We start from the raw sequence: 249,085 nt of genomic DNA, 5'->3' as shown, positions 1-249,085 counted from the left end.
TTTTTTTGAAGTTTTATGCCATACTATACTATGACGTTTTTTGATATTTTGATGCCATACTATATTTTGACGTTTTTTGGCATTTTTATGCCTTATTATATTATTTCGTCTCATGCCTTGTCATACTATGACATTTTTATGAGCTTTTATGTCTCAATATACCATGATGTTTTTTTTACGTTTTATGCCATACTATACTATGACGTTTTTATGAGCTTTTATGCCTCAATATACCATGATGTTTTTTTGACGTTTTATGCCATACTATACTATGACGTTTTTATGAGCTTTTATGCCTCAATATACCATGATGTTTTTTTGACGTTTTATGCCATACTATACTATGACGTTTTTATGAGCTTTTATGCCTCAATATACCATGATGTTTTTTTGACGTTTTATGCCATACTATACTATGACGTTTTTATGAGCTTTTATGCCTCAATATACCATGATGTTTTTTTGACGTTTTATGCCATACTATACTATGACGTTTTTATGAGCTTTTATGCCTCAATATACCATGATGTTTTTTTGACGTTTTATGCCATACTATACTATGACGTTTTTATGAGCTTTTATGCCTCAATATACCATGATGTTTTTTTGACGTTTTATGCCATACTATACTATGACGTTTTTATGAGCTTTTATGCCTCAATATACCATGATGTTTTTTTGACGTTTTATGCCATACTATACTATGACGTTTTTATGAGCTTTTATGCCTCAATATACCATGATGTTTTTTTGACGTTTTATGCCATACTATACTATGACGTTTTTATGAGCTTTTATGCCTCAATATACCATGATGTTTTTTTGACGTTTTATGCCATACTATACTATGACGTTTTTATGAGCTTTTATGCCTCAATATACCATGATGTTTTTTTGACGTTTTATGCCATACTATACTATGACGTTTTTATGAGCTTTTATGCCTCAATATACCATGATGTTTTTTTGACGTTTTATGCCATACTATACTATGACGTTTTTATGAGCTTTTATGCCTCAATATACCATGATGTTTTTTTGACGTTTTATGCCATACTATACTATGACGTTTTTATGAGCTTTTATGCCTCAATATACCATGATGTTTTTTTGACGTTTTATGCCATACTATACTATGACGTTTTTATGAGCTTTTATGCCTCAATATACCATGATGTTTTTTTGACGTTTTATGCCATACTATACTATGACGTTTTGGATATTTTTATGCAATATATATATATGAATATATAAGTTTATGACATATATGAAATACATATTATACTACAAATAAAAAATACACAGTATAATACATACATAATATTTCTTAATAATTTCTTACCACATTTAAACATATATGTTTAGCTTTAGGATGTATATATATTCATGTAACATATGTGTATAATACATATTAAACATACAGGTTTCTATTAACGACACATTCGTGTCAATATAGCCTATGATACTCTTCCAATTTCTCAATTTCCAACAGGTTTCAGGGGGCTATACTGTACATACATATATGATTTAATTCATATGTACATATATTTAATATTTGGAAATATCATTTGCGTATGGGCATTTCTGAATGTAAATTCAGATCATTTATGTTAATAAACTGTTTGGTTGAAGTCATTAAAAAAATAGTCTCTTGACAGGATGTGTCTAGACTGTGCACCGTGCAGCTGATTTATACGGTGTTGGTCAGGAGGGTTGCACTTGAAAAGGAGGTTTGTGAGATATACCTTGGTAACAATTACGTGTTAAAAACACCATCTGAGTAAAAATGGTACAAACAGTTCGACCTTATATTAGCTTGTCATGCAGTAAGCATGGGGAACCATCTAACAGCACTTAGATCCAAGCATCAGCCATGAAGAATTATCATGCACTTGTTTCTACTCATCGATTTGACTCCAAAAGACTTCAGCTTGGTTACTTCACCGTTTAAGTCTTTGTTCTGAAACCTTTCGTCAAACTCACACTTGTTTCTTCATTCTCCATCTGTAATGTTGCGTCTGTCTGATTTCTTTCCCGCTCTATCCCTGCCTCCACCAGCAACACAAATGTTTACCAAGGCAGCGCAGACGGAGGATGTACTAATATCAGTAATTGCTCCCATCTGCTCGCATGCAGTTGTCAATATCTCTGAGTCCACTGCTGAAATTAGACCCGTTCATGCTGCATTCCTATCATCAGTCCATCCATCCCACCAGTCAGGCTGTCGACACAGAAGCCAGTTATGATGCCACATGAGAAACCTCACTCTAAAACTCGAAATCACTGGCAACAGCCAGATGTTTTAATAACTGTTTTTGGCGAGGACACAGATCATCTAGGATTATTAAAATTATTTCTGGCATAATTTTATTCCAAAAACCAAAACAGTTTAACTCTGTTTTTTCAAACAGTAATTACACAGGAACAACTGACTGTTACACAATTACCAAGTCATTAGAAAAATCTTAATGTTAACAGTATAGAGATGAAACTTTAAGATTCCGCAACCTTTGAAAAATAAAAAAGAGCACTGAGAAAAAAACAAAAAAGAAGATCAATCTCTTTGTGTTCCAAAGCCAGACAGTGTTTGAGATACATCAGGAACATGAGACAGGCTGGCTCCATTAGCCAGGCCAAACCATTACTAAGCTTGAAGTGTTTTTATACTCCAAGATAACTGAGCTGTGTGTGCAGTCATCGGAAATGATGGACATGTAATGTTTCCATATGTCAGTGTGCAGTAATGTGCACCGGCACTTAGAATTTTTCTAAATTTGGTTCTTTTCTTCAACATTACTTTCCTTCCTGGACCTGTTGCTCAGACATGTCTTTCTTTGTGAGAGTAGTTTGACACAGAAGCTGATAGATTGATATTAATCTTTTGAATTGCTTTGTTGACAGTGAATCTAATAGTTTTTTGTTCTGAAAATAGGTCTTTTAAGCTGAAGTGGCCAGGGGATGAATATGGGTTCAAATACCTAAAGCAGCAGGTTTAGTCTTATTGATTATCCAATCCTATAACCCCACATGCCCTCGAACACAGGCCGTCTCAACTGCACCAAACAGGCCTCTTCTCTTCGTCTGCTCATCACTCTATCTCCACGTGGACAGACCTTCTAATCTTTTTTTTTTTCCATGGCCACATCACATCAGTGTGTGTGAATGCAATGGCAGGGTGGGGGGTTTTGGGGTGACAGGGCTGCGGTGATCATGGGAGTGTGGAAAACCACCCCTGGTGCGAAGCAATCATAGCCGGCTCTCTATCATCCTGCCCCCTTCGCTAAGTCCATCTAACCTCTCTCAACCCATCACCCGGCAGAGTTGCATGACCCCCCCCCCCTCCATCCTCCATCCTTCCATTATTCCCAGCTCACTAGTCAGAAAATTAGGGTGACACTTGGCAGCCCTCTCTCCCTCTCCCCCGCTCTCCCTCCACCTTCCCTCCTTCTATTTCTCACCCATTACTCCCAGTTCAGTGGTTGGTATATGGAGGGTGACACTAGGCCAATTCAATCTCACGTCCCCATCAGCCACTCAGTGCTGCAGCCCTCCCGTCTCTGGGCATACCCCTCCAACGGGTATTCACTCTGTTTTCTACACTTCACACCTCCCCTGCCCTCCTCAGCTCCACACAACTTTCTATTTCCTCATCCGTCACTCCTGTTTTCCATTTACTTGTCTTTTTTTTTTTTAGGTTACCTTTGACTTTTAAAGTCCTGTGTGTCTCAGGGAAGGTGTTTTCAAGATTGCTGTTGTTCTGGGGCAGTGATATGTTTTATCGTGCAGCTGTACCAGTTGAAAGTTGATGTTGCAGAAAGTCGTCTGTGTAAGCTGTGTGTTCTGTGAGATAACAAAGCTGATGAGCCATTTGAAAAAGTCTGAAAAACTCGAACATTGGAGTGTGTGTTTCCGCTGCCTTTGATGTGTGATGTTGAATAATGCAGATTGTAGAGTAAAATAAACCAGTTGTGTTTACTGCAGAACTACAGCTAAGCTTTGTAGACTGACATGCGCTTAGAGGCTGGGATTTCCCTCTTTGATTTCCTGAATGGCTTCAGGTCTTCTAGATTGGCTTAAAGTGCAAGAAGCTTACAGGTTCAACTAATCTTTACCAATGCAGCTGTTTCCTAATTATTTTGGCAGTGGATATTTGCTTTGCCTGCATTATAATGACCTGGGTTCCATCATGTCAGGAAACATCTCTCATTAAAGGAGAGAAGCTTTTGTAACCAGCCTCTTGACAATATAAATAAGATCCATGGATTTACCCCATGGAGCTTATTTTACTGCAACTCAGATTAGGAGCTAAGCAGCATTTGCATCACTTGGACTAGTAATGGGCTGAGTTAGAGCCAAACACAATGAGAGAGGTCCAGGCCCAGTGAGCCAGCCTTACTCATTAATTAGAAAATTCACTATCAGCCAGTTTCTAACTACCAACTTGGAAGACGGACTGGAAACATTGTCGAAGTTGGGAATAGGTATGTAAATTTACATCTGTACGAATCCTGGAATTAAACTTTTTAAACAACTTATGCTGGATAAATAGAAGTTGAGGAGTATCATGCACAAAGATTCCAACAGCACACCTTCATGCCTAACATAAAACCTGGCTCCATGTATTGAATATATCCTCCTCCTATCTGCTGCTTCTAACACAGCAACCCCAGTCTTCATGTGATCTGTGGGCCCGGCTTTTTAATTCTATTCCCAGCTGGCAGGGATGTTTGTTTTTGTCCTACCCAATATGAGAGGGCTTTGTCATTGGGTAGGGAAGCTGCTTTGTAAGCCAAAATCAAACACTATGATGACGATGGTTTCGACCGAATTGGATGTCATCACTGTGTGCTAAGCCTTTGTCCCTGTTCTTAGAAAAGCAGGCTAACAGATTGATTGTTGGATGCTAATTTACATATTGTTTAGAGATTTACTCTCTGAGCTACTCGTCTTCGCAATTTGACCATTCAGTGTAGCGCTCGGAGCACGACTTCCCCTGTGCAAAGATTTATCCCAAAACTTGCTTTCTTTATTATCCCCAATGGTACAGTGGAAAATCAGGCCATAGGCTTTGAATTAATTGGATAAACCCATAATTTGAATAATTTGGATACTTAAAGTCTAAAATGGTTTGGGCAATTATACATCTTTCTGAAATCACAGAGGATTTTCTCTTCGTGGGAGAGGTCTTGTCCTGCTACTATATACAGTGGAGTATTTGTTCTTCTGTATCCTGACATGCATTCAGTTGACGGCACAAAGAATAATTAGAAACCTCAGCGTACAATGGAATTGGCTCCTTGTTATGCATCTTTGTGCGTCTGTTCTTTGTTGCTCTGTCTGGCACCAGACAGTGGGGGACCTGTGATGGCCTCAACATCCCTGAACACCCAGTCTGGTTGACATAGCACCTGTCTCTAGGATGGAAAGGAAAATTAGAGCCATTTGGCGAGACTCGGTGTAGTCTGTATGTGCAAGCGCATTGCAAGGATTCAGAGCTATTATGCTGTTTTATTTGTCACTGGTTATCGCTTCAAGTTTCATATAACACAGTGTATAAATGGTGTGTAGGCAGCAAGAAGGCAGAAAATTTGGCCACACCATTTCATTTAAAGCCCTCGTAATGCCTGGAACACCCACACAGGTGTCTCCAGACTGTGCTTGACTGACAACTCTTCAGTTAGGGCAGAGTTTCTAATTGGATTTTGGTGACTTGATCAAACAGAGCTCCACTGACAGTTAGCCTGCATCTTACAATATTTATCATCATGTGTGCATCTTGCAGGAGGCCGCATGTTCTCCAGTGGAGTAAGGACTGTAATTGTTAGTATCAATTTAAATGTAGCTGTAGAAACTGATACAAAGAGCAAAAACAATCATGAAATGCTTGGTTTCATAATAAAGTTTATTCTATATTACAAATAGTATTTTGTTCTTGACTGCAAAATAGGAATGCATTATATTTACATACACAGGTATACAATTAATTATAACAAAGTTAGAGAAGCTCGCCTTATATCCCCCAGGTTTCGTTTTTCTCTCTCGATAAGATACTCTTTATCTTTCAAATATGGTCTAGTAAAAGTCTTTTCTAGCATGTTTCTGTAACACCTGCTATAACACTGAGCTAGGAGGACATTTTTAGTTCCTACAAAACGTTTGAAGGTGGAAACTTTATCTGTGCTCTTGGCAACACAAGGTAGCTACTAGCAGACAACCTTTTGTTGCAGGGTGGGGGGCGGGGGGCAGGGAGAAATGAAAGACAGGAAGTTTCACTGGGGGGCAGATTCACAATGACAGTCCAGGACTCTCACCTTGTGTTATTTAGGAACACACGGCTGTTAGGGGGTACTTTGGGTATCTAGACACAGTATACAATGGCTACATGAATGAAAGAGGTTCTTTGAAATTGTCTAAATGTGTGTCAGTGGTAAGTTTCTTACAATATTAATGCCAGTCTTGCATGAATTAATCATCCAGATGCTAAATCAGTCCTTATTCTCCAATAACAGATAATAGTAACAGTAATATATTTGATATGTTTACGACTCAACATGTCCAGCAAACACCTTGTGAATGTACCCCTCCAAGTTGAAACAACAGACATTCATCATACTGTATAGCTGCAGACGGTTATAATGGAAAATGGGTTGGATATCTCACATACATTTGACACAAGGGCTAAAAACAGTCACTTGCCAAACTCAGTCTTTAACATAAGTCTACTATCAAGTCTGACGTGCCTCTCCTGTTAGAAAGCTGTGTTAATCTGTTTGATAAATCACATGTGTTCATAGTTTCTTCCAGGTTTTTTTTTCTTTTTTCTTTTTTTTTAATCGAAAGGGATTGTAACGTTTGTGTTTTGTGACGAACATTTTGGCAACTGATCTAGTCTTTTGTTGCTTTTTGTGAAATGGACTTTTGTCAAACCCAAGTATCCATCTTTTGGACTCTCGTTTCTATTCTGGGCTCAACTGATGGAGAAAAACAAAGCAGTTATGATGAATTAATCCAATGCAGTAAAAAACAAGACGTAATAGCAGCAAAGAAAGAGCAAGACTCAACTTGCATCTTCTACCAGAACTAAAACCACAGAGGAGACACAGCTGTAACAGAAAATGGATGGACTGTAATGGAAGACAGAGTTAAAGGGACAAGAAAGATGGTCCTACTGTAGAATTTACAAATAGGGTTTGTGTTGTCTGGTGAAATCCATAATCTTAAAATGAGCAGTTGGCTTGTAAATGACTTTAAAGTCCCTTGTAGTAGTAGAAGTATATAAATATCTTTGAGCAAGGCAGTTCCATTTCATACCATCCAAACAGGTCAACATGCAAGGGTATATAATATTTAGCATCTAACACTTCACAAAAACCATGGCCATGAGGTTCTGCAATAGGGTTGAACTGGATAAAGGTTCCACCTTAAACGAAAGTTATAGTTTTTATTACATGAACAATCCACTTTTCCATCTCGATTCTTCCAAGCAAAAGAAAGATAAAAGAACACATCCACATCATCATTGCAAGGCTTAATTTTCTTATTTTTCATTTTTTTTTAAATAAGTTTCTTAAATTGTTTACGTTTTACATGCGCTTAAAAAGCCAATAAAGGACCCAAGGTGGACCTAGGGCGGTCTTCACACATTCACATCACCACATGGGGCACGTTGTCAAGGCAAAAGAAAGGGCAGAGGTCAAAAGGTACGGAGGGCGCCTCCATCATCTCTCTTTCAATCGCTCTCTCCCACAGTGGGGGTTCACATCCAACAAGTCTTACCTACTTTTAATGTCTATCATTTTTCTATTTATCCTGCCGTGATGCTCGTTTCTTGTTCTGTTCCTGCTCTGCTTTATCAGATTTTTTCTTTTTCTTTTTTTTTTTTCTTTTTTTTTTTGAGGCTTGGAGAAGGCTGCCCCCTGCCGCCACTGAGGACAACTACACTAATACAGACAAGAGCGCCTCAACAGTTACACACTCAAGAGTTGGGGTTTTGCCGTATGCAACTAGCTACCATCTCCAACGCTTGTGCAAAACAGATAAGAAAACTGGTAAGTCAGGAGCCGGACACAGGGGTGAACGGTGTGCCGAGAGCCGGAGAGACCCGGGACGATGGAAAGAGAAAGGAGGATCAGATCACCTCGCCCACAGAGCCTCTCACCTCGACACACTGAGGTCAGAAAAATCACACAGGTTTCTTTAAGTTCCAGTCACAATATTTTTTTTGTCCTAGACGTGGTTGTCTTTTACATAGTCCTTTTTCTGTCAGTTCCTCAGTGGCACTTTACAAATACATTTTTGACCGTTTTGAAAATTTCAAGCTCCTTTGGTTTTTGGCTGACCGACGAAATCCATCTTGGTTGATTTCTCCACACAAAAGTCTTTAAATAAGAACATCCTGGGAAAGAAGTGCTACTCTCTCAACAGAGCCCCTTTAGGTAGAAGTCAGCAGTCTCTGACTTCACTGTATTGAATCATTCTTCTTATTTTTCATGATCAAGCAGTTTCTTACCCAGTACATTTCAGTCAGCTCTTCCCTTTTCCTCCTCCAGAGTTAGAGTAAATATCTGGGCAGTTGGGAACTTGGGCAGCTGCTGATTGTGTGTATCTGTGCATGTGTGTGTGCTTTGATAGACCGTCGCAGTGGCGACACAAGATTGGAAGTGGCAAGAGCCAAAGACTGCTCCCGGTGTTTGGATTAGCAGTCAAAACACTGTCTTCCAGAGTTGGTTGTGTGCTTCTTACAGAGGATCCAACTTGGGTCAGGGCCTCCAGGGTTTTATCTAATAGGTTAATTTTGCAGTAGCCACATAAGCCAGATGGAAGCAGAAATCATGAGCATTTTCTTTGAAGTAAATGTACGCTGGGCAGGGAAAAATGTGCGAATGTTGCAAAGGGATACAGGTTGGAGATGCTCTGGTTTGTAAAGTTTTAGTGTCAGTCACGTTTCAATAAAGGAAAAGTTCAGAGAAGCACTAATCCTTCCCTATCCCCCATCAGTCTTACTCTTAAATACAACTCCAGCTACATTGAAAGAACACAAGAACATTCTAGGTTTGCCTGGACTCGCCCCAAATTTCACAGATATGTATGCTTTGCTTGTAGGTACAGTGTAAACTTGGCAAACCATCCTTGCATTAATTTTCTTCAGAGGTGTTCATTTGGCTTGCAGTCATCATTTTTGATGTTTCCTCTTGATTCCCTATATTGAATATAGAACTACAATAAACTGGACTCTAGAGATGGTTTTATTTTAACTATCCTATTTTGAAAAAAGTTCTCAACAAAATGGACACCCAACATTGTGGTTTTTAAAGAATTACCTATCAGTGTAAATTCTTGAAGGCAACATAAAAATGTTTTTTCCCCTCTTTTCTTCCAGCAGGGGGACTGAAGTATGCCAATATGGCCAGCTTTCAAGCAATCACCCCTTGAAGCGCTCCCTGTGGTGAAGCTGAGGGGTCCCCCGCATTGCACTGTGGGAGACGCCAACCTCAGCCCCGAACCACCCTTCAGATATATTCAGGTAAACTAGTCTATGCAGCAGAGTGGATGAGGAAAACAAAATATTTCTTGGGGAAGAGGAAGCAGAAAAAAGATCAAGGAAGAAGTCATCTTTGAAAGGCGTAGGAAGTCACATGATGAAAAAGATGGGGACAGGTCTTCGCTCAGGCACGGCTCGGTTTCTGATGGGGTCTCTTCCCAGTGCGCCCTGGGAAGTGCGGTCCTCAGCTCTCCAGACTCATGAAGGCCACCACCTGCTCCAGCTTGAAGGCCAGCCTCTGTTTCCTGGCTGCATCATCCTGCTCCAGTGAACACACAATCTGCCAGCAGGACAGAGAGGTAAACACAGACACACAAAGACGTTACTGGAAATATTCTGTACAACAAAACTGCAGTCAATACGATGCTCCAATGTGTTTTGTAGTTTCTACCTATTAAAATACTCCATGTAGACTTCAAAGGTGGCTATGAAAAGACTGGTCAGTTTGACAGTGTTTACAGTGGCGACACCAAGTCGCAGCAAAGACACTATCATAACGTCCACTGTCTTTTCAAACCACAGCTGCAAAATGATCCCCTTCTCTACTAGTTTCTCCACAGCAAAGCTGTTCACATATTTGAAGGGCTGAACCATTGCAGGAAATAAAGCATCAGTCAAGTTATTGGTGAGGTAACAATTGTTTGGAAAATGCATGACATTTCGATGCCTTCTTCTTTTCCAGTCTGGATGGATGGTGGAATTCATTTGAACTGCTGTGTATCCATGCTGACTACAGCTGCAGTGCTTCATAGACAATCTTGTGAGGAACACCTTTGAAGCTTCCAGCAGGTGGGTATTTCGTGAGTGTAATTTCCACTGGGTATAGGAGGAACATGTCTGCCTAACTTTTCAGAGAGTTGATTAAGATGTTGATACAATCCTCTGGCCTTCAGTAATAACTTTTGCCAGTAGCAGCTACAATTGTGATTTTTTTGCCCTGGCCTTTGCCTCTCAGGCAACAATACAGGTTAAGCCTGTGATTGGTGGAGGAAGGTGCAAGCTGCCTGAGGGGATGATTTGAGACACTACTCAGGACAAAAAAAAAACTGCAACCCCCTCTGCATATTTTTCAGGAGAAAAAAATCAATCATTTACTTTAATACTCTCCAGCATCATGTCCATCAATGAAACCAAATGCTAAATGCCACTGTAGAGTCAGGGAATTAATACAGCAACAAAAGCACAACCAATTTATTTTCTAGATTGATACTAATGAAGATTATATAAAACCAATTTTCAGTGAATTGTTCCCTTTAACCCTACTTACCAAAAATCTGTCACATCAGTGAGTCTAAAATGTACTAAATCTTAAGTCAGTGGTGGCACAGATGTGTTGTTTAGAAGTGTAGTGTCACAGTATTACATACCTCCTCAGTGTATTTGCCGACATAGGAGTAAATCTCACTGAGAGAGCTCATGGTGTTGAACTCATTCATGTGCATCCGTGACTGCTCTGCCAAGTAGGCATTCATGTCCTGGTCGCTGATCGCTGGCATCTTACTAATGTCTGAGTAGTACCTATTAAGAGAGGAGGAGGAATAAAACATTAAGCATTAAGCATGAACAATTGTTAGGAATATGTTTACTGCAGAGAACATTGTTAGAAACACTGGTAAATGATTAGGGAAACAGAATACACCCAGCACTGTGTTTTAATGTAGATAGAGCTGCTGTTTTCCTTGGAGCTCAGTACTCATTGTAGTGGTTTACAGCAGTTCTTTGAAGATATTTAACTAATGCATGTAGCACAGAGGCAACAAGTGTGTTGCATAGTAACATAACTGGAATGGAGTCATACTAAACACTGACAGGCTTTAGATTTCAACTTTGAACACCACAACAGAACACACACACTAGCAATGAGGTAAAGGCAATCAGTCACTGTCGGTAGCAGCTGTGTTGCCCCTATCAACTATGTTAATTAAAGCTGCTTATTTACATATTAAATTCCTGTAGCTGCAGCCGCTTGAGGACAAGCCCAGTGTTTGGCTGGATAATTCTGGGCGTGTGTGAGAGAGAGAGATGACATTTGCCAGGAAACAAGTCTTCAGAGCAAACTGAGCAAAGGAAAAGGCAGGTGGGTGTTGCTCATAGCTTTTGCACAGAGGTCACACACACATCAACACCTGTTTGGTGCTGGAGGGCATGTTGTAGGGAGCTCCTAGCAGGGGATTGTTAGTGTAGAGACCAGGTGTGCTTGTTTTAGGAAAAAAGTTTTTATAAACAAAATTAAAAAAAAAACCTTGGTTTGGAAAAAAACTTGTGAGGATATTTATAACATCATTTTGTATCCGTGTTCCATGTCTGCAATAATTTGTGAAAGCATCTTTATGGAAAGACTGCTTCTAGGATCATTTAAAATACTATTATTTTAAAATGTTTTTTATGGAATAATTAGTTACTTAATCTTTCAACCATTACACCCTATGGAAAATCTTAATCTTCACTGCATAGTTGCAATAAGAGCTGTATCATGAAAAAATGAAGGGGAACATAAAACGTTGAATGTACTGATCCATATGCAAACACCCTTGTAAACACATCATGTTATGACAGCTGTGATGGATTTGTTATTGTCTGGAGACCATCAACTCCCACATCAAATTCAAGGCAAGTGTCAGTATCTTGCTAGAATGCTTCACTTCACAGCCCCAAATTAATAACATCAAACATACTGCAGCAAGTAAAAAGCTCTCTGTAGGATGTCACTGCACTGCCTCCAACTCCCAAATTAAGAAACAAAAATGTAAAACTGCTGAATATGCACACTTGTGCTGTTGTTGACTTATGTCATTTATCAGCATTTTAAGAGGTTTTCTTTGTGCAGCATACAACGCTACTTCTGTCTAAACAGAGTAGCACTGAGACACAAATTTCCATTAGTTTGCTCCTGCTCTTTGGGTAAGGACATACTATCTTTATAAATAAAGGTGGCGGAAAAAAAATACAGCCTTCCCTTTAGTGCTCCTTCAGAAGCTCCACCCCCCAAATTCATGGATGTGCATTGCCAAGGCAACAACATAAAGGTGTGGAAGTGGATACTCTGTCTCAGAACTGGAGCAGAACAAACCTTATATTATAAATGTCATCCAAAATACAATGGAGAAAAAACTAGCAAGAATTGCTGCAACAAATGTGCAAAAAAAGACGTGATTTAGAGGACAGTGGGATGCTCCTGTTTTTTTTTTTTGATTTTAAGCATTTAAAACAAACATTTCCTGAAAACCCCTTACTATGCATGTTGGCCTTTAAAAACAGCATTTACACACAAATCTCTCTGCTTGAACTATGTGCATGAACTCTACATAAAAATATAGGCTAAAATTTCAGCTTATGCTGCCATCTACAGTAGGAGCTGCTATATTCTCTGTCCACATGGATCTTTTTTCTTTCCTTACACTATCCAGATCTTTGAATTGGCAGAGGACCTTCATAATTTCCTCACACTTGTGTTCATGAGAGACCACATACAGACAAACATAGGACTAATGAGTACGGTCCTGAGCCTGAAGCTCCTCATTTGGTTCTACCCATTCAAGCAGTGCACATATATTCTCATCCTGAGGCTTGCCCTGTGACGAAGCTACAGACACGAATACACTGAACCGCTTCACAGTACCCCATCTTTTATTCAGGGCTTCTTCGCCTTCCCTGCTGACAAATAAATTTAATAAAATTCTCATTTTAACAAATTACCGTTCTGCTGCCTGCTACTCTCAAAAATGCTTTCTCCCTCTCTCTTTTTTCTTTCCCCACACACACTTCTGCACCCTCCCAACACACCAGCTCCCTGTACTGTAGATCTCATGCCCTGGGCGCTCCCATCCATTCCCACTGTGTTGTAATTTGGATTGTGTTTCATGGCCCATAGATCACAGAGCTACAGTCATATTGTATGTGTTGGAATGAAACATGGCTAATGCAGGTTTTCTGATGTTTTCACTCACATAAGAGCCCACACCCACACACATTTCCTCTCTTCATCCATCCAGTGTTTGGTGTGTACACTTGTGTGCTTCTATCAATGGCTTACCTCTCCACCCAGCTCTTGTAGCTGGGGATGTCCTTGGCATAAAGCAGCTTGTTGGAGGGTGAGTCCTTCCCAAGGCGGTGTTCTGAGGTGGAGCAGGAGTCCATGAAGGTCTGGGCTACCACAGACAGACAGGCGTCTGTGATGCTGCTCTTATGGATGTCAAACACAAACTGGGGGTTCTTGATCACATTCACCCAGAAACGCAGAGGTAGGCTGGGAAAGGAGAACAAAGTTATGTGAAACTACTGATTATACAAGTTTTGTACTTTTACTTTTTCATTACTGTTAAATTATAGTATGTACGTGTGCTGCAGTCTGATATTTCATAATCCTAAAATAAGACATGCTAATGTTGTTGGATGTTTTAACTGAACTGTACTGCAACCTGTAAACAAAATGTCATCTGTTATTTAAAAAAAAAAAAAAACTCTAAGAGCTAATGAGACAGAATTACCTATGACATTTCCATGCACCATGCATATTAATGTATTCTGCTGTGTTGGGCCTCCTCATGAAAATGACTTTTGCATTGATTGTTCAGTTCCATCTCAGTGACAGAATGCTCAAATAGTCATTCAAACAGAGAAACAAAGAGTGTAAAGTAAAATAACAGTCTGTGTCCGGTTGAATTGCTCTGAGATTAAGTCTCTAAATGCCATTTTTATATTTGCTACAGCCAGCCAGGCAATAGACATGAACATATTATGCGCCAGAAGGGGGACGAGGATGCATTCACTTTGCAAAGCTAGTACACAGGCCCCGCTGTTGCCGATGTGCTCTATTTGATGTGTGTGCTCAATTCAATAAAGCCTTTATCTTTAAAACCAGGTGGTGGCTGGCTCTCATTTTTTCCAGCAGTGTCCAGGGGTCCTCACAGGGGGCCGCACAGTGACACAGTTCATATTGCCTTGTTTGTGCAAGTGGGTCCTATTTTGTGCCTGTCTAGAATAATAAAAATATACAAGTCTGTTTATTTGCTGGGCTTGTTTCTAGCAAAATGAATAGATATAGGGCCAGCTTTATCTGTGTGTTGCAGTGAAAGGGCTCAGGTGGTATTAAGAAAGAGCTGAGTGTTACTTGGATCTCTATATCTTTACTATTCTCTGGGCTATGTGGTTTTAGCTGACATGGCAAAAATATAACAGAAAAAAACTGCAGTCTAGCCTGCATACGAGTTTCTCTGTCTGGCACAATATCAAAGGATGAGGGGGGGGGGGAGACAATAAAAACTGAAATGCAATCATTTAAATACCACCGGTGCTCCCCTGCCATCCAACTAAGCATTTATCCTACCACAACCACCCACAAAGCCATTCAGATGTACATTCTTACAAAAGAGGATTTGGAGTGAGAGGAACGAGAAACTCTGCGTTATGACTTCAAAATTAATCTAAGCAAAGAATCTAGTGGGATTAGGTGCATGGATCAAAGGGATATTAACACCACTGCTGTGCTGCCTTGATTGTTGACAATCTGCCCCAGCTGCCCTGTGCTTTGAGGTTCAGGTTCCCTGCATAATTTTGTGTGTTCAAAATGGCCACCATAATAACATCTACATATTATCTATTGTGTTGAAAATAGGCAAAGCACTTTTTCTTTTCTGCAGTTAACTCATGCTGTGTAGTTTTAGGAATCTGAAAGATGACCATGATGGGTCCTTGTGGTTAGGGATTAGGTTAAATATCAGCTGCCAAGATCAAGGGCATCTCTTATCCGAGAGGAATTACACCAACGGAGTCAAAAAGAACCTTTGCATTAAAAGACTCTTCCTCTGTCAATTTGGGACTACATAGTGCAGTCAATTTAAACTGATAAAAGAAAAGAGTGTGATAGCAAAAATGTAGCTTGTAGCTTACTCACTAGTCTAATAGGAAACATTTGTTAATATAAGCAACAGTTTGTACAATGGCTGTATTTAGTTGATTAAATAGTGGCTCAGAGTAGACTGTCCATTTCAAAGGAGTGATGTATAATGCAGTACTACAGAGTGGTAGCTGGTTTAAAGTCAACTCGGCTAATCCTCGTCTCTCCCGCGAGGAAAGATTACCAAACAGTACTGACAAAACTGTGTAATTGTCAAACAGCAAAACAACCACACTAATGTAAGCTCTGTTTACTGGGCCTGGTTCTAAACACTTCGAAGGGTACTATACAGCAAATGAAAACAACAAAAGTTACACAAGCATACAACAACAGCAACTAAGTATCCCTGCGGTCCCTCAGTAGCATGACTAGCTGCCTCTTGCAGTTTGCACTGTTTGACACTTCTGGCACCCACACAGAGCCAGTCAACCTCTGAATCTGCAGTGTGGGGTTGTTGTCCCATTTCTGCAGAAGGGCCTGATGAAGTTGCTTGCCATTGGCAGGCAAAGGGTCACAGATGTTGTGATCCTGGGCATCTCATTCGTGGCACTACAGCACACACTGGGAACTGACCGAGCCTGACCTTTTTCATCCAGCGACCTAAGGTTTGAATAAACAGTGTTATAAAGGTGACCTGACCGGGCATTGTTCCAGCTGGACCTCGGAAGGCAAAACGACACAACCTTTCATGTGAAAGGCAAGTTGCAGTCCTTTACTACATAAGTCGTATATCTGGACAAAGAGCTTAGAACAAATGGAAAACTTTTTGTAGATTATACAACTCAGCCCAACTCCAAAAGACCTAGTGATTCCACTGACAATCTGTGTGGGGATGGAACTGCAATATGACAGCAGATAGGTGGTTATCTGCATGCAGAAAAGAGGAGTGAGTGTGTGTGTGTGTGTGTGTGTGTGTGTGCCAGTTTTGCACAATAATTAAAATTCTGTCTGTTGCATCGCAACATGACAAACATGCAGTGCAGACAGAGAGACACACACACACACACCAGATACAGAAAAGCGAGGATGAGAGGAGATGCTGACACACTGCTGCTAATCCAAAAGATACCATCTGGTGATGCTCTAGGAGCCAGTGACTCATGCATGCACACATTTATACTGTACACGCATACAAATACACATTACAACTCTGCCACACGAAGCAGAAACAACTTTAGCTGATTTAAACTTGGCACAATCAAAATGTACAAACACGATTTGCTTCAAAGATCTCGACTTTATACACAGGTAGGCTGATGAAATAAGGACATAGGCAGGCATTGTGTTAGTGCTGTTGCTATCCCTAGACTGCTGTGACAGATGACCTTGGATTTTAATGGGTCACAGATAAATTCCTGGGATACAATAAATCCTGGATGCCATCTTTAGGTCTCTCAGGTCAAACTGTGTAGATGTTCAGAATCAATGGAAATCTGAAATGTACCATACAGCTGTGATGGCAAGCAAGACTCATACCAAAACACCTTTTTCCTGTTGTAGAAAGGTCATACATTTCCCTGTCCCTTCTGATAGTATTTTATCAAAAGCAAATTGTTGGTATAACAATAATATAAGAAGCAAACTTTTAACAAGATAAGCCCTGAAGCACTAGAGACCCCGGGATAATCTAAAACAAGGGCTACATCAAAGGATGTATAGTGAAGCTCTGATGATGGGGAAACCCTGAAAGGGAGGTGGGGGTAGCTGTAGGGTGTGGGGGCTCTGGCTGGCATGATGGGTTGAAGTTAATGGTGTGTATGATGACGATGGGCCTGGTAGGTTTAATGGGACAAGGGGCCCAGAATGGGAGGGGCACTGGCCTTATTATTCTCTACCATCAGACAAAATGAAGGCTTTTAGGCGAAGGCGATTAAAGGTTATAGGTACGCACAATGGTGAGAGGTGAAAAGACACAGCCATATGCACGTCCCACACAGAGAGGATATCGGTGGTGGCATCAGCACAAACTGTTGTGTGCAGTCAAAGTGGCTTTTTGTGATGGTGTGTCATGATAAATTGCTATTCATTCACGGTCCTCTAGTGAGAGCCCATTCCATTAAAAGTCTAATGTAAGAGCCGCTTGCGCTCTCAGAAAAACACTTAACACACACACTGTAAATGGCCCAAGAACGCAGACACAGGCAAGGACCAAAATTAGGACCATAGCATAAGGTAAATAATATTTCTACCCCTTCTTTAGCCCCTTACCCATCCCTCCTCCCTATTTGTCCCTTGATACACATCAATTTTATCCTCCCATCTCCACGGTTCTCCTGGGCCTGGGGCTGAGTGATGCATGCTGGGATCTTGGCAGAGGCCAGGAGGCTAATGAGATATTAGTGTGCGTTTAACTCCCACTGAGTTCACTTCCCTTTCTTCACCTTTTCATTTCTCTCCTCACTGCATTCTAGTGCACTGTTGGTTATTTAACCCCTACCAACCTCTTCAGGTGGGCTCACGGAGGTCAGGATGGTCTAAATTAATCAGCGGATATTAATTTAGTGGCGTACTTCCTGCACCTGGGAGCGTACATTTGTCACTATGGCGATTTCCACAGTGACAGGCGTTTTTTGGCCCAGTTATCAATGATAATAGATGGAGAGTCTTGGCAGCCGATTGGATTAGCCCCTTGTGGTTGGCTTTAATGAAGATTACACGCCCCTGTGGTTAATGGATATTAGGAAGGGAAGAGGCGTGTGGTGAAGCTTGGCACTGACACTGGGCAATATGAGGGCAATGCCATGTGAAATGTGCCAAAATGTACTGATTGTGTCTGCAGTGTATTAAGTACCAGTGCAGAAAGAAAAGGCCATGAAGGGAACCGAAGGCACCACACTGTTACACAAATGATGGAATAAACAAAAGATCCAAGTAACTGCCTCAACAGTTTCTTAAGTGTTCATGAACAGAGCCCATGATGTCTTTGTGTGTATGCACCTTTCTGTGTTTGCAGATATGTGCAGACATATGCCTGAACCACTTAACTCACCAGTTGCTCTTCCATGTGTGTCGAACATGTGGGTCATGGATGTTGTGTTTGTCTGCCTGCTCATCCAGGAAGTCAAACATGTATTTGATGGCCAGTGGCAGGGCACTGCCTCGATGGGCTGTGCTGAAGATGGTCTCAAACAGGTCATCCACAAACTTCTGTAATGTACCCTAAAGAGCAAAGAGAGGACAGATGAGAAACACATTATTTAAAAGGCCTACAACAGGTGATAATCACTAGTTGATACAGCCCTCAAGTCTTCGTGGGTCTACAATTTGAGTGCGTTAAGCCACTATCTATATTAAATGGGACACGGAACCAGTGAATGAGACTGTCACTGTCTAATACATTTAGCAGCATACCATACCTAATGTTGACAGAAAGATTGGCATAAACTTGTGAAGTGCATGTCACTTTGTCCCCCAGCTGCGATATTTATGTGTCTGACTCCTATCTCACAGACCCGGCCCCTAAATCCGCTTGCAGCTTTGATGGGGGAAATTGTTATTTCACAGCTGACTTTTAATAATATCTGGGAACAGGAGGCGCATCTCCTAAGCCTCTTTGTGCTGCCGGATTAGCTCCCACACTGCACCATTGACCCTAATTTGATTTAATGTTGGCGACTTTAAGAAGGAGGAGGAGAAAAGAGAGGAGAGACAGAAAGTGAGAGAATCTAATCCTCTTGTAAAGAATGAAGCTGATGGGATGCACAGGAAAAGGCGAGAGCGAGGGATGGAAATGAAACGACAGAGGTTTCCTATCAGGGAAAGATTGCCATTAAGTGTGGCAGATGAGGTGTGTACGGGCACTGGCAAATAAAAATCCAATTTGGGTTGGAGCGGGTGACTGAATCACGGAGTCAAGAGAGGTAGGAGAGAGTGGGAGGAGAGAATCCTGTTAGTCCGACAATCACGGCTATAATTCTAATGTGGCCCACATTCCCGACAGCTTATCGTTTTTCTATGAAGATGGAATCACATATCTCTATATCAAGCCCATGTGCCTTCCAAGTGACAGTCTGCATTAGCTGGCAAGGGAAGACCTGACATTTTGTGTGTGTATGCATAAATGTGTGTGTAGATACTAAAACCTGTGTGTGCGCCTACAAGTGCTGAGGCGGTGACATTTTATGTCATCCTCTATCTCAAGGGGGACTTCTGCATCAACGCTGTCATCATCACAGGGTTGTCTTGTTCCCTGCTGGAGCTGAGACTACCAACACTGCCAACACCCTCCCCCCTCCCCCCCTCCTTCTCGACCATCTACCCTGTCATTAGACCACACTCTAAACACAATGTGTCATGTGGATGTTTTGATGCCGTCTGCCTCCGCATTGAAATGAGAGGAAAGCAAACAATCAGAACGTTGGTGATGGCACTGGAACAGAAATAGAGAGACGAAGAAGGATGTGGCGAGGTAGAGATGAACACACACATTCTTGAGTGCACAAGTGAGGAGGGAAAATGCGATCTTTCCTCGTGCCCCTTCACTCTCCACACACATGAACACGACCTGCACCCACACTCAGTCAGAGTGACACTGATGGAGCTAATATGAGAGGCGTCAGCGGCGTTGCCAGGGAGAGGTATTTATTGGCATGGTGAAAGCCAAACGCAGTCAATTACACTGCCTGTCTGCCCAGTCATTTCTCACCAAGAGAGATGGCCGGCCAAGATAAACTGGTTATTTCACAAAAACAATCCATCTGGAAAGATGATGTGCTGTCTACAGTCAGAAGCCACCTTCCTGCTCTCTGCAATGGGATAATGGCAGGGAAATAGAGCGACTCACAGAGGCCGAGAGGTGACCTGTGCATGTGTGTAGGTATGCGGAGGGCTATACAGTATGATCCATGGTGACGGCACTGCCTTTCTCCTCTCCTACCTCTTATTCTACAGGCTCCAGTTTGTTTGTTTGTTTATTAGTTTATTTCATACATTCCTCCTCCCGTCCTGTTTCATAGACACCGTCTCTCTTTCTGCTCAGTTATCTGCTTTGATTCACCTGACTTTACTCATCTACACACACATCTGCTGTGGCTCAGGTAGAGCGGGTCATCCACCCATCGGAAGATTGGTGGTTTGATCCCCAGATCCTCCAGTCCGTATGTCAAAATGTCCTTGCACGTAGTGAACCCCAAATTTTCCCTGCTGATGTATCATCTTTGTGTCAAAGTGTGTGTGTGTGTGTGTGTGTGTGTGTGTGTGTGTGTATTAGAAAAGTGCTCCATATAGAATAGGTGTTGTATGAATGTGTGTGTGAATGAGTGAATGTGACCTGTAGTGTAAAGCACTTTGAGTGCTTGTTAAGACTAGAAAAGCGCTACATAAATGCAGTCCATTTACATCTGCACAGTCATTAGTTCTCCCAAGTATAAACAGAGCGAAGTGTTCAGTTGTTTGTTTGCTACACTGTCCATTTAGCCGCTCTGCTGATAATGTATTTCTACTTAATGGAAGACTTTTTTAACATTTTAAAGAAAAAACAACTCACTCTTCTTACAAATAAAAAGCTGAAGTCATAAATGCACAAAAATGCACTTTCAATACATCCAGGGAGTTTTCTGCTACAATCTTACTTAGTCTGATATGACCATTTGCTTTGGTGGCTTTTCCAGTTATGTTACAGTTACACTGTTTTAGCCTGGACTTTGAATATGAAATCCGAATGCCATGTGGTCTGATAATCAGCACACAAGACATTAAACTTTCTATGCTTTGTTACTCTGTGTATGTGTGTGTGTGTGTGTGTGTGTAGAACTCACTGCATTTACAGTACATACATGGAGCTGAGGTGAACTACTAAAAAAAGGCGGACACTGCGTCAAAAAACAAACTGAAATGTTACTGAAGTTACTGCCTCAACATGCTCAGCTCGTAGCTTCTTTTTCTCTTTTTACCTTGTCTGTACTGTGTCTGATAGAATGGATGTCTTGATGAAAAAAGAAGGAAAAGGTGCTTTAGGAGTGGATTGGTAATTTGCATTCAGCTGTTGGATCAAAGTCACATTTCCCTCCAAACCAAATTAACAGTTTTTTCTTCCTGGGGCCATTGTTTCAAGGCATATTCAAAGAGACTTTATAACCATTTCTATTTTTGCCTGATCATTTTTTTCATTACAGAAACACCTTCACTATCTTCATGGGTCTTTTTATCTTTACCCTTTTTGATATGCTGCTGCATCAACGCAACAGTAATGAAAAGAGAAAACAAACAGAAATATCTATTTTCTCTTTCTCACCTACGGGGATAGAAGAATACATTTGAATAATCTCTTCCAACGAGATGACTCATCCAAAGTAAACATGAATATTTAAATAAAATGAGATTATTCTGAGTCATGGTAACACAGGGTGAAGGTTAGTGTAACCTTTTAGCCTTTCACCTTGTGAACTGCTTCAAGAAAAATACAGTTCACCTGGTAATGTAGTTAATTGATGCAAACTGATGGTACAAAGCTGAACTTTTCTTTGCTGTTAAATCATTTGCCCTGCAAAATATCACAGATCCCAATAAAGAATGAATCTAGCATGAAACAAGATGACCCTCTACCAATGAATAAACAAATCATCACATGTAAGATTTTCTCTCACAGATGGCTCACCTTGGTAGCCAGAAGTCGTGTCAGGTAGATCTCAGAAACCATCTTGCTGCCGCGGTCGCCCTCCTTCTGGTCTCCATGCTCATGGTTCTTCACCAGGTGCCAAACCTTGACCCCGCTCTCCAGGTCAGGAGTGATCATCGGAGTGCGGGAACGCAGGCTGTCAGGGCTTCCAGTGTACTTGATCATGTTCTCTGTGAAGAAAAACATGCATGAGGTCATGTAGTACTGATATAACCATACACAACAGTGTCACTCAGTGTGACTGTAGTTTTCGTCTCACATCACTCCCATCTGTATGCAACTTCTGACTATAGTATATCATATGAAATTATCTCAGTAACATTAATGTACAGTTCATGTAAAGATCTGTAAACTGTATGCTGGTGTTTGTTTTTCCTGCCTGAATCAGGAAGAGAAAACAATCAGAGGGGAAACTGAGAACAAACAAGACACATCTGAAACTTAATCAGAGCGAATTTTGAGGTGAACAAGAAGAAAAGAAAGCTAACAAAAGAAGCAACTATCAGACTTAGTACAAATAAACAAACAAAAAATAATGAAGAGACAAGTCTGTTGTTTCTCCAAAGAGAAAGGGAAAGCCATAACCTCCATGTCAGCAGCTGAATGCAGTTTTTTTGCTTGTGGCTTCCAGTTTACAGGTCTGGGAGATTGGATATGAAACTTTTAGAAAGTGTGCATGGTTAATTTTTCATGGCTTCTTCTCCAAGGGAAAAGACATGGCATCGCCGGCTGACACAAAATCGAACAGGTGTCAGATGAGATGAAATATGTATGGCCCACCCAATGGCCGGAGTGGCGATGACATTTCCAAACACATGGCTCAATGAATGTTTACATAGTGTGAAAAAAATTGATTAGGGGGTGCGGTTTGGAGAGAGGAGCAAAGAAAAAAAAGAGTGTTTTTCACCGTGACAGAAATCAATCTGTTCAGAGAGAAAAGCGGGAGGAGTGTATAGAGGAGAGAGTTCAGGGGAGAGTGAGACGGCTAGAGAGATCAGATACAGAGAGAGAGAGAGAGTGTGTGTGTGTGTGTGTGTGTGTGTGTGTGTGTGTGTGTGTGTGTGTGTGTGTGTGTGTGTGTGTGTGTGTGTGTTTGTATCGACTGTTCAAATTTGATTACAGTGAGATCAACTGAAAATGCTTGTCTCTCCTATAGGGCACTTTAGTGGTTTGTTGTCAGACCCCGTGTCAAGTATTCTCCACAGGGCTGTCAATTTGGTATTACTTTTATTTTTTCTCGTACACTGGACAAGTGTGACACTAATTGCGCCTTTCTTGGGGTTGTGTGGTTGCAAGAGGATGTGAGGTGGGACTTTTTTTAAAGGGAGAGTGAGCAGTACATTCATTTTGTGTTAATTATTTATTCCAAGAAGTTAGAGAGCCGAGGGTGAAACAGAGTCAGGGAGACACAGGAGAGGGATTTCTGGTTGGATTCTATTCTGATCCAGCTCCACACACAGGAGTTGTTTTTTTCTGTTGTTTTTTTTTCTTCTCCTTCTGGTTTTTGATGGAAACTTTACATCAAAGATCAAACACAACGGTTTTTCCTTTCATTCTCTGACTCAACATGTTACACAGTGTTTGTACTTTTTCCGTAACTTTTTCTCCTGCTCCTCGCTCCCGCTTCCTCCTCAGCAGCTCTAACAAATTCGACCTCGTCTCTTTCTTCACCATTTGACCATTGTACTCAGAGAGAGTTCAAAGTCACTCAAGCACCACACCAGTTGTGAAGTGGATGACACTTGCGTTTGAAGTCAATCGCTTAAAAAAATGTTGAGGGGAGATATTCCTGGCATCCTCCCTCCCCTTTCAGTTGCGCCACTCACCTCGTCCTATCTGGTCTCATTTGGAGCCAGAGAGGCGAGGCGAGACTGCATGGAGATGAGGCGATGCTAATAATGTGGCACCACATTTGATGTGTCTGAAGTGTTTGTGGGCAGCGAGTCTGGCCCTTTGATCAGCAACTAACTTGATGGTTTCGCAGGTTCAAGGAGACGTGGAGCAGACGGACAGGCAGAAAAAACACTGGCACATTGAAGGATGAGGGGACACACTTTGGAGTCTCAAGAGGCCAGAACAACAAAAGAAAGAGTCTATTTGGTCTCTTGTTATGTTTCAGAAATCCTTTCAGCCACTCTAAATTGTGTCTCGTCTTCCCCAGTCTGTCATTGTTGTCATGCAGGATCCTGTGGATGCTGGACATTTTGAGATGGGAGCATCAACTGCTGCAGGATCAGTTACTTTCTAACTATTTTTCCCCTTCTTTCTGTAATAAAGTTCTATTTTATAAGCACATATTTGTTAGTTTTTTCTTGTTAGGTCTGTGGTTTTGCTATCTTAAATGATTCTTCAAATGATTTTTAAGTGTATTTTTTAAATGTATTTTGGAAGTGATCATTTTGCTTCAGGTTTGCATGACCTGGCACCTGGATGACAGAAGCCACACCAGCGGTGAGGCAAATACAACTTAAATGAGAGGTTCAGTTTCATGTTGAAATGTTGTACTTCCTTCTTAATATTTATTTAATTAATTAATATGAAATAATAATAATAATAGTATTTGACTATGTTGTGAGTACTTTGAGAAATATACATTTTTATCAGTCCGCCTAGTCTTATGTTTGATGGGAAAGTGGCCCTCTGACTCAGATACAACAGAAACTTGAATATAGAAACAAGTAGACTTACCATATTTACTTGCAGAGGTTCGAGACACAGTGGAATTGTTTACTGAATTATAGGCTGTAACTTGCTTGGGAACCAAGGCCATTACTGCATTATCAGGTACCTGAAAAACAGAGGCACATATGTTATGCAAATGATGTGTTCAAATGTTCAATCAAAGAACCAGAAAAGCCTTTTGCACAGATTTTGTTTTTTCATTTGTGCATATTTCTAATACAACCAATCAAAAAACCCATATATCATTGTACTGGTGTCATGTTCCATATTTCCCTCCATCTATTCTATTTTGATGTTGGTAGGTAATACTTTAGAACATAGAATATCTTATTACCCTTATGTGCTCTATTCAGCCCACACATGCATATTATGACTGACAGGGGGAGGGAGCGTTTAGCAAAGCAGCATACAGGCCTTAGTGAGAGGGGACATCCCACAGTCTCTGTTCAATAATATCTTTCCTCTAGGGTTGTTTGTGTGTGTGTGTGTGTGTGTGTGTGTGTGTGTGTGTGTGTGTGTGTGTGTGTGTGTATGAAGGTGTGAAAAATCAAGCAGAGTGTGTGTCTGTGTTGGTCTATGTGTAAATAAATGTGTGTAAGTGAATGAATGAGTCAATTCTGCACCTCCTTCCCCAGTCAGCCAGACAGGATTCAATTAACACAACTGGGATGGAGTCTGTCCCAGCTGTGCCCCCCCCCGCATGCATGCGCACACTCACTCACACTCACACTCACACTCTCACTCTCACACACACACACACACACACAAAGCCTACCCCTATTCTGCATAATCTGGCTGCCCGTGCTGCAGGGGAAGGGAGGGTTAATTGAAGTGATCTCTATCATAGTGTGGATGGATGGGACAGGGAATAAGGACCAGGGGCCTTTTGTACGTTTATGTGTGGGTGTGAATGTGTGTGTGAGCCGGGGCCTTATTAAGATTGTATCATTATTTCACCCAGTCACTCAATCTGCTCCTTATGCATAATATGTTTATATCATTGTAAGCAGGAGGCCCAGAGGGAAGATCTTGTTATTCCTTTGTGGGGAGCCCCCTAACTCTCCAGCACCCTTAAGCATGTGCCCTGATCACTGCTCTTATATGTTGAATAGATATAAAACGAGCAACACACAATGGAACATAATGAAATGAGAAAAGGAGGAGTGGCATTTGGGGAAATAACATTTGGAAGAGAGGATAAAGGCAGAAAGTGGAGCACAGTTTCCTGAAAGAGAGGAGGAGGAGAGAAATGTCTCTCATTATGGGACAGAAAGATCTGATATGGCAAATGCCACATTTTTGCTTTTTAGCTTGTAGCTACTATGTGATGTTTTCCTGAACAAGAAATCTAACTTTCCCCTCAGTTTGTAATGCAAAGGCAGACTGAGTGGGTGAGATTGGCTAGTGGCAGATCAAACCAGATTAGTTTAATAAAGGAAAGCACATGTCTCTATTCAGTGTCTGGTCGGCCATATTATTCTACTACTTATTATTCTGTACTTATTTTAATAAGACAAACAGTACTGAGATAACATGTCTGGAGGACATTCCTGGACCAAATATAGCAGCACAAGATCGTCAAGGAAATTATGCATAGATTTAACTCTTTTAAACTGAAACCACAACATTCAGTGAAATAAAGACATAAAAAACAGAGTGGAAATGCCAAGTGTGAAACTGCAGATGCCCTTGAATGAGGACTGAATGTGTTTTTCGTGTCCCCTCCCTTCCTCACTCTTTGCTTGGCCTCCTGACAAATTTTGAGTGGATGGGAGTGATTTTTTTTTTTTGGTCTGTCAAAGATAAGGCGCCCTTATTACTGGGCCTGAAAAAATGAATTAACTTCTGTCTTCATTATCTTATCTCTGATTCGAATCAGTTCCCTAATCCATTCCACCAGCGCCTCGTACTCCAAGCCTGTTGACACTTGCTGCCGCTGACATTTAATTTAGGCACCATGCACTTGCGCTTGGTGGGGACAGCGGCTGCTTGCTTAGCTACTGGACACCATGTTGACAAAGCAGACATGTTTTATCAACCGGACTCATTCTGGTTGGCATGATGGACAGTCACTCCTCATGACGCACAAAACACCTTCCATAATGTGTTTGTCTGTCACTCTGCATGAAAGCATTTGTGTATTTAATGAGTGAGAAAAATTTTGTGCATTTGTTTCCATTTGATTACCTGTTAATAAATGTGTATATTCAGATCTTTCCTTGTACTATGAACTCTACAAGCAGTATGTGTGCGAGCATATAAACTCATGTGTCTCTATTGTACGTTTTGAACACTAATCCACTTAAGAAAGTAGATGACATTTGACGACACATTAGATTTTATCTCAAGCTCTCTCTGCACATAAGAGATAAATTCCAGGTGTTGCTGTGTTGTCGGTCACTTCCCTGTCTCACTCTGCTTCATTCCCACCCATCTTGTGGTTTTGGTGTGTGTATGGTGTTCCTGTCAGTCAAGGACTTGCACAACTACATGGCTAGAAAAGTCCTTTGACCAAATTGTCACTTACATAGTTTTGGAGTTTATGACAAAAATGTGGAGGTGTGCTGAGAGGGCATCAAAAACAGCTACATATATAGTAAACAGAGGGACAATGGGTGGTAAAGAAGAGAGAGAGAGGTAGGAAAGTAAAACACTAAAGAAAAGTCCAACACTTATTATCAGGCCTTTGTGTTTAGTGTGAAAATGCTTTCTTAATGTGCGAGAGACACATATCAGCATTGTGTTTGTGTATATTTGCTGTAGAAATAGAATGAAAACAACCGTACCTTTCTTTAAATAAAGAACATGTGAATCTCTTCAAATAAAAGATGTAATCTATCAATTACAAGCTCCAGACAGACGTCTTTGAAGATAGCTATCTCTTTTTTTTATTATTTCTTTCTTTGTGAGATCTAAAACTTTACAAACCCTTTGGATTTCTAAAACTTCTAACTTTGAAATGTTATTAAAATCTCCAACACATTTCTGTCAATGTTAATTCAAAGATTTTTTTTGAAACTTGCATACAATGGCTGCACAGCTCACAGATAAACACAAACCTAAAAGAAAACATACTTTAACGTTTTGTTACAGTTATGAATCAGTTTAATGCAGGTTGTCCACATTTAAAAAAATACAGTAACAGCCGTACCTGATAATGAGCCAACATGTTCAGTCTCTTCCAGTCACCTTCAATCTTAGTGGTGACATCCTCGTCCTGCAGGATCATGCGCTGTCCTCTACCCTGGCGCCACTCTGGAGAAAAAAAATTAAAAAAATCAAAATGGTCAGTATAGTACACTCCATATATCCATCCATACCTTTACTCTTATTTGTTTGATCCGTTTTCGCCCTTTTTCTGTGCATCTGTCAGATCTCAAAACCTTGCCATCTTTGGGGTCCTGACATGCTTTTGGGAAAGAATTGATAGATTTTGGTGGTTGTGCTGCAGTTGGGTTTTCACTTTTAGGAGACGGTTGTGTTTTTCAGTTTATTAGCCACAACAACAAGAGTTAAGATGGATAAACAGTTCTAAAATCCTAAGGGTATGTTTGCAGTGGCAATGAATACGTTTAAGTTATAATGTAAAATAAATAGTGTTGTGTTAGATTGTGTGTTGGCTTAGATAAAAACATGAACAATATTAACAACATAGAAAAAAAAAAGCAGAAGAAAGCGTCACTCTTTTCTAATCAGTGTGCCTTTTTAGAAAATGAGTTGCCACTATCTCCATCTTCATCTATTGAACTTTTTCTTTGCTTTCTTCAGAACAATCATTTCATATTGGAAAAGAGATGTAGAACCAAAAGAGCAATCACACACATGAGAGACAGTAACAAGAGGCGAGTTAAATTAATCACCCACTTTACTTTTTTTTTTTTTTTTTTTTTTTTTAGAATGAAGCTCCCCCCTCTTTGCTCCTTTCAATCTCTTTCACTGATGCGATCGATGGGTGCGATTACAGCTGTATGCTCAGGGCTTGTCCACTTCCTTTTCCATCAGCAGCACAGGCCCTTATGCTGTGCTCTCTGAAGACACCACAGGTCTCTGCTCTCCTCTTGTCAAAGCCCTTTCCACTGCTCTAAGACCCCTGTCAAGGTGCTCTTATTGTTATTGCTGGGAGCTTTGGTAAAAGCAGACCAGACTCAGCCCACCCCAACACTAAATGAAGAAACTAGTGAGCTGCAAATATGAAATAACATCTATACTCAAAGACTGCAGATCACCTAATTTCCATACTTTTCAACAAGCAACTTCCACTGCACATGACAGTGTCTTTCATTTAAACAAGAGGACGGCATTTACATGACCTTACAACCAAATTACATCTACACTACATATACACCAGGCTTCCAACATCAGCACAAAACAAACCAAAGGCTTTGATATAAACATCTCACAATACCCTAGCAACATTATCATAAGTGAAAGAGGAAAGCCATCTCAAAAACAAACAAGCACGATTCCTCCTTTCTTTTTGTAGACATCATGTGCTGTATGAATACGTTATTGTCTCGGTGCTCCTTGCTGTGTTTCCCACTTGTGTCGGCCACTGTCATCTCCTATCCTGATCACAAACAGGAAAACAAAGCAGCAATCACTGTGGTGTATGATGAGGCCTGTCTTTGGAGGATCGACCAGAATTGTGTTAGCATCTGAAAAATCTGCAGGAAATAAAGATCCTCCTGTTGTTTTTGTCTATACAGTACATCTTCCCATAAAGATGCAAATGAGCCCCCGTCTCCAGTTGAGGCTCAGTAAACAGATGAAGAAATGAAGAGAAAAAGGAATAAATAAAAGAATAAACTTGGTGTGAAACCAGAGCAAACTGAGATTACTCTGATTCCCAAATCCAGTGGTCTCTACTCAGTAGGAAGACAACAGCAACACAACAGTTTGTGTGTGTGTGTGTGTGTGTGTGTGTGTGTGTGTGTGTGTGTGTGTGTGTGTGTGTGTGTGTGTGTGTGTGTGTGTGTGTGTGTGTGTGTGTGTGTGTGTGTGTGTGGACTTGCTTTGTGGACTCAAACACAGCAAAGGAGATAAGGGCTTTGGGGAATGTATGGAAGCTCATGGTGAAGAGAAAGGCTGAAGGTGACTGTTGTATTCCACAGAGATGCATGACACACATTTGCTACTGGCGTCACGCACACACAGTGACACAAAGACACAAAGACACAGACACAGGGCCTGGTTTCTTTGTTCTCAGGCCCTATCTCCTCTGGTGCCCTGTGGAGGACTGTGAATTGCCGCAGAGGGGAATTAAAAACAATACCTGGGATAACAACACTCCTGGCCAATCCGTCTCAGGACAGGCCTGCCACAATCCCATTATCCCTATCAGCCATTGCTATCAGTCCGTGTATATGTGTTTGTATGTGTGAGGGTGTGTGTCAGAAATCATAAGAGCTGCTGGTATCACCTGTGTACGTAGAGCTCCTCTCTTCAAATTAAAAAGTGTGTCAAAATAACAAAACAATAAATCAACATAAATACCACAAGACCAAGAAATAATAATAAAAAAACTACATGTGTGAAAGGATATGTCAAACATGCTCTCAGTCTGCTCATGGACTCATGATTAAGAAAGAACATTCCTCTAATCTGTGCAGAAACATACTGTAAATATAGCACTGAAAAACAACATTTAATTTCATGCACATGTTTTCTTCTGAGCTTGCATTTACTCATTCTCTCTTTCATACTCACAATCACAAACATACAGAGCGAGTGGCCAGCTACTTCTGACAATTTTCACTTCCCTTTTGTAATAAAACAATAATAGAACAACACATCCTGCCCAAAGGGGGGCCATGAAACAATTTTATCCAGGAGTGTCGTCAAAAGGCTAAACCAATCTCTTCACTTAGCTATCACAGTCAGATTCCCTACGGTACGCACTCAGCCCATCTTAGATCTGGGGTTGGTTATAAATATGCTATTCCGAACACACAACAGGGGCTTGGAAAATCCATCTGGCAATATTAAACCATAAAAAGCACAGTGCACGGTGAAGAGACAGCCTGTAGGTATTGGCAGACAAACAATCATGGATAACACTGTTATGCGCACACACACACACACACACACACACACACACACACACAGACCCACCCAACCCCTTGATCACTAGATATCTTGCAGAGAAGGTATATCACTGCACATTAAAGTAATTTGCAAATATATTAGACTCATGTTGAAATACAATTATATAACCCAGGAAAAATAACTACATACTGTAGCTGCCAATAGATGTCATCAGTGGCAACAAGGTCCTGTATTCATATAGAGAGTCAAATCAAGTCCTTCCTACACATACTATCTTACTCAGAAAGAAAGAAAGAAAAAGAAAAAGAAAGAAAGAAAGAAAGATAGAAAGAAAGAGAGAAAGAGAGAAAGAAAGAAAAAGGATTTGGTAGGGAAGACATCACTGAGCGTCTCAATTGATTAGCTGATCAATCATCTGACTCAGACACCAGTCAACAAGAGAGTCGATCGATGGGAAGTTTGGGGAGGGGAGAGACCGGACTCAAACATCTGAGCCAACAGAGCCAGGAAGTCAACTCTCCCGAGGTTGAAAAGAAAGCTACCTCTCTATATCTAAGAGGACTTGTACTTTTTAAGAAGGGCTGGGTGGGGTGGGGAAGCCTTTGGAAAAATCAATGGGCGTCTGAGTTCAGTCTGCTTTTCTCCAGGCACATGGGTAGGAAACACTGAATGGATAGAAATGTTTCAACAAGCTGTACAATATATATACAAGAGTAAAACCTCTCATGAACTACAACCCTGAAAAGTGGAATTATAAATGTCCTATTATCAGCTGTAAAATATATGAAGAAGGGCAAAACTCATTTCATTTGTCTTACCCTGCATCGTAAACAAAATGTTCCAGTAAGCTGAATCCCAAAGATGACTGTTTGCCTCCTTTTTAAACATTATTATTTATATACAACAAGACAAAAACTCATACCCAGGTCCATGTCAGAGGCCTTTAGGCGGTGTGAGTGTGGGACGTTCTTGTAGATGGCATCCAGGATCTTCTCCTTCACCTGACTGATGGTGTCACAGTTCAGCACTTTAACCTGGATCTCTGGGCTCTTCTCATTCTCCGGATGGATGCAGTTCACCACCTGTAGCAGAAATATGCACAAGGCTGCCACTGTGAGGGGAAACTAGCTGCAAGGTGTGTGTTCACTTTTGTTATTTTTAAAGACGGCTTCTTTCTGGTCATCTATAGGTAAGATTTCTTGCAATATTTGCTGTAACTGTAACAGAAAAGAAAAGTTACATATTTGGACATTTTCCAGGTTGATGAGAGGATAACACGTTCTATATATAAAATGCGTGCTGGTTGAGGTTTGTGTGTTTTATATTAATAAGGTTGATTGCACTGTAGCTTGGTACTCAGTGGAACTGCAATGATTTTCTGCCAAAGGGTCTGAGAATTGCAGCAAAAGAAAAGATTGTTCACCAGGGAAACTTCTATCTGAATTGATTAGCAGTAAACAAGCTAATTATAATATTATTATCATATTCATCAGTTCTGTCAGTATCGCCTTCTGGTGTTGGTAGAAATACCTGAATTACAAGGTGGGCACAAATACACATATTATAAATGAGAGGATAAATGCTTAATCTTTTATGTATGCACTATCCCATATAAATATACATATATGTACATGCATATATATATATATATATATATATATATATATATATGCAATTCAAGCTTTCATTTTAATATTCTAAGTGTAGTAACATGTCCACATTGTGGGAAATGTGATAGTGAATGGAGTATTGGAGATTCTGTTGCAAAAGGCTAAACCTGAAGCAAATTTCTAGGATGTTTTTCCCCATCACAGTTCACCATGGACATTTGACAGAGTATGCAAATCAGCGCTCTCAGGATGTAGACTACAAATGGATGTGACACTTGAAAAGAAAGACGGAACGACTAAACAGCATCTGAGTTTCCCCTGCTGAAACTAACACATCACAGCGGAGAGAGGACAACAACAGACAGACTCTGGGAATAAATGAGAGGTTCCAGAAGGACAGACTTTTATCGCCTCTCTGCTTGTGCAGACATATACACATGCATAATCTCTTTCCTTCCTCCTCATCCCGGAGCCCTGCTCTTTTCTTTGACAGCTCCAGTCTCAACAGGAAGTGAGGTCGCCACTCCTGTGCCCCTTGCATGTCAAGCGTAACAGCGACAACTTTATGTCCCGTTGCACATCTCATGACCGACAACCCATAACCACCCTTTTTCTCTCCTCTTGTCCCTGAAAGCATATTAAGTGTCCCCCTTTTAGCCCTTTTAGCCCAAGGACCCCTGGGCAGGTGAACCCCTTACCAGCGTCTTGTAGTCAATCTGTTGTCTGATGAGCTTGTCCTCACTGAGTGAGTAGCGCGCCTCTCCTGTGATGGAGTCAATGGGGCCTTTCTCCATCTGCTGCTTGATGGCACAGAAGAGGGAGAAGAGAGGCTCGCCTGCACACTCCTGAAAAGAGATTTGAAGAGAGAGGAACAGACAAAAAGTTTGGAGGGAGTGAGAAAACTTTGAAGCCATTTCTGCAGTCAACTCACTGACAGCATAGTTTAATAATGTCTGAGAAAATATCTATCTAGAGTGTTGTAGTTGCTTTATCAAATGTTTTTTTCCACACTGCTTCGCCTCCAAAGTTGCTGAGCAAGACTTATTTAACACTATGTCCCAAACTCTATCGTTCCCCTAAATTAAAGAAAATTGTACCACCTATGGATACATAAACTTTGCTGAAATGAAGCAGAGTTTGGGAAAGGTTTGACGGATAAACTGTGAAAAATGCCATAAAAGCCACCCCCGCCTTCCTGCCCAAAAAACACTGCTGTTTATCAAACTGAAAAGATTGGCCTTCTGTCATTTTTTATTCTCCTACCAGCTGCAGTGAAGGGATGGGTCGAGGGATAGAGGAGAAAAACAGGATGACGGTGAAATTTTCTCGACTCAAGGCTAGAGAGGAGTGGTGGTTTTACTTTTGGCGAATATTGGTGTCCTATGAAGTAAAAAGTACTTCTCTGCAACTTCTATGGCACACTGGCATGTTAGCATAGATGCTGGTTATAATATAACGATTGATTCTCAAACAGATGATAAACCTTTAGGTACAATTAAGGAAGGATGACTTGTTTTTAATCAAGACTAGCAGTTGCAAAAATACTTTTTGAATGTTGTGGAAATAACATTTTTTGATTGGAAGCCCAGAACATGAATCGATTATATGCCCTGTAGTCTAGTTAGGTTCATTAATGTTTACCAAACATACAGGTCTGCTATGATGCAAAGTCTGCATTACTACAATTAAGAAAACCTTCAGGGCATAAAAAATGCATGTACAATGAATGGATTCCCGACATGCTCAACTGCTCTTGTATCCACTCAGTTTTAAAAAATGTAAGTAAAAAACATCACCATTAACTATCAGTGACGCCAGCAGTGAGATGACAGTTTCACCATGAGATCTATACTGAAATTATGCACGTGACTGAGGCTAAAACTAAAAACCTTTTTTCCCCAGAAGTTTAAAATCTTCAGGATAGTTAAAAAACATTTATGGAGTTACCTTCAGAAACTTGTAGAGGAGGAACGTAAACCAGTTGGTCAGCATTTTCTCTGCTACAGACTCAGTCCTGCAAACAGACAGACGCAAAGCATATAATGAACATATGATCCCCCACACTCTTATTACCATCACAAATATTCGACACCATCATCAAACATTCTGCTAAAATTGGTGACCGCTGCTAATGAATAGGCTTTCGTTACACAAACATAATTGCAAAGACATGAATCGAGAGAGCCTTTGCACATGCTATATGATGGCCTTTCAGACAATCTTTCAGCTGGCTTTTATGCTCAGGCACGCCAAGGGCAGCTTGCCTATGGTGGCGGGGATTTTAATATGAGGCAAAGCAATTAAAAGCCCTTATTTGATCCCCGTGGATTGATGTCGTTAGGGGCTGGAGCGGCTCTGTAATAACACTGGCCTCATTATCAAGCGCTCCCTAGCCTATTCACTGGACTAACACTCGATCCGTGCACAATAGAAAGTGAATGAATACATCTCCCTCTCTTTCTCCGCCTGGCATCCATGCTCCACTGGTGTGGCAAAATGGTGTGTGTCTGCGTTTGTGTGTGTGTCAGTCTGTGTGTATGTGTTGACCCGGGCCAACAGTGTGAATGATCCCGTGTGAATGACTAATATGCATACATAATAACAACAGCGGTGGTGGCGAGGGGAAAGGGAGGAGAGGCGAGGATCGGATATCCTTTGACAGCAACCTTCTTGGCCAGCAGCAGGGGTGTGTGGGTAATCTGTCAGAACACCTCAAACACACACACCCCCGCACACCCCTCCCTCTGCTTTCAATGAGCAACTACCATAGGCATCAATATTTCAGGATTAGTGTCCGTTGTGCCTGTGTCTGTGTGTGCGCGCACGCGTGCACATAGGTTTTGTCCCGAGTGTTTTCGGCTGCCACCTGCAGCCCTCCCACCCCTTACTATTCAGCCTCTTTAAGGGGCTGCACACTGAGGCGTGAGGGAGGGGGGGCTCGATGTCTGCTCTGCCAGTAGGCTGGCCTGGCACCCCCTGCCAACACTGGCACAACACCTGGGGGGGATTAACTTCCTGCCTCACACTGTGCCCGCACTTTTATTTTGCCGCCCCTCTCGCCCCTCCTCCGTCCACAGATCCAAGGGTCAACAAGGTCACTTTTCATCTTTTCTTTCAAGTGTCCTTGCTGTCTTCCTCCCTCCCTCTGGCTGCCCCATTCTGGATCTTGTAATCATACACACTTCCAAATTCTCTCCATTTCCACAAATGTAGCCTATCAAAGGGATAAAAGGAGCATGGAGAAAGGGGGTGGTATACGGGGAAGGAAGGAGGGATCAGTGAAAAAGGAAAATGAAAAAAGAACAAGAAGAAATGGTTGACTGAGTCTAGCCTTCCCTTTTTTCTTCTTCAACTTCCTTTTCCTTAGTCGCTTCCAATAGATAGTGTTTTTGTGTGTGTTTGTGTAACTGGACAAGTGTGAGGCTATTTTAAGGCTAGCATGCAAAAAGCACAAATTAATCCCACTGTGTATGTGTTCAGAAATTAATATCTCTGCTGACTAGTGTTTATTGTGTGTGTGTGTGTGTGTGTGTGTGTGTGTGTGTGTGTGTGTGTGTGTGTGTGTGTATGTGTACTCCTGGCAGTGGGTGCCAGCCCTGCAGTAATAAGAAGTCTTGGCACAGGCCAGTCTATCGGGAACAAGGATAAAAATAGCGATGTGATCGAGCTTTAAGATCTAACATGAGCGTGTGGTATTACAACTTCCAAACTATCTTCTTCCAAACCTCTCCTCAGCTGCTATTCAAAACACAAATCAACCTATGTTTGGGTTAATGCAATGAAATGTTCTGTGACGTGTTGGCATGGTCAGGCTTGCCTACTTGGCAGCCAGTCAGAGGGGCAGTGGGCATTGAGATGATCTAGAGCAGAGGGAACCTGGCAGTGCTTAGTTTCCCATGATTGCTGAGGTAGGGTTGAAGGGAATCTGTGTTTCATCACACATGTTTTTGTGCATCTGTATGAAATGGGCACATAAGACTTTCTGGAAAACTGATGTGATGTGAACATAAAATCTGAATCAAGAAAGCCATAACAAAATTCTATGTAATCCTGCTCTTCTCCCCATCTAATCAAATCAAACTGCCTTTCTTTCCTTTGCTGATATTTATTTGGTTTCAAATGATCCCTCGCTGCATCAGAATAATAAGGCAGCAACTCATTTTCTATTATTTGCAGTTAATTTGCAGATTAATCGTAAGAAGTGACAAATTCAAACCACAATTTCCCACAAAAGAACCAATCATAAATTGCTTATTTTGTCTAACGAACAATTTCACACATTTAAAAAGCTGGAACCAGAGAATGTTTAGCTGTTTTGTCTGACAGATGACTCAGACAGTTTATCAATCATCAAAATTCTTTCACCATGATTTCATCAATTGACAACATACTGTCTTTAATAAGAGGCCCTTTAATTGTGTCTTTGAGATCAATCATAAATATCAAGTTATTTTCTCAAACATAAAACCAGAGTGGTTAGAGGGAAAAAAAAGTCACTTAAGGTTCTTTTTGTTGCAAAAAGCAGCGATGGCAGTTGTTTTAATCAAACATCCAGTTGGGCCTGAGAATCTCACCTGGTTTCAGTCACATGTTAATGTTAATGTTAATGTTCCATTTCCCTGTCTGGCTCCTGATGACAGAGTGTCACAGTGAGGGCTAGCTGCTGACACCGACAGTTATTCCATCTATTGCTCTCACACAAACAAACACAAATCTTTTAACAGTGATTATCCTCATAGTTAAAGGAGGAGACGTTTAGCTCTGTGTGATGATTGTGTGTCCGTGCTGGAGCCAAAGCAAGGTTGTGATCAACACGAGAACATATTGTGCTTTCATCTCTTGACCGATATCAAAACTGTTATTTTGACGCATCAACTATAGCCAAACAAAATTTAAGGCACTGGAAAGGCTGTTTTAACTCTGCATGATGGGCAGGCGGCATGGTGGTGAGGGGAGGCAAGAGAGAGATGGAGGAATGGAGGGATGAGAGGAGTTAAAGGAGGAGAATGCAGCGAGGAATGTGACAGATGGTTGCGGAAGGCTCTCGTTAGTTAGCTTGCCTGGTGGTAGTGCTTCAGCACAGGTTGAGATGGGACAGATGGAAGGATGTGTGTTTGTGTGTGGAGAGAGAGGAAACAGACACACACATGTCCACACACATACACAGATTTCTTGGAAGAGGAGGCAGTGGGTAGCCAGAGGCACCCTGCTCATGCACTTTAAGCATTGATTTGGCAATCAAGAAAACAGAGGATGGGGAAGAGGAGGGTAGGAAGAGCCTGGAATATAGATTGAGAGAGAGAGTAGAAGAGAGAAAGCGATAAAGATAGCGGCAGCGTGACACAAGTGGCAGAAGCAACAGAACTGAGAGCAAACAGAGGATGAGAGCAGTGGAGGGGAAACACATAAAATGAGCAAACATTGTGAAAGAAAGAAAGAGAGAAGAGAAAGACAGAATTAAAGAGAGAGAAGGAGAGAGGGAGGGGTGCTATCTTTCCTAGACCAGATTAGGCTTCATCTTCACAGCCTTGTTTCTGTGTATCTGGGCTATTTTCAGCTGCTATCCAAGGACACGCCAGTCAGCCCACACTATGGGGTGGCGTAGCTCGCTCCCACTGCCTCATCACATCTGAAATGCATGCTGGGATGCTGAAAGACTAATAAGCACATCCGAGGAGGAAGAATGAGATGAAGACAGTCTGATATGTGCCCATCACAACCGTGTGTATGACAAATGGGCAATCAAACTGGGCATGCATTGGTTGTAAACATGTGCTCCGCCTCGAGTGCTGGCTGACTGAGATGGCGTTTTCCCCAGGTTTTCCCTCTCTCTCTCCCTTGATGACAAGCAAGAGGCAGAAGAAGAGAAGGAATGTGGAAAAAAAAATGTGATAGAAGACGATGTGTTGTATTTGGACTGTGTTTAAAAGAACAGTTGTTGGTCAGTCCCCTGCAGCAGTTCAACTGTTTCCTTGAAAATCTCATCCTAAATTCACAATCAAATCAAAGTGTGACATGAGATAAGCCAACGATATCTGTGTGTAGCACTTACAAGGCTCTGGTGACATGTATGATCAGTGATCAAAGAGCTGATCTCACTACCAGCCTCCGTGCCCCAGTAGTCAGCTTTCCTCACTGGGTGACACAGCTTTGAGCGTCTCCACTGTCCTTGACTACCTCTCCCTGTCTCTGCTGAATGCGCCATCTCTTATGTTGTATCTACTGCCAGGATCAGCGGTTACTCCATTGTTTAGTGGCTGCACCATGCTCAGTGAGCTCTGGCTGCAATTAATCATGCCTCCTGCCTGGACAGCATTAATCTCTCTCTGCATCACCAAGTAGAGTCTAAACAGGTTTTCATGAGGTGAATATGTGCACTGTCTTCTGGACGGTATGATGAACAGCCTTCATTTCAGTCCTCTCTGCATATGCTTGTCGTGTTAATGTGTGTCTCTTCACTGGCAGAGATGTTTTTGGGTTTTTTTTGTTTTTAGCCAGAGGGAGAATCAGAATTTTAATCGAAATGAGACGGACAAATTAATTTGAAACATGCCTCTCAAATCATCGGGGGTTTTCAAGACTTGACTGACAACCCTCAAACAAAACAACATACAATGCAATGTGCTTACATGTATAGACATGCATGCTCCCAACAGCTGCAAGGAAGCCGGTTTATTCAAGTAACCATAATCATCACATTTACCAAACACCGTGGGCAGGAAGCATAATCACATACAGTGCTGTGTTCAAGTGCATGCCATTAAAGCTTTGACTACAAATCCAAGGGAGGATTGTGATTGTGCCAGAGTGTGAGCTTTTCACAGTTTCACTCTCTCCCTTTTTTTTATAAATGAGTGTTTTTTTCCTCTTGAGCTATTTGAAATTGGATTCCCTGCTAATTAATCATAATTATTTTGCTAATGATGTGCATGGCAATGCACTCTGGTGTCTCTGAGACAGAGCCAGCAATTCAAGGTCACGCGAGTTAATCCAAACATGTCACAGATAGGGAACACTGAGTAGCATATCCAGTCCTTGATAGTAAAGGGTTTACATAAGCAGTACAAACCTTTATATCTATCCCACGCCAAGCACAATACATGCCTTATTTTAGAGAAGTTGAATGTGTGGAAGCTGGTCGGTGTTTCAATATTTAGTGTAGGGGCTCTGACTTTATATTAGAGAGATAAACAAAAAAGGAAGATGGCTTAGACAGCACCTTTTTGGCCCAGAATATGCAGCAAAGCAACTACATCAAAAACTGTCACTACCAGCTACTTGTAAGACAGTAACAGCAGTAAAGTTAACCTTTTTTGTGTCTGCTTCCTACCTGCGGAGCAGCAGTTTGGGGTGGTTCTTGCTCTCAAGGTTGCGGTCTATGAGGTCAGACAGGAGGTGCTTTAGGACATCAGTGGCATACTCCAACTTGCTCTGCAGCACTGTCATTATAAGTGAGGCCACGTTGCCCCGGTCCCTCATGGAGAAACCACGCTGGGCCTCCAGAGTGCGAATAAAACACAGCAGGAAGACCTTGTTGTTAATGAGCTGGCCGAAGAGCTTCAGTCCTTTTTCTACTTGCTCTTGGCGGTAGCCAGGCACCTATGAGGAAACAGAAGAAATGTTCACTTGACTGGAACACATTAAAAATAACAAAAAAGGGAAAAAGTACAGATTCTATGCCACGCAAAATCTTTAGCATTAATGACATAGGTCTATATGCCATTCATGGCAATGACATGTAAACCTAATTAGTCATAGGTTCATTTGAATGTAATATTAGCTATCTGCCTACCTAGTTGATCAAATGGTTTATTTATGACAGTAATTACAGTAACATCAGGATACCTGTAAAAACAGGTTTAAATTACTATATAATCACAATAAATATTATTTTCAGATCAAGTTTATAAAGTGGTAAGAAACGGAAAGATAGAAAGAAAAAGGAAGAATCTGTGCAGACGAGGAGTTTAACAACATCCAGCCTTTGTTACGTTTAGTGTGAAGGTTGAGAGTAAAGACAGGAAAACACTAAGCCTCTGGAGGGAATGTTTATTACTTTGATGGTGCTGTGTTCCACACTAATGCAAGTTGAAAGGGAGTGCAGTGATGTGAATTCCCCTCGTCTGAGCCCAGATTGTCCCTGCACCATTTATACTAGTCACTTGCCGCACATGCTTGTCTTATTTTTTTTTCATATATAGCACCTATGGAGATTATGTTTCGTGTTTTTTTTTTTAATCTGTCAAGAGCACTCGTGCTAAGACAGCGTCTCTTTGCGCCCAATGCAGCTGTCAACCAGCATATGTTCTGTCTTTTTACCTTTCCTGGAGGAGCCCCTTGTAATCTGCCGGGAGCTATTGTTAAGTTGCAAGTCTAATTTCATACCACTTGACAAGATGTGTACAGCATTTGTGTTTGCACATGTGTTTTAGCACTTGCCTTTTTTGTGCATGTGCAGTATGTGAGTGTGTGAATACAGGCGCACATGGAAATCTGGGAAAACTCTGAACCGTGTGTGTACATGTTCATGTTTTTAGCCTTCTTTTGTATAAACCCCAATGTACAGTGAACATTTTATGTGTTGAAGACTCGACAAATATATTGTGCAGTGCAATAACACAGTATGTTTTAACTTGTCTCTTAGGATTATAGAGAGACAGTGCATAAAAACAGAAAAATGACCTGACCTACACACAATCTCCATGGGAACCCTTTAATATTTGAGTTGACAGGTGGAGCAGTAAAATGACAAGGACTGCTGAAACTGAATTGTTTCCGTAAAGATCAAGAGGGAAGTGGGAAATATAATAGCAGGAAAAAAAATCATACAAAAGCAGAAAGCAAAATGGGATTCTGTGTAAAGTGAAATCGTTGGGAAAATAGAGGGAAGGAAGTGATTTTGACTGCTAAGAATAAACCTCAACGGTTACAAGGAACAAATAAAATGTCAAAAGGCAGACTCTAGTGAGCTGACACATGCCAGACTATATTTTAATATCTTTCTGTATGTAATTCTCACTTTAACTGAGTGCCTAGGAAGTTGAATATTTCATTACTGAGTAAACTTCCCATGGATTCACTAAACCTAGACAGACTTTCCATCACCTGTGCTATTTCTAACCGTCTCCAGCTACACAGTCAAAAACTTGACTTTAAATTCTCCGACACATCAATAACAATTAAGCAGTTATCACCCGCCTAAGACAAGCCTGCTGCTTTCTTCATTAGGCTCCTATTCCACATTATACTCCTCATACAGTTAGACATTTATACCAATTAAAACATAATTAATATTGCTTATTACTGGGAAATTTTCATCAGGGATAGAGTGGCCAAGCCTGAGGGCAGTGAAATGGGGGTCCATCATTCTCTTAATGGACAAGACGACCTGCTCAATTACGGCTGTCTATCAATGTCACCACGAGGGATAAATGACTGATAAATGATTTTTTTCTTTTGCTTTTCTCCCTCTGATTGAATTTTAATTTGTTTTTGAGGTGGAGAGAGAAAACGGTGCAGCATCTCATATCCTTAGTTATTAATGAGAGCGTGCTCCTGATTTGAGGGCTGCCTTGTTTGTTTTTGAAAAAGTGTGGTGGTCGGTCGTCAAAAGGATTTTGTTTACCAGACAGCAACACAAACAACATCGGCGTCAATTTCACCTACTGTGACCCACCACAATGTTAATTTGCTTGCTCATTTTGCATTTCATTCAAATAAGGCTAATTGCATTGCGATTGTAATTTGATAGAGACTGAAGAACAGGTACACACACACTAGTGCTATTTACACTGTTCAAAAACACAATGTAGTAGGGAACATAACTCTTATATCTGTCCCCACACAACTGATGGACTTCCTATTTGGGGGAAATGCTGTAAATATCTGTCCTCAAGCATGTTGGTGCAGAACCTGAATTTAAATCCTTACGTAAAAAGATCTCCAATTTGAATATCTGTGAGATGCTCTACCGTACCTCCAGGTCTCTCAGTACAGGATGTTCCTCGATGCCTGGGAAGAGGACCCTCATGGTGTAGGTCCTGTAATCCAAGAAGGGGATTCCTGCACCATCCAGATCACTGGTCAGCTCATGGATGTCTGTCTGGAGCTCTGCAAAAGCTGATGGATGAAACACATACACATTTTTTTTTTTTTTACATATATCAAAACAGTTAGCTTATGATAGTATTTTTATGTACCTATAATCTCAAATAGATAATAAGTTAACCTGCCTCAGTCAGATACTCATTTAATCAGTTTCTTATATATATAAATATAAAAAGATGGCCATAGTGGCAGCACTGGATGCTAGCAAAACTTAATAACATAAAACTGTCTGCCACATCAATTTATTCATCATTACTCTGCAAATGCCACTTTTATTTTTGTCATACTTGATTAGCTTCACACAAACATAATCAACTGTTAGAATTATTAACAGAGTTATAAATAGAAAAGACAAAGATAGTGACATTTGACATTTTGATCTGAACGAAGCAGAGTAAATAAATAATTCAAAAGGTTTACAACATTTCCAAGGTATGAAACTGGAGCTATCCTACTGTACATCAGCACCAGCCTCTTACCCTCTTTGCACTCCAGAGCCACACGTGACTCCAGGTTGTCCATCTGCATTTGCAGCCTCTTCAAGGTCAGGTCACTCTCACGAGACTTGCGCTTGTAGGCAATGAGCACCACCACGATGAAGAGGATGAGCAGGGCTCCGGCTGCAGCAATGCCAATGATTGCAGTGCTGCTGAGCGGGCTGTCAGATGTGATGTGGACCACACCTGGGGAAAACTCGATACCACCCACACGTGCCTTGTGATAATGAAAGATAAAGAGGCAGATTATAACTACTGCATGCATGTACTACACATAAATGCACCATTTACTTCCTTGAAATGTTTTCATAGAGAAGGGCCATATGTTAGTATCTCATGTGGATACTTAAAAGATGAGACAAGTAGTTGAGTGTACCAGAGCTACAGTCAGAGAGCAGCTTCATTCAAATATAACTTCAGCAATAACACTTGGAAAATGTTCAATAATTTGACTCTAAGAGAGGGAGAAGTAAGCAGCGATCAAACACAGAAGGAAGTACGGCATTCTTCAAGGAAAAACATATTTCGTCTGGGAATCACTTTCAGGTCTTTAAAACAATTCTTTGTCTTCAAAATAAAGATCAAAGCTCAGGCAGACAGACATATCGATTTGCCATTTCAGAGTGTAAACACTTCTGTTTATTTGTGCATCTACTAATTGTTTTACAGTAATGTGTCCATCTCTTTCTATGACGCTGCATACAGGTGGTAACATCAGGAAGGGCTTTATTCAAAGTGGGCCCTCTTAAAACCACAAATGGAATCTTTATTGAGTTTGCTGGGGCCCTAATTCCTCTTATTGAAGGCTTATTTGTTTGTCTTTTGTCTGCTTGTGGGCAGTAACAGGAACCACACAGCTGATTGGATTAGAGCTGTAGTCTGTCTGGAAATGGACGAGGAGATAGATAGAAAACAACAGAAGGAATGTTCGTCTGTCTGTCAAACTGCCAGTCAATTTGTAGGTCTGCCTGCCTTCTCAACCATAGCCAGCCTATCTGTCGGGTTTGTGTGTGTGTGTGTGTGTGTGTGTGTGTGTCTCGTCTTTGTGGATCACGTGCTGTATCACTCACCAGGACCTTGTGTCGACCAGTCAGGTTGGGGGACTCACAGAGCAGCTGGGTCTCTGACACTGTTAACATGCAGGGTTTCTCTCCAATCAGAACTGTGTAGTTCAGCTTTCCGTTCCCACTGTTGGTTGGTGGAAGGAAGTTCCGCCCCTGCAGGAGAGAAGTCATGCATGATTAGTGATTGTAGTGTCAAAGGGAGGGGTTAGAGGTCAAAGAAGACATCTATACTGATACTGATCAATTACATGAATGACCTGCAATTATTGAACAAAGTGATAGATATGACACGGGTATGAATATGATCACTACAGGCAGAGCACACTATATAAATCATATACTCTCATCATGATACAATTCCACAAACATCCATAAATAATAACACTAGATCGTAAGTAAATATGGATGGATGATATCGATCCTCCTACCTTTAGAATGATAGGTGACCCAGGTTTAAGCTCCAGAACCCCAGACACACTGAGTGCTTCAAATTCAGGATTGGGGTAGTAGATAAAATTGGTGGTGTTGAGTGCCATCAGAGCCTGCACGTCGTCCAGTTTGAAGCCAAACTCGTTGGGTCGTTCAGGCACCTCTTGGTGTCTGGCCAGGCTGATGGGCAGCTCTGGGGCTTGACACAGCATGGATGTAGGACTGAGTACCTGGCACAACTGAGAGAAGAAACACTCATGAATGAGCATATCCTCTGCAAATAAAGTGGAATGTTTAGTGGAAGAAAAAAAATAAACAATACATTTATAGAGAAATATGATTCACATCATTTTTCATGGATGGATCTCAATATACTTCATTCCTAAACTTATGACAAAGTTCCCTATTACCTCATTTGCCTCCTTGTAACTCAACCTCTATCACACTGGATCTTGAAAATGCACCAACTTTACCACATGCCAAGTCATCGCATCAACAGTCATTAATGTGAATCTTTTGAGTCACCGATTTACATTTCACTAAGCCCATCGGATCGCAGACTCAATTCAAACTAGGAGCTCCTCTATTTCAGAAAGTGCAAAGAGAACCTGTTGGAGTGTTTTCCTCAAAGAAAGCCCTAAAATGAGGTGCAGTTAGAGAGCCGGTGCAGTCTCACCACAATCAGGCTTTGATGAGTGAAGATTCAGGAGTGATAACTGGGTCTTACCCTTCCTTCATTTCTAGAAAGACACCCCCACCCTCTCATCACTTCTTTATCCCCTGCCCCAGTATTCCTCCCTGTGATCTTCTCTTCTGTCAGTGACACACTCATTCACTCACTCATTTTTCTCCATACCACTTTCCCACTCAATTACACTGTCTCATACATTTTTTGTGTCTTGTCTCACTCTTGTTTTTTATTCTTTGTCATAGCCATGGTCTCTCATTTGACATGTGAAGTGATTTACATTCTTTAAATTTGTTCTTTTTTCACATCTCAAAGTCAGCTTTGTAAACAAGGACAGATTGTCCAATTGGTCATTGTCATGTCACACGCCCTTCAATATCTCTCTAACGTCTCCATTTCTCTCTATCTGTCAGGGCGTTGACAAATCAACCACTTGCACGGGTTTTATTCAAGACATTTCTGTCTCATTCACAGCCATTTCACATTTCCACAGTAACCCCTGCCATGCAGCCACTCAAACTATTGCCTGTCAGTCTAATTGGCTCCCGGAACATCGAACTTGACAAATCCAGCAAGGCCTTCAGGACATCACTGACATGTATCCTGTACTGCTGCTGCAGGAAGGTACGTGATTGTAAACAATATAAAAAAAAAAGAAAAAAGAAAAATCCCTCCCCCTGTCCCTCCTGCAACAATGTTGTTTGAAATCGCTTGGATTTTTTATTTTTCTGTTTCATCTCAGTTTCCCTCTCACTCAGTGTAAAAACGGAGCTACGTAAGAAAGGGGTGGGGCAGATTATCTAATGGCACATATTATTTATGTTGGTTAAAAGTACATGCTGAAAGTGAAGCCCATTAAAGGGACATGTGAGCACAGATGTTAAACGTAGTGCAAGCTCATGCTCAAATAGACCGTGAAGATAGCATTACTACCTTTTGTTACTCCCTCTTCTTTCAATCAGATCACAGAGATCCTTGTATGGCTTTATCTACCCTCCCTTGGGTAAAAGGGTGAATAGACGATAAAAGAATTGGATAAGGGCCAATCTCTGTGGTTTGTAGTTCAGTGTCAAAAAGTCCCTATTGTTAAAAAGGTGTGGAGAGGAATTGCATCATTCTCTTGTAATTCAACTGCAACCTGTTGATTTTGACTATGCCCTTTCTGTGTTTTTCCTTCACCCATTTACCTAGAAGTGGCATTGAGGAATTTAGACATGCTCTAGAAAAAAAAAAATTACTGACATTTACAATGGCTGACTTCCCTCGCTATCAAGGGATATTAGGTATTCAGAAACACTGGTGGTGGTGCAGATAGTTCATCCTGTTCATTTAATTCAGTCAGTCAGTTTACATTATTTTGACTGCTGCACCAAAACAAAACACGTATTAAACAAATTTCCAAATATTGAAATCTCATACATATACAATACAATACAATACACATTTACAATGGCTGACTTCCCTCGCTATCAAGGGATATTAGGTATTCAGAAACACTGGTGGTGGTGCAGATAGTTCATCCTGTTCATTTAATTCAGTCAGTCAGTTTACATTATTTTGACTGCTGCACCAAAACAAAACACGTATTAAACAAATTTCCAAATATTGAAATCTCATACATATACAATACAATACAATACAATACAATACACAACAACATAAAACATAAGTACATACAAACAAAAAAACAAAACAAAACTACAAAGCAAATAATTTTACCAAAAATAAAGCACAAGGCAGTCAGTTTTACTATCACATTGTTTGTGTTGTTATTACTTACATTGAGTGTCTCATGGCCATTGTATTTGGCTCTGATGAGTGGTGTCTGAATGATGTCCAGGTTAGTTCCTGTCACTGTCACTGGGGTGTGTCCACTGTGAGAGAGAAAAATGATTGACAACAAGGTTAAAGGAATACTTCAGACTATTAAGGTGATATGAATTACTCACTGGGAGTGATATTGATGTATGGACATTAGATCAGACTGCTGAGGCAACATTTTGATGTTTTTTGTGAATTGGCCTTATTTGCTGGTCATTTTTGTCATTCTTTCTGACAAGCGCCTGCTCTGGTGGTTTTATCTCCATCCACAGGATCCATAGAATCCCTCACTATCTGACACCAGCTGAGTAACATGCAACCTGTTGTCAAAAAAGTTAGTTAACCCTAAATGGTCCCTTCTAACATACCTGTAGATGCTCCACTCAGGCTCTATCTTGGTGATGGTGGGATCCTCCACATATTCAAACCGCAGGTCTCTCTGGAGATGAGCTCTGTCTATGCTCACAGACACAGACACATTTCCATAGCCGTGCAGGGAAGCATGGGTTCGGCAGGTGAGCCACTGGCCACCCCTCCTGAAGTGATGATAGGATGAAACATTAGTGTGCAACTGATATGTCAGTGTTACTATATATGAACCCTATTGAACAATATATTACATTGTGTAGTCACTCAGGAATCCTCTCCCTAGTTGTTATCACTGTTGATGCAGACTACTAAATGGTTCAAAAACCAATAATAATCTAATATTTAAGGTGGCTGAATGGTTGGTTAAGTGAACATGGATAGAGAGTTTATTGACTGAACTTTGAATTGTGCATTGATCAGTGTTAAATGATGGATTACAGTAATACTATGTATTTTCCCAATGATTTATACATTAAGAAAATGTCACTTCTAATTCAGTAAAAAATTAAATTTTTTCAAGCAAAAAATTAACGTCATGATAGATCCCAGGATATTTAATCAATGTTTCAGTTTATGTGGGGAAAAAAAATTATCTAGGGAAGATGAGCAGTCAGAGAAGTTTACTCCCTGTAGTTTGACTAACACTGCCTTTGACTGAGCTGTTAATGGACTGTTGGAGTGTGAGTGGCATGGGTAGTTCTGACTTGTTCCCCACTAACCTGAGATAAGTGCATGGCTGGTCCTTAAACATGATTGACACATTGCTCCCAGCATCAAGGTGGCTGCCGGTGATGTTGACAATGGTTCCTCCAGAGACTGGCCCTCTGCTGGGCTTGAGGTTGATAATCCTTGGGATCTGGAGAAAGGGCAGGGTCAAACGTCAAAGTGAATCAAAGTAGCAAAATAAATGATGCATAACAGTGAAATACTTAAATGCACAAGGTAATAACAGGTAATAAATAAGACAGGTGGAAAATGTGAAGGACTCCGCACAGTTTTGTATGCAAACAGTTGTGTTTACATTGTTTTAATTCACTACATACAGTATATACATGCAATATACAATGAATGGTATTATTCTTAGCCCAGTCATACATCCTTGTTAAACATAAACACCCTTTCTACCATAGTAATGAGAAAATGATTTCTAAAATCAGAGGTTGAGACACACATGATTGAACCTACTCCTATATCATTAGACTATCGGTTTGTTTTCAGAAAATGTGGGCTCCAGAAAAAAGAAATCTACTGAATGAGCATTCTCAGCTAAAAAGGCCTCTGGGTGTTGATGTAAACGTGAACTGACTAATCCCACTTACATACACTATACTGTGGTGGAAATCTTTCAAATTCAATTGATACAGCAGCAGCTAATGTAGTCCACTGGAAGCTGAAGCTAAAGTAAATCTGCCTCCAGTTCATTTCAGCCTTCTCATAATCTCATCTCCAGCCTACTGTGTAGTGTGACATCTAGACCTAACATCATATAATCCTCTACAAGGACCCCATTGAGAAATAAACCTTGGCCAGCACCCATTAATGGATGGCAGTAAAAATGATAACACTGCATAAAACGAGTACATAATGGCAACAACTGCAAATTTATTCCCGACTATGCGAGTGTGTGTGTGAGTAATGCTGCTTAATTGTGTGTGGAGTGAGAACTGGACCAACCATGAACAAGTGTGTTATGATTTTGTTTTTATGTGTTCACTGCAGAATTTTTTTTTTATAACCATCAGTGTTTCTTCCTCGTTCTGGGCTCATTAGTGACTGCCAGTCATGTCTCACTGCTGACACATGCATGAGATAAATGCTGAGAGGGAGACCAGCCCTTGGTGAGAACCACACCATGTTAGATCACAGCCACGTACATAGTACAAGGAAACCGACATGTACATACAGAATTAACAATTAACAATACAGAATTAGCAGGTGAGAAAATGCATTGAGTGACATATGCAGTGTGGTTGCTTTCCTGCAAAGAGGCAAAGCACTTTGCAATAATTCCATCATCTAAAGAGTTTTAACCATCAGAAACCTTTTTAAATTTAAAAATTCTATGTTTATACAAAAAGAAAGAAAGAAAATAGAAACTCACCACAAAGTAGTAGTACTTGGAGGAATTTGCTGTGAATTCTGCTATACATTCTCCAACTCCCACACAGACCTGCACATGCCCAGTATACTGGCTCTTCTCTGCTTTACCCATCTCACACACAATCCTGGAAACACAGATTCGCATTATTGTAGGACACTTAAGAAAAAACACATGGATGGAAATATACAGACAAACCCAAATGTATATGCCATACACAAAAATGCATATGCAGCAATCCCTGGAAAACCCTGCTGCAGTTCGCCTTGCCAGCCAGTGCAGAGAAGATTACTTAAGAAGAATGGATCTCAACCTATGTTAAAACGTCAATAAAATAATGTATTATTTGGCAGTGGCTTTACCTCCCGAGCTCTGCCAACTTGTGGGAGAAAAGGAAAAAGTCTCTATCCTTTTACATATGACCTCAAATACAGCTACCTCTTCTGCTGGGTCAGCGTTTGCTTAGTAAGTGCTGGCACACAACTTACTTTCTTAGCAGAAGCAGCACTGGGTCTGTTGATAAGCCAACTTTAAACTAGTTTAAAATAATTTGATAAACGCCACCTGTAAGGAACCAAAGCCCTGGATTAAACTCAAATGTCAACTAAATGTAACCTCCCAAACTTTCTACAATGATTATGGGGCCGTGTGTGTTTGTTTGCGTGTATGTGCCGCTATGAAATATGAAAGCCTGTGTTGCTCTCAGCAGTACACATACAAGTCTATTGTACTGTATGTGCACTGCTGTGACTGAACGTTAAATCGAACGCCATTTTCTGCTTGTCTAGGGATTGGTCCAATTCAGCATTAGTTTACTGCTTATGTTGTAGCCTCTTACTCACTCTTTTTCTCTATTGCTGCCTCACGCTCACAGACACACATGCACATAAACATCCTGAGGTGAGCACTCTGACTCATGATCAGTTGGTCTGGCTGACTAGTTATATCTCTGTCATGTGGCCAGCACAGGTAACACTGTGTTGCGTCTGTGTGTAACTCAAGTGTCGTGTGACGTGTTCAGCTGTGGGTCAAAGTGCTTTCAATGGGATTATGGCAAATCCAGAAACATTATGGTGAATTCATCATTTATTTTTGCTGCTGTTTTAAATGTAGTTTGACTGCTCCCTGCGGATCTAGTTCAGCTGGAAAATACTATATTCGTTCATATTGGTTGACAGAATAGTAAATTATTATGCAGCAAAGAGCATTACAACTTGTAATTATCACTATATATGCTATTTATAGCTACTATAAACTGGCTGCTGCTGCTTACTGCTCTGCAGGGATGTAAGTTGAGAATGACATGGTGCGAATGTGCTATTTACTACTTAGTGCTGCCGGTGTTTTAGAATCAGTCATCAATATAAAAAGTGACTTACTGTTCAGCAGGGATGTAGCCCTCACGTATAGGAGTGCAATCCACTCCGGCCACCTTCACGTTATCCTGAATCTCTCTGAACTCCAGTCCCAGGTTCTCACCACGGATGGTCACAAGCGTGCCGCCCTCCCTGGGACCCCGCAGAGGGGTGATCTGTTGAAATTCAAATGTAGACTGATGATTTGGGAGATGTGCTTTGGTTTGTTTTCCTAAACAAAAAGCATTAGTACATTGCACAACACATTTTACATACAACATAAAGTGTGAATGGGCATAAGAAGGTGGGAGGTGGGTAAAACCTAAATCAGTATCATATTTCGATGTGTAAATTGTAGATGAGTAAATGTAATAAAAGTAAAGGTGTGATATTTATGACACCTCCCGATTTGTTTCGCCCTTCTTGCATTTTGTGTCGTCATCTTTATTTAATGAAATTAGCATGTCAAACAATTCAGAGTGTAAGATATATCCACAGCAGTGCCAGTACATTCATGTTATGCAGTGGTGTTATCATGAGTGAGTTTATTCAAGTAGTGGCTTCAAGTAGGAATGACTGTTTACTGGTGTCTGATTATAAACTCCTACTCAAACATATTTTAGCCAAAATGATGACTTCCCAAATGGTGTGAGATGAAGAGTGTTAGCGGCCAGTCAGACTGCAATGTTTGTACTGTTAGTGTTTTGGTTCTTGTCTAACCACTGTATTGACAAAGGCTCTCCTCAATAGCAATTATCAGGTGTAGAAGGACAAAAGGGTGAAGAACGATAGCTATTTTTTATAATTCATTTTTTCCAAATGCTTTCAGGATGAGTGTTAGGTGTTTCTGTTACACGTTATGTAACTCTCAGAAAAAGGTGGGGGATGGGAGAGACGGCTGCAGAATAGAGACCATAAACGACAAAATAATAGCTACAGTGACAGCTTAGGGGTCGAGACTCAGGGTCAGGGGACTGTCATTTCTCAATCCTGCATTCAATGAAATCCACGACAATATATTACATAAGATTAACTTAAAACCTGGCATTAGGTGACATCTTTGCAGTAATCAGTGTCCTTTGATTTATCAGTAACATCTCTCACTGTTGATGAGGAGGTTCCAACATCCATCAACACTTTACTCACACAATTACTTTTTGGCCACTGAGTGTGTGCATACACATCATCAGGCCGGCCCAGATGGATGGATGTTTGAGACAGACACAGAATCGTCTGTCCCTATCTGTCTCTGCCAAATAGAAGTCCTCCATGCTGCAGGCAGGGGCCCAGCTTTAATGATGCTGTGTCACCATTCCCCTGAAAAATAGTTATCCAAAGGATTTTCACTAAGGCTGAGACTCTCATTGTTTTACTGCTCAGTTTATACTTGGCTGCGTGACCCCCTGTGGTGTTCACAGGTAGAGTGCCGAGCGAGTGTCTCTGTGGCCTTATCTCATGGCTTGAAGCTCTTGTATTCTGTAAAGTGATAATCGTTATGTTACACAAAATATTTTAATTTGACTATTTGATTATTTTTCAAAGAAGTGAATTGAAACAAACTGAAGTAGTTGATCTTGAAAGGAACTAGCCAATCGAACGACGGAGGCAAGCTCAAGCTAGGTCATGCACAACACAAGTCCTGTGGCTGTCATGTGGGAGATATCGTTATCGTATGGTTCAATGTCTGATTAATAAGGCTCCCTGCTGATGTCTTAATGAAAAAAAAGAGCCTCCTGGGGATGGGGCTACAATACATGCAATTAAAAAGATTGCGCACAATGCATCGTGGCTCACCACTTATTAGCAAATATTGAGGATGGAGGGGGAGAAAGACTTAGAGAAATCGTGAAGTAGAAGAATGGGGCGAAAGAATGAAAGAGAGAGAGCGAGAGACGCAATGAGGCGTTGATTAGATTTGTGACTTTGACAAGATAATTGACGGTTGGGTAGAGGCAAACACTTAATCACTTCTCCCTCTCTCGCCCTTTCTTTTTCCATCTTTCTATGTGAGTCTCTCCCCCTCATATTGTTGACGGGAGATGTCATTATAATGAAGCGTATTAGAATGCATTAGGGCCCTGGTCGTCTTGGAAAAGTCCTCACTCCTCACCCGCTGACAGTTTTTATGGGGGACGTGAGAAGGCTGCAATATGTCCCTGCTGCAGCCTCAGGCATGTAAGGAGAAATACAGGGCCCATCTCCAGGAATAAATCCACTGTTCAGGCTGAAGACAAACACTGGAGTAGAGGAATAATAGAGTGCAACTGACTGATCCAGAGTCTTTTATAAGTAGAACGCGGGACAAAATATCATCATCTTTTCATCACCTTCCTCAAGAGTAGATTTGATTTTGCCTAGATAAGAATAATCGAAATCGTTTAGGTTATCAATGAGAATAGAAAGTCAGGTAAGTCCACTGTTTTGAAGATGTCTATTTCCTTGAACTCCAAAGATTCCACACTTTGGTCCTCTCCTGTCTGACTCCCCTCCTTTCCTTACTTAAAAAGATCAGGGTCATGTTGTAAGGTCACAAGAATCTATCAGATTTATGGTGCTGCTTTCGCTGAATCTCCACCAAGGTCAACCACTTATCTGTATGCTGGTGTACCTACGATGCCACAGGGAGAAGAAACCAGAGAAGGGATTACTCTTTCATTCCTGTATCCCTCTTCCCTCTCTCTGTCCAAACCCATCACTCCGCAGGACACCGAAGGGGATTCCCTTCTCTTTTTTATTCACGCTTTGCTTCATCCCTTCAGCTTTAGTCAGTCACCATCTGCTCCTAACACTCCTCCTTGGGAAAAGGTTGCAGAGGGGACCCTTACATCCATCACTGGGAAAAGGGGAGGGGGTAAGTTGGGGGTCTTCTTCCACCCCTTTAGCCTGTTGTGACTATTCTGGCTCAATCTACCCATATGTCACCACACCTCTCTTTCAAGTGAACCCAATCCATCCTACTCTCTCTTTATCTGGCCATCTTTCCATCCATCTTTCCTTTGTATTTGTCTTATCCTTCATCTCACCTTATCCCTTCTGCTATTGCCCCTTTTATATCTTGCACAAGTCAAGGCTATTTGCCTCACACTGTGTTCATGGTTTTCAGGAGCATGCTGGGTTAAACGGGGTTTACATGCACATCTGTGCAGAGTTGATTGATAACTAGCAAAAGCGAGGATGATCTGTCTCTATTTAGGCTTTACACGGACTATCTGAATGTTAGGATACTGAAAGTAAGGGAGGAGTTCATTTCCATCAAAGATAGCCAATGTCCAACTTACTTTTTTGAGAAAAGACCTGCCTATTTTCATGATTGTGATTCTAGTATATCATTATCACTGAAACTTTTTGAAGAGTGAGATGTGTATCCTCACTGTAAAAAGGTGTAAAATAAATGTATTGTTCTTGCTGTCAGACTGAATAGCTGGTGGTGACCATTATGTTGAAATGATCAGCTGCCGAGTGGGCTATGAGTATGTTACCATCTGTACAATCTGTAATTAAGGTAATTATGTATGTATATGTATAAGAACTTACATTAATGTTGGCATTGCTTGGCCCATGTTGGTGCTTACGTGTTAAGTATGGACTGTATTGGTGGACGCACGCCGACACTGATGCATGCGTCTCCTGGTATGTGTGTCTCACCTGTGTGATCCGTGGGTGGGTGCACTTGCTGTTGATGCCGTTGTGCTCCAGCCACTGGTTCTCAGGATGGGGGCAGTGTTGCTTGAGGGTGCAGCGGTTCTCTCCTTTACACCAGACACACCCAAACAGCGGGTCTGCCTTCAGACACAAACCACAGCTTCCTCGCTGGGCGTCACATTTGTACAGATGGACTGTGCAGGAGGGAGGAAAGAAAGGGGCGGATGATAGAAGAAGGTAATGGAAGAGGGAGAAAGAGTAGAAAACCAGAGTGAGCAACCTTTGTACAAATGATTACAGCACTGCAAAGGCATGTGAAATTATTTTGGGAAAAAGCCTCTAAAATGATGGACAAACACACACAACAAACTACAATTTGGGTTGTTTACTCATATCGCTCAATGTCTGTCAGCTGTTGTTTGAATATGCAAACAACAAACTCGACATTCTGAGAGAGACATTTGCTGATATCTTTGTCTCATTATCTCTCCATCTATCATCACCTCTATATACTCCCTCTCTCTCTGAGGTTCCTACACTGCTGCCTCTCGCCTCTGCGAAACCACCACACGTTTAACATATCATCTCCATGGCAACGGACCGACCATTTTCTTTTTAATTGTGATAAGAAGCATGTGTGATCTGTCCATCAAGTGATGCCCTGGGAGCTGCTTCCTCCACAGGCAAACAAAGGAAGGAGGAGGACAGGGATGACTCTAGTTTAAGCATCCTCCCCTCTTTCTCCAACTTTTGTTGCTTCTTTGGTTCTACACTTGTGCTCGGGGATATGTTTTGTACACTGTATCTGACTCAGGCACACAACGGCAAACACACACAAACACTCTACAAACTTTGCCTTACAGCACAGTGTCATGTTGGCATATCATCCACATTTTAACAATTTGCTTCTTACGCCTGACTCTACTGCCTTTGGTTAAAATGAGTTGTTTTCCTGTCAGAGAACTACAACCCCCAGCATGCTGCTGTTTCTCTATCCCAGCATGGTACACTCACAGTGGTGGATCGCCAGTGGCCAAACTGAATCAAGCTCAGCAGCTGAATGCTGAGTGCTTAAAATTTTAGCACTAAGCTGTCATTCCACATATACAGTGAGTAGATGGAGAGTTAGATAGAAAAGAAAGGGAAAGGCAGAGAAATAAATCTTAGAGCTATAGCTGTTATTTATTACCATTACTTAGCTCAGCTGTACATGTATATGCTTTGCCAATGTTTCTCATGTAACGTACGCTAGTGAAGCACGTTGAATTGCTGAGATGAGAGAAATGAAATGAAGGGAGGAGAGAGGCAGTGGTGAAAGAGATTGATAGATTGCCAAACTCCCAGAGCGGTGTTGACAGAGCAAATAAGAGAAACAGCTGAAAAGAAATAAGAGGAGCAAGAAAATGGAATTCAGAGACGGACAGAGACAGACAGGCAGATGGAAACAAAGAGAGACAGGGAGGCGAAAGAGAGACCTACAGAAGTAAAGCGTAACAGAGGATGTGTTAAAGTTAACCACTCTACACACCAACATCAGAGGATGGATGCTGCACCTCAGCACACCGCCCGCCTGTTGCCATGGAGACCGGCTCCAAGGGCAACAATGGGGAGGCAGCAGCTTTACGTGCGTGTGTGTGTGTGTGTGTGTGTGTGTGTATGTAAGTGAGAGTTTATCAGAAACTATGTCGACTATATATGTGTGTGTGGTTTTTATGATATTGTAAGAACTATGGAAAAAGTTGATATTGATTCAAGTGTATACGTGTATGTATATATATATATATATATGTGTATATATATATATACATATACACACACACACACATATATGTGTGTGTGTGTGCGCGCGTGTGTGCTTTCTCACCTTTGTTGTGGGCGGGGTTGTCAATACTGAAATCTCCGTTCCAGATGACGGTCAGCTCCACAGGAAGGCTGCTCATCTCCATCCCATCGTAGAAATACTATCACCATGGCAACCACAGAGGGAAGGAGAGATGGGAGAGAGAGTATGAGAGAGAGAGAGAGTAAAAGAGAAGCTGTTAAGCTACTTTTAACTGTCCATTATCTCCAAGTCCAAAAGCCTACACTATCACAATACACCTTTGAATGCGAAACGCATCACCAACAGGTGGCTGTACACACAATGAATACACACATGAACTCACACACATGCATGCTGAATTCACAGCCACACACTATACACACCAGGGAGCTTTCAAAGAGAAGATTATTTTTCTTTTGGTTCTGTAACACCAGCAGTATGGCGGGTTGATGCTAGAATCATAATTTTCCGCTAAATTACAGTTTCCCTCCTTCACTGCTCAATCAAAGTACAATATTTGGATTGTACTCTGATTATGCTCACAGATCCCACAGACATCCCTACACACAGACACTGACACACACACTCAGAGTGATGAAGACAGACAGGAAGATGAGATGTTATTGTATCAACAGACGATTAGCATCAAGACTAGCATAAAGCCTTTTTCATGCTATTCTTTCATTGCTGTCAATGTATTATTCAGTCAGTGAATGGAACCCGATCACAGGGATGGTTGTGTAGGTGAGACAAGTCAGGCTCTTGTCTCATCTACCCACTGTCTAGCCAGAGCAAAAATCCCTGAGCTGGAATGAGTGTGTGTATGTGTGTGTGTGTGTGTATGTGTGTGACAGAGATCGAAAAAGTGTTATGGTCTCATTTATTGGAAACCTTTATAGAAATGGGGCGTCTTTATAGAGATTGTGTTGGTGTGTGGGTGGGTGGTGGTAAATGATGATGTGTAACAGAACCTGACACATTAAAACGCACACGTACGCACACAAACTCCTTACCGAGGTGTTTTGACACTGCACTGAAGAGCTGTTGAAGCGCAGGGCAGGAACTCTGTGCTCGTTTCCCTGGATGGTCAGCAGACACTCGTAGCCCCTCTGACCAGACTGGGGCTGGGGGAGGTTCTTTGCCCGTAGTGTGATGGGCTTCACCACGTTGACTGGAACCAGGATCCTCTCTGCAGGCAGTAACTGGGGACACCCCTGGAAGAGAGACAAAGTGACAAGGAAGGAGAGTGACTAACTTCAGGTCTTCGCAGTGGGTCTAATGCACAATTGCAACTAGATTAATGTTACTCAAGGAGCTCCTGCAATTCCACTGTTGAGCTTTGAATTAACTAAGCCTTTTAGAACTCGCCTCAGATGCAAAAAGACCATTTAGACCGAACAGTCAGGTTCAAATTATTTAAGCCTTATGTTGTAAAACATTGTGACATAATTTCAACTATGCACATACTGATCCTATCTGTGATGCCAATTTTGGCACCTCAGATAAGTTAATTCATATCAGATTGCTGATCTATTCCACACAGTCCCGTCACAGAGGAGCTGATCTGGTGCTGAAATTTTGGATTACTTACAAAAAAAACCTCACACTATGAAATTGACTAGTTTGAGCACTGCTTTATTTTACTGTCAGCAATAACATAGTAAAGAACAGTCTTTTAAAATATTAGTTTCTTTAAAAATAGTTGGTAGTTAATTAATTAATTAATTAAAAATGATTAGGTTTTGACAGTTTTTGACATTAATTGAAATGCAACATCAACCTTTTCAATCTGTTACATCTGTTTGGAGACAACTAGGATGGCGCTAATTGCACCAGGAATGTTCCTAAAACCTGGCAGTGTTCTGTAAACTCACAGAGCCATCAACACTTTCTTCATTTATCTCATCAGATAGCAGACTCCAACAACAAACAATACTTCCCCAACATTCATTTAATCTAATGACAAAGACACTTCAGCATGAACTGTTTTTAGTGTTATAGGGTGAGATCAGCGAAGCCTCTTAGTTACACAGTCCTGGGAACTGCTCACAGACACTGTGAATGAAGAGCCAGCTCAATCTGTACTCCACTGTCATTACCCACAGGAGGGGAACATTAATGATACAATGAATCAGACTGTTATACAGAGATATGAGCTCGCAGTTTTTATTTGTATGTTTGGTTGTTGCATTCATGTTTTTGTTCAAGAAAAAGAGATGCCACTGACATATCAAAATAAGTTTGATTTCTGCCTGTGCAGTAATTGGGCAAGAATGAATGACAGAGAGAGATAGTGAGAGAGAGAAAAAGAGAGGCGAGGGAGTCACTTAGCAATTGGAGGTCTAAAATTAACAGCCAATCAATTCAGGTGTGAGTAGATGGCTAAATATAGAGCACCTATGACTTATCTGAAAGATGAAGAGGAGTAGTGGAAAGAAGAGGAGGCCAGGTAAGGAGAGGGAAAGAGTTGGACAGAGAAGAAAAAAAAAAGAAAAGACAAACAGAGGAGGACAGAGAGGACAAGTGTAAAAAAAAAGAAGTGGCATGAAGAGGAACGTGACTGACAAGCAGAAGTGAAAGGTGAGGAGAGAGGTAAAAGAGGGTAAAGATAGTAAATAGAGAACAGCACTTTCCTAAGTACTTTGCAAACTTTCATGTTTTCGCTGAAGAGCGGTGGATAGAGAGACAGCAAAATAGGCAAAATGAGAGAGAGGAACAACAAAAGAACAGAGCGACTGAAAGAGGCAAAAAATACCATTAAGCGTATGCGACAGGAGGAGCCTTAGCATGTCAAAGAGGCAGAGGGAAAGAGGGTGAAAAGAAGGAGAGCAGATAAGGTGAACCCCCGCATGGATGGAGCTGGGGGGGAGTGAAGCATAGCGCACGTTGAACTGGGTGATAACACTTGTTTGAAGTTCATTAAAAGCCACTTGATTGGGTTAGGCTGAGTGACTGACTGGATGGCTGCGTGGTGAGAGAGGGGGGAACGCTCTGTGACACTATTCACAAAGTCATTATAGATAAATGACACACAGGGTGAGTGAGTTCAGTGGTGGTGGAGAGGAAGGAAGAGGTGGTGCATTTGTGTTTGCTCTTCCAAATCTCATTTTCCTAAGAACGAAGGGTCGTATTTGGAGAACGAAAATGAGTGGGAGAGCAAAGAGAGATGCAATCCATTTTTAATCACATCTCTTCCAGTTAATACACTTGAACAATAGGGACAATAAATTTGATCTGGTTTGTGGAAATGAAGGCATAGGAGGCACTGGCGTATGACTTTACATGGTGACTTGAGCTGAATCTCAAAGACACAGATCTGCACTGATAGTGGCATATGGTGATGAGGTGATGGGACTACACACACACGCACACACGCACACACACACAGAGGGCATCCAACTAAATGCATTGAAGTGTCTGAAATCTAAACTCACACCAAAATGAGTATTTCTGGTACATGTAAACAGATCCAAGGTTAACACACTGACATATCATATGTATGCTCTCTCACTCACACACACACGCACACACACACACACACACACACACACTCACACACACACACACACACACACACACTCACACACACACACACACACACACACACTCACACACACACACACACACACACACACACACACTATAGCCTTGGAATCCCATTACAGTATAAGATAAACGCCACAAGTCAAAGCCAGACAGCATCTCTTGTATCATCTCGCCTTTATGACAACATGTTAAGGAGATGGAAAACTTCAAAATGCAAATTCAAGCAGCAGCTATCTACACACACACACACATCCTCACTATTTCAACATTTCATTAACACCTTCCACAATTCTCTTTACAACACTGACATCAGTCATTTATTTTTTTTTACAGCTATGCTCCAAATACACATGAATGTGGTCTCAGGTTAATAATCTTACATGGTCACACATAAACACACTCTTTCACACAAGTACACCCAGGCTTGTACACACAAGTTTATTTAAACCCATAAACCAGTCATCTGCCCTGTAATTCTGACGCAGGCTTCCCCCAGCACTGCAGATTGTACACACACACACACACACACACACACACACACACACACACACACACACACACACACACACACACACACACACACACACACACACACACACACACGCACACACACGCACACACACGCACACACACGCACACACACGCACACACACACGATCAACCTTGCTAGCAGTATAGCCTGTCATTCCCCTTGTCTATTTAAAATCAATAACATCTTAATTAATCTTAATTCTAACTAATTTTTATTTTGTGACAGAGGAAATAGTAAAACAATTAAAAATTCATGATGTGGAAAGGAATCTACAAACAAGAATGTAAGCTGTTGATAGCCTGTGTTTTTCCTCCCACTTAGCTCTGTTTTTTCTGTTTCTATGTATACATGTACACTCAGACACACTCGTATAACACACCATGATCGTTGCCAGCAGTCCCTGAGGCCAAGTGGGCTCTCAGTGGTTTGGACAAACATGTGTATATCCTAGTTGGCTACTGATGCTTGTGGCGTTGGCAGTTATACTCGCTGTCGCCAGTTAAGATTTACGTCGACGTTAAGTTGATCTGATGTCAGTGCGTTTATTGCTGCTCCCCACCCTTTCTACCCCCCGATGACTGAGGTGCGATAAATAACAGAGGAGCAAATGCAAATCACCTCACAGATACATGTACACAAGCCGCATAGTACATAAACACACACATAACCCCATAAATATGCACATGCTCTCGCTGTGTGCCATCGTACAGACACAAAAATTTAAATTTGCAACTCTTGAAGCTCTCCACTCCACCAAGCTGTTGACTGTCAGCTGCTTGACTCCAAGCAACAGAAGGAGGAAGAGAAGGAGAGCAGGGTGGAGAAGTGAAATGTGGTAAGATGGTCATATTAAAACTTTGCAATGTTTTAGAAGGCTACTTATTAGTGGTGTTGACAGAGTAATTTCACCAACATTACAAAAAAAAAAAAGAATAATAATAACATTTTGTCACTTAAGTCTAGTAGTATTGCCATGCAGTGAGTTATTTGCTTGGATTTTTTTAAAAAGACATTTGTCTGATATTTCTACTGCAACCATAAAACTAGAAAGGTGAATTTCATTTGTGGTGTTTACATCATTTGCAAATCACATAAAAAATGCAACATGTCTTTTCACAAACAGAGTCCTGATTACACGAAATAATTGGCAGACAAAATTCTAAACATTTTTCCTTGACACTTCTAAGTGTCAATAGTTAAGTGGATTATTTACAGTAATGTGCCCTGTTCCTAGAGACAAATGCTGCCATTGATTTGGTGGATATCTCAAAGGCTGGATAAATTTAACCAACACTATCTACACGAGTAGATACCAGTAGAATTAGGGAAGTTTCTTTTGTATTTGGGTGAAACAAGACTTTAATATCTTTCTCCTGGCTGAAAGAAGAGATAACTGATCTGAGTAGTAGTCGAGAGAGACTAAAAAACATCTTAAACGTGAGGGGAGGTGGCTGTATGTGAAGATGTGAACGTCAGTGACAGTCCTACAGTCATGTAATCAGGGACTTGCAGTAAAGCACTAGAAAGAGAAAAGTACCTGTCAACAGCATGACTCATCATAACAACATAATAAGCACTGACTTTTGAAAATCAAGTTGGTACCTCTTTTTTCTCTACATAATTATCCTTCATTCTTCCTCTTTCCATCACTGAATCATTGTTTTGTCTGACCTCATCTCTGATTCTCCTTCATGCTCGTGCTTTATTCCTCCTTCATTTATCGCTCTCTAAACCAAGCCTCTGTTATTCGTCCTATCTAGCTCACTGACCCTTGTCATTTCTCTTATCAACTAACACTGATTCTCTCTCCCCCTCTCTTTCTCGACTTCTTTTCTTCTCAGGGACCTACTTAGATCTGATAATTAGAGGCTGGTGGGAGGTGTGAAGGGTGGAGATAGCGAGAGTGACAGAAAGTAGGAAGCGGTGTGGGAACTGTGAATGTAAAAGCCCTTGGCATAGTTTGAAGCAAGGGAGTGTGAGAGCGAAAGAAAGAGAGAGAGAGGCCCATAATTATAGCAGGGTAGGGTGTGAAGATGAAGAGGATCTTAAGTTTTCATACACGTACACACACACACCTTGTGGTTACCAAGAGCTCTCCTTAACTGGCCTCTGTTTTATCATTTCCTACAGAGCCTTGGGCAAAGACACTCTCCTGCTCTCTGTTCACCTTCCCTCCTTTCCTGCTGCTTCTCACCTTGTTCTTATCCTGCCGTTTCGTTGCTTTTTTCTCCTGCAATTTTTGGTCTCACTCAGCCTCTTTGTCCTTCCTCTTAAAGGAACATGATAATTTATTACAACTTTGGTTTTGGCCATCATCTCCATTGGTTATGATAACATCCTACTTTCTAAACTGACTGCCGAGATGTGAGAGGACGGTGACATTGCCAAAGCAATGAAGACTGATGGGGCAACAAACACAAGGCACCCCCCAGATCGTAAACAAACAGTTTATATAGATTACCGAAGGTAAAACCAAAAGTTAGTGCACATGCAATGTCAGTAATAACCCCCCATAACACAAGCGCAGTAGGTAGTTACTTTCGGTTCTATGGCAGGAACTCACATGGCGCTTATAATATTATTACCAATAGTAATGATGGCAAAAGAAAAAAAAAAGACCCAGGTTAAGTGAAATCCAAGCAAGGTCCCTATGTTAGAGCAGTTTAAGCGGCATAGTGAAGCTCTTCAATCTTTCCCTTTCAGTACCTTCATTTTGTCATTTCTCTTCCACTTTGTTTCATTTCCTTTCATACTCAATTTTGACATATCCCTTTTCTCTTCACTCTGCTAATACTCAACTGACTCCTCAGCAGTCAGTGCCTGTGTATGACATTGATTTGAATTGAACTGAAGCACCTTTCTCCACCATCTCGGTCTAATATTGGCAACTAACAGCTATTACTGCTGGCATTTAGCTTCTTTAATAAAATTAAATTGATCACTTGATCAATAAAGTTCCTGGTAAATAAACTCCCAGGCGTCGATCACCACAACACAGACAAGAAGTAACTAATGCACGAGTACATATGTGCTAGGGGAAAAATGATATGAATTCGGTAACATTAATATTTTTGTGTGTTTTGTATCTTCCTCGGAGCTGAATATGTTAGGGAAAGGCTTGGCAGCAGATCAGGATGTGAGAATGCTGCGTTATAGAAAGCAGAATAGGAAAGGGAAATATTCTCCTGTGATTCTCATCAGACAAAGAGAACAGGAAGTGTCCTGAGTTTCATAAGTTGCTTTAGGTGTGACAGTTGTGTGCATTTTAGGGATGGGGGATGTGGTCTGAGAAAGTGCTAAATATGCAGGAAAACACACACTGTTTATTGTGTAAACAAGCACAGCCTATTCAACTCTTAATCAATAGAACAGCAGTGGTCAGGAATCACTTTTGGCTATTTATTCGGTGTAACCAAATGGAACTGCATGCATGTTCTTTGTCAGTGAGGCTCATCAGAACAGCTAAGTCCTTGAGATGTGTGGAGGGCAAGATGGGACGTGGCCTTGGTTAATGTGCCAACAGGCAAACGTCTGATCCGAGAGCCCATATCATTGCTGGCATGAATAGAAAGGCACCCACTGTACGCCCAGGCCTGGCTTTAACTCTGTCCTGCCATGCATACTAACAACAAGCTCAACCAGTAGGGAGATTTGCCTGGCGTCAATCATTAGCATAGCGTTGAGGGATTATTCAGATCACTGCCTGAAATCCCTTAATTGTAATAGTACACAAAAAATCATCTCCAGCAGAAAGAGGCCATCCCATTTCATCGAGAAAAGTTGACTTGTTTCCCTTCATCAAATTTGAGAATGATTCTATTGGATGGTCGTGTGTGTGTCTAAATTATTAATTCAAAACGTCAACCAAAAATCTGGCAGCAAATACATGACCTTGGATTTGAGGGGTTAATTAAAAGCAAATTAAAAGTCATTAAGCCTGCAAAACACCTGCTTTTTCTGAAACAACATGTCAAAAAAGGGACGTCATTAATGTGCTAATACCAAATCCCCCTCACTTTATTTATGGTTTTCTTTTAGTCATCAACACAATAGGAGAAGATTCACACATTATTATCCTCAGTCAATATTGACCACCAGCGCCTGAGTTAATTGGAAAAGTAAACCTGCAAAGACTGAGGCTTGGGCCTGACTAAGCAGAAGGTTCAAAAGGATAATGGAAACAGCAGAAAAAGAAAATAATATCGTCTGCGCAGGTTGAATGGCTCGGGGGAAACATGGGTGGAATAACACAATTGAGAGCAGACTGCTCATCAAAGGAGGCAATCTGGCTAAGCTTGTCCCTGCCCGTCGTGCAGCGCCTGCCAACCCAGACATGAGCAGTAGTGATCTTCATCATAGCTCACCTCAGGCTAGGATTAACAGGCCACTAACTCCCTGTAAAACCCTCCCCGGAAAAAGTAGCGTGAATTGGCAGGGCTCAGGCAGGCAAAAACTGTAAACACACACATACGCACAAACATAGAAATACAAAGAAGCATGCAGACACACAGACATACTGCTACTACCCACAGGCCGACACCAGACGTTACACACGAACACAGGCACATACCCAAACCTTTTTTTTTTTACCTCCATGCACTACTCTGAAGGCCGCCACTGTGGCAATGACTCTAAATCAGAGTGAGACCCCTCTCACAGGACAGGAAGTAGGCGGGTTGGGGGCATTCACTGAATGTACCCCATCCAGTGAGTAGCATGTCCTCTGCAGCAGAGCAGCCTAATTACAGTGGGCTCTGCTTCGACGGGAATAGAACTGGCTGCCAATATTATTGATAATTCACACAGACTAAGCTGTCGCTGGGAATAGGGATGGGCAAGAGGAAATGGCTCTGTTTTATTAGCTTCCACTGCCCTTTGATGTGCAGTCAAGAGCGAGACATGCCAGGAGACTCATGCCAGATGGAAGCACTACAGCTGAAAGGTGTCTCAATCCTTTTAACATAACTCTTTTTGCATGTGAAACCTAGAATGATAGCTATTAGTCTCATGTAGCCAAACATTTCCCCTCAATTTATTTCACTGTGTTTTATTACTTAGCTGGCCCACTACGAAAAGCCTGTCTGGAGCTGGTCAGCATTAAAATTATGGGGATTCTTGGGCATTCTCTTAATGGGCCACATGTTGACTGTCCTTGAACCTAGAGGTGCTGTGAGACAGTTTGGGCCTCCTGCACACATTTCAAATCTCTATTGAGGGCTTCACTCTCTCTCAGCAGCACTTATCAAGGTGCGGTTTGAAGACTGAATAACTGCTGTTCATGTAAGAAAGATGTAATCCTAATAAAACACTTGTATCACCAGCCCTGGTTTGGGACTCACCTCAGGCTTCTTGACTCGTCCCTCCTGGAAGGAGCATGTGCGAGGGTCGTGGGTGCAGTCATGTCTGTATTTGCACCAGTGGCACTGGTAGGGGCTACTCACACATGACAGACACCTGAATGGAGAGCAGAGGAGAGGGAAGGCAGCGTTGTGAATTAGTATTGAGCTGAAGCAAATACACTGGAGAAGAAAAGCTCAATATGCCTACTTACTTATGTATACAATAAATATTTCCAACACTGTCAGAGTAAGTTTTTTTGTCAATATGAAGGGCTAAGAATTCTGATAAGTTGTCTGCTAGAGTACTCCAACTCGAAATGTCAACGGAGAGTGACATAAACTGACTACAAATGATGCATGCTTTGGCCATCCAGTGCAATTCTTACTTCTCTGTAAAATCTGAAAAATGTCAACTACACATCTGAAAACAACTTTGAAATCTTTAAGCGGTCAGACTTACGATTTGTGCACACTACAGTTGTAGAAAACAAAACTGGTATTTGCGAATGCCAGGCCTGTCTCCTTGGACTTGAGATAGAGCTGCACAATCTGGTGGTCACCTAGAGAAAATACATCAGTGTCTAAATTAATAGTTTGATACATAGAGGTAGACGGAACATTTTTTATTCAGGTAGAAAGAAAAAGCAAGGTAAGGAGAAAAAAAAAAAAACTAATAGCAGCAATGATTGCTTTTGTTTCAGAACTCATTTATTGAACCCACTATTGATGGTTTCATTCAACTTTTGAAACAAACAGGAAAAATATAACAGTATAATAATGATAATGGTAGAACGTCATAGCTACTTTTCCAGCACAATTTTATTCACTTGTTCACGTATCCTTTTTCAGTGTCTAGTTGCATTAGACTTTCCCATGAAGACAATATGACTGCACTGCTTTGAGCCACAGGTGCTCAGCCTGTTGCTGTGGTAAAGGCAGTATCTTAAGAGAGAGAGAGAGAGATAGAGAGAGTAGAAGGGTTTTGTTGGGTTAAGTCTCCCTATCCCTTCCACCTTAGAAGAGACAATAAAAGTTGGTGCACACACATTTCCCTTGGGATGGAAAATATTCCCCTGGAAAAGTCTTTGAGAGTGTCTTTGACAAGGTAAAGGGGGAGGAAGATGAAACAAAAACCGTGTGTGTGTGTGTCTGTGTCTGTGTGCAAGTGTGTGTATGTAAGCTTGCGCCTCATCTGTATTTGGTGTGTCCTTTTGTCTGGCCCTAATGAAGGAGTTCATGTTTAATTCAACAGCACATCCACACATCTAACTGCTCTCGCTACTCTACCTCTGTACTGCTCTCTCTCATCCCCACTCTATCTCTACACACAGGTCTCTTCGCTTCCTTCCACACTGCGACTCTTTCTTCTCCCCCGTGTCTCTCTCCATCTCTCTAACAAAGAAGGAATCATTCATCAATCACAGTAAAGCACCGCTGACAACGGATCTGTCCTAATTAGGCCACCTAAATGTTACCTTGAAGCCTGCTAACAAAATCCATCCCTCCCTCTCTCTCTCTTCACTCCATCTACCTATCTCCCTTCTTTTCGCTCTTTCAACCATGCTTAGACTAATGGGTGCTGGTGAAAATGGAAGATGAAAGGTTCAAATATAGGCAAACATGTGGAATGTTTTCCTCTTCCTGACATAGGAAAAGGATATAAGCGTGTGTGTTTGGGTGTGGGAGAAAGACAAAGCAAAAGGTTCTTCATTGTGTGTGTGTCTCAGAGCACATATTTACGCATCTATGTTTGCATAACAACAGCATCACCAGCGTTACATGTGACTGACATGGCAAATATTGAACAAATGCTTTTAATTCCCTAAAGCACCCTCGGGCTCCCTGTCAGCTGTACATCTGCGTGCTGTCTATCTGTGGATCATTTTATTGCAGTGTGTTTTATTTTGTTTGTGTGTGTGTGTGTGAGTGATGCTCCTGTTAATGTGGGTGCACTGAATGAATAAGGGAAAATGTGAATGTGTGCATGTGTACAGCTGAGCACTAAAAAGGTCTCACCAGCCCTGTAATGAATGCTGGTCTTCTCACTCCCTGTCTCTGTATTTTAGTCTACACTTACCTCATGTTTGGCTTTTGAATCCAATACCAATAAACAATATATAGATCTTTTTTTTTTAAATGACAAAAAGCAAGTGTGAATACCATTTTCTTACATTGTCTAAAAACCATCAGGGAGCATTCCTTTGTATGTAAATTTTGAGCATTATTGATGGATCACCATCTTTCTCTTTTCTGTCTATTTCTCTTTTCATTCATTATTCATTTTCTTTTTGTGGAACTATGGAAGGATGGCATCTTCATTATCGCAACATGAGGACACACTGAGGGTTGGTAATGAAGGATTACCTGCCTGGGGACAGGCCTTCCCAGATGGGAGCTTGGTTCAATTAGACCGGGCTTAGCCGACCACGGAGAGGTGAGGTGAAGAGCAGTGGAATAAGGAAGAGAAAAAATATTTTCCCCTCTTTGCTTGTGAAATGAATAACATCAGAAACGTTTCAGCTGTTACCCTTTTGAAAGTAATAGAAACAGTGACATTGTCTGCAGGGACTGTGTAATCTCCACGCTCTGAATTAGCTGTAGTAAGAACACTTAGCTGTGCAGCTTGATTTTCTTCTTTTTGCACTGGGGTTAACCGGGGTCCCATCGCTCCCTCTGGAACATATCCACTTTGAGGGAAGGTGGTAAATAAATCCCACAGCAGACTAATAACTAATGTTCACTCAATTACTAAACATATCCTAAGGCAGTGCTCCAAGGCCTGTTGAGTTACTGATGGCAATGAGAAAAACAAAAAAATTCATAGAACACTTGTAGCCCTAGGTCTATCATGGTTCTGACTGAAGGGAAAACATCCAGATGAACGTGTGCTTCCCTGGCATGTATTCAACAGGTGCTCTAATGTTAATCACTTGTTGATTCTGGCAATGGCTTTTTAATATATTTTTCTCAATATTACAAATAACCTTTTGACAGGTTATCAGCAGGCATCCTCCAGATCATCACAGGCACTGATGTCTTTTTCTGTACATGTTCACAACGCAACATCAAATTGAACAATGTGACATCCACCACTAGCTGGCATGGAAAAGTAAAGTTCCTGAACACATTTTTTGCTTTTTGGGCAAAAAGGCTGCAATAGGGTTAACCCTTACCTTTGTCAACAATAATGCGTGGCATCTCCTTCTCAGCAGGTGAGAAGCACTTGATTCGGTTTCCCTCCACCAAGCCGTTCATCTCAGCCAGATCCTCGAAGGTGCAGTTGACACCCGCAGAAAGTTCTGGGACATTATGGGCTTCCAACACCAACTGTAGGAAGAGAAAGACAGAAAAGTGTGTTAACAGCTGCCAGCATTCTGTGCAATGTTATATTCACTGTTAATATTCACTTTGCAGTAACTGCATGGACTCATATAAGAAAAATAATAAAAGAATAATGAAATGAACTCATGACAGTTATGTAGCTGTGACACTATGATGAAGCACCAGCTACAGATAACAAAAACAGGGATGATTCAGACACTCATTGTTTTTGAGTGACTTCATATTCACAAAGTCAGTTTTTTTTTTTTTTTAACAAACAACAATTCATCAGTTTAAAATACTATTGATGAAGCATGGCATAATTGCATCCATGGTCAGAGATAAACAACTTAGATCTTCGTCCCAATTATCAGACTCTCACATCTGTGAGCGCTTCAGATCAGTTTAAGAGCCAATATGTTCTTCAAATATGACTGTAACATAATATTACTCATGAGAGGCACAGCTGCAAGTTCTGTGCAGAAGAAAGATCCATCTGCAGGGAGGTCAGTGGCCAGAGGAGCCACCAGGGGACTCTTGAACGAAGCATCAGATGCGCCAAACAACATCAAAACACTCTGATGCAGAAAGAGACAGAATGACTTAAAACTGAAATCAGTGTCATCTTAATAGCCTGTATCTGACAGTCACAAGCACTACTACCTTTCTGACCATCTCCCATAATGCCTCATGGCATCAATGAGCTGTATGCATTTCACATTCCATCTTAACATCCTGACTCTCTGGCTAAATGACAAAAAAGAGTGTTTTTATGGCAGACAGTGAGAGAAATGATAAGTGCAGAAAGTCAAGGTAAGTGGAAGGATGAGGAGTAAGTAGAGATGGAACAAGCCTATTGAATTTAGATGGCTGAAGCAAGTGCAAGATGAAAAGAGACTATGGAAAGAGGAAGAGAGAACTAGCAGGAAGACTGAGGTGAACAAATGAGGCAGTAAAGAATGGAGGAGAGAAGGGCAGGCATACAAGCTGCTGGACAGGGAGGGAAAAGAGGACTCTCTGGGAAATATAGAATGCAAATTTTCACACTTCATTTGAAAACGCTGTGTAAGCTCTCTGCACCTCAGCAAAAACTGGCTTCAGGTGGAGCAGGAGAGGGAAAAAAAACACTGTCCTTGAATAAGAAAAAGAAGAAGAAGAAGAAAAAAAGAGGGTCGGTAAGGCAGGTGGAGTGGGGTCAAGACCAAAATATACATATTGATGGAAAAGCGTGTCTGCACTGGGCCTTGGTCTGGGCATTGATTTGAGGTGCAGTCCATAGTACACTTGTGATGTGATGCTGAAAGCTGCCTCAGCGGCAGAGAAGGGCTGACCTGAGCTGTTTTTATATTGCTGTTTAATGAAAAGACGGCAGTGCGCGTGTGAACAGATACACAGCTTCCCACATAAGATGGACACTGCATGACCAGGCTTCTATCTCTTACACATCCACTCTCTCTTTCGTTGCTCACTCTACCTCTCACCTTCTTCTCCCACTTTAATTTATTTTTCTTTTTAAGGAGGGAATACAGCCAGACCTTGAGTTTCCTCAATTACATTTAGAGTAGTCACGGCCAAGCCTAGCCACAGCAGGGCTGAATAAATATGAAAATAACCCACTCATGTTAACAGAAACATTCGCCACGCATACACACACATACACACACACACACACACACACACACACAAATGCCCTCCTGTGGTTTATAACACACCATGTCTAATGCTGGGGATATATGATGATGGGCTGTTCATGTTGCCATGGTAAAAAAAATGTCTTGGCTGCGGAGAGAATTTATTCAAAAGCAGTTACATGCCATAAAAAAGACAGGAGAGAAGAAATATTCGACTTGAACTTTACATCCTCTTACATTATTTATCAAAAAGTAAGTCACAAACTTTGCCCACAAATGTCTTTGCTCATACTGTTCTTACTTAACTTTGACATCACTTATTGTAATGTATAAAACAAGACTGTGTATGTGCTGATTAATGGCAATATTTCAGCTATTTAACCAGAAATAATAACTGCCATTGTAATTCAGTAATGTTTCTATTTGCGTTTAGAGTTGTTGTAGCTTCTGAAATGAATAGACATTTTAATGAACAAGAGCATATGTATGCATACAGAGACAATTCCCCATGAAACTTATAAAATAACAGTGGAAATGTTTCATTACCTAAGAGAGAATTAAAATCAAAGAAAACAATGATTTTTTTTCTTATGATGGGTCTGATTTCAGCAGCGAATTGTATCAGTTTCTCTCAAGAATGCCTTGGTGTATCTTTCCAAACAAATATTTAATAACGCAAAGGTCAAGGAGGAGCCCCTGTCTGTCTGGCAGAAGTCCCTGCCCTGCAATCAGTTGGATGATGGCATAGCCTTTGGTTAAAGCCTTCTTGCTGGGAAAAGGTTAAACACTCTCTAAAGGCTCAGGCTTGAGCAACATCACGCACACATAGACACACACACACCCCATGAATATCATTAGGAGAGATGCAGAGGTGTACCTTAGAAAATCAACACCTTGTGTGACCCTCAGAGAAACATGGAAGGAAAATAGTCATTTAGGCTTGACCTTAGAAAATCACATAGGATATTTATGCACTTGGCTTCTGAGATTCAAAACCATTTCCAAAGCGCCATTAAATAGGAAATGGGAATTGAAATGTGACATCACTTAAGGTGGTTAAGGTCAGTGGGATTTTCATAACATTCAGTGTTATAACCTTTAAAATAGCTTATCTTTCAACAGTAAGCTTTGGAATCCATGAAACATCATGATGTGTTCAGACACTGCCAATACTGTGCAGTAAAATCACACACATCCATAGGGATACACACATGTAGGCACACGCATACACAGCCACTTAAAAACATTAGATGCAGCCTCCTCCCGTCCCAGTGACAAATTATCAACAAATCAGAATGGACCTTTGGTGCAGGTTAAATCTGGTGCAGTGCAAGGGGATAAAGTGAGGAAAGAGCTACAGGTCTCTATTTGATTCATTTCACTCAAGTGCGGCACAAGGCTAATCAGCTAAAAAAGCATAGTCATCAAAGTCTGCATACAGTAATATAAATAAAATAAAGCATCATAATACAAATGACACTGCATCTGTATTCACATTCTCACCTAACAGGTAAGAGTGCAAACAACTATTCAACAAGAGCATTGTATTGCTCCAGGTCCTGCAGAGAGATATTTTTTGTTGCAATGGATCACAGGTCCTTACACACTAATCAATACCCTTAAACAATCACAAACAATTCAGACCCTTTAAATCTGGCAGCTGTTTTAGAATGAAATGTCCAGGGGAAAAAAGTGGTGCATTTAGCTGCCAACAATCCCAATAAACACAGCTGAGCTAAACTGTGTGCTGTTAATGATTGTTGACATTTGTTGGGAAAGTATTTCACTGGATGGGACAGGAAGTTGTAAGGTCAGGATTTCAAGGATGCATGTTGGCAGGCAGTAAAATAATGTAAAGCAGGATTACACAGTTAACACTGGCTACTAATCAGTATCTAGAGCATAATTACATCGCATTACAAATTATGCTTGAGTGTGTAATACTGTCAATCTGCCAGGCAAGATTTTCTCACTACACACTCGCAACACATTCAGCAATCCGCACTGTTTACGGCAAAATGACAAAACTAAAATAAATGCTTGCTTGGAGTGTTTTTTCGTTATTGACAGAGAAATATATTCAGTCACTTCTCATTCAAATTTGACCACATATTTTCTATAAATTGAACAAGGAAGAAGCATAGTAATAAAACAATAAGGTAATGGCAACTAGTATCTAATTTAAACCATCTGAAAAAGAAAAGCTGCGGCAATAATGCAGGTCAGATGAAGGTGAATCAGGTAGAAGTTATATGGTAAATACTGTGCATCTACTCAAACTCAACTCAATAGTGTGTTTCTCTCCACTCACCGTGACACTAAACTGGGACACTGAGATGTTGTTTGGGTGGACACTGAGACGCACACACTGCTTGATGTCCGATGCAAAGCGCCGCGGCTCTGATGAGCGCTCACATTTCTCCTTTCTGGCGCACCTGGAAAAAACACAAGAGAGGGGGTTTTATTCGCGGATTACAAATTCATGTACACGCCCGCGTGCACATACATTCACGTGGTAACCTGACCAGGGTTTACCCCTTTCCACCTGCTGGCACCCGGGAAAAAGAGAATGTCCTGTTGCTCCCTGACAGACGGAGTTAGACACATTTATCATATTTCCTCTCCGGCAACACACCAGCGGCAGTGTCCAGTGAATTGAAACCTGGTCTCCAGGGGGTGGGAGCAGCTGCATTTAAAACAATGGTTGCTCTATATGTGGAAGTGGAACCGGTCCGTTGGGACAGAGGTAGACCTCTTCTTTGTAAAGCTGTCTTAAAGACTGGCATTCATGGGCAATGCCAAATGCAGGTGGAGATGTGGATGTTGGCGGAGCGCAGGAATGAATTCTTTCGCTCTTTATACCAAACCACGTCTAATCCAGTCCCGTGCAGTGGTTTGTGGGGTTGGAGCCTTTGTGTTGTAAGAGGAAGTTACTGGCTCCTGTTCCAAACACTATCCCTTGATATACAGCAGGGTTATCCCCATAGTCTGAATATCTCAATGGGCTTATAAGAGAACAGGGTATGTAAGCTGCAATTCATTCCCGCCAAAGTCTTGCAGTGGAAAGTTTATAGGTCGTATATTACAGCAAAAGTAGCTGCCATAACACTGACGAAACTCTGTGTTGTTGATAAATACATGTCCTGTGAAAAATTTAGTGAGAAATGCAGCAGCGTAAACTGCGATATAACCTCAACCTTCTATTCTTCTCGAAACACCCACACCCTCTTCTTCTCATCTAATCCCCTCATAAACTTTTTCAAGTTTAATCCCCTATTGATTTAGACAAAAACTTGCAGTGCAATTAAAAGCCTGGCAAATCCAGAGAGTGCCCTCAAACTCCTTTAGAGAAATAAAAGAATGAAAAGAAAGGAAGAGGTCGTAATGAACAAATGAAAGAAAGACTTTCGAGGCGTTTGACGTCTGAGATACAGTAATACCTTATGCAGCAAGGAGCTTTTTATCCTGAATTGGAAAGACTGAGGGAGGGTGGGTTTTGACCTGACATGAGTATTGTAAAGTTAAGCGGCCTAACATGCTGCAAAGAAGACAGACATAAAGAAAAAAGAAAAGAAATAATCTGTTTTAGAGAGGGAGAGAACAGGAGGAGAGGTAAAGAGTGTGAGAGAGAGAGTGGAAAGGAAAGCAAAAGAGAAGCAAGATTTAAAGGAAGCGAACCATTGTTGGCTTTCTGTGAAGCTTTCCCTGCTAAGCCGGTTTGAGTAGGGCTTTAATCGCTTTGGGTTCCTTTGTGCTTCTCTATCACTCCTGTCTGTTCCTCCTTTTCTAGCCCTGATTTAATAAGACCGCAACATAGAAGTACCCTCAGGCAAACAACCCACAGAAAACCCACAATTGCACACTTTCACCTACAAATATACATATAATAAACATACACACTCGGTTTGCTTCCCTGCATGCCCACAGGTCTGTTGTTGATATCTAGGGAAAAAAAACACTGTAAAAAGATGCTCAGCAGGACATTTTGTTTAAGCGCTTCGCTTTTGTGTGTGAGTGTTTCTATAATAATGTTTCTCCACGTGTTTGTTCCTTGACAGTGTCACTGTACATTGTGTTTTGGAAGAAACACCTCAAATTTCATGCCAAAAAGATGAGCACTGTGGCATTATTAGCATTTCCTGGCACAGTTTGTGTAAGTGAATCATCATTATGAGTGACTGAATCATTACAAGCAAATAACAAATGGGTGGTTATCGCACCATGTCAATTTATAAATCTCTATCTCACTCTCACTCTAACTCTCTCACACACACACACACACACACACACACACACACACACACACACACACACACACACACACACACACACACACACACACACACACACACACACACAAAAAATATACATCTAAACACTGTTCTATTCAATATCTTTAGACAGCTACATTACATTTTATTGATTCCTGAGGGATGTTGAGAGCAATATAATGGGACATATTAATAGAGAAAATACAAGAGACAAAATAACAGACACTGATAACAAATAATGAATATTTAATGCATAACAAATGAGTGAGGCATGCAGTTGCCCCTAGATTAGCTTTACTCAAATGCCGTCATATACAGTAAGACCATAGGGAGATGTATTTCAAGCAGAAGCCCTCAGTCGTGAATACCATCATTTCTCAATATTGTCATCTTCGTTGACAATGTGTTAATAACTGGTAATTTTCCAGGTTCTGGTTTTCTTACACAAGCAGCACCTTCAACTTAGCCACCACTGCTCATGTTTGACATAAGGTGACATGAACCAGCCCTCTGACTATTTTTAACAGCAATAACACTGCTGAAAGAAAATGTCAAATTTAAACATAGGGAATCTATTATTTTATCCACACATTTCCATGTGCGAATGCAGTAAACAAAAATACATCATAAATGTGACTTTGATGTTTCACTTTTCTACGATTATCATATTTCTATTTATGAGGGTTCATAAATGTTGTTATGCCCCTATATGGCCCAGGTTTATGACATCATCTCTGTGAGACGCTAGATGCTGTAAATAACAAATGAGAGGAGTGAGGACTGGAAAGATGATGATGCAGGGAAACAGTGCAACAGAGAGAATCAGAGTGAACACGGCATGCTGCAAAGACTTGTTAGTGTCCATCTCACAGCAAATAACATTTTTAGCTTGGGTTTTTATGTATGCGAGTTACAATATACAATGTTTATGAGCAATAATTACTTCTGCGAAGATTTGCAGCCCACAGGTTTTATCGTCTGCAGACTTTTATAATGTATCTTAATACAGTTACAAGCCAACAAGACATAATGAGGCAGCGTGAGTTGATGAGAGCAAAAACTGAACCTGGCATAACTGGATCGGGCCTGTTAATACATTATTATTAGAGAGTGTATATCAGTCTGCTCTAAAAAAGAGGACAGGGGCCAATTTGTTTCGCTTGTTATGCAAATGTGAAGTAAATATGGACATCTTGAAAAACAAACACCCCAAAGCAAAAGGACATGAGTCTCAGGGAAGCGCAGTGTGGCAGTACTTTCCTCCATGTCCAGTCCATGTTTGACCTTCTCCCAGATTCTACAAGCAAAACAAATGAATTTATATTTGAAAACTAAAATGGGATCTTCTTCTTCATCTTCATTTACCTGTTAATCCTTGAGATTATCATATTAAAAATACCACATTCAATGTTGCTAGTGCTTTGTACCAATAGCCAACTGGATGTATTTACTTTCTTATATTTGCTCATGTATATGACTGTATATATATATGTTGTATGACTTCCTGTAGACTTTCTTTTCAACCTACCCCCTTTAGTGAATCAAATCTGATTATCAACAGCGATTGCCTTTTATCCCATCATTATATTTGCAATGCCAACTATACTGCATTTTTTTTTACTTTCCTGCACAAACTTCACCAACTCTGAAATGTCATATTGGACATTAATAGAGGTGGCAGTGCGAGCCAGTGAACTGTATTGCAAGTATCTGGACAGCCTCTGTTTGTCTATGGAGATGTCATATAGCCCTGCAGGGACTGTAAGTTTCATCTCGTTCTCAGGGTCACAGACTTGCTGCGCAGGATGAAATAGCCAACAGGTCGACTGATTAGCTTTCAAAACCCAGACATGGACGACCATGCAGGGAGGCTTTTTTTCTTCTTTTCATCTCTCTGCCTCTCTAAGGGATGGGCAACAGCACCACGTCTCAATTCAATGAGACTACTGCAATGGCGCAGTGAAGAGTGCCATCACAGAGGGCTGTACCAACAATACACAGAGTATGCCAGAGAAAAAAATGACCCCAGGTTAACTTTTTCTGCAGCTCAATGTCATCCGCCAACTGTTTACCTCAAAAGCAAACATCAAGGCAGGAGAAACTTTTGTGTGGTGTTTTGGCTTTTGGTAAGTGTTCATACTAAACTGTCTGGTTTTTGGTACCCACACACTGGAGAAAAATGTCCATACCAATGCACACAACTTCCTTACTTTCATTGTGGGGAAAGCAGCTCTAATGTGATTACTTTTCAGTCTTTCCTGTTATACCCTAATGTTCATTCTGCTGCATATACTGGCAGAAAACCCAAGTGAGTTGCTCATGGGTGACATCAACTAACAGATGTGACTTTTTCTTTAAGAACTAGTCTTGCATCCTGACTGAATGTCTCACCAATGTGTAGGACATGCACACTTATTGATTTGGATTAAGTTAAGTGTGCACACCCACCACTAAAGGGGAATTTATGTAGCTGCTCTGGCTGATTTGGGGCTTTACTGAAAGGATATTGAAGATAATGCCGTACATGGTTTAGCTGATGTAAGAGGTGGGCTTTATCAGAGCAAAGCACTGGATAATTGTTTTCAATTACTATCCAGACAGACCTTGAAAGAAAAAAAGATTGCATCGTTTGTAACAATATGAAGCATTCCCACCCTTTGTAAATATAGAAGAATAGACCATTTAGAGAACCCCAGAAATCAAAGCAATTTAGATTTCAAATAACAGTCATAAGAAGCCTGACTGGGGCTATCTTTTTTGTGGAGAATTTGACATCCAACATGTCTTCATTTGGTTAGTAAATACTGTTGTTGTGCAGAGCTGTTTGACTGACTGGCAATGACACATTATGAGAGAGTGAGCTGAAAGGGTTAGATTGGCCCTGAAAGGAAACTAATCTGCACTCTTGTTTCTCCCAGCCTTTGATAAGGTGATACAATTAGAGTGAGACTGAGGAGAGGGCAGAGATGGATTTTTTGCCTCTGCAATTGTTGCTGATGAGGCTGTCAGCCATTCAAAGCTGGATGGTCTCGTAAATAATATATTTCATCACAATATTTTTCATTTAGCCCTTTTGACAATTCAATTGGCTATAATGTTTAAAATACAAGATTATTCTCTGTTATTCTCTGTAGTATATGTACACAAAAATATCCATATTTAGCACAATGATGGCTTGATGAAATCAAATAGTTCTAATTCACTGCAGGCCCGCTAACATATACTGTATGTCTGTCTTAAAAAGGGACTTTTAACATAAAAAAGGAGCAACACCATTCTTTTATTGATTCATAATTTGGGTTTGAAATGTGCACCAGTAAAATGAGACATATGCTGTAAATGACTGAAAACTAGATAAAGAAGATGGACAAAGAGAAAAATAATTCTAAGAACCGAACTGTGACTCATGCAGGAGACTAGGAAAAAACCATTCAATGAAATGTAGTGTGATGTCAACAAAAAATAAACACAATGGCCAAAATCAGTATCAAACACAGTGTTCTTTGGTATTTTGAAGGTATTGGAACAAAATATATCGTACATTCAGAAAAGTGTTCATACCCCTTCAATTTTCTCACATTTTGTTATGGTGCAACCTTACGCTAAATTCAAAAAAGTCACTTTATTTCAATTATGGCGGCCACTGTGCTCTTGGGAACCTTCAGTGCAGCAGATTTTTTTTGTAGCCTTCCCAGATCTGTGTACTGATAGAATCCTGTCTCTGAGCTCTTCAAGCAGTTCCTTCCACCTCACCTCATGTCTTGGTTTTTTGCTCTGATATGCATCATCAGCTGTGAGACTACTACAGAATGCATTTGGAAAAATTTCTTAAAATTCAGTTTTTACTTTGTCATTATGAAGTATTGAGTTTAGATTAATGAGGGAAAAATGATATATATATTTTGGCATAAGGCTGCATCATAACTAGTGGTTGAAACTAGTCGAGTATGAGTGGGGCACAGGTTGCAGGGCTCGGGGGAGCATAGAGAGAATATACTAAAGAGAGGGTGCAGGTGTATCTGGCCATGTGAGACTTCAGGTGTAATGCATATCTAATGTGAGGCATGGAGAAGGTCAAGCAGGCTGGGAAATGAAAGCTATTAAATTCTCACAAAGCCGAGGTCCAGGCATCCTCAGCTCAATCAAATGCTCATGTCGCTGGAGGAAAACAAGCGCACATGTGAACGTACATGCATGCACGCACACAAACATACGCACACACACACAGGTATAAACAAGCATTAGACACATTAATGGTCTACAAGTATATACAGTCTGTATATATATACACTAAAGATATATATCTACATATCTACATGTTTGCATATTCAACAAGCAATAAAACCTCCTGCAGTGAAACCTGAGTTTTTAAAGTATTTATTGTCTTCTACACAACTGTTTCTGGCTCTACACTGCTGTTTGTGGTAAATCAATAAGCAACAAATAGGCACTCTGTAGTCCAACTGAAACCCAATTACCATACTACCCATGCATCATCAGACACTATATGGAATCCTATACATACTAATAGCCCCAGGCTGTATAAGTTACTGTAGAGCAGGAGCTATGTCAGATTCAGTCAAATGACACAAATCTACATTCAGCCAAATGGCCACATCTCTCACTCATACACGTAACCACACACGCATACACACAAACACACAACCAAACACACAACAGTCAGTGTGCATCCCTGTACTATCATTAAGAGTGGTGGTCCACAGAGCAGAAATCCGCATGGAGGAACCGGTGGGAGAGTCATTACCTGGCCCACTGGCCATGACCCTGTTACTCCCGTTTGTGGACAAACACACACACACACACACACACACACACACACACACACACACACACACACACACACACACAGACACACAGACACACAGACACACACACACACACACACACACACACACACACACACACACACACACACACACACACACACACACACACACACACACACACAGTTTCTCTCTTATAAGCCCATACGCAAAGACATAGAAATTGCAAAGTGGCTGCCCCCAGGTCTAGAAATCTCTGAGCCGTCCCCTTTACGTACTTCCAATGCAAGAACACCAGCTGAGCGGAAAATTACACAGTAACACTGCTGCTGAGAGTTTGCACAGGTATAAAACCATATGAGATAAAACAATCTCTTAAAACAAATAAAAATACATAAAACAATTGAGGCGGGAGGGAACCTGATTTTGTCTATAAATGTTCCATAAACGTTAAAATGGGGGCTATTAGCATTTATTATTTCCAACAACCTCCATAAATTCTATATTTCTCTCTCATGCACACAAACACGCTGGAAGAGATGGCGATCGGCAGCATCAATCTGGCCTTCTGGGCAAACAAGCAGCAGCTGTTTTTCTCTGCCGTGATTTTTGGTCCCTCACACTCCACCACTCAATTTTAGAAGCTGTCAAAAGCCATGCCACCAACTTCCTTCATCTCTCTCTCTCTCTCTCTCTCACGCACACACAGACGCAGACAGACACACACACACACACAGACACACACACACACGCGTACACGCGCACACGCGCACACACACACACAAACAAACAAACACCCCCCTGGCAGAGCTATCTAATAGTGTGGTGGTGTGGCAGCCTTATTAGGCTGTTTATCTAGCATATGTGATGCCACTGCTGCCCCTGAAGATGCCATTAGGCCAGGTTCTCTATATTAAACAGCTTTATCTGTCTGGCTCAGAGGTATGTTGGCATGTGTGATTCTGAGGGGCAGGGAGGTTAAAGAGGGTGACGACAGATGTCTTTTACAAAATTAGCTTTCCTGAATTCTTTCCCTGAATTATTGAGTCATTTTGTTTTATGAAATATTTCTGAAGACACAAATTAGACAATGAAGGAGCACTGAGTTGACACAAAAGAGGACTGAAGGGGTACTGTTATTACAGATATTATTTCTACACTTTTGCTGCTTATTTGCTGCTTATTTGTATATATATTTTCTATTTTTATTATATTATTTTTAAATGCCCAATTCAAAGATTGTTCATTGTATTTAAAGATGTAAATATCGGACTGACATACATGATACTTTAGACGGGATAAGACAGCCACAGGATCTAAAAACTAATATTGGAACGATTCCAAACAGCTCATATATCAATGTCCCACTTATTACTCTATCAAAACACAATCTAACCTCACATTCATAAAATAAAAGCCCAGACACTGACAAGGGAAAACAACAGTTTATCACTGGACTGTACGGTGCAGTCTAACACTACAGTGTTTCCCAAGGTATTTGTGAATTGAAGTTCCCTGTTTGATGATGTTTTCATAACTGTCTCTGAGGATCACAATGAAGGGCACTGGAGGGCTGTTTCAATGGGGATTCAATAGTGCATTTGGCTTTTATCTTCCATATATTGTGTCATGATCCTACATGTGTGCGGCTACAGACGGCAACATTTGATACTATGGATCCAGGCAGTCGATATCCAGCTTGTAGCGTTAAGGTGTGTTTATTTACAGCCATAACTCTGAATGAGAAGATGCAGCTGTTGAAGTGTGTGAATGCTATGTCTATGATGTCTCATACAGATTCGTCTTTTAGTTTTTGCCTTACATCATTTGCTCTATGTTTCTAAGATGAAAATATAAAAATAATAGAACAGATTTCTACTCAAAACCTGCAGTACCACTAGGATTGTGAGGACACTTAAAATAAAATAGATATTTCAGAATGAACATATCTCAGACAGGGTGCTTGTGAAAACATCTTACTAAATGCATATTCAAACACTTACATATAAACATACATATATACATATAAAACGCATGTATGGAACACCCCACCCTGTGCATGCAGCAGTCGGAGTGATGCTTGAGTCCTGAGTAATGATGACATTACTGTCTCTGTATGTGAGTAATCTCAGTGACAACACTCTCTGACATTAATACTGAAAAATCAGTGGGGATTACTGTTGGATTATATAACATGGTTGTTATATTCTTACTACGTTGTCGTTGCCATAGCAACAGCTATGTCATATGGCATTAGGTGACCTGCGTAGGTACCCTCTCCCAGAGGGGCTCTCTATCATTGTCAAGATGAACTGTATGCCTGTGTGTGTAAACGTTTTTACCTTCATATCCTCAACTAGAGTATCTCCTTCTCGAGCTTAATTTATGCTCTTCGCTGGAAGATTTCTCATCCCCACTCTCGTTCTCTCTCGTCACACTCGTCCCTTTCATCACCATATAGCTTCACTTCGCTTCACCTTTGACTGTCACCGCGTCTCTCATTCATCCTCTCTGTCTCATGTCAGTCCCTGTGCCTGTTTCTTGCTCTGGTGGACAAAAGCAAGACACCTTCTCCTCTGTGAGAGTGTGTTTGTGTGTGCATCTCCATTTCCCAGTGTTACCCTGTGTGTGGTGGGGTGACAATAGGTGACAGTGAGCAATGGTCCTGACTTAAAAGTTAGCGTGCAGCTCTTGTCTGTGCGGTTGTGTGTGTGTTGGGGCTAGGTAGATTGTTTTGTGTGGGTGTGTGCGTGTGTGTGTGTCTTTTCACACTATGATAGTGATAGTTGAGAGGGAACTGGGAGGTGCAGCACTCCGTTCCATCCTGATGCCCCTGTCACTTCTTGGCCTTGTTCCCTTCCCTCAACTTCCCTTAGCATCCAGCAAGAGGTGGAGGGTGGGGGTAAGGGGGGGTGAAACCAGTCACCCATACTCAGGGGATGGTCATCCTCCCCTGGGCACAAACATCAGAGCAAGTGCCATGGATGCAAGGATCTCAAGATCAAAGAAGCAACTTTGAATATATTTAACTTTGAGAGTTGACCAAGTCATTTCAGCACTGTTTAAAGCCAAATCCAGCTCTTCTGTGTGTGAATATTAGGCTAACATTAGGCTAAGCAGTGCATTGTCATGGTTGCAACTAATTTAAAGTGGCTTAACTTGTGATACAATGCCTTTAAAATCATATATATCTCTAATAATTTAGAAAGCCAAGGCTTTTGCACTGCAAAAACTCATTAAGTGGAACTGGAATTTTTGATTAAGGTCTGCTGTAAGTCAGGCTGTTCTAATTTGTAAAAAGCATCTCAGAGCAGATCCAAAGCTCAGAACACAGTTTGTGTATTCAGAGTGGATACACATGTGAAGAGAGATCTCTTAATTTGGAAATCTATTAGTGACTGGGTATGCTGATGTAGTCCAGCTATTTACAAAAAATAAATAGAAAAAAATAAAATAAATAAAATAAAATCATACTGTAGTTTGTTAAGATACTGGCATTGTGTTTTTATTGGTATGATAACTTTATAGTTGTTCTTTATTCTAGCTGAAGTTATGAAAATGAAAATATTTTCTTAGTCCTCTAACATTTCCATCCAGTCACACTCCATTGCATCAGCAGTAGCTAAAACATGGTAGTTGCCAAGTTAACATTTACATAGCACACAAACAAGCACTCTTGTTATAGTGCATTTAAAACAGGCAACAAATAAACACACATTAATTACATTAACTACGTCATAAATGTCAGTCTAATCACTTATTAGCTTGGCCTTTGTTATCAGGTGATGTTTTTACTTAATGTAGCCGGACTATTGTTAGATCTCACTCTTACTAACAGTGGAAAAACTCTTTTGGTGTAAACAATGCCTTTCCCTGCCAACAATATGTCTCGAAGCACTTACGGCTATCTCCTGGGGCAGGCTAGTGGCCGCCGCAAGCAAACACAATGCATCCTAGGTAGCATGCTAATTGTGGTGCTGCAGTTTAATTAGAATTAGTGTGCCATACCACAGTAATGAGCACACTCAGGTAACGGATGACTGTGAACACAGCGACAGGTAGCGGTGGTGCAGAATTAATATGAGAGAGAGAAAGAAAACCCATTCAGTGGATCTGCCAATTAGCTTTTCCCTCCGAAAGGTTATTCATTTGACAGAACCAACGATGTCCTTGGAATACAAAGGATTTAGAAGACAGGAGGCTTTGCAGCATGACTCGCAAGTTTTATCAGCCATTTTGTGTGTTTATTTATGACTTCTTGAACTATGTTGTATCAACCTAATAAGCTTGTACATGTGTTTGACAACGGTTTATTAAGGTGTGATCGTGTGACTGCAACACACAACTTCATGAAAGCATTTAGATCTATCTTATCTGTTCGTTTTGATAAAGTAGAGTCTATTCTGATCAATGTATGTGTTCATATTCAAACCCATAAAATTTGTAAGTACACAGTGGTTGTTTGGGTCCACTGATTCATGAGGACTCCCCTGTATATCATGGTTTACCTCTAGAGGTTTACTATTGATTGTATAGACAGACCTACTCTAATGAACTAGGAGATGGCATTTGCCTGTGGTCAGTGGCACAGATGATTTTACTGTCCCCAGTCCACATCAAGGACGAGGGATCGATGTTTGTGAGTGTTTGGAGGAAGAGAGGAAAGGAGTTAGAAGAAGTGGGAAGGTGACGCAGTTTATGGGCATAACGCGCCTCTGAACACAAAATATTCCTGGATTCGACACACACAGCTCACGTGTGCACATGCATGCACGAGCAAAAAATGCAAAAATAGCGGGAAACCCATGGCTAAATAAATAAACACAGACTCTGAGTGGATTGATGGAAGCACAGACGTGCAAACACGCTCACATAAACTCAAGAAAACAGTGTATGATAGTGTGAACAGTGTATGATGTGCAGTGTGATCTGAATGATAGTGAAGAAAGGAAGAAAGGAGGAGGAGAAAAAGAAAATGAAAAAGGAAGAAAAGGGGGGAAAGGGAAAATGATTTCAGCACTCTGGGAATATTACTACTATCGCAGCCAAGAGCAGAGATTGAGATATGTCAAACCAATTATTAATGTGAAGATATTGCAACATTAGCACCACTTGTTCCAAATTGACATCGATATCACAGAGTAATGTGAGATATTCTCAACATCCATGCCAAATATGATGACATTCATTTTGACAATACTACTTCTCCAAATATGGTTTCCAATCTGCCCAGCTGTCACACGTGACAGGCACTGTGACAGCCTAGTTTACCACTTACAAAATTGACAGCTGACAGACCGGCATTAGGAGAGGTAACATATCCATAACGTAGCTCTAACATTTCTGACATACTGGCTCATTGCAGAGGTGCCTCTGCCTTGGAGGGACTGAAGTGTGGATGGAAACCACAGAGAAAAATGCCATGTCAGACTGTAAACAAACAAAAACAGTAAGACATAAAACTCAAGGGTTTTGCTGAACAGAACAAGCAATTAACATATTAGTCAAGTGTGCGGCATTGGCATTATGAAGTGTGATTTATAAATACTGCTTTTACCAGGTCATATATCACTAATTAGGCTTGTATATTGAAATATGCAGAAAAAACGAGGAAGTTAAATGTTTCCATAAACAACAAAACAAAATGTTGTTTAAATGGACATAGATGGGATGTAGTATAAATAATTTATGTATTCATGGTTGCTATGTCTGCTCTCTTACATACTCCCTTAGAGGTAATCTTCTGTAAGAGTCCTTCTTGAGGCTCTGATTGACAGAGAATGACATCCAATGTCAGTGCTAAAAGAGTGGAAAGAACGGGAATGATGAAAAGGAGGGGCTGATATGAGTGGAGACTTTCCTTTCGCCTAGACAGGCATTAGCATAAGTCATGCATCTCAGCAGAAGAGAGCAAGAGTCTTGAGTTTGATAGGCCAAGACAGTTTGGTTGACAGGTGAGGCTTCAGGTTTACTCGAACAGTGGCAGGGCTCACTGCAGGGGAGAGGAGAATCTGATGCAAAGTTTGCTAGTGGGTTCAAAAAATATACATAAGGAGTGTATATGATATACATTTGATTTGGTAAATAGGAGCATTTGACTATACACAGCCCCCAAATACATTCAAAGTCAAACTTGTGAGTGATTATTGAAGAGGTTTGCGTTTATAAATGGTCAGTGTTTGTCAAGGACAATGACTGCATGCACGAGCACACGCACACACACACACACACTCGCACGCAGGCACGCACGCACGCACGCACACACACACACACACACACACACAAAAAAGGTGCACCATCCACCCCTGTTGATTTCCTCCCCTGTACTATTGATTGCCTTTCTCCTCTTCCCCTGGTGTTCTCTCTAACAGCTCTTCTCACCGATCTATAGAGTAAATAAAGGCAATGCTGATAGAGAAGGAGGGAGGGAGGGAGGGAGGGAGGGAGGGAGGGAGAGAGAGAGAGAGAGAGAGAGAGAGAGAGAGAGAGAGAGAGAGAGCTTGCTTGCAATTCTGTTTGCTCTCAGACCAGTGAGGTGATTTCAAGGTTGATTGGGAACAACAAACTATCTGGAAGAACACTTTGGAACTGAGGAACTGCATGCTATCCTTGCCCTCAACACCCCTCCTTCCAGCACAAAAAGTGTGGGTGGGAGAGAGTTTATGAATTTTAAGATTTCCTTGAGTTTGGGCCTTTTTGCTACATGTTATTAAAGATGCATGGTTTAAGCCTTTGGTGGGTAATCAGGGGACTACGCAGGGTGCCTGTTTTCATCCTTTGTAGAAACATCTTTAACCTTGGCCAGGCCATGAAAAACATTTCAAAAGATAGCATTGCACTGAACATGAACACAAAAAAACTATCTTACCTTATAATATATAATTTTATGAATATGTATCTGTTGTCACTTTTCTCTACAGCACTGCAGACTGACCCTGTGGGCTTCCAGCATCATTCACTAATAGAGGCTCATTCATTGGTTTTACTTTTGTGTTTTTATTATTTTGTCAAACACATTCAAATCAATGAGGGTCAACTAAATAACAGGCACACCTCTTTGTATAATGCAATACAGTTCAACAGCACCACAAACTGCAGCCTCCAAAATGACTCAATTTAACAAAGTTTCACCAAACACCTCACACTGAAACCTTCATGAAGGCAGGATTCATTGCAGGACTGTTGCATGAGATTGCATTTGTTTTAGCTAGGTGTACCTAATAAACTGACGACTGAGTGTATCAGTAATTATTCTTTTCGGGTGCCGATATTTCTGTTTTATTTAAGTCATTTCTTAGAGTGATATAAATAAAAAATCTTATCCTGCCAAGATACTGGAGTGGAGGTGAAAGCAGATTGAAGGACAAATGATAAATATTTCTATCGTCTGAATATCAAATAGCTCAGCTCACACTGGATTTGTTGTATTTGTTATGGCTGAGACACCTCACGAGAAGGGCTTTGGGTCAGGTATGTGTGTGTTCCTGTTTTCGTGTATGTGTGTGTCAGACTTTTTCACCAAGGACAGACTTAATGCACTGTTAATTCACAGTCACACCATCTTCCTAACAAGACAGCACTTTGTTAATCTTTCAGCATGTTAAAATTATATATAGCAATTTCTCTGCAAATATGATAAAAGAAGAGACTGATTACAAAAAGCACATCTAAAAATGCATCTGAAAAGTTTTCAGAAAATTGTGAAATAGTACACTGAATGTAAGATTGGCCGTTTGTCTGCACAAAAATTTTTCTATTGGGATGTTATCAACACCTACTGGAATGTTAATGGTCTTGCACCACTTCTGATCTCACAGTCCACACCCAGCATACCATTCATTGAGTAGACTAATGTCTTCTAGCATTAGCTACATTTTCCACACTCAGCGTGTCCCACTGAATTTTATCTGTCCACCAATATCCAATCAAGTTTGTAAACGAGAAGATGAAAGTAGGACTAGAAAGTAAAAGATTACTTTACATTGGAATCTTTTGAGCCAAAGTGCTCTTATGTATTTAACTCCTGATGCTGGGTTAAAGAAAAACATTGTAATCAGCAGAAGACTTCAGACTGTGGCAAGTGTTGTCAGTTAATTTTTTTTATCAACTTTATCAAGAAAATATCAAATATGTTTTCATATAGGCTGGACACCATTAGGCAAGTATGCTTGCAGTAAGTGACCATTGAGTCTATTCTAGTTCCTAAGGTAAAAAAGGCAAAAATGTAAACTTTACAAGGACAGGGCCAACAGAGTAAATACATCAGGTGGTTAATAGGACAGAATGACAGATAGCAAACAGGGGTGATTATAGAAGCCTTGGCTGCCTTGTGGTGGAGTTGGCGCTTAGGGGGGGTTCAGTTACACCAAGACCCTGTTAAGAATTCACTGGCTGGGGGTTAGAGAGCGGTGAGGAGGGGGGACTTTGGGAAACGTAAACCTGTGGTCGATCAGTCACATTGGGTCGTGCAACTTGTGTGCTAGAAGGGTGAAGGAGGATGTGTGTCCAACTGACAGGACATGTGAGCATGTGCGCACACACACACACACACACACACACACACACACACACACACACACACCTGTAATCTCCCTTTCTGCCCTTGTGATGGTCCAACACCGAGACACCCGAAATCAACTAAAGTGGCGTTTTGGTTATTTTCTCCCTCTCTCTTTGGGCTTGATTCTCATTTTGGTGACTTGACACTGATTCTCCAGCAAGAGGGGTTTGCATGTGTGTTTGCCTGCCCTTGTGTGTACTTGTGTAAAGAGACGGGTGAGCTGAGGTGAGCCGATTCTATCAGGCTAAGTGTGACAGGCCAATCTGTGGCCACCCATTTGCTCTGACTGGGAGGATGTCCAGGGTGTTAATGGGTTTCTCCACACTCACACACACGCACGCACGCACGCGCACACACACACACACACACACATGCACACACACACACACACACACATGCACACACACACACACACACACACAGAAACACAGAAACACAAACACGGGGAGAGAGAAACACACATGCACTCACAAGCGTACCATATTCACACACAGTCACACTTACTTAAGATTTCATTGAAATTGCAAGCACATTCCAAGTGGCAACTATCTGCACGATGGCTACTCAGTGGTGACACATAATTTGTTTTTTACATTGATCCTTCTACTTCACCTCTGGACAAATTCTTTTTAAATTCACTGATCTGCTGGAATAAACCATATGGTTGGTTCATGTTCGGTATAGAGTACTACAGAGTGCTTAGAGCAAAAGTTCAGTACAAGAGATTGGGATGAACATAAAACTTCTAGACTGATGAATTATGTATATATGCGTGGGTGTGTGTGTGTGTGTGTGTGTGTCTATGTGTGACTTTGCCTACAACCTCTAGTTTGTGACCCATAACCCATCAGTGTGTCCTCTTTCGGTTAATGCACTTTCTACCCTGGAGACCTGAAACACATTCATCCTCTATTTCTCCTTCCTTCACTCTGTTTCACAAAAACTTACTGTTTTTTCACTATGACCCTTTGTAGATCTGTTAATTTATCACATTTCACCTTTCTTTTAACAGATCTTCTCGCTAAATTTGTTTCCATGACCAGCCTCAGAATTCACTAATCTCTCTTGTCTACTAATATGCTTCCCTAACTCTCTCGCTTTGTCATGTTCAATTTTACACATCTGTATGTCCCACCATCTCCGTCCCTGTCCACCTTCCTTTCCTTCCTCTCTGGGTTTGGGTTTGAGTTTTTATGCTCCTCTCACACTCAAGACTGCTTCTCTGCCCTCGCCATGTCCTCTCAGTGCCAGCAGGGATGAAGGTGCTAAATGTACTCAGTCTCACTCACTCGCTCTCTCTCTCTCTCACTCTCACTCACACACACACACACACACACACACACACACACACACACACAAACACTCTGTACCCAAGGGCTAGCAACAACACAAGAAACCAATTTTCAATTTACAGTGGAGTGGGAAATCTCCCTGCCCCCAGCTAGCACTATCTCCCACTCCAATCTTGAGGGACAAGGGTTTGACAGCGGCTGGGATGTGTGAGAATTTGTGTGTGTGTGTGTGTGTGTGTGTGTGTGTGTGTTTGTGTGTGTGTGTGTCAAAGAGGGAAAAAAAATGACAGAAAGACAGACAAGCTAGGTAAAGCATGCAACATGTTAGGTAAAACAAAAAGAAAATTTGAGAAAGGGGACAGGTAAGGAAGGTAGAGAGTGAGTCAATTGTGCTTAACGAGATAATCTCTGAGATCTCATTCAGCAGTTTCCTACTATAACAGATGCTATCACTCTCCCCGTGTCAACGCCTGAAGATTGGAGTGGTGCCCATTAGAGCCCAGGCCGTGCCCGCCAGTGTCTGTGCTCTCACCAGGCTCTGGTTTCAGGGCTGGTAAACAATGCCAGTGGTTAGGTTTGGTAATGGATCTAAGGGGGACGCTGGAACAAGGCCGAGCCCCAGGAAAGCAATCTGAGACTTGGCCTGGGTTGATTAGAGGAGCCCCTGAATGCTCAAGGGCTGCAAGGGATGGAGTGCTGGGCATGGGCCCAGGCGTCATGGTGGTAGGGGAGCACAACAACCCAATCACAGCAACCCCCCAAACTGTCTGCTAAGTATGTTGGAGACTCAGTGAGTGAACTGGAAGAAAGAAATATATTGTTCGTATGTCTCAAGAATAAGAAAGAAGAGAAATAAGATTGTTTATGTATGTTTGTGAGTGAGTGTATATGTGAATTTAGGACAGTAGCACTTACATGTTATGCAGGACACACCAGCCACAGTGGGGATCTCCTGATCCAAGACATTCACTGCAGGTTGAGTATTGGCCACAGGCCTCCACTGGCACCCTTGACAGCTGCAGAGAGATATGCAACAACGATTAAAAACTGTGGAAGACATTCAGTCTTTGTGAATGGAGTGAGGATGAGCAAACATTTAATGGAAAACATTACCACAAGACAGAAAAATTGAAATGCCAGAGAAATGTCATGTTGAAAGAAATCTAGTGTTTATGTCTGTCATGGGAGGAACTTGAATGTGATGGAGAATATATCTGCATGCTTGCTTCTGATGTGTGTGTGTGTGTGTTTGAGAGAGAGAGAGAGAAAAAAAAGATGAATCAATGATAATAGATAAATTGATTAGGGGGCTCAAAATACTGTTTTCAAATACTTGCAAGCTTACAAACCCTCCTCAGGTTAGACAAGCATAATGAATTTCTATCCCATGTAAAACCATAATGCCTAACAGGTGATTCAAGAATTCAAAAACAAAAGCGTACAGGGAGCAGGAATTGTTGGATAATGGTTAATGTTTTGTGTTTCCTTACAAGTGCTGTATCTAATCTACTAGAAATGCAGTCAAGTACTTCAGACAATAGCATATATATATATATATATATATAGCAAAAGCCTGAACTTGTTGCAAACAGATACTACAAGGTAAAAGTATGTGTATGTATGTGTAAGTGGAAAGGTGAACAGTGATAGTTGCACCATTTATTCAAAACACAACATATCGTGTTGCTGCATTATTGTGTGCGACCTGAATGACCAAACATTTTTAACATCAATTTTTAGGATAGCAGTAAATTGTCTCTATTAAAAGTCACTGAGGACGTGATGGGAGATTCCTAATGTTCCTACATTTTGTAAGAATAGAAAAAAAAAGGCCTTCTGCTACACATGATTTAACCAGACAACAAAGTAAATCAACAAAATGTTATCTCTCGGTTTGACCACTATTACAGCCAAATACACATTAACTGCAAAAACAAAGGGACCAACCATACTAATGTGCAAAATGGGAATGCAAAGTATTTTGTATCAGCACAGATTTTCATAAAATTGTTACTGCTTGACAGTTTCCATCTTTCTCCACTGACTCCATAAGGGAAACGTGGCCACTTGGGATAGCAGTCTATCTTTTATGATATATAGGCCTGCCAATTCAAACTGGCATTGAGTGGCACTGATTGGCATGGGCCGTGAGTGACCAAGCGCAGGGGGCAAAGCTGAGGTAGATGTCAGCTATCCCCTCCTCATGTCACCATGGTAACAGCATGGTGCAAAAATAGGTGTTGCTGGCACTTTTGATTAATGTGCCGTCATTGGTGGATGACCGCTGTCACTCAGGCTGCTCACCGATGACAGCTGGGAAAGAGAGACGACATCATCAGTGTGGGACTGATATTGGGTGTGTGTGTGTGTGTGTGTTCGTATGTGTGCCTACAATAACTGGACTTTACTCCTGAAATATGAGTTTTTAGACGGAGCTCAGCTGGTTTTTGTAATCCAATTTAAACAGAGGAAACACCAAAAAGTTGTCTCTGTGTAAGAGTAACAATACATGTTTACTGATCATAACACTACTTACAAAACATTCTGATGAATGCTAGTCAAGTACAAGAATTAACAAGCTGATGATCACACATCAGTTCATAACTTTTTCAGTGACAAATCCATCCCCAGTTATTTCTTATGGAATCGAACAAAAGTAAACCCTGCAGGGAAATTCTGAAAAATTGTGTTAAATTTTTCCATCATCTTGTGGAATTCATGCGATGAGGAGAGAGCAAAGGGAGGCCCTGCCCAGTATCAGTATGGTGCTCCTGATAAAGTGTTTGCTAACTGTACATACAGAACCTTAAGTCAGAGGTCAGAGCATGGGATCAGCACCAGTAAAGCTTGGGGGAGATGGATGGATAATGGGAACTGAGGTAAGTTCACCTGACAGTGCACCACCTCCAGCAGATTCTGAGGATCAAATTCTTTTGCATACTAGTCTCTTTTTGTACCTCCGGACATAAGTGACGCAATTATACATCTCTTTGCAGCACATTTTACGGACTAAATTCCATATTTAAGGGTATGAAAAGGACCATAATTAAACCATCCAATGTAGGGCATGACTGATGTAACGAGAGATCAGAAATGCCTATGCGCAGTGGTATCTCTAAAGCACAGCCTGGCACTGACGGCACTTCTCTCTGTTGGACACAGACTATCACACAGTACATCTCTGCCTGACAGCCTCTCTCTCTCTCTCTCTCTCTCTCTCTCTCAAATAAAAACACACCAAGTCAATGCTACAATTTTGCACACGCTCACTGTGGAAGTCATATTTCGACTTGTGTGAACACAGATGCACAAGAACCACAAAGATGTACATATTGTCATTGAAGTCAGACTCTGACACAGTGGAGATACTCTGAAAACACACCACTACATCATTCTCTTTCTTGCTCTCTACATTTATGTGTCTTCCATGCATCTTCTCCTACAACTATAAATAGCATACTCCAGTAGTCATGTGCGCATGCACACACACACTGACACAGATTCACACACAGCTGAATGGATTCAGCTGAAGTGTATCTCCTTGCCAAAGTCAGGAGGAATCATGCATGCTATTACAGATTAGAAACAATAGAAGTGCATCTTTGTGTGTTAAGCATATGTGTGTGTGCTTTGGTAAAAAAAAATCTGCAGGTATGTTTTGCCCTCCCGACTGTGTACAGGCGTATTTGCATTAGGTAGATAAAGGGAATGAGTTTGAGATGGAATCACAGAGATAGTGGTGCAAGTGTGTGAGCACATGATCAAACTCAATGATCCTCATTGCATCTCACATGATAGATTCCCTCCCTTCCTGTCACTCTCCACTGAGCCTGTTCCTCCTCCTCAGATCCACCACTGCCTCAGCCCACTGCCGGCTAAATAACCTATTAGTCACTGAAGAGAAAAGCCATTGTATTAGCCTATGGAGGGATTTCAGCTGCCAAAGTCTTATCATGAGAGTCTATGAAACCACAATCTCCCTGTGTGCACGTGTGTGTGCGTTTATGTAATCTACGTAACCATGTCACCACATCGAGTGGTTTGTCACCTTGTGATCTGCCATAAAAGCTAAGCACCCAAACAGAACTGTAGCAAACAATGCCACCATATCTGAACGCTTTATAATTTAACACTTCATCGGTGGAAGATATGCCAGTACACACACACCACCCACATGTACACACATACTGTATACAAAAACACACTCGGATTTAGACTTTGTAGAATGGAAGGGACCTCCTGATGCCTATCGAGGCCTCAGATGCCTGCATCTGGGGAAATGGTTTTCTCAACAGATAAAAACGCACACGCACAAAGACAAACACACACCACATTCAGAGCCTTGCAGAAGCGATGGGTGCCAATGTGAGTCCTCTGTTCCAGAACTTGCATCCTGATATCATTCATTCTCCCTCTGTCTCTGTCTGTCTGTCTTTCTCTGTCACTCAGATGCTCTGAGGTGTATAAGATCATACATTCATCATCTCCAGAGCCTCTGTTCGCTATCAGGAGCTCCCTCTCTCTCTCTCTCTCTCTCACACACACACACACACACACACACACACACACACACACACGCAGAAACACACATTCACACACTCAAGCAGACAACACTTTTGTCCCCTCTTTTATCAAAAAATTGAGGGATTTGGTGGCTAAACGACCCAATGCACCCCTTGTCTCTCTCATCTCGATATCACATTCATTTCATGCTATCTTCTTCGTGGGCTTTGCCAGAGAGGCAACCATTACGCCTCAGTGTCTCTTCACTATGGCTGCGCTATCATATCAGCAGGGATAAATACAAAGGATGGGGTGCATGGCATTTCTAATTCCCTCCTGTTTCAGGTGAGCAAATGACAGGCATTACACCCTGCACTCTCCCTCTTTTCACAATAGGGAGAGATGGAAGCTGCTGAATATAATCATGCTTTTAAAAAAGGCAGAGATCACAGGGGTACTTGATGCCTTAATGTGTGGGGAGAGAGATGAAGACGTACTTGATCATTTACTGTGATGGCACAATGGCATTCAATTATATATACAGTGTATATACAGTAAGTGTCTGTGTGTGTGTGTGTCTATTGTATGTGTAGGGGATGAGTGTCAAAGGGAGAGAGGGAGGAAGAGTCTTCTCTCTAAGTGCTTCATTATTTCCTCTTTAAGATCTTCATCGCTACACTGAGACAGAGTTTATGAAGCTTGACTTTGTTTTTCTTTCCTCTCTCCCTCTTTTCTCTGTCTCCCCTCCTCCTTACATAATGCCAGGGGCCTTTGAGTCAACCTGCAGTGGGAAAGTGATCATTTATTAAATCTGCACAGACTTTTATTATCAACTAATTCTTCTGCCTCATCTCTATTCCTCTCTTTATCCTACTCTTTTCCTGCCCCCTCCACTTGTAATTAAACAGGGATTCCACCTGCAGCCAAACTTCACCACTCCAAATGAACAGAGAGAGGGAAATTAAAGTGATAGTCCAATCCTGCTTTACAGCCTGTAGGGCACACTGAACTTCTCTTATCTTTTCTCTTCTTCCCCCCGGCTAGCTTTGTCTTTTTCTCCTTCTCTGCTGCACTGCTGGCAGTGTATCATTACTATTGGTGGGGAAGCAGACTTTCATGTGAAATGATTCGCTTAAGTGTATGTAATGTAATGTAATGTAATGTAATCTAGTGTTATTTGGTCATTTTAATAACACATTGTAGGTTGGCAATGGTGTGCACGTGTTAAGATACAGTATAATGCTGCTTACAGTTGTTATCTCCAATTAAATACCCTCAAGTTTCACTGATGACTCCAAGCAAGTCAGCTACAATCATTAAGTCTGATACAGTGAAATAATTATTCACATACATGACAATGGAGACAAATCAGTTTCGACTTGCTGCCGTCATGACAGCATGTAATGGAAGCAGATCTGAAAACTTCAACCAATAACCAACCATACCATGGTGCAGAAAACCAAAAGGGAACTCCTTGTAATTATCTGCATTTATGAAAATGTTTTTCATCTAAGTCACAATAACAAACAAAAATCTATTTTAACTAATAATGCAGAAATGATTGTATTGTTCTTGTCCGTACTTGACTTGCATAAAGCTGAAATGGTTATAAAGCGATTTCAAAGAGTTTCATCAGGCCACAGTCGGACAAACTGTCTATAAATGGAGACAATTTAGTTCTGTGGCTACTCTCCCTAGAAGTGGGTGTCCGGCTAAGATGACTCCAAATGCACAGAATGATCAGTGAGGTAAAAATGAAGTCCAGAGTAACGGCTAAAGGTTTGAAGGAATCATTGGAGCTGGTTAACATCCCTGTTCATGAGTCTATCTCACACAAATCATGGTGCAAGGCTGCACGGAGCATGATGTCCATGGCAGTACTCATTGTGCTGTTTGGTATCACTGTGTACACCACACTGCACACACACAAAAAAAAAGAATCGAGTTTTCTGAGGAGGTGAAGAAAATATTTGTGGCCGCCGCGGTCAAGGCAAAAGCTAAAAGACCATCTCCAAGCAGCTTGATGTTCCTGTGACCACAGTTGCTAATAAGATGTTTAAAGTCTATGGGACCGTAGCCAACCTCCTTGCAGTCGCATCAGGGAAATTGACCCCACATTGAACGGAAAGATGGTTTTAATCAGCTCATTGTTAACAGAAGAAAAAAATGAAGTTTTTAAAGAAAAGAATACCATTCCCACATAGAAGAGACTCAGTTATGTTATGGGGTTGCTTGGCTGAGTCTGGTACAGTATCTCTTGAATCTGTGGAGCGCACAATGAAATAAGAATATCAAGGCATTCTGAAGCGAAACACACTGCCCAGTGTCAGAGACCTCTGATTCAGTAACAGGTCATGGTGCTTCCAACAGGATAATGACCCCAAGACATACATCTAAAAGCATCTGAGAATGGATGAGAAGAGAACAATGGAGCGTTCTGAGGTGGTTGCTGTGAGTCCTCATCTTAATCCAACTGAACAACTACAGAAAGAGCTGAAACCAATGTCTGTGTTTAGTTATTATGAATGGTAAAACAATCTGTTTCTTCTTAACTTCACCTCATAAATTCTGGTCTGTCTCTTCTCCTCTTCTCTATCTAACACCGGATATTCATTCAATCTGTCATTTATTCTTTCCTTTGCTGGTCTCTCTCTCTCTCTCCCTCTTGTTCTCATGTGTCCCACCTCTCTCCTATCCAGCTGGATGGAGGAGAGATTGACGTGGGAGTCAGATGAAGCGAGGGACACATCAACAACCCACTGCCTCGTCACAGCCGACGCACCACTCAATCCGTCAACCACCAACCAACGGTATTATATCATAAACTCAGTTAGCAGAGGTGGCCGGTGGCTGCAAGTGCAATATTGTTTTCATTTGACGTTCGCAGAGGTCAAATGAGAAAGCCATCCATTGCGCTGTCAGGATTGTCAGCGCATGACAAACGAGTTGGATACAATCAATCATTTTCACTTATCTTTCTATTCCAAAGAGGGTAAGGCCCCCCATACACAAAGAAAAAAACAGTTAAACAAGCATGAGGCAGTTTACTAATCGTTTGCAAATTAGAATTTCCTGCATGAGGCATACTCTGATATGTTTTTACCATCTGTCATCTTTGGTATTTCTATGCTTACCAAATAAGCAGCCAAAAGCAGAAGCATGCTAAGCTCAGCAACAATAAATCCACACAGCACAACGTGCGTTAACCTCATGCTAATGTTGTCTTATCACACTGGCAGTCCTCAGTGCTAGAGCCATGCTTAGGACATGATGGACATTAATGTAAAGTGCATTTAGGGTGTGGGGTGAGGATTGACCCCCGGGTGCAGAAACAAAATTTGAATTTAGTTTGCAATTCCATTTCTCCCATTGGGAGGTGCAACGCACGCGCACGCACGCACGCACGCACGCACGCACGCACGCACGCACGCACACACACACACACACACACACACACACACTGAATCATTTGGTCCTGGGGCATAGCCTGGTGCACAGTTTGGACTGTTTCCACTAACCAAAACAGTGACAGAAGAGGCTGATGATGACTCACATTAATGACAAATCTTTATAAAGTATTATAGTATAATTGGTTTGCAGATTCACAACTATCTGCAGAAGGGAAAGAGACAGGAATACAAGATTGAGAAATATAACGACAAAACAGAGAGAGAGAACAAGGGAGAGAAAGAGAAAGAGAACACAGAGGTAAAACTTCAAAAGGGACTTTGAGTGAGCCAAGAGTTCACTCCAACCTTGTCTGCCCCACTTCGTTGACATTTTTCAGAAGTGTGTCAGGCAACAATGGCTGCAACATATCAGATCTGTTCACTTGCCTTGTTAGACCACAGCAGCCTGCAGCTAAACCGGGACGCAACATAATATGCACATCTAAACACCTTTATAACTCACAGCCACGCACCAGAAGGGTGAGGAAGCCACACTGTAAGGGATGCACTGAAAAGTTTCCCGCTGATAGAAATTAAAGGATGCTGGTATTAAACATCTTTGATGAGATGCGAAGACGCGATACTTCCACAAATTGGCTTGTCGGATTTCCCTAGGGGGGGTTCAAAACAGAAAAAAAGCACTTGACTTTGAACGATCTCACCCCACTATAGTACACATATTCAATAATTCACACTTACAGATCTGCATTTGCTACGCTGAATATTAATAATTCAGCACCACGAGTGTGGCAGTTGCAGCACTTTCCAGCAACAGTTTATATGCGGAATGTAAAAGTCACAGTGTAATATACATATATATATATATTTATGTATGTTAGTGTGTAAAAATACTTTGGCAAGAAAACCACGCAGGACTATACCTGATGAAACTAACCACTGACTAACTGAACAGCTGCTGGCAGGGAAAGTTCATATGTTTCCTGGGTTGCTGGAGGGTAATGATATGACTGTGGAACACTGCAGGATGGATTGAATGACTAAGACACAACAAAAACAGCTTGAACTGCTTTCAAATGCCCTGGAACCCATGTCAAGTCTCAGCACAGCCAGCTGCTGAGTAATGTACTATCAAAATCGTCTTCACACGGCACAAACAGAAGTTGTTTTTATCCCATTTCACTGATAGAATTTTAAATGAACAGTTGAGCAAAATATGTGGTATTAGGGATTCCAGCATGTACATTTAGTTATGCAGAGTCACGGTGCTGTGTATTTCAAAGCCACAAAAAAAGGCCACAAAAGCCATTAAGGGGAGGCTTGTAGGATTTATTGCAACCGGATGCCTCAATGTCAACTAAAATATCTCTAATTGATTTAGCAACTGCTTTTCTTTCCTCTTGATGCATAAAATGATATGTAACAAGTGAAATAAGTCTATCTAAGTTGGTTACACAACAGTAATCCGGTTGATTGTGACTTATTTCAAGTTCTAGTTAAGTTATTTGTGACTCAACCACACATGAATTCACACATAATTGAACGAAACTTCATCTGTACAGGGTCCAGTGCAAGTCAACATACATTTGACGTATAGGCAAGATACAATGAGGCAAGGTGCTTGGCTTTGTGTCTAAAGTGTCAAATGCAGTGTGTGTGTATGTGTGTGTGTGAATGCATGTGTATGTTAGCCAAGATGTGACAGAAACAGGGTATTGAGATCTCTCACAGCTTGTGGATAAAAACTATTGCACATTCTGGTACTGCTGGCTTTGATTGTACGGTATGGTTTGTCAGATGGGGGGGGGGGGGCAAAGACGATGTGAGAGTGATGGGAGGAGTCTTTGAAAATGCTGAGAGCTTTGTGGAAGCAGTTCTTCTCATATGTGTCCTGGAGGTGTGGAAGGGAAAGTCAGTGTCTTCGAGATCTTTTTTTCTATTCATGTTTCCTGCTTCGGAATGACAAGCTTTATTTAATCTTATTTATACACATGGACAAGAAAGAACCTGTACGCTAAAACAGTACCATAAGTTATTCATGTGCTCCAACTCATGCAATAACCTTTGCGCTAACTTCCCACTCCATTGTTGACCTCAATAACTGTTCATCACCTGTTTTTTCTCTACAACAGGTTCATAGCACTTATTAAAACTGAAGCCTCTGTTAGTGTGTGACTTGTACTCTTAATTTACATACTGAACAAATGCTGAAATGCCCCCCCAACCTCCACCTCCACTGACACCATCTCATTCACTCCAGATGTCCTCATTGTAGTTGACAGATGAACCAGTGTTAACAGGATAGTAGCATACTACTGAGCTACAGTAGCAGCTCATGTTAGTGGAATTGACCTGTCCCTGTCACTCAGAGCGCAACCCTAACATCCATAATCACAGCCCATTCTATAATCTGACTGTCCTCTTTATACCAGAACATCTATTAAACCCACTAATAAGATGACGCGCACGTGTGGGTGTGTGTGTGTGTGTGTGTGTGTGTGTGTGAGACAATGTGTGTACAAGTGAGAGAGAGAGAGAGAGAAAGAGAGAGAAGGATCCAATTAGAGGACAACCAATCACTGGATTAATGAGAGGGTAGGGATGACAGATTACTCTAAAAAAAATGAAGGAATGGAGAACTGGGGGATGGCATGGGGTAAAAATAACAATGGGTAGTAAGAGAGGGTTAGAAATGAAATAAAGATAGAGAGAAAGGAGATGAGGAGAGAGGAGTAAGAGACACAAAAGGCTGAATCCTCATTTGCTTTACAAATCCCCTTAGAAATGAATACGGGTTGCGGGAGCAAAAATCTATAATCCTGAAAGAAAAACAAACCAAACAAAGACGACACAGTCACAGGATAGAGGAGAGAAAGCAAAAAAGAGGTTGCAAGGATAGAAGGAAAATGAAATAAAGGCTGAGAAAATGTATTAGAGGAAAATACAATACATATGCTAGACAATCTCTAGCATATTTGTTACAGAATACAATTCTGCATGTGTGTGTGTGTGTTTGGCTAGCTTCCTTCCCTAATGAGTGTATAATGTGACAGAGACAAGCAGGGTGCAGTGTGACTCAGCATGATGCCCCTTCCCTGAAGCTGGGTACATACTACACTGTCAAGGTGTTCCATTAGTTGTGCCACATTGTAAATAATTTATAATTGATTATAGTCGATATTCGTAGCACTAACACAACACTGGAAGAATGTGTCGAACATTATCACACTGTGTTGTCATTATAGACCCTAAGTTACCGTATTTACATTCTTTTGCTTTGTGACGGAGAGTGAGGGTACCAAAGTTTGCACTGAAAATTACTTTGCCATCTAGATCACAGAATACATATTTGTCCACTGATACGAAAAAACTGACTGAGCCAGGCAATCATTATATAGCTCAAGTAATTATGTTTACTTACTTTAATTGATTTTGTGATAAAGAGGGATGATTGCAGTGAGGACAAGGTTTGCATTTGTTTAGCGTTAATGAAAAAGAGAAGATTACGGAGCCATTTCTCAAGTTCGTTCAAGATGTCTTCACCATTTTCTCCAGCGATCAGAAATATGACTAACCAACACTTATTTTGCAGGAATTATATGAAGTATGAACACTTACAAAACCATCTGTCCATATACAAACAAAAACACAGAAACAAAATGCAAAATGCAATCTGCATCTTACTTATAATGACTACATAATTACTCAGTTTTTTCCTTTTGCCTTGTGTCTATCCCTTGAGTCTATCGTCTCTCATCTAAAGTCTAACCCTCAATGTCCTATACTGGACCCTAACACTGAACTAAAGAAGGCCTTCAGTCCAGCCAGGCAGGAGGTCCTTCTATTGGTCAGCCCCTGGCCTAGCATCACCAGCCTGCAGGGGAGACTCTGTTCTCAGCCTCCTGTTGTGGACCCCCTGCTCTTCTCTCTCTCTCTCTCTCTCTCTCTCTCTCTCTCTCTCTATCCTGTGTTTGCTCTCTCTGTATTTTCTCCTCGTTCCATCTATCACACTCTCTCTCTCTCTGAATGTCTGGGTCCCAGGCCCCAGAAACAGCAGGTGGCCTTCTGCTATCGACCGGCTCGGGCTGCTTTAATAGCATTTGCCACCGCTGGGAATTGGGAATGTGCGTGTGTGTGTGTGCAAGCTGTTATTCTAAACCGCCGCAGTGATCCAGCAAGCAGTACTGCACCGGGTTTCAAAACTCCTGCATGAAGAGTGACCACAGTGTGACCTTTCAACTTGGCTGCCTGTATGAGGTTAACAAAAAGCAAACGCAAGATATTCAAGATAACTTCGCATTTCTAGAATATTCTCTGACCCTCTTTGATATTCAATAAAATCTGTTTTGACTGATTTAAATGAACCAGACACTAGCAGTTATGAAGTAGTGTTTATCAGCTGTTTGAATCTGCACGAAGAACTGGCACAAAGACACATGATGGTATCACAGTTATTTAGAAAAATAACAACATCAGTCAAATTAACTGATTAACTGTGGAAACAATTATTTATCAGTTATCTGTCTTTCAATACCTAGCAGGAATGTTTTGATTACTAAAAGCACATCATTATTAAACAACATTATGATGGGTTATAATGGATTGCTGTTTTATTCATTCACTACATTTATCTCATTCTGTAAACCATTTAGCACTAAATGAATGAGTTTGTGTGTGTGTGCGTGTGCGTTCGTGTGTGTGTGTGCGTGTGTGTGTGTGTGTGCCTGTCTCTTTGGGCACTAAAATTTAGAACATGTTTCTGTGGGTTCTGTGTGTCTATGTGTTGTGTTCATTAAATGCTTTCTATATTTGTGTGAATGATAATTCCCAGATGTTCCTCCTAAACAGTTAGTGGAGGTCAGCCCTCTAACTAGGCTAATAGACTAATTACTACAAACGCCTCACACACATAGTGGGGAAAAATGGAAATTAAGTGTTCATAATAATTAATTTGTTATTCTGTAATATCTTTTGTAAACCCAATTAGACGCATTGCAATACAAATGAGAAAAAAAAGCCAAATTCTCGCATTGCTGAATAACAGATTTGCACAAAAGAGTGGTAAGTGGATGCCATGACAAAATGGCATCCTAAATATCTTTATTCTCCTCACTTGTGTCTCTCCCTCCCTTTTCCTCGCTCTCTCTCTCTGTGCAGATGGACTGACTGAGACCTCAGGAGAGGCAATGAGAGCTGTATTTGAAAGGGCACCTTCAACTCACTGTCTGTCTGATATTTAAAATGTTATCAGGATAATCTGGGCACTTAAAATGGGCACACATTTGCGCACACAAACAAACTGCACTACACATTAGTAAATACTGACACTTTGATGGTGCCAGAGAGGTCTATAATCCTCTGGAAGCTGCAGACAATATACAGGGGTAACTAGGCTATCGCTGCCAACAAAACAGCAGCGGCCTTCTGTGATTATGGGTGGCAGGAGATAAAGAGGAGGGAGAGAGAAAATGATATGCATATTATCTCTTCTTCAGAGCTTTTGCAATATTATTTCTAACATTGGCATTAATAATGGACAATGAACAGAGCTAAAGTGGACTGAAAAGAAAAAAGGATGCACCATGGGGTCTGATCTGGCCTCAGTGACTTACACAGTGCTGTGCCGTAAAGAGAATGATTGTGTTTAATGGGAAAAGTTTGTGTGTTTACAGTTTCTGTGTTGAAGATTTACCTTTCATAACTTGTTGGTCAGTCATGATAAGAACAGTCACTTTACCTCTGAAAAAAGTGGCCTGTACTTTGTAACCTAATGTTTAGCTCAACATACAGACGTCATCATTCCACCACATAAATTCCTACTGTACATGTTTAGAACATAATGTAAATACAGACATGTGACTGTGTGTCTTTTTGTGTGTAATATAAAGAGGAAGTGAATACCTAACATGGTGAGTCATAGGAGTGTGTGTGCATTTATGTGAGCACAGCATGTGTGTTACGTACTTTCCATGGAGCTATTTTAGCGAGGTTTTGCCTCTGATAGAGGTGTTCACAGTCTCTCTCTGTCTGTGTCCATTACACAGAGTGCTGCTATTTCGCGCCACATTCCATGTCATCAAAGGTACTAAGAGAGATTGTGTGTGTCTGTGTGTGTGTGTGTATCTGTCTGTGCTCAGACATACACACATACACGCATGCACGCACGCACGCGCGCACACACACACACACATACAAGTGGACTAAGACCACTCTGCTCTCTCCCTATAATTCAACACATTTATTCACTCCAGCTCTACCCTCAGTGTGTTTCTATAAAAAGACATGGTCATAGCATCCAACAGTCCATCCAATCCTTTTCTCTCCTCCTGCCAGGCTGTAATGAAATCCTCTATGCTACACCAAAGGTTATTCTACCCTCTGACATAAGAAAATGATAAACGCCTGTGGTAATGATATTGAGTCAGCAGGGAGGACTTCTGATGTGTGTGTGTGTGTGTGTGTGTGTGTCTGACTGACCTGGGTCTCTGACATGACATAGAGGTAGTGGTGGTCAGAAGAGAAGGCCATGTCTCTGAGGATGGGTCCACTCTCCACCGCCTGCACCGTCTCATACTGCAGGGCACGAGAGGAGCCGTCTACCCGGATCTGGAAAAGCAGAGAAGCACATTATGAATTACTTAAATATATTCAATATTCAAGTTAATATTTTAACTTTATTGATTTAGCATCTGATATGGTGGGGGTGAAGTGCCTTGGTCAGGATCAGTGACATTTTCACATTTGGTTTGGATTTTTTAATTCAACAACTGCCAAGCACACTGTGTTACCAGTGCTATCGCAGAAGTAGTGACGAGCACAGAGAAGCCAGTAATACCTACTTTTTAACAATTTTCTTTCACAGTATCTCGGATGTAAATATTTTTCTTCATCATTCATTAGTTACTGTATAATCAAATAAACAATGTAGATGAAAGGGCTGAAAATATAACCTGTAAATAAAGAACGCATGAGATAAAAAAACAGAAGAAACAGTGACAGAGAGTAATATTGTCTTTCACAGGGAATGACTTGGCAATGGAACAAGGGTGGTGTCTAGAACAACAAGGTCTGTAATTAGGAAGCAAGGTGTCATTAAAAAGGTACTTTTGGACATTATTATTGGCAAAATTGCCCATCTACCACATTCTGCCTGAGGATTTTCCCATACGTCATGACTTTCAGTGCTGTATGGGAGAAGCTCATCTTTCTCTATCACTGTTTCAGCCATTCAAAAGTGATTATGGTAATTAGGCATCTGGGCAAGAGGTGTGGTCTGTGGGGCCCCTAGGTGTGTTTACTCAGCAGAAAGTGGATTGAACTAGCCCCACACACACATGGTGGTGTGAAAGAAATGTTCTGGGTTGTGCCTGAACATCTGCTTACTTAGTTCCTCTCTCTCTCTCTCTCTCTCTCTCTCTCTCTCTCTCTCTCTCTCTCTCTCTCTCTCTCTCTCTCTCTCTCTCTCTCGCACGCACGCACGCACGCACGCACGCACGCACGCACGCACGCACGCACAGGGTGTGTTCCAAATGATCCTTTCTAAATCAGGTCGTCTGGCTGTAACTTCCCAGTAAAACACAGGTCTGACACCTACCTACCCAAGCAACTTTCAGCACCTGGTAGAATACACACTCCCACATCCACATATGCACACAGGCCTGTGTGGGCTTGCAGACAGGTGTGAAGCAAGTCTTGTTAAAGTTGTGATGACTCTTGGTGGTTTTTTGTGCTCTTCAGCACGTAAGGGTTCACAAGTAAAAGGCACAAACTGGAGATAATTGGACAGGAAGCAGATGGCTGTGCCGACAGGTGAGTCACTTCATGATTAATTATAATACGCTGATGACACCATACTCTGTGTGTTCCCTCTGTCAGCATATCATTAAAAATACCTTTCTGCTGGCCCCGCCTAAAGCTAAAGTCTCGTTAAGGTCAAGAAGCCTCAACTGTTCTAAGTAGATAAACTGAACCCTTTGGTAAAATGGTGCTGCCCCCACTGAAAACAGAACTTGTTATCTTTGTTAGGGACTGGGTGAAAATTATTGGAGGGGATTTATATGTTATTTCAGCCATACCTTCTAAGATTTATTGTTACAAAAATAGATATCTTTTGTATGTGCTGTGAGTTATAAAGTTGCACTCTTTGTCTTTCAACATTTTATTTGGGATGAATGTCAGTTTTTACGAAACAGGACAGAAACACTATGCATGGTCTTTATAGTAAGTGACTGACTTGATTCTGCATTGTGGTGGAAATCTGTGTAACAAAGGACAATGACAATGATCTGTCTTTCTGTTAGTTTAACAAAACATTTGCAAATGGGCTCAAGAATACAGAGACCACAGGTCTTTAGTCCAACTTTATACACAACATGAGCATGTAAAGAAGGGACTGTCCCACAAAAGGTTCATTGATCAGCAACCTACAGCTACCTCATCTTAACTATAAAACCTACTGCTGCATCGTCTTGCCTGAGGTGTCAACTAGTTCCGGTTTGAGAGGCGAAGATGCGGAGGAAGTAAGTCAGACATGGCCACCTTTTGCTACCTAAGTGTTTTGACACATTTCTATGACAGCATCATAACAGAAACCAAAGAATCAACTGCTCCTCTACACTCCAACTTTTCTTTGTCTTTGGCTCAGACAATCAACTACTGTATAGTAAAGAAAGAAACGCAAGTACACTGAGTGCAGTTTAAGTCCTGCCCTCCTCCTGCTGTTATACTTATATCCAGTTTCACAACATGACATTTCTTTAAGCAGGCACCATCTTTCACCCTGATTTCACCCTGCTCTCCCTCCTCCTTTGTTTCTCACTCATTCTTCCTCTCTCGCTCTGCCTCCTGCTTGGCTTGTGTAGTGATCTTGATCTCAAAGGACCTTGAGCTCTGTGTATCAAAGCCTTATACACTTTCACTGGGAACTATTGTATGCACTAGGGTCAGCTGCAAAGAAAAGAACAGAAGGCAAATAGGAGATAGAGTAAGAAGAGAGGGAGGTAGGAAGAAAGAATCCTCCACACGAGCCAGGGCCAGATTCAGCAGGTGGGGTTATCTAATCTGCCCAATTGGGTCAGTTAATTTGAGGCGCTGCGCGTATGTGCACAGTACACAGCATGTCAGTGTATGTGCATGTATGTGAAGATGTGTGTGTATCGGCTTACACTCGCCGAATATGAGAAAAGTGTGGAGCCAATTGCTGAGCAGAGTTAAAGGGCAGACAGTCTATGGCAGTGGCTGAATATAGAGTTTTATTGTGTTGGGACAGATCCACAGTCGCCGGGGAGCTGAGGGGCTTCAAGGGGAAGCTCCTGTATATTATCCCTCAATCTGACCACCAACAAAACAAATGAGCCACCAGGGAACACACAGCATGTCCGCAAGCATGCAACACTGGCTGGTTTAGTCACACTGGGACTGGAGGGGAACACGCAAGGGAGAAAGACCAATTTAAATGAAAGGCCAGTGGACTTGTTTGTACAATAATTGGCACATATAAAGTATTTAATAGTAAATTTACCCTATTATTTTTGTTTTATCAACACAGCAGGTTCACCCTGGGCTTATATATTTTAAACAGTTACAGCAGACTCCATCTCCCCTGGTATTAAACTCTGCACTTTAAAAAGAATAATCCTCCAAAATGTCGACTTACAGTTTGTGAGGTTCTTTACAGTCAAATGAAAATAAACATCTAGTGCATGATTTTTTTTACTACAAAGACACACACCACCCACAAACAAAAAGCCTACTCAGCATTGATGGAACACAAGCAATACCTTAATTCCCTTGTTGAAAGGCTAAAGCTAATGATTCTGATTTGTTATGAAATGACTAATCCTAGTTTCATTGTCGGCAACAGTAATTATTAATATATCTTTAAGTAATTTTTTCATCAGCCGAAAATCATTAAGGCAGCTACAGTGGTGCTAGCCAATATTATCTGATTCCTTTTCAACAGTAATAAAGTGGATTAGCTGCTCTATGCTAAATGGATTACAATGCTAATCTCTGCTATCACATTAGCACTACACAATAGACATTCAGTGCCAGACAGACTTCATTCTGCCTCAGAGTAGTGGGAAGGTGAGAGATGCATTGGACCCACACATAAATGCACACATACTAATATGTGTGTTCCCACGAGCACTTCCATGCATGGTAAACACTGGCATTTCACTCTCTTTCTTTCACACACTTACACACACACTTACACACACACTTACACACACACACTTACACACACACACACACACACACACACACACACACACACACACACACACACACACACACACACACAAGCAGAGGCAGTCTGGCTGGAGCGACTCATATGGTAATGAGGGACACTCTGGGGAGAGTGAGGAGAGTTACTGGCACTTTTGACTCATAGAGCACACTTCCTCAGCACTGCAAAATGTGTGTTGTAAATATTGCTTCAGCAGCTCTGTGTGTGTCGGGATCCGTATGTGTGTGCATCTGTGGAAGAGATCCACGCTATATCGCTAATCATATAGAGAAAATCCCAGTCCTCTATGAAGCGACCACCCTGGTCAAAAACTGTATCCCCCTAGTGGCTGTGACAGATACCTACACCAGTACTATCAATGAATACACAGGTAAAGACAGTGGCTTCTGCAGTTAAAAAAAAAAAAAGAAAAAGTCTAGACACCTGAGTTGCATAGGTATCTTTACTCTCACAAAAACACAAACATTCAGACATTCAGAATAAATAAAATATTTATGGAGTGTTTTTAAACTTACTCAGACCTTCCAAGAGCAGTGACTGACTATCCTTTGTTTTCTGGAGATCTACCATTAAAGTATAGCAGAATGGGTTATACTGACATACTGAAATACTGACTGTAGATGCATTTATAAAACATTTGCAGTGTTACAGTGTGGAGAAAAAGAAATCACACCTCATAGGCAGATGGTATTTTCTGCCTTGAATCTGTCAATGAAAAATAATGTGCCCAAAGTGACTACCTCTCTCTCTCCATGGGGCTAACAGCTAGCAGAAGGTGTGATACAGACAGGGAAACCATTCCGGTGTGAAAACCACAGGAGAACCCTCTTTCTGTTTCCTCGTACTGGCACTATACACCACAAAAGCAAACGGAAGGTACAGCACTGCACTTCCTCTGACTCTGCATGGAATCCAGTTTGTGGCAGGTAAAAATGTAATCCTGGATTATCTCTCTCAATGAAAATATGGTGTTTTACACTGTGCTGAAACTGTTTGTGTTATATTGTACAATAAAATCAATAGGATGTACGCTGACAAAGATGCAGAAATGTATCAAGCTACATACCAATCTCAAATTACTATAATGTCAAAACATGGATTGTTATTTTGTCAGTGGTTGAGTCCAAAAGACATCTAGGTCAATAATGTTGCTGCCCCTCAAGGAACTTTCTTCCAGTGAAAATTACCCATTGAAATTCAGTACTCCTGGTTGAACATCTGAGCACTTCTATTGATTTTGGATAATCTCATTGAACTGTTGTGCCATTATGCAGAAACTACTTTACATCAAGTGGTGAGATGGATTGTCCACATTTTAGGGGGAGTCCAGTCAATCCTCAGGAGGCATAAAAAACTGCTGCATTAGTGTTAGTGCAGGTGATAGTTGTGGCTAAGTGCAGGATATACACAGACAGAACTACCCCCTCTGGACAACAACACATTGGGGAAATTACACATTGAATGTGTACTTCCTAAAACATACAACAGCTGAAATAGGGGGACTATGTGCATGGTGGAAGTGATCGGAGAATTGTGTCCTTGCCTCATATGGCATAGATTTTGGGGTGGCAAAAGGAAGGCTAGTCACACAGAGTTGCAGTCTGGTAAGCATGGCAAACACACACTAACACACCATGGCTGGAACACACACCATGACCAACATGCTGCTGGTGGAAGCCAGAATAAGCTGCTGACTAAAGTATCGCTATGCTCAGACATGAGCCATGCAACCACAGTGAGGTGAGTGGGCTGGAGCAGAATGTCATCCAAAGTCACACAGCATGCTGGGAAACTTAAATCACCACAATATTTGTGTGAGGAATACCACCAATCCTCAGAAACGTGCCCTTGGGCAAATCAAAGTCGGTGCCAGCATTTCTATTGCCAACAGGGGTCATGAACCTTTATCTGCTGGATATCTACATATGTCTTGTACAGTAAATATTAATCCACTTGGTTCCAAAATGTAGTTAAAATACTTTTAAAGGTAACAGCTAGTCTTGTAGTATATTGGTAGCGTTGATTCTAATTGACCAACTTTGATGCTAAGATCAGTAATTGTGGTAAGTAATGCTAAACTGAAAACAAAAAAAATATGTTGTATTAATTATCTAATCTAATCATCTAATACAACACATATTATTTTTGACCTACCATACCTACCATAGCAGAGCATGAAATTAGCTTCATAAAGAAATGAACGATGACAGATACTTTGTGTGCATTCACTTTTATTCAAATTTTCTAAATGGGTAGATTTTTGAGTTTAACTACTGTGAATCTTCTTCTGTTGCTTTTCCCTACTGGACTCATAGGATCACATTCCTTAATCTCAAGAAATGAAATTGTGAGAAATTAAAATGTTATAACCATTTTAAATGCTGGCCAAAACTACAAAAAAAGGAACACTCATAATAAAAATCACTAAAAATGTCACTTTGCCACAAATATGAAGCTCATTCAGAACATTTAAAGACTGCCTAATACTATCATTATGAGGTTGAAATAATATTCAAACTTTCATCTATTTACAATGTTTATTGGAGTTGACTTGTAACATATTTCAGTGACATTTTTAAAAACATACCAGAGTTGAAATATGCACATGGGGGTCTCTGCTGGGGTCTCCTCTTTAAACCCTTGGGTTCTTAGCCAGTTCAAGATATCAATCAGAAACATTTTGGATCTGCATCAGCACAGCAACATGCCAAATACCACTGTAACCCAACCTGCCACACTTGGGTTAGGATTCGACCCTCTTTTTCAAACCAAAGTGTGTGTTAGGTATTCAACCAGGCAAGGCAGGACAGGCAATAAGAGCTCAGAAAGAGGGACAGCCAGACAGACAGAGACAACCGAGGGAACATAAACTGTGAAAGAGACAGGAAGAAAAGAAACAACGTATCGTCACTACATAATGGCAATGTGTCTCTCCACGCATTCTATTCATACCGACAGCAATACAATGGTGGCTGTCTGATTGCCCAAATCTGTCCAGCTCACTGAAACATATGGCAGACAGAGAGAAAAGAGGGGGTGAGGGGGGTAGAAAGAATAACAGAAGAAAAGGAGGCTAGGAGGCGGACTGGATCCATCTCTGAGTGTCAATCAATGCCGGAACAAACCCTCCACTTCCACATTCAGTGCCTCAATATATAGCTCCAGGCAAGATGGACTGGTGCAAAACTAGTGGGGGAGTGTGGATGATTTGACATTAATCTGAGGGTATTAATGAGGATGTGGCACACTAACTGTGGAATGCTTGGCTGCATGTGTTGCACTGCTGGAGCAAAGAATCACATATGATCTGCTATTCATCACCAACAGGAGTTATTGCAGACAATAAAAGCCTGACACATGTTTTTATTCTATCTGCGAAAAAGACTGGACAAAATGGAAAGCACTGCAGATGTGGTGTGTAGACAAGTACAGCAGGTGACACAAGAATGACTAATGCCATGGTAATTCTACATCCAGTGTCTTTTGGCATAGTATTTTATGTTTTATGACAAGCTATAATGGAGACATCTTGCAGTTATCCAGAAGGTACAACAAAGGCTCATGGTTTACTGCTTTCCTTTATGGAAGTAAAATATTCATTCACTTCACTGAAGACACTTTTAAAGCGCCCCCCCTCCCCCCTCCCTTCCTTCCTTCTTTCCTTCCGGCTTGAGTCCTTTCTCTATAGGAGGATGAGTGGGCAAAAAACCCCACAGAGTGGAACTGAACTCATTCTGTGCTTTAATTCACTATTCTCTGTTTTATGTTTGCGATTATGCATATCTGCTACACAGCAGGATTTTAATTAATGCCTTTCCCCCTAATGCCTGCGCTGTGAAAGAAGGTGCTTTGTGGGTTCAAATCAGGGAAATGTCATTGTTAGCAGGGAAGTAAGTACAGAGACTTGCATTGGCAGAGTCAAAACTATGCAGAATATGACCTCTACAGTGGCCCTCCTGTTGATTTTGTTTTTATTGAGGTTAAATCCTTGCAGATGTTTGATTTTGGACAGGTTGTTTAGGAACAGAAGGCTACAAGAAACTTCTGGAAAACCTCCACAACTTGGTGCTCGGAAATAAAAGTCGTATAACCGTGCATTAGTGAATGGCCTGAGCATGGCTGTGTCACAGCAGTGGCAATACCCGGTAACTAAAAAGAAAGATGAACGATGAAGAAGATGAAGGAAATACAGAAAAAACAAAATTGAAAATTGAAATTTAGTGAGTGAGCCAGGAGTATCTACACTTATTTTTGTGCCACTCCAGTCTCCACCACCTCACCCCTGGGATCTGACACTATAGCAGACAGAGCTGCAGGGGAACCCCTGGCTCGGTGACTGACCGTTGTGGCATTAAAGGTGTGGTACCTGTTAGCCTCCAGGTCCGTGTGGCCTACTAATCTAACCTTATCCCCCTGCTGAGAGACAGACAGAAAAAGCAAGGATAGAGGCAAAAAGAAGGACAAGAATGTTATTGTGAGGGATGATGGTGTTGGACGTGAAAGGGGACAAGTGTCTGGAGGCTTCCTAACTCATTTCTTGCCCTGCTCTCCTCTCCTCCCTCAATCTCCCCCATGGCTTCAAAGGGTGAGTGACAGGTCTCCCCTGCTATCATTGCTTTCACTGCTGAGCTGCCTTAGAGCACTGTGACCAGGCAGGGGGCTCACAGCTCAGCTTTTGTTACTCATTTCCCTCCTCTGCTATTCCTCCTGCTCTTTTCCCTCTCTCTCCCTCCCTCTATCTCCCTCTCTCTCGTTCTGTCTCAATCTGTAAGTCATGAGGTTGTCCAAAATACCTGCAGGCTTATGGCCGGTTCAGTCTTGACAACGTTTGTGACCTCTTGACTTCTCACAACTCAGTTTCTCTCATTTGCTTTTTTTTCCTTCTGTGCTTTTCAAAATTGCACTCCCTCTTCCTTGGTATGTCTGTTGCAGACTCTATTCTTCTGCCGCTGAAATGTATTTTGTATGTTGTCTCCCATTCGTCTGCCCTCTTTTCAAAGCGCTTACATACAGTGGGGTCCAAAAAGTCTGAGACCACTTCCCCTCTCAGACTTTTGGACCCCACTGTATGTTTAGATTGAAAACCCCTCACTCTGTCCACTGTCAGATGTGACCAGAAGAAGGAGGCCTTGCAGACTTGATAGATGTTTTTTTTTTTCATTTCTCCCTGCAAAGCCTGTTGGCACATGGTTATTGATGATCCCCATTTTTTCCAGAAAGTATGAAAAGGCCTGGCACATGATGATGTAATCTATGTGAAAGTGGACAGGGAAAGGCACACACACATATATGTAATGTACCCAGTAGTGAGAAAAAAATTCTTCTTTTCTGGGCAATTGTCCCTTTCCTATTACTTATTCATCACTGCTCCATCTCTTATTCTTTTTCCTCTCAGTTGCTCCTTTGTGTTCTCGTTGTCTTACTTCATTTCTTTGTCCATCGATTTTTTTTCATTCTTGCCATTTTTTCCTTGCAATATGCATCATTCCATCACTTTTACTGTGCAGAAAAGATGTCCCCCTCTCTCTACAACCCCTCTATTCTTTTCCTTTCCCCATCCAATTCCTCTTTCACTGTCTCATTAAAGCCGCAGCAGGGTGTTAGAGGCGACAGGTAGAGATCTCCTGACAGACCTCATCTAGTGCAGACAAATACCTGGCCTGGCTGAGAAAAACCCACCTACACATTTCTCTTTCAAACCAATTATTTCCTCTACTGTTTTTCCTTTCTTACCCTGTTATTCTGCAGTGATAAGAGCTGCTTTCCACGCCACTTTTGCTGCAGCTACTGGCTGGGCCTCAAGGACCGCACAGAGGCAACGGTATAATTCTAGCGCACATCACCACCTGTGTCTCTATTAGTGGTGCAACCTAGTGGCTGTGCGACAGAGTGGTGTGCACCCCATTATATTTTGTGACCAGAGGCCACCGTGTGAGAGCTAAAAGGCTTTGGGAGCCATTAATGAAGTCAACATGTTCCCCGGAGTAGTGAGGGCATCAAATCAGCCTATTGTGTCGAATCAAGACTCGGTCCTTTCAGGCGACAAAGCAGTCCACAAACTGAGAGCTATGGATGCGGTTCATTTGGAGGAGTGAGCCTGGCAAACTGTTGCAGCGGGTTGAGTTGTAAAAATACAGCCCGCTGAGTATAATCACATTGAGATTATACTCAGTGGGTTGCATTTTGTGTACGTGTGCGTACACGTGACAGGGAGTGTGTTGTCCAGACCTTTCAGCGCTGCAGCATGCAGGAAGCTGGACATATGGCAGAGCAAGAGGCAGCTAGCTTTGATGTTAGAGAAACAGAGGGAAGAAGAAAAAGAGGAGGAGTTTGAGAAGGAAAAAATGGACAGGAATCTTCATCATTCTCTTTCTTCCAGTAAATTTAATACCTTTCACTTAAGAATCTATTTATTGTGCCTCTTTGCTATAGTATATCAGTAGTACATATTTAGGGTTTTTCTAGTTTCTGTCACGGTAAATATCAATATATTTGTGTTTTCCTGCATTAGTGACCACCAATGTGAGCTTGCCGTTTATCTACCTGTATATTTCTTACAACACTGCTCCCTCATTTCACTGCCCCCTTTCCTCCCACGACTGGCATGCAGCCTCGGATAGAAGAACTTTCTAGCCAAAATCTCTGCCAAAAGCACAGGGAGCATATGTGCATGGCAGCTCATTTGGTAAGTTGCTTTAGTTCAGACTGAGGACTGAAAAGCAAAAGACAAAAAGAAAAAAAAAAAGAAATCACACATGTATATATGTAACAACTGAAGGACAAGATGGTCCTTTCTTCTACTGAGTCACATGAGTGAACCCGGTGGCACTTTTATCGGCAAACCACATTCTACTTCCTTAAATGTCAATCACCAATTTGTCCAACCTTTGAAGATAATGAGTAGAGGATCTGTTTGTCTTATGAGCAAAGGAGACAGAGAATCACTGGCCTATGATAACCTAAGGTCATGATTAATAGGACAAAAACATCAACATTGGGGAAACCTTAGATCTGCTTTACACGGAACAGGTATAGAGAGGTAAGAGAGCAGCTCTCTTCAGGAACCTCAAATGAATATGAGCTCTTTAGGTAATTATCCGGTGACAGACTTTGATCAACATTCACAGGGTCACTTCGCAAACACCCCCACTGTGACCTTTATCCATCCCCTGTGTGAGGCTGTATTTCACAACACAAGAACAGGGTTGCATTCTTTCATCTTAACAGCGTTAACTCAATAGGCTTTTCTTGATTGGACCATGCTCTGTTTCTATAAATGTCAATCAGCAGCCTATCCAACCAGGGTGGTGGAGAAGGGCCAGGTCCCCAAAGAGATGTCTAGCTCTGATAATGACCTACTGACAGGCTCAGATCAACTTTAGTCAAGGTGAAGGCATGACTTTGAGAACTCTTTAGTCCCTTTTCACCAGACTGTGCTTTGTTTTAGCGGATATCTGTTTCTTTCTTTTCCTGCTTATCAGTCCACCCTCTTCTCACTGGTCAATACTAATTTTCAGCTTGTTTACCAGGGCAAACAGAGCAGTTCATTGACTTCAAAAGTGTGATTGGTTTCCTGGGAGATAAGAACAAATACATAAATACACAAAAGGGACACATCGATACACAGTGTCACGCTCACACTCATACATACACAAAGAAAATGCAAAGAAGAAGTCAACAGTCTTGAACTTCTAGCTGTTTGGCCACAAATGTGAGACAGAAAGTGCAGTAAAGAGTAACATGTGAGGGAAGAAGGCAGAGTGTGTGTGTGTGTGTGTATCCAGGTGTGTGAATAATAGATGGGGAGCTGAGAGCCAGACACTGTCTGAGAGTAGACATCACCCTGGATCATGTTACCACACACTGCCATCAGAATAACTCTGGAGAGTCAAGCATTGTCTTGCACACACACCTAGAGTTCAAGCATTAACACACATGCACATGGCTATACATCTATATGTGCAGAGTCCTGTGCACACACAATCACATATACACTGTGACCTTTCTGCACCCTTGTTCTCCGGTTCTCAACACAACACTATCTCTTGTACTGAGTCTTTTTTCAGGTGTAATCACAGTGCTGTGTAATTTGATCCTTCAATGGGAATTTTACATCTTCTTTAAAAGGTAAAGTTGATGAAGTCCACATTTTCCAAGCGATTTTCCTGAAAGAAGTGCTGTTCTACTGGTGTGGTAAGAACAGACTAGACTTGGGGTGGTAGATACACAAAACAAACACACATATTAACAGGAGCTATATGCAAGTATTTTAGCTTATTCCAACATGAGAGGGTGAAGAAGTAGCACTGCCCAGAGGGCGTATTCTAACCTCTTGTCTTGTAAACACAACAATGGCTGAATCTCTTGGCAAGCGACCATTATCACCAGAACCATGCTAAACACACAACATTTCCTCTAGCCTGGTAAGTAACATCGGTTATGTAGCAATAGGAAAAACTTACATATAGCACCTTATATAGCATATAGCAATCCATGGGTCACTGACTGAAGCTGAAGATCACACATACTCATGAATTAATGAATTACCAAAGGCTTTACCTTTCGGACTTGTGCAGATTTGTGTGTGTATACGTGTGTGTGCATCACTGTGTGTATGGGAAGCATTCATTGCCGACCCTTCAGTTTTATGTTGTGGTGATTTATGAGGTTCCTACCAAAGTTTCTAATTAAATAGGGAAGCACCTCACAACCAATTCCTCAGAGATAAGCTGGTGTGAATTTCTGTGTTCCCTCCTTATTGTCTGTGCAAGTTTGTTTGTGTGTATGTGTGCATATAATATGTGTGCATGTGTCTGTGTGTATATTCCCTTGTTTGCAGCCCTAAGGGCCCTTCCTTTTTCTTTCTCATCTCTCCTCTCTGCCTTTATTCCTTATTAAACAGACTGACACACTCCCTCTATTATACCTGTTTCCCCACTGAAGTGAAAAATTGTAGCAGGGGACAGAGAGAGGGAGACAAAGAGAGAGGCACAGAGTGCAAAAAAGGAAAAACAAGGGGAGTGAGGAGGACAAGGGAGAGCGAGGAATAACACTGCACTAAACCCTGGAGGCATGTGTTGATTCACCAACTGCTATAATAATGGAAATCATTGGAGGAAAGAAGGTGAGACTGAGAAAGAGCAAAAAGAGTAAAGGCCAGTGTCCACTGAAAATGGCTTGGATGCATTACACGAAGCTTATGTATGACAGAACAAATACAAAACTGGTTTAATGGATTGAATCTCCACCGGCTGCAGGAGTCATGTGTGAATGGACTATTATACTGCTATTTCTGCTATTTTTTTTTCTTCATGCATTTAACCCAGTATATTTTTGGTGAACCTGCATAAAACCTGAAGCATAAAAACAACCTTCCTCTGTAAAAGTGCTTTATATTATGCATCCACAACAAAAACATACGAAAGTAAGTTATTGTCCTTTGTTTTTCTTTTCTTTTTTTTTTTTTTTAATTGCCCGTTATTTGTTGTCACTTCAAACATCCACCAGAGGCAAACACATTAATCACAACTCAAGTTCATTTGTGACCCTGTATGGGGCACAATACCTCAACCTGAATTATGTCTGGCACATTGGAATTGTATCATTAGGTTACAGCTCTACTTTAACTTTAATAAGGCAACAAGGCTTTTCTGGCTCGTCAGAAAAAAAATCCCTATGATGCATTAATCTGACTGATACTGTTTTTTTCTTGGAGGTTTGGCTCTGAGTTTTGTAAAGTAAGCTAAATAATGTATTCCATCCATTTTGCTTTCATGTCCAAGAGTCAAGGAAACGATTCCTGACCTGGTCATAAACTCAGTGATTATCATTATTAGCATTATTATCATAACACAACATGCCCCTCTCTTATACCAATGAAGACATCACAAGTATAAGCCGTCCTTTCACTGACTCCATGGGAGGTGTTTCTAAAATTAGCACTTCTTTATCAAGGGAGCACATTAGAGTTTCACGCCCATGCATTATGCTGCAACACAAAAGCAATGTCTTATGCATGATAATGGAGGCTTCACAGTGGGGGTCAGATAACTTCACCCCATAAATAAATGAGTGTGTTGTTTCAGGATGGTTGGTTATCTAATAACAAAGATAAGGAAACAAAAGGAGCATGCAGTCAAGTTCAAATGAAAACAATACCTTTACAACTATGTCTCTACAAATATATGTGCGAGTCCCTGTGTAATTACACATGGAAACAAACACATTAGCTACTCAGATGTAAAATATAATGAACATTCACACATGGTGGATAGACGGCAATCTGTCAAAGCACAAACACGTGACTTGAATATTGTTCTCTGTTTTTCTCTCCTGACAGCTGATTTAAAGTATGTAGAGAACTTGACTTGGCTGATGCAGCAGTCTAAGGGCATCTAATAACAAGTTATTCTCTGTCTAACTTGTAACTCCCACTCTGCTTCATCTCCTCTGCACTCTATGTCTCTTTACAATCTCCTCTCTTCCCCTCCATCCTCCATCTCAGTCTTATTATTGCATTCATTTCTTCCCTGTCTACCTATTCTGCCCTTTTTATGATATGACATATCAAAGTATGACGAGCAAACAGGCAAACCAAGTGGCCCTGTCGGAGCAGAGCAAGCCTGAATGACAGAGAGAAAAAGAGACAAAGAGGAGAGATTGAGAGGAACTGAGACAGATCACCTGCAGAACGTTAGAAAGATATGGGTGTAAGCTGCATTAAAACTTGAAGACAGATAAAAGTTAATTCTTTCTCAGGGAGACAGAAAGAGAGAGAGAGGAGTCTAAGAGGATATCTGGTGAATGGGGCCTGTCAGCTCACGTTGTGAAGAAATCCTCTTATACCTCAAAATTTCAATTAGGTGGGGAAGCGTTTCGGTGTGGTGCGCTTCTCTCATTCTGCACAGGAAGTACAAGGTGCATGAGGTGGGATTTGTCACAGCAGCGACAGGCCTGCTCCACCTACATTATGATTCAAAGAAAACACCACACACAAAAACACACAAAGAGCGCTCCCCCTTCCAACTGCCAGAGCCATTTCGAGTGACAACAGTGGTACACTTGATGCTACTTCAGTGTTCAGTGAGCAGTGTTGCAATTGAGTTTGTTCCACTGAAGAGGATCTGAAATTTAAACTCCACAGGTTTGTGTTGGGCTGCTGTCATCTGTATGACAGCTACAATTACACTATGTGTCAACCTTTCCAAATGACACGACTTACAGTAATTACAATGCCAAATGTAGCAGCACATTTTCATGCTCTGTTTTCATTTAATTTTCACCTTAGTGTCTCGCTTTCATTTTACCTTGTCTGTCACCCTCTTCCTTAAAGTCATGCATAGCCCCCTCTAAAAAGAACCACAATATCCAATATCCAACTTAAACTGAATTAAGGTTGTAAATGTCTACTAAGTAAAAAGTACTTTAACTAATACAGTAGAAGTCCAGACTGAAGGGTATTGTTTAATTAGGAGGAAAAACTTCATAATAACTTCAGTTTATTGGCTCTTGAGTCAAAATTTTGTTGGCTATTATCATTTGGTGAATACAGTGTTATGACGTGTAAAGTAACTGCTAAGATCTAGAAACATGGAGACGCTGCTTCAACAAAGTCATAGGAGGTAAACTTGAAAATAAGTCACCTGAAACGATGGCAACAACACCTTCTTGGAGAGGGAAAGTACAACTACAGCAAGTATTGAGTCAAAGTGTCCTAAAGAGAAATGAACTTGGTGTGTATAAGTTTACAATAATCAATCTGAGTGAAACCTATGAAAGTTGGAGCAAAGTTATCCTTCAGGGTAAAGCCAAATACCTACTTGCTTACAGCAACATGATACGTACAGTCCCCTTTCTAACTTTTCCCTTCCCTATTTCTCCCATTTCCAAGCAAGTTTAGGTTTTTCCTCCTCTCATTTTCCTCTCACTATCCCATCACTCTCATATGAGCATTTTACCCATTTTTTGTATCTAACCCCCTAACGGTCTTTACAAACTATCCATCTCTGGTTACCTTTGCCTCCCTTGTCTCCACAAACCCTCTCTCACTCACTCTTTTACCCTTTCTTTCTCTACCCTATCTAGCCCTTCTGCTCCTTTCTTTCCCAAAACTCAATCCTGTCGTTCTCTTCCTCTCACCTTTTTCCCCCCTCGCTCTATTCCCTGCTTCCCAGCTGGCTTTCATCTTCCCCAGGTTAGATTACTGTAAAGCACTGCCTGTCTGCCAGCATTCCTGAAAGCTTTTCATCTCTGCTACGATTCATCTGGGGAGACAGAGAGCGAGGGAGAGCAAGGGAGAGAGGGTGAAAGAAAGAGATAGAAAAAGAGAGGAATGCAGACGATGCTAGCAGAGAGAGAGAGGGAGAGACAGAGAGAGAGAGGGAGAGACAGAGGGACAGAGAGAGAAAGAGAGAGAAAGACCGACAGAAAAAAAAAGGCTTTGTTGCTGCGGTTATGGATTTCAGAGCCTTCAGTGGTTAACCTGCACTGCACACTGCACCATGGACTGATGGGAAATTTCCCCGCTGGTCTCTTGGCTGTCTGTGAAACGCCCACTCAGAGCTGAGAGCACACCTCGCTGGGGACAGACAAATGGGCGCACACAAACACGCACACACACTGGCTGGAGCAACACACAAGCACTAAACACACAAACAACATACACAAAATCATAAGTTTACACACAAACCAGTTTAATCTGAACACACATTAGACGTGTGAGAAAACACCACAACAAAATGCATCACGCTAGAGTTAAAATAAAACCAGGAGAGTTGCTCAAAAGATGAAAGAAAGGAAAGAAAGAAGAAAGTAAAGAGTCTTTGAGATACAGTATTTGTTGATTCTTGCACAAAACGCACACTTTTCCACTGAGCATCAAGTAGATCAACATATCTACAATCTACCAAATGAATTCTTGATATGTTTTGTATTAGATTTGACTGTTCAAACAGCTAAAACCTGAACTGCTCGAGCAGCATGAAAATACACCTGGAGATGTGTATTTGGTGTAAATGAGTCAGAGAGGCACCACTCATCTGCACACAGCACAGCACTGAAATCAGCCTTGAGAGAAAAGGATGCATGAGATGTAAATGCACTACAAAATGTGTGTGTGTGTGTGTGTGTGTGTGTGTGTGTGTGTGTGTATGTGTGTGTGTGTGTGCTCTGCCCACATACATGCATTGACAGCTCACAAACAGCAGTACAGGTTTAATTACAGAAGCCCCTCCAGCTGTTTATCGCTCTAATTCAGTGTATCACTGGAATTAGGGAAGCAGTTGATGTTTTATTTTAATTTGTTGATTAGTTTTGTGCGATCAATTAAACATTAACTCTTTGAAATGTCGGAAAAATACAGAGAAATGCCCATCACAATGCTTTTCTCTCTTCTCAAGAAACCAGAGAATTTCTGGGCATTTTTTACATGATAAATGATCAAGAACACCTGTGGTCAGTTATTGTTGTTGTTGTTGTTGTTGTTAATCTACCAATCTATTAATTCAGTAATAATTTTGGAACAAACTGATTGTTATTAAAAAGAAGAAAAATCCTATATTCATCCAAAAATACATGCTTTTCTTCCTGGGTAATTTTTTAAATTGGCATCCAATTAGCAACAGTTCTGCATACAGAAACGCCTTGTTGATGAGAGAGGTCAGAGGACAATGGCCAGACCGGTTGGAACTGACAGAAAGGCTACAGGTGATCAGATAACCACTCTTTACAGCTGTGGTGAGCGGTGAACGGTTTCTCAGAATGCACAACATGTCCAGGCTTGAGGTGGATGGGTTAGAACAGCAGAGGACCATGTTGGGTTAAACTGCTGTGGAAGTCCTGTCAGCCAAAAACAGGGAATCTGAGGCTGCAGTGGGCACAGGCTCACCAAAACTGGACAGTTGAAGACTGGGAAAACGTAGCCTGGTCTGATGAATCTGGATTTCTTCTGAGGCAGCAGATGGTCGAGTAAGAATTTGGCATCAAGAACATGACTCCATGGACACAACCTGCCTTGTGTCAACAGTCTAGGCTGCTGGTGGTGTAATAGTTTTCTTGGCGCACGTTGGGCCTCTTAATAGCAATTAATCATCATTTGAATGCCACAGCCTGTCTGAGTATTGTTGCTGATTATGTGCATCCTACAATTTACCATCTTCTGAAGGCCACTTGCAGCATGACAATGCACCATTTCACAAAGCAAAAATCATCTCAAACTGGTTCCTTGAACATGAGTTCAGCCTCCTCAGACACCAGATCTGAATCCAATAAAACACCTTTAGGATGCAGTAGGATGGGAGATTCAGTCATGTCAACATGGACCACAGTCTCAAACTAATGTTTCCAACATCTTGAGGAATCCATACCTGGAAGAGCCGAGGTCGTTTTGAGAGCAAAGGGAAGCCCATCCCAGTATTACTATGGCGTTCCTAACAAAGTGCTCGATGAGTGTCAGAGAGCATTTCTACCATCACTTCACTCACATTGCCACATCAGCACCAGGTCTGTCGTCAGTGATGCGACTGTGTGATGATATGGTGCTCTGAAGTATTAGGGGGCATCCCTGCGTGTGATATTTATGGACCTGCCTGTCTTTCGGCCCTACTCACAACTCCCACACCCTTTAATCTTACTGCTGTCATCTACTGTCACTGCCTTATGACTATGGCCTTGGCTAACTGCCAGCTGACAAATAGGCACTGTGTGTGTCTGTGTGTGTGCACATGAGAGTCTGAATGTGAGACTTTTGAGAGAGAACACAACCGTATAGTACAGTAGGATACAGTATGTCAGTCTAATGTAGGGCAGAAGTGACAAAATAAATGTGTTTTTATGCCCACACAAACAAAAAATAAATTCAAAATCACAGTTTTCTCTCCCAAAACGATCCCAGTATATAAGGGGCGACACACTAATTTGGCAAGAAAATAGGGAGCGAAAGGAAAAAGACTTGAGAGAAAAAAAAGGGAGGGGTGGGGAGGAGAACAAAACTGTCCTCCAAGCAGTGCTTTTACATTCACACACTGAATCTGAAAATAACGACTCTTTAGTCTTTGGCAGAAACTAACACCCCTGCACAGAAAAAATGGAAATTACAGATAATGAATACATTTACATGTATGTCATGATAATTCCTATAATCAAAGCCAACAGTACGTGGTGCTTATTGCCCTGAATTATCTACAGTTTTCTCAATGGGCCCTCAGGGGCTGTTTGGTTGCTGTCCACATCTTCAGAAATGACTTGAGGCGGATGAGCAGGGTTAATGAATGAATGGATGGATGAATGAATGAATGAAGTGATCAACAGTCTAGCAAATGGCCTCTCACAGCGATTGAAAAGGAAGGCAAAATCCTGCACACACACACGCACGCACACGCACGCACACACACACACACACACTCGACATACACACACCGACAAAGACAAGAGCCGAGCTTTACCCTGTAACGATAAGCATTTATCACTAAAGCCTTTCACAAAACAGCTAATTCGTCAGGCTCTGTGGGAAGCTCATTGTTCCTGAAGAGGTGATGTGAAATTGCTGTGATCAGCCAAGTAAGTAATTATAAAATGAAACATCCACTATAATGTGCAAAGTTGGAAAGTAGATCTCTGCAAATTCTCAATAATACAGCAAGAATATAAGGTTGAGATTAATTAGCACTGAACATTGAACACACAGTTCGCGGTTTCTTTTGCTTGTGCATCATGTATGAACTTTGCAGATATAAGTAAATATGGGTAAATGTCAAGTATTAATATGAAGAATTGCCTCAAGCAGAAGGTGCAAGCTGCTGGGACACAAGGCTCAATCAACCTAAACCCAGCATAATCCTTTATGATAATACACCTGTAAATGATCATTTCTGCCAATAGTATTTTTATTAGCATGGTTTAAATTGACTTTTCATTTCATTAATTGATGGGAATACTTGAGTAACTGCATACATCTAAGACTAACACATGCATAAAGTATCACTCCTGCTGTCCGACGCCAAACACATTAACATAGTCCAAACATGCCGTCAGGCTCTCCCTCTCAGAGAAGCAGCCACAGGCCTGAATGTTCCTCCCTCTCTACAAACCTCCAGAGCGGGTTAATTGTACAGACTGGAAGGGAGTGCTGCCTCAGTGCTGAGCATCATTATCTGTTGGGAAGTCTTGAGGTGGACCTGCTGAGTAAGCACATTGACCAACCTCATCCATTTTCCCTGTACATCCTTCCCATTATTCTGGGTGTGTAGAGTTACTGGAACTAATACTGCCTAAACGGTAAACCCAGTACATGTAACACTAATTCTGTATTCAATCAATTGCTGCATTATTAAGTTGCTGGCACTGTAGTGTTTAAAGCGCAATCAATAAATGCAATTAATACCACAAAATATACAGCAGCATTTTTTCGCTGGCTGTCACTGTGTGGTAAATGTAAAAGGGATTATTGTTGTCACTACTCAGCTGGCCTGTGTAATATCAGTCTTTGGGGAAATTAACAACATTTCCCTGTTTTCCTCATGCTTTGCAAGCCCTGCAACTTCCATACTGAGTGAGTGAATGATTGATGCAGTGTGGACTGCACACGCTTTGGAGCCAAGTTTTACTTTTGGGAAAAATAAATAAAAACAAAATATCCAAAAAGATTCACTGGCATGCTGAAAAGATCCAGAAATATAATATTTGTAATAGTCATGATTGTTTTAACCTCTTTTGTGAATATCATGCCAGTTAACATTATGTGCTTTTGTGTGATTGATTTTACATTCAGTAATATGAAACTGACCCAATAAGCAGCTACTGTATGATAAGCTACAAAATTTGCTGCCAAAATTATTTGACCTATTAGGGTCACATTGCTGAGTTTTATGCTATTATGTCAAAGATCTAATTACTGTGGAAATCTTTCAGCATCCAATGTTGTTGAACTGTCTGTACCTTAATAGAAAATTGCTCTAACACCATGAGACACAATTTAATGTTTACAAATCTAGGATCACACTCTGTCACGGCTGTGTATCGCTTGAGCGCCAATCCACTCAAAATCAATAATACTTCCAAGTCAGCTTTTTTTGCTGCCCCAACCCCATTTCCCTCACTCCTAACACCTAAACTGTCCCATTTGAGCCATATCATTTCCATCTCCCAGAGGCTATGTATTTTACCAAGCCCAGTCACAGCCCCTTAGCTTCTCATGATCTATAAGCATCTGCCTCTCTCTCGGGGTCTCAGGCCAGGAGATGAGGGCTCTAGTAGGGGACTGGTAGAAGGATTAGCTTTCCTATCCTCCTCCAGCTCTTTACCATTTTAATGAGGCAGGGCCAGAGGGTCTTTCTTCTGCCCCAGCCAACTGTGTCATAGTCTGGGCCTGGGGACAGAATGCGGCTGCAGGGGTTCAGGGACGGTTCTAATACAGCACAGCCATTGTACGGGGAAATGGAGTGAGATATGGCACTGATGAGAGGGGAATGAGGAGAGGTGTGTGTGTATGAGAGAGAAACAGACAGAGACGGAAGTATGTGGGTGTCGTACATGAGTGTGTACGCACAAACCTCTATGTGTGTCTTCTCCCAGAATAAAAGAGTAATTTAGGGCTTTCTATGGGCCTACCTCCAAAGCTCCCCTGGTATGCACCCCGATAACACAGAGAGGGCACATGTGGATTAACTCTCTATTGAAGGAACTGTAATTACCTGCTGATATGAATATTATTATTACTACCAGGCAAAAACCTCACAATTTCCCTTTCAAAAATCCACAAAACCAGCCAAGTGAATGGCAAGGGTTAACTAAGCAGGAAAAGGGAATTGGGTGGTAATGCTTCACTTAGTGTTTGCAACATCACCTTCACAGAAGACAAGAAACATCAGGCCAAGTCAGTGAAAGGGCAACTGTGTGTGGATGTATTGTGTTGAGATTAAACAAATACACAAATGTGTCCGAGCACAGTTTTTTCTCTTTAAATTAACATTGATATCTATACATCTATACATTGTGTATTGGATACATTCAACCGTACAATCAAGGCCAGATGATTCACAGCATTGTAATCCACTGGACGTACGGGTTGTACTGTATTCAGTGTTAGTAAATTGGCTCTGACATACACGTCCAAAGCCACCTGGGGTTAATGAAGGCAGATGTCTCCTGATGCTTTAAGGGAGGACAAAGCTACTGTCACTGAAGTAAGAGAATGGATAAAAAAAAAATAAAAAAAACATACGCCTGCCATTGGGCTTGACAGCAATGGACAGCGGGAAAGGCAAAGGGGCTGAGGGCTCTAGGGGTGTGTGTAAAGATCAAAGGTGTGTGAGTGTCTGTGTCTCTAGCGTGCACATGGATGTGCATGTGCTTGTCCGTGCTTTCATGGGAGCAAGCATCCAATGACACCTCAAAAGAATCTAGACTGAGACAATTTTTCAGAATCTACAAAACCCCTCTGCAAAACAAAACTGGAGCCGCAGCAGGGGGTCTGAGTGCGTCCTCTCTATTGGACAAAAGGCTTGTCAATCATCACAGGGGGTCAGGAGGGTGGTCAAAACTCAAGTAAGGGTACAATGGCTCTTTGGGATTTCTCACACACAGCCACGCACACACTCACACAGACAGACGCGCACACACACTCGGCAAGAATGCATGGCTAATCAACCTTGGGGAAAACACACAAATAACCTTGAACTGATGTTCTGTGTGTCAGTGATAAAGGGTTTCATAAAAAGAAGGAACTAGACCAGCCGAAGAATGCTACTGATGTGAATGCGTGCAGCCATGGCTATTGAATTGCTTATAATGGAGAAGTCCATGAAGAGGAGTCATTGATACAGGCTGAAGTCCACTTCACGGTGGTTTTGGCATTAAGAGGGTGAGACTGAGAACCATTTCACAGCCAAAGACACTTGGCCTTGGGGCAGAAATGCCTATGGCGTAGGACTAGGCTCAATGCTATGACCCAAGGGTGTCAAGGGGCATAGAACACAATCATTACTGTCACTAAACTTGACAATGACTCTGGCTTTGTCCGTCTGTCTCAATCTTTCTCACGCACACAATGAATGACCTCAGACAGAAGTAGCAATCACCCATGCCAGTCATCCAAGCCCTCTGTAGTCACATCCTGAACCAATGACACAGCCCAGACACCCACCCCTTTTTTTCTGCAAATCTCTCCTCTTTTTTCATGCGCTCTTCTCATTTCCCTTTACCTTCCAAATAACCCCCTCTCCTAATACTCCTCTTTTACCTCTCCCCCCTTCCACTCCTTATTTCACACTCCAGTTTTGTCTGCTATCTTCTACCAGATCTTAACCTCTTTTCAGCTCACCTTTATTCTCCTTTTCTCTCCACAACAAGGCTGTTTCCTCTGTGTTCAAGCCCTATAGTCCCAGGGCAGGCTAAATCACAGCCAGCCACAGGCACTAAATAAGAACAAACGCCTCTGCTTTACCTGGGCAGTCTCCCTGAGGGGACACTGAGAGACGGGAAGACAGCTAGCATTCTCTCAATTTCTCTCTGTAAACCCCCTCCCCAGCTCCCCTCACTCTCTGCACCGTGTGTAATTGAAAAACACAAGACCCAAAGGCCTTTACTTTCTTCACTAAAGAAATAGGGCGAATGCCTCATAGGGAGAAGAAGAAAAAGGGAGGGTGCAGGGAGACACAGAAAGAGTGCAATGTGGAGGAGTGGGAGAAGTGACTTAACTGGACAAAAAGGCAGTCACTGAGGCTGGCATGTGTAGTACCTGGCCACTGGAATCTGTATGCACACAGTGAGGGACTGTTTTTAAGAGGAGAGAGAGGGCAACAGGCGAGAAAATAAATCGAGCAGGAGGGAAAACATCATATGAATATATAATTAAAGATCTAAAGATCATGAAGTTGCACAACATACTGAGAATTTCTAATTTTCCGGAAACTGTGTTGTACTTTGTGAATGTACAGAGTCAAGTGGAAACAGGAGAACAGGGAGAAAGTAACAGCGAGAACTGGAGTTCAAGGTAAGTTCTGACTTCAGTTAGAGTCTGAGTGCTACAAAATGCAAATCGCTTGCAAACCACAGCTATACTAGGAATACAGCATCAAGTGACAAAGGCAAAGGTTGATGATGTTACTCCATGAGAGTTGTCTATCCAACATGAGTGTGTGTGTATGCGTGTGTGTGTGTGTGTATGTGTGTGTAAAGAATAAAAGAGAAGTTGTGCAGGGGGCTGCTTGAACGATCCTCCATCCTGTTAAGTTGTTGGATTTCGAACAGCAGATGTGTATTAATCCCCATACTGATAGGACACAAGCTCAGGGGCTCTCTCATCACTCTATTTACACACACACACACCCACACACAAAATAATCAAAGGAACATTCACCTGTCTCTTCAACAGTATCCACAGAGGGACATACACAATATGCTGAACATGCACAACTCCCTTGTGCAACTTTTAGTCACAGATCGACATCAGTGGAATCACAAATGCCCGACATGTTTGTCTTAAGAAATCACCCTAAGACTCGGATGTGCATGAGCATACATATGAAGCCAGTGTGTGACTAATTATTAATTTCTTCTTTGTGTATTAGTGTGTGTCACTGCTCCTGCCTGACTACTTTGCATTCTCATCTCTGCCTCTCACGTCGTGCACACAGATGAAAGCGGGACTTGTGTGTAATTAATTGAATATGTTTGTAATTAGGGGGTGAGAGAGGGAGAGATGCATGCAAGCCTCCCTTTGTTTTGTCTGTTGCGCCTAACAACAGCACAGGAAAATAAAAACTGATTACACAGAACACTAATTACCATGGAATTATCCCCCTCACTTCACAGGGTTAATTCTTATTCCACATGTGTATATGTGTTTGTGTGTGCACTCACTGTGCATGAATACACATACAATTTGTTTACCTTCCTTCCACATGGACATGGACACACACTTTGATACTACAATCAGTGTGTTATTGACCATTAGCCTGATCACAGAGAAGCATAAACTCGGGATGGAAAGGTAATGAAATATTTACCTAACAAGAAAGCAGCCTGCTTATTTGTTGGTGAAACTGTGTGACATTTGCTGTCAGGGACAAAATAGATGTAACTGATGATTTGCTATTAGACAGTACACACACTAATGAGCTCCGAGTTCCATGGACTCCAACAATAATGCTTCTTATTTAACCTCGACTTTGTATTTTCTTGTTTATAACTCAAAGATTTATTAGAAAATATCAGATCTTCAAAATTTCAACATTTCCAACAGTTGACAAGGCGCAGCCGAGAGACACTGGAAGGAACAAGGAAAAGGAAACGCAGCCAGGGAGAGAAGAAGAGAGAGAAGGACAGTGATTCCAAACCCTGGTCAGTCTTAACTGACCAGTCTCAACCTTCCACTCCACCCCCACCCCCATTACACAACACACACACACACACACACACACACACACACACACACACACACACACACACACACACACACACACACACACACACACACACACACACACACAAGCCTTTGGGTGGGAAATTAAAAAAATCTCTTAACAATACTGCAGTGAATGACCCAGGGACTGTGAAATCAGGATCTATTCACAAATAAGGCCAGACAGCTATTAAAAATGGTTCAATAAAGTGCACTAATCGTACTTATGTTGGTCTCAAAAGTCAAGCTCTGCTGCTGAATAAGCACAGCAGTGCTTTCACGCCGGCCTGCTTTCCTGTTATCTTTGCCTTTTGCTAAGCAGAAAGAGTTGGTAATGAGTTGGTTGGTTGTTTGGATTGTTCTGTTTATTCATTTTGTGTGTGTGTGTGTGTGTGTGTGTGTCTGTCTGTCTATTTGAAAGTACATATACTCAAAAACTGGTGGGCGCACACATAATTTCCAACTGTGCCTAAAATGCCATCTGATTAACAGCCCCATTTTTGCTTGGTGGCGTTAATAAGCTTATCCTCCGGCAGCTTTTAGACAAACAAACACAGATGCACAATCAACACCTAGAGACCAACTATAAAAGCATTTGAGGCTTTTAGAGTGAGCCTCTATTGGCATGGGGCAGTAAAGAGGTCTGTACGCGCACACAACCATGCACCACAACAAGTAACAAACTATAATTAGCAAGAAGCAAAACACAAACAATAACAGAGTAAACAGATCTTCTGGTGTTAAAGTGGTGAAGTTGTTTATCCTTATTGTTGGTGGTACATAGTTCGTATTTATCAAAACAGTAATATGAACGCAAATATATTAGTTATCACCCTTATCTGGAAGGAGGGCAAAAACAGGTAAGGGTGTGACAATTTGAGACCTATAAGTGTACTGAATGTAGAGAGTTTACATTATAGCAAGGACGCTTGAAAAATATCTAGCAGATGTTATTCACCTTGAGCAGAATGGTTTTATCAAGCACAGACGAAGGCAGGATAATATTAGAAGAACGTTAGATATAATATAAAATGTCACAGAGAACAAGATAGAATCGGCCCTGATTAGCCTAGATACCCAAAAGGCATCTGATGCAGTTAGTTGGACATTTTTATATAAAGCTCTGTACAAATTTCGATTTCATGAGGACTTGAAATGATTCAAACAAACCAACAGCTACAATTAAACAGGGACCTTACTGCCTCTTTTACTCTACAGCAGGGATGCAGACAAGGCTGTGCCGTCTCTGTTCTCTTATTCGCCATAAAGCTGGCATGATTTGGAGATGATATTTTGATATATTTCCAACAAACCACCAAATCTCGACCCAAACTGATGTGCTGCCTAGAGGGATTTGGCTCAATGTCTGGCTGTAAAATTAATGTATCAAAGACACAAGTTTTTGCTTTCAGTTACAAACCCACATGGGATATTATACAAGAATATCAGTTAAAATGGGATGCTGATTCATTAAAATATTTGGGTGTGTATTATATTTACAAAAAGTCCTGATAAGCTTGTCCAACAAGGACCTCTTAACAACAAACCAAAGGCAGATATAGGATGACAGTATCTTCTCCCATCCCCAAATTGAAGTTCAAGAGATCTTTCATAATGAATATTCTAGCATTACTGTATCTTATTCAAATGCTGCCCCTAGAAGTGACAACCCAACAGTTCATAGAATGGGACAAACTCATATCCAGATATATATAGAATGGTAAAAACCCAAGAAATAAATATAAAACCTTACATCTCAAAAAAGAGCACGAGGGAATGGGGTTCCCATGCTTGTTAGAGTGCTATTATGCAGCCCAGCTGAGGCCTCTCATATGTTGGTGCAAACCTGGCTGTTTTGGTGATGGAAGGAGCTAGAGTTAGCACCGGCTGATAGAATTCCACTTCAAGCAATTGTATCTGGTGAAACACTAATCAAACATCTCTTGGACAGAGCAAATCCATTCATTAACACGTCCCTGAAGGTTTGGAAGGAAATTCAAAAACTGTGCAATATACAAAGAAGGGCAAAACCATTATAGTGGTTTGCCTTTGACTGTGATTTCTCCCCCAACTTGAGTGACAAAACATTTAGTGTATGGGCAGGGAAAGGGGTTTCAGCTTACTGTACTTACTGATACATAAGGGGGCACTAAAGAGTTGTCAGACTGTGAGGGAAGAATCTCATTTTGAACAGTAAGATTTCTACAGATTCCTCCAAATGTGACATTATTTGAGAACACTCATAGGAGACATTAATTTGGAAAACTTAAGAGGATGGAATAATGACATTTTTTATATCCGCCTACAACTCTGAATACAACACCAACATTATTTCCAGGATATACAACTTCCTTTGAAATATAAAATCATATGAGGCACAGTATGTTCAGGAGAAATTGGATAGGGAAAGTAACAGGGTTCTCTCTGGGGAGGAGTGGCATATGATTTGCCAAACACAGTGGTAAACTACAAGTTCCCTTATTTGGAGGGAGTTTTGTTGAAAGAATTTGGTTAGATTCTTCATTAACCCTCAGCAGAAGCGACACAGAATTATCAACTCGGACTCTTGGAGGCAATGCCAGGCCAAAAATGCAAATCATTATCTTTTGGTCTTGCCCTATTCCTACCACTTATTGGAAGAATATCCACCTGACTTTACAGGAGGTATTCATAATAGATACTATACATAATAGATCTGACGTTCTGTATCTATATAACATCCCACAAGAAACTGGCTACTGGCTGCATGTAAAAAAAAGCCATAACTCACAAAGGGTTAAAGTCTCAAGCTCCCTTGACTGAGGACTGGATAGACATAGTTCACCAAATATATACAATAGAGAAAATGACATATTCACTCGCAGTACACCAAGACATATGGGCATAACTTGAATCTTACCATTCCTTCCAGTTGTGTCACACATCGCTCTGTTTTTTGGAACCAGAAGTGGATGCCTGTGAAATATGGCCAATGAGGAGGAAGCCTGATGAAGTTTTCATCTGGAAATTTTGTTAAGTAAATAAATTTACTGGGGTGATAGAGTTAGATGACTTTGACACTGGCAGTTGAAAGCACCACCACTATGGAAACAGATTCATGATCGATAATGTGTATTTTCTTCCTCAATACACAAAGGTTTGAAGGTCAGTATTCTCCTACTAATTCCTTTGCTGTACACATGCCAAACTAAACAGTGAAGCCTCAACAACCAAGCTAATAAAATACAGGAAAAAATGCAAAAGAAAAAACAAGCCAGACAGACAGATGACAGCAAGTGCATCCAAAGTATGTGCTTTCTGAAAGACAATATATCTCTTGGATCTATTTTTTTCCACTGAGGTGGACCTGAGGGGAGGGGGGGGGCACAGTCTTCCCTGTAGATTACAGAAATGGAAGAGTGGATCCCTTTGGACCTTTCTGTCTTTCTCCCTGTCTTTCTCTCACTCCCTCCCTCTCTCTCTCTCTCTCTCTCTCTTTCTGTTTTCTTACATCCCTCTGTTGCATGGTTCGGCTCGTCCTGTGTTACCATGGCAACAGGGACTGGTGCGGCAAGGCTAGGACTAAGGAGGGAGAATGGAGAATGAGAGAGGGAAGGAAGAGTCCACCTGCAGTCCCCTACCAGCAGCAGAAACCCTGAGGGGAATCTAGAGGGAAAGACGAAGAGACAAGAGTTCATCCCCAACTTCCTTTTTCACACAAACGAATTTGTCCTTCAGCATCAACACTGACTTGTCCTTCTGTCTCTTCCTCTCTTATCTCCACCCTCTGCTCCTTTATCATGCCTTCTCTTTTTCCACAACTCTCTTTCCCTCAGTCTTTGTCCTTACAACCTTTTTCTTCCTCTTTTCTTCCTCATCTCCTCTTCTTTTTAGTGTCTGTCCCTCCCTCCTCTCCCCCTCAACCCCCTGGAATGAATTAGTAATGACAGTGATTTGGTCCACAGTGGTGAAGTAGAATTGTAATTATAAAAATGTCGCTCCTGGTTATGCCAAGAGAATGAGAGGGGAGGCCATTACTGTCTGTGACATCTGCACTTTGTTGGAAAGATAGTAGAAAGAATTCTGCTTTATTTTATTTACAGGGTCATATCAGTCTTATATGTAATAAGAGAGCTTAAAAAAGAATGACAAGAGGTTTTATTCTGTGTTGTCACAGTGAATTTCTTTTTATGGACGTATGACCGTCACATTATGTCTGAGAGAAACATTTATTCTTGAAATGTCACCTTATGACATTATGTGGGAGACATACAAATTGATGGTTAGACTTCTCATGCCTCAATTTATTCTCACCCAACACTTTAGCTATATATTTGGATCTTCATAACATTTTTATGTTTCTGGATTGTTTTCCAGCACAATTCAGATATAGCATGTGACATTTAGAATAATATGTACAGTACATTGGCTTTCCCAGAAGAGGTGTTCATGAATGACAAAAAGCTGTTTTAGAAAAATGAATAGAATGAACTAGATGTTCTGGCCTGCCCTAAAATGTATGAAGAGATTCTACAAGCCAAAAGGCTAATTATTTTATTTTATTTTATTTTATACAATAGTGGATTTATGTTTATCTAGACAATTCGATTGTACTGGCACAATCTTGTGTGAAGTTAGGACTCACAAAGAGCAATGTCAGGCGCAGTGCATAAGAACACTGCCCTTCAACCAGAAACACAAGGATCATGCTCCTTCATTGGCAAGCATCCACTGTGCCGGGTTTCCTTTGAGAATGACCCTGAATATCTATCAGCTCTGGAGCTGCTGTTGTGCTGCCGACTATCTGGTTTGACAAAGGAAGAAGCCAATCCCTTATTAATTAATGATATAATGCATAATCATCACCAGTATATCAAAAAGTTAAGTTTCTTATACTCTCAAAAATACTTGCAATATACCAAAGCATGATTTCATGCTTTGATAGTGATATATAGCCGTATCATGATTCCCTCTATATTGTTATGATATGAGAAGTTTATGTGGCTTTAGAGGCAGTGCAGAGTAATAAAGTTTATCTATATCTTTGTCTTTCAGAGTCACAAGTAAAGGCAGAGCTGTCACACTGATGTAACAATCTGACCTGAGCAGGGCCAGTGTCGAGACTCCCATCAGACTGATAAAGATGTTCATAAAAGGATTTATATTGGCTGTCACAGAGTGTATAGATTCTTATCAGGCACATATAGATGCAACATCCATGCACAACAACGCATACAGATGGAGGGAGACACAGCACACACACACACACGCACACGCACACGCACACACACACACACACACACACACACGCACGCACACGCACACACACACGCACACGTGAACGCACTCATGCAAGCAAACCAACTGTGATCTGAGTGATCTCACCAGCTGATTCTGGTTCAGATTTGAGGTATTGGATGACGAGAGGAAATCACATAGAACCCAGATATAATCAGATTCAGGGACATCCGCTGCCTTGCACCGAAACACAACTGGATCACGTTTTGACACATAACACAGGCAGCCTGCCTATCCCATCATTACTGCAGCTCACATTCCCTTTGAAAGACAACATAACCTAATTACCAGCATCCTGTTTTAGACAAGGACAATACATGGGTGTGTGACAGTGTGTGTGTTTTTGTGTGTAAATACATGTATATCGACACATTTTGTGCGTGTTGAATATCTTGATGTTTCAGATACGTATTATTACACTGGGGTGTATCCCACTGAAGGTCACACATCTACATCCTGCCAAACAAAATATCCTGGTTCTTTATCCATTCAGCCTTAAAGACATTAAGACTGATACTGTCTGATGTCACATTTAATAAGAATCATCGATCATGGATTTGTAGTTGTAGAGGAATATAAATGTAAGATTCTGATTTGATAAACCCTCAGTCATTGTCACTTGTTGCTGTTTGCAGCGCAGAATTGAGTGGTGATCTAACATAGTGTCAAGACTAGCACTACCATGTCTACTATCAGTGTGCTGATGAAGGCCACAGTCACCATTCCTGTTGGCTGCTGACAGTGTAGCATTATAAATCATGTTGTTGGTCATGTTAAAAATCGGATTTTAGACCAGGCATAGACTTTTGATACTACTAAATGTTTAAGACACAGGCTTTCGATAGTATCAAACATTTCTTTGTTGAGTGAAAGGTTGAATGAGGACATCTCGGGCTGATATCTAAGTGACTCAAGACAAGAGCATGTGGGAGGGAACTACATGTCTGTCTTTGAAAATTTACATGAGAAATTCTAAGGAAAAATAATAAAGGAGGAAAGGGGAAAGGCGATGAAATCCTAAACCCCCATCACTGTCCTTGTCACAGTTATATAATAAAATGCAATAATAAGCAAGTTGATTAGAATAAATGCAGTACACTGGAGAAGCTTTTTATGACTGATATTGCCTCTGTATACACATAATGAAGAGAGGATGGATGGAAAGATGGAGGGATGGAGAGGCGTTATGGTGCAAGACCCATTCATTAACAGAATCCATTAGTGCATAAATGAACAGTGGAAATAAAACAAACAGGAATGAATAATTACAATGTACTGACTTGATACAGCACATGTCTGTGTCTGTCCAGTGTTAATGTTAAGATTAATATGCGTGTGTACCCTCTGCCATGTGTGTGCGTTTCGGAGGCTAACAAAAGTCATAAACACTAGTGCTGACTGTTATCTGGCCCTTCTCAAGGTTACCATGAGCTGCTTAATTAACACACACTGCCAGGGGGAGGCTCCACCGATACAACAGCAACACACCAAATTCTCTATCAGTGTCTCTGCAACATTGCTGCAGGCAGGTAGTATTTGCTGTTCACACAAGCAAAATGAACCAGCAATAAATCAAACTGAACAAAAATCCAGGCGCCCTTGCACTTCATGTGGAGGTACGTCGATGAGAGAATTCATGAGCGTGTTGTTTAACACAAATACACAGAGAGAATGTTAGTGAGTAATCCTCCCAACATGCCAAGGAAATGTTTAAAACCACTTAACACTCTGTGAAAGGGAAGTTGTTATTGCCACAAACACATATCTACACTATATTTATGCAACTTTTTGTTGTTTGAAAATAAAAAATAATTGTAAGCTTTCTGATCTGTAACAGCCAAAATGGTTGCTTTTGAAAATGCATTGTGTGTGTGTGTTTGTGTGTGTGTGTGTGTGTGTGTGTGTAGACAGAGTGTGTTCAAACTGAAACATGTCCTTGAGCAAAACAGTGTGGAAAGAACAGAAGACAAGACCGTAACTTTACAGCAATACACAGACACACAGCTGTTCTCCCTCTCTCTCACACACATACACTACACACACATTCATGCACAATAATCTCAATATGCTCCACTACTACTACTACAGACACACTGAACAAGACAGGGAACGAATACCGTACTGATCACAGACACTGTCCTGCTGTGTTCCTATCACATACACAAACCAACCAAACGTATTCTTTGTGATCTGCCTCACCAACACACCTCTGGGTGAACATTGAAATACACAAGGTACCAACAACAAACACAAAAATACCCATATTAAAGCAAATTCACGTCTACATGTACATTTACATAGACATCCACATCTATATTGCTCCCTCCTCAATTAATTTCCCCTATCTCCTTTTTAAGTTTGCCTCTGACCCAATGCTGCCTCTCTTTTCTTTCTCTCACCCTCCCCATCAAACCCTCTTCTCCCTGATGGCCACTCTCTGATCTGTTCCCTGACACGCAAGAGGAAGAAGAGAAAAGCAGTAGAACATAAAGAGAGAAAGGAAAAAGTAAACAGAATGACAATGCCAGAGAGGGTGGGAGCTCCTCCACCATTAAAGAGTTCAGAGAAACAATTGAGAAGGAAAAAAGGAAGGAAGAAAGAAGTAAAGAGAAGGGACAGCACAGGCTACAACTAATGTATCACCTATGATACAGCTGACCTACAACAAAAACCGCCTGCACTTAAAACAAATGATCCAAATAATGAATCCACTGGAAAGCTTTGTCAAGAACATTTGTCCATGAAACAGACAAGTCATTAAAGCACACCGTGTTGGATTAGGGGAGCGAGACCGGCAGCAGGAAAGATAAACACAAATGATAAGCTTGATGAAAAGTTAAAGTAAGCAACAAAGGTAAGAAAAGAAATCGAATTAATTGAGGCTTGAACAGATTGAAAGACAAATCAATGAAAGAAATTAACAAAAGAGGAACTGAAGCAGATATGCAGATTGAATGGAGCAAATCACGAGTGCAACACAACATACAATCCTCTGAACCAGTTCATAAATAGAAAAAAGGATGGAACAAAGGAAGGAGAGCGCAAGTAGAAAAAAGAGAAGAGAATAGAGAAGAGCATGGTTCCTTTAGTGCTGAGTCCCCATGTGTCTGACAGTCCAATGGATGATTTATGGCGAGCATTGTCTAGCGGTGTAATTGGCCGCCATGTTGGTCTCTAGTGTGGGAATGAGTGCAAGAGAGAAGCGGAGATATTTCAGGAACTGTGTGGACTATGTCCAAATAGCAGCAATCTATTGAGAGAGGTGGAAGGTAAAGAGGTGGAGAGGCTGAAAGGAAACAAGACTAGGTAAAGATGCTGGTATATGTGGCTGGACCGTGCCGTAGGCTATTTGCATTCTGCCTAGTGTCAGCTGGTTTCAGTACTTTATCTGTTCGCCTCTCTCCTGCTCTCTGTGCTCACATATACAGTATTTTAATACAGCTGAATTCCCACTAAAGCTGTTCTCATTGACATGTTTTTCTGTTTCTGTTGTCAGACAACAGAACAAGTTTGAAATAGTGACTGAAACTGGGTCCATTAAGACTACATGCTAACCAACACTCACTTCAAAGCCATGTCCAAGCTGCTGGTCTGCACTCCTAAAATCCTGATTTATAACCATGATGTCATCTGACTAAATCACCAAAGTTAAAGACAAAGACTTTGCTCTGATTTTGGTTATATTTGATTGTAAAATAATGACAAAGTTGCAAAGTTAATTGTCCTTTTCCCAAAGCGAGGGCTGGGAGCAAGTACTAGAGAAATATTTTAAACATGTTTATCCTAGTGATTAGTTTCAGACCTGAAGTCTTTTGCTCATTGTTTATTCAAACTAGGGAAGAGAGCAAACGTCAGCTGATGATCTAGTACCACGTAAACAGGTGAGTAACACCTCATCAACATGCCATCAGTGTCCAGCGACATAGTTGCACCCATGCCTCAATTTAAATGTTTATTGATATATGTGCTCAGCAGTGAGATCACTGAAGCCACGTCAAGATGAGGTCATGCCTAGTGATCAGTGATTTAAGATGAAGTGCACAGGGTGCCCCCCATTGGCCACAGTTAGGGCTACTGTGCTCGACTCCTGGCCCAGCAGGCTTTTGTTGCATGTGATGTCGTCCCCCCAGAGTCCTGACCGTGTGCTACACACATTAAAAATGTTTCTTTGAATTAACTCACAATATTGAACAAAAAAAAAAATTTCATCTAGACTTAGGTTTCATTCATGTAAGTAAGCAGCCATAGAGCCAAAGAAAAACTACAATGTGCGTCAAGCAGGCCCAGCAAGCAGGAAGGCACCAGAAAACGTAAAAATTGGTTTTTGACTATGTGCTGGGTCAACAGCTTTAATTAGAACCAAAGGGGTCACAATACTTAAACACATTATCCAGTGTTGAGTACATCTACTGATGACAGACTAATACAATTTAATGCAGCATCAATGTAACTAAAGATTTTGATTCTACTTCCATTATATGCAATATATTTACATATATTTTAGGAAAATCAATAATCTTCTCAAATTAGGTCTCCCATTTGATCTAATTTCGTAATAAGATTCTTCTTATACAGATAAATGATTGAGCATATTCAGTCATCTACTTGTCCAAGTGGGCAGCCATGTTTGAAGTCAGTGCGCGTTGTTACATTGCTCTGATGTGTAAATAACTGTGGAAAAGTTGAGTGCTATTTGGTTTGGTGTTTAACTGATATGGTCTTTGAGAAATACATCAAAGGGTCCACTGTGTCTTTTATCTTCCCATCCTGGAACTGGCTTAATGTGTTCACACACATGTACACACACACACACACACACACCACACAGAAGAAGAGAGGGAGAGGAAGAGAAAGACAACTGCACTGTCATCCGGAGACTCAAGCCAGACACACTCCTCTTTCCTGTTCTACCTCTGATGCACCTCCATCACTCCCTCTTTACTTGTTCCCTCCCTCCTCTTTTGTCTCCACTTTTCCCACCAGTGTTGGCACTCAGTAGAGAGAAGTTATTCTCGCCATTTTTTCTGTGTGAGTGGACCAGGCAAATAACTTCTCTCTTTAATGAGCATGTCGCGTTCCCCTGCTCTGCTCATTCCCCAAACACACCCTTTTCCAACAATGGCAGCTTTCTGGGAAGGGGGTGGTTAGTGTGTCTGTGTATGTGTGTGCGTATGTGCGCAAGTAAGAGAAAGGAAAAGGAAGAGGGAGATATTGTTGCTGTGTGACTAGAGCGGGCCAATAACTCCTCTCTTTAATGAGTGAGTGTCATATTCCCTTGTTTTCTCTCAATTCTCCTAACACAGCCTCTCAAACAGTGATAGCTTTCTAAGGGGTTGGAGGGATGGAGAGAAGAAGGATTACAAGGAGGAAAGTGAGGCCAGATGGTGATAAAAATCAAGCGAGAGACGAAGGAAGAAGAAAAATAAGACAAGAAAAGCAGAGAGAGAATGAAAGAAAAAAAAAAGACAGAAGACAGACAGGCGGAACTAAACCAAACATCTTCAAATAAGCTGTAAACTAAAGCAGTGAAAGGTTTGGCACAAACAGTCTCAGACACAGACAACACTCCATGCAGAAACGCCAGCATCCATGCACGCGCACACACACACACACACACACACATAGCCTCAGGCTACACCGTCAATCCGCAAAACCCTTCTCACCAAACTGTAATCCCCTCAACCTTCCTTTCTCTAGCCTACAGTGATTTCCAAACCATCCGGTGATGTTGCATCACCGCTTTTTGATGACATCACAGGCTTTCCTTGAGGTATAGATCAGTGAGCATTGTACGCCAGACAGCGCATATACCACCAAGGCTCCTTACAGCCTAAAGCTGGTGAGAAAAAGCTGATTTGCATAATGGCTTTGCTATTAGCAGGTAAAACAAATCAGCCTGTCACCATTTAGTAACCCTTGCTATTTCATAAGCAATAGAAATACAATATGTAAACTCCCACCAGGAGAATAAAAGCATAATTTTCCCACAGGGTCAAAATATCAACCAATTATAGTTAATACATTTTTTATGTGGCAAAAGATATCACTTTAGTGTGAAAGTAGAATACAGACAAAAAAGGATATAGAAATAAAGGTGGCTAAAGCCTATTGTATGAATAGGGAGCAGCTGAGTGGGAAACATACACACTCACATGCAACACTCACAATGAGTCACACACACTAACACCCAATAGACAAAAGAGCTTAGATCCAAACTTCTGTCTAAGCAGCAATGAAACCTGCTAAAAACTTTCTGCCGGAAGCAGGTGTGGATGAATATTCATGAATGGTTGCCTTTCCAACCACTATTGTGTGAGTGAGTGAAACAGACACACTCTGTGCTTTTGTGTGTCTTGCGTCTGTGTGTGGTAAGCGTGATTCTGTATATGCGTGTCCTCGTGTAGGTGGAAAAATGGCCATTGCTCAGAGAGGCAACTAAAGAAAGACAGGGGTGTAAACAAAAAGCAGACCACCTGCCGTTCTGAATATTCATAAGGCACAGTGTGACTCAGCAAATCAGCAGGAAAGCACAGGTGGGGGGTTTGTTCCACTAATTCCTGCTCAATCAAGTTTGATATAAGTTTGCAACAATATTGCACAACATGTTCAGTAGTTATTTTTTATATATAGCTGAGTGCTTCAAAGCAGGCACTGTTTTTGCTTTTTTTAAGCTGTGGCAGCCGTTATGCATTTTTATCATCATCACTTTAATGAGGTTAACCAGAGAAGTTCAATAGGCTAGAAAAGTGACATGATTCATAACATTAGACCTTTTTGGGAATATGAAAAATCAAGTGTATTTGATGAAAAGGAACCACGAGCAGATGCAGGAATAGAGCAGAATGAAGGGTCTTGTTTTTGTAGTTAATTCTACTGGTTGTGATGATGCTTTACTCACAAAAGCTATTTCTGTGATTTGAGTACACAATGACATTGTGACAGGGCAAGACAAACAGGTGTTCAGACAATCAGATGCGCTGTACACAAGCCAACATTTTATTCGGATTATCTAAACCACTTTACTTGCTGGCAAAACCGAAAGTGAGAGCACCCAAAATATGCTCGTCCCTCACAGCAGAGGAAAACTGTGTGGAGAGAATTGTGGTTGAAAACCTGTATGATACGTCTCTTGACCCTATACAGATCCATTTAAATCAAATTATGCAACAGTATTTTACTAATAAATAAGATAGGAAAAAAGGAAAACAGAATTGACATCAGCTATACAAAGAGGGATGGAACCTAGTAAAAAATATTAGCAAGCAAGTATCAGATATTACACTATGCTCTGTCTGTCGCTCCCCCCCCCAACCCCCCCCTCTCTCTCACACTCACACACACACACATCTGCTTCAAAGCCTTTTTCTACTGAATGGGTAGCTTTATCAAAACCTGGCCTCTGAAAATGTGAGGGACATGTTGCCAAAGGGCATACACACATACACAGACATGCATGCTATCACACTAAAATGCTGTCACGCCACAGTAAAAAGAGGAAAAGCACATTTTCACCGATCATAGTACATTACCATGGAAACACTGTTTAACAGCTGGTTTGCATGCTAGAACTACGCTGGTATTCACCCTACATAATTTAAGCCCCATTTAGATGAGCTTTGTCCACTTAGTGATGTAGTGGGACCAATGGCAGCCATACATATTTTAAAAGCAGTAGGGGGAAATGGACTGAGATGCTCCAGTGGAGATGCTACATGAAAATGGTAGACAAGTAAATTGGGAGGGTAGTGGAAAGGTCCAAATTCCCTAGCAGCACATGATGCAAAAAGGTCAAGATGGTCATAAAAGTATAACACTATGAGAAAGTAAACAATAGAGTGGAAGAGGAAAATAAGACCAAACACACAAGAGACAAAAAGAGGTGAAGACAGTGTGAACTGTGAGGAGAAACAGAGAAAAGAAAATCATAATATTTCATCCACAGAGAGAAAACGATAAATTATTTATGTACTCCTGTTTTCCCCCCCAATCAGTTAGGACTGTACTCTTGTTCCAGTGAGTGGGGAGAGAGCAAGAAGAGAGATAGACGGAGGGATGAAAGAGCGAAAAAGAGAGAAAATCAGAGAAATGAAAGGGAAAGTGACTGCTGAGTACTCGACGTGATTGGCATTTTAATGTGATACAGAGGTAGCTATGAGACCGGCAGCTCACTATGGTTTCAATAATAATAATGATAGTAATAATAAAGGCTTCGCAGTTAGGACCCGCATGGACGGGGCACAGCACTGTGGTGGAATCCAATGAAGCTATTTATTTCCGTCTTTACTTCAATTCATTACCTTCGTCTCTTCAGCTCAAACAGTTACCAGAGTTTAGAGTCCAGCGTTGCACGAGAAAGTAAATAAGCTATTACAGGAACTGAAGAGATATTTTTCACCTCTTATCTCATTGTGTTTATCTGTCCCGGTGAATAAACAATGTCTGCGAGATGCCTTTGAGCTCATTCACTTGTAGTAAGTAATAAGAAGACAATGCCTAGGCTATGTTATGTGTTTTTGCGGTGGGTATATGGGGCACAATGGTAAGGAACTGACATAATGGCTTGTGGAGTACTAGAGGCAATCACTAGCCAAAACGCTGAAATTAAAACAAAGTCACATTTAGGTTGACATAATTACACTACCTAAACTTTAATAACTTTAGTTACTTGATTTATTCTTTGCAGTAAATAGTGACTCATGTTACAGGTGCCAGTGACCTATAAATCAATAAACCTATGACAGCTGACTCTGCAGGCACAGCTACCTCAAGGTCTGCGTGTGCGAATGTGTGTGTATGTGTGTGAGTGTATGACCTCGGCGCGTCATATCTTGTCAGTCAGTATAGTATGTCAGTAGAGAGAGAGATAAACAATGAGTCAGCAAACACCCTCAATGAATTCCAATCAGGCCAGATGGGCTGCTGCTGTGTCATGAGAAACATCCAGACCTGCGTTCACCATGTGACAGCCACACGCTTACTGCAGATAACAGGGAAAGACTCAGCAGTGTTATGTTGTACAGAAACACAGGTCATAAATTTGCCTTAAATTATCCAATTTTTAAATGACAATAATGCAAATACACAGGGTCTGATGTGGCTATCTATTGTGCTACTGGATATCATCATATATTATATATTTTACACATTAGATACATTTGATCAGATGGAATACTTGATTTCATAGCATGTGCTCAACTCTTCAAACTGATTTCTGCTGAAATCAGTATTTCAAAACTATATAGTGCTGCATTCATGTTGTTATTTATAAGATATTTCTTATACATTATTTATAATATCAGTTACATATAATATTAAGTCACCTAGCTGCCATTTGAGATGACATTGTCCCCTGTTTTCTCTGAGATAACTCTGAGCAATCAAGGATGTCTCTAAGTTCTGAGATGTTCCTGTTCCTATTGTTATGTCTACCTCTAATCACGTCTTCCCCTTCTGCTGGCTGCCCAGATACGCCATTGCTTCTCCTCCAGGTGAGGAGTGATCACACCAGCCCATGATACCATGCTGAGACATGTGGCACTTCTGCCGCTACACATCTCATCTGCCTAAATTAGCATGCATTACGCTATCACATGTGCAGTTAAATTGTGCGAGAGGGTGACAGTGTATACTATGTGGGAGACAAATAGACAAAGATGCAAGGAGAGAGAGTGGCTCTATGTGGCAGGTGTCGCCAGGTTGAACTGGAAGGGATTTTGATGATGGCGCAGCAGGGGTAAGAGCAGTTACAGGATGTTGGGCAGGCAGAAAAAGCAGAAACAAAGTAAGGGTGGAGGATTGTAGAACAATATACGATTGTGACTAAAGAAGAGGGGAATACATAAAGAGGGTATATCCAGGCCATGTTAACACAGACTGTCCTGCTCACCCACTTTTTCTCTCTTGACACCATCACAGCCCTCTGACATCACCTGACAGATTAAGTGCTTTTCATCTTGTGGCAGGATTTTTCACCAAGAGACAGCAATTGAAAATCGAGCTAAAAAGTCCTGTTAAGAGCTTAACAGCCTCCTTTTGTGATGGGGGAGGAAAGTGCTGGCTAAAAGGTCAATAGGCTTCCACTTAAGATTTTGATGATAAGAGTAAGAACGACAGCACATGGTGGCATGGTAATTCCAATGGCAATGCATATTACTGCATTTTCCTAAAAAACTACACTGCTGAAGTTAAAATCACATTAGCATGTGCTAGTGCTCGCTGTCAGAATGGGAAGATACAATTTGCAGTGTGTCCGGTATGGAGGATAAGAACAACTGTGAAACTAGTTTCAACACTAGGTACTTCACCACAAGGCATTTCAATACTTTACTTCAAATAAAGACATTCACACAAAGGAAATCTGCCAATAATATTCAACAGCACACCACTAGCAGTAACATGATTCACATACCAACAGTTTTTCAGTTTGGACATGTCTGTTGTCAGCTGAATGTCAAAATGAATTCTGTGGAAACTGTAAAACTGGGGAAACTTTGATATAGTATGATTTAGTCTGCAATTCTCACATTCCTGCTGCCTGCCATGTAGGGCAACGCAACAAGCGCCAAATGTTTCAAAAATCACAGCAAAGAGTATGGAAGCTGGGTTTTTTTCCACTTCTGTGATTGACAACTTTTCTTACACCATCTGAACTGACATGCAGCAAAACTGACACACCTGGTAAAGTAAGAAGGTTATAAATAACACTGGGAATTCTTTGCACCTACTGTTTGACCCAGATATGATCAATATTAGAAAAGCTTTCTATGAAGCCAGATTTAGATGCTTTCCATCTATCGAAGCAATTATATTTGAATAGAAAAAATTGAGGCTGTTTAGAGGGCAAAACTGTCTTTATCTGGGACGAAAGGCAACATTGTGGAAGACACTGAAAATAAAGCGTTGTGTTTACAACATAAGAAATGTATGTACTCGATGTATGCGTAGTTAACCAGAACAGCTGTGATACTAAGACAGCTGTTGTTGTTCCACCTACAGCACTGTGTATTTGAGAGAAAACAGGCTGATGATGATCATTATGTGACACCAATATGCACTGCACTATGGGGAACTACAGTTTGTCTAAATACTGGATAAATGGAGCAAATAACCAGAAAGTTCAGGGAGATAGGGGGAACAAAGAGAGCATTATTACATTATTATTCTTTCCCACTGACTGTAAAGAAAAGGTTACCATGGACAACAGCACAGCCACCAACATCTTTGGGGAAGCGAGGCACGATAGGATCATAATCACCCCGAGCACTATGTGAAATGATTGTGAGGATCCCTTGAAATGTGAGTGTTTGTCTGTGTCTTCATCTAGGTCAGTGTGAGATCAAGAGAGTGGCTACTTACATAATTGAGTTTGCGTTCTTTCTTGTTTATGTTTAGACTGCACAAGAGGATTATGAAAATTTAACCATTGCTTGACATAATTGTGACACAACTATCTGGGAAACATCAAACCCCAATCAGTGTGTGACACCACCATGGAGAACTAGCAGAACTTGAGCAGTGGTAAACCTTTTAACTTTGCTGGCTTGTTTAAGACTGTGTGGTGTGTGTGTGTTTGTATGTGTGTGTGTGTGTGTGTGTGTGTGTGTGTGTGTGTGTGTAAGAATGGAAAGAAGGGAGTGGAGATGAGCACAGATGTGCAACAAACTTGATATGGTTCTGTCTGCCCACACAAACGCCAGGAAACAACCAGCAAATTGCTCTCTAATGCAGAAAAAATGATTGATGTAGATTTTATGAAAGTAATCCCTCTCTAAACATAACACATTGAACATTTGCATGAGCACAAACACAAACCCATTGTCATCATAGGGCCATCTGTGGATCTAATGTTTGCTACTAACTGCTGACAATGCACAGCAATATCTGTCTCAAGCCATACTATTATGATGGTGTGTGTGTGGCTAAGGGAAGTACAGGGTGACGTAGCATCATCGTTGGGAACCAGATCAGTACAATCAAACATAATTCCTGACCAAATACACACTTGTTTTTCAACATAATGAAAACTGAGAAGACTGTTAAGAAACTTTCACCCACACCCAGGCCAGGGCTTTTATTTAGCTCATGGAAAAGAAGTAAGTAAAAGAAAAGGCTGGTCCTTAGCTGTCTATGCCAACTGTTTGCTTAAAGCCTCTGGCCAGGAGTAATAGCCCAAACAGGATGGGCATGCAGGACACACACACACACACACACACACAGACCAGTGCAAGATCATATGACGTCACGTTCATTTTTCTCTCCAATGCTCAGTCTGAACTCAGAAGCTTGGCTGACAAAAAGGAGTACCAATTTGAACTCCAAGACAGGCTGGAAAAGTCTGGGCACAGGCAGGAAGCATGTGACACCGTTGTGATCCAGTTGTTCAGCTAACATAACAGAGAGATAGTACAACAGAAAAAATACAGAAATCATATTGGCTATGAAAAGTTCTTGTCGTTGATGCGTGTAACTGAGATTGTATGCAGCAAGGCAAAGCTGAACATCAGCTAAAGAAACAACTAATTTAATCATAACCATCATGACAAGGCTGAGGATTCATTTTAAACATGACAATCATTAAATACTAAGCTTCTAAAATGACCATCATTTGTTTTAAATCTGCGGTATCAATCATTCCGTAAAAGTATATGACACGGCGCTACTGGACTCAAACAGACAGTCCTGATTCACTGTCCTCATATAAAACGTAGCTGCTTGAAATTTATACAGCTGCATAGTGGCATGTAACTGCCTGCCCATATGCAGTGCTACAGTGTGGGTGTCTTGAATGTGTTTACATACCTTTGATTGGGAGAGGGACATTTCCAAGGTGGAGCATCACAGGAACATGGAAGAAAGAGAAAAAAGGAAAAAAACATATTAATGAAGTATTGACTGGGCATGAAAATAAAGACACACAATAATCCATTTTCAGCAAAAATGATCAAGAGTGGCACAACAGAACAACTGAAAAATGAAATGCTCAATTTACACCACACAATAACCACATATGTCAAACTAATTCAACAACATTCCGCAGGGGGTTGTTTGTGTGAAGCGAAAAACACCCACAGGCTGAAATGATCAAATTTGTCAGGCAGTTTCCGCTCATACCCGGAATCTAATTTTCTTCTTCTCGCACTAACTCTCAGCCCCTGTTAGCAGTGACAGCACCTACACCCTGTGCCATGTTGTGCAAGTGAGGCAGGCTGGCACGGGGCTGACTGGCGCTCTGCAGTGCTGTGAAAGTGCAGCGGCACAGTAGCAGCCTCAGGTTAGAAAGATGTGATTCATTAATCAACACTCCCCGCAGGGAATAATGCTGCCTGCTGGCACAGCCTTTCTTTCCATTCTCCTCCACTCCCTTCTGACTATCCACTGGACAAACAGCACAATAGTATGCTGTATACATAAGGGTATGCATTTATAAACACACCGGTATGCATCCCACTTGTAATTAAACACACTTACTCACACACTCGCACATCAACATAAATATTCATACTTATTTTGCCTGAGCTTTGTCTCCTGAGGCTTATCTGTGAAAGAATGGGCTTGGTTAGGGGACTGACGAGGCTAGGAGAATAATTAGTTGAAAGCAGGGTGGGAATTTTTATCTGAAAGCTCCAGATTTCTCTTGCAGTCCTGGCCTCTTTGGTCAACCATTTACATTCACTTCCCATTTTCATTTATGTAGCAACAGCGGTTTTATTAATCACTGTCAGCCATAATAGGGTCTGAAGTGGCCAGTAATTGCTGTTTGTAATGTTATGTGAGACATTGTACAGGTCCCCTGTGTTGCTCTGTAAAAGGTGAGAGGACCTTTAGGGGGTGTATGCTTTTTACTGTGATGGTTTTTTCCTTGATAAGACTATAAGACCTGCAGAGAGAGGTTTCCTTTACTAAATCTTCATTCAGATAACAGCAGATGAAAACTGTTTTCGTTATTTACACCTTCCACTCTGGTTAACTGGCTCCTTAGAGAAAACTGTGAATTGAGTGCCACGCGAGCTAAGCCACTCTGTGGATGCGGCGCTTCCCATCATCAATACACCGAGGATGAGTGTCTGGCTCGAAAAAACTTGCACATGCCATTGAATGCCCTAAGGTTCCCAGGCTCTTGTTAAGTGCTGGTTTAACATCTTGAGTAGCCATGCAGTCTGCCCCATGGAGCCCTCAGATAGACATTTTAAGAGGACAGCCTTGCTGGGATTAGAGATAAAAGGTCATAACTGTGCAGCCAAAACACAGTTTGATGCAGCGTGTGTCTCACGTTGGCCTATAGCGAGCAGCCTTAATGGATAAGCAATAGTAAGGGACAGAGCTGAAAAATGGCAATAGTTCCCTCTGCAGGTTGGAAATGAGTCACTGAGGACACACAACTTCTGAGATTTTGAGTTTTTTGAGATTCAAGGAGAAAAGCAGAACATAAGAGCAGCTCGCTGACAACGCTCACAGTTTCTGAAGGAGGTAGAAGACTCTAGCACACAGGACGTGACTGCAAGTACATTTGGCATGGTGTTTAAAGGACAGAAAAGCTGAACAGAGGTGAAATGTAAACAGTGGTCAGTCCCACTCTAAACAGTCTTTTGTCTCTGGTTGACAGGAAGTAGTAACTCTTCCCTGCTAAGAGCTGGGTCTGTGTGCTGAATGTAATTTGTGAGGATGCTGGCTCACGTTTAGGTCCCATCAGGCTGAAGACAGATGGGTCTTGTTTCTTAGGTACCACTGACTTTGATGTTTGGGTGAGTGTCCCATCTAATGCCAGTATTTGTAGTACCACAGTATTTATGTGGATTGTGTAAATAGCTACGCAGAATTACCTTTTCTTTAGTCTAAATGAATGAACTGAACAATAACATCCAATTTAAATCTACATTCACATTTCTCTACCACGATCTAAAAGGCACAAACAATATACATTAACCAACTATTAGCCATCTGGTTTGCCTGACTGCACCGCCTCTTGAGGTGTAGAAGCGCTATTCACAAAAGCAGGGGTATTATCGACTGTCCAGCTGGCCATGAACAAATAAAAAGGGGCAGGCTAATTCTGCTGAAACAACACATCAATTGTCTGTATTGTCAGCCACCAAAGAATGTGACTAGATACCAACTGATTAGTGAGACCCACCACTTACTTCAGGTTACACCTGCTTTAAAGGGAAATATTGAAGCCCCGAAGCATGAGGTCGTCATGACGGGGCACAGTGGAAGGCGACTGGACACACAGCAACTCCATTCCCCTCTCTGCATGTCCTCTATCGATCACAACAACGCCACAGTGGGTCAAGACCCTTTTCATAGTGGGGAAATGTCTGTTCTGCTGGGAGCCACTTATTTCATTATCATATTTCACATTTACATTTACACAACATACTATGTGGCCACCCTGAGAATACTCCCAGTTTTATGAATTAGCATTTAAACTCTGCAAACGAGATAGGAGGCGGACAGGAGAGAGATGAAGGGAGAAGGGGAGTGAAGAAACATAATAATGCATGAAGAAAATTATGGAAATTTTGATTAAGGTTCAACAGATGGGCGTCATTTAGATGAGCCACAGCTGACATTTCTGAGCCAGGGGAAATGGGTACTGAGACTGCTTCTCCTAGAATAAGGCTACACAAAGTAAACACTTAGAGGAGAGGAAGACTGTAGTATGTGTGCGTTTGGGCAAGTCAGAATACGTGCACGTCTCTGTGTGCATGTGTGCCTGTACTTCAAATACTTCAGGGAGCAGCAGAGGGGGCTTAAGCGCTTCCTGTTTTTGTCTGCACGCTACATTCACACACTTGACTGTGGCTCAAACTAATTACCTGTAAAATTCACAACATTATTTCATGGAAACTAATGACTGCTCTTAATATGCCTGTAATTATCCATCAATAGGATATAATTGACAGTAACAGCAGCAGGCCTGGAGAAGAGGGGAGGGGGAATTAGTGGCCATAACATCAAGAGTTTTACAAATGGCAGACATAGAACGTATTGATAGCATTAAACTCTGGGCGGTGTGGTTTTATCTTCACTTTTTGTCTCTGTTTTTTTTCCTTGCTCAGTTTTATTTTTTTTTTTACAAATTCTTTAACATTATTGGTCTAATTTGCAGTGATTTTGAAGTGTCCCAGTTTTCAGGAATGGTGCTTTAAAAGACTATCTTGCATCATCCTCTCACATCTGTTATAACTACACAGGAGTCCCCCACTACATCATTTTATCCTCCTATTTTATGTAGTATGTAACTGTCTTTAATGGTGCAAAGTCTTATCCTGTTATTCCTTTACCATTACATATCATTCTCACCGCTCTGCTTTATACCTTTTCTTTCTCTTCATCTCCCTGCCATTGTTGATCTCTTCTTTAGCCCTTCTCATCTCTCTCTGTCTTTCTGTCTCTCCGGAAAGACAGCTCCTACAGCTTCTCTTTGCAATGCAGCGAGCACGCTTTTCACTCCTTGCTTTCTCTTCCCTCCTTTACAGTCTGTTAGCTGCACACTCTCGCCGCCTCATCCCATTATTTATTGATCGGGAACGGGGGGCCAGAGGAGGGGCTGTGTATGGGGTCTTATAGGTGGCTGAGCAGTATTTCCATAAAGGATATTTAAGGCCATTGCCTCCCAGTTCATCATCTACCATCCCTGGAAGACATACTGTGGGGTCATAGGGCATGATGAAAGGACAACCCAGTCCTCATGAAATATGGACAGCTTATGAGAGTGGCAATAAGGGGACAGGAGGGTGGTGGGGGTTATAAGGGCTTTACCGAGGATTTTAAGGCTGGGATTTTGGTGACAATGCTGTAAATCTAACAATATGAAATACATTAGGATCTTACATGCATTCACATCTAAGTAGTGGAATGCAGTTTCTCCTCACTCACTGACTCATTCCCTCACTCACTAGCAGTCAGACCGGTTTAAGGGCCACTCACCCCCCCTTTCTCTTTGGAATAAAGGACAAATGGTGCACCTGGGTAGCCGGGGCCGAGGAACGCTAAAATTGAAGCGACACTGTGTGTCATTAAATTCCTCCACACCACCCTGGACTGTGCTGATTCAAAGGCACAGCCAGTAATAGGAATGGGGGTTGTGTGTTCTTAGAACCCTGTAAAAGGTCAGAGATGGTACTGCAGTCTCTTGTCAGCATTTGTGGTGAGCAGCGTGGCAGAAGAGAGAAAAGGTTAGTAGTATCTTTTCATTTGAGTTTCCGTGGGAAATAACTGGGGAAATGAGGCTCTGTTTCACGGCTGTCTTCACAGCACTGCGCACAGGGAAAGGGGAGAGAGAAAGACAGGCAGTGGAAAGAAGAAGAGAACGTGCAGAGGGATGCTGAGAGATGCAGGGGAGACTGTTGACGTCTGATGGAACGGGCCCAAGGTGTGAGTGCTGTTTGGTGAGGGGCATGTGTGAGTCTGTGTGTCTTGCCAAGGACAAAGCACAACCTCAGCGACTGACACTAGCCACTGGAACATGACAGAGATGCCAGGAAGCAGACAGACATGCTGAACGGGGAACTACAGAGACTCTGGATCATGACCAGAGGGCGACTAAGTTTGACTAATTCACAGAAACACTAAGCAGAGGAAGCAGTCAGCCATAAGGACACAACTGTCTAGCAGTGAGTAGAGAGAGAGGACAGGGACTAAACACACATGGGCTAAAGAGATGAGCTGAGATGGGTTAAAACAGAACTGCATGCAGGGAAAACAAAACAGACCTATTAGCTGGACACTGAACTTGAAGATAAACCCGGAGAAAGACTGTGGTGAATGAGACAAGGAGAGATAGATGCAGCCAAGGCAGCAACATGCTCACTCACCCTCCCCACTGCTTTCTGTAAGGTCTTCCTCTCGAGTTACGATATAAATGATCTATTGGCCATCATTTAGCAAGGCTGCATGTTAATCATTCATCACAGTAACCATCCAGTATGTAGGAGGCTGTTAGCTGGCTAGCCAACCTATGTGAGACAGAGAGCAGAGGGCTCCCTATGGGACTCACTGGAATGGAGAACGGCAATGGATCATCCCATGAACATTAATCATACTAGCCTAGTTCCAAACGCAAAGTACAAATATGAAGGGAGTTAAGGTGCGGTGTGTTCAGAAGAACTGTATATATGTGTGTTAGAGTATAAAGGGAAGAAGAGGGCATGCACAGACAGAACCATGTGTTCTTCTAAATACCATTCAAGTGTCAAATTAGAAAATTCCTCCCACAGAACAGTGACCTCAAATCAAAGATGATGCTCAGGTTCACCACAAGCAGCGACACACACACACAACACATTTAACATGTTACAAACACAGACAGCTTTCTACAAATTGTACACAGTAACATAACAATACATACTTTATTTATTTATTTAAGCTGTGGTCAAACCAATGCACGCGACTACTAGCAACCTCAACAGGTGAGTGCATAAGGATAACAAGGGAAGCAGGGTATTATTGGATTATTCAGTCTGGAACAAAATGATCATTCAATGAACAGTGAGGAAGTGGATGTAAAGCTGTAAGAGCACTAAAAGGACATTTTGACCCTTTTTTACCAATATAACCACACAAAGAAACTTTTAAGAGCCATCTTTTGAGTCTGCATTGAGTGAGCTGATGCTGAAAAGATACTTTTTTGGTGGGGGGAGCATCGCGTTCCAGTTTATAATTGCAGTACTTTCAGTTAAAATGTTGCAGAGAAGCATCCCAATCACGCAACTGTGTGTGTGCCGTAAAGCATTGATTCTGACAGAGAGCAGGCGGAGAACACGACAAGCTAACTAAGTTAACTGCAAGCAGGGGACCTGAAGTCACCTGAAGACGAGGGATGGAGAGGGGGCGGGAGGGGGGATACAGGGGAATACAAAAAATAAAAAAATAAAGAAAATGGCAGAAGAGAGATGAAGAAAAAGAATGGAAAAGTTTAAAGCCAAGAGTCATGGGAGAAAAATACAGAGAGGAGAAACTCTAAGAGGGAGACGAGGATAAAGACAAGAGCAGGCCATCTGGTGTGTGCATGAGCGGCTGAGTGTGTGTATGTAAATGCTGGAGTGAATGGGCTCTTAGTTTGGTAGCTGTATGTATATGAGCATTTATGGTCTCCCACTCAACTGGGAGAGAGAGGATGCTATTACCACACACACACACGTGTATATCTATATATATATATATATATATATCACAGGTCAACCATTTGTTTGAGGTGGCTTCCCAAGGGAAAATCAGCAGTGTATATTTGTTTGAACTCTGTTTTTGTGTGTGTGTGTGTGTGTGTATGTGTGTGTGTGTGTGTGTGTGTGTGAGTTTCAGACATTTATCTTCACAATGTCTAGGTAATAAACAGTAACAGCTGCAGTCAGTCCTAATTAAATACCTGTGCATCTGCTCCTGGATCTGTCTTGCTTCCTGAGTGTCTGCTGTGTTTGGTGAGTGGGCGGCTGTGTATTTCTCTGTGTGCGCATGCGTCAGTGTTATATGCAAACTTTTACTTCTTTATAAACAGTCTTAACAAATATTCCTTTACAATTTCATCCTTTGAACTGATATATCAATGTGTAATTAGTCTAAGCTCTGCTTGATTGCATACTTTTAATGCGGCATCATAAAAGATATGGCCCCCAATGGGTATGACCTTGACTTTCAACCAAAGTGGAAACATTACTGTCATCATTACCATCTATAACAGTGTGAAAGCAAAAAGTAAGGGAGGATATAAAGACGGAGAAGAAGAAGAGAAGAAGGCAGAAGGTCAGAACATTAATCACTTTTGGAACTAGATAAGAGAAAAAGCTTGATGAAAGAAAAGCGGATGCTTCTGTTGCAATGATGAAGAAGAGGATGATGAAAGACTGCACAGACAGAGATCTTTGTGTGTCATCAATAGCGGCCAATGTCCAGTTTCTAACCATGTCAGTCTGTCTGTCTACATTCATCCCATCACTTTCCCTCAGGCAACCTCTGGCTCTAAATTGAGGTCAGATGTTACCAGTGAGTGTGTGTTTGTGTTAATGCTCAAATGTGCATGAGGATATTCATCAAAAATGTAAGCTTGGGTCACTACATCCTATGCAAATATCCTCAAAGACCACATGAAACCACACAAACATCCCCAACTTATCATGCCGGGGGGGGTGGGCATGAACCTTGCCCCTGTTAAATATTTACTGGCACTGCTGTCAAGTGTCTCACACACTCAACTGCTGTTCATAATAACACAGTCTGTCTGTCCTCTATCATCTCACACAGTTATGCAGTAAGACAAACACATATTGCCATTCTCTGTCCACCTTTTATGTCTCCTTTCCTAATGTTTCTTATATTTTCAACACAAGGCACCTTGATCCTTGTCACCAAGTCCTGTTTAATGGAAGCCTGTCCAAACGCAGACCTAATGAAGATGTCTGAAATATAACAGCTGATATTCACAGAGTCACAGGACCAGTGCAACTACTCAATTACTCAGCCGACACACTCCATTGTTTGGATAATGGTGGAGACAAGTCATGCATGCATAAAGGCAAAAGTCCTGTGTGTGTGCGTGTGTGTGTAAGTCAGCCATCGCCCCAGGGGTGACACTTGGGGCAATCATTCTCTCCGCTGCATTGTGCTTAACCCCTGACCTTTCAGAGTGATACAGTGTCAGAGTGCTGAATATGTCTAGACCACTTACTGATCGCTGGGGTCAGAAGAAAAGAGTCGACCTCAGGACATCATTGACTGAGATTTATGAATGAAAGAGGAGAGTGCAGGGATGTTTTGGGTATTGGGAGAGGAGACTCTTGAAGCTGTTGTTGCACTTCTGGTCTGGGAGGTAGGAGTACCAGTGAGAGTTTGTGTCCATGTGTGATTGTTCATTAAAACAGTAATTTGTAGAGATGTTGTGTTTATCCCTTAATTAAGTCATTAATTCAGAGTCAGAAAACATTAAATGAAACTTTATATATCATCTTTAAGCCAAATCTATTCAACATCATTTAAAGAACAACTCATCTTGCTCAGTTTGAAAAGAGAAAATTTAATCAGCAAATGATGAGAAATTGATCAAATACAAATTCGAAAAAAAAGTTCCTCTGTGTTGGCTTTAACTGCTGGCTGTAAATGAGGTGGACTGAGTCCAAAAATATCTATCAAACTCTGGCAAACACAAGAAGTGAAACAGAAAATAATCAAACTTCTATAGTTGGATGAGAAGATGGGCTGCAACCCACCTGCTGTGTATTTGGTTCATTTTTATGATTGAGTATGCGCTGTAGGGAAGAAATCTACATAATGTAATAAAAACTAACAAAAGGGCTCTGAAAACGTGAAACCGAATCTCTGATAATGCCCCCCCTGTGTTCAGGTCATCTGTATTGTGTCAACACAAGCTTAAGTGTGTGTGTGCCGTGCAGGGGGAGGACTGGGAGTTTTCTGAATCAATAGTGTCACGTGCTTAGACATATGCTAGGCTAGTTATTGGCTGGTATCATTAATCAAAAAGCACTTGACTGAATTTCTGCAAACACAAAATTGGGGCGCTGACCCACATCTCACCATACCCCACTGGGTGTGTGTGTGTGCGCGCGTGGTTTTGACTGTGTATTGTGTATGCCTTTGTGTGTACTCAGGAAACATAGGTCATCCTTTGGTATTTCACATTATTCCTGTAACAGAAGATAAAGGGGCACTGATGAATCAAAGAGAGGACTCTAAGAAGGTCCCACTATTTCAAAAACACAACAGCTGTGCTCAAGGGACAAGCACTTTGCCCTATGAAGCGCCTCTCCCTCAAGTATTGAGGTCTTGAGCGTCTGTATGGGGGGGGGGCGGGGGGAAGTGGGGGGGGTGGTATGAATATGGCGGGTGCTAGTTAGGCAGTTTGCCTTAGGGATGCTCTCGACGGCTCTTATTCCATCTTCCACTCCATTGTGGGATGTTGTGTATCCTAGACCAGTCAATACCCCCACCCCCCTCCCTTGAGGTGAGCCCATCTAAAACATGCATGAGTTTATGAGCTGGAAATGTGCCACTGGAGGCCTTTAGGGCTTTTCAAGGTGGTGGAATATCTAAAAGCTAAGTGAGACCATCTTTCCAGGATTAGGTTTGAGGGCTTTCAAGCTCCCCTCTAATACTCTTTTACTGTTGCCCCTCACATCCTTCCCTTCCCCTGGCTCTTTTGTTTCCTCTCTTCCTCGCAGACAGACATATTGCCTCTATACATATAAATCAGCCCTAGCCTCAACCGCAGGTACACCCACAGATCCAGCCTGTTTAGTGTAATGACAGAAAGTCCCATTCCCATTGTACAAAGCTTAGATTTTAGTCACCCCATTAGGAATTGTACAACCCCACCATGTACTGCCAAATAAAATCTATTCAGGCAAAGAGCCTGGGTCTTATTCCTCTTTATCGCATTTTTAAAGGCTTTATGAGGCTTATTAGAGTTAAATTTACAATATACGATAATCTGGGAAGGCTATTTGAGAAGAGGATGAGGAAAATAAGGGGGTGGGGTAGGTGGAAGGAGATTGGGGTCGATGAATGTTTGATGAGCCCAAATGGCCTGTTGTGTGACCCAGCTGTTGAGGGCCAGGTGGGCTTTTAGTTGAGGGGAATATGCAGCTGAACAGTAGACAAGCTACAGGACACACAAAAGGAAGATAAACATTGGGGAAAAGTTTGCCAACAGGATACCAAAGTATAGTTTTTTATAAAGTTAGGGGAAATTTATTCTGTTCCTCATCTAAATTCACTTTAAGGAGTGCTTTGTTTACTTCCTATGATGTACTCATTCCACTTCCACTCACAGAAAAAGTTGAGGATCAATGTCTTGTCATGCCTAATGTGCACTGTCTGCAATCCCTCATATTCAAAAGTGGGTCTCGGTATCAGAGCATAGCTGACACAAATCACCGCTCAACGGCAAATGTGGAATAAAGAATCGGAAGAGAGAAGGATAGATGGATGGATGGAGGGAGGGAGGGAGGACAGCCACAGCTGATGGAGGAGAGGACCCCCTGCTTACCAACGCATTAATCATTCACATACAAAAAAGCAGGAACGAAGGCAGACAGGATGACGCTGAAGCCACAACAACACTCTACGCGCAGCTGCCGATCAGAAGCATGATCAGCACCACAGAAGGGCAGAAAAAGGCTTTTTCTTCTGTAAGATATGGGTAGAAGTTGCACTTTTCTTTTCAACTACCTCTCACTTCATCTCCTCAAAACCAACCCTCCTACTTCTTTTCCACCGTGGCTTCAAATCTTATTTCCACCCATGTCTCTTTCACACATTTTCCCCTACCCTCACACCCATTCTGTTTGTTGCTACTTTATCTTCTCCTGCTCGGCATTCCTCTACCCACCTCTCCCTCCTTCCTTCCATCATAGACAATGATGCTTAGTGAATATTACACTCATCCATCCGTCTTTTAAGTGCCGCCATTATGGTTACCAGATGCACTTATGGCTTTTCAGGCCCATTGATTGGCACAATCAATACGTCATCTTAGGAAAGTTTGGAGACACTACATTAGAGCTCCCAGACGCTCTTAGAGCTTTAAGCAGTAATTTGTATGGAGATGGTGCTAGTTCATTATCTTAATGGTCAACAGCAGGTGGGTTGGGGTGGGATCCAAACGCCTTATGGCTCCTTCCGGTATGCTGAGATTTTTTTTCTATAGGTTTACTGCGGTCAGCATGTTAAATATTATTTTCTCTTTTCAGGTCTTTAATGCCATAAATGCCCTCGCAATCATCATGGTCATAACTGTCACCAACTGTATTATAATATTCATAATGGGACACCACAACATATAAAGTGGCCGAGATGTTTGCTTCCATAATTGCATTAACAAGTGCAGTAAAACAGTGAGAGATGCTTCTTGTGCGCAGCTTTGTGAGGTTCACTCAGGCTTTATAGGTTGATACTCATGGGTAATTTTGTTTTCCAGGCGGGAGATAACAACACAACAGACATAACAAAAATATTAAAGAAATAAAAAAAATCACAACATTAAATAATGTACAAATTTGAGCTTAGAATATAACTACATGGATGACCTATACTGTCAGAACTACACTGGCCTTACACTGAAGCTGTGGCAAATAAAGAAATTATTTCAGTTAAAACTAAGCTGTCAGTTTACTGGGCCCACTAAATACTTTGTCTGAGGCAGTTGTTTTTCTAATAGAGACAGTGTTGTCTGACAATTCTGACACTAACATTTTCATTTTCCTTAGATGTTTCTTGATGTTTATTAGCACAGGAAGTGTAGCATACTAAACTCGACTCTCAAAAACGAGTTGTCAACCTCGCTCCACTTAAAAGGTGAATGAGTTTAAGTTTGCATCTCAAGCCCTCAATGTCTGTTGAGTCACAGCTGTCAAAACAGTAGAATTTATCCCTGTATCTTGGTTTGAAAGAATTGTTTACATAAGCTTCTCAGTCATCATCAGCATCATCATCACTACAGTCTTCACCATGGTTACTATGAACATTCTTCACAATGAAACCATACACAATCATTTTTCAATTCACAAATTTGAAATAAGATCATGTATGCTCATAATGCCAGTCTCTGCTGTCCAGCACTTGCACTGTGCTACAGCACAAATAAGCTGCGATTGTTTTGCTATCTTCCGACTGGCCGCCAAGATAATCTGGCATGTCAGGCCCATAATCAGGCTGAAGCAGGTGACATGTGACTGAATGGCTGAACAATGGGACGGAGCTTGGGTCTCAGATAAGAGAATTAATATTGATTGCACATACATGTCAGACAGATTGTGTCCATTAGGAGTTACCTAGCTCTGCTCAGTCACGCTGATAGCATGCCACGGCTGAGAGCTGAATGAAGAAGGACGAAAGACCAAAAGTTCATTTATTCAGTCTGTCAATCATCACGTCCTTGTTCATTCAAATGAAACACTGTTTACAGTGATTTTTATGAAATGTTTTCTTTGTGAAAAAAGTGATTTAGGAGGCCATGTTTTTAAAGATGGTGTGTTACTGTGATGTCTGTTATGGTAATGTCATGGTTTCCACCGCACGGTCACACTACAGATCCAAAGTTCACCCATTTATTTGCCATTAAAGTCATTCAGTCCTTATTTATTGCTATGAATTTATATTCTGTGGTCTGCAAATGAGCTGCTGATGTGGTAAAATAAAAGTCAAATAGGTATTCAGCCATTTGCTGACTCATTTGCTTCACAGAAAACAAGGTTATATAAAATGTTCCATCCATTTTCCCAGAAGCCAGGTTTACACAGTTCAAATAAAGCTGCCGATGTCCCCACACAGTCAGTCACCTATTCACAGATAAGGCATAAATAAAAGCACTCACACACTTAGTCTGGATAGTGTAAGTAACACCCAAATATAGATCTGTGTGCATGAGTGTGTACGCTGATGTGTGTGTGGGTGAGAGTGAGACAGACAGACAGAGAGAGCGCTAAGAGCTATAACTGTGGGAGTGTTTTACAAGCTCAAAGCCCTGTGCCTGCTCCTCTAATTCAGCACACACATTGCACTTTCAGCAGATCAATGATCCCCCTGTGCCTCACACACACAGACACACACAATCTCTTCTCACACCCACACATATGCGCATATACCCTCCACAGTGCGCAAACTCATGCACACACACCAACACACACATACATTCAATCCTCCTCATCCTCCCTTCACTTTTGCTCTGTTTCTTGTATATATGTGCGCTCATACACCCCCCTCTCTCTTTTTCTTTCCATCCCTCCATCTCTCTGAAGCCCTGAGCAATTACTCAACAAGACTCTAGAGAAGACTAGAAGAGAGCAGGGTGGGAGTGACTGAGGAGTAAGAGAGAATGACAGAGGGATGAAAAGAGAAGAGATAGATGTAGAGCAAGGAGGAATGAAAATTGCCTGTCACTGACTGCAAGAGTCTTTAAACAGGAGCAACTCAAAACATCTGCTCTTCAATGACCAGGGTCAAGGTGTCAAACAAGAGTGTGTGGGTCTCATCTGTGCAAAAGAGCGTGTGCATGCATGAATCTGTGTGTGTGTGTGTGTGTGTGTGTGTGTGTGTGTGTGTGTGTGTGTGGGGCAGTGTGGGGTTAAGGGGAGTGTGTGTCTTTTAGGGGAGTGGGTCACAGCAGTATGACACAACATCATTTATTCATTGGGGAGGTTAATGTGTGCGTTACAGCTGGGCTGCACATGCTCTGAGCACAACAACACACGCGCACACAAGGCACTTCTGGAGGACAGACCAAGTTCTATCGACCAGCTGCTTTCTTACTGCAACACACACACACACACACACACACACACACACACACACACACACACACACACACACACACACACACACACACACAATAAAAAAGTGGTGAAATATAGTAATATAGAATAATAGCCACAATATACTGGAGAGAAGTTGTAACAGTGTGTGTGTGTGTGTATGTGTGTGTGTGCGTGTGTGTGTGTGTGTGTGTGTGTCTCTTTACAGTGTCCCCAGTCCTCACTAAGCTTTCAGGTTGATCCATTTAAAACACAATGGAGGATTACATTCTCATCTGGCCACTGGCTTCAGCCTGCACAGAAAAAACACTAAGGCTCTAATACTACCTTGGCACACAGTGTGTCTGTGTCTAAGGGAGTGTGTGTTTTCATATTTTATGCAAACAACACAAGTTACAGCTGACAACTGTGTGTCTGTCAGTATGTATGTGTGTTTCTCTGTGTGTGCAGGAGGCTCAGGCCTGTCATCGCAAGGACAGGTTGGAGGGATAAGACCCCTCTCCAGTGTGGAGTGGTTGTGAATTGGTTTTGGCTCCGGGCTAAATCTCCTCACAGACACCTCTTCGTTTTCTCCACAAGACCAGAAAAGAGACCGCTTTCACTCAAGCCTCACACAACGCATCCAATTCACTGTGATTTCAGCCAGTCCTTGGCCAAAATGCAGGTGTGACTATGTGCGCACACACAAACTTACACAATGTCTCTCTCTCTCTCATTTCTCTTCCCACTATCTCACTGCAACAACCACTGAATTATTTTCAAAACAATAATGAACCCCCTGCACAATAACCCCCTCCCCCATCTATTCAAGGCTGCAACTCATTCTTCCACAACCAAACAACAGCTTAACTATAAACACCTGCTCACACACACACACACACACACACACACACACACACACAAACAGTTACCATTCCTACATACCCGAGCCCCCCACAAAGAAGACGACAGTTGCAGTCTGTCTATCCTGCAGTATTCAGGCCCCTGATTAAACCAGTGCTTATTGGTAATTAAACACTGGGCTTTGTGGCAGTATCCAGAATGCTGTAAAGCACTCCCCCTCCCCACCACATACACACCCTCCCCACCTCCTCTGGCACAGTGCCGTCCCCTCCTCTCCTCTTTTTCTGCCTTTCAGGGGGCCGCAGGTGGCACAATTGGCAGTAATGTGTTCTAATTGTTGGCAGCGCTGCCCGGGTAAAGATACGTAGTGGGGAGCGGGAGCTTGGCTGGTGTACAGCAGGAGACAGGAGGGGAGGGAGAGAGGAAGGGAGGAAGAGAATGTGAGGCGGAGAGGGTAAGGTAAAAATGGAAGGAGGGTGGGGAGGAAAGAATTAAAGATATATGGAAAAGGATGCAAGGAAGGAGCGAGCAGAAGAAGTAACATTACAAGCACACAATCTGAGGGGAACAGGTAAGGAGGTGGTATGAATAATGCCAAAAAATGAAGAGCAGAACAGGGAATTGTAAAGGGGAATGGGAGAAACATAAACCAACAGAGGATGCTGTTCCTGATGTGTCCAAATGTTTCCTTCGCTGTTGTTGTTTTTCAGGCAGCTTGGAAAGAGGCTCCCCAGGGTTGAGGCTTAGCTGTAACTGCAGCAGAGACAGACACAGCGTGAGCTGCTGGCTTCATGTTGTAACAGAGAGGTTAGACACAGACCTAAGTTGCTGAGCTCCAGACCACATAAACCTGTGGGGTTTGCCAATTCACTCTGCCAATTCACTCTACACACATGTTGCGAGAGAGTGGAGAGGTGTACGTTGAGCTTAATGTGAGGCCAGTGAGTTTATACTGATATATAAATAATTCATGGTAATTCTTTATATGAACACCATAGTATTTCAGCCTATAGGCACACCACATTAACATATTTCCACACACGTAATTCTTCGAAGAAAATTATGTGTAAAGTCAGCATGAGTGTGACAGTCACCACCTAGTAACCCAGCTCAGCAGTAAGTCCGCATTTTCAGTGTTATTTCAAAGAGGCACCAACAAAACTGATGTCCAAACATGTCGATGCCATGACACTGCCATAAAATGAAATGAGTCATGGTTCATTGAGATTCTTTCCAAGTGGCCTCCATTGTGTACGTGTGTGTGTGTGTGTGTGTGTGTGTGTGTGTGTGTGTGTGTGTGTAAGCGTGTGAGAGTGACTCAGCAGCTCTCCCATGGTGCGACGGCACCTGTTCTTCATTTCTCATTGACAGGTGTTGCCATCCCCCCCTGAATGTTGTTAACGTGGACTAAATCAGATGGAAAGGTAAAATGACAGCCACTGAACACACATAGATACGCCATGAGACAGTGAGAGCCAGAAAGCCAGAAATAGTCTGTTTAGACAATTGTGCAAAGATCTAGAGATGTCACTATGGTGGCAGATATACTGTACAATGTTGTGACTTCTACTTTCAGTATTAAAACCTGTCACTGAGATTGGTCTGTATAATTATTATTTGGTGTTGTCAAAGCTACATTAAACAGTATGCTCTTGAGAATAAAAGGGAACATGAAATAAAGGTCATGAACTAGATTAAAACACATTGTGAATACACGGTATGGCTCTTAGCCCCTTCTTGCACCCTGTTGTTCCGTGGTTCCCCCCCAGCGAAAAACACACATCTAGTGATCAAACTTTAAATTGTGTGCACATGCTGTATGTGCGGCTGTGTGTGTTGGTCTTATCTCTAAAGGCAGACAGGCAAGGGAGAAGGGCTGCTTCACATGAAGCCATGTTGACAGTCACACACCCAATCATGGTTATCTCTCTGGCTATACACAAGCACACACACATTAACAGGCACTAACACACAACCAATGTTACCTGCAATACTATATACATGCATCCATATAGACTTACGTGCACACACAAATGTGCCACAGCTCTCTCTCTCTCTCTCTCTCTCTCTCTGCAGTGGCTGCACAAGCTGTTGGGTCATCTCCATGCAAATGGAAACTTAAAATCCAGTGGAATGAAAACTGCAGTGAGCTTTTGAGAAAACACACTACACTGCAAGGCGCTGCTGCTGCATTACCATGGCAACGGTGAAGAGAGCATGAAGTGTTGGAGTCAGAGTCTCAAGGTTACTCAATCTATTCATGTTTTAATAATACCACTCCCTTATGAAAGGAATATTACATCCCTTGTAAGAATGATGAAAATACATATCAGATCTTTCCAGCCAGTGTACTTGTTCAATGAACATGGAGAACCTGCCATCAAGGTTAAGACAAGGAAATGAACTGCACATATCTTGGTTTCATTAAGCAAGACTCAAGTTGACGAGGCCTGATTTCAGAGTATTACATGAGCATACTATTTCTGGCTTGGCCTATTTAAATGGGACAAGATTGGTCAAAACCACCGGTGTGTTTTCTCCTTGGAATACACAGAGCTGGGGAGAGAATGAGAGAAAGAGAGCAAAGTGGACAAGAGCATTTTACATCACCAAAAACAGATGAAATGAGTTTGAGGAGGATGCGATCAAGGATAGCAGTGTTTACATGAGAGCAGGGAAGTGAGGAAACACAATTCATCAAAGCAGTAACAACTTTCCGCGGTCAGACTGTGCCGAATCTTTTTTCCAGGTGTTTGTGTCAGAGGTGAAGCAGCAGGTGAGCCACTGGCACTGTACTGATGTCTGTCACGGTGGGGTCAACAAAGCATGCTGGGATTACAGTTTTCCACCTGATCCATCTCTGGACACATATGTGGCCTACTGAAGCTGGTGACAGTGGAGCTGACAAATAGCATTCTGCATAGAGTTAATGAGGGAAAGGCAGGTGTATGCTGCCCCTCTGGAGATGCTCTGTGTGCAACTGCGCTTGCCTCAGATAAAATTGATTGTGTATATATGTAGTATATGCAGGCTGATACAATGCCCTAAATCACAAATTATGTGACATAAATACATCAGAGTTGCATTTATGCACATAAAACATACTTTACACAGAAATACAAAGTTATTTCCTGCAAAGCAGAAAAAACTTGTGATGCAAAACTGTCACAGCTCACCGTCTCCTTTCTTCCAATCTGTCATCACCACCACAGTGCCAATCTCTGTTTTACAGAGACATACACATGTGGATCTCCTCTGCATGAGACACATGAATTTCACATGCTCGTCCTATTTATACTCCACTTGCTACCACTTCATATGTACACTACAAGTCAAAAGTTTCAGAACAGCTCAATTTATCCAGTTTTATTGACTGTACAAAGGCAGTGTTGGAACAAATGGTGTTACTGCTGATGCATTATTAGGACAATACTATACTGCAGAAAGGAGTACTGTATATTGCTTTTATAATGGTGAAAAAAGGCAAGCAAGAAAAGACAGATTGGTTGGTCAGGGGTTCATCCTACAGCAAGATAATGACCCAAAACATTAAAAGAAAAGAAGTGGATGGTGGCTTCACATGATGAGTTTCCAGACATAAACCTCAAGCTGAAAGCAAAGCAACCTGGAGGGAAACTTTTATGAGAACTTAAGCAACAGTGTTGGGATGAACTTTCTATTGATATTCAATTATGTTCAACAAGAAGATTCTATAAATCCTTGTTTACAAAATATCCAGTTGTTTATTTTTCAATGATTTAATTTTAAAAACACAAATTTCAAATTATGTAAATTCAAATAAGATAGAAAATTGAGGTATTCTCAAACTTCTGACCGGTAGTGTATGTGTTATATATATGTATATATATACATATATATATATATATATAAAAAAAAAAGAATATAGAAAATACATTATGCACATGTTTAAGCGGGCAGCATAATATTATAATAATTAAAAAAAAAAAAGCTAAAAAAAGAAATGTGACAAGCAGCACTATATTCCCTTCACTTTGAATAATTAATTGGCAATGAGCTTTTATGCTAGAGAAACATGAAAACAGAGCTCAAGAATAATGTAAAACAGGTTATAATACAAAGATTTATTTATTGTTGTTAAGACAGAAAGGCAAGGGCTAGGGTGAAATTAGTTTTCTTTCTTCCTCCACTCAATGAAATGTTGTCACTCTTATCTTTTCCCTCTTTTCCTCACTACATATGCTATTGTTTTCATCAACCTGTCTATCTCCCTCTGTCTCTTCCATCTGGATTGCAGATAAGACCACACTATCATGCGTTATATGTGTATGTCTGTGCTAGTCTCCAGTCTGCACTAGAATGTGCTCTACAGCAGCCATTACCTCTGCAATGCTACAGCATTCACTGACCCTTGACAGAACCGCTGCAGTGCTAGCAAAACCCTCTCTGCAATAAATTCATGACATTAAAGAGATTGTGTTAACCCAAGAGGAATAAAACAAGAGTAAACAGTCTCTGCTGTAATACATTTAGACCTTCTGGACAAATAATTGTGGCAAATTCAATTACGTCTTCAGAGCTGGAGGGACTGTGAGTATTTTATTTATTTTGACAAATACTGAATTGAACTTACAGTTAGATCCCTACAAAAGGACTGGAAAAATCTGCACAATTATTTTGAACAAATCCATGGAGTGATGACCTCTCCACTGTACCAAAAATGTGAACCCAACTCCTGCAATCAGTATCATGACTGCTGGCCATGGTGCTGCTGATGCCAATCGGGGGGCTTCCCCGGTCACTGTCCATGGTGCTGATCTGACTCAGAGGGAATATTTACAGCACCTTTGCCATCCAGTGATATGGTTATTGAATAATTTGTCATGTGTTAGAATATATGTTGTTTGTTCAACAACAATGCATATTTTTCACAATATATATTGTATGGTTATTTCTGGAGGTTGCTGAGTCTCAACATAACCTTTGGTTATAGTCTTCATAAGAAATTGCAATATGCTAAATAATCAGCCCCTTACTGGGAATACAAACTGATAGACAGGCCACTGCACTTGAGAGCGTTATCCTGGTTTTAAGTCTTGCACTGTAACAGGGTTAGGGCCACCACATTGGAATTTAGACCATGTGAACAGTGCTAAACTTTAATGCTGCTAATGTCATTTTATGGTTTCTTTCTTTTATAGGCCTGTTAGCATGACTGTGGCTCTAAGAGTAGCAACACTGTTCACTTGGTTGTTTCTTTGATCAATCAGTCAAACCATTAGCTGCTACCAGGTCCAGCCGAAATATACAGCACATCCTCTAGTTGGGTAGGAGGACATTAGTTTAGACTCTGTCTTGTTTCCTTTCTTGTGGTAAAAAACCTTGCTTCTTCACAAAAGAACTGATTTAGTACACCATATGTTCCGACACATTCTCTTTTGAAGCCATATAAACATAAAAAATTTAATTTTAAACCCCTGAAAACACAAACAAAAATGTTTTTAGCAGTAAAATGTTTAAAGATATTTTTAGCCTAATTAAGCAAACGTCGGCAGCTCATCAGAGCATGAACCACTAAGACAGGCAATTTCACCGCTCTCTCCTCTCTTCTATAAACTATTAATTGATCTCCAGAGAGCCTTGCTGTTTAAACTGTTCAGAAATATAGAGAAGACTGTACCACAACCTTTAACAAAGAATGGGAAGCACCCCCATGGGTAAAGAACTGTGAATGTGGACAGTGTCTGTGAAACCTCAAGTTTGTCTCAGCACTGCTTAATGAAGTCGTTATCACATTTGTGGATCTAACTCCTAAGCTGTCAAAGGATGTCGAATTTATGTGATCTCTTCAGATTTAAGATGGGAGCACTATAATTGAGAGAAAAACATATTTTAAAAAAGATCAAAACTTATTCTGTGTTCATCTGATGTCCAGAAAGGCTTTGACAAGTTGAAACCCTTCTCACATAATTTACTAAATTAAAAATATAGTTACAACAACAAACCAACCACCATTACGACTTTGACTAATTTGACTGATGATTCGCATAATTTAAAATTCAGATGTCTCTCTAGTTATGTATTATAAATAAGTGCTGGTCCCTGTGTGTCCATGAATGTGTGTGTTACATTATTGATGATGTTACAGTATGCCATCTTGTAGTCATGATCTATAAGCTGGAGAGGAGCAGTATTTTATCAGTAAGAGTGAACACAAACCTCATTAATGCTGATTGATGAGAGATTTGTTTCTGGCATGTGTGAAATAAGTCTAGAGGTTTAGAGTTCCAGCTGGCTTTATGTGGGCTCAAGCACCTAACACTATATGTACTGGTGGAGGTGCATGTGTGTCTAACCCCTCACTGGCGACATCAGGAACAGAGGTGGGAGATAAAACAATTCCATCTACTAAGAGATGCTCATGATGTGTGACGATGGTGGGGCCTAGAGGTCCACAAATCAGCCACCGTTACTCGCCTGTCACACGTAACAGAAAAGTGACACACCAGACATCACAAACACAAGCTCACACACATTCCTAACACACAAATATAAAGACTCTTCTATTCTCCTTTTTACCTCAGCTCATGTGCTTTGCTTGCCAAAAGATATGAACGAGTGAAATTTTGTCTCTCTCTCTCTCTTTCTGAGGCTCCATTTCCGGCACGGCGGCAAAAACAGACAAATCAGTTCTAATAATGGGGGAGAGGGGTGAGAGATGCCATGATGTAACAAATTGTAAACAACCACAGTGGAACAAATCGCTGTTTGTAACAACACAACGGAAAGTAAACAGAGTTGGAGACCACAGGAGAGGGTGCAACTTTCCATCAGACAGAGTCAGAGAGGGAGAGAGCATTTGTGTCTTATACCCACTGTAAAACCGAGCAAGAAAGAGACAGTAAGTGATACTCTGGGTGATAGCTGGCAGAAATGTTGACTGAGTTCAAAATACTTGAGGGATGGGTCATGAGAGGGTATTTTCATCTGTACCGGGGTTGAAGGAAAAAAGTGAGGACTCAACAAAGAGACACAGCTGAGCCAGAGAGGCGAAAGGGCAGACACAAACTCCTAAGTCCCATGATGAATCACTCCCACATACAAGCTACACCTCTTTTCCTCTACTGCGCAAGAATGGATGTTACCAACACACAGAGGGCACAACAGTGTAAACATGCTGCTCAGTTATCATCATGGAAGAGTGGGTGTTGTCTTTGCTAAAAGGGTGTTGCTCCTAAACAGTACATGATCAGGCAAGTCTATGATTCATCATAATCTACCATGGGAGACACACGAACACACCACAGCGATAAACAACGGAAGAAGAGTCCCCATAGATCACAAAAGGGAATCTCGCCTGTGTTTGTGTGTGTGTGTGTATGTGTGTGTGCACATGTAAGCTTGCGCCCATGTGTTACTGTACCTCATCGTCATGGACATCCATCACAACAAGCAGCTGAATAATTCAACACTACAAAATAAAGGAACATCCTTGTGCATGCTGAAGAATAAATGGCCTCATAAATGATGAACGAGGGGATGACAAACCAAAAGGGCTACTATAGTGTAAGCAACTCTCATTCATTCTCTCATGTGAAAATGTGTTCATGTGTCTGCATGTATGCATGTGGATCCATCACACTGCGCCATATATGGAGAAAAACTGTAAACAGCATGGTACACACAAATGTTCACATGAGTGGATATTATACAAGTTACAGCATAGAGCAGCTGGGAGTTGGGCCAAACTATTTTGTTTAAGCACAACAATAACAGTGATGATACTTAAATGTAGAGAAGCATTGCTTATTTAGAAAATACTCACATATACAGAGAGTTATGACAGAATCAGAGAGAAGGACAACAGAGGAAGAACAAGGAGGGAAAGCAATCAAGAGGAGACTGGAAATGAAAAGACAAAGGCAATAAGGCAAAAGCAAACACTGGGGCTTATTGAAAGTGCCAAAGTACACACACACACACACACATATACACAAACACACACACACGGATGGAGATGTAGCATATGTCTCCAGTAGTGCCAGCTGGAGACATCTGGTGCCAAAACTCCACAGGTCAAACCAAGTGACATGCTCCCTGAGGCGTGGATGAGAGTGTGTGTGCATGTGTGTCTGTATGTAGTATATAGTATTCACACAGAACACACACATGCACACACGCACACACACACGCACACACGCACACACACACGCCGTCATCCAAGCAAAACGGATGTGAATTCAAAGTGCAACGTGAACAAAGAATGAGCAAGAAAAAGAGTGTTCAGTTGTTTGTGTTGTGCATGATGGAACACAGATGTCCACTAGAGGGGTGAGAAGAGAGGCAAGAGAGATGGGGATGATGGAGGAAGTGAGATGGATGACCAAAGTCTGAATTTCCTGACCAGCCGCCAGGCAGCTTCAAAAAGAAATACACAATCAGACAAAAATGGGGCCTGAGAAACGTCTCTGGCACAATCAAAACACCAACATTTTGCATTTTTACGGTCAATCCTGAACACTGCTCTTATGACCAGACAACAATAGTCCACTAAAATATGACTCACAGTCAGAGGTCATCATTAAGTAGCAAGTGATATGAATACATATATTCATGAAAACAATCTTTGTTGGCACTGCTCACTTGTAATATTCAGTATACTATTAACTGGTGTTATGTAAGTCTGTAAACCACAGGAAACTACTTTATAGGCTCACTGGAAAAAAAAGTTTATCCACGAGAAATATGCTGTTACAAATATCCAGATATCATCTGCCACAATGTCTGACCAGTCTGATGAATTTAACTCAATTCACACACACAAACACATGATTACAACAATCTTATTATTGATCTCTGCTTGGTAGAAATGTATCTTGTTGAGATTTTCCCCCTTTTTACTGTAGTAGCAGACCTGGCTAGAGTAGAAAGCAGGGAACTAATCTATGGACCATAATCAAAGGTCAGATGTCAGGTGAGTATCGTACTGCAGCTACTTCTTCAACTTGAACAATTTCCACGAAGCAGCAGAAGAGTTGCTGCCTTTCACTCTGAATCCGACTGCCCCGCTGAATACACATCCAAACACACAGAAATCTGCAGACAGATCATAAGCTTACCATGGGTCACCCAGGGACAAAATGCTCAAGTACTTGCACAATATATGGAGGAATTGTGCCAAACACTCTAACACAAACACATCCTGTCCTGCCAGTAAAAATTGCACAATTTCCACAGAGATCTGGATTTTATAATTCATTCCAAGTGGCACTGACTTTTATACTTCACTTTTACAACAACAAACTAAGAAACCACAGCTGTTTTCATGATGCTAAACCACTCCACCCATATCCCATCCTGGCCTCCTCTGAACATTACATTTTCAGTTTCAAGAAGCTCATTATGTCAAATAACAGTTACAAAAAGAAAAGTACCAATAGGCTCTAAAGATGTATATCACTCTTCACTGCAGTCTTTTTTTTGCAGATGAGTACTGAAGTAGAACAGTGCTGTTCAAGCCATAGACAGTTTACTGTAGAATTAGCTTTGGCTCAGAGCTTCCACTGCAAACAGACAAACACAGAAACAGAGATATGATTGTTATACTGGTTGTCCAGCATTGCTCATTAGGCTGAAGAGAGATACATTGGCAGGGCCCAATCAAGCTGTGTGTGTGTGTGTGTGTGTGTGTGTGTGTGTGTGTGTGTGTGTATGTGTGTGTGTGTGTGTGTGTGTGTGTGCGCTCGATACAGTTGTATTTGTGTGTTCCACAGAAGTCTGTGTGCTCATTAGACTGCCTGTAGAGAGAACAAGAGCTACTGGCCAAAAACTCACACTCTCACACACACGCGCATGTACGTACACATACACATAGGAAAGAGAGAGAAATAAGCTGACTACAGTTCAGACTGCAATTAGACCAAAACACTAGAAAAGTGATATAAACTACACTCAACAACGTGATCAATAATACAAATTAGAGGGATGATAGGCGGCTACTGAAGACAGTGTATTGCAGTGTCCCATTTGAAACAGTGTTAAACAGAAACTAAGAAAAACAGAATAAAAATAAATATTAATGTAAACATACACAGAGATGTGCAAAAAGACAAAATCTGACATGCAAGATGACCTAAACCTTCTGTCACCTTTTTTCAGACATTTACATCATGGCCTTCATACAAGTCATTTAGTTAAACACACACACACACACACACACACACACACACACACACACACACACACACACACACACACACACACACACACACACACACACACAGTCATATTCAGTTTATCATTCAACACCACTGACCCTGCCCTTTGGCTCACTGTTCATACAAACACACAGCCATACAAACAGAGGAGAGGAAAGGGCAACGTCCATCTCTTGTCCACACCATCGTGAACAAAGCATTCAGTAGCCATGCCGGATTTCTAATTACTGCTCAAAACAGAATGTTTGCTTCAAAAAGAGAAGGCAAATAAACAGAAAATGACAGGGAGTGTGAGACGAGAGTCAGAGACGATCTTTTACATACCACCTCCCGCCAGTCAAGCCATTTTCCAACCGCAGACAAAGTCATGCATTTTTGATACCAGTCCTGATTTGGACCTCTTCACTGACACTAGGATTTGGGTTTATGGGTATTTTATTAAATAGCACACACAAGTAAAGGGCCTGACAAAGTGTTCGGGACAGGGCTGTCACACACTAAATTGCAGTGTTGGAACATGTGAATCAAGGAGAAAGGTTGTGTAAGATTTGAGTCACCGAACTGCAGGTCACCCTGAGGTGAAGCCAGCTGCAATGCAGTGTTGTTATGCTCCAAGTGTGGGGTTTAATCTTGCACAGACTTCCAATTGAGGATATTACAATGTCATCGACTTTCAAGGATTAAATGATGCATGCATGAGAAACACTGAATAAATATCATTTTAATTAGAATGTGCAAGTTCATTATTTTTTCCTGAGTTCAATAATCTTAAATAGAAAATAAATGTATTCTAGAAGAAGTGGAATACCATATTGCAATGAATTCTCAATTATGTGGTTTAAATCCTCCTCAAGCAAAGTTATTTTTCAAGCTACTATATTTACCTTCCACGCTTAGGATAACAAAGCAACAATTTTAGCCGAGGATGATGTTGAAATGTAATTCCTACCTCCATATAAAATGAGGAATGACCATAGAAATGAAAAAGTTATTCCATTAATTGGAATGATTTTGAGATATTTGTAAATATTAATTTTAAAAACTAATGTCAATAGGCTAAAGCCTAACTATCTCTTAACTTCTGCTCCAACTTAGTTATAACTCACAGTGAGACTATTTAGCTGTATTAGTATCCAGTCAGCTATAAAGTGGATAATGCTCACACTTTATTAGTTTAGTATTGTGCTTAAAATATATGATGATTAGATTAAAATAATCTTTAATTATGTGCCCAACGGGATAAGTACAGTGGGGGACATGTTAATGATATGGTGAACAGACGGCACCATTGTCATTTCTGTCACTGAAAGAAAGAGAGACAGAGGGAAGGAGGAAGGAGAAAGAAAGGAGGAGAGGGGAGAAAGAATGTGTGTGTGCATGTTCACCCACACACACAAATGGGTTAGAGCCAGTAAGCACATTTGCTGAACCCATCATTAAGTTCTCTCCCCTTGTGGTTGATGTCAGGGTCCAGACAGGGAGACAAAGCATGGGACTTTCCTCCACATGGTACCCAGGGGAGAGGGCAGAGGCCTAGGGGAGAGAGCTGGGGTGGGACAGCACATCCTGGGTGACAGACAGGCAGCAGGGAGAGAGGGGAGGGAGGGAGGGAAGCCAAGAGGAGGAAGTAAGAAGGGAGGGGGTGATGTATGAACCAATGGGGACTGAGAAGAAACTACAGTATCTTTCTTCTTATTAAGAACCAGAAAAGGGGGAAGGGGTGCGCACTTGGCAAGCTGGTGTTAGGGGGGTAATTAGTGAGACACACACACGTGTCCCTCATTGAGGGGAGTCCCCTGGGTGTGGAACAGCTCAATCAGTAGCCAGCTGCAGGTAGAGGGGTTGTGTGTGCTCGCATGTGTGTGAGTGGAGTGCAGGTGCCAGTGTACAGCTGCACTTTTACCCTTTGCACTCTGCATCATTAATTCTTATGCTACATTAAAGGGTTTACTAACACAAACACAAAGAAACGCACAAATCTCTATTGAATACCTGCTGCCCTAATTGTGTTGCCAGCTTGCTGAACATCATACTGAACATGGAAACACTTGAATTTAACTTTATTATGTTTGTGTGTATGTAAATGTTGGAAGGGAGGAGATACAGACAACCTAATATCCTACAAAATATTTATATACTGCTAATACTTGCTTAGCTCAATATGTTAGGGAGCAAATGGTATCCGTCTGAATTGCATGGATAATTTTTTCAAACACACAGGGAGAAACTTGTGTCAAGGTCAACACACTTGGTCAAGGTTATGACTTTGATCAATACTGAAAAAGTGAATGTTCCGTCTCGTGCTTGGAGTCAGTTTTCCGCATTTAACCTCAGCCGAGTGTTTTGATCTGTCTAAATATAACCATAAAATGTTTATCATGGTTTACTCGCCGGTAGGGAGAATGAAATGCACTGACAATTTAGGTGATACATTCAGTGAAAACAATTTGCATTGGCAGTTTGCAGATACCAGTTACATTAATTTCTTTCTTATGTTGATTAAAAATGTAATCCTCAACAAATTTGGTGATGTAAATTAGTTGTATATGAACATAATGTTGTGGAGACAGGGTGGATATGCAGGTTGTTAACAATGGGTCTCCAGTGCATCCGGTTGGCTCGTGCTGTGCCCTGACAGAGAAAACAGACAGGCGCCTGAAAAGAAGGAAAGAAAAGAAAGAAGGTAGGAAGAGAGCTGGGGGAAGGGGAGATGCTTGGTTGAACAACAGCTGTTGGGATTACTGTTTAATAAAAACCGTCATACGCATGCACTCCCTCATGCCCCCCTACTGAGCAGACCAAAAGGCATTGCTGTGCGGAGCCCAATAACCTGACATCACAGTCAGCCTGCCCCCCTTAGGGACCCAACGCCAGGCACCTCATACCACGGTGCCAGGCCCCCGAATCTCCCACCAGGCCTGTCATGCCTCCAGGCACACCGTATGTGTGTGTGTGTGTGTGTGTGTGTGTGTGTGTGTGTGTGTGTGTGTGTGTCTTACTTATTATCTGCGTATGCATATGTTTATATGGTGCATACGTGAGATGTGGACATCTAAAAAAGACATGTACAGTGCAGAATGGGCCTTTTTTATGGTAGGAAGACCTTTTTTATGCTAGCAAGACATATGTATCTACATGGATGTATGTGCATGTGTCAGTGTGTCTCTCTGTCTGAAGAGGGAGAGGGGGAATTCATCAGATAAGCTCCCTCATTTGGGCCGCTTCAGGAGGAGTGAAAGGAGCTGTGGGGAGGCTTTCATCTCTGAGATGGAAAAAAGAGACAGAATCAAGATGGAGTGAGTGTGAAAGAGGATGAGAAGGCGGGAGAGAGGGGGGAGAAGGGGGGGGGGGGTTGAAAGGAGGAAGAGTGTAAGATAAAGAATGAAAGAGATAATCCAAGAGGATGTTTACCTTGGTCATGCTGGCAGAGGACAAAAGAGGCCACTAATATGTACTGCCCCCTATAGGGCCACAGGATATTGAGTAGTGAAAGGAAAAGTTTATTGAAGAAAACACACGTTGAGGTAACAGTGTAGTCGCCCCATCACTCACTCTCTCACAGACAAACTGCTTAATTAAACATGAGCTACGCAAGTGCTGGCTGTCTGCCTCCGCATGTCTGGATATACGAGTGTGTGTGTCGACTGTGCATTCATCTCGTCTTCATAGAAAGCACAAGGAGGCCATTTGCAAGTCAAATTCAGCATTTAATGACACGGGAAATCATCTGAATTTATTGAAAGCCAGCATGGAGAGGAAAGGAGCTTGTTCAAGTTTCAGATCAAAAATGCATAAAATTGCCCCCCCTCTTTGCCTGCAAATAGAGCTTTGAGTGCTTCTGATTTTAAATGATGGGATATGTCAAGGTGAATGTGTGGCAGACTGATAGCTTGAGGCGCCCTAGGTGCAATGTCAGACTCTATATTTGATACAGATTACAGAGTTGAGATAATTCAGATCTATAAATTATTGGAAAACTACTGCATGGGCTAAACTTGAAATGAACCTACAATTGCCTAAAAATGTATGAGACCAATACAAATCAAATCCTTTTAAATCTCTAAGAGTGACCCGGGAATTCAGGAAAAAAGAATCACAAGTTAACATGAAGCCAGCTCAAACAGGTTGAGGACAATGAGCATCCAATTAATAAGTAATACAAGGCAGCTACAACCACAGCTGTTAAAATGCTCCTCCATGGCAACACTCAGGTAAAAGCATGCTGTTGCCATGCAAGTGCCATCCAAAAAAAACACTGTTAAAATGAAAGAAAGGAGGAGAGAAAGAGATGTGAGCTGGAAGAGGGGGAAAAAAAGAAGAGGAAGGTAGTATGTTTGTTCTGCTTGGTTTGCATCCATCATGCTAATTGGAAATAAACACCAGCTCATTGTTTGGAGAGCATTAAATCAACCTCTAATCAAGTCTCAGCATAGAATGGTAAAGCTTCGCCGCTGAGGACATTTCCTACAGAAACAACTTTAATGGCTTTAAATGAGGATGCCTCTTTTTATATGTGTATGTGTGTGTGTGTGTGTGTGTGTGTGTGTGTGTGTGTGTGTGTGTGTGTACGCATTGCCATTGGCTGATAACCTTTTGTATTAGCACAAATGGGGCTTATTGCAAATGAGCTTGCTGTTGAGTAATCGGAACAGCCCTTCTCTCTCCTACGGACACACGTACATCTATAATTTACAGTACAACTAAACTCCCATTTACTCATTGATGGCCTTTACTGCTTCTGGCAGCTGGCCCAATTAACAAGAGACAAATATTTCAGATATACAGTCTGATTGAGATGGAGAAAGGATGGACAGAAAACCTATATAAGGAAAACATAGGGAACAAAAGAGATTGACAAAACAGACATCAAGACAGACACAGACTGGAACAGCTTCGAAGATAAGGATACGGTTTTATTCAGAGTCATTTTTGGCCTGATATATTTGTACTTATTGTGTTAGCCCATTGTATTATTTCCTAACTGTGTGTTTAATCATTCAAAAGACAGAATAGATCTTAAAATCCAAAGGCAGATGTGCATGGAAAGGCAGCTAGACAGAAGCTGATGCAGACAGACAGATGCCACAGACGAGAGAGCAGCAAAGAGAGATGCAGAGTTGTTGATCTCATTAAGATTAATACAGTCAGACAGGAAAGCAACCACAGAGAAAGAGAGGAACAGAAACACTGAGGTGTAGCTTTAATGGGATCAATAGATTGGGCATCAGTGTGGGGTCAGTTGCCGTGTCCATGGTGACCCATCTCTCACTGGCTAGATGACTCACATCAGGAGTCCTTTGTCCGTGCCTATCTTCCTCCCTCCCTCCCTCCCTCCCTCCCTCCCTCACTCACTCATAGGTCCTTTACTCCCTCCTTACTCATCACCCCTTTCCTCGGTTCATCCATTCTTTTATGACCATTTCTTCCATTCAGCTCCGATAATTCACCTTGATTTCCTATTTAGTCTTATTCTCCCTCCGCTTTCCTCCTGCTGTCCTTCCTCTGTCCCACTGACTCATCTCATCTCCCTAAGCATGCTTTTCTTCCCACTATCTTCCTCCTCCATTCCTGGTGAAAAAAAAGAGCTCTAACTGAGTATTTTGTACCCGACTGCTTAAAACGGCACATATGATAACCCACCGTTTGGCAGCCTTTTTAATGAAGCACTGACACAAGACAACGAATTCAAAGGTACACTAAATTATCACATTATGTCACATAACAGCTCACTATGATCAGAAACAAAATTTAGTATAGCAGCTGCTTACTTTGGGTAGATGGCACAATTACAGCATATGCTATATTTTTGCTTTATGTTGATTTTCTTTTCCAAGAAAGCTAAATCTGCAGGCACACTGGAGTCTCTCACTTCTCGTTTCTCATCAACACACACTGCTGAGCTGATGCTTCACTTTCTCCTTTGTACATACGGTATTTTGTAACTTGCAATTCCAGTTGACATAAGAGTGTAGCCTCATGTCCTGTTGACTGAATTATTCACCGCAGCTCAGTAGGGCACACTGCACACTGTTACCTAACCCTGCCAGAGACGCTGTCACAGCACTGAGAGAGAAGAACAACATGTGTGAGGCTGGATAGGAAGAGTAGGGACATCAAGCTGCACACAGAGGTAGACGGCGAGCATAGAGATGAATGGGCTGTAGAGGAAAAACAGATGAATGAGAAATGAGCAGAGCATGGAAATGAAATGGACCGAAGAGGAAAAACAGATGAATGAGAAATAAGAGGACCTGAAAAGTGTGAGAAACAAAGGAGATGCACTGTTTGATGGGCATTACGGAAGATTGGTAAATAAATAAAAGCGAGGCAGATATATAAAAGCCAAGACAATAAGATTGTTAAAACGAACCTCGAATAGAGAAAAAAAGAACTGGGAACTGTGATGATGTGAAAGCAAGTCCAAAGTCTCACTGAAAATTACGTCAAAACAGTTATAAAAGGGAGCGGAGGGAGAGAGGGAGAGAAACAGAAGTCCCTCTGCCTTCATCTCCAATAATAGTCTCTCACTTGTGTATTGCCCTCACTATACTGAAGCTGCCAGTTCCCCTTCCCAAAACAAAGCCCCAAAAATATCACTGCCAACGTGTGGCACATGTATTTAAGGGGCTGTGTGTGTATGTGCGTGCGCGAGTGTGTGTGTGTTATAGCTTCTATAGCTGTGGGGAGTGAGGAGTTCAGCATGAATAATTGAACATGGGGGGGGGACGCTGCCATCCAAAAAGCAAAATGCCAACTGCCAGGCTCGTTTTATTTTAGAAGAAGGGGGGAGCCAAAGGTGGGGTAAAGGGATGAATAAAGGGGGGGATAAATAAAAATAAAAGAAGATACCAAAGAGCCAAAAGACACAAGCTCAGACTTGTAAAGCCTAAACAGCCCATTAAAACAACTAGCAACAGCTGCGCTTCCCTACTCAGTCTTTTTTGCCTTGCTCATTGGAGAAGGATGTTATAGACGACACAGGGGTCACAGGTCAGGGGTCGAGGTTGGTGAGGTTAAGGTGAAGGCTGAGGTCAGAACCATTTTGAAAAGCTGAACAATAGACTGATACTATATGACCTTGGCTGGATAAACACATGCTCATCATAATTGATCTTAACGCAGAGGGGATGAATGAACGTGAATGAATAAAGATAATGTTATTACACAAGAGTAGTGTCACCGGTCCACTGCCTTTTCAAGTCCCCAGTCACGAGCTATTGTCATTGCAGAGTAAATTGATGATTGAATGATTCAGTACCAAAATACCAAATAACTAAATTCAATCACATTTTAGGGAGAAAAGTACTGAAAGAAAAAATGCAAACAAAAGGCTTAGAAATGAAATTACACAAGAAAAGAAAAGGATGGTTTCAAAAAAATAAAAGCCATTAGCGATGGGGTAAAGAGCAAAAGAGTCAGAGTTGACAAGCCAAATTTTTTTAAAAATGAAAATCCGTATTTACCCCTGCTGGGAGATCACAGAAGTCTCACTATTTTATCTCCATGATCACACTGTTGTATTTTTGCAGAGGTATCAACCGACCATGTTCAGTTCAAAATGGCCAGATTTCTCTCTCACTCCGTGTTGGCTTTGGTGGTGGTCAGCTTCAAACTCATTAGTCCGTTTTGATAGATAAGAGGCTTGCAGCTGGAAAGCCACAGCAGCAGTGGCTTTTGTGGGTTACAAAAGCAATGTAATCGGTTTTGGCAATAGAAATCTAAGGAGTTTAGGAAGGGGAATACTCACTGATTTATGGATTTGAATTGGATTGAGACTTGTTTAGAACCAGATCTAATGTGGCAAATGGCTGTAATCTGAAGAGAGCTGTGTATGAGAAAATAAGGCAGGGAACGGAGACAGCCAAGAGTGACACATGATATAACACTGGGAAAACATACAAACTTCACCGTTTTACACCCTCTGTGTCCTTTTCCATCTGCCTCTGACTCATTTATCTTTGTGTTCCTCTTCCCTTGCCCTGCCATCATGCTCTCATCTTATTTTTCTATGCTCATCTACCCAATTCCTTCATCCAACCCCCATTTTTCTTAACAGTAATCCTCTCCTCCCGTCCCTCCTCCTTTTACTCTTGCTGTCAGATCTCCCTATCCACTCCAGGCAAATTACACTTTTCAGATTACACCCCAATTAAAGGCCCCGTTGGTACTCTGTTTGCATGCTGCAGCTCGTCTCTGGAAACAGAAAAATGAATTGCGTCTGTGCGTGTGTGTCTGCATGTGTGTGTGCGCGCACAGCAAAAAGAGCTATTGAAAATACTAGCGGCTGAAAAAAAAGCATATGTACGTGTTTGCGTATGTCTAATCGCAGATGGCAGACCCTTGCTAAATCCCTATTAATGATCCTATTTACACTTGTTGCCAGATTGATCAAAGTTTAGCAGTTGTGTGATCTGCAGCCTTTTTATCTCAGCTGGTTTGGGAGGGGGGGGGGGGGTTGTGGTGCCTGTGTGTGTGTGTGTTAGTTCATGTGTGTATGGAGGGTTGCAGGGAGGTTGTTAGTTGGCACAGTATGGGGTGCTTGGCACAAATAAGGGCGAGACGCCATGATATAAAGGCAGGAAACTGTGTGGTGTTGAGGGTGTTTATGTAGTGTATGTGTAGTGTATGTGTGGGGTGCTGGCTGCTGACTGAGATCTGAGGGTTAAAGAAAAACAGCCATAATGGTCAAGGCAAACAGGTGCTGTAGAAGAAAATCATTTAGTGTATGTGGATGGAGCCTCTGGCTCTGAAAGTTCTTTCCCCATTGTAAGTTTCCATTTTAAAGTTGTTTTTTTTTATTATATCCTCAATGTTCCATAACACAAAACAATGAACTGTTGGGGACTGGTATGGGTTTATGAATTGGCCTTATAATTTTATTATTTTGTCTCCATTTTTGAGGAATTGTATTTTTCCCGTTAGTATACCAGAAGGCTCTAATTACTGCAATACCATTGAGCATCAGCCACTGATGTGAAGAAGAAGCCAGTCAGAGGCATGAATCACAACAGCAGCAAAGTCAAAACATTTTGTTCTTGCAAACAGAAAGGAAACATTACTCCATAGCTATCAAATTCCACCAAAACTGACTCGAAATCAAAAGGTAAACTGAAAATAATGAATCCATTATCAGGTTATCGGGTGTAATCTTTATGCCATTAATGGTGCACATTGCTGAATTTTCACAGATATTCCTTCCCTAAATGCTCCTTGACTCCCTCTTTGACTTCTCTGCTAATATTTTCATGTAATGGTTTGTACATTTTTCTTTTCAATAAATAAGGCATTATCTCTATCTATTATTTCTAATGCAGCTACTCATCTTTTTTATTGTGCATCAGTTGTCAAGTTTCATCAATTCCACAAGCCGTAGAAGCATGCTCCACTGCAAGTCACTTAACATTGTTTATCACTGCTTATCACTTTCAAATTCTATCAAATCCTCATTTTCTCCCTATTCACTGTCCAGTCCCTCTATCCTCTTCATTCATTAATCCTCTCCCTACTGATCTTCTCTTTATGTCCCTCATTCTCTACCATACAAAGCCTCACTAGCTCAGGCCTGTTTTTAAGCATATTCCTCCTGTCTGTCTTTCACCAAAAATGCTTCCCCTCCTTCTCCATTTCGCTTTCCCCAACTTGTCTCTCCTTGCAATTGTCCCCTCAGGTTTTTGCCTTGTTAATTGTTCCAAGCAGAAGGAAACTTTGAAGTCACTGTCCCGTAAAATAATATTGCACTCATTTATTTGCTGCCAGAGCTTTGGCCTGAAGCAGCACAGACAGAGTGGAGGTTTGTGAGGAAAGAGAGATAGATGACATGGAGAAATACAGACAAAACAGTGGTGGGAGGCTGAGGAGAGAGAAAGTGAAGGGGATTTCAGCTGGAGAAAAAGAGTGAAGATGAAAAGATGGAGGATGATAGAAAAGGGGAAAGGATGGCTGGAGTGGTTTATAGACACTGTCCTCTACTCAGCCCCCCTGACTCATTCATCACCTGGACAGAGGCCCTAACAACACACACACACAGATGCACATACACACATGCATTCACACACAAGTTCCTCAATTTATGGTTGCTCATCTTCTGTAAAAGCACTTCACTTACTATGTGTGATTCACCGCAAACACAGGCTTGTGTAAACACAACCACAAACAGCAGTGTCATATGCAATAAGCTAGTTTCACGAGACAAGCTAAGATTTATGGCTTACCGCTCTCACAGCTACTACAGATGGGAGTCAAATTAGAGGAAAAACTTGAAAAAAGAGTGGAGAAACAAGATGACAATGCCCCCATCCATAGGGCAGGAGGGGTCACTGAATGATTTGATGAGTGTTAGACAGTGCTCTCCACCACTAATCAAAACAACCCTAAACACCAAATGATGGAGTACCTTTAGGAAGAATGGTGTTCATCCCTCCAGTAGAGTTCAGAGACTTATAGAATCAAAGCCAAGCAGCGCTGAAGCTGCTCTGGCAGCACCTGCTGGCCCAACACCTGACTAAGACACTTTATGTTTATTTTCCTTTAATTTGTCGCCCGTCTGTGAAAGTAAGTCTGAGAAAATGTGTAACCTTTGCCAACACTCTAGAGGAGACAATGTTTGCTTGCTTTTTTCAAACCTCGAAACCCATGTAAATCATCACCACAGTTCTCCTTACTATTAACAGATGCCCATTATATCCAAGTCACGCAATTAATCTAACTCATAATATGAAAATCTTACACAGCCAGTGTCTGTTACGTGAAAAGAGGACGAGAACATATTTTCTTAAGCCTGCAAAGAAATTAGCCATTCACTCCATCACTGCCTATTCACAGTCCTATTGGCATGCAAATTTGCCACTGATGGGCATCAATCATCTCCTTTCCCTATCCAACTGTGAGCCCACACTGCTAGAGTTGACATTGAGTGTGCCCACTTTGATGATATAAATGTGGTGTGTGTGTGTTTTCATGGCATCTGTGTGCAGATAGTCCTGTAGCGTGTGCTGTAGCATGTGTTGGATTAGATTGAATGGCAATACTTTTAGTGGATGGCCTGTGAAGGTCAGAGACTCACCTTTGAAGGGACAGAGAGAGAGGGAAACGATCGATTTCCAAGTGACAGGTAGGGGAGAGAGAGCGAGTGTGTGTGTGTGTGTGTGTGTGTGTGTGTGTGTGTGTGTGTGTGTGTGTGTGTATGCGCATGTGTCTGTATATGTGTGGATAGGACAGGTCGACAGATACAGTAGAAGTCACTCTTGTATAAATAGCTGCGCTCTCAATTAGCACATGGCCTTCCCCTTGACCCTTACCAGCCTCCATACTTTTACACTGACAACAGCAAACAAAACCTCTGTCACTGTTTCTGAGTGCTGGAGACAAAGACAGCATACTGTGTACACCTGAATGATTTATGATCTTGCCTTGTATGTTTTGTTTTTGTTTTTCGGTGTTGTACTGTATATTTATGCATGAATATGTTGTGGGCGGCAGCTGACTTGCAGCTGTTGTTTACCTCCACTGCAGCAGAATGTTCACACTTGCAACTTGAATATGCATAATATGACATCACATGGTGTAGAAAACAGAAGGCCAAATTGTCCGTGCTAACTTCCCCCATTGAGCCCCAACCAATCCCATAATAGTAGATAAATAGTTGCCTAGCAACAGAGCTTAGCAACAGCAGCAGTCTAGATATGCTATCACTGTACAGGAAACTGGGGGGGGGGAATGCCTCCACTTTCAGCAAAGCAGGGATTTATTAGAGGTACCAGGGAAAACATCAAACTCTACTGAAATGGATCTGCCATATCAACTGTAATGTAGACACAGATCATTTTCCTGCTGTATGCCAACACAATGAATCGCCTTTGATGAGTTAGTGTTCAGTGCTGGCTCAGGTTTCTGTTGACACACACACACACACACACACACACACACACACACACACACACACACACACACACTCATATAGCTACAAGGGGAAACATCCAACTGAGAGAAAAAAAGGAGGGATTGCGGTTTATGAGTCTGAGGCAAGTTGGGGACAATTTCATAGTTTGAGATCAAATTCTTCTGAAGTACACCAAGTTGAGCAACAAACACAGAGGAGAGTCTGTGAAAAGAGTTTAGAAAGTGTATATTCTGTCTACTTAGCCAAGGGCCTGCTTGCCAACAAGAAGAAAGACACAAAAGCTGTTTACAGTGAAACAAGTCTCTTGACCCTTTCAAATGCAACACAATGAAGCAGACTGATACTGCTAACAGTTAGTTGGTTACAATGTCTTGGATGATTACAATTTCTAAGTAAACACAATTGCTTAAGGTTTAGAATTTGTTACCATGTTTCTGACCAAAGTTATGGATGTAAAATATTTACCCAATTGCACAGAATTAACACAAGCTGTATAGATGGTCTTGAGCACAAGTACATCTCCTCTATTAACTCAGAATATAGTTTGGCACGCTCCAGCCTGAAGACAAAATGCCTCTTTCTCTCAACTGATGAGTAATTTCACTCCTCATCCATAAATCAATTATGTATAATCCCCTGATACAGAGAATTAGTGGCCATTTAACATGAGGAAGCTAAGTGTTTCAGTGTTTCAGTGTGCGCACATTAACACATCCATATGTGTTTATGTGGGAGATGTCTGAGTGGTGATTTGCTTAAACAGAAAGAGTTATAGTGATGTAAACATGCTTTCTTTCTGACTAAGTACAAAGTGCTGCATGAGAGAACAAGCTTGGATTCTCCACAGAGAGCAGCACAGAGACCATGGACATAATACACTGAGCCATGCTGAGTAACTGTTACCACAATTGCATTTGCCATTTATTTGGCGATGTGGCAAAAGCATCAGCAGTTCAGTTCAGTCTAGGTTGAGCCACTTTTATCTACTGGGGTGTTAATAAATCTCCTCATGATCTACAGCCTTCTGCTAAATCATTCACGGCATCTATCCACTTAAGTGAAGTGAGAAATGTATTATTAGGAGCATTTAATATGTAGCTTCACACTTTAGTTGTGAATTTTGATAAAACACCCTTTTCGTTACAGACTTCAAGTTTCAGAAAACAGTCCTTTTAGCATATTGAGAGAAGACTAAAAATAATTACCAATTACGGGAAGAAGACAGTGTGTATTTATTTTGCTCCTGAATGGGGAGAAGCAAAAGGCAGTATTAGAGTCAATGATCACTGACGGAAAGGAAATAAAAGATAAGATGAAGGAGGAAGGATACAGAATTTATCTTTAATATCATTTAAGATATTCATAAGCAAAAGGAATAACTGATCTTTTAATGAGTCAGAGATCTGGAGAGCTCTAGCACTTTTGCTGGCGTTCTTCTGGGACAAATGACGGCTAAATAATGTTTTCCTAAGAGATGAGAATGCGCCCTCCATTCCTCCGCCTCATTTGTTCGTTTTGTTCATTTTGCATATCATCCAACATGCACTACCCTCACCCATCATCCCTCCACCCACAAAAATTACGCTGTTCCCAAATTGGCATCACAAGCTCATTATTCAGCTACTGGTAGACATGATAGCCCTATGTGCAAATCAGAAACGAGTAGGTTATCCAGCAGCTGCTAGCTGGCCCCATGATCTCCAGCAAGGCCGGAGTGCAGAATCTGAAATCTCCACTGAGGAGCGGCATTAACACAGGGAGGGGCAAATGAGGCAAAGCACGGTGCAATATCTGCTCACTCTGAGAGTATTTGACAGATCAGGCAATCCTGTAGGGAAAGGTGCAAAACATGGGGGCAACAGCTCTTTCTCCGTATTGTGGCATCCACTGCTACTTCCCCGTTTTCCTAATTCTCCATCCGTCTGGATAGAAGTGTGCGGGACTGATGTTTCTATTTCGGAACGTGTCTCCCTTAGTGTGTCTTCATCGGCCAAGTCTGTAGCCCACACTGTGTGAATCAGGGTGCCTGCCAACACATTCTAACACACACAGTTACATCTGTAGTGCGCTAAGCCACTAGGGAATCAGAGCCTAAACTGTAGGGCATTGTATCACAACACAAGGTACTTGTGAGAATAAATAGAGCTAAACCAGCATCCACCTTTAAGTCAAGTCAAGTCAATTTTATTTATATAGTGTCACAACAGAAGTTATCTCAGGGCACTTTTCATACGCAGCAGGTCTAGACTGTACTCTTTACAATATTATTTACAGAGACCCAACATTCCCCCTTGACCAAGCACTTGGCGACAGTGGAAAGGATTCACTCGCTATAAACGGAGAGGACCCTTAAGCATAACTGGGCAGACGACAATCTGCCTCAGCCAGTTAAATTGAGAGAAAGGGAGGGGGTGGGGGTGGGTGGCAGGGGGCAGGTTGATGAAAGGGACTGCAATAATCCAGTCTAGAAGTAACAAATGCATGGACTAGTTTTTCTGCAACTTTTTGAGACAGGATGTGCCAAATTTTTTCAATGTTACATAGATGAAATTCCATCTAGAGTAACTATATCATTAGATAATGTACAATAACTTCAGTTTTGTCTGAGTTTAATAGCAGAAAATTGTAGGTCATCCAGGTCTTTATGTCCTTAAGGCAAGCTTGAAGTTTAACTAACTGATTGGTTTCATCTGGCTTCATTGATAAATCCAATTGGATATCACCTCCATAACAATTATAGTTCATGGTTCATATTTACTAATAATATTGGTTAAAGGAAGCATATATAAGGTTAATAAAATTGGTCCAAGTAGAGAACCTTGTGGAAGGAGGATTCATCGTTAGCATGTACAAAGTGATACTGATCTGATAAATAGGACTGAAGCCAGCTTAGTGTAGCTCCTTTAATGCCAGTTAAATGTTCCTGCCTCTGCAATGGGATGTGATGGTCAATGGTGTCAAATGCAGCACTAAGATCTAACAAGACAAGTGCAGAGACAAGTCCGTTGTCCAATGCAATTAGGAGGTCATTTGTCACTTTCACCAGTGCTGTCTCTGTGCTACGATGCACTCTAAATCCTGACTGAAAATCCTCAAGTAAACTATTGTTCTGTAGAAAGTCACAACTGATTGGTGACTGCTTTCTCAAGGATGTTAGAGAAGACATAGGGAAGGTTAGATATAGATTTATTGTTGGCTAAAGCAACTGGATCAAGTATACGCTTTTTCTGAGGAGGTGTAATTACGGCTACTTTAGAGGACTGCGGTACATAGCCTGTTAATAAAACATATTGATCATATCTAGTAAAGAAGTGCTAACTCAGGGTAAAACATTTTTAAGTTGCCTACTTGGGAAGACGTCTGAGAGGCTCACGGTTTAGATGAAGAAATCGTCGAACTTAAGTGAAGAACGATTGGAGAAAAACAGTCTAAATATATATCAAGATTTACAGGTTCCTGTGTTTGAAGATAAATTGGTGCCGGTTGAGGGCAGGAGGTGATGAAATTCATCTCTAATAGTTAGAATTTTATCATTAAAGAAGCTCATGCAGCGTTACTACTGAGACCTACAGGATCAACAGAGCTATGACTCTTTGACCCAGGGCTGTTTTGATTTTCCTCTATTAATGAGTAACAGGCTGCTCTGAGAGATGATCAATTTGGGAGGTACTAAAGTAAGGATAGGAGTCCTCTGTTATACTACGACATGGTATTAAATTAAATGATAATGGAATCACTTCCTTAAATTTAGCACTATCATACAGACATCTAGTGAAGACATTTTTGCCTAATGGCATTCGATCTAGTAATGAATTCAAAGTTATTAAATAATGGTCTGATAAAACCGGATTCTGTATAAAGACAGTTAAATGTTCAGTTTCAATGCCGTACACCAGAACAAAGGTGTGGTTAAAAAAGTGAGTGGGTTTATTTAGACTCTGCAGTGCTAAGGCTATCAATGTCATCCACATGAATGTTAAAATCACCTAAAACTGTATTAAGGACGAAATTTGATAAAATTGATAAAAATCTTAGAATTCAGATAAAAATTCAGAGTATGCACCGGGAGCGCGGTACACTATAACAAATAGAATTGGTTGTAATGATTTCAGGTTGGAAGTGAGAAACTAAGAACAAGGCTTTCGAATGAGTTATGACTGAGTTTAGGTGTACAGGTGATTAATAAGCTGGAGTCAAAAATGGCTGCGACTCCATCTCCTCTGCTGGTGCCTTGAGTAATGTGAGTATTAATAAGACTGGGTAAGACTGCAACTCTGCCTCTGGTCTCAACTCTGGGTTGTCATGGTTTTGGTCTACTAATAAACTCGGTCAGAGTTCTGGATATGAGAGATGCTCCATCCATCGTGGGGTATATGCCGTCTCTCCTCATCAGACTAGGTCTTCCCCAGGAAGTGAATTATCTGGAAAGCCCACATCATGTTCTTTGTAGAGCCAGTGGTTGTATGATGACATGCAGCTATGTCATCACTGGTCAGATTTGGCAGGAGCCCAGAGTCCAACATTGTCTTTGTATATATATCTTTAGTAAGCAGTTTCACATAGGATTTTACGTCGTCTGTTTTGGTCCTGGTCCCAGGTCGCCAGTGTTACAGTCACCAGTGTCACTAACTTCAGGTTTCTCAAGATAGAGCTGCCAATAATCAGAGTTGGTTTAACCCTAACTCTTACCCAAACATGCACTGGTTGGTGGTAAAATGTGGGCTTCTGCTTAAGGCTACGCTTCTTTCAGGCAGTCAACCGGCTGTCCGGGTTCCTGGCTGCTCGGGAGCTGCCAGTGGGAGAGTAACCCTACACTGGGTTGGCTGGAACTGGCTACTGGGAGCTGGCTATCTACAGCAGCTAACAATTGGGTTTTTACTTTTCTGAGACTGACAGGAATTTTTATGTGGCTGCAAAGCTTATTGGACTGGACTTGGAGCTGACAGTTAAGCTGCTACTAAGGACAAGAGCCAAGCAATGATGGTGGCAGCAGAAGGAGAGGAGGACAGTGGTTTGGTTGGTTTGCCAGTTGTAGGAGCGGGCAGCTGAGACTAAACGGCAGTAATGGCCTAACAAGGAGAGATCTGGAGAGCCAAACCAGATGGAACGGCCACAGCCACGTGCCTGCCTGGCTCTTTCACGGCTTTGTTAGCCAAACACAGACACAGACAGAGATTTACTCAAAGATGAAGACAAAAAGATGGGGGGAATCTTGAAATGAGACTGAGGCATGCTGTCTACTCGACATCTCAATTTTCAATTTTCTACGCATTTTTGTTTAGATAATATTAAATGCATATTTAGTCTTGGCTCTATTTTCTATCTCTATGTGCCCTTCACCTTTCCTTCCCTCCTCCCTGCATCCTCTCCCTCTACCCAAACTCTTTCTCTGATTGATATTCAGCACATTCGGTGACTAAGCTTTTTCCCCTTCCTCTATGTGCTAAGGGCTTAACTTTAATGAAAGGGGAGAAGTTGATTACATATGGGGAGCAAAAACTAGGCCTCCATCTCAAGGGAGGAGTGTAGTAGAAGAGATGCCACGCTGAGTTTTAGTCAACAATGAAAGCAGACAGAGAATAAAGGAATTGGGGTTGCGGAGTGTGCACATCAGAGTGTCCTTGGAAGTCAAATTTCCCAGGATGCTCAAGTGTCAGGAATCAAGGACGTGGAGAAAAGGATAAAAAATATCCATGGTGCAGGCTTTTTAGAGGATTCAGGCAGGTACTACCGACACAAGGACACTAAAACATGCATGCACACACACACCTCTATCAGCATACACAGCTCTAGTTTGTTAGACTGCAGTTCAACTGTTATGGCTAACCTAAATCCATTTTTAACTATTACAGCGGTGAGCAGTGACTGGACTGGTGGTTGTGCTGGCTGATGTCATGCTGGCTGACAATATTCTGACAGATATGAGAGGAACACGGTACCCCCAATATTTTTCGCTTGCGCACAAAAGAGCATCGTACTGTACAAAAAGGATCATCTTTCTCTCACAACTTATAGAATCCCTACCTAAATTCACAACTTCTCTCATGTCATGTCCAAATAGATATGCAAAAACACACACACGCTGTAGGTCTGTTATGTTATGCATGTTAAACAAACCACAAGTCCAGTCTCACAGCAGGGATGAATATCAAGCAGGAAAGAGCTGGTGTTTGCTGAGAGATGGAGTGAAGGAGAGAGGGGAGAGGAGAGGGAGAGAGAGAGAGAGAGAGAGGGAGAGGGGGGAGAGGGAGGGGGAGAGAGAGAGAGAGAGAGAGAGAGAGAGAGAGAGAGAGGGAGGATGTGTGGAAGTAGGGAGTCTACAATGCAACAGCTCAAAAGGTGTCATAGACAGTGTGTTTTAAGTGTGTGTGAGTGTGCGTCTGTGTGTGTGTGCGCGCGCTAGTGATTCTGGACTCTATTGCTCTCTGAAAAACAATTACTGAAGCACTGCATTGGTTCACTCCCTGTACTTAATTGGCAGGAGATGATGAGGAAAGATGGGGGGTTTAAGGAGTCATTGTACCCCACAGCATCATACTTGTGACACAGCAGTTGATAGCTATATAATATTCATCAGGTAGAAGAGGAAGGAGTTATGAAGTAAGTGTTAAGTGTGTAATGTTAGGGCAGAAACAGCATCAGTTTGTGTGTATGAAGAATATGTTTTTGTAAACATCATGAACTTGGGTGCCACATATTTCATCCCATCCTTTGAGAAGGCGGGATTTAGAGAAAAAGGAGAGAGAGAAGAAAGATGGAGGCTGCACCTTTAGCTGACACAGTCCACTGATAATGTGTCTTAGTCTAGACAGCGCTGAGACCGTGTGAACTCTTAAGCTAGACACATATTAGAGAGGTGTGATGGCAGTGCAGCTGCAAAGATAATATACAAGACCAAACACACAAACCCACAATCAACATTTTAACAAGCTGAGTTTTTTCACCAAATCTGCCTTATTCCTTAAAAACAAGGAGTGTCTCTAACCGCAGATTGGCAATTACCATTCTGTGTGCAGCAGGGGGAAAAAAATCCCATAATCCTTTGGGAGCGCTGGTGTAGCCGAGATAAAAATCCACTTATTAAGGTCTGCGTTGAGGATGGGAAAAGAAAGGGCGAGGAGAGGAGGTAAGAGGAAAAGAGAGGACTCTGAGGATAGGTGTGCAAGATTACAGATGTTAATTTCTCTTTCTCCTTTTACTTGCCTCTGCCGTCTTTTTCATATCTATCCCAACATTCCACTCTCAGTCCCACTCCCTCCCTCCACCTCATTTATTTACTCTCTCAATCTCTCTTACTTTCCAGTTCTCCTGTCATTGTGTCTATGAAGCAGCTTCAGAACCTGAGGCACACTTCAAAGTCTCGATGTCAGAGAGACAGACCCAGGGACCCTTTTAAAGATGTTTACGCTGGCATCTGCTTAATGGGTGAATCAGAGTAATCTAAATTGCAACACATTGACACCACTGCGGCTACATTACGGTGTGTGTGTGTGTGTGTGTGTGTGTGTGTGTGTGTGTGTGTGTGTGTGTGTGTGCCTGTGTGTCTGTGAAATGAGTAGGAGGAAAGGCTGAGCAATATAACAATGTGCAAATAAACCAAAAACAAACAAACAAACAAACAAACAGGTGCTGGCAGATGCAGCTGATGTTTGCGAGAGACTTAATACTTGTGGTGGTTAACAGACACTTCCATACACAGACAGAATATACCAACACGCACACATAAACACATGGAAAAGAAGTGCCTCATTCATATATGCCTCTTATTCACACACACTTCACTTGCCACTTCAGCCTGCATGCCCTCTCAACAGGTTTGAATACACGCACCATGTGCAAGCAAAAATAACCCCCTTGACAGTACACTCATGCATCTGCAGTCCCAGAGGTCTCCCTTGCAGCTGAGCCTCGCTGCAGAGTGCAGCCTAGCTTAGCCTTACCTCCCTGCCTGGCTGCTAGCATTTACTGCAGGGAGAGAGAATGACCCAGTTGTGAGGCAAACTGTTCTCTGCAGAGAGAGGAAGAAAGGGAGACAGAGAAAGAGAGAAGGGAGAGGTAGAGGAAAAGGAAAAGGTGTGTGGGGGCAGTAGTCGCCCCAAGAGACCTGTAGTGTGCAATGATTGGCTACAGGCGTGCAGGGAAGGAGGTAGTGAGAGAGGGAGGGGAGCAGAGGGCTCACCTGCAGTGATGCGTCCTCTATAGCTGCACAGATTCAGCCATAAATCACAGAGAATTGGAGAGGGGAGGGATGTCAGGAAGAAAAGGATGGAGGCTAGAAAGATGTAAAGAACAAGTGAAAAAGGGATTTGTAACTTCTAGGAAGGAGTGTTACTGTAGAAATATGGGTGCTACATGTACTCCTGATACAAAATGGGAAGAAAATGGATCTGCTTCCATTTTCATGGTCATCCATCAATGATTTTGCAACAGTCCTTTATATACAAAGTGGTGAAAGTTTGTGTAGAGTGGAATAGAGTGGATAGAAAAGGAGACAGCCTACTAGACAAGGATTACTTTGCTTCTAATAAACCGGTGCTGGAATGAAGACAGCATTAATTTTCACTCATCCCTCATCATCATAATGTTTAGTTATGACTCCTTATGGAAAACTAAATAATAAAAGGTGGAGCCAAACGCTGTATTTCTCTTCCTCTATCCATCTTATGCTTTAAATGCTCTTCTTGGGTACATCAGTATAAATTTGTGGTATGGAACGCACTGATGGGAAATTACACTCAGGCCCTGGCAGGGTTACTGCTAGCCATCCATCCACTGAGCTATACAGGAACACACTGTGAGATTAGTTGCTAGACACTGTATTGATTTTCCACTGCTGGAACACAAATTAACAATCACCATGCAATGATTTGGTACTCACACACAGGAAAATGCCAACACATGAAACAAAACTGAAATGATAATTAACATACTGTAATTTTGTTGGGGTGCAGCTACTATACATTTTTTCTATACCATTTAATTAACGATAAATCACCTTTAGTAATTGTTAATTAAGTGTTGGAGAGCCCATGTCTTCACAGTCTGCTACACAAGAGTAATTAATGCCAATTCAAGCGCTTCTTCCAATGCAGTAAGAAAAAGAAAAAAAGCAGTGGCGTCTCCCTTCGGCAGCAGCCACAGAGGATGATTCTTAACTGTTCAGGCACCTTTGACATGAGTAGAAGTCTGTGTAAATGTGTAAGTGTGTGTGTATGCATGTGAGAGACAACTATGTCTGGAGTGTTTCTGTGTGGTTACCTATTCAGTGATCCATCAGCAGAAGAGAGAGAAGCAGAGAGAGAAAGGTTGGACATAATTACATTCCCATTTGCTGGCTTGACACAGACTTGATATGGCTGAAGAATGTTAATAGTGATGCTAATTAACTGGCTGAGTAGATCTAGGCTTTAAGAGTAAGCTTGACAGGCAAGGTGGAGAGAAAACAGATATATGTTGCACAAGTATGAACATTTGAAAGTGTTCAGTTAGGAAGTACCTTGCGTCATCTGGATGGATGTGTTGTAAAATGCTTATGCCAACCTTAAACCATAAAAGTGAATACAATTGCTGCAGGAACTAAACATTTTTAATTATGTTTACAATGTGTGTAGATTTGCTTCACAGCTTACTCATTGACTGACTGTCTTCTTCATACTCTTTTAGTGTAGATTAGAGTGCCTGTGCACATTTTTACTTTCATGTGTTTGTGTGGTGTTTATCACAGAACTTTGGTGGCAACAGCGATTATCACAAAGTCAGATTAGTGAGTTAGGTTGCTAACTTTTAGCTTAATTTGGGCACTGTGATATTTTTCATCCACAATCACCAGTGTTAGTGAAGACTGGTAACCCAAAGACAGTCTGACTAAGTCTAACTTGCTTTGTGATACAAGCCCCTTGCCCGCCTGGCAAAGCCACTCTCAGTGAGCAGCTTGTAAACACACACAAGCTGCCAGCTTTTCTCAGTGGACAGCCATACAACAACATGTTAATTAGAAAAGATAGAAGGGGAAGGAGGGATGGAAGGAAGGAAGGAAGGAAGGAAGGAAGGAAGGAAGAAAGGAAGGAACGAACAACAGAATGACAGATAAAGAAAAACACAGGAAGGGGAGAGGGAGAGAGTAAGATAGTGTGAAGCCTGAAAGAGGCAGAGAGAAATAAAAGGAGAAATGAGACAAAAACAAATTAAAATGGGAGCAGTTAAAAAGTAATTCACCTGCTAATGGATCAAAACACCTTCCCTGTATTTCTTGTTTCTTTACGCAGTTTCTGTATCTTAACACAGCTGAGACTGCACTCCCTACTATTTGAGGCACTGATGAAAAGCTACATGGATATTTAACTAAATGAGCTAAAAATTAAGCATCCTTGCCTCACAAAGCCAACTCATAGTTTTCACTTTGGTCTGGCAACGCTCATTTGGCATTTGCTCAGATTATAGGCATTGTCAATGTGCACAGACCAAAATGACTTTGTAAGTGACTGAATCAGCCTCATCAAAAACTCGTCAAAATGTAGGAGAATAATTATACTGAACTGCCTAAGAGTTCAAAGGTTTATTGTTATGTTCATGTCATGTTAACGCAGTATATTTCAACATATTCTTATAAATCAAAACATGACAAGATTGCTTCAGTCTTTCAGCACAACACACATACTGATACACAAATGTCATTTGAACTGACAAAATACTACTCATCCCCAAAGCCTAAGAATTCTGAGTTTTTCTGCTCAAGTACAAGACGAAGCAGCCACTGAGATAAAAAACGACAAATTATACTTGTGATCAAAGCACAGATTCCATGTCAGCCCTTTGATTTGTTTATGTCCCCAGACCTTGACTCATCTTTCTCGGTCAACCTTGTCTTAACCCTGAGCCGGCAACATGTCAGAGTCAACTACAGTTCAAAACTGCCAGGAAACAGAAAGAACAGAGTGAAGTTAGTCATTTTCTCTCTCCAACTTCTCAGCTGGCTCAAGCCTTTCAATTCCACATACACACTGCAGAGAATAGCCACTCAAATCACTCGCAGCTCAATAGGCTGCCCCATACTGGTACTCTTCTCAATAGGTGCAGACTCATGAGAGTGAAATGAACATCAAAATCTATTTCACCACTCTCACCCTCTCCTCCCATCAGACTGTCTCCTTTTAGCCTTTCTCGACATTCTCTCCATCGCTGTAGCTTTCACCCATCATTCCTGCTTGCCAATTTTGCCCTCTTCACTCTTTCAGTCTCTGTGCCGTGCTCTCTTTTCTGTAGCTGCTCACCCACTCTCTCCCTGTTTCCCATTTCAGAAAAGATCTGTGTAAATAATAAAAAAAAAGATTTCTGCAAGCCTCATGTCTGAATACTAATTAAATTTCAGAAGAAGGTTAGAAAAACATTAAAAAATATCCAGCAGCGTAACATCGAGTTGACATTTCGAGGTAGTTTAATTTCACTGACTAAAAGCTGTTGCAGCTAATCAGCAAGTCAGAGCAATATAAACAGCATTTAGGCTGTAACACTACATGGACCATGATTCATTGCTGGAGGCTCACCTTTGCGACAAGCTTCAGCAATACATGAGCTTAAAGCACTCAAGTGCTTCTGACTTGGTGTGCTTGTATGTGCAAACATGGTGTCAACCTGCAGTGAAGCAGCTGGTTACCAAGGTTGGGTGTGTGTGAGTGTGTGCATGTGCCATTGCCCTGCTCAGCCCCTGGCAGCTCATCAATTATAAAAGAGCTCTGGAAAGGAGGGATAAGGCCAAGCTACAGCAATGGTATCTATAAATACACACCTGACACGCTTGAGGTGAACAGCTATTTTTGCATACGACCAAGTACACACACACACGTGAACATGCTGAACGCAAAGGCAATGTCATCCACCGTATCAGGGCACTTTGTGTATCTGTCGAATCAGGGAGGCAGAGTGTACACCGGCTGCTCTTTGCTAACCCGAGCACCATGTGATACTCTGTCTAAATCAGAGGAGAGATTGCTTTCCTCCTCTTCCCTCATTTCTTTCATCAACTAAACACTGTTTTGCCCAATGGCCAAATGGAAAAGTTGAGGTGCGTGTGTCTGTGTGTGTGTGTGTGTGTGTGTGTACATGCAGACGTGCGGATAAATTCTGTAATAGTCTGGATGACATGCTCTATCACTCCCTTGTCGTCTTCTACCTCACTCTACCTTTTCATTTTTTCCTCCTTGATTATTAAGCCCTCCATTTATCTCTGCATCCATCCATCTTTACTTTCTCTCTCTCAGCCTCACCATGTGTTGCACATTCAATCTACCAAAAGTATATTCCTCTCTGCATCTCTCCATCTGTCTTTTCTGTGTTTCTCCATCATGCATCCATCCATCTAATCATCTCTCTCTTCATCGCCTCCTTGTCTTTTTTTCAACTCACACATCAGTTTCATCCTCCAACACCCAAACTGTGCCCAGTTTCCCAACACTTCTGTTTCTCTCCACCCCATGCTCCAATCCTCATCTCCCCTCTCCTTCCCTTTCTCCCTCCAACTCTACTCAATATCCTTCTACAAGTGAACGATAAGGCTTCCTCACTGAATACAACATGAGTTCTGCCTGCTGCCCAGTCAGACCGCCTGGCTGCTGGATGAGGTTTTTTGTGTTGGCAGCAGGCACGGCAACTATTGTGGAAATTGTGAGCACTACCTTCTGATTCTTTTCCCAAGCCATTATTGGACTTCACTTCTCATTAACTCCCATGATTTTCTGCACAGAACTGACTAATATATAAACACACAAACACAGACTCACAAACATGTACGAAACACACACACGGACTATCCACCAACTCCCTAAATCTAGAGAAGGGACGGGAGCTTGGAAGGAGAGCCTAAGCAAACATTGTGCAACAAACTCCCAACCAATTACCCAAAAAAGATTGTATTAAAAAACAACTGGCTAGGAACGAGAAAAGAGCTGAGAAAAGAAGCATAAGGTGAAGGGAGGGGGGTGGGGGCCGCCGGGGGGTTCCTGCTGACTGATTCCCCTTGACATGCCTTTATATCTCTACAACAAATAGCAGAGCAAAGCTGGGTAACAGACAGCAGTTAATACAGCGAGACGAAAACAGCAACACACTAATATTGTGTGTTCAATCAGCCTTAGAGCTGTGAGGTGGACAGCACCTGTCATCGAATACTAGCCCACTATCATCAGATCACTCTAATGTGCACTGAGTCCATTGTATCAGCATAATGTCTGCACTGCGTGTGCAGTACTGCCGGCTTCCCCCAGAATCATGTACAGTGTTCACAACGTACTCTCAGATTTGTGTGCGTTTGTGTGTTTTTGTCTTCCCTTGCGTTGATGCTGTCCATACATTCTATCCTATGCGAGTGGAGCAGACTGTGCTACCATGGCAACTTACGACTGAGCATGCTTTAGTGTGTGCTGCTGCACGAGCTGGTGTGGGAGCAGCAACACACGTACACATACACACACACTCACACATACACACACAGTGCCAAGGCAACTAGGAAGACTGGTGAGGAATACTCAATAGTATAGGAACATTGACATTCTGGGATACTGGTTGAATACAGCAGCAGTTTAGACCACTGGACTACTGGGTGGGGTTGTAATGGCTACTGGCGAGGGTGATAGTAACATGTGTGCACGAATGTGTGCACCTGTGCAGAACATTGTGTTCTAAATCGTAAACCAATGTCCGTCCACACACACACACAAACACACTCACTCACACACACACGCGCGCGATGCCTGTCTGTCCTAAAGCATATTTCATCATTAGCTCTAAGCAGTTAATCCTCTGCTCCACTGACCACGGCTCAGCTCAGTCCATTTCAATAATCTGCATCTGGGGCTAACCAACCCATCATATACAGACAAGAACACACACACACACACACACACACACACACACACACACACACACACACACACAAACAAACACACAAACACACACACACAAACACACAAACACACACACACACACACACACACACACACACACACACACACAAAACAAGGACACAATCAACCCACAAAACATATGGGATTGGTCCAGAGCAATAAATATCTCAAGTCAAAGCTCTCACACCCACACACATGTAAATTTATCCATCCATAATCTATTGTGCCGACAGAGACGCCAGTTAGTAGGACAGCCTCCGTTCATTTATGACGGTGAGTGCCACAGAAATGTAACATTAATTGTAATTATAATAAGTGCAAAATAAAAAATATGCACATATATTTCCATCAATGTGGCTTTACAGTCCAAACCATTGTTTCCTCATGAGACTGCAAGGTTTAAACTGTTGCTGAGCAAACTCATAAATCCAGTGGAATTTTTCATTGAGCTCTCAACACTACAAAGCCTTTGAGTAGCTAATTGGAACCAGTATCCTCATATATCTTCACGGCAAGGTGATACAGAAGAGAATGTCAACTTCCTTCTGAAACGTTTGGTGAGAAACTTCCAACTACATATATTTAGTAATGGCTTTTAATGGCTACTTTTGAGCAAAGAGCGACATGGCAGAGGAAAACAAGCCAGTGGAAAAATGAAATGAAAGATAAATAGCATGTTTGTGATGAGGAGAGCAGCAGACAATTAGGGAAAGGAAAAAAGATTACTGTAGCTGGGGAGAGGGGTAATGAGACAGTCAAGAGAGTGCAGGCCAGACATAGTATGACACAGAGAAACTGACAGAGCTTGAGACAAAAGTGAGAGTTTGACCTTTCCCTAACCAACAACAAACATTAACCAATCAGCGTCGGAATTGACCTGTTTCTCGCTCATGCCATTTCCCCTGACAACCTTAAATGACAGGTCTCCCTGTCTCTCTCTACATGACTCATGCAGGATTTTCTCATCTTCTTTAAGAAGCTATAGCTTTGGGATCTACAATTCATTCACCTTCCTGTCTCTCTCTCCATCTTTTGTCTTTCTTTCTGTGCATTTGCTTCTTCTCGCCTCTTCTCTGTCTGACAGGGACAGATTGAAAAGTAGCAGCACTGGTTAAGAAGTGAATGAATTGTCACATCCCAACACCCTGCTCTTTGCCTTTGGCCAAATACTGACAAATGCTCTGTGGAAAAGATGTTTTTTTCCCTCTCCCTTTTTCCCCCCTCTGTGCCATCACTCCAACAAGCGCACACATGTCGGCTTTTTCAAACACTACCTTTGGCAGTTCTTTGGTAATATCTAGGACACAGGAAAACACACCCATTTTTAAGCTTCTTCAAGCTCACTGCCTTTGCATGCCATGCCTTGCTCATTTTTGTGTCTCTGTCTATGTCAAGTTCAAGGTTAGCTGCTCATTGTATTGAGCACCAATGCTCCCCCATCGGGATGAACAGAGGGGAGATGCATTAGCACCTCGGCAGGTGGCCCTCAATCTCATCTCTTCCCTCTCTTTTCTTTCCACACCACCCTCTCGTCCCAAAGTCCACCTCTCTATCCACAGCCCCATGGAGGTACCTGGCCAGCCTTTGTCCAGCAGTGTGTACGTGGGCTGATGTGTGCACTGATGCATGCATGTGTGCTTATCTCAATGCATGCAATCGTGTGCAGTGAGTATCATGTATGTGCCAGCATAGACGTGTACCTCTCATGCTAATGTGTAGCATGACCAGATGACCATAAACTAAACCAAAGCCTGCAGGGGGGTTACGGCTTTCCCCTTGACCTACTGCGGTGCACTGACCTGCAGTAAATGGGTTTAAACCTTACCCAGGCACATCCTTTTATCTCCATCACATCTCCATCTCCTCCTTAAGCCACAGACCAACGCACACACAAACTGACCAACAGACAGGCTGACAGAAGCCATATGGTCCATTCACTTCCAATGGCAGGAGGTAGCCATCAAAGAGCTCTCACAGCAGCTCCACTCAGCCATAGACAGATAGACCAAGGGAGGGAGAGACATGAAGGGAAAAGGAAGAGGGAAATTATGAGGAGAGGGCAAATAGAGGTAGAGAATGGGAGGGGAAGCAGAGAAATAAGAGGAGAAAGAGGTGGGAAGTGTGGTGAAGAGTACAGAGGAAGAGACATTCTAACAATTCCGAGCCAGAAGTGAGGTGGAAATGGAAAGAGTTAGGGGAAGGCATGGAGGTGTACAGATCATATAAGCCCTGTGTGAAACAGTAAAGGCCAAACATGGCTGTAGCTGTGAGCATGTGCAGAATTCTTTTCTTTTCCATTTGACAGCACTGCCTGTTTTATGCTGACAGGAGAGTGTTACGAAACTCAGCTTAGACTGTGTCAATACGGCCTTTACACAGCACTGCCACTCAGCACCAGACATGTGAGGCAAGGGTTCGTTGCTGTGCTTGTGTTTCACCCTAGGCACGTGGTATTGTACTTCTAATGTTGTGAGGCTGGTCCTTACTTCATCAAAAACTGTTTGAGAGTCAAGACTTGCTTTTGGGGTTAAGGTTAATATATAACCTTAATAAGTTCAATATAAAGAGATCTTTTCTCTCATAGTTTGCCTTTATTCTTCTATTGTTGAATTTTTGCTGTCTCTTTCCGATCCAGCCTTACTTCCCAGACTCTGTCACTCCTGCTTTCCCACGCCTTCATAATCATCTTTCTGTTCATGTTTCAAACTCACTACACATCCTAATATATCCCCCCAACCACAATGATCTCAAGATATTTCCACCAGCACCACTTCTGTCTAGACTCCAGGGAAACCTGTCCTATCTTCTTTATTCGTGGGCAAACATTACATTAAGATACATAACCAGAATGGGGCCTAATCGCCCAAGTCTTTCTCTCTTGCCATCTCAGATGCTGTAATACATCTCCAACTGATCTCCACTTTAGGTTGAAGTTAAGGTAAGGGTTGGGGTTAAGTATGCAGTTGCGTTAGTTAAGGATAGGTTTAAGGGCTAGAGAGTACATTATGTTAATGACGATCCATCAGTATACTACCATGTCTGTACTCTGATCCACAGGCCTCACGTTATACTAGCAAAATTTTACTCTAACTGCCATTACATAAAACTATTTCACAAGCAAATTGAATTTAATTCACTCAGCTTCCTGCCCAACTCAACTTCATGATGTCATAAATGTAAGCCTGTAAACACTAACATCCAGCTCACCCAAACACCATTGCATTAAAGTCCATCCGCTCTTTTACCGTAATGCTTATATTTATTCAGGATGGTGTGTTAGTCACAGGAACATAAATAACAGTGAAAAAAAACAGAAAGAGTGAAAGAGAGTGTGTGAGAGCAGATCTGAGAGAAAGGAAGAGGAGGGGGTTGAGGGATGGAACAAGTAAGGTGGAGGAGTGTATATAAATCAACATCCATTAGCTGAGGGGTTATAAAGTCACTGATGAAGGAGGTGGACTAAAGCTCAGACCTTTTATTGTCTTGTTGTTGTCTTTTATTGCCTGTGATGTCATCTAATGGTATACAGTTAACGACAGGGGAGTAGAAGTATGTACATGGGAGGGGAGGATGGGGCTGTAATGGGGCTGTGTGCAAGTGTGTACGCCTGTGTTGACACAGGATATTGATCACCTTTTGTCAAAGATGGCGTGTGGTGTGTGTGTGGGCTTCCTTTGTCTGAATATACCATATGTGCACAATCTGATCTTCATTCATGTCGAGTTTGAATGAGAATAATGCCAAAATCCTGAACATGCAAATCTTTCAAGTGCCAATATGTGGTTTTGAGAGGGATGTCTGGAGAGAGGCCAAGGGAAAGAAGAAGAAAAGCATGACGATAACCAGGACCAGAATTTGTTTGTAACATCCTGAAGCAAAAACAATATTCAGGAAACAGTGAAAACAGCTTGTAACACTTGAGCACTCGATGTCACTAAATTTCCCCTACCTAACTCGTTCTCATCATCATAGATAAGCAGTAGGCATTAAATATGATTACATATTTCCCCCTGCCTACGTGTTGGTTATTGTCACACAACATGGAAAACCACTGCCTCAACCACTCTGCTCCTGTGCAGAACCAAAACAGCAACAACAAGCACAGGGACGTTGGTTGCTTGTTCCGGCCTTCATTTAAATTTCTCCACTCTGTCTTCCATCTCTGTCCCTTCATCTGTCTACATACAACTCATTGAGACAGGGATGTCAGCTATATATTCCATCTCTGTCCAGTCTCTCCCTTTCACCTCAACTCTCCTCTGCTTCCCTAAGTTACTCCATCCTGCTCTCTTTCCTCCTCTCTGTGTAATGCTGTTTTCCCCAAGCCTGTGAGGCTCAATGGCCTGGCCACCCCAGAATTAGTCTCAGTCATGGCCCTACAATATATATATGTGTGTACATGTGTGTATGTGTGTGTGTGTGGGTGTGAAAAAGGGGGGGGGGGGTTAAAAGCACAGGAGCTACCACCCTTGTATCACACCTAGTAGCAGTGCATCATCCCATTAGCCCAGAAAAGGGTTGCCACACAGGGGGAGGGCACAGGAGCATGAGGGGAATCTAAGGTGGAAGCCACAACACACCAAAACCCAGCTTATCCAGTGCTGTTTAACTGTGAGGGGACAAATCTTGTTTAGCCAAGGGCTCTGCTGTCACATAGAGTGTGACATGTTTTTCAAGGGAGAGAGAGTTATGGTCAGAGATGTTCACAAATGCTACAGCTAACACAATTCCACAGGAGCTTCAAAGCCGGCATAGCCCAGTTTTGTTTCCCCTAATGACTAATAATGTGATAATAATCTAGGTTAGTATACAAAATTAGTAAACAAAAATGTCAAACAAATGTGACTTAAAGCCTCTTGTACTGATCCAGTACATAATGCAGTTACATCACTTAATAAATGATGTATTTCATCCCATTCTGATCCTTCAATTTGCCTCAAGAAACAGATAAAAAAACTTTGCCTAATCGATTCTGCAACATGCTGATCTGTGCTGTCTAGCAAGTTCTGCAACATGCTGATGTGTGCTACAATCTGCCCCCAGGGCTCTGGATATCATACGAGTCCAAAGTGAAGGAAAAGTACAGTGGATACTCCTGATACTGGGTGTATACGAGTGTATGTGTGATATATGGTGCAGTGGATGAGGAGGATGTTGAGAGATATCAGATAGGCTTGGCTCTAGGAATAAAACCCCCTTAGGGGCTCTCCTGATCCCCCTTCCTCAAACTCACACACACACACATACACACACACACATATACACACACACACACACACACACACACACACACACACACACACACACACACACACATTGAAATTCTCTCCACAGTGAAGTACACACACTTCCTTTCACTCTCCCTCACTTTCATGCACACATACACCTCTGCCTCTTGCAAATACGGCCGACTCAGCTGATTTGCCTGAAAGTCAATCTGCCTTACTACTACCATCCTTCCTCCAATCCAGCAGTCCCCAATTCCCAGCCCTTACTCCACATTCTAACTGAGGGAAACCAAATCTCTGCTAGCCTTCATCCTATATTCCTCCTCCTTACCTTCTTGACTCGGCCACTTTTTGTGCCCACGAAGACGAGCGAGTGGTTCTTGTAGACGTAGGCAATGACGGAGGTCATTTTGTCGACAGCGTCAGAGAAGACAGGCTTGCCACGCACCATCTCAGACACACCCAATGGTGCGTTCATGTCGAGGCCACAAAAGTCATCATCGATGGTCAAGAGCTGCAGTGCAGAAGAAGAAGAAGAAGAGCGGTTAGTTGAACACAAATCAGACCCAGTTTTCATGAACACTAGGCTTAAAAATGCTTTCAAAAGCATGTTCAAGGTGAAAGGCAATGCTTGAGCAAACACTTAAGCGTGACTTCTTTTCAATTTTTGAAAAGAGCTGTACACCACACAGGGAGAAAGGTTTCAGTGCATTTCCGTACTGAGCATGCAATTCCAGATAAAAGTACAACTGAGCTCAAGATTAATAAAAAATACAAATCAATACCTTGTGTCTGAGTGTGTGAGTGTTTCCACAAGGGACAGATATCGATATGGGGAGAACAAAGGGGAAGGATTTTGTATGTGAGTGACAGAAAGTGTGAACATTTGTATGCATGTGTGCATCTGCTGGTCCACATGCAAGAAAATGTGGAAACAACTAAGAGAGATGAAGATGGAAGAAGACTGCAGTCAGGCTCTAGCTAGTAATAGCGCCAGAGGCTGCTCTGTCAGGCACAATTCCCCACTGTCCACCCAATGCAACAGCAACTGCAGAAATGCCTGTGCCGCAAGATATTCACTGTGAAATGATTCAAAGTGAACTGGGTGAATAAAAAAAATAGTGCTACACCGTCACACAGCTCTGAGGCAAATCACCGCTATGCATCTAAATATACAAGTATTAAAAAAAACAGATTGAGAATAAGGAGAATTAGAACTCTTGATGGGGGATCATCTGTTATGCTTTCTATGAGGACACGCTACTGTGATTTTGTGATTATATACAGATGGGTGTGTTTCATGTTTTGTGCCTCTCTACAGTTTGTGTTTTGCATGCATGTGTTTTATCCTGCAGGGGGGATATTCATACCAGTCACTGTGGGCAGAATGACTTATGGGTTTTGATAAGAGAATAATGGTGCTGGGGATTGGTCATTATTCTGTGTGTATAGATGGATTTGAAACACTGGGTTTAGGACTGAAGCAAGCACTGCTTGATTAATAGCTTCGCAATGTGGTGGGTTGCTGTGAGGAAAAAATGCCTTGGCAGTTGACACAAAGCTTTTTCAAAATGCAGAGCAAACATCAGTAGTTAGATGAAATAGTGGGTGTGAGGTATGAAATCCACATGCTACTGTGATGACTTGATGAAAAGCGATTCGTTGTGGACCAATTTGAATGTTGAATGTTTGAAATGAAACCCTTGTAATACATTATGAACAGCCGTGTTTCACTCATAAACCTTTTGCAGCGTCGGCCAGCCGATGAAAAATTATTGCCGCTGCTGCAATGTCATGAAGTTGCAATTACAACTCTGCAGAGGGCTTTTAATTTGAAACAACAGATAAAATAGAGACACATGGCAACACCCGGCCAAGGTGAGGGAGAAAGAGAAAGACAAGAAAAAGAAAGAAGCTAGAAGATTCAACTAACATTAAGTTGGATAGATATGACGCACACCACCCTTCATAGTTGGAGTGGCCATCGGGCATACCAAGACAAATCCCTGTCAGCTGCTCAATCAGTGGACTGTCCATAAATCTCTAAAGTTTTTACGGGCTCTGTTGTGTCGTTTGTCAATCGGCCCCCTCTGTGTGCCTGTCATTCAGGGTGTCACTCAACCGACACGGTTGTGTAGTGCTGCTAGACCGCAACGTCACTTTTTTTCCTCCAATTCAGGAAATCGAATATTTGCACATAATCACATAATGCATTTAAAATTCATACACATATTTATAAGAGCTTGAAGATCCGATCATCATTAACACGTATGTCATGCAAGAGAGCCAATAAAAACATGGAATGGTCAAAGTTAAGGTGTATTGATTGATTCACAATGTCAACTCATGCACTGAGCAACACGCAAGAAAAAACATTCCACCCCTAAAAAGTTGCCAGTAGCTTTTGAGTGGCACAGTGAATGAAATTATGTTTTCTACCTTGCTATGTTTAACTAGTAAAAGATAAAAAGGCAGAAAAACATCCTTTCATTCATCATTCTCTCTTCTGATGGTTTCTTTATTTGTGATGCATTTGTAAAGAAACATTATAAAGCTGGCCTATTACACTTGGACAGCTTGTGCTGCATCCACAGTGCCTGCTGGTAATGAAAGATTGCTCGTAATATTCGCAAAATGATGAAACTATTCATAAGGTCAGGTTAACATTTTATCTTATAGTCTGTTATAATTGACTAATGTATGTAAACTTGCCACCATAGACACAATTCTGGCGTCAGTACTTAAACAAATGTTGAAATCCAGCCAAAAACTCTAAGCTTCAGAAGGAAAAGGTGAAAAAACTATTTCAAATCTACAACTACTAAGTGGTTTGAGCTGTCAGAGGCTGGATGCTCCGGGGGGCAGAGGGTCTTTTAGTTTATGTCTTATTTTCCGTTTTTCTTCCTGCAAGTGTACCCCCTGGACTCTTGATCAATCTTGCAAGCACCAAATGTCTCCTCACAACCTTTCACTAAAGGCCATCATCATCAGAAGCCTCTGACTGAGCTGCAGAAGAAATATGGGGTCTGCTTTCATTAGACAAATGGAACATGGCTGGTGTAGGCTACAGTGAGCCTTAAGCTATAACATGGGGTTATATGGAGTGGTATGAATGATCAATAATTTGGGTCAAGATCATGTCGTGGTTAGAGGGTTGAGATGAGGATGAAAAGGAACAGCAACAAATGGATTAGGGAGAGAGACAGAGTAAACAAAGGTGAATATATGTGTGCACAACATAAACATATTTAAGTGGACAATGTTTCCTCTGATTTCCCTACCGTCTCCTTTTCTTCCCCCTCGACCTTCTCAGAATGAGCTGCGGTCAAGAATGCACTCTCTGTCCTACAAGTCATGTTGTGGCTCGCTGTTAGACTGATGGTGCTCTCATGAGAATCAGGGTCACTCCGTGAAAATCAAAGTGAAATATCACTCTGCTCTGCAGGGTTACTCTTCATGCTAACCAGCCCCTCCTCTCTAACACAATGATTCATAATCAAGGCAGTTCCTCAAGCCACTACTTATCTCCACTAGCATCCGCTTGCTATTTATTTTTTCCAATCACCAGTAAAGCTGTTTTTCTATGCATTCATTCATAATCCTTGTTTTTGTGACAGAAAGAAACACCCCCTCTGTGTTGCCATCAGTTATAAAGGAGCTTCATTGTCCCAGGGTTCAAAGGTTAACAGGGTCTATCAGAGGCAAAATGGAATACTTTGTAATATTTGGGGTCTCCATGATTGAATGCTTCCTCAAAAGATAGTAAAGGTGCAGCCACTTCTTCCAAGATTGATTATTAAAGTAAAAGTGGTTTTCGTTAATAAAAATGAATAAATAAATAAAAAAATCACATTATGTGTGTTTCCGTCAACACATTGGAGTGTGTGTGCGTAAGTAAGGGGTGATGCATGTGGAGAGGAGGACGAGAATCTTTTTTATATGTGTGAAAATGAGTGTACGAGTGTGTTTTCATCTCTTGTCACTGACACATGCTGGGCTTTTTTTTCCTGCTGGTTGCCAATCACAGCCGCCATCTCTGTCCCGCATATTGCAATCTAATGAAATATACTTTCTGTCTGTAAGCCCTTTCAGGAAGCAGACACATTTTCATTATACCACCACCAAAACATGACATTTGTAGTTGTGACGCCAAAGACGTCTCTAGTCAGAATACCAAATAATATCAGTGTTGCCCTTGACATTGTCTACCAATAAGACAATGCTGTCACTGCTTTTATCATGTTTTCTGCCCCTTTTCATTTTCTCACCCAATCTACTAAATGCATTTTTTCAGTTTTTTCTCTCAACCATTTCTCTCTTAATTTCTGATAGCCAGGGCTTTACAAGTTGTCCAAGCATTGACTGACTACATGAAAATCTTATGGATGATTTTTCATTTTCTTTTTTTCTGTCTTTAACAAGGATCTCCCTCATGAGATGTTTGCATGAACAGATTTGATTTCACCAACTTCTGAATAGACACAAATTATGAATTGTTGCAGAAACTCAACCAAATGTCTCGAGATGTTTGCAAGTAAGAAAAAAAATTACATGTGGTGCCAAACATTCACACGGATTCAATTTATAGTATTTCACTTTTGTCTAATTTTTTTTGGTTGAAATGTGCTCAGAAACATGTCTAAATGTGGACATGTGCTGTCAAAGGCTTCTGTGATCCAGACCCATTGAACAGCCTGGCAGCAGTGTGGAGAGGTTAGCAAGCCTCGCCTATCTAACCAACTAGAGGCCAAAGTCAAGAGAGGAAGTCTGAGTAAGTGTTCTACATAGTAAATCCCACCCCAAAAAGCAAAAGACAGTAAAAACTAAATATTGAATGAGAAACCGAAAACAAAATTAAAATTAAATTAACAAATAGCTTCAACATTACTCACCAAATATACATATAGAAGTGCTCTCATCCTACCATTACTACAAGTTGGGCTTTCAACTCAAGTAGAGAGGTATCCCTGTTTACGTTGGTTATATTATCAAAAGGAAATCAGAAAAGCCATCCAGACATTCATGAACTTATCATTGTTACCCCTAGAAACTCAATTCTTGCTCAGGCTTGGTAGGTATTTCAGCCTGTGTCCGACAGCGTAGCAACGGAGGAGAAAGACAGAGGGTTCCTCCCTAAAGACAGAGGGACAGGAGAGCAGAGTCTCTGTATTTGGACAGAGGCCAGGCAGTGAGGCAGAATCAGGTCACTCTTAGCCATATCCATCTCTCTGCTTCTGTCTGCCTGCCAGGACCAGCACAAAGAGGGCTCTCTTCTGGACTGTGCAGAGGGATCAGCAGATACAGAGTGGAGAGAAAGAGAGGGGGCAGTGGGCGCGCGTGTAAGAGAGAGAGTTGCTCAATGCGATTAGTGGGGACTGAAAGAGATACGCTCTCCAACGCTCTCTGATGTATGGCCTAATCTGGGCTTGTACTGTTCTGAGGGCCCGTTCCATTGGCTACAAGTTCACAAAGTTAATGACACACATTAAACCACAGAGACATGCCGCTCTATGTCGCTGCTCAAATGCTGGAGGCTCCAAAGAGTCCACTTTCTTGCACCTCTAGCTATTCCATTTTATTGCAGTTATCATACTGCATGTGGTGCTTTCAATGACTTTCTTCCCCAATCCATTTCAGTATGCTGATTCTGCACTTTGTTTATTATAAACAGTTTGTTTTACCGTGGAGTTATTCATGACTACATGGGGAAACTCCCCTCACAAAGAAACACTGGAAGAGTAAAATGAAAAAAATGTATCCCAGTGGTTGCTCTTTGTATAATTAGCCACTTACACATCCAGTATTTTCTTCTAGACCTACTGTGCTAAATGACCGACATGCCAGGATGATTGGCAGCACTCGAGAATTATGCCATGACTAAGTGGGTTTTACAGTGTTCATTCAAAGATATAATGTCAACATTCAATTTCACTATAATAAAACACTGACTGTATGACTCCTGCAGAAACAGTGAGTCACTTTGAAGTAAAGCATCTGCTAAACGGTATTGATTACTTTAGCTATATATCAAGATGTATATCACAATGATTTGAAAGCGCCTTAAGTATGTAAGCTCTCATCCTCTAAAGGAAATCATTTTCATCTTTTCATTTCATATGCATAGAATATTTAACTCATGATATTCACATTTTACTAGTACATGGCAATAGAGGAATAAGACCATTTGAATGAAACAGTTTTATGTTGCTTATTTTATCAAATATCAACTATTTCTATGCTACAACAGAGTAGCTGTCACTCAGCAACAGCATCAGCCTCTTCAGTTGGCAGTGTATAAACAATGTGTAACATGTCAAAATAGTTTTGAGTCAAATATTTGCAAAAAATATATCTTTATGGCTGGAGTAGCCACAGTGAGACTGCTGCAAATACTGGAGGGATAAAAAGTCAAATAACTTCAGCCCTTATAAGTTAATTTCAGTGTTTAAATTTTAATTGTTATGATTTACTCAACAGACCAGGTTTTCTAATTAGCACTTATATAATGAACCTGCTACAGTCAGTTATGTTAACTGCACATGACTTCTCTATGTCTTTGGTATTATCTGTGATCTGCCGACACTAGTGGGAAGCTGAACAATTACATCTGGTACCATTTTTTATGCCACTAAAAGTGCAAATTTAAATAAATCTCTAGCCCTCATTTGGTTATGTGCCTGTGAGTAAGAGAGTGTGTGTGCCAATGTGTGTGTGTGTGTGTGTGTGTGGGCGTGTGTGTGTGGTGTGTGGCTACTGTGCCAAGACGTAGTCTGTCTGACTAGTGATCCATGGTGCTTTCCATCACACTAGCAATGCGTGACAGGACACACCATCACACACACCACGAAGTAAAAACACACAAACAGTGCAAAGCACAATTCCACTCCCACTTCACTAAAAATACTCTGCCAACCCTGTTTGCACTCTTCTTTATGTTTTTTTTTTTCTTATTCAGTCCTAACAGCATCTCATCACAACCTTCTAGCTGTTGTGTCCTGTCTCCATAGATGATTTTCCTATTTCCCTCCTCACAAAAACACAGTCTATTTTGGAAACTGTCCAATCTTATACCCAATTGAGCCATCTGAGAGCTCTTCTCCTTTTAGATACCCGATTCAGGCAGAAACAGAATGGGTGAGATAGAAACAGAATGCCAAAGGAGAGAAGCCTCAGCATCAAAGCCATGCTGGTCAAATATTCTTACAAACACACAATTACTTTTGATTGCGCATGTATAAACATATTGGCAAGCGCTGAAGAAACAGTGAAACATTTCTAGGATGAAATTTATAGTGTGTCCAGGTCATGGGCAAAATACATTCGACAAGTCAATGCAGCGTTAAGATGAGTGACTTACATCAAATATGTGGATGCAAAAAATAGCATCTATCTCACAAAAACAGAATGACATGTTAATGAGATGGGAACATACATACACAGCGCATTCCACAACAAACGGAGATATTCTTGTCAAAACTGAATCAAATGAAAAGATTGTTCTTCTTCCTAAGATCAAATGTGCAGTTCATTGTCTTAGTAAGAGCAGGAGTCATTGTGAATCTGTTTCTGATGGCTGGGGTTCACTGCTCTTTGCCACTTTGTTAACACATCCGCAGGGCATTCCAAAAGAGAGAGCATTTTTTGCAGCACTCTGACTGAATCATGCTCAATATTCAGTTTGAATGCAAGAGTGTCGACATGGACTACAAGAGCTGTCACCAAGTAGATTTAACTTCCCCCTTTTATGGAGCCCTCGGGACTGTTTCGAAACCAGTCACAATGATTAGGACTGAAGAAAGAAAGAATATATATGTGGGCACGCACACAGGGCTGGTTCAATGCCTGACAGTGAGGTCATTTCAGGAAAGGTGTGCCATCAATTTTGACACATCAGTGCATTCACAGAATGCAAAGTGGGGAATGACAGCGCAAAGTAGTGCATATTCATATTAAATAAAGCGAGAAAATGCAGCAAATGTGTGTATATTGGGGTGTGTACGGGTATACTCGACTATGCACATACTTCTCAGGGAGTGCCTGAAACAAACTTGATTTATTTGCATGTTCTGTTGGCAGGTTTCGATGTGAGGAGGCAGGCTTTGATAAGCCTGTGATATTGTGTAAATCCATGTTTGCGGATGCTCGCACCTGCCAACCGTTAGCTGAGCAGCTATAACAGATAATAAATATTGGTTAGGGAAAACAATCAAATCAAAACGAAACAGCATGACGATTTTGGAATGAAACTGAGACATCACTAAAGCAGATCCGGAAGAGAGAAGGTAGAAGAATGTCACAGGCAAAGTAACAGTGTAAAAGATGCAGAGATAAGGGGAAAGAGTAAATTCACAAATCCAACTAGGAACTGAAAAAAAAAAAAACAACTTAATATCATAAAGAAAAAGAGGTTTCAGATAACTTCCTAACCCATATTTTCCGCTTCACTGTATATTGGCAGCAAATCTTTTATTTCTTCTAGGAATGATCACTAGGCATTACCATCTCATTTTTCACCCACAAGTGTTTTTATTCAAGTGATAAAAAATGAGCTGTGAAAAATAAGTCTGCATGTATTACCAACTACAACGATGACAGTTTATTAGGTATAATTATCTACATAATTATGATGTGAGCAAAGGATGAAGTAAAGTGAAGTACTATAGGGGTGGGTGACCTGACGTTCTCATATCATGGACGGGTTAGGATTAGGTTTGATCTTACTTTTGCATATACATACTTTTCAGATGAATTGTACAGATTGCGTCATTAAAAATGTACTATATTCAGATATTTAATTTTTGCTGCTAACTGGCCCATTGTCAACTGTTAAACAGCTAACCCGCTAACAGCAAGGGGCGACAGCAGTCCTTGTTCTGCGTTAGCGAGCGTGGTGTAGCGGTCAGCTGCAACTGAACTTTCTAATCAAGACACTTTCATACAGCATCTTATAAATGCAAACCAGCGCTGTCCAAATGAACATTCCATTAGAACTAAGCAAAACGTGTGATTGGTTGTGGCAGAACCGTAAACGGGATACAGCATTGTAGGAGAAGGAAAGAAGAGCAGCGAGCAGACAAACAACAACTTCCAGTCAAGATTTTCACAATAAAATCAGAGCAGAAAAAGGATGTAGATTGTGGTCTGTGATTCTACCCAAAAAGATTGTCATATCATCTTTTGGCCAGATCGCCCAATATATAGCCACACAGTATGCACACGAGGAGAGTATGGTGGATGGATGTAAAAAAAACAAAAAAACAAAAAAAACAAGGATTTTCAGACTGCTGTTCATTTCCCGCTTGAAACTGATAATGACAGTTATTTGTTTAATCCATGATAGCTCCATAACCTTAACATCTGTTTATTATTGTAGCCATGGTCCTCTAACCTTAAAGAAGTACTTATTTAAACCCACACCAAAATCTTTCCCTAAACTCAACCAAGTTGTTTTTGTGCCTAACCCAAAACAAGCTGTGACCATTACATAAGTTTAACCGCATGTTATTTACCGTAAACATAAGGAAGAAGGTGCGGTAGACCCTTCGCCACAGGGGCGCTATTTCAGGATATGCTCTTATTGATCATATCAGAGGACTTGATGCAACAAAAATTATGAGATTGATTGTTGGAAAAGACAGAGCACAAGAGTATTTAAGAGCCAGACAAAAAGATAAAGGTAGAGGGGAAAGGAATGAAGGCACCCAAATCAGTCAGTGCTTTCAGGCAGAGGCCAGCCAGCAGAGTATGGTGAAGGAAGCGGGAGACTTGTTTAATCACAGAATAATGATATTGTGATGGATTCTGACCTTTAGCAAGTGGTATCATGTATGGAGATTTAATTAGTGAGCCAGCCAGCAAGCTGGATAGCGGATATGTGGATGGAGTGGGGTGAAGTTGGGGGGGGGGGCAGTCTGGATGTTCTTAATGAATCCACTAGCCTTTCCCTTCCTGAGGATGTGGCCGAGACTGACTCATCAGCAGCAGCAACCAACCACTGATTAAGCTCTGCAATCAGTAGGAGGAGGGATGGAGATGGCCAGCACAGAAGACAACACTGTTCAAAGGTTAAGTTCAATTCAGAACAAAATAGAAGAAAAGAAAGAGTCAACAAGATGAAAAATGAGCATGGGCGGAAGACAGAGGATGTCATATTGGAAGGCGTCCTTTCAAGTGAAGGATGAAACAAGGGAGGGATGATCATGTGTGTTGGGGGTACTGTGAGAGAAATCAAGGAAAAGACTCAAAGAAACAGCAGCAGCCGAGTAGAATAATCTAATTAATTGGAGTGAATTCAGAATGTGAAGTCGATAGCACATGACAAATGTGGAAGAATAGCCCATGGCATGTTAGTTAATGACATGTAATTAATGATCATTAGGAGAAGGGATGAGAGGATGGCCGTGGCCCGTCAGGGACTTACAGGCGACCTTGTGATTTTTCCTCGATGTTTAGGAGGGGTTGAGAAACAGAACTTCACTCTATACTTATGGAGAGCACTGTACGGGAAAGGGGACAGAAGGACAGACATATGTAGGGGGAACACAGTAGAGAAGACGGGTTGGTGGGAAGCATTTTATAAGAACACGAAGAGAAGGACAGGCCAAAGGAGAAAAGAGTGGCATAGGCAGTGAGCAATGAATCAAGGATGAGAGAGAAGAGAGCAGTGTGAATTTATTGCGATCCTGCTGTTTTGTTGCTCTGTTTTTTTTCTGCTGACACAGTGAACATGGAGGGAACAGGCAGCGCTTTTTTTATAGGTCACATGCCACTTCACAATGATCTATGGATGCAGGCCCTTTGCAGACTTATACTGTTGAGCACGCATTATGTGGCTCAGCCAACCGTGGCCATTTGGGGGAGGCATCCCCCTTATTCTCTCACTTCCCATCTATCCTCTCTTCTGTTCTCTCACCCATCATGCCACTCTCTGCAGGTTCCTCTTTCCATCTCTCCCACTCCAACTGAAAGCCTCTTAAAGATGGTGTAAAGCAACAAATGTCGCAAGTGTCAGGAATAAGTGGTTTTATGTTACTACCCAGGCCTGTGTCCTCCAAATGTACTTGTGACCTTGCACATATTGTTTCGTACTGCAATGATTTGATTATTTCACATTCCAAAGCATTGGTACCTCAAAATATAAATATTTCATTATCACAAATTATTAATCACATAGGATGAATGACTTCACCGTTAATCTAATGGTAGAGCACTTCCTATAAAACCTAAAAAGTGTGTGTACAAGTATGAGTATAGTCTTCTTTTTGTGAAGGACCTTGTGAATTTTATTTCTGTGAAAGGTGCTATATCAAATAAAATCATTATTATTTATCATAATTATCCAATCACGGAAATGTTCAATAACTCTCATCTGTAACCTGAGTTAGAGGTGAAACAGGCACATCTAGAGATTAGTTACATTTCCATACTTAATACTGATTACAATACGATTTTAGGTATATAGTATGCTTGCCAGATTTGTGATGCAACATTGACATTTCATATTGAAATGCACATGAGAAACTGACATTGTTAGTGATAGGTGGAAAAAATTAGATTAAAATAATAAATAATTTAATCTAATTTTAATTTAATTTAATTAATTGAAATTTAAAAGTAACTTCATTGTTTGAAAGTTGTAGTTTAATACACATGAAATATGCAAAAAGAAAATTTAGCACAAATTAGTGCAAAAAGGAATTTTTCATTTCATGAATGCCAAAACACTGCAGAGAAAAAAGTATGTAATTATATGAATATTTTAATGTTACTTAAAATTCATGATGCATGAATTGTGATGCAAGGTTGTTAGTACACAAACAAGTGGCTCCTATTTTAGTGAGGGGGTATTGTGGTCATGGCTGTCATGCATCTATTCTAGCGGAGAAAGTGTGTACACAACATGTGGTTAAGTCTATCCACATTGAGTATGAATGCATTTCATCCACATCAAAAATGTGTGTGCCTTGTGTGTGTGTGTGTGTGTGTGTGTGTGTGTGCTCATGTTGGTCCATAGGACTACTCTAATGAGCCTGGGAGATGTTCATCCTCTCCCTAATTGGAGGAAAAATACATCATGTTCAAAACACGACAGCATTTGAAAGAGTCAGAGAAAAAGAGAAAGCAAGAAACAGGGAGGATAGTGCAAGAGAAAGGAAGACACTAAGCGAGGAAGAGGGCAAGATAAAGGGACATACCCTTAATACAAGGCTCCCTCTCATCTAAGCTCCTTCTACACCAACAGTCAACAGTGACATGCAGCCCACCATTTAAAAAAATTTAATGGTCTGTCATTTTGTGCAAGTCATTTTTATTTTACTACAGTTTAAAAGGAGATTTTGTGATCACAATTATTTGTTAAGAATGTTATGTTGACTCTATAGACGCGAAGATTTTATTTACCTATCAAAAATGTAAGTTTTATAAAGGAGGAAATTGTTTAAGTTGATTTTATGTCAAAGAGACATCCAAAAATTATTGTATTTCCTTCTCCAAGCAGACACTAATGCAATTTATAATAAACAAGATCCTCTTGCAAAGCTGCAAGCTCTGATGATGCCTCCAGTAAGAAATTGGATAGAAATGTGGGGAGAAAATGCAAATAAGGTGTAAATATGGGCCAGAATCCCTTTAAGGAATTGAAGAATCTGAACATTTAAATGGAGCTTTTCACTAGACATGGAATTTTAGAGTTTGATTTTAAACCCAACTTCAGCTCATATTTAATAGGTTACATTAAATTTAAAAAATATATATTGTATCTGAAAAGTCACCTGCACACATTGTCCACATACAGTATACAGTGTCTCCCATACATTGATTTTTTCTGGCAGCCTGGCACAATATCAACATTGACCACCACATAATGATTTTCAGTTTGTTTTTTGACTATTTTAAATGATAAAATCTAATTTCACTGTACAGATGTGCACAGCGCATTTATTCGCTCAGACTCTCTTTGGCCCTGTCCCTCCCTCTCTCACACAAACATCTGTCTGTCATAGACGGGCTGGCCATCGGGAGCAATGCATCGGTGGGTCAGTGGACCGTGAAAAAATCCATTAAGTTTTTACCGTCCCTGTCAGTCTCTTTATCTGCCCTCTCTGTGTGCCTGTCATTCGAGGTGCGCATGACAGCCTGCTACGTGCATGTGTCGGGCTTGGTGCTCTCAGCTCACTGGTCAATCACAATATGTAAACAACCAACTTGGTCGGTTGGTGTGGCCTGTTATTTGTTTGACACAACATGAAGCAATGGAACTTTGAATATTGTTCAATTAATTGGTTGTCTTAAAGTACCTGGCAATTAAAAATATTTGCAGTGAAGGACCATATATATGGTATTAGTTAATAATTAAGAAAGCTACCACCACAAATAGAATCTAATTCTATTCTGTAGAGAGTTGTAAGACAGTGACGAAGACCCTTATTTGATATTTATGTGGTTGTGGAACTCCACAATTAGTGTCTCTTGTGAGTACAGGATCCTAAAAAGCAGTCTCCCATTCACAATTCAAGTAACCTTGTTTGGTATGTTCACGATTTTGTGCGTGTGTGAATGCGTGCATGTGTGCGTGTGTGCATGCATGCATGTTTCCAGGAGAGAGGATGTGAATGATAAATTTAAACTGTATTTCTGATGATATGGGAGACATCGCGCTCCCAGTCATGCATCATTTAAAGTAGCAAAGGAATTAATCAGAGACTAACAACCAACGTTTCATAAAAATCAAACATGAGATATTAGAAAGACAACCATGCATCACAGACACACACCGTTATGTTTCCCCACAACCCTCTATCTTAACATTTAACATGTTCTCATTGTGAAAAAAACTACCAGGGAATATATATGGCCATCTATTACGTCTATTAATTTACTAATGCTCAAGCAATAGGCCTTCAACTTCTGATTTGTGCGTGTAGTGTGTCCACATTTTTATGGCTTAAGCGTCAGCTCCACTCTAAAGCAGCCTAGAATTATCTGATCTGCATTTTAACAAATCATTTAATAATTGTTCAGAAGTTATTTTTTTCCATTACTCTACTTTATAAAAAACCTTTCTCAGCCTCTAAAAGCCACCATCTCCATCTCTGCAGAAGCCATACTTACAATTGTGGTGGCATGTGTGTGTATGTGTGTCAGAACTCATTTATCTCCTGCAGAGTCCACCGTCACTTGTTCAGCAGGGTCTAATTTATGCGGTGGTGGTGGCGATACTGTGGCGCATGCTGAAATGGCATCATTCCTCAGCACTAACCCCTGTGTGCTCCCTCACGCTTCCTCTCCCTGCTGACAGTTCACCCCAGGCATGATTTATCAGGCCCTCAAGCAGCAGACAAAGGCGCCCCGGCACGTGTGCTGTGCCAGAGACAGATTAATAGATAAACACCGTGATTCCAGAACCAAACACAGGAGAGGGTCAATTTCACAATGTCTTGAGATAGTGCACTGCTAAGGTCAGAGCAATATGGACTAGGCAATGAGAGGATCAAATTTATGTTTCTGAAATATGACCATGACCAAGCGATCAAAATCTTGTTAGAAGTGTTTGTAGCTGTATAAATTTCCATTTGAAGCTCTTGTGGATAATATGGATTACTGGCCTGAGTGAGGAAGACACTATTTGTTGTTTCAATGATTATATTTCTTGGTAAAATATTTTAGTCTTTGCCCACCAGTATATTCATTCAGTTATCCAATACTACAAAGCTTATGGAGGTGGAACGCAAGTTGTGCCTTTATTTCATTAAGTATAGAAATACTGTACATGTAGTTTCACAGATTATCTATAGGTTGCATTGTTAATTAAATAATAATCAATGCACTGAAACCATCCAGCTGCAACAGTAGACATTTAACTGATCTATATTCTGCAAATCAGACCACTTCAGTGAGGTCTTATTTCAACCCATTAACTACACCTCTCTGAACTCAAAATTGGCAAGTGAGCCCATGGTTCATTTATCCATGCTTCTTATGTAGAAGAACATGATAACTAACAATTCAGTGTGATCAAAGTAATTTTTCCATTTCTTGAGGTTGGCCGATTTTATTAATGATGTACTATGAGATCAAGAAAAAAATGCATGAAATAGCTATGGCTACTTGTGAAGGTGTTCTAAACATGCACCACCCAATTTAACCTTGTTTTTTTTATGCGCACAAAGTGAGAAATCAAATGAACTGAATCACTGAATTTGTAATGCTGTTATGGAGAATAGAATTATGGTAATTTGGCTGAGCATTCAGCTGCATTGTTTAAAGGGTGAAAGGATTAAAAGAGGCAGTGGATGGTTAACATCTCATCGTTATGGGATGGAGCGTGAACCCACCCAAGAACACTGTGTTCACGAAGGCCTCCCACAGTGCACCCAAGCTCATTATAGTAACATGGCATAGAGCCTTCACAACTGATTTTCCTCCAGAGATGCTCACTTGTAGCGTCCCTCAATTAGAAATTATTGAAACAATAAGAAATCATTGGTGATTTGTTTTCCTTAATGCAGTCTTACAAATTACCTTTTCCTCAATGAGTGTGTTTGTTCAGTTCTGCTTTACACATAAATGCTCGACACCTGCTGTTCTGGATGTAATAGCACATAATTTGTATAACTGTGCATGCACAGTATGTGGGAAATAAATATGATCTTCCGATACAGTCCTGTTATTCTAAACTGCAATATAAACATTTGTAGCGATTGCTCTTCTTCAAAATCTATATATTGTTTTTGTACTTCCCCAGTGTCATTAAATTTGTTTACTTACAAACTCACAAAATGTGTGTATTATAGTAGTACTCACCGCACTGCTGCAGGGGATATCTTTGACTTTGAGCCAAGCCAGGTCCAGCGTGCCCTCACCCTTATAGCAGGACTGCAGCCTCTCCTTGATTTTCTCATTGATCTTCCGCAGAGAGAAAACGCATAGTGCAGAGTCCTGGGAGGCCTGACGTGGACGTCTCTTCTGGCCTTTCGAGAAGACAGCAAACAATACATCGTCATCCGGTGCCACATCTAGTGAGCGTGCCAGGATAGCACCAGCTTTGGACAAGTAGGCCGCCTCAAGTAATCGGTACTCCACGTTGCCACTAATGCATCCAATGGGCACCTCCACATAGGAGTTGAAGGCGGTGTCTGCCTTACAAAGGCGGACTATCTTGGAAGTGTAGACCTGCTCCCGCCCAGCAGAGGAGGATCCGGTAGTCGGGCCACCCCCCATTTCAGGCTGTAAAGTCAGAAAGTAGACAAAGTTCCCACTGGCAAAGCCATAGATGTAGTATATGTCAAAGTCTGGGATGACAGTGAAAGTGTCTGAAGGGATCTTAATCATAGAGGCCACAAACTCATCGTGGAAGACATAGGCAAACATGCCATCCTCCTCTGAGTTTCTGGCCAACTTGCGGCTAGAGATGGTAGGGAAATACTCTGGCTTGCCATCCACTGCTGTGGCTACAAACAGCATGTCCGGAGAGGCATTGCCATATGAAACAATGACGCCAAACACAGAGCCACTTTCATTGACACCAGAGAGGTAGTGCTCCTTCTTGTGGAAGGGCTCTCCTAGTTTGAAGAGGTCATCTAGACGGAGGAGTTTGCAGATGCCCTGGTAGAGGCTGCCACATGCCAGCAGCCGGTTCTCCCGATAGTCCATCAGAAGCATCTTGTTGACATTGTTGGTGAGTGTCAACGGCTCACTGCATGGCTGGACAATACGTGGTGGGTAGCACTTGCGGTTGTCATCATCTGGGCCAGTCTCATGGGATACCTGCACCTCCAAGCCCGGAGACAGTTTGTATATGCGATTGACGGCTCCCAAATAAACATTACCATTGCGATAGTCCACAGCCAGATGGTTGAATGTCCACTCAGGGTTCTCAGCACGAAATGATGCATACTCCTCCTCCTGAAGGGACACTGTGATCACCTGGGAGCCGGCACTGTGAGCCTGTGGGGCTTGCACCACTGTTTGTGATGTCACATGAAGCGCCAGACTAAACAGGAAGCAGCATACAAAAAAGCAGGTCCATGTCCTGGTGAGGGCTGTCATGGCTGTGCTGACGGTGGGAGCGGTGAGGCGAGGGAACGAGGCACAGACCAGTACTGTCGGCCAATCAGGATCAAGCCTCTCTTGAGATGGAGGACATTATGTACCTAAAGAAGAAAGAGACAAACTTCTGTCACAACCAGCAAATTACATTCAAGGCAACTGTCACATGGTATTAATAGATATAAATTATACATATGAAGACATTATGTGGTCACTGTTTAAGTCCTATCTGGCACAGATTAAAGCAAAACATCATTACAAAAAACAATGAGGAAAACCGGTGAAGAGGCCAAACATGAGGGACTCTAGAACAATCTATAATTGGAGAAGAAATGGGCAAGACAAAAAGAAGGAATGAGGCTAGAACGCAGTAGAGATTTCAAAGACAGTGTGAAGAGAGCTTCAGCCAGTAGGATCAGTTCATGGATTGAGAAAGGGACAGAAGAGGAGTAATGCATTGTCTCAGAGGAGGTGATCAGCATGGCTCTGCACCATCTCTCTGCATGGACCCCTGCCCCTCTCCGCCCCTCCTTGCCTTTCTGCTCTGGCTGCTATGCACCTAATTGATTCTCCCCTCGGAGTAGCAATTTGCATGCTTTGGCGATTTCTCTCTTTTCTCCCAATAGGGCTGCTCACCTGCTGACACTGCTAGCAGAGAGAAAAGGACCTTCTTTCTCTCTTTAAACATACCTACACACCTACACAGACACACACACACACACTCACAAAGTGGGAGGGTTATGGGCAGAAAAGTAACAATTAGGGAGGAAATGCAAGCGGCTGCAGAAATACATTTCCCTATAGTCTTTGGGTCATTTGCAAAGTCTCAGCAATACACATAAAGCCACAACAGACAGGTGCACACACAAATACACACAAAAATAAATGTAAAACTATGCCACTTAATGGAAATTTTGCATGCAGTGGGTTGCACTGCTATATCTATACTTTCAAAGCACCTTGCACACAGTACAAGATGCATACAAGCACGGATTATCAAGAGGAAATGACAGCATTTCCTGTAAACATGGCGGTCCCCTGTGTGTGTCGCTTGCTCATTAGATCTCTCCAGTGGCAAGCTGGATATCATGAGGAGTGGTGTTCACATAGGTAGTATCAGGGTATTAGTTTTACAGACACACACGTAAGAAAGTTCTGCAACACTAATCCAAATCATATCTTGCATTGAAATGTCACAATGTTATTCTGGTTTAGTGATCTGACATTATACTGAGAGCAAAACATCATCGTGATATGAAAATACTCTAATAGAAATACTTGTATTCCTACATATACAAATTCATTGTACGTAAAAAAAATACAAAATCGATTCTAACATCAAATTTTAATCAGAACAATAAAATTAAAAAAAGGGTTTGCAACTGTGATCAAGGTATTAACTTGTAACAGGTGTATTGTGCATGGTGCTTACAGTATGGTCAATATGTCAAAATAGTACAAGTAATAACATTTTTTTTTCTAATTCAGTTTATAATCTGTGTGCTGTTGTGTGAGAGGTACAGGCTGAAGACAGAAACACTTTGAAGTGTCATAGTAGAGCTATGTCAGAGCTTGTCTGTCACATCAAATCTCCATTAGCAAAACAGATGGTTTTACTGAACAGTGCCATGGTGTGTTTTAGCTAAACTGCCACTGCTAAAAAATAATACAAATGAAATAAAAATGAAATACGAAAAAAAATCCAATATTTTCATGTCTTAGCCAAAAAGATTTTCTTGTCATAGCTTTAAAATACCAAAAATGACTTTTTTCCATCATTTTCATTTCATTCATTTTGGCGTAATATTCCCATTTTAAGTTTGCAAACTCGAAAAATAAGTCTGTCGTTGTTTTTTTTTACTATGATCACTATGAACGCTTGCTCCCATAAATGGTGGCGCTACCCGAAATTATCCTGCCACAGATCTCTCCTCAGGTTCATATCCAAGCAATCACAAGTTGTGGTGATGTCAAATGCAACCTCACTGCAATCTTACCAATCTCCCCGCCATCTCCTGGCAGGCAGAGAAAGACAGAAAGAACAGAGCAGACAGCCTCCCAGCACATGATAAGAGGACCAGAGAGGATAATGAGAGGGATAAAAACTGATAGAGATACAAAAGGTAACGTTTCCTCAGATGTGTGTGTTTGTGCAAGGAGTGTGAGTCAAAGAGTAATCATTACCATAGCTATAGCGAAGGCATAAGGTGGGTAAAGGGAGAGACAGGAGTAGAGAAATATAGGCTGTGGACAAAATTACTGAAACAAGTACAAAATCACAAACTAACGGTGACAAAATACTGTTGCAAAAGTAAAGAGCTTCCGTTAAAAAATACACGAGAGTCTGAACAAAAAAAACACACACACAAATAACATAGTGAAAGATTTTTTCAGGAGTTTCTCCTGATGTGTCCAGCCACTATAGAGAGGGCAAGTGTAAAAGAGAGAGGCAGAGGTTTAGATGAAGGAGCTGGTGGAAGCTGCTGCTGCTACTTGAGGAGTAATGACAGGACAGTGAGCCCATAATGTTCCTCTAAAAATAAAAGGGGAGCTGCATATTAATCTCACACAGGGAACAGTACTGGAGCTCCCACCTCTCATTTACCTAGCAGGAGGGACAGCCATAACAAAGTGTTCCTCTGAAATTCCCAGACAACTTTATTCAGCTGTTTTTATTAATAGAAAAAGAGACAGAGAGGAAGGAGGTAAGACGAAAGGAGACTAAGAAGGAAAGGAAGGGCGTGAGACATAGTGACAGACAGAGGGAGAGGCCGTTATGCCACCTTCACATCCACCTATCCTCATGGGTATGAACACCACCACACTCACATCCAAAAAACAAAACAAAAAACAAGAGAAAGGAAAGGCTCCCAGAAGTCTCCCTTGAGAAATATATGGGAGTTTTGCAAACATGAAACACTGAAACCCTGAAAGAAAAAAAAAAAAGAAAAAAAAAAAAAACATCCTCATCAGTGGTACCCTGCAATGGCAGTGTGTCTGCCACATGAATCTGTTGGTGAAATGCAATTATCCTCCCTGACGGGGGGGCAAGCTCGTTTAGTTTCTGTTTGCCTTTGCCTGCTGATCATCAAGCGCCATTAATTAAAGCTTGCTATGGTTCTGAGGATTTATACAGACACACACACAGAGGGACTGATTATTCTAACACATAGTTTATCTTTATCCTGTTGTGTGCCATTAGTACATGCCTTTTCCCTTGGCTGCTCTTATATATGCATATTAAAAGAGGTAATACTGCTGGTAAAAAGAACAGAAGGTGATGATGTTTGAGATCAAGATGAAATTACAGCATGAAAGTAAAATACCTTAATTACATCAATCAAATAGTTTATCCACCTTATAAAATGAATCACTCATGCTTGCTTTGACTGATAGTTTATATAAAAAGTTGACAAACTAGTGGAAGTTTGTGAAAGTGTGTAATATCCAAAAAACTAGCAAGCAAGTATGGCAGACGGGATGAAAAAGGTAGAGGGAGCTTTAAGTTGTTTGACCTGAGTGCGTAGCCGGCTGCTCTGGGCTGGCTGACACAAACACATACACAATCACACATTCACAGCCCCATAGACATCAAAGAGTGCTAATGAATTCACGATGATTAGCACCACACTCTTTCCTTACACACCTCCAGTATCACTGGAAATGTGGGCAAAAACAGCAGTGTGTGTGTGCATTATCACCATCTGTGAGAATCAAAACTGAGTTTGAGCTCAGTGTTTAGAAAATAATTGGGATGTTTTTGTTTTTCTGTTTCATTTTTCTCTGTCCTTAAGGCTGTCAGCTGCCAGCCAGGAGGCTCAAACTGTGAAACTGCATTTACATTTATAAATATGTGAGAAGAGAAGAGAAGAGAAGAGAAGAGAAGAGAAGAGAAGAGAAGAGAAGAGAAGAGAAGAGAAGAGAAGAGAAGAGAAGAGAAGAGAAGAGAAGAGAAGAGAATTAGTTGATGTGTCTGAGCTCCATCAGGTGAAGTGGCACTGACATGGCAACACACCAGAAATGTTTTGGCACATGGATAAAATGCCCCCCCCCCCTCACCCCCACCCCACTAAAGCAGATGACAGTTTTTCTATTCGATCTCTCACATATGCAGTACATTTAGTCTAGCTGTCAAAAATATTGCTCAAAAACTCAGACAAGACACAAACAACCAGTTAAGTTGAAAGATCAACTGCTCCAAATTGCCCTGTTTCAGCTAAAGTATTTTGATGCTGCAAAGCTAATTTCAGGGACAACAGTATTAGGCAAAGCTATTATGGATATGTCAGGAGCCATTTTTGCTTTGGCAATGATTGTGTAATGGAGAGCCAAGGCCAGACATGACAATTGGAGAAGACACAACAAAAAGCAAGCCTCGACAAAATAATCTCCTTCTATTTATAGTGCTGGGGACTGGGGGGGGGGGCATTTATGTTGAAGAAATGACTTGGAAATGAAGAAACTGTCAAAGTCTTTGGTAAACAGCTTAACTTCTCACAGTGTAAAAAATGTTCAAAAATAACTATCACATTCATAAAACACACTATGAGTCAAATGGGATTAGGAGATTATGAGTGAGTAAGAACTAGAGTAATTACACATAATCCTTTGTATTCATAAAGAAAAAAATACAGCTTTTTGCACACTTATCTAGGGTAATCTGTCACAGGGTGAGAGGAAGTGAATAAATGACAGTTGCTATAGCAGATACAGTATATAGACAACAATTAAAACAACTGCATAACAAGTAAATAGACTTGAACGAGGCACAGAGACACAATGGTGGCAAAGGTTTAAGAGACAGAAGAACAGAATGTGGAGAAAAGTAGAGGACCCAGCCATGCAAAGTGAAAAGAGAGAAAGGTCAGTGAGGTTTGAGAGAAGTAACATAGATGTTAAGAGCATGTCTTGCTCTAGCTACAAGAAGGTGCACTCAGTGCTGAGTCCCAATTGTTTAGAATGGGGAGACGGAGGGGATGATGGATGGATGGACAGATCGATGTAAGATAGTCAGAGAAAAAACTTGCTTGTAGCGGATGTTGTAGCTGGGATCTCCACTGAGACCAAATGAAGAGTTCAGCACTTGCATCCAGCTATATTTGCAATTTATTTTAAGACTTTTTTGACTATTGTTAAAGAACTCCATGGACTAGCACATAAACAGTAATCAGAGTAGGTAGTAGAGGGTGAATAGAAGTTAAATAGTAGTTTGAACCCCACTTTAACCCTCAACTAACCTTATCAGTCTTAAAGATGCTCAGCAAAGCCCTGCTTGTGTTTCCAAACTATAGATCAATAACCAAAGGTGAACAAACTTCTGCTTTCAGTGCCCCTAAACTCTAGAATGACTTACTTGGTCAAATCAATAATCTATTCTGTCATTTGAAACCCTAAGGTTCACTTCCACAGGTTTTATTTCATAAGTCATTTTAAGAATATTAAGAGCAGATGCCTATACTGTAGAACACAGTAAAATTTACAGTTATTTTCTGTAAAGGAAAGCTCGACTGTTTTACTTTTTCTCTGTTTTCTTGGTTATTTTGTGGCTTTGGCCCCTTTGGGAATAGCGTTGTCAGTCACTACTCTGTCCATTTGTGCTCATTCGTTCGGTGTATTGGGCGTGCACCTTTCTGGTTGATCTGATATCAGCTGGCAGGGTCAGGATGGTGGTAGTAGTACTGCTTTAGGCTATGAACCTGCTCTTATGAGATGAACTGCTACCATGAGGTCTGTCTGGGAGCTTGGTTACATCTCTCATGTCCCACTGCTTGTCAGTTCACTAAGCACTGGGATTCCCAGTTGTAATAATGAGACATGCATGAGTCCTGAATGTTTTGGATGAAATGGTTTGGGTCAGGATGTGGTGTACTAGTAGCAGAAAAGGAAAAAAGTAGTTACAGTTTTAGTAGTACTATTAGTGGTAGTTGTAGCAGAAGTAGTAATTGTTGTAGTCATAGAAGTAGAAACAAAGAAAGTATATATTTTTGTACAAGTATGAGACTCAGTGTGGAACCATGACTTTGACACCAAAGGAGCAAAAACTAGTGAGCAAGGGAGGGAGAGAGAGATAGACAGAGGAGAGAGAGAGAGAGAGAGAGAGAGAGAGAGAGAGAGAGAGAACAAGCAGACAGAGATGTGTGTCCCAGATCAGTAGATGTACTGACTGGAGTGATGAAGCCACCCCCCTTCCCAAAATCCTCCACCCATCTTCCTCCCCTGCTGAGCTCTGGCACTGATCAGAGGAATAAGCATCACTCTGCATTGCAGCCACACACTGGGAGTGGAGGAAAACAGTGTCCCTGCACTCATCCAGCATAATCATAGTCACGAATGCAAGCATGCGCGCACACACACACAAACAGCAATCCACACACAGACACAATGCAGACCACAACACAACAAGATACACACTCCAGCTTGACACTTCTGCATAAAATACACAAACACCAAAAGCATACAAAGCAGGAATGCCCCTCAGCACACACACAAACTGGCATTATACCTTGGCACCAACAACAGTACATAATGCCCCACCTCACTACAACACTGGCAAAAACCAAGTTAAACTACAGCAAAGTAAACTGAGGCTTTTGCAGCTTGCTGGTGGCTGGGGGGGAAAGCCCAGGCCTCTGTTTATCCACGCATGCCGCTCCGGAAAAAGCTGTAGCTAAGAGCGAACCCAAACAACAACACATACAAGACACCTTGCCTGCCTGAAGGAATAAGAGAATTAGCAAGGGACAGAGCACAGGAGGATTCCTGACTCATTATCACCAGTCTGACAACCTGAACATACACTCTCTCTCACTCTCACACAAATCCAATTATATACTTCTTGAAAGAATGGACAAAAAAGTACATACAAATGAGTACAAGTCTCCTTATGAATGCAGACACGAATGTAGCACTGATTCAATGCAATGCAACCATGCATGTCCTTATGTGGATTTAGCACCTTTACGTCTAAAAAAGTTGCTTTTGTTATATCTTGAAATCATGCTATTCCACTTTTGTCCCTTAACATACACTCACTAAGCACTTTTTTTCCCAAAAAGAACACCTGCTTATTCATGCAATTATCCAATCAGCCAATCATGTTGTAGCAGTGCAATGCATAAAATCATACAGATATAAGTCAGTTAATGTTCACATCAAACATCAAAGTAGCCAGATAGGTGCTGTAAATCCTCAGGTGCTGCTGTAAAGCACAGCTCTTCCTCTGATGTGTTTTGGCAGTTGGCAAACAGCTTTTTGGTGCATTACTACCACCTTCACACTCATATTCACTAGCTGCAGATGCATAAATTCAGTTATCCATTCACTACAAACATGGGCATATTCAATGAAGGCGCCCATTCAGTGTATTCATGCACAACACTGGCTACAACAGCAGATGGTAAGGTCAGAATTTAGTGTCAACAACATGAATCCATGGACCCAACCTGGCTTGTGTCAACAGTCCAGGCTGGTAGTGCAAGTGTAATGGCGTGAGGATTGTTTTCTTGGCACGCTTTTGGCCCATTAATACCAATCAATCATCGTTTCAATGGCACAACCCAACGGAGTAATGTGTCCCCAGTCACCAGATCAGAATCCAATAGAACACCTTTAGGATGTAGTAGAATGGTAGATTGGCATTATGAATGTGCACTGACAAACCTGCAGAAATGATATGATGCAAAGGAATGTTTCCAACATCTTGTAGCATCCATGCTACGAAGAACTGAGGCAGTTTTGAGAGCGACGTGCCCAGTACAAGTATGGTGTTCCTAATAAAGTGCTCGGTGAGTCTATATTTTCAATTTTTCTGCAAGTATTTGTAAAAGTAGCAGCCACTAACAATTGTTTTCATTCCTATTCAATAATTAAAACTATTTCTTTTGGGGGCAGGCATAACCCTTTTCTGGGAAATGACAACCATCGACAAACGCATCACTGAAGCTGAATTATGTTATTATAAAGCACATCAAGACAAAATTAAGATGTGCAGTAGATAACTGGGCACACACACACACACACACACACACACACACACACACACACACACACACACACACACACACACACCTGTGCACAAACAAACAGACAAAAACTTAAATAATGATGGAGTGATCAGGTCTAACATACCTATCAAGCTAAGCCAACCCCTGCTGATACACAAAACAGATGGCACACTCATCTCTCTCAGGAAGGCAGCAGTAGAAAAGAAAAAAAGAAGGACAGAGAGGATAGAGAGAGAAGGCGGGGTGTCCTTGGTGTTTACATCAAGTCGTGGATTAGCAGCATGGATTACTGTCACAAGATACCCTGTCTAGATCGGGGTTAGGAGGTCTAATCCACCACAGAGCTGTTGATATTACAAAGAAAGCCTTAGGATTGCACTGTCAACTGGGTACATATCATATGAATGACAGAAAACTGACTGAGAGCCTCAGACATTATGTACTACAGATGTAGTAATTAACCCAGTGTTTACAAGCATCAACACGCTGCAAATAACATATTATTTTTAATTATTAAATCAAGTTTTAAAATCTGCACCTACAACTTTCAAGGGAAATTAGTTTAACCAGACAGATTTTGCAGTTCATGGCAGCTGCACAGCAGTTGCAATGTATTAACCTAACAGAATGATGGTATTAATGACTTTGCAAAGCCCCAGGTTACTTTAAATGGCAACATTTATGATGATTCCTAATAGCAATATGGTTAATGTATGATCAATTTTTTTTTTTTTGGTTTTTTTTTTTTACAGTGGGAGAAAGGCCAGGTGCCCCGCCAAACACAATTGCAATGGTTTGTAGGTGGGAAGCCTGTGAGGGATCATGTCCTTGTTGCTCCATTAGTGGAGACCCCTACTGATCAGGATTACTGGTCAGGATTCCTGAGGGGAACAAGGTGTGATGGTGGGTGGGATAGCATGGATGTTTGCACATGTTACATCCCCTTAACTCTGCATAAAAAGAAGTGGCTAGTGAATTCATGTGTATCAGAAATAACATGCTTGTCCACACAATCCCAAAACAGTGGGAGTTAGCAGTAGAAAAGGGGCAAAATGCTGAAAAAATATGTGTCCTGAAAAGATACTGTATGAAAGAAGTGTTGCCAAGTATAGTGAACTGATCCAGTATAAGTGTGTCAAGCATAAACCCAATTTCTGTGTCACATATTTTCTCACTTTCTTCCTAGCTAGCTGTCTATCTTTCTGTCTCCTAGAGTGAGTCAGAGCATTTCAAAGAAGGGGTCTAGGCAATGATCCAACTGGACAACCCCTCTGGATTTTAGAGAAATAGCTGACATCTGCCCATCCCCTCTCCTCGCTCAATCTCTTTCATTTTTTGCCACTCCCCCTCTTTTCCTCTTTCACATCTGAGACTTACTAATCCTCCTTAGTAGAATAGGGTTCAAACACACTCATTTTTCTAAGCACACACTCAGAGTCAGGCCCCTCCAGAATGTTTTCTGTACAGAAACAATCTCTGCATTGCGTCTTTGGTTACAATATCACTAGTGGGGTTACTACACTGCAACGAGAGTGGGGAATGACAGAGTCCTTGAGGGAGTACGGTACTCAAACAGTCCTTGGTTCCAAAGTAAGGTCACTCAAACACACACACTGACAAACTCTACACACACACACATTCTTGGCTCAGGCTGGGCCTTTGTGTAGTGGGTGCTGATGCAGGCTGAGATAGGTTGAGTGTGTTATCATCAGTGCAGATCAAGGGGCTCTAATGTCATTAGGAGGACTGTTGAAGAGCCCACTGGCCTGCCGTCAGCGCTTCACTGTGATTGGGTTAAACGCTGTCTAACTTCCTGAATGGGAGGAGCCTCTGGGTTTGACCAGAACACATAGCAGTGACCGGAGAGGACCATTTACAGGGTGAACTTAATGAAGCTCTGGATTCAATTAGGATGACTAAGTCCCGACAAAGACACACAAGCAACTCATCAGTGAGCATCAGGGACTGTAATAAGACAAATGATGTTACGAAAATTATTATGATTGAAGAGCTTCTTCCACATGTATTAATAAACAGTGTAAGATGCAAAATAACAAACCAATACAAAAGAAAGTATACATACAGGTTAAGGTGATGACCATTACTTGGATGCTGCAAGTCCAAGTAATACTATCAATAAACACTTTCTGTTATGGAGTGTTTTCAAAAAGCTTAAAAATTCACGTGTTGATGAAAAGAGCAGAGCAGAGCTTTAATATTTCCCTTTAATATATATTTAAGAAGACGCACACAACATATTTTGTGTTGACAAAGAAGATATCCTCTCAATCATTCCTCAAACTGCCCTCTAGTTATAGCCATGTTGTGCCATATAAGCTCATTTGGAATGAAAAGGCAGAGATATTTTGCTGTAATTACTATAAATGCAGCCAAGAATCCTTCTTAAATGGTGTTGCTAGGCACTGTCTGACAGCTGCTTTCATAGAACAAATTCAAAGCCTCTAGCTCCCTCTCCTTTTCCATCCCTCTCTCTTTCTCTCTTTCTCTCTCTCTCTCTCTCTCTCCCAATTCCCTTATTCCCCAAGCTAACAGGCAGACAGGAATGCAGGGCCGTGTAGACAAATCAGCTCTCGCTTCCATCGGCTGCCGTCTGGCACCATCTTAAGTCCCAACACGTCCTCCCTCTCTTTCTCCATCCATCCATCCATCCATTCTTCTTTCCCTGTACCTCTTCTCCTTCCAGCTCTCCCTTAGCTCTTCTGTTCTTTCATGACAATGAAATTTCTGACCCCCCCCACCTTATTTTTCTTTTGCCTCTCTTGCCCTCTCTTTCAGTCTCATCTCTGGTTTCCAGTATCCCCCTTTTCCTCTCGACACAGTAATTAATTATGAGTTATAGTTTGCTTGAAGCTGAAATGACTTTGGATGTTTTGCTGCAGTATGAAAAACACTGAAACACGACACATCAGTGTAGTGTGCTCCATGTGTGTGTATGGCTGTGTGTTTTGGTTAAAGACACAGAAATGACTTTGTTGTCTGTCACCTTCAAGGCAGAATTTTTCCAGTGGTGCTGCAAAAGGATCATAAGTGAAGTGCTTGTGTCTATCTGTGTAAGAGCCTGAGAGCCAATATTACTGGCCAATTGTAGCTTATCATAGATACATCACTATCATCACATTATGTAGTAACATCAGCCAATGTATTTTTGGCTGGACCAACCATTGGCCACTGCTACATCTGCGAATGTCTGTGAGTGAGTGAGTGAGTGAGTGAGTGAGTGAGTGAGTGAGTGAGTGATGAAGTTAAACCATTGCTCAGCCAAGTGTTGGACTTTACCTGGTGACTGTCTTTCAAAAAGATCTGGTGCGAACAATTTCAATTACATCATCATGGGGTGTTTACAGTAGATCCTCAATGGTTTTCAACTACTGCATTTCCTCAAATATTGACCAGGGGCCTTTATTTACCTCAACTGCAGAAGGTAACAGTTAAGGTAAATAAAGGCAGGCTTGTATTAGGGGCAGGCCTTTTTTCTAATTCCCTTGGTTTGATATGTATAATTGGTCAAACCCGTATGTTAGCATGATGGCTCGTTTTGATCCGCTCCCATTTGCCCTGTTAAAGTTACTGCATTATGCATTGATACAAACCCAACACACTCAACTCACCACGTCAGTGAGGGTTGATTACATATGTGAGCCCAGTCCCAAAACACACACACAGCGCACTCCCAATGAATGTATGACAAGCACACAGAGAGGGCCAATAAAATTTGGATTTTTTTTGACTGGTCCACCAGTGTGGAGGCCCATCAGGAATTCTCCCGGTGCTCCCTATAGCCAGTCTATGAAACAATCTATAGTGCAAACAACAATAAAATCAGAAACCATATACTTGGTTTATATGTAATCTATCCACACACACACACACACACACCAATGTCACCAACAAACCCCACCCAAGCAGACATCCACACACATACACAGGCATGGTGTGACCTCTGAGGTTTTAATCATCATGTAGGCAGGCCGGCTGAATTGTGGTAAGACTTGATTTCCAGCAAAGGTGACATCCTTAAAGCTCTTCTTTCATATTAGCTTTTCACTCTTCGTCTTTCTTCCCTGTCGCTCTCCTCTTTTCCCTGCTTCTCTTGCTCAGCAATATCCAAGCATGTCAGTGCCACTGAAGCGGGTAATAAATCAGGAATTATAACACTTCATTTTGCACACAGCACACTTTAGGCCTCCAATCATAATAAAAAGGCTTAAGACTATACAGCAGAGGTAATGTGAATGGGGAGAGTGAGATGGTGAGGTCTACTGAAAACATTGATCAAGGATTGGGAGATTGTTTGGAAAAAGGAGGTTGTATGATCAATGTAGAACCTAAAGCTGTCATAAATCTTCCCTTATGCCTTCCATATTTTAGAGTGTCCCTTATTTAAGGTTGCCCTCCAAACAGAGAGCTACAACTGGTAAGTTAGGGTAAAATTAATTCACCATGAAATGGAACTTGCGATCATCAGGGCGTAGAGCAGAACAGGCACCTAAAATGCAGATTGACAACAAGTCTTGTCACCATTTTTACAAAGAAGAAGAGGGGAAAGGCTGAACTGTAACTTCACAGAGAAAAGTTGTGTACAGGGACACTTAAATGTTTCACAATTAAAATATGGGTTGAAGGCAGAGGGAGGAAGTAGGGTACTGTAAAAGGTGAGAGTCAGACAAAGAAGGACCAAATATTTCTCAGCTGACATATTGACATGCCATAGCAGGAAAGGCTCAGATAACTAAGACCAATAATAATGACTTTGTACCATTTATGTTTTTCAGTTAGCCATTCCAGTGAGCCCGCCTGAACAATACCAGAGCTGTGGAACTGGAACACATGAATGCAAATCAAGCGATTATTAAAGTTAATAATTTTTTCCTGCTACAACATGCCAAAATGCAGAGCAGAGAAACTGACAGATATACAACCCTCCCACACAGAAACACACACACAGAAACACACACACACACACACACACACACACACACACACACACACACACACACACACACACACACACACACACACACACACACACACACACACACACACACAGGTTAAGGGAGGGGTGTACAAGAGTTAAATAACTGTGATCCAGGTTGAGACAAGCCCAGAGAGTATACTGGTGCCTCTGGGGAAATCACATGTAAATTTTAACCGTAACATACAGTATGAACACCCACAGATTTAAACCATTGGCACGTGGGAATAAAAATACGAAAAACAAATGTGTATGGATTGTATTTAAATGTGGCCACACAGACAGAACAAAGGAGCCCACAGAACTGTCAAATACCCACAACAGCTTCACAGTGTAGCACAACAGATTTCTGTTGTCTAACCAACCACTGACAACTTACATTCCCAATATTTCCGGACAGCTGTAGTCACAATGCCATTGACTTGACATCGCCTCAAAATAATCTCTTTGGAAATACTTGCTATAACTTTTTCCACCCTTTCAATTTGCCATATGTGAACTGATCATTGTACTAGCTTGTATGAGTCACACTCAGTTGTTAGCAAGTAACCGACACTAGCCAATAACATCCAGTACAACTTTATCATTTACTCTATTCATACACATTAAGACATTGATAATACTGTCACAATGGTGTTTACCTCATACTGGTTACAGCTTGTGTGGCGCCGGAGGGAAAAAAATAACATTATCTCGCATGCCAAAATAACGGCTTCTGAAGTCACCCTTGGCTAAATCAGGTTTTCTGGCTTAGTCCCTGTAAACAGGATCAGACCTGCCCCAGTTCAGATGTTTTGTCTTGACAAATGAAGCTAGGGATCACCAACCACTGACCACACAGGAAGTTACACAGTTTATTTTTTATTAATTCTTTATATTCATCCATATGTATTTGTTTCTGTTTCCTCTTCCTTTTTCCAGTGACCTGTATGTATCTGCTTTCCCCATCTTCCTCTTTTGCTGGTGCTGAACAGAGCTAAAGCAGACTTGACCTCTGAGATTAACTTCTTAGACATGAAAGCTTGATAATTTAGAAGGCTTTGTGGTGATTATAATAAAACATTAAACTGCTGCTTTTTCTCTGATCCCTCACTCTGTTTCTACAAAGTGTTTTTTTCTTTTTAGGTGTCTGTGAGGTACACAGACACAGTGTGCAGATGTGCTCAGTATATGAGGTGTTTATGTTTTATCAAATGTGTGTGTGATGTGTATGCATGTGCGCTGTGCAGAGCTCAGTACAAAGGACAAGGAATAAACTATTGGACAAAAACAGTCATGTTAATCCATCCTATTTCATCCCATTCCATCACACACACACACACAAAAGAAGAGTACCATGCACATCTGTGAGCCTCATCAGTGTAGTGGTTGATTTGGTTTTCTCAAAGCGCATGGATTACAGCTTTCCCTTATAATCCATAGTGGTGATGAAGAGTCTTAAAGATCTCAGATCCTGGTTTACTATGCACAGCTGGAATGAGGTCAGTCAACTGGCTTGTAGTGCCCTTTTAAACCGCTATTTCCTTTGTTTCTGTAATTCACAATTAATTGCCAACTAAACTAGTCTACACTTATCTACTGAACCAAGAAAAATCACTACTATTATAACTTAACAATTACAAAAGTACATTATATTCAAGGAGAAGCTTTAATTTTTCAGGGCATGGATATCCATTTACTCAAGTTAACCATATCATTCATACTTGGTGGTCTTCTTGATAAGTGAGCAGGGTGGACAATAACAAGGACACCCACAAAAAACAATTCCATCCAACAACAGCACAAACTAAAGCCTCACAAATTACTATCAACACATTATCTGACAGTGTCAATGGGAAACTGAACAGTGCATTGGATGTAGTAGATGTATATGGGCGTGTGTTCACACCAGGTAGATGCAGCCACTATGTTCAATCACAATGCAGGGACATTGATGCATAATGTCACACACAACACACGTGTGTGTCATCTCTCATCTACTTTTGACTCTGCTTTGCTCTTAAGTTGTGGCTGCCTCAATTAGAAAGAAAAATATGACCTTACTTCCAACTCTTCTTTTAAAAAAAAAGTATATGACATACTTTGTCATCCTGTTCATATTCCCATCCAGTGTAAATTGCCATGTTAGTCCATGTGGGATAGATACTAGTGAAGACAGACTGTCTGCACCTGCAGAGACTTGCAGCCCTGCAGTAATGGTCTCCGAAAACTGAAAAATGAGCAGTTTGACATGATGTGTCAAAAGTGCCCTTCCAGCAGCTAAGATGTCCCATTTTTAAACATATTCAGCAAATGGTGCTGTATTATAACTACTGCCTGATAGAGAGCAAAGACACAGAGAGAGAAGAAGAAACAGCTGGCATGATAAATAAGCAGAAGTGGAGAAGTGGCTGTGTCATTTTTCTGAAAGGTCAAAGTAAAAAAGAGAAAGTGAAGAGTCAGTGATTTGACAGAGTGCTGAAAGACTAAAATAATGCTACTGTCATTACAATAAGAAATGCTGGTGATTAAATACTGTGATATTTAGACCACTCTCCAAACTTAACATGTCCACAATTTATTCCAATCATCTCTGAACACAGATGTGTGCACTACTGTGCACGCATGCAAAAACACTTCTTCCATTTTATGTCATTCATCCTCTGTCTAATGAGGAAAGAATGTATCTATCTAAACTACTAAAACTAATGTTGGCATGATGCCATAATAGTTAATTGCCAGTAATTGCCAATAATTGTCAATAATTACAGTACAGTCTCTCCTTTGGGCTGGTTATGAAAATGTTGACAATGTTAGTATTTAACTGATTAGTCAAACAAGGCAACAGGGGAGACATTCATGTCATGTAATGCACATACTAACACACAGCATATATATGAACCTATACATTTCTCCTGCACCCTTTGCTGTGCTTGACAAAGGGAAAAGTCAGAGCTCAAATGCTGCTAAATCAAAGAGTGTAAACTGGCAGGTCAACGGTCAAAGCAGTAAATAAAGACAGAAGGATGACCTGAAAAACAAATGTACACACAATATATGTTGTGTGTGTAGTATTGCAACAGAGCACAAGAGTTGTGAATTCTTCCACTTTAGAATTTTTTGGGTTAGTCTTTTACAGAGCAGATTAATTCATTTGCCAAAAGTTCCACTGCCAAAGGAAAAGACAAGTTGAGCAGAGGTCTTTAGGGTCAAGGGAGGCTGAGTTCGTCTACACAGCCTTTTTACCAATTCAGCAGCCAGTGTACATTTGGTTATGTCCACACATGGCCACTGGACCGGGACCCTTGACTCATCATCAGGCTGTAAACATTGCCATCACTTAGGATTAGGATGCGTGGCTGCTGTAACAATAGTGAACTTTTCGAAACAAAGAAATGTGAACAAAAAATAAGTGTGTGTTCAGCAAAGCCCCTTTAGTCACACTGCAGCAAAGAGAGATGGCAAGTGGTTAATTAGCGTACATAAATATATTAGGTGTTTCTGAGAATGTTCTCTTGTAATGGTGATGACTTTATACAGACTCATTATTGAAAGTCATCATTGCAATTTCAAGAGTATACTTAATTGGAAATTTAATTTGCTTAAAAGGAATCACGCAACTGACAGTTTGACATCAAGAAATACACTCCAAATTTACACGAAAACCTTCTTGAATATCAACTGGAAATGTGTGTGTGAGCCATTTCACAAACTGAGAGCTGGGTAAACTGAGTTCATGTAGGTTTACACTCTATTACATGCCTTTCCACAGCCCCTCCCTCCCCACAGTTTGTCTCCCCTTAAACTTTCCCTCTCCCTTCAACTCCAGCCCTCAAAAGCCTATGGCATAAACACATCAGACAAGCTTTTGAGCCAGCCGTCATTCACAGTGGCAAGTGAGAGGATGCAAATTGTTATCCAGCATTTTACCCCTCTCCCTTCCTCTCCTCCTCCCCTGCTTCATCTCTTCATAGTTGGTCATAGCCGTTTTTATACTTTGATTTTCTGCAAGCTTTACCTCATCGCATTGCTTTGCCCAGAGAAATGGAGAAAAACCTCTTACACACACTGACTTACATGTGGACAGACAGACAGACAAACACACAAACACACACACAAACACACACACACACACAACTATCTGGTTGCCAGATTTGCCGGTGGGCCCAGAACAACCCAATCAAAGCTCAGCTGAAGGACTGCCGTGACAATGCAGAACGGATGGACACAAAGAAAGGGGAGTGTGGAGGGAAGGATGAAACCTCTCTCAGAACTTGTGCTTTCTCTCCAGTTACATTTGTAGACTAGAAAAAGAGAGAGAGGGTGTCCTTTTTGTGAGCCAACACAGGAAAAAGTCAGGAGGACGCTTGATGCAATACAATAAAGTGGCTAACCTTTCCTCTTCTAGTATGTCATCTGGGGATCGGAGTAGTGCTGATGTTTCCAGCAACTCCCAGTGCTCTGTGTGAGAGGTGGCAGATTGTGTGTTCAATATTGGAAGGCTTGGTTATAACAACCAACGTTTGTCTATATATACACTATACTGGGCATCTAGTTGTTGCAAGGTTATTTATTTGAAAACCATTTAAATGTTATCTCCACTCGCTACTATATTTTCCTGTTTCCCCTGGTGCATTAATGCTGAAATGGTTGGTCAATAAATTGACTTGATGATCGACATAAAATTAAGCAACTATTTTGAAAATTTGTTAAATAAGCCATTTATCAAGCAAAAATACATATGCTAATTTCAGCTTCTTAAATGTAAGGATTTTGGCATTTACTTGTTTTCTATGTGAGGGTATGTATATATAACTACAAACACTCAGCCACTGTTTCAAATCATGAAGACTTGCTGTGTGGGAGAGCATACCATACCCATACCAACAGTCATCAGTGCTTAGAGTGTCAACAAGTATCAGTGCTCCTCTTCCCACTGCAGATAAAAGTTAATAGTGAATCTTCTGAGCTCAGTTATTGTCACATGAAAGGTCAAAAGTCCATCACAGTATCAATCCATCATGTCTCTTTAGTCCCTCCTGCTATTTTTTTGAGCGAAACACAGCAGTGAAGGTAATTTCTGTAGCGGGGTTCTCAGTTGACAAATCATGTTGCCATAGGAACACAGTTAGTTGCGTAGGTGGCAGGTAAGGATGCTGTGTGTCACTATAGTGGAAAGATTTAATAGGTCCTCCCGATGCTGAGAGCAAGCATGGATGCAGCAAGCCCTCAGCGTACAATATAGCAGATTCTCAAACCTAACTATCATCACAACAGGGAGTGAGAAAGGATGACACAAATCAAACATATGTGTCAGACTTGAGGGATGATATCATGCATGAGTAAAGACACACTGCAGATTAACCAGGGTGATGATTTACCAGTTTGCTGGGGTACATGGCAAAAATTTCACATTACAGTGCAGTCACCCCTTTCCTGGAAAGTTTAAACATGGCAATCAAAAATCAATACCAATCACGGATGAAAGTCAGAGACTAAACCAGACTAAAAAATGAAACATGTCTTATTCCAGGAGAGCAACAAACTTTTCCCAAGCACTTGGCAAGAGTTGGGCCCTGGCTAAGAGTCAGGCCCTGGCTAAGAGTCAGTCACTGCATTCACACAGACACAAGCCATTCCAAATCCCATCAACAGAAGAAAAAAAGTACTCAAGAAAGGCAAAATCCCAAACTCAAAAGGGAGTAGCACACAGAGAGAAGAATAACATGAAAACCCTGTGTAAGTCTTGTTAAACCTCTCTGTAACATCCCCAACATTATGCTGCTAGACTATGATATATCCTGAGGGGAGGGGGGAGACAGGAGAAGGTGGGATGATGGAGGCTGGGTATTACAGTAAAGCAGATCCTCCCCCTACCCCACCGCCTTCTGGGTAGAGCGTGGCAGGGGTCCTCCCTGAGCCCGCTGTTTCACAATTACTGTAGTAACACTGCATACTGATGCCCCCTGACACCACTGACACTTGGAGCAGACAGGAAGTGAAAGACAGGAGACAAGAAAGACTGATACAGAAAGTGTGGGGGTGAAAGGGGAGGCAAGACATATCATTATCCTTAAATCCTCTGGCTATCCAAACAGAGGATCCCTCCTGCTAGGAAACAATATTATACCATAAAAGTATAATAATCAAACATAGTATTTACATTCTGTGTATTTTTACCATCAGTGCTGTTCAATAGGGCCATTCTTACAGGGGCATGAAAACACTTGTCAATCATAGCAGCACTGCACTTAGGAGTACTAACTACTCCACCAACCTACTTAAATAACAGTAATAATACAGTCATTTTACATGGCAGTTTTTAGTACTGGTCACAGTCTTTTTTCAAAGCTTGCAGACAGCATAATAAAAGCTCTGTGCATGCCTCTACCAAAACCTTTAAAAGCAATACCAATGTCGTTTTCTAAGGAGAGGTGGTGCTGTGAGCGCTTACCAAAAGAAGTCACTGGCCTCTTTTTGCACCTAGCAAGGTAAGCACTGATCCTCTTTTCAAGCTGAGACAAGTTCAACTTTTTTGAAATACAGCACTCATCAATTTGACCCCAGAGTTCCTACAACCAATAAGGTTAAAGGAGGGCTGGGACCAGGGTGGAGTGCCGAGAGCATACATACAACTGTCAACATCCAACGTTAACATCTACCCCTACATGTTACAAGCACTGCAAACCCTAATGCTCAAGAACTTGACATGGGGGCTCACAGTCATAACTATACTGAAGTACAACACATAAGAGTTGCATACTAACAAAGACATATTAACAAAGCACAGTTAGATCCTGCAACCTCACTTAAAGAAACCCTTGCTATTGATAAATGGAGTAATGACAAAAAAAAGCCCCAACGTTCTAAGTGTCTGCCTTAACACAGCAAGGGATGAATTAGGTTACATGATAAATATTGAGAGCTCTGAGGTATTGTCTGATATGGATTAATAAAATGTGTGTGCACGCATGCATGCATACTTCAGCATGCGTGCCCATGCTTCTTTGCGACAGGCAGGATGAAAACAGAATTAAGGGCCTAATCCTTGCGCGGACTTAAGGCGTCGGCCCGGGAGCAAATGAGAGCGAGCAAGAGGGGAAAAAAATGCCCTAAGACTGTCTGCAATTTTCCCATCATTTCATGCATCTGAAACAAAACTAATTTACTGCTTGTCATGCTCGGCTTGGCACACACAAACATAAGAGCCAATGTGCCACAGTGTGTCATCTGCTGCTGCATCAAAGAGAGCTGTTTATATATCAGACTCACGGCTCCATATGAATCATTGAGACCTGGGAGAAACGTTTAACATGGTCTTATCAAAAGGAGCAGTCTGGCAAACCCACTGATACATTGGTGCCTTTCCACATCTCCCTGATTCCTATCTAAGACAGAAACATCCCATGTCTTCTTCTCACTTTATATTCTGCCTCATAGGTCATTCCAATGTCACGACAGTCGGGATTTTTTTTGCCCAACCCCACACACAAACACACATAGATAAAGTTATGTGCTTGGCATAAAGATATGGGAGGAGAGAGCTGGAGGCAGAGACAGTCAGAGAGAGAGAAGGATTGAGAAAAAAAGATGAAAGGAAAGCATGAGAGATGGCTGGAGGGAGAAAATAAAAGTGGTGCAACTGTGATATACTAGCATGTACATGTACTGGGTCCCATTATAACAGCACGTGACAGCTTAATAGGACTCTGGCTGCCAACATGAAAAAAGAAGTTCTGAAAAGCAGGATATGTGCACACACACGCGCACACACACACACACTATATGATTATATGTATCTTCTCTGTCTGCGTCACACATATGCTGAGTAAACTATTCAGACGAGAACAAAGGTTCTCATTAAATTGGATGCTGTGACGCGTATTGATTTTTCCTCACAGAATTTACAACGCCTATTGTTTGGAGATCCTTACTTCAGATCTCTCCTGTCATTGCTGTGGCAAACATCAATATGCAGCTCTATGGTGCATTACCAAAGGGTTAATTACATACTTGTAAGCAATTATTCTCTTAATGTAGCATAGAATCCTCCCCCCAAATTGGAATTTAGATGAAAACCATCAAGCCCTCAGTCAGTGATACCATCTTACTAATGAAGTGTCAACTAAAACATAATAGACATTGAATCTTGCATCGCACACCAAGTTTGAAGCCTAATGTGAGTCAAGTTCAAATAGACAATGTAACAAAGACAGTGGTTTTACATGGCCAGGTCTAAGACAAGAATATTTGAATGTCTATAATTCCAAATTTAGTTATACTATAAATTGTTAATGCACTCATCTTTTAATCACTTTCCAGCCAAACCAACACACTCCCTCTACATTTAATTGTGGCAGCTAAAAAAGAAAAAAAGTGGCACCCTCAAAAATTATACATTCAATTTTATATTATCCTGAAAGCCATTGTTAAAAAAATGTGTCTGACTGTCCTAAAATACGGGAGACAGATTATAGTGGGAAGAACAGTTGGTGACACGGAAATGCAATTTGCAATCTTCTCTGTGGTGTTTGGTGGCATGAGAGAGGAGGGGGGTCTAATTGGACACTAGTCTGTGGCTGGTAGTCCTGTCACAGCCCAGAGGGGTGTGTGTGTGTGTGTGTGCGTGTGAGTGTGAGTGAGAGAGAAAGAGAGGGAGACATCAAGTGGGAAAGAGAGCAACAGAAAGAGAATGAGAAAAACAGAGAGCTCCATTCAGGTCCAACCCACAGACACATCATTCAGTCTGACATGACGATACGTCTCTGTGACCAGAGTATTCATATAGGGCCTCGCCAGGCCAGTCACAGATGCATCATTCACACCCACACACAAACACACTTCCGCCTGAGTCTTGCCTACACTGCTACCAGGCATTTATATCACTACAGAGAATCTTTCTCAGATTACCCATTCATATTCATTCACAGTTTCCCCCTTGACATGAACACATTGCAGGGACTCTCTATGGAGCTTACTCTTACAAGTACACCGCCCCCAAAATGTAAAGAATGTCTTTACTGCCAAGGTTGGAGTGAGAGTTTATCCATTAGCAAGCCATAATATTGACAAGGCCGTGCTCTCCGGGTCCAAACTACAGCCTTGTAGCCGTAACATTGGCCAACAGACAGGGGGTAGTATGTCAATGTGAGGTGCTTACAGGCCGATAAAGGCTGCTGTTCCAATTCCTATAGGCAGGCCTTGATGGACAGCACACAGAGAGAGGGAGTAAGGGAGGGAGGGAGAATGAGCAGTGCCAAGTGCTCTTACAGCCTTTAAGAGTTTAGGACTGAGCTGGAATTTGGTGACACGACACAGATGAGATAGGATTATCAAACTCCTCAAGGACTAAATGTTTCTCCCTTGAGACCTTGACAGCAGCAAAAGACAAACACACACACACACACACATACTAAGAGGACAAGCACACAAATTTGAACATTCAGAAATGAGCTGACATACACATTAACACTAAAAAAAACAGGCACAAACGCACAGGCTTGCCTGCTAGCTACAGTCACACTGACACAGAAAAGCACAGGAACTTCAGCATGCAGTAGAGACACTTTGCCCAGTAGGCAAGCTACTTTCCTTTGCCTCACCGTCACAGGCAGTTAAACAGCAACTAATGGACCACACATCAGCCATCAGCATCTAATGTTTTTTGTTAAAGTTGTTTTCAGCTGCCCATTAAAGAATCATCCGACTTTGGTGCCAACTATGGTGTTTTTTTCCCCTACCAGCCCACAGCACATCGAAACATATGTAAATGCTATAAAAACTCATCTATGGAACGATGACTTCAACATTTCCAAAGTAAAATTTGAATTATGTGCTAATAAACATATGTATCTTCTGATGAATTATCCAACAAACAGTTACACCTAATGTAACTGTGCCATTGAAACAAATTCAAAATTGTGAACGAAAGCCCAGTCTATGGGATTACCCTATCCACTGCACCAGCCTGTGAAGCCACACTGCCCCTCATGGATTTTTCAGCATACAGCCTTGTCCCTTCAGCTACGCTCTTTTGAGTGAGCACTAAACAAGTATGTAAGCCTGTTGGTGGGATCATTAAAAACACAACTAAGAATGTATAATTGCTCTGCTTATGAGATATTTGCGTAACAACAATAACCCAATGCTGTACATTAAGTATAAGGTAACATGAAATAGGGAATGGAAGGGGGACAATGAATTGATGGATTGAGTCTGGAGAGCAGGTGGATAGAGGGAGGGAGAAACCAGCAGAGGGGCTCAGAGTAGTCAGTGTGACTGCTGTACTAGGGATCTGCATTTTGCATAGGCTGGAACAGCTGCTTTCTGTGTATGAGGTGCAAGAGAGGGTGGGAGCAAGGGAAGTGAGGAAGGAGGGAGTGATGGAGCAGGAGAGAGATGAGGGAGACAAAGTGCATGAGCCACATTTGGAGTCAGACACCTACATCACACTACATGGCTGAAGCAAAGCGACAGCGCAAGCCTGCACTGTTATGTTCCTTGCTTAAATGTAAAGAAATCAGCTCTACCTCCAACAAACCTTCCCATTCAAATTTAGATGACACTGACGCTGGGAAACGACCCACAGCTATGCTGTGCCATAGGGGATCAGTAACTTTGTGTACAACCAGAATGTTGGCAAAATCAACATGTTGATAAAGTAAAATACTGTTTACAGAACCAAGTGCATCATTTCAAGACACCGGTTACCATGTAAAACTTTAAATATTGAGGAAAAATTGCTCATTGCCAAGTCGCTTGGCTGTATGACCCCACAGGAGAAGTGTGGCGCAATCAAGAGGAAGTTGATCTATGAGTGTTCACGATTCAAACACCTCTAAATCATCTCAGAAAATGAAAGTCACCAGATTTGTTAAACTGCAATTTGGAAGTGAAGTAAAAATCTAGTCTTGTGTCAGTACTTCACTCAATATTCTGAAAACATTTGCAGATCACCACAGTGGAATGTGTAATATATTAAATAGAGAGTTTTGAATGACATTTAAAATGGTAAAGAGTATGCAGGTGCCTCTTTACTACAATATCAAAGCAAAAATCCTTCAGATAATATTTTTTTAATCTGTAAAAGGAACTACTTTAACCTTAAATCACCCATCATATTATCCTAAAGGAATATTATAGTAATACCATAGGTAATAAATTCCATGGCTTTAGATTAAACTCAGTAGTCTACTGCACACCACAGAGACCAGGTCTCAGTGCAGATATTACAATGTTTTCTGTTAACATGAGTGTCCCTAAAGTCAAACCCTTCTTTAGGCGCTCTGTCAGAGCCACACCGGTCAAGTTCAAAATCTCTGAGAAGAGACTGGCATATCCCGACGATACTGGAAGCCACATGGGAAGAAATGTGATTCTGCATAACACAACGTGCGTTTTCCATGAATTATGAGACAGCAGATATAGCTACTGTTAAAATCATAGATAACTGTGCGGCTGCATTGTGAGTTCGAAAAATACCTCACTGGCTACAAGGAGACGTTCAAAGTCAAAAATTCCAGGAAATAATTCTTAGGGATTATGAAACTCCGAAGCGTCGATATTGCAAAGAAACCGCTTAGAAAGCTCCTTCATAGTACCATGCTTGAATAGTTTCAGGCTACATAAAATCACCCCAACGTGGATCCCTAAAGATGCAGGATATGCTCCAAAACGGCGTGGATTTAACAACTTTTTAAGAGAGACGCGCTGTGTTCATCACTGTAACTCGCAATGTTTTCCCATTAACCTTTTAATTTTAACATATGGCGGGAATTGCTGTTGCTAAGCATCCTGACAAAACCATGTGTAACAGAATATCAAATACTTTTGACCATTTCCATATTTGAGACCCGAGCCACGACTGAAATCCCAACTGCAGTCCATGTGTCTACACGCCACTAAATGCAAGACCTAGGGACTGGGTTTTTCCCCTAAGACACTGCACAAATCCGACGCGGAACCCCCGACAAATCTTATTGTTTTTAACCTTCAGAGTTTAACACTGCAAGAGAAATAAGCACATTGTAGGCATACAGCTTTCTCAGTGGAAGGAGGGCATGAATGATGTGAAGCGCCAAACGGAGGGAATCCACTCAATATAGAGTCCCAAGTTGAAAGAAATAGCAGGTCATTAAATTTTTCTGCAATTCTCCCCGGGGCTAGTTATACGATCCAGATGGACAGGTCCGGAATGAAACCCGCCCCATTGCCAGAGTGCGCAGAGCAGGCATGGCGCAGCTAGAACAGGTGCAGCACGCCTCGAATCACCTGGCTGGTGCAGTGGCAACCTCACACCCAAAAACCTGGCTATAAAGGCACCAAAGCACATTAAAAACAACCCTGACTGTGGGAACTAACGCCGTGACAACCCTCTTTCCTTACCTGTAATCTATGCAGATATCACTTCACAGCCGCAGCCGCATCGACACTGCGGATAAGAGGCACGTCCAGAGCAATCCCCAACTCCTTTTACTCCCCCCAAAAATGAGAAATGCTCAGAATAATGTTATATCCGGATCAAACGACTTGTCCACTTTAAATCCCCGGTAGGTTTGTAGTTAGAATGCGATTCCTGCACGGGAAAAAGAAATAGCAGCAGACTTCCAGCAGCATTCCCCGTTCAGCAGGACTCTACTACGCCGCTCTGAGTGCTCTGAGACCCGGGAGCTGCACCTCCCATCCCTCGGCGAGGACGCACTTGGTATGCCGCTGGAAAAGCCGCTGCGCCGTACGGGATACCGCAGGAGGCTGTGCTTGTGTGCGTGTCTGTGCGTGTATGTGTGTAGAGAGAGCGTGTGTGTATAGATGTGACTCAGTGCGGTGCTCCTGCTCAACTGAGGTGCTGAGGGTGCTGCAGCGGAGTGCGAAAGAGAGAGAGAGAGGGAGTGCGGGAGGGACGGAGAGAGGGAGAGAGGGAGAGAGAGAGGTGCGCTGCCTCGGAGTTTGCAGCTTCGCAGCGGATCTTGACGCTCGGGAGGGACTGAGTAGATGGCGCTTCGCCCGTTGCAAAAGACGACTGTTTTCACCAAGGATCTTGACTCACCCGCAGTAACATCTCAGATCTGGATGGGGCTGCGCTTGGGTTACATTTTTAAGTCCCTGGCAACTACCCTTAAAGAGGTTTAGTGGGCATTAAAGATCACTATAACAATGTGCATCTCACCAAGCCTTTAATCACTGGGCTATAATCACGTTTATGATCTAATTATCTTTAAGGACAGTGACAAGGTTCCAATTGAGGTGGGATAATTTCTGATTGTCCCATGCAGGGTCATGTTGATTTTTTTCGTGTCAGCATCTTTACACAATCGCACAGACCTCTTTTAACAAGCATTCAAAGTTGATTTTGAACTTTAACTGTTCCGCCCTTTGATTGGCATTCTTCACCCAAGAAAACAAGGATATAACAGAGGATATGAGATTACATAAAGCTTATGCTTTGTTAAAGTACAGGTTTATGCATTGAGGTATGGGTCCCGGAGCCAGACGAAGGTTTATGTAATGCATCATCCCGTCGAGAATGAGATTTGGCAATGCCATAGGGGAATTTACACAAATACGATACAATACCGGGGTGAAATGATCAGATCATCGGATTTGAATATCTAATCGCAGGATCATTTAAAGATAGAGATTAAGCAACACAGCAACATAATTACGACACTTGCATAGTTGTAGGGGATTAGAATCTGCATTTTTGTTCTTTGATGATCTTTTAGCATGCTTCAGGAGTGTATCCTCCCCCCATAAATGTTAAGCAATTAATATTCTAAAAGCCTAATTATGTAATCATGTCTTTAACGAAATAAGCAGTATGGGGGTGGGGGAATAGGATAATGCATTTTCCATTAAACAGGCTATTAAGCGTACTCCTTATCTTCATATAAAGACAATTCAAAACAAATCCATCAAGATCAACAAAATATTGCAAACAATATTGAGTCATGTTGAGGTTTCTATTATGTCAATAACTTCCAAAACGAGCCTCGTCGGTCTGAAATAGGCCTATTATTATTTCGAATAGTCAATGAAAGGATGTAGAATTTGAGTACCTGACAATTAGCTCACTGAAAACAAACAAAAAACAACTTCATGAGGAAAATAATTCAAGTTAGAATAGAGTGTAAGCATGGGCGCCCTGACCATTTAGACACAACCTGGAGGTAGTATGAACTTAGGGGAGTGTGGAGGGGTCTTTTGGGGAGGTGTCCGTGCCTGCTGCAACATCCTCGTCCTCCCTTAGTGCTCCTCTCCCTCCTCTCTCTCCCTCCCTGCTGTCACATCCAGACCGGTGCCTCGGCATTGAAACACTGCATCAGAGCCCCACCTACAGGCCAAAGAAACTCTACAGCCACTGACATTGACAAATACAAACCAAGCCATAAGTGCACCACTGGCTCTGTGCTGCTCTGTGGCCACTTAATGACCAGAATTCACTGCAACCAACTTGGAGATTTTATCAAAGTGTTCACAAGGATAAGTGTAAAAACCACTATAAGACACAAATGTTATACAAACGCCACAAAAAAGTCAAGCCAGGTAAGTGCTACAATATCATCTGCTGCCTATGAAAGTGTTCGTGTTGGTGATTTTAGGTCCTTAAGGAAAGAACGTCTACATCGTCTTCGGTCTCTTGGGTTGGGAAAGTGACCAAAAGCCAGAGGAACACATTTGCTACTATTTTACAAGCCAACATAACAGCGAAAACAATAGCTGATACTGGCACTAACACAGCTAATTTAGTTGGCATGTACCCAAACAATGACAATCATGGCACTGAAGTAACTGTGCGAAAGCTAATATGCTCAGGAAGAACCCGAAGAACCAACATTTACATTAAAAAAACGTAATTACCTCGAGTATTTTCCACAGCCGTCTGTCAAATAAGTAAACTCCAGCGTTCAAATGCATCTTCAACAGCAATTTAAACTCAAGTTAAGGTGCTTAAGTTATCAAAATCGACGTTACCCAAAGATTGTAAACAAGGAACCTGTGTCATACCCCTAATTGCCGCCATCTTGGAGTCACGTGACTGTAATCTCACACACCTGTACATTGTAAAATCACAAAGGTACATGTGACCACATTAACAGGTATACTCTATGGCTACAGCTCAAGCATATAGTCAGGTTGATTTGTAGTGGAACATTTTATGCAAACAGGCCTGATAAAAAAGTATAAATAAGCCTGCGGACATAACTTTGAAGTTATGTCTGCACTGCATGTAGTAGCCTATCGCATATTCTGTATCTTGTCCCAATGCTTCACTGGAGATGTATTGGCTATTAATGGCTTCAGTGTTACATCAAATGAGAGTTGAAGCCTTGGGTATCTTTGTATACATATTTCCCTAAAATGTAATCGTATATATTTGGTGTCTTTGGAAACTCTGCTAGAATTTAAAATAGGGCTCTGTGGGTTTGAAATGCTTGAAGAGACCAGATATGTTTGTAAACATGGCTCCACTGCTGCTACCAGAAGGGTATAAGTGGTTTTAAGACATTCTGCTCCTTGACAGGGTAATACTTTGTAGCTGTTTAGAAATCAATACAAAGAATGGACCAAAATAGCTTTTTGTAAACAAATAAACACATGAAACCAAAGAAAGAGGTTTTTAGGTTCTACAGCTCAATGTCACCTTTGAGAGAGACTGACCCCTAGTAAATCAATTCACGCAATAAGTCAACAATAACTGTGTGTTTGGGGGTGGTCGCTATTTACCCAAGTCTCTTTGACAGCCCATTGTTGTCAGTATGTGTCAGACCTGTGTTCATTTATTATACTTTGGTCCTCATGACAGACTCTGAGGGTATCTCCCGGAGTCATTTGAAGGATGAAACTGCCTAGATATCAACAAACCTATTGGCTTCATTTAATTATTCAATACAAGCGCAGGGCTAAATCAACAGTCTGTGGATCTCAATATCAGATAGCTTTCAAAGCACAGCAAATCAATAGTGCTGCAATCTACAGTGACAATAGTAATTCCGTGAAGGGTCAGGATCGCATGACCTTATGAAATTAATGTTGAGGTCATTGGTCCATGTGTAGATCAAACATGCTTGGACAAAATGATAATGGGTCTGTATAATTATGTTTTATCGTCGGAGTAACATCCTATCTGTGTGCTGCATGAGCATATATAATTCAATCCAAGGACACACAGGTCTGCCTTGAAAACTTAAACACACAAGGTTTTTTTATTTAAGATAAGTAGAAGATTTACATGCATGTCAGGCTTCACAATAAATAAAATATTTAATTTCTCCACTGTTCGCTCTCTGATCTTAAAATCAGCCTGCAAAAACAACTGTAATATTTTTACGAGTGACCCTATAGGATCTGTTAA

At 41.4% G+C, this 249,085-nt stretch overlaps 1 protein-coding gene across 4 annotated transcripts; it reads right to left on the bottom strand.

Annotated features, from left to right (window-relative positions):
- Window positions 1-5,896: 5,896 nt before the first annotated feature.
- Window positions 5,897-245,491, bottom strand: plxna4 (plexin A4). Of its 4 annotated transcripts, none has more exons than XM_022748997.1 (32): window positions 245,119-245,491; window positions 218,515-219,863; window positions 203,045-203,227; window positions 103,946-104,074; window positions 90,474-90,574; window positions 72,963-73,086; window positions 68,873-69,026; window positions 66,160-66,280; window positions 65,700-65,814; window positions 57,296-57,496; window positions 56,325-56,421; window positions 54,464-54,654; window positions 50,843-50,994; window positions 49,467-49,590; window positions 48,085-48,221; window positions 47,365-47,532; window positions 46,956-47,049; window positions 44,487-44,726; window positions 44,065-44,211; window positions 42,977-43,211; window positions 42,367-42,509; window positions 39,721-39,989; window positions 34,338-34,404; window positions 33,089-33,235; window positions 31,703-31,862; window positions 27,887-27,990; window positions 24,742-24,841; window positions 22,033-22,223; window positions 18,427-18,596; window positions 13,575-13,787; window positions 10,909-11,059; window positions 5,897-9,821 (listed from the first exon to the last, which is right to left on the bottom strand). In XM_022748997.1, the coding sequence occupies exons 2-32, from the start codon at window positions 219,757-219,759 to the stop codon at window positions 9,726-9,728; spliced, it is 5,769 nt and encodes a 1,922-aa protein (XP_022604718.1). In that variant the 5' UTR covers window positions 219,760-219,863; window positions 245,119-245,491; the 3' UTR covers window positions 5,897-9,725. The 4 variants fall into 4 exon arrangements, with proteins under 4 accessions (XP_022604718.1, XP_022604719.1, XP_022604720.1 ...); XM_022748998.1 differs by having other exon boundaries at window positions 66,160-66,259; XM_022748999.1 differs by lacking the exons at window positions 203,045-203,227; window positions 218,515-219,863; window positions 245,119-245,491 and adding an exon at window positions 161,574-161,607.
- Window positions 245,492-249,085: the final 3,594 nt, after the last annotated feature.

The sequence above is a fragment of the Seriola dumerili genome, unplaced genomic scaffold (assembly GCF_002260705.1).
Source record: "Seriola dumerili isolate Sdu_G_001 unplaced genomic scaffold, Sdu_1.0 BDQW01000138.1, whole genome shotgun sequence".
Classification (NCBI taxonomy): Eukaryota; Metazoa; Chordata; class Actinopteri; order Carangiformes; family Carangidae; genus Seriola; species Seriola dumerili.
The sequence above is the reverse complement of the archived record's forward strand: the minus strand, read 5'-3'. Positions and strand labels throughout refer to the sequence as shown.

What these genes read in the sequence shown, in the direction of transcription:
- plxna4 (XM_022748997.1), bottom strand. Translation starts at nt 219,759, where the DNA reads ATGACAGCCCTCACCAGGACATGGACCTGCTTTTTTGTATGCTGCTTC. An exon ending in GGCTCTGGAGTGCAAAGAGG is followed by an intron (nt 42,510 to 42,976) that starts GTAAGAGGCTGG and finishes TTCATCCATCAG; the next exon opens with CTTTTGCAGAGCTCCAGACA. An exon ending in TACAAGAGCTGGGTGGAGAG is followed by an intron (nt 11,060 to 13,574) that starts GTAAGCCATTGA and finishes CTCTCTTAATAG; the next exon opens with GTACTACTCAGACATTAGTA.